The sequence below is a fragment of the Silurus meridionalis genome, chromosome 12 (assembly GCF_014805685.1).
Source record: "Silurus meridionalis isolate SWU-2019-XX chromosome 12, ASM1480568v1, whole genome shotgun sequence".
In the NCBI taxonomy this organism is placed as follows: domain Eukaryota; kingdom Metazoa; phylum Chordata; class Actinopteri; order Siluriformes; family Siluridae; genus Silurus; species Silurus meridionalis.
The window spans coordinates 16364471-16652828 of NC_060895.1; the positions used below are offsets into that span (position 1 = coordinate 16364471).

Here is a 288358-nt window from a genome sequence, read left to right on the forward strand (position 1 = left end):
GTATCTTACCAAATCAAGATTAAAATATAAATATTTATTCTTTAATGAAAGACAATATATAATTTGCAATGGTAATTATTAATACAGTGGATTTTTTATAATATGTAAATTATTATGTGGATTAATATTTAATTAATATATTGATTTTTTTACACTATAAATCACTCGTCACTTTAATAGGAACATCTGTACACCTGTTCATTCCTGCAATTATTCAGTCAGTCAGTTCAGCCCAATGTATGTAATCATGCAGATACATTCAAGATCTACATGCTTTTCTCACTCTTCGGTCTAAACTTTATAGACTGTTGAGGGTGAACATCCCAGGAGATGAGCAGCTTCAAACCATCCTGTTTGGCACATTTCCACAATTCTGATCTTTTATGTGAACAATAACTGAAGCTTTCAAACTCTATGATTTTAGGCATTGGTCTATTTTTACATCACGGGCTGATTGGATAGAAAGCAGATTTATAAGGCTTCTTATGACAGTGACCAGTGTTTATTCATTTGAACATTTCTATATTGCCTCCATTTTATTGCATATGATATAAAACTACGAGAGAGCATTGTTGACAACAAAATAAGAGATAATAGCTGCAATTAGTAGCCTGGTTGTAAACACTTCACAATAAAGCAGAGTCTAGCATGCAATAACTAAATATAGATATCCTTATCTTATCGCATTTGGCTGGTCCACCCAAAAATTATGGCGTAAATAAAGAAAACAAATCGATGTAACTGCAGTGAAGCACAGTAATACATCCCGCTGAATTTGGAAAGCAAGTGGAACATGATGCAGCTTGTTGAAAATATAGGAAACACAAACAGCAGAAATATAAATAAAAAAAGGAAGAGTAGGAATATAGGATTATAGTAATATTGTAATAAAGGGGTATAGAAGAATAGGAATATACAATTATAGGAATAAAGGAATATAGAAATATACTGAAACAGAACTATAGGGGTATATAAAAATGGGAATATGAAAGAATATGGTTATAGGAAGACGTAGGAATGTTGGAGCAAATAAATGTGAGAATAAAGGAGTATAGAAACAAAGGAATATAGTAGAATAGGGATGTAGAAAGGAGTATACAAACACAAGAGTAAAGAAATATAGGAGTATTATAATATACAATTATAGATATATAGGAATAAAGGTACATAGTAGTAAAGAAATTTGTTAGAACAGAACTATAGGTGTATAGAAAATGGAAATATATAAGAGCAGGGTTATAGAAAGAATTATAGGAATAAAGGAGTAAAGAAATATGGGAGTATTGGATTTCCATTAAGAAATAGGAGTGTATCAGAGTATAGTTGTATAGAAGAATAAAAACAATGGAATATGGTAGATAAGGGATATAGTAAGAAGGAATATAAGAGTAAAGAAATATAGGAGTATAGGGGATATAGAATTATACAATTATAAGAGTATGTGATTATAATATATAGGAGTTTAGAATTACAGCAGTATGGGATTATCAATAGTTAAGATTATAGAAGTTAAGATTATAGAAGTACAGGAGTATGTGATTATTAGTATAGAGGTTTATAAGTATATGTGTTTAGAATTATAGTAGTATGGGATTGTAAATATAGGAGTTTAGGATTATAGAATTATAGTAGTATGGGATTACAAATATAGGAGTTTATAATAATAGGAGTATGGGTTTATAAATATATATAGGGGTTCAAAATTATAAAAGTATAGGAGCGTGGGAATTGAGGAATATAGGAGTATAAGAATAAGGAAGAGGAGGAACCATCCAGTGTGGGAAACACCTGATCATGAAAACGCCTATCAGCCAGTGTTTTCTCATCTTGCTTCCGGAGTTCCTTAGAATCAGTTGGCATGCCGCCTCCTGTTGTTTGACGAAATTATTTAAGTGACAGACTGTAAAGTCTGCTATCTGAGAAAAAAAGATGCTGATGATAAAGATAATAAAATATGTAAAAAGCCGAAACCTTTCATAAAAATAATTAATGCGCAATAAGCTCTCATTATGTGTGAGATCTGCATCAGGTGGTTTGTCTGGTCAATAAATAAACGTGAATCATCTTTCTTGTTGTTTATTGTCAGGAACAGCATTTTCTCATTCTTTATCATCACATTATCTGTGTAAAGCTGCTTTGAGATAATGTTCATTGTCAAAACCGCTTGACAAATAATAATGAATTGCATTGAATTTAGCAGTGTGCTTGTACGTCTCCGTTGTAATTATAAGAGTTATAATTAGAAAACGGTTCTTTGCTGCAAAGGGATGAGCAGCAACTAGTGCCAAGGTCATCGCTTTCTAGGCAGCTGTGCTGAAATTCCCCAGCATGCACTGCACTGAAGAGTGCAGGACTGCACGTATCCAAAAGCGGCTGTGCCCCAATCCGACGCATGCTCTCTTCACTTCCTGTCTTCACCTACACGACACGGGGACCGGTGCAGGGCTAAAAGGGTACAAAGCAACGGAATGAAGGGGAACCGGAAACCCCCAGAGCAGAGATGTGTAAGCAACTTTTATCCATAGTGCATGCAAAACATCTGGCATCTGGAGAAATGCCTAAGGGAAGATCTTAATCAGAAAAGAAATGTCAAGAAACCATAAGAAAAGTTAAAGAATTTAAAGTGGGGTCTGTTTTTTTTTATATTTTTTTATTTGGTTTCTGCTCTGAAAAATCTAAACCATTATTATATAGTTTTATTATTATTATTATTATTATTATTATTATTATTATTATTATTATTATTAGTTAGTTCTTCTAGTTTTTAGACAGTTTGGTCACTGAAAAAAAAAAAAGAGTGGCATTAAAAGTCAAATACTGTATAAAAGCCCACGATATTAATCAAGGATGTTTAAATAATGAACTTAATAAAATAAAATAAAAAAGATTTTTGATGGTATCAGGATTTCTGTGGATTTTCGAGAGACATAAAAGATGCGAAAAAAGCTACATTTAGATTTTGATACCAAATAAAAATTTACCTTTATAATTCCATCGTTCTGTAGACTGTTGTTTTTGCATGTTACCAAAAAAAAACTTGTAGGTTTTAACCTGTAGTCAGAATAACTTTAAAAGAAAGTGATATAATGTTTCACTGAGATTCTCTCAGTGCCATCAGGTCATGATTTTAATGTATTTTGTGCGGCAATCTTAAGATTTGCGTGTTCAGATTTACTTTTCCGCAATACACTTACACACAGATGGGTGAATTCATTTTCATAGGAGGGACAAAGTGTCCTGAAATGCCATCTGGTTCTCGGTGTGTAAACAGAGTGGAGTGGATGTAGTGTTTTGATGAGTAAAGGAAAGTGAAGTGTTCCAGCATTATATAAAGACCTCATTGCCTGAAATAGCTGTTACTCTTTCTGTAGCATATAAATGTCACAGCTGGTGGTGCATGTTTATAATCTTGGTTGAAGTAAATATTTATACAGTATACTAACTAAAGCAGGCCAAGTAAACAAGTCATGCGTGCATCATGAAAGAGGATATCTCTAGTTTTTCTATACTATATATAGTACATATCGTATACATGTAGTACATATTCATATACTTTATATAGGGTTCACTTTTATGTACATGTAATGTAGATTTCTGTAGGCTTCATGAGTAAGAAATTGCTTAACCATTTATATTAACTAAAAAGAATTACAGATACAAAGCTGTTTAAAGTAAATTCAGTATAAAATATTTCTTAAATTAGAATATCATTACAAGATAATTACAGTATACTTGAGGAAAAAACAAAAAACTAAATAAGCTAAAGGGTGTAAAGATTTTTTTTGCACAATTTCAATAAAAAAATGTAAAAACAAAACCTAACCAGATATTTAAGTGGTCCTGTAGATGACTCTGCACATTTACTCTCTGAAATACAATAAAAATTTAATAGAGCATTAAAGCAGAGCATTAGCATTAGAGCATTTGCTTTCTATTCTATGTCTATAAAAATCTAATATAATCAATAAATATACAGATAAAGTTAATTTAAAACTGTTTTATGTCAAAACTGGGGACCTGCCTATAAGGAGGAATGGTGCTATGGTGCTATCTTGTGGTTGTAGACAAACACTGCTCTACCAGTAAACAATTAATATAATAAGATGAAAATAATTTCCTGTCTTCATTTGGAATCAAACAACTTTAAAGTGAAGTGTTATTGCAAATGATTGCTGGTCAGAGCACAATCGGTTCCGTAGTTCAGTTTTAAAAGAGAACTTTTGTATGTTTAAGATAAAAAATAGTTTTTTTGTCCTCTTTGATGATAAAACTCAGTTATTTTAAAGTTAAACTGCAGGCACTTATGTTTGTGGTTAGATGAAGACAAAGTCTTCCTTCTGATTTGCCTTTCAAATAGTTTGCTGCCATCGACCACAAAATGCTATAAATATGCAAATTTCCACCCATGATACTTTTTTGCCTCTCAATCTCTCCTTTACACAGGATATAGGCATTTCAGAAATGTATAAATTTTTCTTATTTCATTTGTGTATTTTTAAATCTAAGTTGATGACTGACCAAGGGCATATGGCCTTTGTCATTTCATATTTATATGACAGTGAAGTAGGGAGTCATGGATCACTGCTTGAACAAGTACTTCATGCCAACGGCTTCCTCAGAGATGCCTTCACTGCCACCAAGTATAAACCTCATTGTTACAAATATGTATGCCTTAAAATACCTGTAAAAATAAACTTCAAACAGAAACGAAGAACAGTTTCACACTCCTTGACATTGCTGTGACATTGAGCTTGTGTGGATCAATTCCAAAATTTCAACTGCTTGTTAAAGTGAGGCTACTCATATAAATCATTTAATCTTTAACCACTCATTCTTGTGATATCATATTTATTGTAATCTCAGATGGCCAGACAACCTGAATGTATTGGTGGGTTTTTTTTATTCCTAAGAATTACTAGTGGCACAAATAAGTGACATTTGGTTTTATTTATAAAACAAACAGAAAAAAAGTTTTATATAATGACAATAGAAAAAAAATAAATTCATTAATTATAGGTATGATTTATAATATCTTCAGAGTGATACTGGACCAAATAAGCACCATAAAAGGGTTGCAATAATTCTAGAGTTTGCTGTAACTGGCCGATTGACTAACATCAACACAGTTGCTAAAACAAAAACACCACAAATATAAGCCTGTCATTTTATTGATCCATTTTAAATCATGATACAGAATTGCCAGAAGAGTAGAAAAATGTCAGCCCTACACAGTTTTATAATCCCAGAAAGTTTGACAAACTGTAAAAATACCAGTGAATAAATAAACTAGTGTCTGTGCCCCAGTTTAAAATCGAGGCAAAGTAGACAACTCCAAACTTTCAGACCAAATTCAAAATGAACGTAACGGCGATGGAACCGTTACAATAAAGACAAAGTAACATCGACGCTAAATAACCTCATTCCCTTAAACCCAAGATGCATATTCAATCAGGCTGAGGTTACCTCATGTAAACACAATTACACCATACTGCTTACAACAACCATTTTCAGATGTGTAAAAAGTGGTGGGTCACGTGGTGAGGAGAAAGTGCTAGCCTGAAATCTCCTACACACACACACACACACATACAGGGCAACTGACTGTCACCCCTAAGGCAGCTTAGGAGCACACAACAGTGGGGAAAATTTAGCGGAAAGAAGTGAATAAAGCAAATCAAACTAAAGAGGACTGGTGTAAGAACAGTGTTATAGTGGTGGTGTCAGTCTTTTTGTACGGGGACTTACATATATATATATATATATATATATATATAAAGAAAAGAAAAAAAATCAGCCTGCTCAATAAAACCTGGGGGGAGCTATGATGATGAAATAAATTTCTAAAATAAAAGCAGTAAACCTTAAAAATAAAGATGAATAATTAGTTATATAATTAGATATTATTGTCTAATGTAAGAATCCACTTTAGGAGGGTTTTATGGTGTGTACAAGCTCTGCGGTTGTGGGAGAAGGACTTCGGGGAGGCACCATAATAGAGTAGATCTAGAGGAAAGACATCCTCTCACACACTGCCTGGGACATGGACAATACTGCTGCTCACAGGGCAATATCTAAAACACAAAAGCGAGACACAAATGGAGTGAAACTAACAGTTATTATATAGACTAAAAAAAATACTAAACATCTAGGCATATAAATAATTAGTTTGAATGTTTCTTACGTTTTTGAGATACAAAAAAGAACTCATTAAAAAAAATTGTGTGTTGTGGTACGTCTGTGAAAATACACATACAAGCCTGAAAAGGAGACAGTTGACGAGTGAAACACAAATTAACCTCAGACTGTCTTATGCCTTTAGTGGTTTGCTCCGGTACAATTCGAACTCCACCCAACCATACACTAGTCACTGCTCTCAGCTCTAACACATGAACTTAAACACTCATTTTACACCATTGAAGTCATTCAGCAGTTACAGTCTGTCAGAACTCTCATTAATGAACAACTTTATATAGTTCTGGTCACTAAATGATTTTAATAAAAGCTATTGTATATTTGAGATTTGTGGTAAGAGGGCTGACAGCTGGAACCTTGACAGTGTTGAGAACAGTTTCATCTGTTTTAATTGCTCTTGAATAGTTAAATAACACTATCATTTTGTTACAGTGCAGAAAATGCATAAAAAGCAGCCAGACATCATTAACTTAATTCACTTTTGATCAAGCTTTTTCTTTTTTTTTCTTTTTTTTACACGTTATGTAGCCTGTAGGATTTAAATAGATCGCAGTCAGCATTGGATTAGGGCAAGATGTGTTAGTATGAATTACTATGGCTGTTTTCTTGGCTTTCATAAGAAAACAGGCTGATCGATGCTCTGACCTTTCATATTGAAAGTGGAGTGAAAGAGATACATAGCATAGAGATACATTTGTATTCTGGTGCAAACAGGTTTATTCTGATCTCATTGAGCTGACAAATTTCAGCTGCTTTCCTAGATCTGTCAGCTTTAGAGTATTTGTAAACATTTGAAACAATAACAACCGTGTCGGGTTCAGTGTAGGTGATTTTTTTCCCCCTTATCTATAGGTGAAAATTGTTGTTTAATTACGTTTATTCTTTGTGATAATCGCACTGGACTGTGTATATGCAGATCTGTTATGTCCAGTTAAACACAAAAGACCTTGCGCAAGTCATTAATAAGTGAAGTCAAGCGACACTTCGCTGAGCAAAGGTTTCTCACCGATACCGCACCCCTTTGCCTCTACTGCGCAGACTCGAGCTCTAATTTCCATGCATAAGCTAGAAAGCACCTCCTATTCTATCTTTTGGATTGATATCGGCTGACCCATGCTGTCCATCCTAAATGCAGTCTAAAGTCAAAAAATGTGACCTTTGTGCTGTATTAACATCTGACATAATCCATACAATCAGGATTAGTCTTGTAGACATTGCAAGTTCTCTTTTCTGAATCGCCATTATGTTGACATTGACAGCGTAAGCACACAATCAGTGAGGACTGGGAGCAGTTAAGATATCTCTGTATGCCAATGATATAGCACTCAGCACCATTTTCTGTTTCTGATAGTGACAGTCAGAAGCTTTACTATACTTACATAGTCCCAGCTGCAGGGCCTTTACTCATCTGAGGCGGACATCCCTTTTATTGGGTCCTTGTCTCGCATCTAAAAAGTGGAGAAAATAACAGACCTGTCAGATTAGGAAGTGGTAGCTCAGCGGATAAAGCTCTGGGTTACTGATCAAAAGGTTTGGGGTTTGAGCCCCAGCACCACCAAATGCCACTGTTGGCCCCTTTAACAAGGCCTTTGCTCCAGGGGCACAGTATCATGGCCGACCCTGCGCTCTGACCTCAGTATACTAACATGCTGGGAAACGCAAAGAAATTATTTGAATCCTGTTATATAAAGGTCACAAATAAATGCATCTATCATCTAGGGCATCTATTTAGTTGTAAATAAAAATCTGCATTTGATTAAAATCTTGCTAAAATGTCTCAAAATGTCTTTCAAAAAGGTAAAAACTGATGATAAATTTCTTATCCTGAAATCAATTATAGTACCACGGACAGAAAAATTAGCAAACAACACAAGTTGCCATTTCGATAGTTTTTCTTAAATAAACACATGCTAATAATATACAGGCTTTGTTAATAATACACATCACCCTTTCTACTGTGTAATAAACAAAAGCCATCCACGTCTCAAATTTCCATCAGTTAAAAGCCATTGAAACACTATGCACCTTATCAAGTTCCTTTTGGGTCTCTTCTTCCATCCGTCGAATGTCGTCCATTGTCAAGTCAATCCACTTGTCTATCCAGCAAAACAGCTGCCTATGGAAGGTGGTGAACAACCGCTTCTCTTGCTAGAAGCCACAACAGAAATGGTCATGTTTCTCAGATAAATGTAAATGTCTGGCAGTCACATGATATAATCAAATATGAGACATTTGGTCAAACAAGGTAACAAAAATATATATATTTTCCTTACAAAAAACAAATACATAACTATCGTGCCGAAAAAAAATTATTAGATTAGAGAATTAATATTGGATTAATAATGGATAATATTTGGATTCATTAACATATTGTTCTGTAATCCAAACTTGTACCTTGTGGATGAAGCCTTCCACTTTATTTTGCAAGCCAAACCACTTAAACTTGACAGTGACAAGTTTATAGGCACACATGTGTGGACAGTTGGTCTTCTGAGGTAGCTCTTTCTATATTTGGATTAGACATGCGTGAAAAAGTGGATTAGCTTGGATGCAACACTGTTGATGTGAATAATAATTTAGAGAACAATTAGATAATGGAGAACATTAAAACAACAACAATGTATATCATACACACTCGCCACTGAGGTCCTAAAGGCCCTCTTCCCGTCTTCGATGACTTGAATGTTGCTGGATCCTCATCAGCTTTGTAGTCCTGTAAGGATTAAATAAAAAAAATAGCTGACTTTCTGGCAAACAGTGAGAAGTGTACCTGCTCTTGAATTAAGTTACATTGTTTAGTAATTTGTTCTTGTGCTGACTAAGGAAGAAGCGAGGAGTAATCAGACACTATTCAAAACAACGGCTCTAAACACGGTCAGTGAACTTTTATATTCCTTCTGGCTGAGTCTTCCAACCTTTCACACACTTTAAAAGTCTAATTGATTTTCATATGCAAAAAATGGAAGACTTCATGCAAAAAAAAGACTAGACGCAATGGAGTTTTAAGCCTACAAATTGTTTTCCATTTAGCCTTTTACATCTCTAGTTTGTGTGAATACAATTACAGTGGAACCCGGTTATGTCGATGTCCTAGGGGGTCACCAAAAAGCATCGAGATAACCGATGATCGAGATAAACGAAAATCAATATGGCGGCAATATATTAACGTGCATGAAATTTCTTTATGTACATGATGTGCGTTAATACATGAGAATGTGCATGCACGTGTTTTTGGAGGGTTTTTTTACACAACAGCGTTGCCGCGATTTGTTTGATGAAGGCATGCTATAAAAATACATACAGTACATGTTTATCTGTCAGAAATCCACCTGCCATGCCCCCTTCGGCGCCCCCTTCAGCGTGTCAGGTGCTTTCTCGGCCGCTTTCTCTGAAGCTCCCGGCTTCAATCGCGCACATATGGTGCTCGTTTAGCATCATCACCAGCTCCTATTTAAACTTCCACACTCTCACTGTCCGTTATTGTTGGTATATGTTGGTTCACGGTGGTCGTTGTTATCGCTCATGTGTATCCTGGTAGGTGTCTTCCCACCGGCACTCTCTCAACGGCTGCTCTTTTCTTCCCAAAGCGCATCGCGGATTCCCCCCGATCCTGCCGGTGTTCATTCTATGCTTTTGCTGCTCATCCCACGTTCCTACCAAGCCCGGCTTTCGCCTCCCGTTCATCGCATAACATTTAACAACAAAAGGCATATGTGCACTAACTAACAGCAGAGATTCACCAGTATACAATACACCTATAGCAGCTGTAAGGCTTGATTTTACCGACACTTTCGCAAGTTCTTCTGCGGCTGCACAGTGCCGATCGAGATAACCGACGTTAAATGGCAAATTTTTCCCCCCTTGTGCTCGAGATATTAGGGTTCAGTGACATAAAAAAGTCGACATAACCGATAAAAAAAATGCTTAGACAAAGCGAGAATTTGGCGGTTCCACTTCAAAAACGTCGACTTAATAGGGTTGTCGAGTTAACCGAGGGCGAGATAAGCGGGTTCCACTGTATATGGCACAGGACAAATTTGTATCATAAGACGACTGTGACATGACAAAACCAAGCCCTGACTTTATGTCTGTGGTCAATGCGTTATTCTCAACACAACCATGAAAAGTAGTATCAAGTCTTTGTAAATCTGATAATTAAGTATCTGTGTATACAGATGGAATTGTGGTTGCATAAGATCTCTTCACACCACTTGATCTGCAATTACTCTGAATGCATTAGTCCGGAGTAAAGTAGAGCTGCAACAACTAATCGATAAAATCGCAGATAATACAGCCGGGTCAGTACAGGGTCAACCGGCAGCGTTAACAAGTGTGTTAACAAGTCATCCAAGGCAAGAGGAGCATTTTATATTAAAACGCAAGGCATAGGAACATTTTATATTAAGCACAACACAGAAAACTGGACCTGGAAGTTATGCAAAGTGAAGCTTGTATAGGATTGAAGTACCACAGTGATACACGGGCATGCGAAAAGAAAACACACTGGAGTCACGGATGAAGGCGAAACATCAGCATGGTAAGTAAAAACAGTATAATCCTAATCATGTGAAAATAGTACAGTTTAATAAAGGGCTACTCTGTAAAATGTTCGTTTGCTAACTTCGGGACAGTCGCATTAGATCTGTTCTTTTCTGACTTCCGCGCATCAGGTTGCTCGCAACATAGTGATGGATTCAGTTAAAACGGTGCGAATAAAACACAATCTAAAAACAGCAAATAACAGTAGATTACAACTGATTACATTTTTAGTTACTGTTGGGGTTTTTAGTGAATGATTATGCATTTGTACACTAATGCATATTTTTCCATTTCTTTTAAATCAAGCCTGTTTGATTACTGCGTTTCTACGTTCCATTCTCTCTTTATAGCATTTGTATACTACAACAGTACCTTCTGTTTTCAAACGTGATTTATTGCGACTTTTCTACTTTTAAATGCTTGTTTTTAATGTTTGTATATTTTATTTATGCATACATAATTGAATTATTATATAATATATTCACAAATGAACAAATGTCTGTATATTCTTTTAAACAAAAAATGTCAAATCAATGTTGTTTTATATTTTATATTGACTATTTTAAGCATGGTTGTTAACCTGCCATCTGCAAAATATAATATAAATGTTGATTTTCACAAACCGCTTCAACCTGCATACTCATATGCTGTTTTGTTTTTTACAGAAAGAAGCAACCCAGCATGAGTAAAGTAAAGTGAGAGAAGTGGTAGCTCAGTGGTCAAGCCCCAGTACTGCTACTATTGGGCCCTCAACAGTCACTGCTCCAGAGGTGCTGCATCATGTCTGACCATGCGCTCTGACCCCAGCTTCCTAACAATCTGGGATATGTGGGGAAAAAAAAAAAAAAAAAAGTGGTAATGTATAATATAATGTAAACTATATTACCTAAATAATTTGGTCACATGACATTTCCTGCTATATGTGGTTCTTTTTCAAACTGTTACCACAAATCTGGAGGCACTCAACTGTATAGGACGTCTTAAGATGCGCTATAATAAAATATTGCATTCACTTGAACTTGGAAACCCAAACCTGTTCCAGCATGGCGATTTGCACTAGGTGAGCTCCTGGAAGATATGGTTTACATGCTTTGGAATGGAAGATCTTAAATGGCCTGCTATAGAGCTCTGATCTCATCCCTACTGAACACTTTAATATGAATTGGAATGCCGACCGCACCCCAGGCATCCTCACCTACATCAATACCATTGTGGCTGATAAACACAAATATATATAAGCATACTACACAATCTAGTGAAACAGCGTCCCAGAAGAGTGGAGGGAATACGAAGAACAAATTGGGACTAAATGTGGAATGCAATGCTCAAAAAAATAAATCACATACCGTACATATGAACAGGTGAACCAATAATTTTGGCAATAGTGTACATGAGGAAAGTAGGAGTTTTTTTCTCTTTTTTCTCTTAAAGGATAGTGCAGAAAATTGTGAATGTTTACTGTATTACTTATATGTAATAAAGAAATTCCAAGATGCTCACTTTGTCTTCTACTTGTCTCCTGTCTCCAATATCAATGTAAACGACCTCAGTCTTTTTCCATGTGTCTTCATCAAGCTTGTGTACCTGCAGAAATGACATTTAAGATTAGGTATAAGATAAAAGGCTGACCTTCTGTTTACAAGGACTTAAGTTACTCAACACTTTTTTTTAAAAAGATCCTGCATTTAAACTGACAAACTAAAGATAATATAATTCTTATCTAGCATTTAGTTTCATTATTTTAGTTATATTCAGGTTTTTAGATATAGTTAGCTTTGTTATATAGGGAGACACTTACATTGTCTTGGTCACCAAAGTCAGGCTTGTGCCATGTTTCAATCATGATCATAAAGTTATCCTTCATGTACTCATTCTATAGGGGAATAAGAAAACAATGTGAGAAAAAAAAAAGAATTCTGGGCTTTCTGACTTATAGTTCAGTAGCATTTCAGAAATGATCAATTATTGGGAAGGTTCTGCATCTTCGGTTTATCAAAGCAGTAATAAATAATACTGAGCGTCTCTTTAGCTAGAAGGTAGCATTTTACACACAGGTGGAGAGGATTAATTCAATGTAAGAGAAATACTATAATCTCTGAATGCTTATTCGTAAAAATCAAATACTTTGGGTCAGGCCATGAGTAAGATACTTACTGTGAGAACTAATGGTGACCAGAGGAAGAACAGCATATGGAAAAAGAAAATGTAACCAAATTTAGTGTCATTTTTAAGCCAGTAATGCTTTGGACATTTTAAAATGACCACATGTAAGTTCACTGTAATATATGCGTAAACAAAGTGCGGCTGTACGTCAATATTTGCTTAACCAACTAAGCTAAATTACTACGCTTGTGGAACACTCAGACGTACTTGTACGACAGTATGGGTAAGCATTCCAGGCCTTCTCATGGACTTTGAGAGCTGATGCTGGTGCCAGCATCCTCACAAACCCTGGTACCTTACTACATGAGACAGTAAGAGAAAACAAAAGCATTGAATAACGAAACCAAGCATCTAGTCCCAAATAGTCTTTAAGAATCCGTGTTTTTGCATGATCTTGATGATGGTGATGAAGATGATGATGATGTGCATACCTCTGCAAGTGGTAGATCTTATGTGTGTACTGCCCTTTCTCTCCATCCTCCTTCTCATAGGGTTCATTCTTCAGTACCTCCACTCCCTCTCCTCCTCCTGTCTCATTCTTACTGGCCTCAGCCACTGAGTAGAGCTGAGCCACTTGGTACTGCAGAGCAGAAGAGACAACCTGGTTCCCTCACACATTCACGTAGCACGTATACACTGTGTGTGAAACACCGGCAGCCCAGGAAAGCAAATGTAATTTACTGAAAAATGGGAGTGACTGATCAACACAGTCCTAACAGAGATTACTGTGTTACTGCTATTATCCCAACTAAGGCAATGGACCACTTTGGTTTTGATTAAGCATGGTTAATATTATATTTTAGACAGAAAACCCCAAACAAAAGATAAAACGTATAGTTTGACTATACAACCAATGTGAAAACGAATGAAGGACACACAGCAAGTACGAGAACAAGGTTAGGATACTTTGGTTAAATGTTGATAAGTACTACTCCTTGCGATTAGATAACACTGACTTGTACGGCATACAATACAAATGACTAAAGCTTAGGTGCATATAAAGAGCACATAAAAGCTGAATATAAGAAGTCTGGTTTGTGGGTCCTACAGAGGAACTTCCCAGAGTCTGTGTAGACTGGAAAGACTTAGTCACAGGGTGGGCTGTAATCCCGCTCTGTCGCATGAAGCAAGGCCGCTAATGGTCTCGATGGGTTAATGGAACATTTGCACTTACCTCTTCAACAGAAATGGGAAGAACGACTCGACTGGAAGGCAGAAGACATGTTTCCATTACAAAACAGTCATCAAAGACAGATTTACAAGTTTCTTCCTAGTCAAGGAATTTAGAAAGTATAATTGTACTGTAATAAACAAAAAAAGTAGATAAGTTGCAATTTATTAAATTTTATTTTATTTGTATAGCAATGTACATTGTCCAAAGTAGCTTTACGGGGGGAGAAACAGGTCATAAAATATGAATGCATGTTTGTGCTTATAAGTTTATTCCTGTCGAGCAAGCCAGTGGCAACAGTGGCAAGGAGAAACTCCCTGAGATGGTAAGAGGAAGAACCCTTGAGAGAAAACGGACTTTTAAGGGAACTCATCTTCATCTGGGTGACACCAAATGTCCATTACTGATTATACACTACTCCATAAATAAAGCATTAGAGAATTAGACCTTGTGCTTCATTTCTAGAAGCAAAGCGTGGATTTTGTGCTTTAAAGGAGATGTGTCAGCATTCTGAACACCAGCTCACCGTGCCTTTAAAAGCCTGAAGGTAAAACACTTATAATCACCTCACGCTCTTTGAACTGTATGTGCAGTGACGTAGTGACGTAGTGGCTGCGTGACTGACAGGTCAGAATCACGTGACCGTGGACAATAAATTTTATTATTTTTTTTAAAGCCTCTAGGATTTACACAGGTATAAGACAGGGTGAGAATAACCGAGTTATAAGTTAATTGTGTAATTAAATTAAATAATGACAAGAATGATATTTTGTATATCCTTATTTTTTTTTTTAAGCTATATTATCATTCAAACACCGTATGTCGAAGTTGATGTATTGGGCCGGTAATGTAATTCATTTCAGTGTGAAATAACTAGATGAAAATGGCGAGCTGGTTAGCAGCTGTAACGTTAGCGGGTATATCCTAACTTCCACATGGGAATGGCCATCACTCTCGACCTCGACATTTTCAGGTTTTAACGATGGACTGAGAACTAAATTCAAGATCATATATACCACTATTAGAAAGCTGTTGAATTAGCTGTAGAAGGTAAACTATCCTGCCAGGAGTCAAGTTCAACCTGAGGCCACTCATCTTTCTCTCATATAGCTGGCTTACGTTAGTTTTGCGTCTACGCTGTTTTCGTATGCGTTCGCCAGTAATATCCTACTTGTTATTACTTACTATTCCTTAACAAGCATCTTCTTGTATCTGGTTCGCTGTCCGCCACATTCAAGTCGAACTTCCCCCTTCGACAACTTCCTTCGTCTTCGTTAAGGGCTCGGAGTTCCAGCTTTTCTTATTCCCTCACATTAATTTCCTGAAAGATGTCGAAGGGGCGCGGCGTTGTCACGGCAACCACTCCCCTCGTGCAATCGTAACCTATTACGTCTCGTCTCGTGATTGCACAGAGCTTTGAGGAACCGGCTCGCGGGGCTGCTTTAGACCACGCCCCCATCACGTTACCTAACATGTAAAGGAGCAGTTAGTAGTTTTACTGTAGGTAAATGGCCGCTGGACTCAGAGCCGCCCTCAGTGTGTTCTCTCTCTCCCGGCCTCATTCACACCTCTCAGGCTGTGAACGTGGAATTCTGGTTCCACGTGTTTTGAGAATAGATTTACAGGGTGGAGTAGAGTCAATGCTGCATTTCAGTTTCAAACCGTTCACGATCCCAAAACAAGTTTATTATCAGGCTTTGTTTGACAGAACAAACACACCAAACTGGTCCTCCTCCATTCTCACTCCACTCTCTTTTAGGAAGGTGTGGAAGGCTGCAATGCACATATTTAGGCTGAATTGTGAGCATAATTTTTGTCAGCCTTCAAAAAAACGTACATGGTAAAACGTTTCTCACTAAACTTTAAAGTTACAGCTTGGTAACCTAAAAACCCTGTAAATCAGGGCCATATTCAGAGGGAAATGGTTGAAGGGGGTTTTTAGATTATGTATGGCATTATGAAAGATATTCTTCATCATCAATAACCACTTTATCTTGGTTGAAATGTGGAAACCAATTGTCTGATTTAAAAAGGGCCTGAAGCTGGATGTGTTCTCCTCAGTGCCCCAGGCCTTCTCTGCTGGGCTAAACTCTATTAGAATCACAGACTTGTGTTTTCATATATTTTTCGTCACATCACGTGTTGTCAACATCAAATAAATCTGACGTGAGGCCTTCATATTCAATATTGCGGGCGCCTGTAGCATAATGCATATATTGCCTGAAGGATGGGGCTTTAACCATTCGGATTTCGAGTTGACCTAGCAGGTTTACAGAAACATCAGCACTTTGACATCCTTTGGCTGGATGGTCACAGAGTGCTCTAGTCAAAAACTCAAACCTCATTTGTAGCAAATTGCACAAGCTTAAATATATTTGTGTAGACTTTATGTGTTTTTTCATTCCACAATAGCTGACACAGGAGAGAAAATTGATTTGGACACAGATACCCTAAAAAGCAATTTTCAAGATGGACTTTTCAAGAAAAGTGATTCTTTAGCCAAAACAGTCCAAAAAGTTGTTAAGCTTTTTTATGAATCATTTACACTTTTGCATTTCTTTCTCGTAGAATTTACACAAAAACACACAATTGGATTAATCTGACTTTAAATCCCCAGAAAAACATAATGTTCAGGAAAGAAAAATGCAAAACCTGGGGTCATTTTATGAGGTTAATATTGATGCTTCTGATAGAGATGCTACATGTGGGCAGTGCAGCTAAGGCTTCAGTGAAAGGAGTGAGATGAGTAAAAGGAGACTTGTTGAATTGTGATAATTGGGTTTCTTGCTCTAATAATGGCATTTGCTGCTTGCGATACCTGTCTGTTATACTGTGTTTCTGTATAATATTGATGGTTCCTATAGCTGTGTCAGTATAAAGGGAGGTGGTAGTTCAGTGGTTAAGGCTCTGGGTTACTGGTCGGGGGTTCAAGCACCCGTATAGACAAATTGTCACTCTTGGGCCTCTTGAGCATGGCCCTTAACCCTCTGTGCTCCAGGGACGCTGTTTAATGGCTGACCTGCGCTCTGACTCTGGCCTCCTAACACCAATGGGGTATGCGAAGAAAGAACTTTACAGTGCTGTAAAGTACATGTGAGAAGAATAAAGGTATTAGAGGTTGATTGATTCGAACAGGACACCACTAAAGGCCTAGATGTGAAATGCACGGCCTGCCACGGGTTCTCCTGAAGTATTCTTTTACATTTATAGGAAGCAACCCAGGCCTGCTAATACTGAAATACGTTTAAAAAAAAGAAGTTGCGTTAAAATTAAACTGTAGAGCATTTTTATACTTTTGACCAAGTGTCACTCATTGCATATAGTATTTATTAGTCTTCATTTTCATGTAAGGTGGCAAACATTCTGCAGATGACTGTATGTAATGCATTTTCCACAATGCAGATAGCTAAGCTGAAAGATAACTTGGATATATTTAGGCTAGACTGTTTATTAATGACAACACCTATACCAAAACAGATTTTTAATGATAACACCTATACCTACACCAGAATAACAAAGCAAAATAACCAGACAATGTCTTTGTGAAGTACAGGACAGGCATGTGAGAAGACAAAATGATATATGGCAATTTAATAGAAAACTGATTTTATATTTATATTTATTTTTTTATATAGGTGATTCTTTTTTTTTTGGGTAAAACAATGAATTGAAAAGTCAACAGGTGCTATATAATGATATACAACAAATTAACCAAAAAGCATATACAGCTTTGAAACAAAATCTTTTACATGTAACAGAAAAAAGACTTATAAAAGATTAAACATGTAACAAAGAAGGCTACAATTCAATGAAGTACAAAATACAAATTGAGGAAAAACATTGGTGTTTTAGCCGATAGTGTTTTTCACACTTCAGGAGCCCAAAAACATCTTAACTTTATCTGCTTCTATCACTTGTCATTCACTCAAAATCAAAGGGGCAAACAAACATGTAAAAAAACCTACATGTACACATTACATTATGACATATTATGGTTTATAATTAAGGTATGGCAGTAAAAAAGTGCATTTTTCCCCAATCTTATGGGACTGGGATGGGGAGAGGGTAGGTAAAGGTTGTACTCCCACAGCCATTGTGCTGTAATACAGTACTGCATTAATGTGAAATTACATTTGTAATATCTAAAATGTTTTACCTGTAAAAACTGTCCAACCAGGACACATAAGCCGGTAATCTCATTATAGAGTATATATTTATTCAGAAAGAATCAAATGCAAGGGTGTGAGAAAGATTTAACCTGTTTATCTGAGTGTATTTAGTTTTTACTTAAATTTTCACATCACATCATTTTATACAATTTCTTATGGACACGTAAAAATGCTGAAGTAAGCAATCTGAACTGAGAACACTGCGTAATTTTTGTCCCAGTTGGAGTTGAACTTTTAAGGAAAAACAACAGAAGACTAAATCCTGCGTCTTAGCCTCCTTTGAGCTATATGAATGTTGGACTAAAGAAGAGATACAGCATCATTTTTTTAGCACCTCCCTTTTTGATTATCAAAGTAGATTCAAGTTTAGACGAAATACTTTCAGATGCAAAATGTGACTATGGACATATGATACCCTTCGTACATTAGATACACTAAGCAACGAATACGTGATAAAATGTTTTCTGTTTAGGATCATTTAGGTCAACAAAGTGACAGTATAACACCTTTGAGTACACAAGTGACAACCTAAACAACCCTTTTGTGCGTTAGACTTAGATGGCTATGTATGGAAAAGAATTACAGCACACATACACTGTAAATATGAGCAAAGGCAAGCTAAATCCTTTTTGGTTGTCTTTAGCCAACATCATGATGTGTCTCATTTTATCTCTCTCCGTGAACACAAACACAAACTGTCATGAGGTGGAGCAAAACATGAATGAGGTCATGCCACCACATTGGGGGGGGGGAAACATTTAAAGAAGGATTACTAGTCTAATGGTTTTTACCAAACATAAAATAAAATGTATATTGTAAGAACTGTAACAAACATGTTAACCTTTACAACAAACTGCATAATTCAATACTCAGTAAGTGGACGGGTAATAACACAGTGACACACTGGTAATCAGGACAATACCTATAGTCAAATAACTATTTAAAATGGTGTCACACATTATTGCTGGTGAAAGTCATTCTGTTGTGAAATCTGTCTATAAGCCACTCAAAAAAGAAATACTTGAATTTTGTGTAATATGTCTACTGCAACATTCTGTTCATCTGTAATTGAAATATATGGCAAAACATATCACACAGCATGTTAATCTATGATGAACTGCTAATGAACAAATTGGATCAAATCAGATAATAATCAGGTAAGTACTTTTTCCAGAGATAAAATACATGCAGCATGTCTAAGATATGCTCCATTAAGGAAAAGCTGCAGTCTCATGGCCATGCTGTGCTGTGAGTAATAAAGCTGGGCAATATCATTATTGCGATATATTAAAATCATGAGAATCAATGCATCTTCATTATTGCTGTAACTGATTTAATATAAAAAAAAAGTATTAAATACTAAAATTTTACATTTTTCTTTAAATATTTCATATGTCTCAAGTGTCTTGCTAAACCTCAGCAAAACTAAATATAATGATATAAAATTAATATTTGAAGATGCCTTTAAATATCGCAATATATTTTTGCCATCTTGCCTGCTTCTAGTGTGTAGCATGCTGCTATATCTAGCCTGATCTGCATTAATAATAATAATAATAATAATAATAATAATAATAGTAATAATAATAAGATCTCAATGCATGAATGTTCACTTAGTCTTTGTTTCTTGTGACAAGATCACTGTAAACACTGGAGGAACTAAAAAAGTCAAGTTATGTAACTGAGGTCATAATTACTGCCAATAAAACCTTTGAAAACACCTGTAGCAGTCATTTTCTCTGCATGCTGTCCAATGGGAGGGATTCATATTTAGTCTTAATACTGTATGTCCATATACTGTATTCCGTAAGTATGAAGAACAGAAAAACAATTCTGAAAAATACACAATAGCTTGTCTTTGTGGAGTTTCTTCTTTACTTTCTTCCTATTTTGCAACCTCTTGATGTGTCAAGCCAGATAGGTAGTGTGTATATGGCCCTTGTGTATTTTCTCCAAGAGTACTATAAGCTCTTTAATAAGCTGTTGATTGTGAGAGGAGAGTCAGTGCAGGTAGCATCACATGTTGTGCCTTGTGATTCACAGTGTTCATCCAGCCCACTAGGAAATACTCCAGGAGAAACAATATTGTTTTGGTATCATCGCAATGGAATTACTCCTCAGTCACATAGGTCAGGATCGGAAAACAAGGCAAATATAACAGGGCTTCATCAATTGCTCCTAGTTATAAAAATCATACCTAAAACAAAGGTATTATTGGCTAACCTGGCTTGCTGTCTGGGTTCATTTGAGAGACAGAGAACTTGGAGAGGGGGCTAGACGGAGTAGGTAGATGCTCATAATCCCTAAGAGAATTCCATCTACACAGCCAACACTATATTTAATTGTAAAGAAACATTTGACAATAATCAGATACTCTTGATTCACCCAGAAAATCTGTTACTGAGACTACAGAGCATGTAAACATGTTTAGGTGGCACACTGTCACATTTTACTGTAACTGCTTTGTCTATATGTCTGTGTTTCTGTTCATGTGTAAAATTAGTGGAATACTGGTGGAGCCGGTAAGGGAAAGAAGATAGCTGAACTACACTTTTGCGACTTTCATTCCTTTCTCCTTTCCTCTCTATTGCCTCCTGGCCCTCAGTTTGACTTGTACCGTTTATAATCGAGTCCATGTTCAGACATAGGCCTGCTGGTCGTTGCCATTCTTAAGACAGATCTTGGGGTCGTCCTCCAGCTCCTTTTGTTGTTTGCGCAGCTGGTTGCCAAAACAAAGCAGGTAACCAGGGAGGCAGAAGCCCAGCATGCTGACACCCAACAGGCCCACATTTACCTGCACACAACATGGTCATCAAACTACCGTTCTCTATTCACTTTGGAGGTGACTCAATTTATAATATAAATAACATCATAAAAAGACCTGGAATGCAGTGATCACAATCAATATTGCCTTTTGTATTCCCAGAGCTCTATACTCTCATAGTACTAGATTCCCAGAGCAGTATATTTATCTAGGACTATATAACCAGTGCTCTATACAGTCAACCTCCGATAATTTGTGATTCGATACTAGCGGTTTGGAAAATTCACAGGTTCTCATTTGAAACTTAACAGCAGGTTGCGGATTATCTTAAAATCTGCAGGAATCCGCAGCGGGACCGAATGTTCAGGAACGTTAGGAATAACATTTTAAACTATGTTTTCAGTAACAAATTTCATAACATTTTTAAAAACATTATTGTATTAAAGTGACATAATGTCGAGATGAATTCACTAAGGTACCATAGGGGCTGCTTTAGTTACTGGATAATTCACATGTGTTATTTATATGCTTTATGATTATTAACTACATACAAGTATAACTAAGTCCAAACCTCAAATTTAGGATGGTTAAATATTGTATTAAAACTGATTATTAAAACATGGTGCCAGTCTCATGATGTGTGTGTTGCTGTAGTTCTCACCCAGAGAGGGTCTCCCTGTAATGGGCCCATCATAACCATGAAAAGAGGCTGTTGCAGAAGAGCAAAAAGAGCGCTGATCAGAGACTGCAGTCCTGTCAGACTGCCAAACTGAGAGGAAGGGTACCTGCAGACCAGATAAAACAACAGTCATAAAACTGTTTTCAAATCCACAACGGGAAAATGTCTGAATCAGTGCCATTGTACTCACACAGCAGCATATAGGCCTCCGACAGCAGAATGGATAAAACCTCTTACGATGGTGTGTAATATAAAAGACAAAATCTATAGAGCAAGCAGAAGCACAAATATCATTTATAGATTCAATGTTACATAAGAACACCTACATATCCAGTGTGTGAACTTTCAGTTTCCAAAAATACTTTCTGTAATGAATAAATGATGAGAAGAACAGGCTGTTCTTTGGCATAGAAAAAAATGACAAATTCATCCACAAGGGGTCACTAAATTACTGTACAGCTGCTCTTGCAACAGCTGCAATGACGTCTCTGTGTGTGTGTGTGTGTGTGTGTGTGTGTGTGTGTGTGTGTGTGTGTGTGTGTGTGTGTGTGTGTGTGTGTGTGCTCTCAGGATGTGTGGTGCAGGCTGGTAATTTTTTGGTAAAAAAATAATGAGTATTGCATTGCTCACCTGCAAAGGCAGGTTTGGGGCCAGACAAGTGACCCCAAAGCCAACCAGGAGCAAGTTTGTAAAGATGAAGGCTCTGGTGGCATTGCTTATCTGCTGAATCTGTCTGTTACGCTTCTTTGGTTGGGTGGGGTCTCTGAGAACAGGAGAGAAATACAGGCAATTTGATTAGACTGACATGACATGGGGTAGCTGCATATCTCACTGCTCTTTACAGTACATGAATGATGTAAAAACATATACACGACATATTATCCAAACATGATAGAATATATTGCTATCAAGCACTTTTGAAATACATCGACATTGTTTTATATGATACCAATTGATCTGTGTGTTTCCTATATTTTACTTATGTACATTATGTACAGACAATATCATACATGTGCGTATAAATAGTAAAGTACTCTAAAGTGGGCTCCTTAGATTAAGTATGATTTGAATTTTATCACTCATACATAATATTACATTTGATAACTGAATTACAACTGATAGCTTCCACTTTTTACATATTTAGGAGATAATGTACTAATGTTTAACATAAACATGTCTCTAGGTAAATACTAGCAAATGTGAGATAAAAATAAAACACTTTTTAACCAGCATCTAAAGCAGAAACGTGTGAATAGTAACTGACTCACTTGGTGATTTGTTTCTCATTCTTGTCCTCGCACTCTTTCAATCTCCAGTCCATGATGTAACCAATCACTGGAGCAGTCAAGAGACACAGCAGCTGTAGCACACCGAAGATTGATGTGTACGTGCTCACTGAGAAAGGAAGACAGATAAAGAACCATAGTAAGCATCGAATTCTGAAGCATTTATCTGTGGCTATATCAAAATGATATTGACATAAGTGTGGGGGTGGATGGATTGCGTAGGTAAAGCTAATCGAGGCAGGAGTCTTTTTGTGTTTTATATGACAACGGGAATTAACATCAAAGTTAGGAGGAGGTGGGCGAGCAGGGAGACAGAAGAAAGAATGCATAGACAATTTAGCCTGGAGTCTTACCCACTTCCATCTTTTCCACTGAGAAGGCATTAGAAAGCATGAAAACATGCAGAAAAAGCAGAGAAAACACAAATCTAGAAGAGTTAGGGTATGAAATAACCAGTGAATGAAACATACCCTCTCTAACATGAACAACACATTAAAACTTGAAGTAGTATGCCACTTTAAAAGAACAACAAGCAACAGTAATGACAGGAAAGATAGCCCAGATGTAGTCAGACATACATGAGAGAACAGACACAAGTGTCTAAAAAGTGTAGCATTATGTTATGCATGTTGCAGTATCAAATGAATTACAAAACCTATGGGATATCCTTTTTTGCTTATTGACACAACAAGCCAACTGGGTATGATTTTTGTACATAGTTTTTAGGTTTATTTTAGTTTTGAATATAAGACATTAGCCACTGTTATTCAATCAATTGGCAGCTGCTGTTGGTGCTAGTCAACAGCATCATACTTTTTTTATACAAACCTGTGCTGAGGTTTCTATCAGTCAAAGACTCCAGGATACTGTTCATAGCTCCCATGTAGAAGATGAGTCGCAGCTGAGTGACACACATGGTGATTAGACTGAGCAGGAAGATGGGGCTGAATACACTGCGCATGAATGACTGTGCTACAGAGAAAGAAAAGAAAAGACGAATCCTATTAGATCTTTCATTCGAGAATTAATTAAATATGAAATTATATTCCTTCATCTTAAAATCTTTATTTCAGCTTTTAATCCATTAGCTATGTCGGTGATGTAGAAAATGTTAATTTATCTGGCCTTCCCCCCCAAAACACGCTAAATGGAAAAGTACTGCAGCTCGGCCGTGTTGAGGCCATACCTGTCAGACGGGCAGAAATGTGTAATTAATTACAGCCTCTGTTTAAATAAAAAATAATTCTACAGGTGCTTGGATGGCAAGGTGATGGTTGCATAAACCTTATGGACCATTACAGGCTGGAAAATTTAGCTGTTAATAATTAGCCAGTCTTGGTGCTTTAAACCCACACTAACCGATGAAGAGCAGTGATTTATAATACTGAACACAGCTGTGGTGACTTTTTATTGCACAGTATTTCAGGAATCTTCCTCACTTCAGGAAATAAAAGCCCTTCGAGAAAACTGACTGAAAGCCTTCATGATACTATGGTAAAGCCTGCTGTAACTAATAAGTGTTATAAAAACATGAGGAGCTAAAGGCCTTAGCTCTAGGATTAGATCAGTATCAGACTATCCTTTAAAAAACAACTCACCCATTGCTGCTGGCTCTGAGCCTGCCTGCCTGCCTTGCCTCATCTTTTGCCCACCAAAGCTTCTTGTAACACTGTGTAAATTGATTACATGGACCACTTAGCTTGAACGATCCAAATTTGAGACCCCCATTGTGAATTAAAGACCCTCATTTCAAATCAAATTTTATTTGTCACATACACATATACACAGAGTACGACATGCAGTGAAATGCTTTGTATGACTGTCCAACATTTAAGCAAAAAAAGGAATAGAATTTAAGTATGAAAAAATAAAGTAGATAAATAAAAAGTATAAATTATAGAAGATATATGGAAATATATGTATATACATAAATGAGTATGGCAGATATTAGAAGTACAAATTAAAGTGATTTAGTGTGATTGTCCTTAAAGTGTGCATGTGCAGTATGGTGTGGTATAAAGTGGGAAGAAAAAGCTTGCAAAAGTCTGTGTGTTCCTCACAGTTCAGATTAATTGTATTGTACAGATTTGGGTTAGTGCAGACAAAAGTGCAGAATGCTCTCTCCATTCCTGAGATGTTCTGCATTGGGATGCGAGGTCTGCTTTCGAGTGAAAGCATTTTTAAATCACTTGGTCTCGGACAGCTTGCTGGCCAAAGGCTGTCTGTCTTGTCTGTCTAGACTAATGTGGGCATGAATAAAGCTGTCTGCTGAAAGTAATTTGAAGCTTGACTTGTACTTGTAACAGCATTACCAACTGTTTATATCAAGAATGAAGGATGAAGGACTTGGCTGAAAGTATATGGTTGAGAAAACGTAAAAATGTTAGCAAATATTTTGGCAAAATATCAGAATATAGACAAATGTATCCAATAGTTTTTTATCAGGCCTAAAACAGTTTAGTTCTTTCAGCAGATAATTTTGCTTCTTTCTGGAAATAACCAAAAAAATAAAAAATGTATAATAATAATAATAAACAATTAGCAGAATCGTTTGCATATAGAACAAGACAAATTAATTTTGAATGAGTAAAAAATCACAATATACTAATTTGCCTGTATTTTTATGTGAACTATACGTGTGATATGTGGTTGTATTAAGAAAATTTGGGGTAAATCTTGAAACTTCTCATGGAGAAAGCTAGATCTATATTTATCTACTTTTTAAGAAAACATTTTAATCATATCAAGTTAGTAAATATGAATTAATTTGACCCTTACAGTCATCTGAAGATTTGCACTGCACATCTAGGTCAACAGTTGACAAGCAGATCTTGTTGCCGTCCTGCGTGGCCAGCATTTTGGGTTGGTTTTTAATGGAGTTCCCCACACTGAGTCTGCGGCCCACAGTAGTCACCTGCCTGTAAAACTGCTTGCCTGTGATTTTATGGTCGAAGCCCAGCCAACTAAACTTGATCTTTACACTAATGGAAAAAAGAAGAAGATAAAAGCCTTCTTAACACATAATTGATGGATGGAACAGACTGAGAGTATTCACTGAGAGATTTGTGGGACTTGTTGAGTTTGCAAGAGATCACATACGTGTAGTCCATATCCTCAGGCCCAGGAAAAGGTTCCAGAGGCCAGTTAAAGAAGCAGTTGATAAAAACAAGGCCAGCACAGGCAGCCCAGACCAACAGGATGGTGATTAAGGCCACACCCAGGTCATAGATCACCTGTGAGTATAATAAATATTGATTTAAGCACACAATAGGGGGTGGTGACATTGCCTTCCTGTATTGATTTATGTTTCTTCTGTCATTCTATAATCATGATATTTTCTCAAAATATCTAAAATACTTCAACATTACAATACAATATTTTCTTCTTCTTCTTTCGGCTTCTCCCATTAGGGGTCGCCACAGCGGATCATCCGTCTCCATACACCTCTGTCCTCTACATATGCCCTTTTTCAACCCGACTACCTGCAAGTCTTCCTTTACCACATCCATAGCCCAATTTCCACCAGTACCCTGTTGGCTATGAATTTCTCTTTTGTGATCCACATATTTGATTTGGCACGTTTTACGCTGGATGCCCTTCCTTACGCAACCCTCCCCATTTACCTGGGCTTGGGACCGGCACTAAGAGTGCACTGGCTTGTGAAACACTCAACATTACAATACAATATATTATACATTAATGATTTGCCTGGACATAAAAGACCTCTAAAAGATGTGATTTGAGGTCACGTCGGGATGGAAAGGCTTACTGCCAGAGTGGCAGCTGCCATGTTACGTCATCAATGTTACCATTCTTTTGTCGCTAACATGAATTAAACATTGACATCAATTAAACATGACTTAAAACATGAATCAGCTATAGATTTTTACCTTAATGCCTGGAAAAGTGACAGCAGAAGAAGCGTAGGATCCAATCATGAGTGCGATAAAGGTAGAGCGTAGATCTCCAAACATGTTAGGAAGCTGAAACGAACAAGGACAGAATTTATTGACATACACTTTTGTTTATACTACAAAGAATTAAAATGGTTGAAAAATCCTCTAATTTCAACCTTGAAGTTCTGCTTATAGCAGATTTACCAAAAATTATAATATTTTTATAAAAAAACATATCCGTTTATAGATACAGGATTAAATGGTGTGGCATGCCACCGAATAGTTTGCAATAATTCAACAGTGGTTTAACAGTGGTTTATGTAAATATTATATCAGTGCGACAGATAAGCAAAACAAAGTGGATGAATGAATGTAGAATGTGTGTGAGAGAGGGAAAGGGGGGGGGGGGTGAGGGAGTAAGTAAGGTCTTGCATAAGAGCAGACTCCCTCTGAAGGAAACGGGATAGAAGAGATGAGCACAGACTGTTCTGAACTAAACAACTGTCAAGTACCTCCACAGCAAGAAGTGGAAAATAAACAGAACAAATAAGTGAGTGTGTTGAAGTGTTGAAAAGCATGCTTTGATTTACACATGCTCTGAGGAAGTTTAAGAATTTGACATATCAATTTCTCAACCGGTCTACCAAACCAAGGACGTGTCATGGTGTACATACTGGTTTACAGTTATTAAAGGCACACTAAAGTTTTCCCAGGAACTGTTCACTCTTCCTCGCCCACCTCATGCTTAGCAGGCAGAAATGAAAGAGCCAACTGGAGCCCAACCCAGACGTCATTCGCTGCCTTTAATTAGAGGAAAGGTCATTCCCTATCCAGGAAAGGGAAAGCCAAAACATCCAGTATGACACTAGCATAAAAACCCACCCTAGCTCTTTGTCTTACACAGACACACACACAACTCTGTTGTTCCATAGTCAAAGAGGACCTTATGCAGCACAACAGTAACCCACATTAAATGCTTGGCTGTTATTTCTTCTAAAAAAGACTGCAGAGTCCCAATCTGATCAGTAAAACAGGTTTGAGCACATTAACACCACCACACTCATTTAAAACATGTAGAGACTTTTTCAACACCACAATACAAAAAATGGCATTATCTCTCTACATTGACATGAGCACCAGGCTCTACTTCAGTAACAGTTCATCTACATACTCATTAACTATTCCAATGTGTTCCTTAAACAGATATAGAATAGAATAACCTTTTTTTTTTTTACAAAAATATATACTATATACTTACTGTATGTACACCTGATATTTCCAGCCATTAGTTGGTCTTTCCAAAACTGCTACAACAAAGTTGGTGGCACACAATTGTGCAGAATGTCTTTGGATGCAGTAGCATTACATTTTTCCTTCACTTGAACTAGAAGACCCAAACCTCACCCTACCTCAGTACCTGAATTTACTAACACCCTTATGGTTGAATGAATACAAATCTTCACAATCACACTACAAAATCTAAAAGTTTGCTGTTTAGCAGTTACATGCCCTGCACACCTTGCACTGCACCAGCATTAAAAGTAGGCAAGTAGGGCAAGTTCGATGATGTGAAGATCAAATGTTCTGTAAAATATCGCTGGTAGTTTAAAGCTTTGTTTGGAGCTGAAACTTCAATGTTTGTGTTCAATTAGGATCAAAGGTTAGATGCATCTCTTCACTTGCTAATTTTACAGAAAATTATTTATATTTATAAATATTGCAGGATATGACTCTGTTCTTATGAGGTTGTTCTCATAAGGATGCTTAAACTAAAAATAACACATCAAGAGTTGTTAGAGTAATAGTTTGCTATCTTTTTAAACAGTGTAGAAATTTATTTAACATGCATAAATAGCCAACAACTCTTACATTTACATTTTACATTGATGGCATTTGGCAGACGCCCTTATCCAGGGCAGGGCAACTTACAACTGAGCAGGGGAGGGTTAAGGGCCTCAATCAAGGGCCCAGCAATGACAGCTTGGTGATGGTGGTAAGATTTGAACTTGTGACCTTCCGATCCAAAGTCCAATGATTTAAAGCACTGAGCTACCAACTCCACCTCTTAAATATATCAGTGATATACTGTATGATCACTTGCTATATAGAAAGAAAAAAAAAGTCCTGTCACATTGAATAGCAGTACACATGCTCATCAGCTCTCTCTTCAAACAAAATGCACAGATGGAACAAGAAAAAATCAATAAAGCTTGTATTTTCAAAATGGAAATGGGTTTTCAAGATTGTGTAAAAGAAATGTCAATGCCTGCCCACTTCACTTCTTTACAATAATTTACCAAAACATTTTTTTTTACTTCTACTCACACAGGGGGAATTCTGAGGAGAAGGACAGAAAAGAATGAGTCATAGACACAAAACAGTAGCGTGGCTCTCACACTAATCACATAAAACTGGAACCATAAAGAGGGTAATGAAATGAACACAGAAGTGAAAACCATACTGGAGCAAACCGAACAGAGTCAGATCATAAAACGAGATGTTCCATCACAAGAGTCTCGTGTCTATGTGCTGATAGCAGAAAACAGCATTTAAGGAAGCACAGTAGACAAATAAAAAGTCGGTCAAAACAGCACCAGTGTGCACCCGATGATCCAAACTGAGTGAACGAATAAACATGACCTTCAGATCTGTGCCAGACTGAGAGTATGATATGAATGTCTCTGGTAAACAGCACTGTTGTGTCTTGTTTACAAGCTGGTCTCAGTTTCACCATGTGTGTCTATGTGTCTGGAACTATTATTACTCATCAATCTTATTTTTATGTGCCAACACCACCTTCCCTCCTAAGCCCGACCCTTCCCTGACGCATTAATGCTCTCTTCCTCTCTTCAAACCTGTTTTGTTAAACTCTGCACATGAACCAACATGACCAAAAAATACTAAAACTTCCTTTCAGGCTAAACCCCCAAACACACACACACACACACACACACACACATGCTCATTGCAGTTAGTACATCATGTGCTGAGTAAGCTGATATAAACTCAGAAAGAAAAAGACAGAAAGATATAGAGGGTAAAAACAGAATGAATAAAATGGTTATATGTATAAAGCAGCTAAGCAGAAACGATTGTAAATACTTTCAAAATTTGCACAATTAAAACTAGTCACTCATTTACTAATTACAGAATTTTTCCTGCTGTGATTCAAATTTCCAAAGCACATGAAAATGAGTATTAACAAGGAAGTTCCATGTCAGAAAGCAAGACACTTCTGCAGAATCCCCAGACTTTGATCAGCGGTGTAAAACTAACAGTTATTTCAAGTAGCAGGGGTGTGCTTCCTAGAACCTGGCAGCTGCAACAGCTACAATTACAAACTGAACTGTTCCACAGCATGATCTGACATACACTTTCTTTTATCCCCTAGTCTTACACAGAGAGTGGCAAAAGTACAGACACTCATGTTTTAAAATACTCTGTTAAAAGTCGAAGTACTGACTATACTTTTTTACTCACAGTTAGTAATAAACGTGTGTTGCGTTGAAGGTTTTAAATCCGCCTCTTTTATATTTACTGATTGAATTTTTTTATAAAATATGGTCAAACAAAAATATGCGCTGCATTAATCACGCGTTAATAAAATTTGTGCCGTTAAAAAAATTTATTTGCATTAACGCGTTATCAATGTGTTAATTTTTATAGCCCTAATTAATATATTAATACAAAACTAATTAAAAATTGTGTTACCTAATGAATGTATCCAGACTGAACATCCACCATATAGAACACAAGCAGAGAAAAGAGGATGATCAGGAATGTCTCTGTACTCAGTCATGTTTACATCGCTGACTTCCTCTGTCTCATCCACATTAACCCCATACTTCTTGTTGCCTTCTTCCTTGCTCATTGTTATCTTCATAACCTAGCCTACGTCTGTGATGTGTGAGAGCTAGGAAATAATACACCAGTGGTAGATTGAAAAAGCTGTGCAATGACAGGAAAAAGGTTGATGAGCTGAAAACATAATAATAAAATTTTTTAAATAAAAAACACACTGAACACTAAAAATATATATATATATATATATATATATATATATATATATATATATATATATATATATATATATATATATATATATATATATGTGTGTATGGCTGTAAGAGTGGAACACTGCTTGGTTGTCTGTATCATTCCTTATGTGCACAACTACAGCAGAGAACACTTTGTTCATCCTAACAATAAATCAAACTGATGTCTTTTTTTGGTCCTTGCTTGGAGCTTAGATCTGATGCACAGGGCAGATAAAAGCAGAACACAGGAAAGGAAACTACTAGGGCTTAACAGATAGTCAGATGAATATCTTACATATCTCTACCCATGAAAGTAGAAGAGGTTTCCCAAAGGTTATGTGGTGATAATGATATCCAGACCTGTAGTAACTAAAGGGGAATAATGTTGATCAGTCACATTATGAAGTTATCGGAAAGAGTAGTGGAAGCCAGGCTGAGGGAAGAGGTGACCATCTGTGAACAACAGTATGGTTTCATGTTGAGAAAGGGCACCACAGATTAAATATTTCCTTTGAGAATGTTGATGGAGAAGTATAGAAAAGGTCAGAAGAAGTTGTATTGTGTGTTTGTGGATTTAGAGAAAACGTACAACACAGTGGAGAGAGAATTTGTGGTAATGTATGAGGAAGTCAAGTGTGTCAGAGAAGTATGTGAGAGTGGTGCAGGACATGTATGAGGACAGTGTGACAGCAGTGAAGTGTGCAGTAGGAACGAAAGACTGGTTTTAAGGTGGAGGTGGGACTGCTTCAAGGATCAGCTCTGAGCCCTTTCCTGTTTGCAGTGGTGATGGACAGGTTGACGGACGAGGTCAGACAGGAGTCTCCGTGGACTATGATGTTTGCAGATGATATTGTTATTTGTGGTGAGAGTAGGGAGCAAGTTGAGAAGAGCCTGGAGAGGTGAAGGTACATGCTGAAGAGAGAAGGGGACTGAAAGTCATTAGGAGTAAGACAGAGTACATGTGTGTAAATGAGAGGAGGGCAGTAGAGTGGTGTGGTCACAAGGAGAAGTGGTGGTGAAGGTGGAGGAGTTCAGGTACCTGGGGTCAACAGTGCAAAGTAATGGAGAGTGTGTTTGTGATAGAAGGGTATCTGCGAGTGTGAAAGGAAAAGACTGTGGTGAGACCTGCGATGTTGTAGGGTTTATAGACAGGAGGTGGAGCTGGAGGAGGCAGAGCAGATATGCTAAGATTTTCATTGGCAGTGACGAGGATGGACAGGATTGAAAATTAGTTTATTAGAGGGAGACTTAGTGAAAGAGGCCTGATTGAGATGGTTTGGACATGTGCAGAGAAGGGACATGGGGTATTTCAGTAGAAGAATGCTGAGGATGGAGCCACCAGGAAGGAGAAAAAGAGGAAGGCCAAGGAGGAGATTTATGGATGTGGTGAGAGAGAAGATGCAGGTAGTTGGTTTGAATAAGGCAGATGTACTGGGAGCAGCCGAAGAAGAAGAAGAAGAAGAAGAAAAAGAAGAAGAAGAAGCTGTGCCAGTGGTGAGCGAATGGAGGGAGAAGCCGGACGGTAAGAAACACCTGCAGCTGATGAGACTTATCAGTGCACTCTGGAGTGGAGCAAGACACCAGCCTCCGGGAAGACAGCCACTAAGCAGAGGCCAAGGAAAGGTCGCCAAACGGTGACTGAGTGCAGGCGGGCGCCGGAGAAAGACGTGCCAGTCCGCGAGGAAACCTGGCCGGGCGCTAGAAGTGGAAAGCGTGCTAATCTGGGAGTGAGACCAGCAGACGCCGGAGAAAGGCGGGGTGATCTGGCAGACGTCGAAATGGAGGCATCCTGAACTGCGAGTGTGTGGGTGAGCCCCGGCATGAGTACTGGAAAGAAAAGTGTCGGGGTGAAAACAAAAGTAAATAAAGAAAGCTCTGCTTGGTAAGCTTTTGTCTGTCTCTCTTTCTTCAAAGGCGGAACCAGTTAGTGTGTTGCAGTTGCAATACATTTTATGAATAAATTGTAATATTGCCTCTTACATCTACCTTGAAATGGACAGTAAACTTTCTACTCTATTGAGGTAATCAGGTAGTAAAGCAAATCTACCTAGAGACATCATCAGAACAACCATGTTTGCCCAATCAGTGGTCTGCACAATGTTCAGCTCTATGTGCTTATATGATACCTGGGTAAATATAGTATTCAAATTCAACACAGGTACTGTAGGAACATTTGATGACTGTGGAAGTCAGTGTGGAAACACAGCTGTTTAGCTGTGCCACCTGGGAGAGAAGAAAAACCTAATATATAGTGAGACTCACTGTTAGAGAGGTGAAGGTCATGCACATGCCCCCAAACCCGTTCATGGCCAGAGCAAAAAAGATCAGGATTGAGAGATCTGCAGGGACACACAAACACAGTATTAGATTAAACAACCAGACATAGATTTAGGTATGTGTTCAAAGCAGTAACTAACTTTTCAACCAAGCAAGGTTCCTGAACTTACCTCTTGGATTACTGGCTCCATAAGCAATCAGGATACAGGACAGGGCAAAGCTAGCACTGCAATCACAGAGAGCGTACATTAAAAAAGTTCTTACATTACAGGAGTTTATTATAAAGATTTTTGTCTTACATACTACTACTATAACCAGTTTAATAGCGCTAGTCCAATTTTTCTTACCTGCCAAGCAAGCGAAGTTTGCGTGGCCCATATTTGTCCATGATGATACCCAGCGGTAGGGTAATGGCACTCAGAAGGAAGGAACCAATGGTGAAGGCCAGATTAAGCATCTCATCCTGCTCTTTACATATGGGCCAGCCATTCATTTGCAACTCTTCAGTTTTGTTTGCTGGGTTTACTGTGGCTCTCTCACTCTGCTCTGACACATTCCGCATTGTATTGTTTTCTAAAAAAGTACAACAAAAGTGATCAAATCATTAACCCAGTAAAACCAGACAATCATCAGTCATGTATTGTATTTTAATGGCAGTGTATCATGTTATAATAGTTGCATGTGTTTTATTATAATATGCATATGACTTCAGACTAGTTTGTCTGATAATTTGGATTCACAATAAAAGCTTTATGCTTACATCCAACTGCCTTCACTTTGTAACAGTCATTGTTAAGGTCAATATGAAAGCAACCGTGTTTGAATTGTTTTACTGAAATAAAACGGAACAGAACTATTTGCATACTTTATCTAATCAATACAAATGGTTAACAGAGTTACAACCCCAATGATCGTAAAAGTAAACATATTTTACTCATTTATTTTTTACAGTTAAATCTTATGCAGATACCAAAAATCATACATCTGGAACCTTTCATACTGGGATTGGTGATCAGTGGGAAAGCATTTTGTGCAGTAAAATTGTTGCCTTATCTAGAGCTAAATTCTAAACAAAAAACTTAACAGGAACCCATGTTCAGGGCCGGGTATCCTCTGCCTCTCTCCCTTTTGCACTGTGAGTGCTTGGGTGTGAGTGTGTGTGCAGGTCCATGGTGAAACAGTGGCCAGGAAACAGGCAGAAAGGTCAAGCCAAAAGCCACAGCCTCACACAAAGTAAACAACTTGCCGAATTAAAAGGACTGAGCTCCTTCCTAAAATGTCTCTTTAATCCCTACACTAAAGTTTAGTTTAAAACCTCCAGGCTTACTTACATTGCCATATGATTCTCTGAACTTGACTTGTTTTGACTAGTGGATAATCACACACTGGCTGAGAAACACGTTCTCCTTAGCAATATTCCACAAAGTGCACTTCTTGCAACACAGTGGAATGTGAGATGACTCAACAGTCTTGAGAAAAGTATACTAATATGACTGAACTAAAGTGTAGACAAGGAGGGCACCTGTTTATTCAGTGTGTGGGTGTGGGTCATGATCGTGCAAATGTAAGACACCGAATGTATTTGTATTTTCTGGAATTAAAGACTTTGTGACTGACAGACAAAGGAGACAGGCTTGGTAAGCAAGACTGACTTGCAACAGTACATAGATGATGCCTCATGAGAACAAACAGCAGCTGGGCTTCAGTGCCTCTCAATGAGTAAAAAAGAAGCCCTTAGTGGCATCACGTCAATAGCAGAAATTGGCTTGTGTAACAGTCAACGATCTCACAACCAAACTGGTTCTGGTTTGAGCACACATAATAATTCACTTCCCTCTTTGGATAGAGACAGTAGGAAGTGAGAAAAGCTGATTATGCACTGCAGAACTTGGTTTAGCTGATCTCAGGACTATATGAAAGTTGATTCTTGGCCTGCTATGCAGCCTCAGAATAAGACTCACATGTCATGTGCTCAATGAGGTAAACCAAGCTGCTGAAAAGGGAAGGTGGAGGATTCATGTGTGACAACGGATTATCATCCAAATGATGAGTTTGTCACAAATCTTTGCTGCATCAGGTCATGTGAAAGACAATGAGTCCAAAATCACTGACACAATCACGGAAACTGAACACAGGCATTTTAAACTAGACTTAAGCTTTATATTGTTTATAGGACTGTGGTGAGACCTGCTATGTTGTTTAGAGACAGTGGCATTAAGTAAAAAACAGGAGGTGGAGCTGGAGGTAGCAGAGCTGAAGATGTTGAGGTTTTCGTCAGGAGTGACGAGGATGGACAGGTTTAGAGTTTATTAGAGGGACAACGCATGTAGGACGTTTTGGAGACAAGGTGAGGGAGGCCCGATTGAGATGGTTTGGACATGTGCAGAGGAGGGACATGGCGTATGTTGTTAGGAGAATGCTGAGGATGGAGCCACCAGAAGGGAAGAAAAGAGGAAGGCCAAAGAGGAGATTCATGGATGTGGTGAGGAAAGACATGCAGGTAGTTGCCATGAAAAAGGCAGATGTAGAAGACAGGGGGGTATGGAGAAGGCTGATCCGCTGTGGCGACCCCTGATGGGAGAAGCCGAAAGAAGAAGAAGAAGAAGAAGACTTAAGCTGTATATTGTAGGGACAATTGCTGAAAAGATGAATTTTGGGATTACTTGACTGTTTGAATGTAATACTAGGTTTAATTTGTGTGTTTTCATAGGAAAAAAAGGGTCAGTATATGAAATGATATAAACATAAAACAATTAATCAAACCTTCTCACTAGTCAGAACTGAGAATTCACTACTGTGGTCTAAAATTGTTAATATGTATGGGACCAGTAACTAGTGAACGAATGAATAGTTAAAAGACTATCTATATCATTGTGAGCATTATATTAGCTATTTTAAATAACAAATCATCTTGCAAATAACCAGTTACAGGAAAAGAACATTTGAGTGTAGGCTATAAATTTGACACATTGACATTGACCCCTGACATGACACCATGACTATTGCTATTAGCTGAGTGATACTGTAATGTCAACGTGACACTAAAATGTCAGCCAAAAAAATGGGGTGAGATTTGTTTTTTCATGAGAACAAAATGCACAGCAATGGTTGTAATCCATCTCTAAGAGAATGCAGCAGTAAAAACTGCTGTTTCAGTAAAACACCTCCACTTCCTAGAATAAGAAAGCAGTTCTTAGGAAGGAGAACATGGGTAATGAGGTCATTAATCTTCAAGCGGGACGAACAGCTCTAACAACTACAGACCTGCAGGTAGCAAATAACAAAGTCTTTCAAAGTAAAAACAGGGTGGATTATTAGATTACAATAATTTTTTTAAAGAAAGTAAATGATCAAAGAATTGTACAATATTCATAGATTTTTTTTTATAATGTGGATAAGCAATGTTCATAAATCATGATAACTGCATGGTTTATATTATAAATATTGTAATGTATAAATATCTTGTATAGCACAGTATGTACCAAAACATGATTTTCCTCTCAGTGGATAAAAAAGTAATGTACCAGATGCACTGAACAAATACTGTATATGAACATAAACACAGATCATAAATGGTATAACTTCAAATAAATGAATGATGATCCACAAATACTGGTCTGTGTCAAAGAGCGGTTCAATAAACTGCCACATAAGTATTGTCTTCACTACCTCAAGAACACTCGTTCAGTCCCCATGAAACCCAAACATAGTATCCAGATCACTTATTTGGTTTGTTGTGAAAAAGACATAATAGGGCAGAGGTGAATCATCAGTATTGACTGCCTTATTGATCTACATGTTTGCAGCTGGATTGAGTATCATTACTACACCATACTGTGCCAAAAAGCTTGTGCTTTACTGATGTGGTTTCTCTTTTCAGATTTGGTTTGTGGGTAAGCAAACAATCGTCAAAAGTCTTAAATACTTTTTAATTTTTATATAACTGTAATTTGAGAAAATAAGCAAATCCAAAGCAGATGGCTGCAGCAAAACCTGAACATGAAAATCCAGCCTACTCAGCAGTGATTATTATGCAAGGTACATTGTATCTTGGAGATTTTGTCTTACCTTTATTGTAATTGATTATGTGGAAATGTTATGTTGCATTAAATCAAGCTGTGATGTGATTATTACAATTAACAATGCTGTTTCAGACTGAGATAAGGTGCAGCACTTTAAAAATAGTGGAGCGTTGAAGTTTTCTGTTTTCGTTGAAGAATTCTGTACTTTTTGTGAATTAACATCTTAGTCAACGAAACTGAGGGAAATCCCAGTCCAACTAATATTTTTAATATAATATTTTTAACTGATTATGTTTGTGCTGTATTATATTATACTCTATATTATATGATCTATTATATGAGTTTATTCTCATTTCTGCTACGTCAACTGTAGAGGGAAAAAGAATAAACTGATGCAAGCAGGCTCCTACTTTTAAACTGATCCCTTGGTGGGTTTCTTTGTTGTCAGATGTGGCCTAATGCTCCATATTACACACATTTAGACACACACTTGTGAGTCATGCTAATAACCTAACCAAAATGTATGAGTCATGTTTATAGCCTCACAACAACCATTCCTACCTGGTCCATTGCAGAGGAAGGAGTAGAAGCCCTCTGATTTCAGCATGATGAGTAAAGAGCCCCATCCCAAAAGTACAGCAGAGAAGAGCAGACTCTCAATCACCGCTGTTACTGCCATCCACCAGCGGCGTGAGAAAGCTGTGGCCAGTGAGGGGGCCATGTTGAACACTGCGATTCTGCAAAGCTTTGATGATTACGTCTGGAAAAACAACATGTTATTAAAATCGAGGGCCCGAAATATAAATCTTGTTAAACAGCATGTGTCATGACTTACAGAACAGCATAATTAATCTAAAACATATGTCAATATGCTGCTGAAATCCATTTGCTCCCCCACCCACCACCATTAGAAAAAAATTATATCTGTGAATCTAGGCATTATTTCTTTACAAAATGTACATTAACAAAATGCACATAATCAACACAATCATAATCACAATCATCAGTCCTAATTGGTTATTTACTTGAATTGAGTCAAGTTCAATCGTAATTTTAATGAATAAAAAAGACGAGTAGAATTATATCGATTAGATTAGATAGATTTGTGTTTTTTAAAGTGCTGTTATATGATAAAGCTGAAACATGGTAACTGGTTTGGGTTTTTTTTTGGGGGGGGGGGGTCTCTCTTCAAATATAATAATAATAATGATAATAATAATATTTAATATAGTTTCAATTTAATTTGGATCAACATCTGGATCATCTGACATCACATGCTTTCTGTGTTCAAACAGGCATTTGCTTCCTGCTTAGTTCTTAGTCTTTGTTTACCCTCAAAAATACATCTTAAATCTTAGCTGTATGTTTTAATTCCTGATGGTATATTCTTATTAATATTTTAATTTCTTATGTATATCGTGCCATGTGGTTAAAACCTAGTTTTTGTACATTTCAGCCTACTTCTTTGTTCCACTTCCCAACAAAAACAGCTCATAAACAGAAAACAGCTGAGCCCTAAAATGCTGCTGAAGATGAAGCCCCGCCCATAGGCTTTACGATTGGAGGGCGATTTTCCTGCTTGACTGTCATTGGCTAAACAAGCACACTTGAGCAACAGAAACTCCATGTGAAACCAAGATCTAGCCGGTTTGAACCAGCGCGGTACGATACAGTGTGATGTTAATAATAATGCTCATAATTATAACTGTACAGACTTGATAAACTATCAACAGCATCGTTTATTCTTATCAGCAAACTAAAAAAAATACAAATAAATAAAGAGTTTTCTGATTGGAGCGGAAGGTTGGTAGATACTACCATTTTCATAAAAGGTGTTTATTATGTATTTGCATGTATAAGATGGATGAGCATGGATTTTTTCGAGAAAATCAGGGGGAAAATCCCTGGCTTGCATTGCGGGATGAATGTTGAATGCGGTATCCTGCGGAAATGATCAGCTCTGAAACTGGTCTGAACTGGACAGAGTAATGAGCGCCTCCGCCTGGAAGCCCCCTCCCCACACCATGTGTATGTGAATACATGAAGAACTGTTTGCACTGAGGACCGACTCTGTGCACTTCCTGCATCCAGCTCTTCTCCCCCGTCCTTTGTTGGATTTGTCATACAGTTTATTTCAATATTGCTTTCGAGAAAACACTGCGTTTCTGCAATGGATTTGCTCATGCACTACAGATCTTGATGCTTCATCACATCCTTTCCTCCATGCCTTGTTTTCTATAATGTCATGTAGGATCTCCTAGTAAACATATGCAATGGTGTAATTCTTACCCTGGACGAAAACAACCCAAATATAGACTATGGATGCATTAATGGTTTGTTTTTTCTATATATTACTGTATATTTCAGTATTAGATTGATTGCCAGCATAAAATGCATGTACAGGTTATTTAATTTTCGCCTCTAACAGTTACAGGGGATATAAATACATATAAATAATCTTGCATGATGAATTTGGAAGCTGTCATCACCATCAGTGTAAGGTATTATTAAAACCTTTTGGTATGTTGCTCATCATAAACAAGGGTGCTCAGCCCTGCAGTGTTGGCAATAACACAATAAAATACTAACATCTGAGATTGTGTCCTTTATATTTGTGTGCTACAGAAAATGACCACAGTATGGTCCTGATTATGTACTTACAGTCTATAAACATCAGTTTATTATAAGACTATAACTTGATGCAGAGCATCCCTACAATAAACAAAAGTCATACCTGCTTATCAGGGTTCTTCACCAAAATTTGGCTTTTTTCCGACCCGGCAGCACCAACCAAGTAAATGTTCCTGTGACTATTTTTCGGCTTCTTTGCATCTATACATTTTTACCATAAGCGGTTCCTGTTTTTATCTTTGCACTGCTTGCTTCATAAACAAGACAACTTCCCGATTGGCTGTTTGCTGAGCTAGAGCTGAGCGCAAGCCAATCAGGAGCGTGGACTTATTAATATGTAATGAGATATTGTATTTTGTTCTCTGTGTACCATGTAAGACCAGTCTTTCCGTGAATCACAGGCGTTTTTCTGGGTATAAAGGCGATTTTTGAAGTTGGGAACAAGGAGTCTGAGATCAGAATGTCAGACAAATCAAAATAAATTAATGCATCATCAGTTATTGCCCAGTGTTTGTATTTTTTCTTTCTTTTTTTTTTTTTTTTTACAATAATTCAGGAAAATATTTCCGCCTTGGATTTATAAGCAAATGTAACAGAATGATGTGCTGCAATAATAAAAAGTCATCATGCAGCCTTGTATTTATAGTCTAGAATAATTTTCAAAATAAATGGACCATATTGTATACACTACTTCAATATTGAGGTAACACACTCCTCTAGAGTGACTATAACTGTAATATCTAACAGTCTGAAAATGAAAGCCGGCATAAATAACAACAACAAAAAAATCGTAATGATGTCACACACATTGTAATGCAATATTCTATATGAACTCCACAACCCGAGAGAGCAAACAACCTCCTGACTCATAGTTCATATGAGGGAAAACTTTGAAAAGACAAAGAACTAATAAACAAATGATATAATTAAAAAAAAGTCTCCCTCTAGTGGTCAAAATCCATAATTACATATTTCAATCCAACCTCCTATGCCTTATATTCACGTTACAGACTGGACTGATTTTTTACAAGATCTTCTAGTGTTAAAATGGCCACTTATTGTTTGTAGAATTTCCTAAAATTGTCTAGATTATTATTCATCTATTATTGCAGGTATTGACAGTCAGTGATTGCATCAAATGAACTCCACAGCCCGAGAGAGCAAACAACCTCCTGACTCATAATTCATATGAGGAAAACTTTGGAAAGACAAATAACTAATAAACAAATAATATAATGAAAAAACAGTCTCCCTCTAGTGGTCCAAATACATAATTACATATTTAATTCCAACCTCCTATGCCTTATATTCACGTTACAGACTGGACTGATTTTCTGCCCGTACAGCAGTAATACAATTTGAATCATCCTAATCTAATGTCTATTTTCGATTCAGATCCATATCTAATTTTTACAAGATATCTTCTAGTGTCGAAATGGCCACTGATTGTTTATAGGACTTCCTAAAATTGTCTAGATTATTATTCACTAATCTATTATTGCAAGTATTGACAGTAAGTGATTGCATCAAAGCAGAACATTATAACCAAGTCATAAATGTCTAAAGCTAGAACTGAGAGATTTTATTAATTTTATTATAAGAACCATGTTTTTTTAACCAATTGCAAAAACTGGATGTTGGATGACACATTTCAAATATAATTTTAGTTTTTTTCACAAGACACCAAGTTTTAAAAGGAAGTGAACTTTTTACACTGAGCTATGACCCGAAATACCATCCACTGTATACATCATATGGTACATCAAAAGATATATGATAGGTCCCAGAGAAATGAGTACCAAACAAATGTAATGTAAATTTTTTGATACACAGTGTCATAATAATTCTTATAAAAGTGTTTCCCCCACAAAGAAATAACACAGTAGGTACAATTTTGTAAAAAAAAAAAAAAAATAATAAAATAAAAACAAACTTTTGTACATTCATCGTGTGTTTCAAGCTTCTTTGGTGGTAAAGAAAATGTACACCTAACTCAAATTGGGAACCATTTGGCAGCTTTGGTGTTGGGAATGATGATTATACTTGGATGACACACAAAAATGCCAATCCAAACAACAGACTGCATATTTATGTATTGAGATAGAAGCTCATTTTCATAAAATACAAAAAATAAATTTGTAATTGCATTAAAACTTTAATAATGAAACTCAATAGTTAGTTTTACATTTCTTTCCACCTTGCTTAATTGGGCAAGGGAAGAGCACAGTGTTTCCTAATCAGTCGTTCCTTCAATGTTGGTGTAATATAGCATTTCTTTTTTTGTTTTTACATTCAATATGTGTAACCACAAAAACTCCATGTGAAATAGTCTATTTTGTAACAGTAATTAAAAAAACATTTGTCACAGTAGGAGTTATCTGTCAGTCTAAATAAGTATATTTTACAATATTTGACTAACTTTTCAGTATTATGGTCTGGGCGGTGCATGCAGTTTTAACACTGGAATTTAATATTACTACAGTTACTTCAATGATCATGTGAATTCTACTTCACAAGTTTATGAATTATAATACAGGGACTGACATTCAATCCAGAATGTATCACACAGCATTCTTTGGATAAGCTTTGGATCCACCATGATCCTGATATAAAGTGTTCTTAACACTGTGTGAATAAATGATCATGATCAAATAATTAAGACTATAGTTAAGGGAAGGCTTTCATGAAATTCAAACTACACTCGTGTACACTGGACATTCAAACCAGCATTTTTCTTAGAATCAGGTGGTGTTCAGTTAAGTTTGATATGACATTTGTACCCTTTTACCTGCCATGACATTCCCACTAGGTCAAAGCTAGACTCCCGATGAGAGGAAACGATTACTTTTCAAATTCAGTTTTCACATCTTAATGGAAGAGCAAGTTTGGCATTACAAAACACAAATTCATTGAGTTCTTCCTGAGACAAATTAGAGTTCATAGCACCTACTGTAAGTGAATAAAAAAAAAAAAATCATCCGTGGTCAAGTTAATCTCTCCACAACTACAGTTCAACTTCTTCATGGTGACCCAAACCATGTATCATCAATGAATGTTTCCAGAAACATGAAGTGCAAGTCCCAGTCACACACAAACCTTGTGGAACCTCAGGAGGTTTGGAGATTAAGTGGAAAGCAACACCGTCCAATGTACAGTAACTGTGCAGTCCCTTCTGCATGATACAACATCCCTGTACAGCAGATCCAGCATCTTGTAGAACCCAGTGAAATTTCAGACCATAACAGGCACAATAAAATCCTAAATATGAGCAAACTAGTATTCTGAGTATCCTGGGTTTCAGCTGTTATATTTTTTAACCATAACATGTCTTTAACATATGATTATTTCTTTACTTGGGAATCAGTAACAGACCTTGATGTCAAGTGTAGGTCTGGTCTTTGAAAATTCCTTAAGCTGGCGCACACCTTCCTTGGAAAATTTGTTGTCAAACAACCTAAAAGATTAAACAAGGCATTATCAAATCACATTTCCTCTGTATAAGGTAGCTGGGCAGTAGTTTTACTTATTGTAACTTGGCATTACCAGAGGAACTCTAAGGTGGTGTTCTCCATTAGGGCTGACTTGAGGTGCTCTGCACCTTTGTCGGTCATTAAATTGTCCCTCATTCTAGAAAATATACAAAGATAAAAATAAAAAATAAGAACAACAATATGGAGAAAGGGTACAAAAGAAAGGAAACTTAAAAAAACGTACTTATAACCCGCTTAAATAAACCTACCCAGTGTGTTTCCCCGAATGAGTGTGTTTCAATCAAAAGTTTATTTTTACCTGATATCTTTTAGAGTATGATTAGTCTTCAATACTTCTGCAAGAGAGGCAGCTCCAATGTCACCAATATTATTAATTGCCATTCTGCCAAAAATGCAAATTCAAAATAATAAAAAAACAACAAATAATGTGTATTCAGCCTTTCATCTGAAGGCTGCTTATTAATGTAGGTTTAAATGTAAAAACTCTGAAACAGGGAAAGTGGAAACATTCTCCTTTACCTGAGGTCAAATACTGTGTGGTTCTTTTTAAGTCCCTCTGCTAGGATCCTGGCTCCCTCACAGCCTAGACCTGTTGATACCACCCTGACACATGCACACATCCAGGCTGTGAACTGGGCATGTCACTATGAACTGGGCATGCATTTAGAAATTACACTTTCATTATCGAATCTTAACTTACCAGAGTCTCTCAATATGACAATCAGGGCTTTGCAGAGCTACAGACAACACTTCTGCCCCCTCTGGACCAAGAGGATTTTGTGCAAGCCTTCAGGAAAATAAATATTATTAATAATACATGAATAAAGCAAGTTTAGTAAATCCTAGTAGCTCATCAAAAGAACAGTTGTATACTTGATCATTAAAATGATGGTCACCTGAGGGTGGAAAAGAGGGGAAGCACAGGCAGTAATCGGCGTAATCCCTCTGCACTGAGCCCCTGTGCATCCAAATTAAGCGTCTGCAGGTCCGGACTCAGCTGCAGCAGGAAAGCCAGCTCACTCCAATCCCTGGTAGCTAAGGTACACTGACCCATACCCTCTTGAGAGAGCAACTTTAACCAGGCCTGCAGTCGTTGAGGCAGCCCAGGGTCCTGAGCCTCATACAGGCAGTGGCACACATTTAGATGCCTCTCAGGACTCAGATTTGGGCTATTGAGCTGAGAGTAGAGCAGCTGCAGCACAAAAGAAGGAGAAGCATTGGGCAAGGGCACACACGAGGCCAGGTAAGGCCTGGGCTCATCACGGAAAAGCCCATTCAGGATGAAGCGGGTTCTGGGGTGTAGCAATCCAGATACAAACCTGTGTGAAGAATGAAAAAGTTTTTACAGAAGCACAATTGTAATAAGCCAGAAGCGGTTTGTTCTGGCTAAAATGTTTATATGAGAGGAAATATTTTGATAGAGAACAATTCTATAAGCTATAAGCTACATATGTATACAGGGGTAAATAAAGAGCTTCTTTCTCTTTTGCACTGCCATTCTGGAGTTTAGAGGATGCTTTAGTGTCGCCTTAGTGGACACATTGGAGGGAGTGGCTGCATTTGCAAATCAAAACAGCAACTCCCACTGAACATTCACTTTTAACGTTACCTTAAAAATATATCATTTAAGGTAATACTAAAGGAAAACTCTCATTTTGCAAATAAGACTCTGCTATTATATTTGCCGTCCCGTGCCACCTGCCTCACTCGATAAGTGTTTTCTTCTGATTTCTACACGAAAAGCATGACTATTTCATTTAGAATATTTTTTAATTTGTGTTTAAAGTAATATCCTTTTTTTTTTTTTTGGGCTGTGCATTCCTATTATTATTTATGGCAACTTAATGTGAAAAACCCCAGTTAATAATTACTCCACACCTGACATACTCCAATTCTAGATAACCTATTAAATAATGAGTGCTCTGTGAGTTTGAGGAACCTGTAAATTACACTGGAATATTACTAATATTACAATTGTACTACACTGTTGATAATAGTAGTACATCAAGCATTAGGATTAAAGATAAAAAAAACAAATGTACTGAACACTTCACCTGCAGAAGAGATCCAGGTGTCCAGATTGATGCCGTTCTCCCCAGTTGAGTGCTTTCTTAATACGTCTACGCAGGAGATATTGAGGCTGACGTAGTTTACTAATAACAGTCATTAGGTGCATGTGCATTGCTGGAGCAAGCAGACCCACATTCGATTTTAGTCCTGTGAATGGGTCTGAACCTGACAATGACTCCAGAACATAATAAAGTGCAGCCAGGAACTCTTGAATGCTGGTATGAATAAACTGAAAATTCTTCTCGTATGTCAGAGAAGATCTGTCCTCTTTAAGGATTTCCATCATGAAGGCTCGCAAGAACTCACTGCCATCTAGAGAGAAAAAGGTGAGGTCCGAGTAGTCAAAAACAAATCGCCTCTCCAACAGGCCTTTAAAGGCCAGAGCTCCCAGACATCTAAGTTTTGCTTTGGTCTCTTTTAGGACACGGGGGGCATCCTGGAGCCTGTTGAGGTGCATTCCCTCCACACAACCACCTACATGAAAGAGCAGGATAGTTTTATAAAAGCAGCAATAAATCTCAGTGATTGTGACCGGCCTGGAGCCAGTGGCTTGAGTGTTGTTAATGGGTCTATTAGGTTTGGATGAGGCTTGAAACTGCTCTTGTCCTACTTCTTTACTTGCACTTGTTTGTGACTCACAACCCTGTGGTAAGAAGTCAAAAAAGAGGCAGGAAGTGCTATTGTGCAAGGCAGTAGACACAATCCAGCAAAAGGCAGGGATGTGACACATGAGCTGAAGGGGTTTATGAAAAGACACAAATCCCCATATGGTAGCAGCAATCTGGCTGGAGCTACAACTTTGCACAAAGTATTGCTGTTGTTGAGCTGGGGAGAACCCCAACACATTGTAAAACCGGTTGACCAGCAGCTGTGGGACCTTCGCGACAGCGTGAGGCCGAGAAGTAAGAAGAATAGCGATATCTGGCAAGAGGATCCCTTTTATTAGATTCACTATCATGGCTCCTACTGGCAGTTCCCGCTCAGGGTCTGAACACTTAGGGGTGCGTTCAAAGTCCAAGGGGAAACTGAACTCATCAAGTCCATCCAGAATAAGCAGAATCTGGCCTTGTTTTGAAGTCATTAATTCAGGCAGAATAGGTTTAAGATGACTATAATGATCAGACAGCAAAACCTGGAGACTCTGGGGAATAGTAATGAGACTAAGTTCACGAAAAGACAGAGGTAAGACGATCTTTTGCGTGTCTGCATCCATAGCCCATTCCTGGACTAACCGTTTAATTACTGTGGTTTTGCCACTACCTGCGACCCCAGACAGCAAAGCTACACCATTCCCTGAGTCAGAGAGCAGGCTCTGATAGATGTCTTTAAAAGAACAAGTCTCCCCCTGTCCTCTAGCCTCGGCCCTCCCTGCCCTAAAGGCGTCCCCGACAACAGACGTCTCGTGCTGGAAATGCACAGGCACTTGGAGTCCGATGTGCTTCGAAAATGTTATGTCCGTGAACCAGTCTGCCTTGGGAAGTCCAGCTGTCGTTCCAAGATAATTTCCCGGTGTGTGCTGCCTGGCCAAGATATCCTTGTGTTTTTGGAGATGTTCGCTCACAGGCTCTTTTACGCTCAGGTTTGTGGTTTTAAAGTCAGACGCTTCAAAATTGGACAACAGGAGCAGAAACGCTTGACACGGCTCCTCTCCTCGTCCTTGTAGTACATCCAGCAGTGTCCTCATACAATCCCGTTCCCCTAAAACTCCACCGCCTTTGATAAAACTGAGGTCCTCTTCTGTCACAGCACCTATTTTGAAGAGGTGATCCAGAAGGGGGTTTAAGCATTTGCTCCAGGTCTCCACCAGCTCCACACGGCGTTTTTGTATTTCCACGCTGCATGATTCAACAGCCATCAGGTTTTTGAGTTCACCAGTTACTGCTATCAATGAGGAACTTTCTCTTCTTCTAAGACGTTTCCTTTTGTGTAAATATCTGTCAATTGCATAAACATGTAAACTATGGGCTGAATCAAATGATGAAATGAGTAAAATCGTGATACCGTGGCTAGAGTAAATCCGATCGTGTTAAATTTGATCAAGCTTAGTTCCGGTAAGTTTTATACACATACCTTCAATCCCAAATCGAAATATCTGTGCTGGTGAATGAACCATAATAAGGATTTAAAAGCGAAACCAGGTGGGATTTCCCCTCAGCGTTAAAGCGCATTCACACTTACACTTAGTTATTCGGTCGATTTACTTAAAATAACCCCAATACAGATTAAGGTTCAAGTAAATCTCGATAAATAAAAACTTTTATCGCGCACAAGTACATAATTACAGCCCACGTTTACGCTCGTGCTGAAGCCGATTCGGTCAGCTGATCTCTGGGATACCAGTGTTTGGGACGTTCCTTGGCTCCGCCCTAAAATAAATATGAAGGGCGGTGTGGGACATAATTTTTCTTCTGGTAATCATAGTTTGTTTTCACACAAGTGTCTGCAAACAAATGACATTCGTGAGCTTCAGTCAAATGCTGAGTAAAAATAAAAATAAATAAATAAATAAATAAATAAACAAACGTTTATACTGTACATAGAGTACTGTGCAAAAGTTTTAGGCAGGTTTGGGGGGGGGGAGTGCTCGAAAGGAAGAATGCTTTTGAAGAAAGTGCTAATTTTCATTATTTTTAGCACTTAACAAAATGGAAAGTAAATAGAAATGTAAAAACAGTAATCCAAGAAATCCAAGGCAAAATTAATACTTGGGTGTAACCAAATATTTTGTAGTTATACTTGCACCAGGTTTTTGAAGGAACTTGGCAGGGAGGTTGTTCAAACATCTTGGAGAACTAAACACAAATCTTTGTGGATGTTGACTGCCTCAAATCCTGCCTCTTTTATGGAACACCAGGCAGACTTTATTATTTTGAAATCAGGGCTCTGTGGGGTCCAGACCATTCTTTTCAGGAGTCCATGCTTTTCTCCTATGCACCAAACCTGAAAGAAACCTTCACCATGTTTAACAGTTGCCTGCAGACACTCATTATTGTACCACTGTCCAGCCTTTCAGCAAACAACTTGCCTCCAGCCACATCAAAGTCTTTAGTCCTAACTACATTAGTCCAAACCACCTGCTGCCTTTTGTCTAATTAATACACCTGAGGCATTGCTATTCTGGACAGATTTCTACAGACAGTACATGTGGTTTATCTGGGTCCCACTTTTTTCCACCAGTTCTTTGATGGCACCACTTGACATCTTTCCGATGTCAAAGGGAAGTAAGCATGACGTCTTTCATCTGTGCTTTAAGTTTCCTTGGCCGACCACTGGGTCTACGGTCCTCAACATTGCCCATTTCTTTCTTTGTACTTTTTCAAAATAGCTTGATCAGCACATATTGAAAGCTCAGTCTGCTTTGAAATGCCTTTCTTGAGTCTTGTGCCTACCTTGTGCCTTGTTGCTGTGCTCAGTCTTGTAATACAATATGACCTGTGACTTGAAATTGTCTTCACTTCCACAACATCTACTTAGTAGCAGATTTTGGCTGTTTTAACACAGCCTTTTTTACACAGCTGTTTCTGTTTTAATTAATGACTGTGTTTTAACCTACATATGAAATGATGATCATTAGCACATGCTTGGTATAATTGGTTGATTATACACCTGACTATGATCCTACAAAATTCCTGACTTTGTGCAAGTATACAAAGTATGCAAGTGTAAAAACTTATGCTGGTTTGAAGCCAAAGTGAAGTCACACCAAATATTGATTTTATTTCCATTTATCTTTGTTCGCTCACTTTGCATTTTGTAAATCGATAGAAATAAGTTATATACATATTTTCGAAAAACATTCTTCATTTACAGCATTTCTTTACACCTGCCTAAAACATTTGCACAATACTATACAGGTGAGACATGCATTCTTTATCATTTGCTACTGAAATACTGTTCTTTTCTGCAACTCACACACTGTGTGTACACATTAAACACATATTGTCTGTGTAATAAAACTTAATGTTGCTCACATTCCAAATAAAAAGAATGCACTACATACAGTTACATACTGACTTCAATCCTGCAATGTTATGATGTCACAAGAAAAGTCCCACCAATCCCAATTTTTCTTTTTCTTCTACCTAAATAATATGATATGCCATGCTACTATTGCTTTCTTTGTAATTTATTTTGTAAGGCAGTTAATGCCTCAGTAGGTGTAATATAATTATTATGCAATTTGCCAGTCATTTACTGACGTGGCATTAGCCCAAAGCATGAAATCATGTAGATACAAGTCAAGAGCTTTAGTCAATGATACCGTATGTGAACAAATAGCATTTTCCAATCTTTACATGTAAAATCTGAAAAAAGTAAGCTGAGTGATCTGTAGTAAGACTAGTTTGAGTATATAGAAAATCTGGGACAGATTTTCAGCAGTGGAAACAACTTGTTGGTGAAAGAGTTTCGAGCAGAATGGCCAGACTGGTTTGAGCTGATAGGAAGGATGTAATGTAGCATCAGGCCACATCAGGTTCTACCCCATAAGCAAAAAACAGGAATCTGCAGTTGCATTAGGCACAGGTTAAAAATAACAAAATGAAACTTAAGACTGTGGAAAATAAAGACCAGGAGACATTTTTATTTAATATGCAACTATCTGGTTTCAGTAAACCTTTGCCTACTGTATGTGTTTAAATACAGTGAACAGTTTATAGAAATTACTTTAATTCTTACACCATCCACCCACATTGGATGTAAATACTCTTAAATAGAAGTTGATAAATTGTTCTTTAGTTCATCTCATATGTACTGTACATATGTCTGTCATATGTGACAGACAGCTAAAATAAAAATAACTTAAATTGTCAAAATATTTATGAACTTGACTATATATATGATATTGTATACATCTCCCACAATAACGTATTAGTGGACAAACACATGGAATTGACAAAAGTTTTATTTATGAAATCAGCTTTATTATGCTTAGGTATATTGTCAGTGTGCATCCAAACAACATTTTTCAGTTCCTTAATTTACACAAACAGTATAAAACAAAAACCCACAAATGTCAATTATGTTTGTCTATAGGTGCATTAAGAAAAGGTTAATCAAAGCTTTTCCAAGGACATCGTTAGGAACTTTTTAAACCAATAAAATATATAGATTTTTATATATTTGATCTATGTTACATGTGGCACTTGATAGAATTTTTTTTTTTTTTTTTTTTTTTAGTGTCATCTTTAAAGCTGTATAAAGTGATACAGGCACTTGCTCCATTTTATAAAGTGACCCTTTAACAATCAACCAACCCTTTAACAAGATTATACTGTATACAGTACAATGGTTTCCTATATCTGTATCGTTCTGATGCATATTTTTGTTCGTGAAAAGCCATATTGATTATGCACAAATGTAGTGCGCACTTACACAACCCAAAACCCTTTTTTGTAGATACTTGTATGCCTTTTTTCCCTTTCACAAGCTAACAGCTGCTTCTCTCTAGCCTGTAACATGTGGATTAGAAAACGGCATCATTAGGTATCGAGTGTATATAGGTATATAGAGCGAGACGGCTATTTACTACTGTAATTGGAGTGAAGGTATTCTTTAGGTGGAACGCATTGTTTTGTATCATACCAGTTTATATTTACCATTGCCTCAACCTCTTAATGATTTTTCAAAATGATTATCAAAAAGAAAAAACTTGCATAAATGTCAGCAGTAAAGGGTATTAATGTGTGACTGAAGTATTTGGAGCCCAATATATTTAAGTCTATTTCAACACCTGAGTTTAACTTGGCTTGAATACAAATTTCTCGACCTTTCATTAGCATCATGAGTTGTGATCCTACAATTACAATCTTTTCCATAACACTTAACACAGGCTCTCAATGTACTTAACATCAACTCTCACCAAAACAATTCCTTATACATTTTCCCGATATATACCAGTCACAGTTATCAGGCTACGGTGCGCAAAAGTATTTGGTATAAGCTTTTTATACAAGACAGGTTCTAGAAACCTTGGCTAAGGAATAATTTAACTTTTCAAATAAAAAATGAATGTTCTCTTACTACTATAACTAAAATGCAAGTGTATAATTCTGCTTTCTTAGTCCCTGGAAGAAGAAGAAAAAAAAAAAGTGAACAGAAACAATCAAAAAGTTCCTTGTTCGTAAGGCAGAAGCTTCTCAGATATTAAATTATTGTTCCCCAAATTAAGCAAGATAGATACACAGTGCACAAAACACGCACTGAAATATTGTTATTTCTTGGCCTTGAAAATATAAAATCATAAAATAACAACAATATTAAATTCTCAAACTCAGAAATATAAATAACAATTAGTTTGCTGGAAGTTCACAAGTTGAAGCGAAGCCTTTGGCATTTCATTGGTAGAGTGTAGCTCTGTCTGTTTAGGCTGTATCCATCATCTTGAATTAAGACGAGGAGCGGTCTGCAAAATACAACACACACAAAATTGCATTTCACACATTTGTTTGCCTGTTAATCACAAAAAGCTGTATATGTGCATATAAATACAGTAATCCACCATTTATCCAGGTGTTTATGTTACAAAACCGTGATAAACGGACGCCACCCCAAACCTCCCTATAAACTTTATGGTCTATCATGCTATCCGTGAGGGACCGGGAAAATCAGAAAACAAATTAGATATGTGGCTCATGCAATTCCGGGATAAACCGGGGGCACCAGATCCGAACCGCGGAAAAGCGGGGGATTACTCTATATATAGTGTATACATAATTGGAATTTTTTAGTAGGTTAACAAACTCGATGCACCATTAAGTATTAATTTGCAATCGTTGCACTTTTTTTATTTTATTATTATTTATTTATTTATTTATTTATTTTGCAGTCTGCTATAGAATCAACATTTACTTAATGTTAACCAGCTTGTAATATTGTTATTCTTTTTACATTTGGTAAACACACTGTGCTCTTGGCATAATTAAAGTTTAATTATAACATTATAATGAAATTGCTATACAGTTATTATTTAATTTGGCAAATGAATCCGGTGAAACAGATCAAATCTAAACACAGACAAGAGGTCATTTACAAACATTTTTTGTGTATTACAGTGATCATATTCTTTATACTAAAAATATTTAAGTTTATGATTTTATGTTTTCTAGCTAGCTTATCATGCACATTGGCTATATATGACAAACCTACCCACAAATTTGCCACAAATTTCAATCTCTAAAATAATCAGTTCATGAGGATTAAATAAGATGGCAAACTATCTATCACCTTGTTTATTAGTTCTGGATTATTATTATTAATGTATTTAAAGCTTTTTTGCTTAATTGGTGGACTACTGGCAAGAAAAGGCACGAGTGTACATATAACAGGTATCTTTCTCAGGTATCAGTTATGGCAATACATAGTGCGGTCCTTACCACTGAAAGGTGTCCGTTCTTAGCTTTGGTAATGAGCAGCTCAGAGCCAGACGTGAAATCAATCATTCCTTCTTTCCCCTGACTCACAGTGAATGCTATGCTGTTTATGGATAAAAAGAAAGGTTTTAGAAATCGGACGGGAATCCAAACATTTCTTTATTTCTGAGATAAAATTAATTAAATTATTAAACATTAAATACACAAACATGCGACTGACCTTCCCTGGCTGATGTTGATGTTGTTGATCTTGTCGGCACAGATTGCCACTTTCGTCAACGTCTCAATCACATGATCACACTGTAGAACTGCATCACCCTATGAATAAGATACAAGTTGACATATTAATAACAGTTTGTGTTCTTTTTTTTACCCAGCCGGTCTGCTGTAGCCATCCTCCACATCCTTCTTTCACTCTCACCTTCTGTTTGTTGTCCTCACAGACAACATGGAGGACAAAAATGCCATCGCTCAGGGAGCTGACAGAAATACCTAAAACAAGGAAAGGCAATATTTATTACTTGTATTATTATTATTATTTATACTCATAACAGATTTTTTTTTATTTGCACCTTCACCTTTTAGAGTACTGTAATCAATGCGCTGTTTCAGCTTTGTATCCTCCACAATGGTCAGGCTGCTTCCAGTCAGTAGCAGCTGCCGTGAACGTGGTTTATACCCTCTTCTGTCATACTTAGTCACTGGAACACCATACTGTAAGGAGACACACATTAAACTTAACTTGCCAGTAGTTCACCAACTTAACTCCATATACAAAACAACTTCTACATAAGTTGTGGAATGATGTGTGTGTGACTATGATAAATACAGTATCTATTATCTTTGGTTCCTCTATGAACAAATGTAGCCTTCAGGAAAAAGATAATATATACTGTATTTATCATTATTAAAATGATTAACAATCTCGATGCACCATTCTAGTATCCCATCCTTCAGAAAATGCATACCTTCATTTTCTCACTGCCCAGAGCCTGAAGCACTTTAGGATTGATATCTTCCCCATCTAAACAAACAAACGTGTGCTAGAATGTTATAATTCACAGCAGAGAGAAAAGATTTCATAGAGTACTTTGGGCATTTTGCTATACACTTAGTTTTGCCATTATTAAATTTAGCAATTGAGTAATTCATGCAATATATAACTGTAATGAACGCAATGCATACTCTTCTAGCATGTAAATACACACATGTAAAAATGCTTTTTGAGTTTATTTTTATATACAAATTGCTATAAAATGATGATTTCCTGTATGGATATTATTATTATTGGCACATGAATAAAGTTATAATAAGTATACCCCATCTTTAACTCACAAGCACAACTGGGATCAGCAAAAATTTCAGCAATTTCAACAACAATTTAATCAGCACAGAGAAACACTTACTAAGCCTTGTTCCAACAAACAGCTTGGCGACACTCTGAGGGTAATTGTCTTTCTTGTCCTTAAAAATTTCACTGGCTATTGACTTCTGCTCCAACTAAAATGAAAATGCTCATATTACAAAATGAGGAAAGTCCTATGTTGCATTTTGAAAAAAAATAATAAATAAATCCTCTAATAAGTCATTGTTCTACCTGATGCTTCCATTCCGGGTTGATGCTCTTGCAGTATTTCCACACCATGTTCTGCATACACAGCTTGCGAAGGTGCTCAGATGCCTGGTATACCACACACCATCATAGGTCAGATTCACTACATATATATGTATCTAGTATATGTAAGAATACATGATGGTTAATCAAAGACATAGTCAAACCTCAGTTAGGGCAGGTGGTGGTGTAGGCCAGCTCTTGTCCAAGACTGTTTTAGGCAAACTCCTGTGTAGCTTCATTAGGAATGAGTAGCGCACATAGTCAAGGAAGTATTCATTCTCAGGACAGCGTGGCTGGTGGCGGTACATGAATCCTTTAATGAATCTATAATACAAAAGGAGAGTTTTCAAATAAATATGATCATAGCTACAAATGATTAAAGTATAAATCTGGTCATAAACAGATATTGAAGTATAATGTGTATATACCCAATGCTGTTAAATTCTCAATTCTAATAGCTTAGAACATGTGGATGAATTTCCTATAACAGCAGCTCTATATTACATATTATATTAATTATTCGACTTCATTGTTTCTGTACCAATAATGCACATTAGAAATTGTTTTAAAACTAACTAAAATAATTTTGAGGTGTTTCCTCTATGAAGATTTATTGAGGATGTTTGGAAGGAGTGTTTAGTGTTACTGATTTATTAGATACGTTAGACTCAAGACGCCAGTCTTGTATTCTACGTCTTCTGGATGAAAAACATTTGTGGCTTCTTGCTTTCATAACAAGCTGCTTTATTCTTTTCTATATTTTAAGTGTATTACTAAGTGAGAGGAAAAAAGAATGGCTGCTAAGGAGACCAACAAGGATGATTTGAACACAGACCAGCTTGTTTTGTGGATGTTCCATAACACAAGCATAACTATAAATTATCTGCTGAGAAATAAAACACAATGTGACATGATGGTTTCAGAAAAGCATTAAACTCAGGATGGTAATAGTAGTTCTACTTAATTTAGGGTTTTGCCATACCACCCCTTATACTGGTTTTTCCTTAAAATGCTTTTGATATTAATATTTGATAATACTTGGTTTAAATCCCCTTTTTCTTATAAATCATGCAATCAGTCAGTGCTACGATGCAGCAAATACCCGTGTTTGCGACACATTAGTATTCCGAAATTCCGAAATATGCTTCATAAATGTCATTTCTTGTGATCATGACAAAATATAGTTATATAGGTCCCTACTAATCTTGATGTGGGATGTAAAACATTAAAGAAACAGATTTTTCCCTATATATTCAACCTTCCTAAAACATTACTGTGAAAATGCAATACTAATTAGGGCTGTAAAATTAAGCAGAATTTAACATTGCTCACAATAAATACACTTACTTTTATACTGGATTATGCAGCTACAGTTTTTATATTAATATATAATTAACTTTGCGACAAACCGCAATTTCTGTATTGAGGAAAATCATTGTAATTATCAGTATGTCCTTATTATGCAGTCTTAAAAGAAATAAAATAAAACACTGTGAGATCAGAGTAAGAGCAGCAATGTACTGTAGCAGACAGACCTGCGGATGGTGTCAGCAGCTTGTCTTCTGCGACGTGCTCTCCTGCAGGCTAAAATTCCTCTCCACCAGGCCTGAATTAGGATGGCTGCACAACAAAAACATCAAAAGTGGTAAATTTCCTTTTGAGGAAAGAATTAAATTTGCATAAACAATCGAAATGAATCTATTCTGTCTTCACAAAACACTCAAAATGATCAGAACTCCTTCTTTCAAGCCATACCTGATCGTCTCATTTTCTGGTATTTGGATTTCTGAGAGTAGCCCTTCCAGTTTGCCTGAAGTTTGGTTGCTGCAAATGCACAGATATTAATCAGAAGTACAACTTGACATTATGCTTAAGCAGATCATTAACAAACACGGATTCTCTGTATTCTGTTTCAACTAGCATTGACCAAAAAGGAAAAAAAAAGGTCCCTACCGATACTGTGTTTTCTGACTTCTAATGCGTCTTCTGTTGCGAACAAAGTCTTTGGAAAACGGATGAAGATTTTGGTCCTAAAATTGATCGGATTTTTAGTTAGCGTTGAACAAAACGTGTGTAAACATCTGAAAAATTGACTTTTGGGGTACAACAAACCTGCCAAGTTTGTACTCCTCAGGTTTGTAACCCAGGTGTTTGACTAGTGTTGAAACTCCATCTACCAAGCGGCCATCCCAGTTAGGCCAGGTATCTGGACACAGAGACTTATATCTGTGGCAAAAAAAACAAATAACATGAACTTTGGCACAAATTATCTGGCCAAACCATTTCACACTCTACAAAGCTGTTTTAGTCAAAATCCCACCCAATTATGAAACACTGCACAGGAACTGAAAGTGCTGACACTATTTTTACTGTATTTGTACAGGAACACTGACTGCCCTTCCCTCTGGCTTTAAACTAGTAGATAAAGACAATCTGTAAGAAATGCTGACCTCTGGAGGAAGATCTCGTATCTGCGTCGGTAGGCAAAGCCTGCTCTCCTTACTCTCAAATTCTCCATCAGACCCAGATACTTCACTTGATGTCTGATCAGAACATCATCAAATCGGCCTACAGAAAGACACAATGTTTAAAAGATCAATTTTGCTTCAGATACAGAAATTCCTCATATAAAAATGGTGATTTCTCCAGCCTCTCTTGGTGCAAATGGTGAAATAAGTTAAATTTTTTTTACTTCTAACAAGTAGGAATCTATTGAATGAAGCTATTTCAGACATTTGAGTGCTGGGACCTTAACCCTATTTGGATCAATTACAAAAAGTATTCAATGTATCTGATTATTCCTTAAAATCCTACAAACATTTAGCCTGTTGTTCTTGATATACTGTGCAAAAAAAAATCTTGTTTAGAGGGTGAAAGATCCCGAAACACAGTGCAGCTGCCACCTAGTGGTAGAAATATAAAAACAGCTCAGTATGTAAGGAGTAGTACAAGAAAGAAAACAATCAAATCTGGACACAGTCGCATGACTGCTACTACACTGAAGTTGACTGTTTTAGAATAACATCATGAAGTGTTTTAATCCTCTTATACCACAGTAATTTGCCACTTTACTCCACTTTTTAAAAATTTGAACAAAGATTAGTCTCACTTTTTTCTCTCTAACAAGTTCGTAAGTAACAATTTGAATGATTTTAAATGATATTCAACACTTTTTAGAGTTCTCATAGAATCTTCTTCTAAACTAGATGGAAGAACATAACATTGCTGTACTAAAAATGTTTTTTAATCACACTCAAAACAGTAAAGACAGACAGAAAAGTACAATGCCTAACACAAAGCTTGCAGAGTGCTTGGACAGTGGACAGAAAACAATAGCAGTATAATGATACGAAAGTAATTTTCCATCACAGACAGGAGATTTTTTTTTTTTTGCTTATAATAAAAGTTTCACCACATGGCTGTGCTGTTCATCACCAAACCATAGCACTGAAGCAAAATTGCAGAACTAATAAGACAAATCACACCATGTAAGCAAACACAGACACACACACACACACACACACACACACACACACACACACACACACACACAGGTCAGAATCATAGAACTCACCAGCCTGCTTGGCATCGTTCGGTTTGATGCAGCGCACGTATGACGGTTCCTTAGACATGAGGATTTCCATTAGCTTGGCCAGGCTGTTCTTAAACTGAGTAGCTGTCTAGGAATAGAGAAAACAAGACAGAGGACGAGAAGAGTGAAGGATTGGAAGAACACACGTCCTAGTGTGCAGATTCAGCCAGGCGGTGACAGTGTGGGAGAGGATGGCCATCAACAATGCATACAAACAGCTTAGCCACATCATCAGCAGCAGCCCACTCTCTCTTAACCAATGGCCTACTGCAGAGTGGGCACTGACACTGACACTGACACACACACACGCATGCACGCACACACAATGATGAGTGTGACCTAAGAGTCAGGGCATTCCTCACAGTGTGGGCACTAGCAGAGATTCCCCTACATATCAATCGATTTAGATCATGTTCAGTCAGAACTAATGTTTCAATGCAAACAGGAAAGATGATCCTTTCTTACCGTTTCCGGACGCTTCTTGTCCGTTAACTCTTCACGATCAAAACACTGATTGAGGATTTTGTTCTCGGACATGCACATCACCTGTGTCAAGTATAATCACACACCCAGATCATCATCATATATTACAAAGTTAGATCAGCGAAAATGGACCTACAACACAATGTTTGTGAATCGCCCTAGTCATACTTCTCCCCAGTCCCACACACTGACCTCTTTCAAATTTCTGAAAAGAAGATCATTGTTCTTGTCCAGAAAGCCTGGGAGTGAGAAAAACACAAAGGGGTCAGTAAACATGCTGCTGAGCAGAGCCTGAGTATCAGTTCTAGTCAGAACTCATGACTCTGGTATTAAAGCATCCTCTAGTTTGCAGACTGTGTCTCAATGTCCAATACCTCACCATTTACATTGTAGTTCACTTCTCCGGCATAATGCAGCAGCCTGAACTCATCTCGCCCCATCACTTTCCGGGTCTTTCCGTCAGCCAGCTTATGACTGAGTTTGAGAAAAGAGCAGAGGCAGAAGGTGTACATGAACAGCTTTGATTTATAAGTATCTCAAATATGGCAAAGGATAAATATATAAAGGAGGTTTTTAGTCTAGTTTGTTGATCTTATGTGTGATTTATTTTAACAAGATTTCTAATTTTTTTATGGGCATTCCTCCAATTTATGGAAAATTAAATAAACCAATAGGAAAAACAACTCTAATTCACAATTATTATTTCTATTGTTTAAATAAAATCTTTGTATATTGTAAAACATTTGCATTCAGTATTTGACATGTTTGTCAAAAATGAATAACTGTCCCTAAATACAAAAACAAAGAGATTATATGAAAAAAACAGGGAATTCTAATTTGTATATTGTAACAGAAATGTATTGTAGTGACTGACGTTAAGAAGTGGGCATGGCTGCCTAATGTGTCCTCCAGCTTCACAAGAAAAGTTAAGTCATTGGCATCTCCTGGCCTTAGACATTCCTCATCCTACAGGGGGAAGGAGAAAGAAAGGGAGAAAGAATATTACAGAATCATCTACGTATTAATTCAAACTGACACAACCATAAACAAAGGTGAACACTTTAATTGGTACACCTGTATACAGTGGGAAATGTAAAAAAAAAAATTCTTGAATTCTTGGATCGATGTCCTTATTCTTCCTTGTATGCGTTTGGCATCATTGGGATTTCAAGCTTTTAGCTACGCTGCTCTTTATTTGTGGAATCTACTTCCTCATTATATTCGCAACAGCTTTCACATCTCGTTTAAAAACGCATTTTTAGATGCGTTTTCAAACAACCTTCTTATTGGTTGTATTTTATTATTATTATTGCTATAAAAAGAAATATGCTGAAACAATTGGCCAAAAAAACATTCCTTTTTTTCTTTTTTCAGACAGAGTGAGACAGAGAGAGAGAGAGAGAGAGAGAGAGAGAGAGAGAGAGAGAGAGAGAGAGAGAAAATGGCAAAAGGTTACAAAAGTGTAACCGAATTATTTCCTGAATGTTCAGAAAAATCCCTCACCAAGATTGAAATGATGCCTTTGAACTTCTCCTCCACAAGATCACAAATAATCTTGTTATTGAAATATTGCACAGGCTCCCACTGAAAATAGAAAGAAGAAAAGCATCTCAGAACAAGACTGCATCAAATGACATTTAATCACTCGTTTCCATTTTGGTCTAACAGTTATGAAAGCAAACATCTGTAGAATGACAGGAATTCAAAAGCTGCCCACTCAGGGTTAGTGGTCACAAGCAAGCTTTATTTAATTGGGATGATTTTATGATGCTGTGCGAGTTTAACACTGTCAGAGTATTAGCATGACACAGAACATATGCACCCTGTGTGTATGTACCCTGTAAAAATGGGGATACAACCGGCTCTCAGAGGAACCCCTTCTCTCATGATTTTGAACACAGTAGTACAGTGTAGAGGTATAAGATAAGTGTGTGTGTGTGTAGGAAGGTCCTACCGTGATTCCCTCAGCTTCATACTCCTCTTGCTCTGATTTCAGGGTCAGCTCAATAAAGAGTTGCTGCAGCTTCTCATTGCAATAGTTGATGCAAAACTGCTCAAAACTTCGCAAAAAAAGCAGAGGAGAGATTTATTGTGTGATGGCTTCAGCTGTATGCCAAGTAATGATAAATGTAGATGAAATTTTTTTAAACTACATTAACAAATTTGAAACCTACATTGTGTATTGTATTGTGGCCACAACCAGAACATAGCATATGAACACCTGATATAACAACTAATACACTATTACAGGGAATAGTGCACTGCAATGTTGACGCAATGTCGAATTATGTTCTTTATAAGTTGAAAACCTCACTGCAGTTTCTAAATTAACCCCCACACAGATGACAGTCAAATGTTATTGTGTCATAAAATATATATGAACCCATCATATTGAATTATGCAAATGCAGGCTAGGACACATTCATAGAATATCCATGGGTTTCTTGAATGGTTGCAAGTGTACAAGGCATTTTTTCTGTTATCTAATAAATAATTCAATACAAACAATTATGAAGGAAATAAAATTCGGTTACTTTAAATCTCCAGCCTTCTAGACTTTTGTAATTAAAAGTAAGTGAGTCATTCGTTCTATCTTGCAAATACAGCACTTGATAGGACCCAGGAGGAACCAGGAGCACATTGTAATGTTATTTTTATTTAGCACATGCAAATTCAACTCTACCAGGTAAAGAGCAAACGTTTTGCTATGTTTAGCAAAGTTTTCTCTCCACTCAACTGTATGTCTGATAGTGCAAGAATTCCCAATGACATTCAATTCATTATATAATAATGAGTTATAATCTATTGTGCAGCCACAGTAAAAATAAAATAAAAAATGAACACACAAGTACTGATTAAATGAGACCTCTGGTCCTTGTGCACACACCTGTTGTTCTGAAAGACCTCAAACCCGTAGATGTCCAACAGGCCAATGACAGATGTATTCTTACCGCTGAAGAACTCCTCCTAAAAAAAAAAAAACGCCCCCAAAAAAACATCAAAGTAAATCACAGTGGGAAAATTAATAAGATTAAAAAATGTTAAATGAAAATAATCAACATTTGAACAGGAAATAGATTCCAACTATTAGAAAATTATATTTAAGGGATATGCAATAAAATTTACATCCATCAAAGTAATTATTCTCTTTTGACCTCTCCATCTAGTCTCTATTCCATTCAATTGTCTTCAGCTGAATAATACACACAAATTCAGATGTCTGGATAAACTGCTAAAGAAGCTTCATTGATTCATGTTTAGAAAACTGGAAATGCTGCGTTACATCTATTTTTTCCATATAAAAATTATATGGAAAAAACATATTAATCTTTAATGCTACAGTACATTTTGTTTTGATCCAGTGAAAATACACTATCCACATCTGAACTACCATCCAACCAGCCTATTCAATAAGCTTTGTCAGTTTGATGGTAATGCCACTAGAGGGAGCCAAACACTATCAATTTAATTCGATAAAAAAAATTGTTGAGCACTTTTAACAATGGGCATTGTCTCAAAGCAGCTTTACAGAGATAAATTGGTTATAAAGTTATATAAAATAATGTATAAGTTTAATGTCTATAATTTTGTTCCTTATAGTTGTAAGTTTATCCCTAACGAGCAAAGCCAGTGGTGACTGTGGCAAGGAAAAACTCCCTACGGTGGCATTTAAGAGGAAGCAGACTCATCTGGGTGGCACTGTATGTCCATTCATTACAGTTCCAGTAACACTTGCTTGTGGAACAACTATTACACAGATAAGCAAACATATACAGGTAGCCCACCTTGAAAGCCAAAGAGGTGTTGATTTTGTTCACGAGCCAGGTGAAGGTGCGTCCGTAAATGGCTTTAGATAAAGCGTCTCGTGCTGAGGAAGCCTGCTCCTGATTCAACGGACTCATTAGCTGTAAGAACAATGTTAGGGTTGGTAAAACACAATCACTACAGTTTTCATTTAAATGAAGTTCCTTAGTAGTAAGGAATTGTAGTGACTAATGCGTATTTTACCTCCTCTTCTTTAGCAGTAATCTTCTTATGTGTCAGAGCCTCTTTGAGAATGCAGCTGTCCACACCTAATAACTGCAACATTATATGAACAGAAAATGATGTGTAAGCTGTGACATGCAATACACCATTTTATTTTACACACCATATCTTTATATGCTGTTTAATTCAGGAGAAAACACTATTGGCTTTTTAGTGTCAACAGGTTAAAAGGGTTGCATGGCTATACAGTGTAACATTGAAATTTATACTAATAATCTATAATAATATCATGTCGAGACTCTACCTATAGTTCATATCTGTCATGTGATAAGGCACTAGATAGTGAATTGGGAAAAATAATTGGAGATTTTAAATCTAAACCCATTGCCATTTTGTGCATTTCAAAACAGCATTGGCAATTTGATCATGTAATTTATTTTTAAGTAATTACCTTTAGCCCAATTTAGCTTTGTTTTTTTGTTATTCACCTCAAAACATATATACTGCCTAGTATAGGCCCATGACATGAATTCAGAATGCATTAGTAGTTTTGCTGTTTTAAAAAAACTTTTGATGCTGAGTATACTTTAAATCTGAAACAACAATGGCAATGCTATTTAAAAGATTGTTCAGGACAAAGGGATGCGTTCAATGGGGCTGGATTCTTACCCTGGATAAATATTTAATCTGGGTGTCAACAGTAATGTAGGCATTGCCTCCATCTTCACTCCCGTACTGGATATTCCCCAAATGTAGCACGCTGGCAATGATGTTTAATAGTTCCTGTACAGAAAAAAAACGTGAGACCCGACGGGAGGTCACCAAGATTATATGCACAGCAATTATATTTAAAAACACTTTATTATCTACCATCAAATCATGCATGTGTGTAAGTGGATGTACTCTGGCTCAATACCCTAAAGTAATTACAGTCTTTACTGAGAAAGTCAAAAGAATTGTTATTACACTAATCCTTTCTAAGTACAGATGTATTGCAGGAGGGTGCTCACAGTAGTGACAACAAACTGATTTTAAATGAAGAGAGAAACGCCTTCAGTAAAGAAATGTTTATTTTACTTTATTTAACATCTCTTTATGGAAGCAGTTTTAGGTTTCAGGGCTGTGTGACAGCCTTAGTGCTCTTAGTCAATGATCTAGTAAAAGAGATGATAGTGTGTTTGACAGAGACTATAAAGCACTTCGGTGAGTTGCTCTGAAAAAGGGCGTCTGTTAAATGTCAGAAATGTAAATCCTATACATGTAAATGCAAATGTTACATTGTCTTGTGGACACAACTTTAAACGTAGCCAGAACTGGTTTAAGATTATGACATTGCTTATTAATAAATGTTGTGTTACAAACTGATGTGGTACAAGAGGAATAATATCTCTATTATTATAAGAGCTCTGCTATGGACCCTGTCCCATCACTGAACAATTACCTATACGTCATATCTTTTGGGTTTTTTTTTCCTTACTGATTGTTTGGAAATTCATGTCAATCGCTTATATTTTTTTACATCAACTGTAAATGTGCGATGTCTTTTTTTATTTTCTTTTATTTATTTAAGGACGTGGGTATAAAATGAAATTTTACAGCTATGACAGTTAAGCTCTCTTACCTCCACTTCATCATCACTGAACCCTATGATGCTCAGAGCTTTTCTCACCACCTTCCAGTCATTGCGGTCATTAATGGAGCTCACTTTGGGACAATTACCCTGTACACACACACACACACACACACACACACCACAATTCACATCAGTTCACATCAGTTATATCAGTTGTAAAGCATCATCAATCTGAACTTAAGAAAATGTGCCTTAAAGTTAATTTGAAGAAAACTAAGCATATAAACAATGCTAAGAAGTGAGCTATGACTTGGCTGAATATGCATTTAGCTATGAAGGCTTTATGTAAATGAGAAGTGCAGTCAGCATGCATCACTGGAATGAGTGGGTGTGTGTGCATATTTCTCTCTGACTTCCTGTAGACAGAAAAACTCATGCACATACTCAGCAGAACAGAGGAAGGGAAGGGAAGGGAGGGAAAACGCCTAGGAACTTCCCCTATTAAACACCAGGGGAGTGCAGAGATGCAGTAGTGAAGACTCCTGTGCGTGTTCGTGTGTATGAGTATGTGCTCATTCGTCCTGACCTTCACAAGGTACTGGTACTGCTGTGCATTCCTCTCCAAGCCGAGTCTCCTGAGCAGATCCTCCTCACCACCCTCAATGAGCTGATAGAAGATGTGGAAGTTTCGTTCTCCATGGCTTTGGTGCACCACACGAGATTTCTCCAGCAGATAGTTTATGATGTGACCCCCAATTGGAGCACCCTGCCAACGGGGAAAGCCAATGGGAATAACAGTGGGCTGCTGACATGCACATGTACATAGCACAAACACACATATACACGCAAAGGGTATACAGGTGCACAACCCCATCCAAGCAGGGTAAATGGGAGGCAGCACAGATGCATAGAAATGTAAATATTACAATAATTGATGCACTGTATTCAAACATCCTCGGAGAAAAAATATTACCTTGAAGTCAAACTGGATGTCCATGTATTTTCCAAAACGACTTGAATTGTCATTGCGCAAAGTTTTAGCATTTCCAAACGCCTGAAATAGTGACAAACAAAAAAACAAGGGAATGCTCATGATCACAGAGGAGAGCAGTATAAGAAAAAGCTATTTTTTAGACAGTAGTACACTATTAGAAAATAAGGTATGAGAGCATGGGACTCTATTTCCACCTTTTCTACTTTATAAAAAAAAAAAGTATATGATCTAAGGGTAATAAATAAATAAAATGGTGTTATTTAACAAAGGAAAAAAATATATATAGTCGTTAAAAATAGTCAAACAGAAAATGTGCGCTGCATTAATTGCATGTTAATAAAATTAGTGCCATTAAAATGAATTTGCGTTAATGAGTTAAATATATATAATATATATATAAAATATATATAAAAAATCTAAACATCTTTATTTTATTTTTAATTTGCATATTTATATATGTTCATAGATTCTGACATTCTTCTATAAATTGAGAGGCGTATGTATGTTCCTAGGCCATTTTAATAACATTAAACATATTTAAAAAAAATATTTATTGTTTGAATTATTTTATAAGTTTTAATAGATATTAGTAACTGATCGCTCCTGGCAGAAAGTGGGTTTTTACCTCCAGAACAGGGTTAGACTGCAGTAGGCGGTCTTTCACGGTCTGCACTTGATCGCTGGCTGGACAGGTGATAGCATAGTACTGCAAAACTTTCTTAGAGGCTTCAGTCTTCCCAGCACCGCTCTCTCCTGAGATCAGAATACACTGATCCCGTCTTTCCGTCCGCATGGAACGATACGCATTATCAGACACTGCATATCTACATCAGGGAGAAAAAGCAGGATGAGTCAATTATTTAACAATAACTAATATTTCACATAAATAAAAAAATTGATTGCAGTTGTTGATATGATGAATATTGAATGAATATGATGAATATGATGCGAGAAGATATGTATTTAGTCTCTTTGGAAGGAGTCTCCATTGTCAGCGCTTCGGGTTTTATTACGTTTGTGGTCTGTGGTTTCACATCAACATTACCAGTTGCACTTATTGTCTCAAAGTAAAGAAATGCTTATGAGGGAACAACTGTTTATGAATGTAATAACAAAAGCCATAACAGGAATAAAAATTTTTTTAGACATTCTACAAGATTATACATAACTACAAATAACATGACAGTTTTTTCTTCCTTAATAAAACATTGATACTGTTGGAAAACTGCTGTGTTTTAAGAAGAATAAAACTTGGGATGGGCCGTCATTGCAAATATAACTCTGCTTCATGGTATACCAACATAATGTTGATTATAACTGAATGCAATGTCTTTTCTTTGTTCTGTCAGTGGATTTCTAGTCATCACAAACACCACATATGTCTGGGGCTTTTTAAATTTTTTTGAAATAAAATAGAATGTAAACACAAACCCAATGCTCTTTCTGTAAGTAAAAATTTTATATGTAATGTAGTGAATACTACAGAGATTCTAGCAGTCTCTAGATTTTTATCCCCAATTTCCTTCCTAAATTCCAAACATTCCATCCAGCTCTCCCCTTTCAGATGGCAGCACCTACATCCTGCTCACACATCATCACACATTCTATATGTGTTAGCTCATAGACTCTCATGATTGGTTATTTTTGGCACTGACTTATATAGAGAGATGTATTTTCAATTTTGCACTCTTCGGTTACCTGCCACACATGGCTATGGCATTATGGAATTTGAACACAAATGATAGAGGGAATATTTTTCTTTTGTAGCACTCAGAAGCCAAATGGAAAATGATTTTAAGAGATTTGTGTTTTCAGTCATTTCAGGAAGACAGATATGGCACCTATAAAGGTCTGTTATTTCAGCCTACCTTGCACCAGCACAAGGGTTAACACTCTCAGTGCTTACACGACCCTGTGATGAGCATGTAAGGAGAGTCCTATTACAGCACTGTACAGGAATCTTGCTAATACACCATACCTGCATTCCTACTGCTTACTTCCTCAAAAACCTCCCCACTCAACTCTTCCCTTATATTACAATCAAAGTAGCTACTGCCAATACTGCCTGGGCAAACACATTACTGCTGACAGGCCATTCCTTCAGTAAGAGCGAGATGTAAATGATGAGAAGCACAAAACCTCTGCTACTAACCATTTTTGCAAATAGTGATTTTGCTACATGAAAATGAGCACTATACCAAACAATTTTTTTTACACATATGGCGCATATGTAAAAAATAGGTTACAGATATGAAATTAACTGAAATAAACGTAATTGGGATTTTTACTATTTGACTGATACCATATACCTAACATTTGAGGGTGCAAATTATCTTGTGATTGTGACAAATTGAATATATAAAAAGCAATTTTTGATTGTATAAGTATTCACTCCACTTGGTCAGTACTTGTTAACACTAACTCTGTCTTTCAGGATAAGTCTCAATCAGATTTGCACATCAGCAATCCTGACCCTTTGCTCATTCTTCTTGGTAAAATAACCCAAGAGCTGTTGAGGGTTTTGGGTTTTGGGGATATTTTGCATAAATTCTTGACCTATAAAACCAAATTTAGTCTATTTTCAGTTTATAACACTATCACTGAGTAAAAGTCCAGAGGAGGTAAATACTTATAAAAGGACTGTAAATACTAAATGAAATAATAACTTACATGTGAGGGGAGACTTCATAGAAGTTAACGCCCCTGTACCGCTCCATATGATGCTTGGTGTAGATCTCCAACTCTTTATAAGGATTCACCGACACCAACACTGAGCCGATATACGTCTGTTTAAAACAGATAGAAAAATTATACATTTTTGCAGAATAGAATTACTAAGACACTGGCCTTTAACTGCAATGAGAAAGAAGAAATTCTTACATAGATGAGGTTCTCCTTGAAGCGCTTGCGCAGGTTGTCAATAAAGGCCACCTCACTGGTGTGGTTCTCCAGCAGGACAAAGTCCTGTACTCCCACCCGATCCCTGGCTGTAAGGGCACTCTCCATCATTGCCCACACACCGTCACTGCCGACTGCCTAATATATACAGAAACACAGAGATGAGATAAGATGAATCAAAGTCACAAAGTCCCATATACAGTATTATCTCTAGAGCTCAGTCCTGAAAATATTTTTAATGTAAAAACCCATAACAGTGTTTATGTGCACAACTGATTGTTTCACAATCTGATTTGCATTTCATTCATCTTCAGCAACTGCTTCAGTAATCATTGCCACAATAATGGTGGATTCAAAGCCTATTCTTGGAACACTGGCACGAGACTCTTAATGAGACCTAAGTTCTCTACATCACACAGGCACCACAGATGTACACCTAGGGCTAATGCACAAATCACTAATACATCTAATGTCATGAGCCTGAGTAATAAAAGAAACCAGAAAAGCGATAAGAAATGCACAGACACAAAACTCATGCTCAGATAGTAACAAAAACACCAGGGACCCTCAAATCTAAAAGTCATTACTCTAACCCACTGTAGTGCTCAGTACATATAGTAACTAATTAACTAAATATGAACACAATTTATGATAATATCTTAATACCACAACACATGAAGGAGCTAAATATCCACATGTTCATACCAGCCTTTCATAACAGTGATAATCTAACGAAAGCCTCTGCATGTGTATACAGATAAGATGGAGAGGACGCAATAATAATAATAAAAAAAACCTGTGTCAGATTTACAAACACCAGGAATTTTAGTATGTGTACAGTCATGTCCTATAAACTGTAAGATATATAAATAATATAATTGAACATTACAGAAACTAGAGCCAACCACATACAGCGTAGAATGATTTTGAACATGTCTGGACTTTGTGCAAAAATGTACAACTCGTGTTTCTCCTAAGAAAGAAATCAAATCATCGAGCTGAGAACTTACATATAACACAACCAAACTCCACTAAAACTAGCAATTATAAATAGAACAGCTTGACAGTTTTACTTACGTCCATGAAAGATTCAAAATTTTCGACCACAAACGTGCTCTCCAAAACAGAGCCGTGGGCCTTAAGCAGCATATTCCTCATGTTACCCAAATCCATGATTTCCTAATAGATACACCCAGATCAATATTCACTGTATGCAGCAACACCTAAGTGTCAAAACTACAAACCTCCTTCCTGAAAATCAAAAAAATGCCATGTATTTTGTTAAAAGAAGCAAAGCTTCATTTTCGTCCTTATTTCTTGTCATAGATGCTTCAGAGACCCTAATCTGAGAGCTGTATTGAGAGTCATATGCACAGACACACACACACACACACACACACACACACACACACCGATGAACAAATGTGCGATTATGTGCTGAAACACACACAAACACATTGTGTGAATACACCAGCTGCCAGCACTGTTGTTTTGCTATTGACACAGCAGCACCCATCACCGAGAGAGAGAGAGAGAGAGAGAGAGAGAGAGAGAGAGAGAGAGTTAGAGTGAGCACCTGAGAGAGCATATTAATTAAGAAGCATTGAAGCAGATGCTACTACAGTAATAAAAGGAGAAAACACAGGGGGTTCACAAGCAGAAAGAAAAACACAGAAGAGAGAAGCTAAAACAGTAAACAAATGTTTGCTGGAAATTGACTTTGCCAATTCGTCATCTCACCGTATGCACGAACAACTTTCTCCGTTCAGTGCTGCGTCAAGTCCCTCTGTCTCTGTCTGTCTTTCACAAGCTTTGTCAGGCATTCTGTCCTAGAGTTGATTTGCCTTCATTCCCAAGCATTGTAAAGGATGACAATGTCCGCATGTCTATATCAATGAGATATGAGATCATTCTCTAAACATGGCCCTATCCAGTGATTTGCTCATATCCATACCACAGTTAAATCATCTGGGTGTGTCCCACAGTGGCACCTGGCCCTGTTGTACCAGGGTAAAAACTTTTTCACGCACTTTAAAGACCAGCGCTGTGGCAGAAGTGAAATGGGCCCTGGGGATTTACTAAGCAACAGGTATGTTGCTCTGCTCCAGAGCCTCCTTGGTTACATGTGTGCTCCGGCTCACATCCGGCAGCTGTCTAATGCTCCCAAGCCTGGACTTTTCAAACCTATTAGATGCCTTACAATCAGTTGGACTACTGTTTATACATTAGGGCTGGTTATTTCAATTACTTTTGTAATGTCCTTCATAATTACTTGCAGCCTTAATGAAAATAAGCAAAGGGTTTCTTTACATTTCTAATAGAAAATGTTTTCTATACAGCTTTTACGGAGATTTTGCTGAACAGTCCATATTCAAGCTTGAAATCCACAACAATCTAATTTTGGTACGGTTCTACAACTATAACTTTGGTACGATTGTACATCTTTGAACTTGTTTCCTCCATCACAATCCTCCTCACTATGTGGTAAAACAGTGTACAGTCCAATTTCTCTAAAAGTTTGAACTGATTCAGATGATTGAAAGGTTTTGTTTTAGCCACAATTCTATTTAAAGACGTATTTTTCAATCATGTTTTAAAAATATTAACCTATTATATTTATTTATATATTATATTCTTTTGGAAAATACATGAACTGTAATTATAATGGGGACAGTTATATGGTATACTTTTTTAACACTGGAACAAGACTTGGCTGACAAAAAAAGTTTCCCATGATCTAATCTCTGAAAATTCTATAGCAGTATATCATTTTATATATAAATTATATAGTTACTCTAAAACTGCTTTTTATTTTTATTTTTTTTAAACAAGAATCTAAAAGATGCATGAAGGAGTGCCCTTATGACCATGCAAACTTGTTTTGCATTTGTTTTTAAATGCAAATTTGAACCACAGCTGCTGGTGACCGGAAAGCTTGAGCCAACAAAAGAATCAAAATCAGTTCAAGGGCATGAAAAGCATCAGAGGGTTTAATTTTAGGATTAATTTAAGATTATTACAGTCTTTACATCCTGCCCTGTTATTCTGTTGGTTTGTCCTTTCACATCCCTGCAGTTGCTCACTGGGGCAGAGGAGGGTAGAATTTCACACAGCACTCTTGTGCACTTGGGGCCCTGCAGGGAGTGTGTGTAAGCATGTATATGTGCTTGAGGAACCAGAGACCTAGGGTCCTTAAGGAGCTAGTCATGGCTCAGAGAGCTTGTTAGAGCTTGTTATCATGCCATCTCTTTTGACAAATGTCCTCTGGCAGCTGTAAGGGTAAACACTTTGTTAAAGTATTAAAACCATGGAACTCAGCCAAAACATGATAGACAAATTCCCAACAAGAAAGAAATTCCTAGGTTTCAAGTCTACTTCTCTCTCGGTTCTTTAAGTAATTGCCCTGTCAATGTATTGTTCCTAGATAGGATAGAGTTTTGCTTTCCTGCTCCCACCTTATACCTCCTTCCCATTATGTCTAAGCTGCTTTGCTATTCAGTGCTTTTTTCCCCCCCCAAATCAAGCACAAGGAAATAAAAGCGATGATAGGCTCAAAAAATAAATTATCCTCTACTTTTTCCTTCAAATTTCCCTTTCTATGCTCATTTCTCTCTATGTTGCAATCATGCAAAGCCTAACCCTGAAGGGATTTGAAGGAACAAGAGTGCAGTACTTCCTAAACAATGATTGCCCTTTATATGACCTTCCTGAAGTTTTATCTCTGCAAGTGGAAAAAACAACTGGTGCTAGCTATACAGAGGGATGATGTGAAATCTGCAATGTCATTAATCTTTCCAGTTCTTCTCACATTACAAAGACATCAATAACTTTGGAAGAGAAAACAAGGAATGAATTCAAGGAAGAAATCAATGGAAATGAATTACTCCTCATAGGCATTTTAGTCAGAATAGTATCAGAAAATTTGTCAGCCGTTAGCCATCTTCAAACTGTACGATTTAAAGAACAATTAAATACAATCATGATCTGAATATTTGAGTTAATTCCGGTAGAACAGGACGCACATTACTCTGGAACAGTACTGTTTTAAAAGTATGAATTTCTCCATAGTCAGAAAAAAGGCTGTAAGTAAAAGGGGATGAAGAGGTCACATTCTTGGCAGGCTTTTAGAGATCTGCAGCACATCAGTAAATCAGCGCTTTCTGATATATTTTCCTAAGCATGGTCAATCTCTTCACTTAGAACGAACCTTAGAAAGGCAGCGCATTTTTGTACACTGGATCTGGATTACTCGTCATTCCACTGTGACCTTCTCTACTTAAAAAGAATGTGCACATTGCTGAAATGCAGCTAATCACAAAAGGTTAAGCAAGTTAAAGACTTGCTGATTTCATCATGTTTCATGGGAAACATCAGGAAGCTTGCTTTTCAGGTTACAGCAGATTGCTGTAAAAAAGAAGGTTTTGGCTTGCAAACATGCCTGGAGCTAAATTTCCACAGTGGCTCATTAGCATCACAGTGTTACACTACTGAGAATTTGTTCTTAGCTGCGTGATGAAAACGAGAGTGCATGTGATAGTCCTGCACTGCACACTCAGCTGTGACTCTCAGACTAACGGGAAAAGTTGACAGACAGGTGTGACGCACTGCTCCTCAGCAAGTGAAAGAAAGTACTTACAACAATGGACCCCTCACCACACCCCTGAACACTCACACTCACACATACATATAATATATGGATGAATAAACAGTATAAACAATTTTTTTAAACTTATGCTAGATTGAAATATTAAAAATAATACACTGGAAAGTTCAACATAAAACTCAAGAAATATCAAACTTTATGTTCTGTTATTAAAGTTATAAACAATCATTTCCTAACCTTTTTTCTTCTCTTAAAAACTATGTTATACAGAACTAGAAAAAAAAACACCAAAGCTTTCTTCTGGAAAAAAGTCCTCTCCAAACCACTGCCAAAAACTGCTGGGGTTGGAGACTTCTTCCAACTATCTTTTGACAGAAACTTTACTATTCTCAAATCTGTTTTAAGTGTCCACAATTTAAAATCTTGTCTAAGCTACAGAAACAATGATTGATATACAGCTGCAATTTAAACTAATGTCACGATAGGAAATAAGAACGATCTGAAAGAACAGTTATATGAGTTAAGGATGAACTCGTACACAAAAACAAATGGAATCTAAAATAAAAACAGCTCTTGCAGCGAACTCATCCTGGTGAATGAGCAGATGCATTTTAGGCCAACCTGCTAGACAATGCTTAGTATTCACGGCGAGTTTCAGCTCCACTGATCCTGTCCAAAATCAGATGAAGAATCGCTGCTAATGTGATGCAGAATGTGTTTCTGTTGCTGCTTGTTTGTTTTTAAGTGAAATGCAACAGTTTTTTTTTTTCCTTTTTTTAAAAGATGCAACACTTCGGGAAAGTGTTCAGCATGCCTGGGTCATGCGCTTTACAGCTGAGATAAGAATCAATCCGAGAGGTGTGTGATGATTTCAGTCAAAACTGCACACAGAGGCATGTCGATCTGGCTTTAATTCAGATAGAACTGAAAGACGAGTGTCATCCACCTCATACAGCAATACACACTTAATTTAAAAACAGATGTTAAACACAAATGCTCAGAATAATAATATATAATATTCTTATTTTAAACAATCAATTATTAATTACATCACAAAACATAAGCAGTAGAATTATTGTTATGCTATAATTGTATCTTTGCCAGATGTTTTAAATATTACAATTGACTTCAATCACAACCTTTATATTTTGGAAATAAAAATGTTTTATGTACCTAAGAAGCAGGTATACTCTGATCCATAAAAAAACCCATTAATATTGAGCAAAATGGTTTTGCTTAGCATATCAGCCAGCCCTATTTTAACAGCTTTTTGCTTCTTGTTGTACATTAACACTTTGGTTAATTTGGTAGCGATGTTGTAGCGCTGAATCACTGTGATTCGATGATTGCTGCCTAATTAAAGAATGATATTTGCAAACTAAATCTGAAACTCTTGATGAATGCCGGAAAAAAAGAGTCATCATCTTGTTGAAACTGTGTATTCTGTGTATGTTTCTGTGTATGGTATGGGACACACCTAGCCACACAGCCAATCAGTGTTTTCTAAAGACCCATCTAAACCAACTTTCATGGATGAGCAGATGAGGTTTTTAGGAAAGGAATTCAAGTTTAAAATTCAAATCCACTGAGCCGTAGGCTTGGATTTGATTGTGTGTCGTTTGAAAGTTGTTTTGGGTAAAACTGTCTATGTAAGATGTAAATGTCTGCAGGACCTGCTATGCTATAAAACAGCAGGTGAGAACACAGAAGAAAAAAAAACACAGGGTGGAAACGATCTACTGGCAGACAGGAGATTCAGTTGTCAATTTTTTCCACTTCTTTACTCTCTCCATTCAGCTCTCTCAGATAATTCTCCAGAGAGATATTGCTTTGTGGTGGTAAATACACAGAAACACACACAGGTATTTGAGTGATTAAACCAACCAGGTTGAAAAGAAGACAGCTTTAAGGCTAGAGATTATTTACTTCTAATTATACAATGTCAGTGGAACAAATCAGTGTGTTGTGTTACAATGTGGTACAAAGAAAAGTCTTCTGCAATACAGCAAAACAAATTCATCATTCACAAGGCACATTATGAGAGAACATTATGCTAAACCTACTACGCTATGTACACGTCCAGAACAATTTGAATAACATGGCTCAGTAACGTTCACGTCAACGCTTGAATGTCACTTCAATGTTGTTTTCCACAGCTCACACACATACAAAGTTTTTCACTGCACACAGTTTAGTTCTTACCATAGATTGATACTTCATCTTTTCCTTCTTTTCCAATGTATTAATGCTTCTTTTCTTCACAACAAATCTCCACGTCAGAGATATCACACAAAACCTTATAACAGCAACTCTTCCTGGTGTTCATTTTCTCCTTTTTTCACCTCTTTACTCTGATCCCTCTCCTTCTCTTTTTCTCTCCAACCACATAGGTGCAAGTCCCTATGAAAAGTGACACACTCCCCCTTCTTCCCTCCTTCTTACCCTCCCATACCTTGCCTATTCACACACACTCATTGCACTTGAAGCCAGGTCAAAGCTTCAGAACAGCATTTTAACACACCAAGGCAGAGGGATCAAATTCGGCCTGGACTGCCTACAGTGAATGGGAATGAGAGTGGGAATGTTAAAAAAAGGAATACATTTGTGATTAGAGCTTCTATTAAAAAACGGTATTCCACATTATGTGCATTAAATGGATTAAATATATTCAAAGAGGATGTTAAGTATTCCCCCTCCTTCCTTAGTTTCTATATCCCTGTGCTTCTGTCAGCACAAGTTTTGCTAGTAGAAGCAGATTAAAGGCAGGCTTATCAAAGATTTAGAGCTGATTAAAGCATTGTTCGGAGATAATGCCAAACACACATTTTGCCACAATTATCTCATTCATCTTTCAACAAAGTTTTTATTTTATCATCCATTGTCAACATATCTGTAAAAAGAAATAAAAAAATATAAAGCATGAACCATCTAAACGTTTCCTAAAGAATGGAAGGAGTAAATCTCTAATGTTTGTGAAATAATTTCTGTATGTATAAAATATTGCATATATACTCGGTTGCAAAAATAGGGTGTGTGTCACCTAACAAGACTGTTGGAATCCATGTGGAATGTGCTGCATTAATCTACAATCTGGGCTGCAAAGAAATCAGCCTCAGCTTTTGCTTCTTTGTAGTACAAGACCATTGAAGTTGATTGTTTCACAAAATAATTTTAAAGGTGTTTTCCATCTGCTTGAATGTGATCATTAAAGCCTTATTTTTTTAATCTTTGAAAGGTAGCTGGCTTTGACTCATTTATTTAAACTAGATATCCCTGATTATAAAGTACTGTAGGTTGTAATCAGTTATTTTGATGGAACTTTGCTCTGCAATATACCTATTATCTAGGAGCTGATCTAGATCTATTTTATGGTACAGTTCAATAAAGCCAAGCCTGATTAATTTGATGCTTTAGCCATAAAACACACGACCTGATTTGACATACTCTGAAAGATGTAGACTGAGAATATGTGAACGAAGAAAAATATCTCCTGCACAGTGCAAATCATTGACAAATCTTAACAATGGAAAATCAGTGAGCACAGAAAGAGAGAGGGAGAGAGAATGAATAAATGGAGAAATGCCAGCAGAACTGATCATAAATCATTCATTATCAAATTATGCATCAGTCTAATCCTACCTTGTGGAGACTTCAATTAAAGCGTGGTTTTGGAAAAACAAAAACAAAACAACATCCTTTTACCTTTACTAAACACACTATAATCCTCCTGTTAATTATAAACACAGTTTGGTTTTGCCATGTTTACAAGCGAGTCCTTCTGATGTGTGTATTACAGTGGCTTAATCATTTTATCTATACACCTACACCTAACCTTAACCTTAGTAACCAAACTGAATGCTGACTCACACCCAGGTTTTTATTATATTTATGAGGTGTTTACTTCTTCTAAATAGTATCCTTACTTTTACCCATACCCCTAAATCATTAACCAAAAGGAAATGTTTTGGCTACTATCGTTTTGCAAATAAAATGTGCACCTCTTAGTGTTAAAAACCCTTTCCCCAACACACATGAGCCATAATCAAGGTCACATCAGTTGCCCTCTCAAGTAAAATAATGCCATCTAGTGGACAAAAATATTCCAATAAAAATAAATCAAACCAATTACACAACTGAACCTTTTCTTGTTCCTATCAATTTTATTCTGGTTAAGATGCAGAACAGCATTATCAGCAAATGTGTTTCTGAGCCTCAAATGTTTCGTCTCTGTGTAATAAATCCCCTCTGCCTGCCTGCCTGCCTGCCTCTCTCTCTCTCTCTCTCTCTCTCTCTCTCTCTGTCCTGTGAGCAGAAGCAGAGGCCCCGCCTGCAGGAATCTGTGTAATGTCTTCCAGACGGTGTGAGTTTCTGTTTCTTTCACTCGTAACACAAGCATCGGAGAAGGTGCAGGGAGGAGACTAAATCAGGGCTCACTGCAGCATGGAGACAATACTCAGCCACCTTCCTTAGTCTACTTATCTACACACACCAATGCAACACATGCTCAAGCATTACCCTGTGTACAGATTTATGATTTGCTTTATAGCTGTAATTTTTTCCCCCATTATGGCCATTGTCAATGATGCATCATAGGCAAACAGACATTATCTATGAGGCAGTCTCTTATTGGTGCACATGCCTTTGTTCCATGCCCACTGACCATATCTCTTTCAGTCAGAAGCCACTTCTGCACTTTGATCACCTACCACAAAGCCACCTAACAGTACATGGTTACAGGCCAAAGCAATAACAAGCTTATTGTCAAGGTCTGTCTAAAGATAGGATAAGTAAACAGAAAAAAGGAGTGTCACATTAAACTCTGTTCTATACCTCTGCGCCTCCTGCTCTTAAATATGGCTTAGTGACAATCACCAGTGCTAGACTGTCTGGGCACTGAGATGATCTTCAGCAGCGAGTCAAACCCGGGCCACATCTCCACAGGCAAAATGAACGCTCTCTGATGAACAGTCACATGGTGCTACATCTGTGGGAAATCACAAATTGAAACTCCCCCTACCCACTCGTCACCCTATTTAAACTCGCACATTCCTGCTCACTTCTCCCGCTCACAGCTCACTTCCTATCTCACTAGCTCATTCCCCCCAAAAGCATCTCACTGCCTCCTCCTCCTCTTCCTCTTCTCAAGCCCTTATGGCCTGCAGCCCAGATGATAAAGAGCCTATTTTTTTTACTCCACAAGAGGCACTAAACAATTTCAAGTCAGTGTCCCTGACAGCCACTTCCTCCTCTCCTACAAAAGCATCTATTTTATTGTCATTACATAAACTGCTTCATATAGTGTAGTTGTAGACTGTCCGGTTCCTTACATTAGCACTGATCTTAAACTAAACATTATAGTGATCATAATCAAACTTTTATTAATTCATTCATCTTTTGTAAATGCTTTATCCCGATCAGAATTACACCCCAAAAAAACAAGAACACACTGGCTGAGTGGCAGAGGTACCCCTAGACCAAATACCAGTATATCTCAGCTAGCTGCATTTTTTCTTAGATAATCCACATACCAACATGATTTTGGGAATATCGCACCAGATGTCTCACAAAATGATTTTCATGCTTAGTTTAAAGGATATTTTGCCTTACGAATTCCTTTGAAAAAAAAGAAATCATTGGCTGTTTGGGAAGCTTCAACAATGTCATGAAGAAAACTTGCCAAGCATGTCACACAGCACTGGAAGTAAAAAAGAAATGGATGTCTCCACATTTTAATATTATTAACCAAACAAAATAAAATAGGGAAGTAAAAAAATAATTTAATGTGTAGTGCAAATATTTAAGTTCAGAGACAGACATGCAAGTCTCTTACCATCTGCAACCAAACTGCATATAACATTTTTTTCAGTGCCACATTAAAAAAAAAAATTTAAAAAATTTGCCCTGGCCTCATGTGTTGAAAATTCATTTCCGTATGCCACAATGAAACTGAGTCTTAAATCATATGGTTCATTGCCGAAGTTCACAGTTTAATCTTTAGTGTGGAATTAACACTTACGCTGTACATTTGTGTCTAGCTATTAATGCTCCATTGGGGATTTTGCTGTGTAGGGTGCAAATATTTGCTCTCTTTAGATTACACATCTTCTTTCCTCTCACTCTTTGTCTCCGCCTCTTTCTCTTTTCCCTACCGCCTCTTCTCTTGGAGCTATTTATACTGCAGCACCAAGACAAATCTATTTGTAGAAACTGTTGCACAGATGACTGCACCAGAGTCGGAGCCAGGAAACAAAAAAAAAAAAAAAAAGCTCTAAACTGCCTACATTTGCATTTTTCTTTAAAACTCAGCAAGATTTACAGGAAGATGCGAAGCAATATGCATTCAATCCTGATGTTGGTACAGCGATGGGGTGACTGGCTGTAATTTGAAGCATGTGGCTCACCTCCGCTTTGTCCTGCTCCACTGTAAATACAAAAGCCCCACGGCAGACAGCAGAACAATAATAATCTTGGACTTCTCCCTCCTGGTGATACACAGCTGACTGTCCTGTTGCTATCACAGTTCAAGCTGTTCTTTTTTCTCTGTAACAATCTCTGAGAATTTGGCGTCAGGGCAAACTCCAGCTGAAAGAGTCTCTCTTTGTTTATTGATGTGTCACGGCCCTGGGCGATGGCGGTGGAAGCTCAGGGAAAAGTGTGAGAAAGCCACAGAGATCATGGACCAAAAAGGGCTGGGAAATAGAACGAAAGGGAGGAGGAGGAGGAGGTGGCGAAATAGAAAGAGAAGAAACCAAAAACCAAACCAAAACGAGAGAAATTTTATGGCAGAGTAGATCTGAAGCTGAGGTAGTAGAGTGCTGTCAGAAATCTTGTCACCAATCAGAACCCACCCGGCAATCATGCTGCCTTATCATATAGCTCTTAGCATTTAGCCATTCTTACCTGAGAATGCATCATAGAGGAAACAATGAAGAGAGTTTTAAAACAATGAAGAGCACTTCAGACCAAAAATCACAAACTATACCTTTAAATACAGGCCTACTTATTTATACAATTGCGAAAATAAAGATTGTAAAGATAAAATAAAAGTCATAAATTCAACAGAAGTATAGGCAATCTGCTATCTGGTATATCAGAATGAAAGAACAAAAGCCAAATGGATAGAAAACTAACAGCTGAGAAAGAGAGGTAAAGAGATGAGAACTGTGAGTTAGAAGTGATAAGAGGAACCGACAATTGCTCCACCCTGTGTTTTCACACTATTTAGTAATTAAAAGAATGTATCATACACTTTTGTGGTTTACACTATGGGCTGTCAGCTGGAAGTTGTCACTAAGCAGATATAGCTTAAGTCATCATTTCTCAACATATCTGCCATTTCATGGTTTCGTAAAGCTTATATCTCATTACAATCTAATGTAAGCATGTAGGTGAGGTGGTACATTACCCCTTTGCTCAACTTGCACCATGTGCACTGCTATACAATTTAAACAAAGTTTTCTGGATGACTGACCATAAGATTAGTATGTGCTTTTTGAGCATCTCATTCCACATTTAGTCTCAATTTGCTGTTATAATAACCTCTACACTTCTACTAGATTCTGCTCATTCAGCCACAGGCCTGGGCTGCAGTCAGCTTTCCAATTCATGCTAAGGGTATTAAATATGGTTGAGGTCAGTACTCTACAGCAGACCACTCAATACCTTCCACTCCAATCCATGTAAACCATATATACAATCATATGCTTCCAACCCCATTAAAACTTTTTTTGGGAAAAAAAACAACAATAAAAAAAAAAACATCTGGCTGGAAAAGACAGGTGTTGTAATGCTTTTGGTTATATAGTGTATGATGAATAAAGGAGAAATAGATCTCTTCAAAGTTGTCCAGTTGTCAAAGTTGTCCAAATCTGGGCTTAGCTCACAACTACATGAACTAGTTTCTGTGCTTGAAAAGCCTTAATACAAGTTGTTCCCTACCAGCACACATACAGGATCTCCAACCGTGATAGTTTTTTCACTTATCTAGTACTTTGGCTTAGAATGCACTTTTTTAAGTGTTCCATAAAAATATGCACCGTTGCTCATCATCAACAGAACTGAAATCTAGTGGGAGGAGGCACACTAGTCTGCAGACATAAACACACCTCTCAGCTGTCACTTTAGAGGTGGAGTGGACTGTGGACAGAAGCAGGAAATTGGTAGGCTTAAGGTCAATCGGTCAAACTACAGTCAAGGAGTGACAGTTAAACAAGGTTCAAATGGTGTAAGGATAAGATTGAGTGCGAGTACATCTACATCGTCATATTAGGAATGGTGCAATCATTTTAATGAATTCTTCTTTTAAAGCACATTATCCAGTAATTACTGCATCCAGATCAGAGCAAATTTCTCTGGTTGCTATTTGGTTTCACAATACACAAAAGAGTAACTGGCATTCTTGAGGGGTGTGTAAAAAGGGTTGAAAGGCTGAAAAAATGCACCTGTTAAACATACTTGTAAGTGAGAAATATATTAATAGGAAAACAGCCACCTTTGGCAAGGGCAGACTAGAATCTAGAAAATCACCCAAGCACAGAATAACACAAAGAACGCAGAGCCAGTGCTTTAATTGTTTTTTAGTAGTTGTAGGTTCATTCGTGGTCACTGGAGCTGCACTTGCTTGCACTGTTTAGTAATTGCTTTATTAAGAATGCAAATGTATCCCTCAAGTAACCTAGATATAATCTGTAATTTAGCAAAAAATAGCCAGTTACTGTTACTACTGACTCAACTACACAAACTGCAAAAGGTAATGCTGCTACATATTCTCCAAAATATAATAAAAAACAGTTTTTGGCAATACTATGCCGTTTTCCAGTAATATGATACCATATGCCTCATCCTAAATGAATGCAAGAAACTTGACGGTTAACTTGGACGAGATGGGACTAGTAAAGAAACTCCGAAACATTCCACTCATCCCAAGGGCCCTGTGCCCCACAGCCACTCCCTTCAGGCCATGCTTGTCTCTGTGGGCATGGCATAGCCTGGCTATATCAGTCACATGCCAGCTAGAAATCCCAACTCAGGAAGTTAGAGGACCGCTTAGTTGGAATTTCTGCGGCCTCACTCTCCTCCTCCCAGTGCTTAGAATACTCACAGAGCCTTATAAGGGCAGGTCATGCTGTTCGGCACAGGGCAGGGGGTTCCCACAAGAGTTATCCATTGCTGAGTGGATAAAGTAGCTACCTTCAGCTAAATAATTTACAAATTTACATCCAAGTGCACAGCAACTTTACCAAGAACAATATTTTCTGTGTGCTTTAACAATAATAAATTATATTGGTGGATAGATGTTACTTAATTGGCTAGAAATCTGTTTTCAGATCTGTAACAACTAGGCTGCTGAAGTCAGGCCTTCACATTGGTTTAAACACTAAAATCTATTTCTTTATTAGTTCTCTTATATTTAAGTAGTCTGTAGATTATCAGTATTCTTTTACCTACAGTGACCGATTAATCCTGGTTATACACATGGTGGATCCAGAGCTAATACCAGGAACACTTTGCCAACAGTGGAAACACACACTGGATGAGTTGCCAGTCCATCCCCACACATACTAATTCATTCACACCTTGCGGCAATTTAGACACCAATCCTCTTAGTGCCATGTGTTTGGGAAGTAAGGGAAACCCCAGCAAAAACACACAGACACTGGAAGATGATGACAAACCAGACAGATGGTAAACTGAGCTTACAATCAAATAGGGGACCTTAGAGCTATGATCTGGAAATCAAAAAGTGTCACAAAATATGTAACTACATTTTCTATGCCAAAGGTTAATTTTGTAGTCAGGCACCCTCTCCAATGTGCACTGTATACCTTTATTATGTGAGCCTGATTATGTTAAGTTTTTGTAATTGGACTAAATATTTATACTGTTTGCATCTGTGTCACTGACAAACAGGTTAAGTGAGTCCTATTGCAAAGCATGAGAACATTTTATTCCAAGCAGTGCAAATGGAAAAAAACAGGAATTATCATGGACAATGGAATATATTGAAGGTCTTACACACTGGTCATATTACAACAATTGCACATGAGCATTACAGCATTTCCTTAGCCAAATCAGCTAAACCATAGTCAAGGAAAGCTGTAACACAGAGGACTCTGTCAACAGCTATTATTATTCCACACAGTTGCATGTCAGTGATGGGTCATTTTGGAATTACTCCCAGTTTGTTAGCAGACAGATAGAGCTTATGGAATCATGCCAATGATCATGCCCTACCATTCCACACATTGTACCTATAATTACAAGATAGCAGCATTCTCATAGGAGGAAATATTTTGGGAGTTATGATGGGTATCTTTTCCTTCTTGTAAGCTTCACAAGTATTACATACCATCATGAATGTTAAAATTATAATCTTGTATGACATGACCGCAAACTAGGATGCCAGGCTGAAAGATGCAGGACACAAGAGCAGTGCAACGAGGTCCTATAGACATATTTACAAGAACATACAAAGCTAAACATGCCAGAACTCAGTGCACATACCACCATTATCTGGGTACTGATATCATTTCCATCAGCTTGTATGCAACCACATTCCTGAACTCACCTTCCCCCTTTATTTTTATCAGACATTTTACCCAATGTTTTTCGTAAAAGGTCCAAGTCTACCACTAAACGTTTTTTAATCATGCAATCATATTATTCATCATCAGTATGGCTCATAGGTAATTTCAGAAAAAGCCACATATTCTGCACGAATACATCATAACAGGGTAAAACAAGTAATCATTAATAGCTTTTCTGGGAAAAACGAACATTGTTTTCTTTCTGAGAAAGAACATAAGTATGAGGTAATGACACCTTATAACCTCTGAACAAAATAATCACCCAGTATGTGCTATTTTATCCCAATGAATAAAATGCTAGTAGCTAGCAGTTACCCAATTTAACAAAAGATTCACTGAGTGAATTATTGTTTGTGCTTGCAGACTGAAATTCAGTTCATTTCAATACATAGCATTCCAGCCAGCAGCTGCCTAAACACACACTAAGCTAGTGAAGTTGCTACCCTCTTCATCAACTAGTTTAACTTGGCAACTTGTAGAAAGGAATACAGTTTTAAATAACTGTGATGTTGTGAACAAAATAACACAAAACAATATAAAAAATATATGACAAATAATAATAGAAAGTAATATTGAAACCAGACACATAGTTTACCAGTTAGACCAGTTTTTTGGCAAATGGTCAAATTTCTAAGCCTGGTGAGCTTTCACCTGCTTCCCAGACAGGATTTCAGAAGGGCTTATTTGTGTATAAAATGGGTAGACATTTAAATTGAACACAGTAAAATAAAATAAAATATTCAGTGAATAAATCAAATCCTGCAGGCCTCTACAAGGTTATGGTCAGTGGTTAACTAGCTAATTAGGTTAAGTTCATTCCTTAGTTTCATATCGCCTATTTGGATAAAATTTTATGGACACCTGATCATTTCACATTGAGTCCCCATATAATGCTAACTCCAAAATCTAAAAAGATGTTCCACTAGCTTCTGGAGATTTGTGCTCATTAAACCACAAGAGCATTAGTCAGATACTATAGGGTGATGAGGCCTGAGGTGCAGTCAGTGTTCCAGTTCATCCCAAAGGTGTTCAGTAGGATTCAAGTCACTACTCCAAAGCAGTCCATTTAAGATCTTCTATTACACACTATGTAAACCATATCTTCATAAAGATGGATGAGGAAGCTTTTTTGCACAGTAACATTGTCAAGGTAAAGCAGGTTTGGATCTCCTGGTTAAAGTGAAGGGAAATATTTCATGCTACTGCATCCAGAGACACCCTATACAATCATGTGTCTTCACCTGTGTTATAACAGTTTAGGAAAACAAAAGTTAAAAAAGTTAGATTTGTGTGTGTACACATACAAATCTCTCCCAGTTAAGAGCTCTACTACAGCAGTAAAAGTCACCAAACAGTGCAAAAACTAGAGTCCATACACAATAGCTTATCTATCACACTTACCACATCTGGTTGCAAAGCTTATCGCAGTGGTAAAATAAACCAGGTTAATTTTTAACGCCGCTCTGGAATGTATTCAAGTATGTGAAACTGAGCATGTGTGCAAGAGATAGCGTTTCACCATACAATCACGTTTTTTTGCAAATCAGCTTCAGTACCATTACTTTTAAATTGGATGCATATGAATACTATATTTATATACTAGAGGTGTAACACTACACGTATTCGTGCCGAATTTCTGCGGTACAGGGCTTTTGGTTCTGTGCAGTTTTGTACCGAATGCAATCCTTTTTACGTGCGGAACACCAGAGTTAAAATCCTTCAGGTACGTAATAAATTAAACGTATTAAAAGTTTGTTTAGTCTCCACCTCGCACTTTAAGTGCATCTTTTTTTTTTTTTTTTAACTATTAACATTTTATTAACAACACAAAAGAATATATTATATTCTGAATATATATATATATATATATATATATATATATATATATATATATATATATATAAATAAAATTTTAAATAAAATAAAAAAAACAAGAAACTACAATTAATGCAGTGTCACTGTGGCTACTCACTCCGTACCAGATTTATTTTTGGCGCATGCATAAAAATGCTAAAGAATATTAGAATCTTTAGCTTTTTATATCCTTCAAGAATTTCTCTGCAAAGAAGAAAATCCTGACAATTCCACATATCACAGGAGTGAATGAATGAAGAATTGAAGACATTTGTTAAAGTTAAATTGAACATATCTTTAGAAAATTAAATATTACATGTAACACACACACACAAATCCACATCTGTATTACCCAAGAGGTCAATATTTAATTACATTTTTCCATCTATTTAATTTTGATCAATAAATTTAATTTGTTCCAATTTACTCAATTACGCAATTGAATTTATATAATAAAAAGTGTATTGCATTAATTTGATTTATTCTATTTTATTTGTATATTATTTTACATAATTTAACCAAGCAGGGATTTCTTTTTAATTGTTTAAAAAATGTAAACTGTTCAAATGTTGAAATGATCACAAATATTAATAATAATATACTGCATTAATAACAAATTAAACCATACCGAAATTGAACCAAACCGTAACTTAAAAACAAAAGGTACGTACTGAAAGGGGAATTTTTTGTACTGTTACAACCCCTACATACAATAGATCCGTTTACAATTAGGAAAATCGATGTGTGTAAAGCTTTTAATAATACTTGTTTGACATCATGATATTCAGTTTTGCTCATCTCAATTAATCAGCTGCTTGTTTGAGTGTGCAGTTCATTGTAGCCTCCAGCACACACACTCCTTGTAGTTCATCTGCCTCCAATGCTCTGTCTGTTCTTGTCCATCATCATTACATGTAATGTGTTAGAGGATTAAAGAACAGAGTTAATCAGCACAGCTTGTGTGTGTGTGTGTGTGTGTGTGTGTGTGTGTGAGTTTAAGTAGTCTGTATCAGGGCCTTAAGCCCCTGAGAACTGCAAGGTCAGCACATTTGACTTACAGGATCAGGTAAATTTGAATATTTGTATTCACAATGAAGTCTTTGCTTAAAAGAAGCAAATGAGGCACAACTAAACGACACAATGCTGAACAATTCAATAAGAACCAGGGTAACGGATCCAAGAGCTGTGAAGTGAAAATAAAAGCTGTAGTGCCTATACATTTTTTTCTTGATATGGAACTAAATTAAATCCAAGGGCAGTGCCCTTAAGCACTGGGAGACTTTGAGTGGAAAAGCGGCAGCTAAATCGAGAGAATTTACAGACCCAACAATGACCTAATAACGTGCCAAGGCATTTAGTCATTCTTCTTTCAACCAAATCCACATACTGAGGGTTTTTCTTACTAAGCTTTGCTCAGTCTCCATGTTTCACTCCCTCACACACTCTTTCGGGGAAGACCACAGATTTCAAATTGTGTGCATGTACCCAGGAAAAGTCTACAGTCCAATGCCCTTTCTGTTCTTATAAAAATTAAGACTTCAACCCTTCAAGTCACAAGAGCCAAAAATACCTGCTACAGTATTAGAAAAAGACTACAACCCCTGTTAGTGTTCAATTACTGATCCTTCAGCGATTACAAATGAATAATCTTCCGAAAAGTGTTGATGGAGCTGAACTGAAAGTATGATGGGTAAAAACCCTTCCTTGGCAGGGCTTTGGGTCAGTCCTTGGTACTTCCTGCTCTGTGGGTCTTTAAAGCAGGTGTATCCCTTCCTCTCAACAGGGTCAGCAGCATGTTGACAGAGGACACCAGAGGACAAGATTTCCTCCATAGTCCATGACACTGGTCCTTCTCCTGAACAAGCTGTACCACTAGTTTCAGATAAGCTTGAAAATCATAATTATATTTTGTAAACATCCGAAAACACCAAGTAATTAGAAGATAACTGCAAAGACTAAACAAGCAGTTAAGCATTTGAGACACCATTAAATCTTTTTGTCTGGCCCTGAATGCAGGCTCCTGCTGCTAGAGAACACAGCATTTTGCTGACAGAGCTCCGACAAGCAAGGTTCCATAGACAGCTGGAAAAAGAACTTAGGCCCAAAGCAGCTCCGTTTTTAACCAAACCAGAATCCTGCTGCTTTCCAAAAAAATCTCTCATTCCATTGACTGATCCCACAGAATGGAAAGCATGTTAAATAGTTATAGGTTACATGCAGCTTTGCTATGGAAAGTGTACTGAAGTAAAATCAATATGTTAACCTGCAATGCAAATATTGGAAGAGTTGACCACTCTGAGGTGATATAAGATGGGAGGTTTTAAATTCCAATACCTATCAATCACTTGGCATGAAACTATTAGGGCTGAACAGTGCATCATAGGTAATACAATGATGTAATACAAGTGAAATTTCAATAACAATAGTGTTAAACAGAAACAGTATAACTGTTTTAATCAAACAAACAAACTAAATACTTAGTTCTGTTATTTTGCATAAATTGTACTTTGTTTCAAAATTTCATCTGTCTTCTGTTTGTTTTTTGCTTCTCAGGCACAAAGTAAATAATCCACCTCATTTGTGTTTGCGAAGTAAGTAGGCTAAAAAATTACAAAAAGGAAATATTGGTAGGTATTTTACTGACACGGCGTATAGCTTCCCTGGGTTTAAAAGAAATCACTACCAGCATTTCTTCTTACCATCGTTATGCATGATTTCTACTTTGGGTTCCACAAAAGTCCAAAATGTTAACAGTGAAGACCAAAAATAAAACCTAACTGGTCTCTTCTTGTTTTTGAACAGCGTTGAGGGTTTATCAAGAAAGCAACGAACCGACATGCCTGGTTTGTTCATGCAAAACTGAATTTCCTATTGCTCAACACCTCTTTTCTTTGTCTTTGGGAAATCTGACTTTATTTTCCCTTCCCAGTTTTCCAAGAAGTGATGGTTATAGAAACCGGACAAGCAAAGTGGCAAGGTGAAAATGACAAGATCACACGGAGGAAGTGTGTGAGAGGACACTCAAGGACACGACCTAGTTCCAACCTTAGCAGCACTCTCAGTATTCTCACGTATGATAATGACAAGCCACATCCTATTTCTTGGGTGGAGAGAACAATAAGTTAGAACATTACACCTCTGATATTCTCTGTAATAGAAGCCTGAACGTTGCAGAAGATCTTTGCAAGATCATTTCTGGGGCTGAGGGAATAGTTTTGGTACCAGCTGCTACCTACTCACTGGTGTGCATTTTTCCATAGCAGATGTACAGTAAGTGGAGGTCTGTTCTCACGCAACCTCTGACTATATACATGACCGAATGACACCACGTGCACGTCCCAAACGCGTGCTAGAAAAAAACTTTCAAAACTCAGTGAACCTTTTGTGTTGTAACTGTAACTGGCAGATTTATGCGCCTCAAATACGCTAAGAAACAAAGTACATGCCACGGGTCTTGCACAACCTAACGTGCATAGTGCAGACAATCTATGAAAACTAAAAACTAGGGTCCAAAGAAAGAAAGTAACAACTATCAATACAATGTTGCAAACTAAATGAACCTTCATGGAACAGCATTGTGGAGGAAAAGAAGGTATTTAACACTGCCGGTGTTTGTTTTTATTATCCAGTGTTATGTCTATTGATCCCTTACCTTAAACACAAAGCCGGAATGGATCCTCAAAGCGTTCTTCAAAGCTCAAAGTGTCACTATATATAGTATAACATCGCATTCATTCAAGTCAAACCCGGCAAGAAAAGTGACTTTAATCCCAACCTTCTTCTCCTTCTCCTTCTTCTTCTTCTGTGCTCCAAACGTTGTAAAGTCTAATCAGATTACTCTGAAAGCAGGCTGCGACACTCAGGAATACGTTCGCGGTTTTCTCTTTCAGCTGCAAAGGCACACCAGATGGGAAAGCCTGTGGTCTACAGCTCATTCAGAGGCAAGAAAATGAAATGAGAAACCTGCTCCTTATCCTGCAGTGGGCTGGTAGAGAATGAACTTAGTTCTGAATGGAGAAATGTTAGGAGATCGATAAACAGACAAGCCGCCCCACCCATTCATCCATACACCTACTGGCAGGAAGTTCATACAGCCAAACCCACGACCGTAGTGTGTGAGTGCGTGTATTCGTGGTTATGGGTGTGTATGTGTGTACAGTAACCATCTGACACATAATACTAAACCTAAAACCCTGTGACATTAAACTCCTAAACTTTTAGGTTACCTGATTATAAAGATACGTTTATTTTTATTTTTTTTATATTTAATAGTTTTCATTATGGTGTTCTATTTAGTCAAAGTAAGTAAAACTATGTCTTCAGTAGATGCTTTTATTAAATGTCATTGAACTATTTGTTTAGTGTAAATATTATTATTTTACGCTATTAGAGTGGATATACAGCAGCTGAAAAGACCACCTATTCTAGGCGTTGCTTCTGCATTATATTGGATGTATCCTGCCATCTAGCGATGATTATTGGTATGGTAGATACGTCATACACCTTCAAGGTTTATAAAAACCAAGGCACACATAGGATAGTGTAGGTGCCAGGATGTCAGTTATGGGAGGAAGTGTTTCAGTTAATAATAAAAATGTGCTTTTGTACGGTGGACCTTTCAGAAAGAAACATGTATAGCACTAAAAATCAGATCAGGCCTTAACAGTTCTTTAAAAATCCCCCAAAAAAAGAACACACACACACACACACACACACACACACACACACACACACACACACACACACAAGAAATTGTACACTTTACATTCTGTAAGTTTCTTTGTTTTTTCATTCATTCATTCGTTTGTTCATTTATTTATTCATTTATTCGTTCATTTATTCATTCATTCATTCATTTATTACTTAGAATCAGTATCTGCATAAACCTGTTCATGTTGGCTGTAGATCTGAAGCTTATCCAAAGGACACAGGGTTACAACCTGGATGGAATGTACACTTACACATCCACACACAATTAGGAGTAATTAAGTGAAGTCAGTCCATGAACTAGCACATTTCTAGAGTCAGTGAAAACCCTTGAAAACCCTGGAAAATCTCTAGAATCTTAAGAATGCATATTAAAACCCTATACAAGCTCAGGATCAAAGGTTCGGGATACAAGCTCAGGTTAAGGGTGCCTAGAGGAACGAGAACACACTGAGCATGAGTTATTTACTTCTTAGCTTATTATACCCAATCATTCATCATCAACAACTGTTTTATTCTGATAAGTGTTGTGTCATTCTGGAACCTATCCAGGGACTCTGAGCATTGGTCAGAAATAGTTATTTTTACTTGCTGTCAGACTATGTAACTTAATCCTCCTCCTAACGAAATAATTAGAAAATTCAGACAAATTGCTGTTGCATTAGGGACTTCAGATGCACAGAAATCCATGCTGGGTGATTAAACCTGTGTGTAGGAGCCAAACTAATTGCCATGCCCAGGCTCATAGTCAGTGTGAGAGCAGCATTAATAGATTCTGGTAGGAGAGCCAGTACCAGAAGGAAAGGTTGTATCCTGTTGACAAGACAAAGTTGAACATACAGACCGTACTTCAGGGTGTGTACCTGTCTCCTGTCACCAGTTAAAGTGGAAATGGACATTGCAACAATTGTTCCTGTCCTGATAGCTGATTCGATAATAGCTCAAAAAGTAGATTATCTTCTTTCTTACACCTATGCCATGCATGTACATAGTAACACACACACACACACACACACACACACACACACACACACACACACACAGGGTGATGTGACCTTAGAGAAATGCCAGGAAACGCATTCAGCTCCAGAATGTCTGTTTACACAAAATCTTATTGCTTTGCATTCCAGATATGACACTAAATAATAATCTCCCAACAAGCTCTAACTACTATATATAAAGTATACTTTTTATGTGCACATCCAGGATGACACATGACATTGAATAGTAAATTCCTATATAGTAAATTATATTCCTAATAGTAAAGACCTTTGATGATACAGTAATACATTTGCTGACTGAAATAATATAATAAGTAAAATATGAAACTATATAAATATACACTATATAATAAATCAACTTCATGTCACCTAGTGGATATAAAACTTTTTGTGTGATTTTTCTCTCCTATTTTGATAGTATTAAAATAAGCAATGGGTTTTTTTCTTACTGATCCTGCATGTATGTACTATATTCATAAATAAACACTGCCACCAAACCCCAGAAACATTTTCATTACCAATGATCAATGAACCTGGTCATTTTAATGTATTTCTTCCATTTGAGACATGAATTAGAAAGCAGGACTGAGTGCTTATTTCTGCATTCAATGTGTGGTTTGTTCAAAAAATTTGTTCAGAAAATATCATGCTGATAATAATTAAACGAAATAAAAGAAATTGACATGGGAATTCAGCTTTAAGTGAGTTCATTATACCTAAACAAATTTATAAACTATGCTTTAGGGTTGCTTTACACAGTGTGATGCGCACATTTATTATTAAATGAAGTGGCAGATCTGTTTTTCAGAAATCTTGAATTGTTGCTGAAAATTTCTAGTGATTTTGAGGTCAAAAGAAAACAAAAAAGACGCATATTTTCATAACAGCACACATACAAGTCTGAATAACAATTGTCTTTTTACTGTATTGTTAATGTCTTGAAGATTCTGTACAGCGTGTTGGGTTACAGGTGATAGAATATAATTGATATCCCAGAAGTCAGAAGTAATTAACCTTTAGTCCCTGATGTGGAAAATTCTACTGTGGTTTATATCGCAGCCGAGCAAGCACATCAACTACAATATTTATCAGCCTTTATTTATATGAGCCTTTAAAAGAAATAACATAATGCTTGTACCTTGGTGCAGCAGTTACAGTAGCTCTCTCCATTCTTCCCAGGAGACAAGATGATCTCTCCTGTTGGAACCAGCTGAATCTTCAGCTCCATCATGTTGTCTGTCTAACTCTGTACAACTCCGTCAGAGACGTCTTGCACACACAGCACTAATGTTCCTCTGTGGATGAAGGGAATGGTGGAAAAAGAGTACAAAGCTATTTTCTAAAGCCAGCTTCATTAAATTTACACAGTGTAGAGGTGAACGCAAATGTAAGCGACAGGCAGTGTTGTAGGGTCACCTGGAGCAGTGAGAGAGCCACTGTGAATTTCCTTTATATATGGCGTGGCAAGAAAGATATGGTGGGATGTCCGGGACTCTTCCCAAAGCCTGCCCTGCTGTATAATTAATGTTCCTGCTGGCTGAGCTGCTTTGGACGCCTTAGGTTTGCCGCCAGAGCTTCCTCTAGGCTCCAGCATCCTGTCCTTAACATTCCCAGATTAACATGAGAGGAAGGTACTTTGTATTTACCATACATATGCTGGGCAGCTTTTAAAATTTATATAGGTATTTTTTGTAGAAAGTAGTCTGGGATGGAACCCATTAATTCAAAGATATTATTTGGTTTTTTAGATTATAAAATTATTGGTATTAATCCTGCTCAATTCAGTCAAACAGCCTAATAAATATATTACCCAATACAAGTCCCCAAAAACAGTCTAAGAAAAAACTTTAAGGGAAGAATGAACAGTTGATAAGATATTGTAGCCTTTTGTGACGGTGGGGTGTTAATGTTTTCAAATAAACATCCATGCTGACCTTCAGCCTGACTCTGGCATGCTGTTGACACAGACATTCCTGTTTGTTCCTGAGGAGCATGTTACACCCAGTGATAGCGATTAGACGGCTCTTATTATATTCATCCAAACACTAATAAATTATACATACTGTGACGTCTAGAAAATTTGAAACCTCAGTTAGTGTCTTATGATGAAAATAATTTAACAGTTGTAGTTGCAGAGGATGAAACAAATTATATCTCAATCTATGCTTGTGTGTGTGTACATGTAGCTATTCAGCTGGTCATGGTGGTATCTATAATTGTCAGTGATAGGTGTGTCAGTAAAATATAAGCTGGATTAAAATAGGAAATGAGAGACACACATCCTATGAACTGTGACACAGCTGAGACATTAATGATTCCTGGGCATCAACAGGAAACAGCAGACAGGGTGGCTCTCAATGCCAGCGTTAGACTTGACAGAAACACAGATAATGTTAGTGTATTATTTAACACACAACATATGCAAAATGACACTTTACAACTTCATTCTTTTTTGGATAAACTTGGGGTTCTTTGTCCATTCATCTAAATCTTAACCTTCCTTTAATCAGCTTGTACCAAGGTTATGAGTAAAGGTAGTGACTGTTTAGAACCTGCTGGAAGTATTTAAATATCTGGAAGGCACATTTTTAAATAGTGCTCACAGTTGAAACGGAAGACAAAAAATACCATCTGTTGACTTTGACAGGTCACCCACTGTATCTTTAGCAGGAAAAGTGCAGTGAGTGTGCTTCCTGCCCTTTCCCCCTTCCACTCGTTTTCCTTTCACATGCCTACTATGTTTACGCACACAGATATCAATTATTCCTTCTAAAATTCAGAGCAAATTTTCAATCCATCATAGCCATAACACAGATATGAAATTGTTATTCGATTAAAGAAAAAACATGTAAGACAAACATGCCAGTTTGCTATACCTCATTTATCTTTTCTACTTCATTGTTTCTATCAGTTTCCATCAGCCCCAATTGTGACATATTCCTCCTGGGTATTTTCCCAAAAATATTGACATTCGCCAAAAACAAAAAATAATTTTTAGCCATAAATACAATACATGGACATAAGTATTGGGACCCCAGACTTTTCCAGCCATACCTGTATGTGTTTTTTTCCAAAATGTTACCACAAAGTTGGAGACATACAAATGTATAGGATGGTTTTGGATGCAGCCGTTATACATTTTCCTGTCAATTAATCTACAGTAGGAGGCCAAACCTGTTCCAACATGACAATTAGCATGTGCACAAATCCAGCTCAATGAGGAGCATAGGGTTTACACGGTTTGAAGTGAAAGATCTTGACTGCCCTGCTATAAAGCTCTGACCTCAACCTTATTGAACACATTTGGGATGAATTAAAAACGCATAGAGGCCTTCTCACTCTACATCAGTATCTGATTTTCAGTATCTCATAGTGACCATAGTGACCTTATTTGTTGCTCCTAATTCAATTAGGCTGCATTGTATGACCTGACATGAACACTTAAGGGAATGGCATCCTGTTTGTAAACCTGCCAGCTGTAAAGTTGTGTCAGCCGATGAAAGATGAAGGGCAAAACAAAGATATTATACATCATAGCACTGGTACATGCACAGCAACACAGCAGTGACTGTAAGCATTGAGTAAATAAGTCATTCTGAATGCTTATATTTGCCATAAAAGGCACAGTTCTACTGCTATTGTATTTACTGCTAAAATTATATACTGCATTCTTTGCAGACTTTAGTACATGTTCCACAGGAAAGAATGTGCCGTGGTTTTGAATTGGAGACTTGATGATTATTTGATTGAAAGCCCGAGGGAAAATCTCTGTTCAGTTTTTGTAATATGTGAGCCAGACTTAGACCAGATGGTGCTGGTGTGCCTAGAATATTGTTTTATATCAGATCAGATAATGTAATTATGTGTTACATAACAGTCTCCACACAATAGATGTTAACTGGGTGAATCATTCAGCCCACTTTTAACCCTGCACTCCCTACACAAATTTTTGCTCTAAAACCCCCCACCCTGATACACACATTACCAACAACAATGCTGACTGCATTCTCGAGCTCGATATGTATCTACCAGATGCACCCATTTTACTTAAACAAACTATTTACAATACAACCAATAATATTGATTGAATATGTACATAATATACAACTCAATTTAATGCATAAAATTTAGTATTGAATTTAGCATATACAAAAAAAATAATATTGAGTCTATAAAAAAGCTATCACAAAACAAATACTTTTAAAACTGCCTTTTATATCTACTGTATCCATTTTTTTTGTACATGTACACATCTTTAACAGTTAAATATGAGCATAATATGTTCAGTCCCACATTTTTGTAAATTGTTTACCACATGTTCTATGGTGTTTTCCTTTTTACTGATTTAAATAATAATAATAATAATAATAATAATAATAATAATAATAATAATAATAATAATAAAACAATCAGCATGATCAAATTTGCTTGTATGTACATTGAGTCTACATTGTACTTTAAACATGAGTGCCTTGCTCATAGACACTGGCTTCAATAATAACATAACATAACATAACATAACATAACATAACATAACATAACATATAACATATAACATATAAAATAACAATATAAAATGTGAAACATCACAATATAATACAGCATTGTATAGTATAATGAAAAAGGATGGATGTCTTGTTATAGGTGTGACGCGATGACTTTAATTTGTCGAAAAGTAATAACTTCATTAGTGAATGGCACGTCGTTTTTTTTAAAAACCATTTATAGTTACATTTAATACTCTAATATGTTTGTGAGACAAATTTCTCATATCTCTTACGTTTATGGTTACCTCACCAGCCTTTTTATTTTCATGTAGGTAATAAGATCAAATACCTCCAAAGGTGGAAAACTGCTGACGCTAGAGACTCCTTCCATAAGTCTCATAAAAAAAAGGCACTTTGCAATTATTTTATTCGTTTTTCATTATTAAATAAGACGTTTAAGGGTTATTCATCTTAGACTGTATAAGCTATTGCTTACAATAACATTAGAGCAAGTGCAGGTTTCATATAACCCCTGATTTCCATTTAAACCTAAATATAATATAATACAATGCATTATAACAAAAACCATTGCAAATATATTACAAGTATGTTGTTTATAAACAATATTTTAAAGTACTTTTACTTATTTAAATTACTTTTAACATAAATATGATTTTTAAATGTATTGCAAATTTATTATAAGTATATACATTTTTAAAAGCTATTTTAATATACATAGTTATATTAAATCTATAATTAAATCCATGCAAGGCTTTTTGCATCTATGTTCGTGTATTTTCATCACATAGTGTCTTTTTGTCATACAATGAGGATCTGTGTGGTTCCCACTACTTTAATATATATTATTTATAAGCATATTTATTTGAAGCTCAATTTTTCTGACACAAATGTATATGTCAGTGTGTGTAACACTTTTATATAACGTCAATATGATTTCGACTTGAGCTTTTAAACCCGGGAAAAAAGAACCAAAACGTCCACTTCCGGTGTAAAACCCGGAAGATTGTTGTACGTTGTCGATCCGCTTCCTGCGCAGTTGTATGCGCGCTGCGCTTAGACTTTGCGTACTGAACGCTGCTGAATCGTGGCTATTTGCGCACAACGTGTAGTGTCGTTTACCTTGTGCGCCATTCTGCAGAGCCTAGCAGGAAGCTGTAGAGAGCCGGCCGAAGTGGAGAGAAACTGGTTTTAAATAAAGTAAGATTTTTTTTAGTGGTATTAAAGAGGTTTATTTTATTTTATATTTTCAACACGCAATAGTTGGTATTTGGTTTGGTGTGCTGTGCAGTGGGAGTGAGCTGCTAAGTTAAGTTAAGCTAAGCTAGGCTAAGCTAGCATTGTTGAACACCGTACGACATGGTATTGTGCTAGCTCATATTATCCGTCCCACAGGTATAATAGTCGAATAGTTAAAATAGATTTTTTTGTTTAATGGTTATCCGTTGTGTGTATTTCTTTGCTATTAAAATATGATAGGGAAGCCCTGATATTTCGGAGCCAATTTTAATTCGTAAGTCGATGCTATTTATTGCTAGTTAAAAGGTGAATCGTCGTTCATTTGGATAACATATAGTCCACGATCTCGTCTTTACTATGTAATTAATATTAAATGTTGATTTAATTACTCTTTTCATTCATCAAGTAAAACTTTTGATTCTAGCTAACGCTGCCCGCTCATAGGCTGCTTTCAAATCTGCACACTGATTCATTATATAACATGATGCACTGCTGAGGAAAGAAAGGAGCCAAATGCCACTCATTTCTTCTTTTTTTTACTGTTCCACAGACGCTGCCATGGCAGCTGCATTTCCTTACAGAGGAGTCCCAGGTGGGATGCCACCAGGCGTTCCTCCTCCTGCTCCTGTTCCTGATTACATGACCGAGGAGAAACTGCAAGAAAAAGGTGCATCATTTGCTTCAGATCTATACAGAATTGTGTTTTGGTTCATGTTTAATTCTAAGACTGGTGCTGTTTTATTATTTTTTAATCATAGCCCGCAAATGGCAACAGCTGCAGGCGAAGCGCTATTCGGAGAAAAGGAAATTCGGTTTTGTGGATGCTCAGAAGGAGGACATGCCCCCTGAACATGTGCGCAAAATTATCAGGGACCATGGAGACATGACCAACAGGAAGTTCCGTCATGACAAGAGAGTGTACCTTGGGTAAATCAGGATACATTGACACAATTCTAAAGAAAGCACCTGGCTAAATTCAATCATCTGAATCAGAGTACTTTATTGATCCAATAGGGGAATTGTTCAAGCTACTTTAGTTAACTTTTTTGCTATAGTACGATTAATTGTTCATGATATTGAAGTTTAATACAAAACATTTTCTTTTTAATTTTATGTAATTTTCCTTATGCCAAATGTTATCTAAAGCATGTCTGCAGTTTCAATGTTTGTTTATAATGTGCATAAAATATCAGGAAATGGTGTGCAGCTGTGGTGAGGCTACAAAATGATAAAGGTTAAATAGACGAAGGGAAGACTCCTAGTACTTTCACATGCTATAAACTTTTATAAAGACATGCCCACCCACTATTAAGATCCTTATCCAGTTCTTCATCAGTGTCCAACAGAATTGAACTGCCTGGAAGCTACACAATTTGTAATGGTTTGACTGTTTTCCCTCTAGGGCTCTGAAATACATGCCTCATGCAGTTCTCAAACTGTTGGAAAACATGCCTATGCCATGGGAGCAGATCCGAGATGTACCTGTGCTTTATCACATCACAGGAGCTATTTCCTTTGTTAATGAAATTCCCTGGGTCATTGAGCCTGTCTACATCGCACAATGGGGGTGAGAAATTTCTTTTAATAAACGTTTTTTGTATTGTGCATTTTCTAAGTTGGGAAAGAGATGCTAAATCCTGAAGTCTTGTAACAAAAACTGCTCTTTATTCGTAGTGCGATGTGGATCATGATGCGACGTGAGAAAAGAGACAGACGGCACTTCAAGCGCATGCGTTTCCCTCCCTTTGATGATGAAGAGCCTCCTTTGGATTATGCAGATAATATTCTTGATGTGGAGCCTCTGGAGGCCATCCAAATGGAGCTGGACCCTGAGGAGGACAGCTCGGTGGCAGAGTGGTTTTATGAGCATCAGCCACTGAAGGATACAACAAAGTGAGTAAAGGGACAATTATAAAAGGTCAGTACTTGAGTATGCCCTGCCTTATTGCCATTTTTCCCCATTTTCTCTTACAGGTATGTCAATGGAACTACATACAGACGTTGGCAGTTCAGTCTGCCAATGATGTCTACTTTGTATCGTTTGGCTAATCAGTTGCTTACTGATTTGGTGGATCGTAACTACTTTTACCTGTTTGACCTGAAAGCCTTTTTCACTTCAAAGGCATTGAACATGGCCATCCCTGGAGGACCCAAATTTGAACCCCTAGTCAGAGACCTCAATCTACAGTATGTGCTTTTATAAATGTATCATCCTGAATAATGATGAAACGAAGTTTACTTGGTAAGCATTAAAAAAGTAACCCCATTTGCTTTGTATTATTACAGGGATGAAGACTGGAATGAGTTTAATGACATCAATAAGATCATCATCAGACAACCTATTAGGACCGAATACAAGATTGCTTTCCCATACTTGTACAACAATCTTCCCCATCACGTGCACCTTACATGGTATGTTCCATTTTTACATTTTGATTGTCACACGTGGTATAACAAAATAGCTGAAGCAAATCCATAATGATTGATTCATTCCCAGGTACCACACACCTAATGTGGTGTTCATCAAGACAGAGGATCCCGATTTGCCAGCATTTTACTTTGACCCACTCATCAATCCCATCTCTCACCGGCACTCGGTTAAAGTAAGCAACCTGTTAGAATTTTGGTTTAACTTTTGCATACAGCGAATTTGTCTTGTACAATGATATTAATTCTTTAGGATAAGAAAAAACTATTTATTTATATATTTATTGCTTCCTATTTTTATTTTTGAAATGGTTGTCTTGCATAAAATGAATAAAGCTCTTAATTTAGAATATGTTGCTTGTTGTCCTCAGAGCCAGGAGCCACTGCCTGATGATGACGAGGAATTTGAACTTCCTGAGTACGTGGAGCCTTTCCTCAAAGAGACACCCCTGTATACTGACAACACTGCTAATGGAATTGCTTTATTGTGGGCACCTCGTCCGTTCAACTTGCGGTCAGGGAGAACTCGTCGTGCTATTGATGTTCCTCTCATCAAGAACTGGTAAGCTTTTGAAGTTCAACCTGGAGTTCAGCGGTATAATAGTTTTTTTCCAGTCTTGTCTAATGAGGTGTTTATTTTATTTTTATTTATTTACTTTTTTTCTTTTTTTCTTTTAGGTACCGTGAGCATTGCCCTGCGGGACAACCTGTAAAAGTACGTGTTTCCTATCAGAAGCTTCTGAAGTACTATGTGCTTAATGCACTGAAACACAGACCCCCTAAAGCACAGAAGAAGCGGTGGGTAATTTTCTTATTCTATTGTAGTGTTCCTCCACAGAAGAGAAGCACAATGCCTTTAAAATATGCTATTTTTTACTCTTTTGTCTGTCTACAGGTACCTTTTCCGTTCCTTCAAGTCCACCAAATTCTTTCAATCCACAAAGCTGGACTGGGTGGAGGTGGGACTCCAGGTTTGCCGACAGGGATACAACATGCTGAACCTGCTGATTCACAGAAAGAACCTCAACTACCTGCACTTGGATTACAACTTCAACTTGAAGCCAGTGAAAACCCTCACCACAAAAGTAAGTAGATTTTGGGTTTGATGTACATATTAATTTTGTTTATATATTTTTGCTAATATCAAGCACTATATCATTTCAGGAGCGTAAAAAGTCCCGTTTCGGGAATGCGTTCCACTTGTGCCGTGAGGTTCTGCGTCTGAGCAAACTGGTTGTGGATAGTCATGTGCAGTACAGACTGGGGAATGTTGATGCATTCCAGGTACTACTTATTACAAAAACAAACCTATACTAATACTAATCTCAGATTACCTATAGTACTCTGTTGTATTAAGACAATGCTTTGGTCATATGAAATGTTTTTCTTTGCCTTTCTCTGTAGTTGGCAGATGGACTGCAGTATATCTTTGCCCATGTTGGTCAACTGACTGGCATGTATCGCTACAAGTACAAGCTGATGAGGCAGATCAGGATGTGCAAGGACTTGAAACATCTAATTTACTATCGCTTCAACACAGTAAGTGTGGTTCTATATACGTGGCACATTAATATATTTTTTCAGGATTAAATGTCAGTTTATGTTTTTATTAGGGTCCAGTTGGAAAGGGTCCAGGCTGTGGATTCTGGGCTCCAGGATGGAGAGTGTGGCTCTTCTTCATGAGGGGCATCACTCCTCTCCTGGAGAGATGGCTTGGCAACCTGTTGGCCAGGCAGTTTGAAGGTAAACAAATTTTGTCTGCAGGAAGTGTTATCTTAGTTTCTTTCTAAAATTGTTTAAGAATGTACCATAAGGATTTTGTTGGTGAAGAAAATTATGTAGTAAATTACTGTCCTGTTTTTTTTGTTCAGGTCGGCACTCTAAGGGAGTTGCAAAAACTGTGACTAAACAGCGTGTGGAGTCTCACTTTGACTTGGAGCTGAGAGCAGCTGTGATGCATGACATCTTGGACATGATGCCTGAGGGAATCAAACAGAACAAGGCCAGGACAATTCTACAGCATCTTAGTGAATCCTGGAGGTGCTGGAAGGCCAACATTCCCTGGAAGGTATATATTCTTTTGAACAATATATTACAAGTTTTACTCATCTTCGATGGTATCCATTTATTTATATATAATATATATATATATATATATATATATATATATATATATATATATATATATATATATATATATATATATGCAAAACATTAATAATTCCATCATGCATTTAGGTTTTAATGTCATTATTTTACAGGTTCCAGGGCTTCCCACACCCATTGAAAACATGATCTTGAGATATGTCAAGGCCAAAGCTGACTGGTGGACCAACACAGCACATTACAACAGAGAGCGAATCAGGCGAGGAGCAACTGTGGACAAAACTGTCTGCAAGAAAAACCTCGGCCGCCTCACACGACTCTACCTGAAAGCTGAGCAGGAGCGACAACACAACTACCTAAAGGTATAGTTTTAGTTGTGCTATTTCATGCATAATGGAGCATGTCCATAAGAAATTAATACATTTATCAGCTGTATAATTCCTGATTTGGTCTGCCGCAGGATGGACCGTACATCACTGCTGAAGAGGCAGTGGCTATCTACACCACCACAGTGCACTGGCTGGAGAGTAGACGCTTCTCTCCAATTCCTTTCCCCCCTCTTTCATACAAGCATGACACCAAGTTGCTTATCCTGGCTCTTGAGAGACTCAAAGAAGCTTACAGGTCAGTGCAGTCTCTTCCAAAAAGACACCCAAACAGTGCAGAACACAGATTGATTAATTTAGGAATGATTCGATGTTCTATAGAGTGCCTTCTAACTTTTTTGTTGTGTATTAGTGTGAAATCGAGGTTGAATCAGTCCCAAAGAGAAGAGTTGGGCCTGATTGAGCAGGCATACGACAATCCCCACGAGGCTCTGTCCAGGATCAAGCGTCATCTCCTCACTCAGAGAGCATTCAAAGAGGTGAATATGTAAACGTGTATAAGTGTAGCACTGAGCTGGTAACCAGCCTCTTGGCCTCTTTTGTTTTTTTTCGTCCTACATTGTTTTTTTTTTCTTTTCTAATTTCTCCAGGTGGGCATTGAGTTTATGGACCTGTACAGTCACTTAGTACCTGTGTATGATGTGGAGCCTCTGGAGAAGATCACAGATGCTTACCTGGACCAGTATTTGTGGTATGAGGCTGACAAGCGCAGGCTTTTCCCACCATGGATCAAACCTGCAGACACAGAGCCGCCTCCACTGCTGGTCTACAAGTGGTGCCAAGGTAAGGGATAATAATGCTTTTTGTTGTTGCACATGGTCAAAGGCAAGTGTTGATCAGATGCACACATTATCATGGAATTTCAAGTGATTGTTCAAATTTTCTTCCAGGAATCAATAACCTGCAAGATGTGTGGGAGACCACAGAGGGAGAGTGTAATGTCATGCTGGAGTCACGCTATGAGAAGATGTACGAAAAGATTGACTTGACCCTGCTTAACAGGCTTCTGCGTCTGATAGTCGACCACAACATTGCCGATTACATGACCGCAAAGAACAATGTGGTCATCAACTACAAGGTCTGCCACCTACAAAAACTTTTTTTATTCAGTTTGCAATTTTGAAAAATGCATCTATAAGTATTCCATATGAGTAGTTAACTAGGTCATGAAACAGACTCTCTTGATTTTTGTGGTAGTCTCTATCAGAGCTCCTGTGGGTGTTAATAGAGCTTTCTTTGTAAAAGACGTTTCTGAAACATTTCTGGGGTAAAATCATTACTATATGTAAATGCATGTTATATAGAAACAATTTTCATAGATGTGGACTTTGTTAATGACAGAATATAATTATTATGCAGGTCAGTTAAAGTCAAAGTGTAATCATTGACTGATTCAAATTGTAATGTAAATTCTTTACTGAACACAAGCATCATTGTTTTCAACCATGTGTGATTAGCTTGTTCTTACCCTGCTTTAGGACATGAACCACACCAACTCATACGGCATCATCAGAGGCCTGCAGTTTGCCTCCTTCGTTGTGCAGTACTATGGGCTGGTGATGGATCTGCTTGTTCTGGGTCTTCATCGTGCCAGTGAGATGGCTGGACCTCCACAGATGCCCAATGATTTCCTCAGCTTCCAAGACAGTGCTACAGAGAGTGCCCACCCCATTCGCTTGTACTGCAGATACATAGACCGCATTCACATGTTTTTCAGGTTAGCATCACCCACAAAAAAATATTCAATGAATGTCTTTAAAATTGTGTAACATAGTTATAACTATATGCACAGTGGCTTAGAAAATTGCATAAAGCACAAATTGTTGTGCATATCTTGTGTATATATGTATATGAATAAGTATGATATAAGTAAATATGATTTGAATCTTATTGGTTCCTGTATTTATTGCACAGTTTTAGGTTTGTTTCTGAAGTGATTTTTAGTAATGAACTGATATCAAACTTTTTTTTATCTAATTAAATATATATTGACTCAAGTATGTTTCTTCTTTCAGGTTTTCTGCTGATGAGGCCAGGGATCTGATCCAGCGCTACCTTACTGAACACCCTGATCCCAACAACGAGAACATTGTAGGCTACAACAATAAGAAGTGCTGGCCCAGAGATGCAAGAATGAGGCTGATGAAGCATGATGTTAACCTGTGAGCGTGAACACATTAACCTTCCTTGTAATACAGTTTCTTAAATTTGTGTTTTTATGTATGTACAAATGTTCTAATCATTTTTCTTGTGATTTGTCAAGGGGCCGAGCTGTATTCTGGGACATTAAGAATCGCCTTCCTCGCTCTGTGACCACCATTCAGTGGGAGAACAGCTTTGTGTCAGTATACAGTAAAGACAACCCTAACCTGCTCTTCAACATGTGTGGCTTTGAGTGCCGAATCCTGCCCAAATGCCGTACCAGTTATGAGGAGTTCACCCACAAGGATGGCGTGTGGAACCTGCAGAATGAAGTCAGTGCACTAAAATGCTAATTGTAATAATTGTAATCTTAAAATTTTATTTAATGTTGTTAAACTGATATCTATTTATTTGTCTGCAGGTGACGAAAGAAAGGACTGCACAGTGCTTCCTGCGAGTGGATGATGAATCGATGCAGAGGTTCCATAACCGAGTGCGTCAGATTCTCATGGCTTCTGGATCCACTACATTTACCAAGGTATGAAATGGGAGGAAGAATTTTTTTCTGTCACAATTACTATATCTTTAATAAACATGCATAGTAGTAAATTAATTTTTTTTTTTTTAGATTGTGAACAAATGGAATACTGCTCTGATTGGTCTGATGACTTATTTCCGTGAGGCTGTGGTTAACACTCAGGAGTTGCTTGACCTTTTGGTTAAATGTGAAAATAAGATCCAGACCCGTATCAAGATTGGTCTGAACTCCAAAATGCCTAGCCGTTTTCCTCCTGTCGTCTTCTACACCCCCAAAGAGTTAGGAGGTCTGGGCATGCTTTCTATGGGTCATGTGCTCATCCCTCAGTCAGACCTGAGGTAATTTTTGTACATTGAAGATTTGTTCTGATCCGCAGGTCATCATTCACACCCAGACCAAAATAAACTGCATTCAGAGTAAAAACTGTTGTAAAATTGGATCATGAGAATGCATTTTTGTTCAATACCAGGTGGTCCAAACAGACTGATGTAGGCATCACTCACTTCCGGTCTGGTATGAGTCATGAGGAGGATCAGCTGATTCCCAATCTGTATCGCTACATCCAGCCATGGGAGAGTGAGTTTATTGACTCTCAGAGAGTCTGGGCTGAGTATGCTCTCAAGAGGCAGGAGGCCATTGCCCAGAACAGGTACGATATTCTCACAAAAAATAAATGTATATTAAATAAATATTACTATGTTTTGCTATATTTCATATAAAATTTTGTGTTAGGCGTTTGACTCTTGAAGATTTGGAGGATTCTTGGGACAGAGGTATTCCTCGTATCAACACCCTGTTCCAGAAAGACAGACACACGTTGGCCTATGATAAGGGCTGGAGAGTCAGAACAGACTTCAAGCAGTATCAGGTTAAAAAAAATATTTAATTTAATTTTCATATGTATTTAAAATGTTTGTGTATTTTTCTAAACAAATTTAAAAACCTGTTGGTATGATGTCTTCTCAGGTGCTTAAGCAAAATCCGTTCTGGTGGACTCACCAGAGACACGATGGTAAACTGTGGAATTTGAACAACTACCGCACAGACATGATTCAAGCACTAGGTGGGGTGGAAGGAATTTTGGAGCACACACTGTTCAAGGGTACATACTTTCCCACCTGGGAGGGTCTGTTCTGGTAAGTGTCACTGCCTGTCCTATGAAGATTGTCCCATTTGGGAACTTTGCTGAGCTTGTCAGCATGGTTTTCAATCATTTATTTATTCTCCATAGGGAAAAGGCCAGTGGTTTTGAGGAGTCCATGAAATGGAAGAAGCTGACCAATGCACAGAGATCTGGTCTAAACCAGATCCCCAATCGACGATTCACATTGTGGTGGTCTCCCACGATCAACAGAGCAAATGTATGCTTAATGCCTTATAGTTATTGTTCTCCTCTTCTCTCTCTATAGCTATTGCTAATTTTTTGTGGGGGTTTCCTCTTCTTCAGGTATACGTGGGCTTCCAGGTGCAGTTGGATCTCACTGGAATCTTCATGCATGGCAAAATTCCCACCCTCAAAATCTCCTTGATCCAGATCTTCAGAGCTCACTTGTGGCAGAAGATTCATGAGAGCATTGTCATGGATCTGTGCCAGGTTTGGAGTGTTTTAAAGATTTAATTTGATTCTTTATACCATGAGATCAGGGTGCTGCTTCATTTGCATGGTTATTCCACACTTCATTGAGGCTTATATCTGTCATGTGAAGGTGTTTGACCAAGAACTGGATGCTCTGGAGATTGAAACTGTCCAGAAGGAAACCATCCATCCTAGGAAGTCTTATAAGATGAACTCCTCTTGTGCGGACATTCTGCTTTTTGCATCCTACAAGTGGAACGTCTCCAGACCATCACTCCTGGCTGATTCCAAGTATGTCCTTTAACTCTGCTGGGCTGAATTAAAAAGATTTTGGTTTCTTACAGTGTGTAACTTGGCTTGTCTTTGCTTTTAACAGGGATGTTATGGACAGCACCACCACTCAGAAGTACTGGATTGACATTCAGCTCAGATGGGGAGATTATGACTCCCATGACATTGAGAGATATGCGAGGGCCAAGTTTTTGGACTACACCACAGATAACATGAGTATCTACCCATCCCCCACAGGGGTGCTCATTGCCATTGATCTGGCATACAATCTGCACAGGTCAGTGTTTTATTGAGATTACTTGCAAGGCTGTTTATTATTTTAAACATGTTATGCTAATGGAAATTTGATCTGGTTTTTCCATGCAGTGCGTATGGAAACTGGTTCCCTGGCAGCAAGCCTCTGATCCAGCAGGCCATGGCAAAGATCATGAAGGCCAACCCTGCCTTGTACGTGCTGAGGGAACGAATCCGCAAGGGTCTGCAACTCTACTCCTCTGAGCCCACTGAGCCTTACCTGTCCTCACAGAATTATGGAGAACTCTTCTCCAATCAGATCATTTGGTTTGTGGATGACACCAATGTGTATCGAGTCACAATCCACAAGGCAAGTCAGTAACCTCCCAAGCACTTGCTTTTGAGGGTTGTTTTTATAGCAGTGTACATTTGTCTCGTAAGTAAACATTTGTGTGTATTCTTAACATTATTGTTATTCCATTGTAGACCTTTGAGGGCAACTTGACAACAAAACCCATCAATGGGGCAATTTTCATCTTTAATCCAAGAACTGGGCAACTTTTCTTAAAGATCATTCACACATCTGTGTGGGCTGGACAGAAACGTCTGGGACAGGTAGGATTTGTTATTTGTGTCAGTAGCATTCTTTGTTTAAATTAAATGAACCATTCTGCTCTAAGTTGAACATTTCTTTATAGCTGGCCAAGTGGAAAACTGCTGAGGAAGTGGCTGCTCTTATTCGATCACTGCCTGTTGAAGAGCAGCCCAAGCAGATCATTGTGACCAGAAAGGGAATGTTGGATCCTCTTGAGGTAAGCTCACTTCAGAGGTTGATTGCTGGATACTGTAGGATAATACTGTATGCGCATCTATTTACTTTTACATTTTCTCTCATTTTTTAGGTCCACTTGCTGGATTTCCCCAACATTGTCATCAAAGGCTCCGAGCTACAGTTGCCCTTCCAGGCCTGTCTAAAGGTGGAGAAGTTCGGGGACCTCATTCTAAAGGCCACTGAGCCACAGATGGTCCTGTTTAATTTGTATGATGACTGGCTGAAGACCATTTCTTCTTACACTGTAAGCATTTTTTTTTTTCTTTTTCTGATTTGACAGGAACATAAAAAAAAAAAAGATTAGTGATGCATATTGCATTGCTTTAAACGATGTCCCATTTCTTTGTAGGCCTTCTCACGTCTCATCTTGATCCTGAGAGCCCTCCATGTAAACAACGATCGTGCAAAGGTGATCCTGAAGCCCGACAAAACTACCATCACTGAGCCACATCACATCTGGCCCACTTTGACTGATGAAGAGTGGATCAAGGTGGAAGTGCAGCTTAAAGATCTCATTTTGGCTGACTATGGTAAAAAGAACAAGTAAGTAAGCTCCTACTGTAAATAAGACCTTAATTGGTCTTTTTGGGGGAAAGAATTATTTTCATTTGGAAATGGTTTAATTTAAAAACTGAGTGTTTATATTATTAAACTGTGCACTTGTTTTATTTTTTTCCCCCAGTGTGAATGTGGCTTCTCTGACACAGTCTGAGATCAGGGATATCATCTTGGGTATGGAGATCTCTGCTCCATCTCAGCAGAGGCAGCAGATTGCTGAGATTGAAAAGCAGACTAAAGAGCAATCGCAGCTAACGGCCACACAGACTCGCACCGTTAACAAACACGGTGATGAAATAATTACCTCAACCACCAGCAACTATGAGACCCAAACCTTTTCTTCAAAGACTGAATGGAGAGTCAGGTAGGACATGACCTTTTTATTTTTTTTATTTATGGTCGATTTATGTCATACAATTCATAGATATTAAAATTTTTTCTGTGAAGAAATGCATGTCCCATACATTTATGCTGGTGTACTGTATACACTTCTCTTTCATTTATAGGGCGATCTCTGCAGCCAACTTGCACTTACGTACCAACCACATCTATGTGTCTTCTGATGACATTAAAGAAACTGGTTACACATACATTCTGCCTAAGAACGTGCTAAAGAAGTTCATCTGCATCTCTGACTTGCGTGCTCAAGTGAGTCAAACTTCTGCAGTTTCACAGCCATTTACTTTACTGTTTTATTGTGTTTACATTTTTAATTGATTTTTTTTGTTTGTTTCCTCTAGATTGCCGGTTATCTGTATGGCACAAGTCCTCCAGATAACCCACAAGTGAAAGAAATTCGCTGCATTGTTATGGTGCCACAATGGGGCACCCATCAAACTGTTCACCTGCCCGGTCAGCTGCCACAGCATGAATATCTCAAGGTCTGCCTCTTTTCTTGAGTTAAGCATCATAGGAAGTTATAATAAGTATATTCTGTTGATTCAGCAGATACGTTTCTCCAATATAAATTTTTTTTTTATCATGTTCTCCTGTAGGAAATGGAGCCGCTTGGTTGGATCCACACCCAGCCAAATGAATCGCCTCAGCTGTCACCTCAGGATGTCACCACACATGCTAAAGTCATGGCCGATAATCCATCCTGGGATGGCGAGAAGACCATCATTATTACCTGCAGGTACACAGACAAATTGCATTAGTGGCAATTCACAAATAGCATTTCAATTAACTCGTCCTGTACTTTTATGTTCTTTATATGTGAATTTTGATTGAGCAGGCATTTGGATTACATGTAAATAAAGCTATTGATTTTTGTTCTCTTTTTGTGTAGTTTCACTCCAGGATCTTGTACGTTGACTGCTTATAAGCTGACTCCTAGTGGATATGAGTGGGGCAGGCAGAACACAGATAAAGGCAACAACCCCAAGGGTTACCTGCCATCTCACTATGAAAGAGTTCAGATGCTGCTGTCTGATCGTTTTCTTGGCTTCTTCATGGTTCCTGGCCAAGTGTCCTGGAATTACAATTTCATGGGTGAGCACAGCATTAAAAAGCTAAAAAAAAATATGCCCACTTGGTTAAAGCATAGTGGTCCTTTTTCGATGGGACATAAATTATCTGCTTATTTATCAATTATTTCACTTATTTATTTTATTTATTTTTTAAATCCTAGGTGTTCGACATGACCCCAATATGAAATACGAGCTGCAGCTGTCGAACCCGAAAGAGTTTTATCACGAGGTTCACCGGCCCTCTCACTTCCTCAACTTTGCCTCGCTTCAGGAGGGTGAGATCTACAACGCTGACCGTGAGGATATGTACGCTTAGCACCATGGGCTACTGCTGTTGACATTCAGTGAGCATCTAAGAGGCTTATGTGCTTACAAATCTGTTGTGGTTTGTCCTTCAAGACTTTACCAGGATGTCAGTTTGGAAGCACTCTTTCAAAAACATGTTTTAAGATTTTGTATAATGCTTTGTTGTATTTGCCATGTTAATTTGTCAATGCACAAAGCTTAATGTGTATTTTTGTGTGATAGTAGTTAAGAAAAACTACATCAATTTTCTTGAATAATAATCAGTGCTTTTTTCATACTTAAAATTGTTTTTTGTTTTTTATATGGCGGTTATTATAACCCTGTAGCTATATTGTGCATCTTTCATGTGCATGGTAGTTTGGTTCAAAATAAAGATCAACACTTGACATTTCAGGCTTTTTTTCCCGTTGCAGTAGTTGGAACACGTTTGACTGCATTCTGTTGTTTTAACTATTGTGCTAGTTTAATTCTAAAAAGGCTTAAACATTGCAGGATCTAAACTAATTAAGTTAGGAGTGGCTCATTTTATGCCAGTTGGTTTAATGCCATTGGTCCAGACCAAGTAATCCATTTATTCGATCAATAACATATGTTAATAAATAATTATTGCTAGTTAGGACCAGAGTCAATAAAAACATCAGATATGCTATACAAAACAAGGCTGACAGTGTAAACACCTAAACAATCACACCCATATTTTTTTTTTTTCTGTTTTCTTTTAATCACTATTACAAATTTGGTTCCTCTTGTGATCACCTTAATAACCAGGTATGCCATTAGATTTTGGAAGGTCGTAGTTGAGAATTTGCTCTGGGTTACTGATTGTTGAATTTTTTTTTTTAGGCTGTAGTTATAGTGGTTGATTTCATGACTCGCCCAGACTTCCTAACAAACTATTACGCAAGTATTTCAGTTCATCTCAAACATATACAATATAATTGAGGTCAGGGCTCATGCCACATCAAATTTTATTTATTTTTTTGTTTGGGGTGGTCATTGGAGCTTGCATTCTGCACAGGAGCATTGTCATTGTCGAAAGGTCGGGGGCGCTTGGTTTTGTGTGCTTCAAAATTTGTGCCAACAGTTTGGGAGATAAAACCCTGAAGGTCCATTGTCCACATGCTGTAGCCAATTTTTGGTCAGGTCAACACTTACGTCATTAATAAAATTCCTTTAAATATACACAGATGGTTATGTTATATGCTACTTAATGGCTCTTTTTGGAATATTCCTGTTTTTTTACGCCTCATCTGCTTTGTGAAACACGAGTTTACAGTTCTAGAAAAGTTCCTCTTTCACACTATTTCGTCAGCGTTCCTCCAAATGTGTACACCCAAACCTCTCTCAAAGTTGTGTGTTTAAGGTCATGATTTATTAAATGTCATGACCTGTATTGATGGACTGACACTAGATTCGAGCAACATGATTTCACACAGATTTATATTTTATATGTAATGTAAGTCTGGTTTGACATTTTAAATCAAGTATGTATAAATATAATATTTTTCACATAATTGACCTTTACTGCGAAACACTACACAAGACAGCTTTGACCACACCACTCAGTGGCATTGGTCAGAGGAGAAGGAGGATCCAGCACCAATAGGAAAAGAAGCCAGAAGCTCATACTGCGTAGTTGTGTTGTGTAGGAGAGCACAAAACACTGTAAACCCTGGAGCTGGAGTTGTGTAGGTGTAAAGCTGCGTGTAAAACATGTTCACATGATCAGATCACGTCGGTATGGTACAACACTACAGTAGGCTATATTCGCTTATTATTAAACTTGACTGGAGCATATAACGCGTCTGGTTTATGGCTTGAAAGTGTGGAAGGGGCAAACTGAAACAGCAAAAAAAGAAGAAGAAAAAAGCCCCGACCACATTCTCGGAATAGCGGTGAAATGTCAGGCTGCTCCTGCGTGTCTATTCGGGGGAATTTAGTTTCTTCTTCTCGGATCTAGTTCCTCTGACTCCGCGATGGAAAGCATCAAGCCGAACCCAGACGTACGGACCATGAACGAGTGTTTCGTGAAGACCATCTCAGCTCTAACCGTGGACGATGTGTACGATATCGCCAAGCTGATCGGCTCAGACGTGGAAAAGTTAATCGACAGCTACGGCAAAACCAGTGTCGAGAGTTTGGTGCCTAAAATTGTGAAGGTGCTGGAGCTCTTAGAGAGTTTCACGGCCAGCTATCACACACACAAATCTAAAGAGGAGAACCTACTGAGGGCTTTTGAAACACTACGGGTTCAGCAGAAAGACTCTCTGACGGACACGCGCGTAAGACGCACGCACGCACGCGCACACTCACGCACACGGTCCGACATTTCACATTAAAAAAAAAGTTAATCATCCATGTTTAGTTGTTGTACCCCAGACCATAACGTCAATTTAACGAGAACCATGTAATATATCATAGTCTTGTCTATACGGCAGAATCCAAGATGCCTCCATACTTCCTTGTATACATTGTACAGTAGGGAGCCATATTGGATTAAGTATGACTGCAATTTCTACTCTCACACGAGCTCCTTCACAGAATCCCCAGAGTTATGAGTTAAAATGACACATTGTATATGTACATATTGCTTGTACAGTAGTAGCAACCATTTTAGTGTATCTTGTCAAAAGACAATAGTAAACTTTGATATATTTTATAGTAGTCAATGTGCAGCTTGTATAGCAGTATAGATTCAATGTCCTCTAAAAACAACTCAACATACAGCCATTATAGCCATTATCTTTTAACCATGCATGTCCTATTCATCATGTTCAGGTTTTTGTCTGCTTGACAGAACCATACAAATTTTACTATTTTGTAATAGAGCAGTTAAAATGTGGTGCTTTCATTACAGTTCTCTCATACTGACCACTGGATGTTCAACATGGCACCTAATGGCAAAGAACTAGGAGTGTTGTTCTTCACAAAGGTGGCCGAGGCTTTAGGAAGATCGGTAACACTCTGAAACTGAGTTAAGGTACAGTGGCCAGGGTCATACAGAGGTTTTCAAAGACGGGTTCCACTCAGAACAGGCCTCGCAAGGGTCGATCAAAGAAGTTAAGTCCTCATGCCATACGCCACACACTGCAACAAGTCGGTTTGCATGGCTGTCATCCCTGAAGGAAGCCTCTTCTAAAGCTGGCCCACAAGAAAACCCGCAAACAGTTTGTTGAAGACGACCTGTACAAGAACATGAATTACTGGAACCATGTCTTGTGGTCTGATGAGAAAAGATAAACTTGTTGGATTAGATGTCCAGCATGTGTGGTGATGCCCTGATGAGAAGTACCAAGAAAATAATGTCTTGCCCATAGTCATGCATGGTAATGGTAGCATCATGGTCTGAGTGCTACTGGTCCTGGGGAGCTGCGGTTCATTTAGGGAAACATGCATTTCAACATGTACTGTGACATTCTGAAGCAGAACATGATGCCCTTCCATCAGAAACTGGGTCAAACAGCAGTTTTCCCATTATTTTAAAACTTGAAATATTCTGTATGATCTGCTGGGAATACACAGCAGTCAGTTATCTGCCTATTGCTTAAAATTCCTTATTGACTGACAGAGTGTGTGTTTGAGCAGGACTGGCAGCAGAAAGAGCAGAAATGGAGGTTGGAGATAGATGCAATGAAGAAGGAGATGCTGCAGCTACAGGAGGAGAACCAAGAACTGCTGGTTCGCCTGGAGAGCTCCCTCTCTAAAGAAGGTGAATTGCACAGATGATACATTTTCAACACCAAACCCCCAGCACAACACACACACACACACACACACACACACACACAAACACAACACTTTTAGGTGAGAAATCAAGGTTAGCATGTTTAGATGTGGTTACATTTTTTTTTCAACTTTATGTTTGACATTTGTTTCTTCACAAACAGTTGATTACTTGGTGTGAGGTGAGAATAAACACATTTAGAAATTCATTTACACATTCGGGCCAATTTAGCATAGTCAGTCCACCCACTGGGATGGTTTTGGAAGCTGGGAGAGAATCAGAAAAATGGAGGAAGCCACAAAATTTGATGAATATCCAAAACATCACATAGACTATAAACTAAAATCAGGGTCAAACCAAAGATCCTGAACCGTGAGGCAATGATGCTACTGGCTGTCCCATTGTGCTATTTCAAAGGGTATAATAATATTGATTCCACCGACATTATTTCTGTTAACAGCATTTAACCTTTTTCTTTCAGACCGTACACAACGTCAGGAGAGAGAGGTGATGCTCAAACTTAAAGAGGTGGTGGATAAACAGCGTGATGAGCTCAGAGCCAAAGTGCTGGAGATATCCAAGATGTCTAAAGAAGTAGAAGCGGTATGGCAACAAACATACACTCAAATGTACATCACTTGGGTTATTCAGAGTTTAAGTACAGATTTAAATGCTGGTTTGACTGGTGCATGTGCATAGAGTGAAGTTTGATCTAAAACTAGAAGCCTGTCTCACTTAGTGACTGTGTGAACCATTTTCCGGTGTTTCAATTTTTGCAGACTTTATCATTTGACTTTACTTCCTTTCAAAACTCTTTCGCTCTAATCACATAATTTTTTTTTAACAAAAAATGTGGTTTAAAAACAGTGCTTATCAATATACTTTTTTTATTAATTAAATCACTTTTTTAACAGGAATATGTACATGTGTAGGAATGCATGCTTAATCAGACAAAAATATATATATATATATATATCATATCTTTCATATGTCATATATAACAACTCAGAATGCTTTTTACTACATTTACAAGAATAGCTTATTTGAATAGAAGATAATTAAACCGAAACCCTTGATTCATGATTGACAGGTGTATACACATCTTGCTCTGTAACCAGACACACCCCTCAAGCCGTGAACAAAGTATCATGTTTTTTTTGGCTTCAAGTCACAGATGTCTACAGAAGCTGATTATGAAAATTATAGTACCTTTATATTTGAGATTCAAGTACAAGAAAAAATACACATATATTGTACTTTATCCGAGATAAAATGCAAATAGAACCTCCATTTATGGCAGTAGCATTTGATTAAAGGTAGCTCTGCGTTCACTTGTATTTTTTCATGATGTGTATGTTCAGGTTGATTTAATGTCACTGGTTGAATGTTTCACGGAACAGTCCCCCTTAAATATTATGTTCTGAGCAATGTAAATACCAGAAAGTATGAAATACCATTTAAATCAATAAATAATTAATGCAGGTGTAGCTTTATTTAACCTTCTTTTTTTTTTTACTGCAGAACAGGTACATAGGGCTGTAAACAAAGCGAACATAGGTTAAAACTTTATTGAGTTGAATCGACCAACCAGAATATCAAAATAACACAGTCATAAGACAGCCAAATAAAAATACCCTGTCTCACAAATGAGGATTTACATTCAAAACAAGTCACTAAATAAAGCACTAATGGGAAATGTGATGGCACAAATCCCCTGCGGGACTTATGTGTGTGCTGGTTGGTGAACTGTACATTAGTTCAGTTAATGTCTCACAACCCACAGTGTGTTTTAGAAGAATCAGGTGATCACGTTTCAGGTTACTGTGTAGCTGGCAGTATAACACAGTCAAAGGCCAAAAGCTAAACTGCAACCTGCCACACCTTTAACGAAAAGCAAGTCTAGGCAAGTCATTTTTACATATATTTTTACATGAATTTGTTGAAATGCTCTGCTAAGCGCTGTGTTGTGTTACACAGTATTAAAAAAAAAAAAAAAAAAAAGACCAAATGAAACATTTCCAATCACACACAAAAAAAGGCAGGGAGTAATCCAGTATTATTCAGTGAGTAGTCCGAGTTGTTGCACAATCACATTATACTAAACCCTGTCTATACTTTTATTACATGGTTATAAAGGAATTAATTTGGTTGTATGCTATCATACTATTCCTATCATACTGAACACTGTAATAATATCTAACAGTGTTATTAAAAAAAATGATTGTACACATCTACACGTTTTGTGTAATAGCTCCAGGAGCAGTTGGATCGCTTTATGAAGATGAACGGAGAGTTAAGGACTAAACAGGGCATGATGCAAACTCAGCTGAAGAGCATGGCCGAGAGGAAAGTAGACCTTGAGACTGACCTGTCTGAGAAAGAGAAAGAGATAGAGAGACTCGTCACGCAGCTGGAGCAGGCCAAGGCAAACACAACTCCTGACACGGTAATAACTGGTGTGTTAGTGTGTACGTTACATATTTGTCTGTTTTGTACTTTCACTATCAAGCGCAATGAAAACAAATACAAGTATATATATATATATATATATATATATATATATATATATATATATATATATATATATATATATATATATATATATATATTTATTTATTTATTTATATATATTGAGTGTTTAAAAAACAAAACAAAAGAAAAGGCTATGTAATTATTAAAATGTTCAATTTATAACACCCCAAATCACATTGCAGATGCATAACTCAAAGTCAAGGTGACATTTGTATATCTATAGTAATATAAATAATAATAATAATAATAATAATAATAATAATAATAATGATCAAATAAGCAGTGTTTTAGTTGAAAACAGAAATTGTTTACATTTTAGCCCAAGCATTAATGATGATAATTAGATCAAAACCACTGGGAAAATTAATTGAGTAAATAAATGAACCATATGTGTAATAAACACACTATACAGGATGACCAAAAAACACCTTACCATCACACCCATATGTGTATTAGACAGTACTTTTTCCAGTTTGAGTCCCCCATTTATTAATATAATAATTATAACTATCTTTTGAAACATGAAATTGGGGATTTGTCCATTCAGCCACAAGCATGCATTAGTAAGGTTGTGAGAAAAGGCCTGGTGCTTAATCAGCATTTAAATTAATCCCAAACATTATCAATATAGTTGAAGTCAGGGATTATGAATGGCCAGCATACAAAAACATCCTATAAAATTGTGTGCTAGTTATGTGTTTGTGTTTGAGTTTGTGATGGTTATTTGGTTAAATATATTAACAAGAGATGACTCATTAAAGGGTTAATTACATTTTATCCAGTGTTTATTCTTGTTTGCCACATTATGGCTGATATTGCATTAAGACATGTTTAAATTATAATATTTTAAAGTTTTATTGTATTTAATAAATGTTTAATCAGCAAGGTGCTACAGGTGTGCACTGCCAAATACAATCTATTATTATCCTGTAATTGTTTGCGCTGTATTTGTGCTTCATCAACAACTTTCATTTTCATTTGTACTGACAGTCACCTCCTCATAAACATAAAACACATACTATACATTAACAAGCAGAATTAAAGGCACTGGCAACGTAACTCGGCTTTTAACATTTGCCTAAAAATAGCCGATTCAAAGAGCCGACTCGTTTGTGATTGACACGTCTTTGTTTTTTAGCTGACACTGTAAAATATACACAACCACATAATCCTGTAGCATGTTTTAATAAGTAAGAATTGTTCAAGCAAAATGACTGTATAACATGCAGCCATAAGCATGTCTCCATTCAATTGCTAGTTCATACGTTTATAAATTAGTGACTAGAAATGCTTGATTGGTTAAACAAAAAACTAACCTCGTTTAGATACAATGGAGATGTGGATGAGCTCCAGGAATTTGAGCAGAATGTTCATTCGAAGTGAAAACAGGAAAACCACGACAGTAGCAATGTGATTTTTCTCAAGTAAACTGGAGATTAATTAACTAGTAAATATTGTGAATCTAACAGTAAAGGCAGAGCAGCATCTAGTGTCCAAAGCACCCTGGAAATTGTAATACAGCAGGAAAATAAATACTTCATGAACGCTTTACACATAGAATATAATAGAATCAGTCCAGGCTATGATGACTTTATGGATTGTTTAAGTGGAAGTCACTGTACATGTATTAGTCATATTATTTAAATATTGCTGTATCATTCTACAAATTACTTCCTTTTTTTTTACAGCAATTTACTTACTTTTGAGAAAAAAATTTATTGTCTTTTCTTCTTACAGAACAGTCCTCCAACTGACATGACTTTTAAGATGATCATTGACCTGCGGGACCCGAATAGACCGTGTTTCACCAAGCAGGAAGTGCGAGACATTTTGTTTGAGAGGAATGAGCTAAAGGCAAATCTTTTCCTGGTGCAAGAGGAGCTTAATTTCTACCAGCGGTGAGAGAGAAAAATATGCTTACACACAAATTCTACAAATAATAAAAAGTCAGATCCAGAAAAACATTTTTAGTTACTAAACAGATTGTGTCTGATGTGTCAGACTGTAAGGAATTTACTCTAATCACCGTTATTATTATTATTATTTATATTATTATTATTAATTAGTTAGTTTTTTAGAAGATTTTTATATTCTTTTCTTTATTCTTTTCTTATATCTTGTTTATTTATATTTTAGTTAAAACACCAGTTTTCAAAGTAATCTTCAAATCTTCAAATATGATAATATTGCACTTGCAGCAAAATAATAAATAATATTAAATAATAAATAATATTGCATTTGCAACACAACAAAAACATTGTCAGACCATTATGGTTGATTAGGTAGTATTTCTGTTCATCTTGAATGTAAAGAATGTGTTTTAGCAAAGCAAAGCATTTTCTGGAGCATGGAAATAAATATAACTTTGGATTTAGGCGACTATGTGATTATATTTCGGTAAAACTTGTGTAGACAGACATGGAAATCACAATGTCTGTCTTCGTATTTGCTATATCTTCTCCTCACTGTCTACCATTTTGTACCACTTTAAGCAGTAACAAGACAATAATTGGAATCTACCATTGTATGAAATTACAGCGAGATTATGAGTGATGAGAGATGTCCTGGCTTCTTATTGGAAGCAGTGCGTGGCGCTATAAAGAAACAGAGGACCATCATTAAGGCCAAAATGCTGGGTATACCAGAGGATGACTGCAGCAGGTGAGACAGGAACCGTGTCCTAACATTTTTTTTTTACATTTTGCTGTTACTGTAATGTGGTTTTCAACATTTTTCTTTGTATTCCACAGTGATGAAGAGAAAGGACCTTTGTTCGAGACAAGAAAAGATGAAGACTGCCCTGACAGCAGACCTCGAGAATCACGCATCAGAAGCCTGTAAGCTATTCTTTAACCTCGGATTAAACACCTTTGATTTATATGCATAATCATTTGAGATTCTGGTGGATGAATGTGTTGGTTTTGAGAGAGCAATGCACAGTGACTGTAGAAAAATGGGCTTTCACTTTTACCAACAATGTCAGAATGCCGGCGTGTTACAATGTTATGCTGCATGCTCATGTTGAAGCACTTTACACATCAAAATTTAGTGACCAAGAACATTAAGTCTTGCTGCACGATTATTTTACTTACTGATAATAAAATAAGTGGAACTTGTGATATAATACACAAAAAAAACACCATCTAACTGTAGCTATTTACCAGAATCAGATTTCTTTATGTTTAATGAATTGAGAAAGACAAACATCAATATCACATAGTAAACCTTATTTGTGTTTTTTTGACATTGGTGATGATGCTGTATAATAATCCTGTCCAAAACAGCTAGACTAGATCTGAACTTAATGGATAGTCTTAAGTTCCTGAAGTGAACGCCTGTAGATGCGAACAAAATGTTCTTCCCCCCTTTTTTTTTATAAGACAATCTGGAGATCATTTCCTTTAAACAAACACTCTTATCTTATGTGACAGTATGAAAAATTTTAGTTTAAACTGTAATTGTGCCCTAAGGAAATGCCTCCCCCTCTCTCTGAAATTATCTTTTTCTGCCTCCCGTCTCAGCTTTGGCTACCTGAGCCGCTCGGGCAGTGATAGGAGCGGCCATCAGATCAGCAGTTCTGCGTGGGAAATCATCAACGCTGAGGAGCACACACCTGAAGTGGAGAATGGGCCTGGAGGCTCTTCCTAAAAACCAAAACGTTTTTTTCCCGCCTTTTCACAGCATCAAGGAACTGTGTAGAACTAACCATATAAATAAAAACATATTCACAGATCTGTAGAGTTTAACAAAGAGAGCACATTAGATCAGATTCTATACTTTTTTATGCCAAATGTTTTTTATTCGAGAGCTTATATTGTTAAGCCCGAATTGTTTGAGGTCAGTTTGCAGATGCTCTGAATAATTTATTTTTTCAAGTAGGGCTATGTGTATAAAAAGATGAAACAAAGATCAAACATAGAAGTAGAAAGAATAGATTTAAAAAGACGTGTCGAAAATTTGGGTTGTATGACAGTAATATATTTTTCCCTGTGTATAAATAATAAAATGGAGAAAAAGAAGAAAGGATAGATGATACTATAATTTGCTAATAATAACTTTGTCACATGAAATTGTGTTTATTACTTATTTATATATAAAAAAGGAAAGCACTAGAAATGAGCAAAAAACATTTATTTTGTGTACTAGAAATCTATATTCGTAACTGATAGTGTACCTTCAGTTAATATAATGAAAATGTATAGGAAGAAACAGCATTAATATGTTCGTGTGTTTCTATATTTTGTAAAGAGTGTATTTTAGTATAATCTGTAAAACCAAAGATGCCAACTTGTATTCGAACCAACGATGATGATCACACCGGTATTCTTTTCTACCAGCAGGGGTCATTACTGTGTTTCATGTTTTTTGGTGTTTATTTACAGCTAATTCATAGGACACATGGTTTATGCTTTTAAAATTGCTCAGCTCAACTATTTAATGCTTTTTAACTTTTAGTGTTCATATAACTTGTAAAAAATGAAATCTTGAGGTGGAGTAAATTTAACTGCATTAAAAACTGGATAAAGGGTAAACTACTACAAAGTTCCACATTTCATATGAATTGCAGCTTTCCACTGAATATTTTGATTATTAATAACTGCTAATATAAATTATCTGCTAGTTATGAGCTAGTTTGAAAGACCAACACATTTGTTTGAAGGCCAAAGAGATTCAGAAAGGTAAATTTGACTGAGTACATCTGAATAGCGTTATGTGATATAATTTAGAGTAACCCTTCATTTCCTTCAGGAAAACAGTCACAGAATAGTCTGGTGTTTGGAAGTATAGAAACCAAGACTATCCTGTCTATGTCAGTGTAGACATATTTGATCATTTATCATTTTCTCAGTGTGAAAATTGCTCTGTTTGACTATTTTTGTATGGCTATGTAAAATACATTTCTTTGAGATATAAATCTAAATAAATCTATTATAAGTGATTGCAGCCTTGTGTAGGAAATTCCTTTTTATTTTGAACTGCATTCTACTGATGCCTTGTGCTGACCTATAAGTCTTACTACATAGTAAGATGGATGACATCTGGCATGCACAAATCCATTCAAGTAAAAAAAATGCTCCTCTTCCCAGAAATTTAGGCTGTGTCTTTAAACAGGCCAGTGGCTGATTGAATTGGTGGAAGCTGGCTTCACTTCCCCAGGAAACTCAAGGGGGGAAGTGGAGAAGTTTCCCAAAGCCTTGTTTTAGTGCCAGGCCTGGATCAGACATACAGAGAGTGAAGAAGAGGTTTGGAATAGGAGCCACATGATCGAGAATTAGCCTTGTCATAACCAGGACAGGAGCTTATGGTCTATGTTCTTTGGTGAAGATTAGAGAGTTTTGAGGTATGGAATGGCTGAACATTGTGGGACTGCTCTTCCTCTGCTCTCCGGCCTCCTCTCAGAAGCTCTCATCGACAGGAAGGAATGTTTGCCTCAGCCCACGGTACAGAAATTTAACCTTTATAAAGCTTTTAATATCACATCATGCTTTTTAATATGATTTGACTTTAAATAAAGCATTATATGTAGGAACAATATGTTGACAGTTTTCATTAGTTTCTGTTATGTATCTCATCATTTAGTCAGCAGTAGCTCTTGTTTTTCTGTAAACAGGGACTCGGCTCTTGTGTGTTGTTTAGGATGGGCCCAGCAGGGTGATGAGTGCACAATACGTGAGTAAACAGACTCACTGCTTCATATCGTGTCCCTGTTTTAAAAGAAATATTTTTCTGTTTGTGTGTCCATGTTGAAACTGTCTGTACATGCACGGTTTGACTTTGACCCTGACTCTGATTTTTCTATAGCGCTCTGTGAAGGACAGAACGCCTGCATGCAGAATGAGGTGTGTGTGTATCCCAGAGAGTGCAGATGCAATCCAGGGTTCTTTGGATTCCAATGCAAAACTCGTACGTGTTAACATTGTACCAAGAACTTTGAATTTGCCTGAGTATGCATCTTGAAAATTCCCTCATTTTCATTCATTCATTCATTCATTCATTCATTCATTCATTCAATGACATTTGTTCCTGTTTTCATGACATACAGTACAGAAACATGTTTCAGTAACTTAACCAATGTTCTATGCAGCCTGTCCTTCTGAGTTCTGGGGCTCAGACTGTCGTAAGCCATGCTTGTGTCACCCTAATGGCCATTGCGACCCTGTTACTGGTAAGTGCAAATGCCTTCCTACCCACTGGGGCAACATATGCCAGAATAGCTGTAAATGTGGACGTCACGGCCGCTGTGACCCTGTCAGTGGTAACTGCACTTGTGATGAAGGCTGGTGGGGTTCCACCTGCACCAAGTTGTGCCACTGCCTTCCCAGCACCTCCAGCTGTGACCCTGGTACAGGCCTTTGTATCTGCAAAGAGGGTTATTGGGGTCAGACGTGCCGCAGGCACTGCAACTGCTTAACATCACCTTGCGAGCAAGTCTCAGGTGAGTGTCAGTGCAAACATGGCTTGTGGGGACCCAGCTGTAACCGACAATGCGTCTGCAACTTTAGCCACAGCAAGTGTGACCCCCGCACAGGAACGTGTGTCTGCCAGCCAGGTTACAAGAACCCTACCTGTAATGAGCAGTGCGACGTGGGATACTATGGCAGCGGCTGCTTGGAGAGGTGACTGCAGAAGGGAGAATGTGTGAAATAGAATGCTTTTCATTTGTTTGATTGTCTATCTAGGGATTTTTCATCTATCTATCTATCAATCTATCTATCTATCTATCTATCTATCTATCTATCTATCTATCTATCTATCTATCTATCTATCGATCGATCGATCGATCGATCGATCGATCTATCAGTAAGGGTCACCACAGCGGATCATCCGTCTCCACACTACTCTGTCCTCTACATCTGCCTCTCTCAAACCAACTACCTGCATGTCTTCCTTCACCACATCCATGATCCTTCTCCTTGGCCTCCCTTTTTTCCTCCTTCCTGGTGGCTCCATCCTTAGCATTTTCCTACCAATATGCCCCATGTCCCTCCTCTGCACATGTCTACACCATCTCAATCGGGCCTCTCTCACCTTGTCCCCAAAACGTCCTACATGCGCTGTCCCTCTAATAAACTCGTTTCTAATCTTGTCCATCCTCGTCACTCCCAATGAAAATGTGAACATCTTTAGCTCTGCTACCTCCAGCTCCACCTCCTGCCTTTTACTCAATGCCACTGTCTCTAAACTATACAACATCGTAGGTCTCACCACAGTCTTATAAACACAAAAGATATGAGGACAACAAAGTTTAATACAGCATAGCAGTGACAAAATACATGAAGTACTTCATGTTCATCAGAGTCTCTCTTTCTTTCTTTTATTCTTTCTTTCTTTCTGTATTTCTTTCATTCTTTCTTTCTTTCTTTCTTTCTTTCTTTCTTTCTTTCTTTCTTTCTTTCTTTCTTTCTTTCTGTATTTCTTTCATTCTTTCTTTCTTTCTTTCTTTCTTTCTTTCTTTCTTTCTTTCTTTCTTTCTTTCTTTCTTTCTCTTGTTTTCATCTCTGTCTGCTTCATTATGCATAGAGATGTTTATGCCATATGCATGTGCTGTGTGTATGTGGACAGCTGTGGACATTGTGAAGGAGGCAAACCATGCTCTAAACTGGATGGCTCATGCAGCTCCTGCGCCCCGGGATGGATCGGCACACGATGTGATCAGCCCTGTCCATCTGGTTACCATGGCATTAAGTGCCAGGAGGTGTGTCCTCACTGCAGGAGGGGTGAACCATGTGATTCCATAACAGGAATGTGTGCACAGTGTGACCCTGGCTGGACTGGACCCAGGTATCAGTGTGCATCTGCATGCTTTAACTATGAACATTCAATGATACAACTATTTTATATTGCTGGAATTATACATTAGGTTGTACAGTAGGTGCAGTAGAAGTGCCAAAAAGTACCACGGATATATATATATAATGTCTACTGTTTTCAACCTTGTACATCGATATGGAAAACATTGAAATCATTAAAAAAAAACATTTTTGGAATTGTGTAGTCAACAAACATTTTATATAACCAAGAGTGTTTTTTATTCTACAAAGTAGCCACCTTTTGCTTTGATGACAGCTTTGCACACTCTTAACATTCTCACATTCTCTCAGTCATCCACATGAAGCTGGAATGGTTTTGCAAGGTAGGAGCTCCCAGTGGTGTTAAGTACTTGTTGACTGCTTTCCTTCACTCTTCAGTCCAACTTATACCAAACACCTTAGTTGGTGTTAGATTTTGTGATTGTGGAGGCCAATTCATCTAATACAGCACACCATCATTTTCTCTCTTAGACAAACAGCTCTGACATAACCTAGAGGCATGTCTGAGGTCATTGTCCTGTTGGAAAACAAATACCCACTAAGTGCAAACCTGATGGGATGGGACTTGAACTCCGAGAAGCATTTATGTAGGCTTTAAATTGAGGTGCTATAAATTGGCGGTCTCTGGGGCTGCTAATTCTAATAAACGTATTCTCTGCAGCAGAGGTAGCTTTTCATCTTCTTTCCTGGAACGGTTCTCATGAGAGCCTGTTTCATCATAGCATTTGATCGTTTTAGTGACTGCACTTAGGGGTTTTGGATTGAATGAACTTCATTTCTTGAAGTAATGAGTGACTGTCTTTTCTCTTTACTTAACTTAAGTGTTAAGAAAAGTGCCATAATATGTATTTGTACATTAGTTGTAGCAGTACTTATAGGGATATTGACTCTCCTCTGCACAAGACAACTGATGGTCTAAAGCACTTTAAAAATGCAAGGAATGTCACAAATAAACTCTTAACAAGGCACAACAGTGAAGTGAAAAGCATTCCAGGTGACTACCTCATGAATCTGATGAGAGAATGTTTGTCAAGCTGTCATCAAAGCTAAATGTAGCTACGTTAAACAATGTAAAATATAAAACTACAACTGTCAATCAATTAAAATATTTTATCATGATTAATCACATGATTGTAATGAGTTAACTCACGTTTAATCACAACTTAATTACACATTTTTTTATCTGTTCTAAATGTACCTTAAATTAAAACTTAAATTAAAATTTTTTAAAACTAACAATTATTTTAATACTGTAATCAACATGGGCATGGACAAAAATTGATGATTTATGCAAATGTATGTTTATTATTAGTGAAACCAAACTCAACCTAGAGCTAAAGACAAAATATTCTTGTAAATGTTTAAAGTAATTATGGTGTTTTAAATTATGTAAATTATCAGGACACCAAACTGAACCTTTGCTATGTGTCCACATGGATGTTTTTTGTTGCTTGATTTGTCTCTTGGCGCATCAGTTAATCAAATGTTCAGTAATTAAAAATGTTTTATTTATTTTTTTATATCTGAGTAAAGAAAGGTCGCAATGAATAAATGTGTGCTGCATTGAGGGTTTTAATTTCGCCTGTTTTATATTTATATTTTTTTTAATACAAATTTTCAAACTCAAATGCGTTGCTACATTAATTGCAAGGTAATAAAATTAGTGCTGTTAAAATGAATTTGTCTTAACGCGTATTTAATATGTTAATTTTAAAATCCCTATATAAAACATATTCTGGATTGTTTAACACGTTTCGTTTACTGCAAAGTTCCATATGTGTTCTTTCATAGTTTGGATATCTGCGGTATATTGCACAATGTTGAAAATGATAAAAATCAAGGATAAAAATCAACCCCTGAAGGATAAGGTGTGACCAAACATGACTTGACTTGATTATTAGTATATATCTATATTTATTATAAGAAGGGCATTAAAGAAGGTATAAGCTAGATAAAGTACTAAACGGTCAAATGACAAAGAAGCACTTTTTTATTTTAAAATGTAAAACATAGTAGATATAAATAATATTGCCTTAGGTGCTGGTACAAGTACTGTACAATAATTTTCACTTCCTTTTCAGATGTGACCAGCTTTGTCCTAATGGTACTTTTGGGGCCGGCTGTCATTTCCTCTGCAGTCCTTGCTATCATGGTCGCTGTGATCATGTGACAGGAAGCTGTCTTTGCCAACCTGGCTTTCAGAGTGCGAGGTATGTTGGTTAAGGAGGATTTGAATGTTGCTGGTTGTAAAACTACAATGATTTTAAATGGAACTGACTCAAAGCTGTTGTTAATGCAGTTGTAACAGTTCATGTCCAGATAAGATGTATGGAATAAACTGCTCATTGGCCTGTGACTGTGGAGGTGATACATGTCATCCTGCCAGTGGAGAATGTCCCTCCAGTATGTCCATAAACCTTTTTGCCTGCATATTATATTATATTGGGCTGTAATAATCAAAATCTATACATTACACACAATCATTTTGTGTTTGGGTGTAATGCAGGCATTCGGGCAGGGCTTCTAGCAGGACTTCTAATTCCTCTGCTGGTTCTCATACTTGCCTTGTTGTTTTGCTGCTGCTGTTGTGGAAGTCCAGCTGATGGGAAGGACAGGTTAGATTTATAGAACGTATATATTTAATGTGCTCTTGTCATCATGTACCTTATACATTTTTTTTGTTATCTTTTAAACCACAGAGTGGCAGTAGGGGATGGGAGTAAGACGAACCGAATGAAGCATCATGTCTACACAGTGCTAGCCAACATGAGCTCAGCCATGCCATGTCTCTTTCTTAGGTCCTCTGGACTTCCTAGGGTTACAGGTTAGATATTTTTATTAATATCCATTAAAATAATTTTAGATCCAGTGATATTTGATAGTTAGAATGGTCAAATGCTCGAACAAGCAATTGTGTTTAACAAAATTATTTGTATTTTATATTACTGCAGTTTTCATTTGCTTAAAAGTGTCACTCCAATATCAAACCTTTTTTCTATTTTTGATTATGGCCACAAGAGCTCACAGTTTTATTCTCATTTATTGCACTATAATCTTAGAGGTACAGTACATCAAAGTATTCAGACCCACTTAAATTTCTTCAGGTTTTATGTTGCAGCCTGATTTTACAATTTTTCCGATTTACAATAGTTTAAATTAAACATTTTCTCATGAATCTACACTCAGTCCCCTTTAGCGACACAGTAAAAACAGAATTCTAGAAATGTCTATAAATTTACAAATAAGAAAAAAACTGAAATATCACATGTACATAAGTATTTAGACCCTTTGCGCGTTTTTTTTCCATTTAATATACTTTAGTCGTGTATACTGTAACTATATTTTGATGGTCATCCATGTTGACATTATGGCACTGATTGGAAAAAGTTATTGATTTCAACCAACTAACAGGCTGATTTCTTTAAGTGTCAGACTCTTACTGTAAGTGACTGATAATGTCTCTTGTTGTGCTGCTAGTTTCTCACCATGATCCAGAGCTCACCTTTAACCACAGCTTCATCGAGCCCCCTTCAGGCTGGGTCTCAGACTCTTTTGAGACTGATGAGGATGGAGAAGCTGTCTACTGTGTTCCTCCCAGAGAAGGTACAGGGGCCATGTTAAACCCGTCTTGTGGTGTTCTTGAGTAACAGTATCTGTGCATTAAATGTCCTCCATAAGTATCATTTAATTAAATAGTTTGTCTTCTGCTTTTTACAGACATTCCAGCTGTGGCAGGAGGAGAACTTCAGTTTCAGGAAATGGGTTCAAAGTGTAACTTCTTATCCGAGCCACCAACGTTCAGCAGCGAGGACATGTCACTGGCTTTCGGCATACCAAGGACCTCAAGCATTGCCAAATCCAAACGGCCATCTGTTTCTTTTGCAGAAGGCACCAAGTTCAGCCCGAAAGAGCGCCGTGGCTCGACTCAGGAGCTTGGTCGCAAACCCAAAACTCCATGGGGAGTCCTGATGTTCTCCAGCCTGCATGGGGCACAGGGGAGCCACGAGCAGACTGCAGTAGATAAAGAAGAGACAAGTGATGAGGTTCAAACATCCTCAGAGGACCAAGAATCTAACTTCTTAACAGAGGCAGACTCAGAGAGGTATGAGTCTATCCCATCAAGGGCTTATTTAACTGTACCAGGTAGTAGGCGGCACACTCCGTCCAACCCTAAGAAGAGCCTACAATCGCAGCCCTCGTCTGAGGTGTATGAGATGGATTCAGGGACAGAGAAGGTGTCCACGGTCTATGTAACTGTAGGCAAGCCTATGCGGGCATCCAAGGCAGACTTAAGCTCTGAGGGGCCAGTGCAGGCCATGCTACGCAGGCTGGGCAGCATCCAAAGACAGAGAGAGGAAACAGCACAGCCCAAAAGTAAGGGGGCTGCCCAGACAAAACCCCCACGCAGGAAACTGGGGGCACGTGCCAGCTTGTGGGAGCAGGCAGAAGTTTCAGGACAGCCAGATGTTGTACTGAGGAAACCCAGCCGTAGAAAACACACCTCCCATAGCTCGCCATGTACAGTAGGGGCTACTGAATTGGTACAGGACAACACCACCCCCAAGAGACCACTGTCCTCTATACTTAAGTGTGTCCCAGGAAGCACTACACAAGTCTTATTAGGGGACATGGACCCAAGAACTGCCTCTGAATCAGAAACTAACACTGAAGCTATCTATGAGACTGTGGCAGATGAGGTATCTACTTCATCAGAGGTTATCCATAATGGCACAGTGCAGAATAAAGAGTCCAACTATGAAAATGTTTATATAAATCATTCTTGATATTGAGTTGTTGATAAACTGATATGTTTTAAGTGATTAATGTTAGAATTATATTTCCCATTCTGTATTATTACATCTTAAATTGCTGTTTTTATGTATTTCAAACGTTCGTTATTTCTCATTATAAAACTTACAAAATTAGCCGTCAAAACAGTTGTTGGAGTGCTTTTTTTAATGTGCATTTCTAAATTATTTGGTTACAAAGCTGAAGAAGTGCATATTTCTAGTGTCTGACTTTAGGCACTGTGTATGTGAAGTGGGAACAAAACACATGGGATGTTTGAGGAAATCTTTTATCAGAAGACTGCTGTTTTGGGTGAGTTCTTACTCTGTATTATTACAGTAGTTTGATCATGCATGCTCAGCTTTCAGTGCTGGAAAATGGGACACATTGACTCACAAATAATAGATGATAATTAATAAGGTTTGATATGTAATTTTAGCTTCTTTTTTTTTTTAATTCAGAACTTTCAAAGCTTAACTACCAAAGCAACTAACAGAACCAGTTTAAAAAAAAAAACACATACAAAAACTCTTCAAATGAAAACTTATTTTGTTTAGGCTTTGTTTTGCTAATGACAAAAACTACTGATGCAATGCAGATTTATAAGCAAATTGCCTGAAATATCTCTCTGATTTGTCTTACTGAACTCAAGAAAATAAAACTTTTTTCAAAATTATTGTCAGAAGAATGAAAGACAACATCACTATAGCATTTGTATCTAGTGATTAAACATGGATATAAATGAACACTAAACGGTTTTACTACTTTAATCATTCTTTAATAGAGTTCACTACAGAGCCAAAGAATTATTGACAAATTAATCCCTTACTAGGTTAAATCAAATTAATATTTCACTGCAAATTACAATACCTCATTCACAGATAGACATATTTACAACACTTCTATTAAATTAGTAAAGATTATGAATACAGGTTGACCTTTTTACACCATATGTAATTATAATATTAACCTTGCTGTACTTCTTTCTGCTCTACTTTTTTATGTGCAAAATATCACATAAATTGGTTTAAATGTGGATGTACAACATGGACACTTACACTTTGCTTAGACAAATATGCTTTGCTTTACATTTGCATATCATAAAATTATAAATATTATTGTCTAAGCACTTGGTACATAAACTTTTGTACTTCATTCATAGACTTATCTCTTCTCTGCTCCTGGTCTCTCTCTGCAGCCCAGCCAGTATTTGTCTATCGGCCTGGGGTATGGTGGAATGGCAAAGTCAACTCGCTTGGTCTGTAAATTGAATCTGTAGTACTGATCTGCAGACAAATTGAGACAGACAAAAAGAAAGACTTGTAATGTATACAATAATAAAACTTCACACAAGTGAATAAAGGGTAAAGTGAGTAAAGTGTTTAAGTGACTATGACTACTGCTAATTCTTAAAAATAGATTTTTATACCCAATTAATTACACTTTGTAGCACACTGTATGGGATATACTGCAGATTTGCCTAATAATTAATATTGCCACTGCCTATGGATTTATTACCTTAAGGCTTTACTGATTTACCCTCCAAATACATCTGCCGTTAGTCAAACACTTAAAATTTCACCAAAAATGTGCTAGTAACATACAAATTTATTGAACACAAATTGTTTAATGTTGAATAAAGGTGGAATTGGGTGGAATAGTGATTAAGTTAAAAAAAAGAAAAAGAAGAAGAAGCAGTTTTAGGAAAATAATTGTCAATGACTTCATGTAAGAGATTGATTAGTTTCCTATAATAGCATATCCGTATGTGTGTAGATACCACTGATATCTACCAATGATTTTATTTTTTTATTTATGAAAGAATATCACTGTTGTAGCAGGGGTGTGGTTGACAATCAGCTGTGAATGGAGAGGAGGCGGATCAAACTAATGGGTAACCCGATGATTTTTACCTGTGTCTTATTACTAGGCTAATATACTTATTTGTGTCTATTTGTGCTTTGTGCTCAGTAACTCAGAAAGAGAATTGCTTAGCTGGCATGAAGCAAACAGACACAAAGATGTGAAATTAATTTGAATGTGATGGAGGGAAGCTGATCTGTTTATGTTAAAAGGTTTGCTGAGTTTGTCAAAAGTGCTAAAAATGCAGGATCTGGTGCTCAGCTTCCATTCTGCACGTTTTTCTCCTTACACTCACATCCTAATATTTTACATACACATAATTTTTATCTATTTGTTGTTACGTTCATTGTTGTCCAGTGAAAGTTCGGTGAAACAAGTTAGTTCTGGTTATCACTTAGATGTAATCTAATGATAAACAAATGGTCTAATTACCATAAGACCAAGTTGGTATAATGCCCCTGAAATCGCTAAACCTAAAACCTCTTGTCTTGAAGTAATTATTTACTTTCATTTACAAAGTAGAACTCATTACCTCCTTTAAAGAAGTAGACACTCTGAAGTGGCCGGCTCCATCTGATTCGATTAAATATGTTGTCCTCAGAAGGGGCGTATTTATAGTCATAATTGTTGCCATACTGCTGTTGATGGCCATTCCTCAGTCTGTCCTGATTTCTCCAGTCCTGTTTGAACCTCTGGCTAAAGTCTTGCCTGATGCTACCAGCTCTCTCTATCATTGTGTCCCAGAAAGGAGATCGGCTCTGTCTATGTCGGGTGCCCCATTGCTGCTGGTTCCACTGCTGGTTCCACTGCTGGTCCCACTGTTGGTTCCAGTCTTGGTTCCATTGTTTTTCCCCCTGTTGATTAAAGTCTTGGCTCCATTGTTGGTTCATCTGTTGGTTCCAATGTTGAGTTTGATACTGACCCCCCAGTTGATCCTGCCGCCTTCGGCTGGGCCGTTGTAAATTTCTAGGTGAGACATACAGTCTTCCGGCCAGTACTGCATCTACTGGGGGTTTGATACCAATCCAGTCTTTACTAATGATATGATTGGCACCATATTGTCTTTCAACTGGAAAAAAGAAACACAACATATTGCTATTATTGCTCTTTGAATTATAAGCTTTATTTGTTGATGCATTTAATTTTAAAGGCTTACATCCACTGAAGAGCTGGCTGAAGTGCTCTGCCCAGCGATCATAATATAAATCTGCATATCTTCTGAAGAGTGCAGAGGGAAAGGTACTGGACATCTGACTGCACTCTTCATGCGACGGCTGGTGCTTAAACTCATATTGATAATAATGTTCACCTACAGATAGAAGTTTTGAATATAAACAACATTAAGGAGTAGTTGTAACAAACCTTCATGCATGCTTGTAACAAATCTTCATATATTGTTGAAATGGTATATTGTTCTAACCTTTAAAGAAGTAGACCTTTTCTTTCCCATTGTGATTGTGAGCAGGGATAGCAAAGGCTGCATCTAAATGACCCGGGATTTTTTCAAATCCAACAGCAATATCTCTTGGAAAATCTTCATCCAGAACTCCATTGTCAAACCTCCAGTAATTACTCCCCTATAAAGTAATGGGTAAAGTAAAAGGGTTTGATAAACAAATTAACATCATATAATTTTGTTAATAAGAAATTGGCTGCTGACATAAATAATTAACAATCCAATCTAAATTAATACAATTTATACATTGTCATTACTGAATTCTTACTTCTGTTTCGTCAAACATTTTGATAAATATTCTATAACATCGGATTACTTATTCAAAACTCTACTTTAAACTTTCTAGCACAAGAAACTCCTAATGGTTTATTGCTAGCAAAAGTTTTATTATTTGTCTTCAATTATAAGAGAGATGGGTGATTAAAAGGTTTTGGGCTTTTCACACTAAGAAAACAAAAAAAAAAAACATTTAAAAAATGAAGAAAATGAGATTGTTGGATTATTTCTGTTTTATAAGAGGAACATGGTGTATACAGAAAATAATCAACTTTGGGGCACATAATTGTTGATTAATTTTCTATGGCTGCACATTCTACATATTTACTTTCCTACACTACATAGAATTGCTTCACAGTAATACATACTACCTAATGTTAACAACCTTAGCACCATTATATCTGGCATTGATATTTCCACACGATCAATACCTGAAACTGTTATATTAACACTAATAACTCAGGTAAAAGGTAAAGAAGCAAAGTATAGAAATCATCAAGATGACTTAATGGTAAGTATTTATGTTGAATCTGAATCTTCTGTCACTACTTAAACTGGTACTTAAAGTTTTCAGGACTCCAAACCTTGAAGATGTATGTTTTCCCTTGGCAGTTTATGCGTGTAAATGCTGCATCTATAGGACCTTTTATCCCCCAGAAGTCTTCAATGAGTTTTGGATATCCAGGCAACACTGTTCTCCCATCCAGTTCAAAGAAATACCTTCCTGTTAACACACAAAAAACTATAAGAATAAAGAATTCACAATTTAAACCTGTTTCTAATTAATGTAAATAGAGCAATGTTGTCAACTATAATTAATTATATATAATTAATAATTATAACACAAATGAATACATTGGAAAACAACTGTGCGTAGGTTTAGGTAACGTGCTTTTTTTTCACGACTCACCTCTGAAGGCATAGAGTGAGCCATTTTTAAGTTGCATGAAGGAATTAAAGGGCCTGCCACTGCACACCTCAGCATCAGGGTCTGTGATTGGTGGAGCTGTATTAAATGAGGCTGAATGTTTTATAAGAAATGGGGGCAGGGTCATCACTGTGTTCATGTTCTCAGAACTAAGTGCAGGTGCCATGGTTGTGCTGTTCTCCTCATCCTCGGGGAAAGAAGGGAAAGTGTCTCCACGAGCTGTCAGTGTACAACAACGATATATCTGCAGTCCTTTATTCCAGTCAAAACTCTTGGCAAAAATAAACAGATATTTTTATGAAAAAAAGAATGAAAATGAAGTTGATATAGTGATTTGAGTCTTACTCAAATTGTCACAGAGTGACTCATAATCAGTGCAGCAGCTACTGTAGTATTTGCATAAAGAGTCACACTGGCATTGTTTGGTCGCATCAAAGCCGCTATCACACCGCTCAATGCAAGACTCTGAAATGCAGACAGAACAAATAGAAAGTGTATGAATATGGGACTGTTTAAAGCCACATTGAACAGTTCACTAAACTATAACAACAACACCAAATATGCCCTGAAAGCCAAACTGTTTATGTTTAAATAGTGTTTGTGTTCCTATATATATATATATATATATATATATATATATATATATATATATATATATATATATAAAATCAGTGGCAGGCTGTGTATTTGTTACCTGGGCCTTCAGTGGGGACTTACCTGAATTAATCCACCCCTTAATACACCACTATTAACAATCTGAGACAAGCTAGCTAGCTTCTCATGATGTCTAGCTTTTCTTGAAAATTTATTTTTAAGTATGTCCGAGACCAAATCAATTTCTCTTCCTCCGTAGGCATAAAAAAAGTCAAACTTAGATGTTTTATGTGTGCAGAGCACTACAGACATATTTTGCCAGTCGAACTTGGCTGCAACAGTTTCCCTCTGACCAACCAATCAGAAGACGGAAAAAAGCTAGCTGGCCCTGTGAGGTGAATATGAAATCTGATTGGTTAAAGAAACAGAGCTATTTTTTTAAGGGGACTTTGGTAAAAGGGCCAACAGTACAGACTTTGAAGGCCCTGGGCAGATCAGATTGACATGGCAGCACATAGAGGCTGTAATCTGATTGGACAAAAAATCTAACATCCACACACACGTACTGAAAGCAGTTGGAAATAAATTAATACAATTTTATGGAACAAATATTAGAATTTAGGTTGTAAATGTAGGTCAGTGCTTCTGATAGTGTTTAGACTAGCAAAAAAGGTGTTGCTGGCCCTGACCGCCCACCACATTTTAAAATGGTTGTGTATTTCTAAGATTTTTAAAAGGGTTTTTACAGTTTTGATGGCCCTAGCTTTATGAATAACGAGACATTTTTTGACAGGCAAAAAACAGTAATTTACATTCAGTTTGATATTTAACAGGCTGTCAAAAACAAACTTACCCTCTGCGGTGTGACCAGTTTGTAGCAGTGCCAGAAGTATCAGGAGCAGCGGCTCAGACTTCATATCTCTTACCAAGAGTACCACTGAAGCTCTGAGGGATCAGGGGAAATGAGGTCTGCTGATCAATGCAACCAGATGTCACTGATTTTGTTTACTTGAACTGTTAAAAAGAGTTCAGAACAACTAATCATTAAACAGAGATAGATGGTGACCTACACTTCAATATTGCAACCGTTTAAGTTGATTTTATGAATTATTAAAAGAATTACAGCAACCAGATACAGCGTTCCACTGAAACCTAATTCTGAGAAAAATGTGAAATAAACATTATTAACTGCTTATTTGTATTTGATTCTTCCTTTCTTGCAAGTTTTGGTAAAATAAGACACTAAATGATTTCATGTAAACTCACTGAGCCTTAGATAGTATTCAGTGGAGAGACTTAGCAATTTTATATTGCACATTGTTAAATGTAAAAAAAACATAAGGTATTGCTATTGTAAGTAAAATAATAACGACACAGTGGTAGGATTTTAATTGCAGTTTCATATACCACAACAAGTATCAACACTTCTAATTTTTCTTTTAATAAAGGCCAGGCCAGGCCATGCCATGCCATGCCATTTCATCCATGTGCCAATATCACCAATTATGCACGTTTTTATTCTGTGTATCCATATATGTGGATTGCCTACCATACAAATCCCTGTTTTGGACAAATAATAATGTATTAATGAAGTGCATTAATATAAACCTGTGATTTGTACATTCTAAACAAATTATTGACAAAGTTTCTCAATACCATAACTGGAAACACTCACACAAGCTTAAAACCATATACACCATATACCATATACATAACTACAGATCCTACATAATACAATATTGTAAATAATTGACTTTAATTTAATCCAGTGTATAGAAAACATATCCACTTAGACCACCAGCCAGATTGTTTTCAGGATTTGTTGGATTGCTTTCTGCCATTCCAAGAATTTCCAGGAGGGTTAAAGGTCAAACCTTTAACATAAAGGCATTTACATAAATAATTTAAGACATGATTTTAACTTAAAATTTAAACAATAATCTGGATTAGATTGGGTTCCAACAAATATAATATTTAAGAAAATTAGGTGACATCCTCTAATTTTTCTTTTAACAGATTTTTAATATTTTGTTGATTCACATCTGAGTCACATTTGGCCTCTTAGTGAAGGCGCCACGGCGCGCATGCGCAAATTCTCCAAATCAATAACGTTATGGATCCGGGCGTCACGAACAACAGACGGACATCAAATAACACCAGCACATTAAAATGAGCTTCCGAGCAGACAAAAAAAATTATCATTGCAAACCAAGTCACAACAGACCCCCCTCTCTCCTGGAAGTCGCATTAGATGTTCATCAGGCAAAGAAGGTGAAAACATAGAGTATGCACAGTCTGCTGTTATTCAGCTATTGCTGCCTTCTCATTTAACTGTAGGCATGATTTAAATGTAATTGATTAAATTATTAGTGAATTTGATAGTTTTGTAAATAATTTGTTTATTACATGATATAAATTAGTTTGTAAAAATAATCCCAGTGTGGTGTTGTGCTGGTGCCGGCCTACAGAGGGAGACACTGAGCTCTCTGTTGTGTGCTGCTTTGTTGCTGAGGAAAAGGAGCAGAGAAAGGATGCGCCGAGAGCATTTGTTAATGAAAAAGCTTTGATTTTGTACAATAAACTCGACACTTTCGGAATAAATATATCTAAAAGGAGCTGGGGCTGGCTTTCCCTACATGACGCAGGGCCGTGCTTGGATGACGGGTAATAAAATACCGGCCTTTTGTTATCACAAATATAAACATGGTGCATGTGATGTAGCTTTCCTATGTGTTTGTTTGATTGTGCATGTGTTACTCAGACACTTCTCACGCCCTTTACTATAAAATCTCTCTCTTTTTTTAATTTTTTATTTTTTAAATCATAAATCATAAAAGGCATAATCCATATCTGCTTAGGCCTCTATATCTGCTTAGGAAATACCCTTTTGGTTTTTTTTGCCCCTGCAGTGACATCATCAAGTGATGTAGATTGATGAGAAGACTCTCATTATTGTTATCTTTGTTATTTAGGCATTAAACAGGTGAAGGATACGGCTGATTATACACTGTGCCCTGGCAGTGTTTAACCGTAGCACATCGACAGATTTCCTCAAATCAAGCATTTCACAGGCATTGACAAACTTTTCTTAGATGCTCTTGTCTCTGGTTGTTTGTCTTAGCAATATTTTTCGACGTTTCCCAATGCTCAGTTTGGACAGACTCACTGTCCCGGAGCGGGTCATCTGGTTTCAGACGCAGAAAATGATCTCTGAGCCCAGGTCTGTTTCACCTGGCCTTCATGCCGATGTCCAGGCCATGTTGGACCGCTCACTTCCTGCACTGCGGACTGCTGTGAAAACACTCAAGTCCTCCAAAGACACTGGAGATGTGCCAAAGACTCGACAAGCGATTGCCGAAATTTTCCAGCTTGTCGAGGAGGCGTGGGTTTTGCCAGCAGTTGGCCGGCAAGTGGCAGAGGAAATCTGCAACAGAATACGGCTGGATGGAGGTCTGGAGTCATTGTTGCAGCTACTGCAAACACCTGTTCAGGACATCACATACGAGTCTGCCAAGCTGCTGGAACAGATTCTGATCTCGGAGAACAGGTATGATACATGATCACTTCTTATGCTTGAGGTTTTTTCAAACTGTACTCTGAACTAAGAGGTCTTTTCCTACAGAGACTATGTAGCACGCATGGGTCTTGGTGTGATCCTGAACCTGACTCTTGAGCATGAGAACATGCTGCTTGCAAAGAGCCTTTCAGGCATCCTGGAGCACATGTTCAAGCACGCAGAAGAGACGTCGGCTCAGCTTATTGGAGACGGAGCCATGGATGCGTTACTGTTCTGGTGCCGTGGTACAGATTCCACAGTGCTACGCCATTGTGCTGTGGCTCTGGCCAACTGCGCCATGTATGGTGGGCACCGGTGCCAACGGTTGATGATCGAAAAGCAGGCAGCTGAATGGCTCTTTCCTTTGGCCTTTTCCAAGGAGGATGAGCTGATTCGCTTTCATGCATGCTTGGCTGTAGCTGTGTTGGCTGATAACAGGGAGCTGGAGAGCGAGGTGGTAAAGTCAGGCACGCTGGAGCTGGTGGAGCCGTTCATCGCCTCCCTAGATCCGGATGAGTTTGCTCGCAGACTGCAGGACAGTACTGACAGTGTTCAGGGACGCACCGCTGCTGACCTGCAGCATCTGTTGCCGCTCCTGGATGGTACACGGCTTGAGGGAAAGTGCATTGCTGCTTTCTATCTTTGTGTAGAGAGTGGCATCAAGTCCCGGCAGCGCAACACCAAGGTGAGACAGAGCCAGAAACTGAAATATGTCTCGATGGTGCTGCACTGCATGCAATATCGTATGTACTTACGTGTGTACTTACATCTCTTTTTTTCTCAGATATTTCAGGAGATTGGTGCTGTTCAGAGCTTAAAGAGGATTGCCATGTACTCAAGTAATGCCACTACACTGTCTCTGGCCAAAAGAGCCCTGAAGATGATGGGCGAAGATGTTCCACGCCGCATTCTCTCCTCTGTTCCTAATTGGAAAACGGTGGAGGTACAAACATGGCTGCAACAGATTGGCTTTAGTGCCTACAGTGATCGATTCCAGGTTTGTGAGCAGCAACTTAATTTTGTCATACATTTTAGAGAAAATAACACAAACATAATATAAATATACAGTACAGAAGTGGTACTCACTTACAGTGGTGGAGAGTAACAAAGTAAATGTAATTCGTTGCTGAAGTATTTTTACTTTCAATTCACTACATTTCAAAGTCAGATCAATATCAATCAAACAATGCTATCAAATCAATACTCAACTCTATTTTGGGAGATCAGTCGTTCCTTTTTATTTATTAGCAAAAAACTTATCTGGTCAAGCACACAGCAAGCCACCAATCATGGTAGAGCGTGCACTCTTTAAAAACTTGTTTTGATTGCCAGTTAGTGGTATCTATTTAACACAAACACTTCAGCGTCAGTTCAACAGCAAGCAGAAGATTTTAAAAGAAATAAAATATGGAAGAAACTCCTGAAACTAACTTGCCACAACACCCGTAGCCTCATTTGCATGATTTTTTTTTAATTAGTTAAAAAGAAGGTTTTGGTGTTTTGAATAATTAATATCATTATTATAAATAAATTAATGTGCTAAGAGTAACATTGGAGTCTTTTTACATAAACTGAGTTGATTAAGCAAAGAGTCTTGAGAAAAATAATAATTGGAATATATGAACATCATATTAATCATAGTCATAAAACTTTTGATACAAATATTTGAAGGCAAATACATTTTTACTTTTACTTAAGTGAAAGTTTATAGGGAGCACTTTTACTTTTTTATAACATTTTTTTCTAGGGTATCGCTACTTTCATTCAAGTACATGGTTTGTGTACTTCGTCCCCTATTCCTTACTTAAAACCAGATTCTTACAGACACTAAAACTGTGCCATTTTAACTGTAAGGTCATTTTCACTATGGTGGTGAAGGTCACAGTGTTATGACCAACTTTTTTCTGTGTGTATTTGGTGTATGTGTTTGTGCCAGGAGCTGCAGGTGGATGGAGACCTCTTACTTAATATCACTGAGGAGAACCTGATTAATGATCTGGGAATGACTTCTGGTATCACCCGCAAAAGGTTGGCATAAAACTAAACACAGTGAGAATGCTTTTCTGTTATAATGTAATATATTCATAGCTTCATAGTCAAGATTGAATTTTATAGGGATTTTTTTTTACCCAAAAACCAGAACCATATTTTAGCCCTAGAACATTTGAGTTTTCCCAGACCCCCCCCTCATTAAATTAATTTCATTAAGACAAGCAGTGCCCCCTTTGTCATAGTTATAGGTTAAAGGAAAGTCTGATACTTTATAATTAGTGTCATTTTAACCTAGTAAACATTAGTTTTTAAATGACAGAGGAAGACATATTTGTAGTCATATTTCATGCAAAATCTCATTCAGGTTTATGCGAGACCTGCGGGTACTGAAGACCTATGCTAACTACTCCATGTGTGACCGTAATAATCTGGCTGACTGGTTGGCGGATATGGACGCACGGTTCCGTCAGTACACCTACAGTATGGTGCAGTCCGGTGTGGATCGAAACAACCTCCTCCAGATAACGGATGAGCAGCTGCAGCGGGATTGCCATATAGAAAACGGTATCCACAGGGCTCAGATCCTCGCTGCTGCCCGCCGGCCCACTAGGCCCTGCTTCACCGATTCACGCCGCACAGGTCCAGATGTTTTCATCAGCTACCGGCGAACCACTGGATCTCAGCTTGCCAGGTAAGAACTAACACCTTGAATTATGAACATTCAATTAAGATCATTTGAAACGTTATTATTTCCAATAAATTGTGTACAGGAAAATGGGTTACAGTTTAATGAACACTAAACTTCTGACCTGAAAGAGCTGAAAGTCTGGACATGAAAATGAAAGAGTTTGCATCAGTTTGTATATTGAAAATAAAAGTATCTCTTACCCTTCAGTCTGCTGAAGGTGCACTTGCAGGTGCGTGGCTTCAGCGTTTTTATCGATGTAGAGAAGCTGGAGGCAGGCAAGTTTGAGGAGAAATTGATAAGCAGTGTACAGAAAGCGAGAAACTTCATCCTGGTGCTGTCAGCCAACGCGCTGGACAAATGCATGGGTGACACTGGCATGAAAGACTGGGTTCATAAGGTTCGATTCTTTCTTTTTTCTTTTCTACCCTCAGTGTGATTTCATGTAGGAGTAAACTAGTCCAAACATGACGGTGTGTTTGATCTGCAGGAGATCGTCACCGCCCTTAAAGGGAAGAAGAACATTGTTCCTGTGACTGACAACTTCCAGTGGCCCGATCCCAACTCTGTTCCTGAGGACATGCGATCTGTTCTCAAATTTAATGGCATCAAGTGAGTCAATGCTCACAAACAGTACATATGAAGAATAGGTATAAGAAGTAGTTAAATTCCAGTCGATTTAGAGGTTTATGCAGATATTTTTACCATTTATCTGTGTCTAATTAAACTTTTCATTAGATGAGATAATGACATTAGCATCAATCCAATCAAAGCATAATGTTACCAGCTAATTGCTTCTCTTCTCTTCTCTTCTCTTCTCTTCTCTTCTCTTCTCTTCTCTTCTCTTCTCTTCATAAAATGCTTCATTTTGCAATCATTAGTCACATTGTATTACTCAGCTGCTGTATTAATGCTCATTTATTTTCAGTCCATCTGTAACAACATGACCACTGCACTTAATATGCCTCCCAAATACCTACATAATTGCTGAACTAATTTAATAAGTTTATAGATAATATTGAGCTCTTTAATGCTGCAGGTGGTCCCATGAGTATCAAGAAGCATCAATAGAAAAGATTCTTCGCTTTCTGAAGGGAGGCCCCAATCAAGAGCAGCTGGACAGCTCAAAGGCCTGCATGGAACCAGAGCAGAACGTTCCTCCTTCCACTAATCAGTGTTGAGCTAACCCACTGAATATGTACATACCTAGTCAGTGACCAACCCATACTGGTATCTTCTGATTGCTATTAATGGATAATTTTCCTATCACGCTATCCGCTGGATGAAAACGAGTGATCAACTGTAATCCTCTGATCCTTAATTTGTCAGGTAAAGCTATCACTGCTTAATCTCTCAGGAATACAAGTACAGTGTCTAATTCCCAACCATGGATGTATAATCAACCATTAGGTACTTTTCATTATAGCTGACGTTATACCAGAGTTGGTAGCAAAATGCAGTATGTGGCATGGTTGTTCACATTCTTAAAATGTTTCTTGTACTGAATATAAGACAAGGGCATGATATAAGGGCATTGTTCTGAACACCTGACCTGCTAGATTAAAGTAATTTATGTAACCAGATTGATGTAACCAGATTGAAAAACTGCTACTATATACCTAGAATTAGCATGAAATTATTTTACTTAACTGTTTATTAGACATTTGAAACCCTGCCCCTTTGCCGGAATTGGGTGAATAAAAAAAAATTACTCGGACCCTGCTACAATATTACACACAGTATTGCAGATTGGATAACGTCACCACAACCTGTATGTTACCTGTTGGCAAAGTCCTATATTTGCTGATGTAAACTTACATCATACACCTTTCACACCAATACAAAAATCTGTACAACTCTTACAGTGTTCATAGCTTTACCCTCTTCTGGGCTGCTGCCTTAATAGTTTAAGAACATGATTCAATATTAAACATTGTATGTGGTAATGTGTAGAATACAGCTGAGAGAACATAGTAAAATTATTGTTAACTTTTTGGGGGGGAATTAATTGTCAATAAAATTTTTCTTTAGAAACATACATTTATTTGTTTCCAAACTCGAGCTTAATGCCTGTGGGTTAGATAGCGTGATGATTCTAGCCTGTATTATGGTCATACATTCATAACAAACAGGAAGCGAGGACACTTTCATTTCCACATTATTCTTTTCTGACTATTGCATACAGCATTTTTGCTCAGTTACTCGCCCCTCCTGGTGTTAAATAAGAATTCTGTACTGAACAAATTGAACAAAAAGTCGACATGTCATTATCATGAATCATGTTTATTGCCTTAAGAGCAACCCCAGTGAGAGCTAACCTCTGTGTTTGTGTTTTGAGGAGACCTGTGTACTGTGCTGAGACTACAGCAGTCATCCGAGTCTCCTTAAGGGACTTGTATAGGCCAAACACTCAGACCCTGTGTAACTCTGTAATCCCAGTCTGCTACAGATCCTTTACCATGTTAACGAGACAATGAGTAACTATCATGTAGACTACAGTGTAATATTGAATATAAGCAATAAAATACAATGTGGTTGGGTGTTGCAACGGTTACTGATTTCTGTAACTGTGTTCATTTTAAACCACAGCAAATTGCACAATGTTTTTATGTAATTTTGCACTATGCTGGTAAAAGTACAATGAAACATGAGTTTTAAACGATCCAAAGTCATAATTCAGTGTGTGCATTGCCACATTGCCAGAACAGGTTTGGACTGTTAAAAATAATAATAGTAATAAAAATATCCACAAACTATAGTTTATGTACTATATATGAAACCTGTACCTAAAATACATTGGTTTTAAAAAATTATCTTCATTAAATTCATATTAATTGGCCATAATAAAAAAATCCACAATACTTGTGCAATTGATCAAGAAACACACACCTTCTGTTTTCATGATGCTGCTCAAAAAGTACAAAATATCGTCACATTTCATTTTCATAAAAGTAAATACAGTTAAAACACATCTCTTTCAAATCAAACATCATGGGAGTTCTATATATTATATATGATGAAAATGTAGACAGCAGTAAATAGACATGAGTCTTCACACCCTGGCTATGTATTCTTCATAGCGCTGTGTTGAGTCTGGGACTGAGACTGCTGTCTCTCCTTTTCAAGGTCAAGGATTTTGCACAAACAGTATCAGTTCACTGCAGTCTCTTCATTGTTCATCCTCTTCTCTCTGTGCCACAAGACCCTGTAGAGATAAAATGCCATCAGTGATTCATGCATTTTTTTTTGGCTCTTTTATTGGAGAGTACAACCTTAACCATAATCAAAATCATTATTGGATCACTGAGAAAAAAATTAACTGCATGGTTAATTTTTATGTCTAGGAGGAAACTGACCTCCTTTGTGATCTTACCCAATTATTCCAGCAGGAAGGACAAGGACTATAGCACCAAAGAGGAAAGGAAATCCCTTCATCATGTGTAAGGTGGCAGGGTAGAGCGAGTTAAAAACTCCGCTGGCCACCAGTGAACCAAGACCCTCTACACAAGCCACAGATGCGAAGAGAACACCTAAGAGAAATTACACACATCAGCTCTTAAACAAATATTTCTCATTGTAATTGTTTTTCTTTGGTTTCACACTCTTTACTGGTCCCTGATTTAAGCTCTACCTTGCTCTGAGGGGTTCACAAGTTTAGACAGTTTGGATCTCAGGACTGGAGTGGAGGCCATAAAGAGAAAACACAGGCTGTATCCTGAAAAACAGATTCACATGGTTGACAAAAGCCAACAGACAGCAATGTGGAGTAAATAGTATGTATGAACTTTGAATTAAAAAGTCTGGTCATTAGTGTGCATTTGACCAGCCATCAACTAGTGGCACAGTTATTAAAGCAGGCATTAGTTCCCTGATGTTTTTCAGCCTTTAATAAAATTTACAAAACATGTGTAATGCCCTGTCCAATATAGTTCATATAGCTCAGCAGTTTAGAGTCCTGAAAACTAAGTTTAAATCATTAAATCCTCAAATCCAAGTCACATCCAAAGTCTACAGCAGCTTCTTATGTTAAGTGGCTACACCATGTAAAAGTCCTGAATGTGGGACTCTGCCACTAAAATGTCCATGAATGGCAGGAAACTGTAGACCACAGGTTCCTTCAAGGGGTTAAAACCTGAAATCTGAGGTGACTTGATTTACACAAGGGTGTCCTAAGTGGAACTATTTAGTTTTAGGCCTGATTTGGAACAGAATTTGTTCTATTCCAATGTTTCTTGAAGTTTCATTCAAACACAAATCTGAGTCATGAACTTGATTCATTGTGTACCACTATTTTTTCTAATTGATTTTGATTAATACCCACAGATATCATATGTATATCATAACCTCACATATACACCTGGAGAGTGCTGACTTGACAACTGTACAGACAAAACATACAGAACAAGTGTGTGCATCTTATAGTATAGTAAAGTGATGATAGTAAATCACCAAATATTAATCAAAAACAGACTATGACATTATGTGGGTTGTGACTGCACACACAGTCCCACTTAAAACTAATTCATTACAAATTGGAAGCATTTATCAATACAGATTAATAAACAAGTCCTTAGAAAACAGCTGAAAAATACCAAAAACATTAGCACAATTAATTATTTAGCCATTAATATTGATGGATTCTATTCGTGTCATGTGCATTTGTATTATAATTGTTGCTCTTATGACCACTGAAATATTGACAAAGTTTAGTGAAAGCGTGTTTTCTGTAGACTGAATGTTACAGAACCGTACAACACTGTTTAATGATGTAGATGTGTAAAGAAAGTCACTGCAAAATGGTAAGAAAATGTTTTCATTACTTTAAGGTTTTAACTGGGCACTAAAAGGTTATTAGGTTGTTTTTCCATAAACCAACCCTAAAAAGTGAAATAAAAAATAATTATAAAATAGAATGTGGTTTGAAAAAATTACCTGTAAACATAAGACCTGTAGTATTTGCAAATGAAAACACCACCAAACCAGCGATGTTGGACACCAGGCCAAGGATAGCTACACAGGAGTCACTGAGGCAGCGCTGTAAAACCTTCAGGCCTAGAAGACTGGTGAGGTAGGCCATGTGCTGAGCGGCCGAGCCGTACCCGATCAGCTCAGAATCCCAGCACAGAGGTGTGCTCAGCTCATAGAGCACGTACAGCTCCCGTGAGCCGAAATGCACAGTGATCACCAAGAAGAAGCACAGGGTGTAAAGCCAGAGTCTGGTCCTGTGTCCTCCCTGTCCTCCAGATGCAAACAGATTACAAACAGCTCTGAGATGCTGGGTGGAGAAGAGACTCGCTCCAGGGTCAGGGGTCACAGACTCAGGTATGAAGAGGTAAGCATAGAGGGCTGTGGCAAGGTTTGTGGATAGCACAAGCCAGAAAGGGTTGATATATCTAAAATAAAAAAAACTTGTTTAAAATATATCAAAAACTTTTACTGCCAGTCGTAAAAATTAATTCATAGTTTAAGGCACAGAACAGGTTTTTACCCTTGTGCATGTCGCCATTTACCCCCAATTATGCTTGCAAACATTCCAGCAACCCCCAAACATGCCTCCAGTATTGCCACACGAAACGTGCGAGAACGCTTGTCACTGATGTCGGCCACATACGCGAAGCACCCGGCCAGAATGGCATTAAAATCCCCAGAAAGGCCACTGCAAATTCGTCCCAATAAGAACCAGGCCACAGGGAGTTTCAGATACATGACAGTCAGGTAGACAGTAGCCTGGACAGCAAGGCCCAAACTGGGAAGTATCAAGACGAGCCGCCGCCCTGCTCGGTCACTCCATGAGCCAATCAGAATCACAACAAAGAGGCCCACAAGAAAACCTCCAAGATTGATGTACAAGTTCCAATGTGCAGTCAGGGATTCAACCTCCTGCATTGAAAAAAAAAATTTAAACGTTACAGTGTTTTGTTGTTTCCATTTTTAGCTATGCTGATGCATATTGTGAAATTGGACAGTCAGTCAGAATATTATAGATTTAGGATTATTCTGCAGTCAACATTTAAAAAGAAAAATGCTGTAAAACGTTTAAAATGTGAGTCAGGGCATGCCCAGGCAAGATTTCTGGATATTTTTCCTTTCTAGAGTCAACCCAGTGACCATGGCAAAAAAAGCTGTAAGTTGCTGTGGCATATGATTGTATTAACACGTCTTTTTTTCAAAATGGCACATTTCAATACCTTTTTCTTGGCGTTTCTTTAGTGATCTTGCACTGTTGTTCAAAACCTACATCCATTTTACACTTGATTTAATTCTCAGCTCTATTCACAGTGCTGACTTTATATAATTATATACATTATTATTTTAATTCCACTGGTTGCAGCTGATCAGAGTTTCTAAAGGTTCATTTTCCTGAAATGTAATTAGTCACATGACCCAGGACATTTTGAAGATGCTTTAGCTTTGTCACATACACACACATTGTAGCACAGTGATTTTTTTTTTCACATAATCACAGCTTGTTAGGAAGATAGGGTCAGTGAACAGGACCGGCCATGATGCTGCATGCCCGGAGCAGACCAGGTTAAGGGCCTTTCTCAAGGGCCCAATAATGGCAGCTTGGTCATGCTGGTGCATATCTTGATCCCAGATGACTGTAATAATTTTATAGAACACTACAATGAGTTTAGAATCACTTTCACACTGTTTAGAATGCATTTATACTGGGAAGACGTCACTGCTGACATCTATGTAGTGTTTTAACTCTAAGAAATCACACAATCCTCTTGAGACCAAGGGCGTTTTGTGCGTCAGTCTGCGCAACGTATGCGCATACGGCTTTTGTTCATAGAGCTACCTTCTGAAGAGGGTCTTGTTGAGCAGATGAATTACCACATCCTCCTCCTCCTCTCGTTCCGTTATAACCCACGTCCTCGCTAATGCGTTCCCAGAGGTACTGCGTGTAAAGGGGCGCCTGCAGTGCAAGCGAGAACATGGAGAGGAAGATCACGGGCTCGACCGTGACTGAGAGTGGACATGCGTATGGAGGAGACCGCGAACAGTCACACTGGATTCCCGACAGCTCTTCCTGATCCTCCACCGCCGCCGCGTCCTCCAGCGTGTCTGCAGAGAGGATTTCCCTCGTGTCCGATTCTTCCTCCATGATTACAAACCACGATCATTTAAAACTCTACTCATTAAAGGAGTCAGGCGTCAGCAATAACGCAGACATTTGCGAGGTTTCTGTAACTGCAGACTCCAGGTGTGCGATCACTTGTACTTTGTCAGGTCACGTGACAAACACATGTTGCGCAGCTGCAAAGTAAAGGACGAGGGACATAAAATCATTTGTAGTTTTTACGTAATGTGTGTAATCGTGGCAGTACCATACACAATCTGATATTAAAAAAACAAAGAAACAAATACATTTCTAAGTCTATCGTAGACACATGTTTTGAAAAGAAAGTTAAAGGAATTTTAGTCTATACAAACAATATTATTGATATGCCATTACTGGTCACGTGACAGTTGCGGCTCACGTGGTGTATCTTGCAATAAGACTGGGAATAACACCAGCACCTGTTTTTTTTTATTTATTTATTTTATTCAGAATATATATATATATATATATATATATATATATATATATATATATATATATATATATATATATATATATATATAAAAAAGCCTATCAATATAAAATAAAACAAAGCAAAATGCTATTGAAAGTTATTATGTTTAATGCTTTAGTCTGTAGTATTTAAACCTGTTCCTAGAGTTGCTTTTATTGTCTGTATTGTCTATTGCCTTTTGTCTGAACTGAAATGATCTCATCTTTTTTTATTTACTTTTAAAGATACCAGTTTTAATTTTGTTCACGATTTTGCAAACAGTTTTTTTTATCTATAAACCACACAAAGAATACTTACATAGTAATAGCACCCCCTTGTGGATAATCTTCAGAATGTAAAATCTGTGCAGGTAAGTAAATTCTATTGTTCTAAAAATGTACCAAATCATATAGCAGGAGGAACAGATTAAGCATAATTTCATTCAAAATTTCAGGAAACAAAATAGCAGGAATTTAAAACAGGTTACTGAGTATTACTAAAGACCATGAGGTCAAAGTCATTTCTCACGTGTACCAATAACATGCTCTATTTGAGTTAAGTAAACAAAAAAGGTGTCATCATGATAAAGTACAGCAGAAGTGAGATCGCTAATATGATGTAATATGACTACTTATAAATCTGCTTCACACATTGTGCATTGTCTTTACTTGAAACCTGTTTATAAATTACAAAAAAAGTTTAAATAAAAATTATGTTAAATTTTGTTATTAGTGTAACCAGGTCTCACCTGATATAAATATTTCTTCACAGCATGATGGGGACTATTTAATGCATTTTGGTTTAAATCAGTGAACTATTAGCCAGTAATATTATGCTTGTTTCTTATTAAAATCATTTATTTGACTTTTTATACTAATTAAATGCCTTTTATTGAGATCAGTAAGCATAATCTGTGTTATAAATGCACTTGGCAGTCTTTGTCATTTATGATTGATTAGCGTTTATCAACATTTTCAAATGATTTCAGTTTTATTAAAATAGTCCATTTGGTGAAAACTTAAGTTTGATTTGGCCTATGAAAACATTTACACATAATTTGTCTTACATGTAAAACTAGCATTTACTTTTTGAAAAATACAGAATGTGAAAGTGTATAATAACTGCTTAAAATCTGTATAAAATCCCGGTTATCTCAAAACCAAATGAGAAACTGAGTCTAAAGAGTCTATTCTACCACAAAGCACTATGCCCACCCACATTAACAAATAGGGCAAAAACTGGTCTTAATATGTTTTTAGGAGGTGGAAGAAAAACGGGAGAATCTAGCAAAATCTCAAACAGGTACAGGAAGAACAGTGGTACCAAACCTTGACACAGAGATCAAAATGAGCTCAGCATTAAGTCTGTGAAATTGAAATACTACCTGCTATGCCACCTAAAAAGAATTAATTACAGATTTATTTGTCACAAAACAAAATTTACAGAAATTGTAAAATATTAGATGTTTAATTTAAGAAGGTTAGGATGACTAATAATACTAGGATGATAATAAGCTCAGGATGACATGTGATCCTGATTTGCTCAGTCTGATTTAAGTGTTGATATGCATCAATGTTTATATATTAAAAAGTTTATATGATGCTTTATTTATATATATTTTTCAAGAACTTATATGTAAAGGGTGCAACATTTATTCTATTTCCCTGTTGAATGCTTAATAGAATCAAATTATTTGATTTGATGATCTTTGGCATGGACACTCTTATGGGAGTGACTTTATTCATTCATTCAGGAGTTTTAGCTGCACACCCTGGCAGATGTTTGGACTTTTTTAGGAAGATGCATAATTTTATTGCTTTCACCTTGAGCTGAAAGTGAATCACCAAGTTCATAAATCCAGCTGCCACTGGGATAATTTTATGAATCATAAAGCCATAAATCATCTCTGAACCTAACTGCAGAGGTGTTCCTAATTTGAGCCCATGCTCATATTCCTTTTTTTTCAGGATCTGAAGTCCAATCCATTTGTTTCTGTCCAACCCCCTTTACCAAATGGCAAAGGTTCAACACATGGTAGGAAAGGTCATTTACTGCCATTAAACCACCCTGTGATAAAATTGTCAGTTTATGTGTGCAACAAGAATGTTCAATGTGTTGTGGTGCAGTATTGAGAATGAGGAATCTGTGAGTGTTGCATGAGTTCACCAGCTTTATCGGCAAACACGCTGAGTACTCAGGCCCTGTCATGCCACATCATGTGCCAAACTACTTGTCACACTCTGTACCGCTTCAGCATTGTGAAGATTTGTTATTTCATTTGACTCTCTTTAACACTCTTTCAAAGGAATGTTCAGCAGCACGGACACAGGTTGAGGATCAGAGAATAGGAAAAGGCTTGTGTTAAAATTTTTTGCGATGTTGATTTTACAGTAACCCCTTTCAGCGACAGCTAATGCATCAGTGTAAAATACGAGCCTTTAAAGTCCATTCAAAGCTAGATGTTTATATTGAACTTTATCAGGGACTGTATGTAATTTGGCAGGCATGACTTCAAACTGCTTACTTTTTATACACAGTATTCATTGTATTATTGCTGGCACCAGTCATGACAGTATAGCAACATGCCTTTCAGACTTGTCTCCACCTGGGTGAAGTCCTTATGCCGAAATGGAGAAATTGAAGAATTCTTCAGGTATAACAGATGAAGGTGTGGAAAAAGAAAAGTTGAGCAGAAAAGAACAGCTATGGTTGATTTTAAACAAGTGACTGTACTTGGACAAAGGGCCTAATAGGTACAGTAATGAGATTATGATTACACTTATTTTCCTTTCATTTTTGAAAAATCGAGAGAAAAAGAAAAAATGAGTTCCCAAGCAATTCATGTGTGTGTATGTGTGAGTTGGGAAACCTGTTGCAGCAGGTCTCTCTCTCTCCCATGGTTGAGTGGCTCCTGTAGGTTGGCTCTGAGCCAGAGGGAAAGATATCTGTTAACACTATTTCAGCTGAAACTTCATCATTTAGTACAGTGAGTTAGAGTAGAGGGTTAAAGAACAAGCAACAGGTCAAGAGCCCTTCCTAAGCAACTTTAAGGGGGCGTTCGTGTTTGTGGGTGTGCTTGTGAATGATGCTTATTATGGGATGAAGTGTGCAAAAGTCTGAATGGAACAAGATCTGAGGAGGGTGTTTGATAGATATAAGGTAAGTCATAACAGCAGTGACAGTGGATTTTGAAATGCATGATATGTCCTTACTTGTGATAGTTTCTAAACCAAAGTCATATTTATAGCTTAAACAACAACTTATCCTGGGTCAATATATCAGCTTTTGGTATTTATATATTTTTTGTATATTATAAACAATCTTAATGGGAGATACAGATAAAAGCCCATTATGTAGAATGTTTTTATGGTTAATACATTTTTTTTGTGTTGTTAGGTAGAATATTTTATAGAATCTATTTTGTTTTTAAAATTCTATCTGCTTTCCTCAAGTTTTCAGAATCTGTCTTTTAAGTTAAGGAAGGCACCTTTGTGTCACATGAAAGGGCACAGGAAGGGCAAACCCATTGGTAGCTGCAGATAGTATAATATTGATGTAGCCTGAATTTCTAACATGCAATATTTTATTAGAGTTTGTATGTGAGGCACAGAAATTACACAAAACATGACCTTAAGAGCAATTTATTATGTTTTACATTAAAATATGAAATGTGCTTCCTTGATATACCTTACTATTTATCCTTGCATCATAATATACAATATACAAGTGTTAATAATTGCAGCAAATGCAATGCATTTAACTAATTATTACCTTTGGGATAATTAAAGGTTAAGTAATTGGTGTTTATTTCTTAATAGCACACCATATGTGATTATTTATTTATTTATTTATTTATTTTAGTGGATATTTTTGTAATTTTTGAAAAGAGACTGGAGCGTTCCACTACCATGACAAATTGTCGAGCCATCATTAACTAAATGTAAAAGCAGTTTAGATTTTTTAAATCATATTGTACACATGCTTAAAAACATATAACTAATCATTTAATACAGTATATCAATAATAAATCAAGGGATTATCAGACAATCAGAAGTGTTTATTCACACTATTGTATTATTTCTGTATTATTCTGTATTCTGTATTGTTTCTGTATTTATTGCAAAAGACAATCATGTGCTTTGACACCTGCACCAAATACACAACTGGTTAAACTTTTCTGTTAAGTTTTGTGTAACAATAAAGTGTAAATATGAAAAGAACAGATTTAACATTTATCTTGTATGTGATGAACCATAACAATAAAAAAGTCAGAAAGACATCTTAGGATCTAACATCAGGGAGAGAGCTAAACCTGTTCCACACATTTAGGTCATGCCAGCACAACAGCACAAGTACCTCTTTTTTTATTTGCCCTATAAAACCATAAATCGCTAAAACACTAACCTGTCAAATTATGCAATATAGCACCCTCTTTTCTTGGATTAGTGATTTTTTTCTTTTTTAAATTACACCTTTAAAGCTAAATGATGCACGCAAGCAATGAATGATTTGTGACAGATATTTAATGGTTAAGGGGTTTATTACTTGTCTGTCATACAGATTTATGAAGTAGTATGTTAAAGCAAGATCACATGGCAATGTAATCAAAGTATAGGTGCAGTGATGATGTTATATAGTTAACAAAGCATAATTAAGCGTAGTTCAATAAACTGTAGAATAGTTTTCTTAAATAGCAGAAAAACATTCCTCGGGATAAAACTTTCCCCAGCAAAGCATGGTTCTGTCAAGTACAGGCACAGAAAGAGTAATTTGGCTGGTATACTGTGACAGACAATCCACATTACAGACAAATCAGCAGGAAGAGCAGTGTGGCACTTTCTTTTGATGCTGATGACATTTGCTCTCACTGAATTTCACATCAGAGGAATAATTAAAAATGCAACCCTTACAACCAAAGTGCAGAAAGGACAAAAATACATAAAAAAATAAATACACTATTGACATGATGAATGACACGGAAATAAGAGAATCACAGTCCATTTGAAATGTCAATCAAAACTGGGTAGGGAAACAAATTCTACAGGATGCTGCTTTGACATGCAGGAATCAAGCAAGTGTGGTAAATACTTTGCAGATTTACTTTGCACTGTGGTTAAAGTTCAACTGTGTGCACAGGTACATGACAGGATCTGCAACACATTGCACATGGGGAAACCATTTTTTTCATCATTAATGATATATTTTAAACGGGTATAACAAACAAATTTAAAACTATTCATTTACTATTGTTTAGTAAAAAGAATTAAACTTAACAATTCCTACATGCAAAAATATACATTTAAATCAAGTATTCACATTAGACACCGGATCAGATATCATTTAAATCAAGCGGGACGTGAGCTATTCTGTCTGCTCAGCCTTTTCCTCTTTGCACAATCAAGTCACAGAGGCAAAAGACCTAAAGCATAAAGACATCTCAACTTCCTCTACAAGTCTCAGTTACACTGTCACTGTGTTCCGCATGAAGTCCAACTCACCCGTCTCTCTTTCACTTCATCCCTATTCGGCAGATAAATTTGCTTTTCTGTGACAAATGCGTCATGGTTTGTTGGTGATTTTAATGAGTCTCTTTCCCCTCTCAGGCGGTTACTGTAAGTGAACAGAGACATCATTTCCAGGAACTCACCTGTGGACACGTGTCTTACTTGCTCTGTGATCAGGTATCAGACGTCTAAAACAAGAAATATATATTCCCTCATTGCAGAATTCAAGCAGACAGTTTCACTGTTAGGCCTGCTGAAAACGCTTACACCTATATATTTGAGAAAGAATTTCAGTGACTGATAAGAAGTAAAGCAATGATGAATGCTTGCAGAACCGCTGACTTAGCTAATGTCCAGATCTGAGACAATAAAACTACAGCAAAATAGACAGGACAGGATGCAAGGGCCTGTGAAATTTCTTTTAACATTATGAAACCTATTATAATTATTGAGTTTTTTACAATTATAGCCTTGTCTTGTCTTGTCAGCTATAGCAGTGTCACCTTAGACATGAGGTTTTTCTGCTGGGAAAAACTCAAAAACAAAAATGCTCTATACTTTTAATAAATAACCAAAAATAGACTTTTGTGACAAGCCTCTGGTTGTGCATGGTGTACTGGAACAGTAGTTCTCAAGTGGAGGACTGTGGGTGTCGGCTGTTTCTACATCAAAAACTCAACCATTCCTTACTTACACGTTTAGAAAAATGATTATACACCTGCAACTTGCATTTACTGTACCTGTCTTTGTTAAGCTAAGACTAAACAGTAAATCAAATGTATAGTTAACTTGATAAAACCCACACTTGCACTTTTATCAGGAAAGACTTAAAAAGGAAATTACATGATCTATATTAAATATAATTGATCTGAAGGTGAGGACAGAAAATATGTTTTATGTGGCATATTATTAGAAGATATTAAAAGCATAAAGTCCTCCAAGTGTAGGTGCCCTGAAGTAAATGACAAAGTCATCTTTCTCTTTAGTTCAATGAAGTACAATGTGATACGGTACTATTGTTTGCATCTTTTCTCAAGACGTAAGGATTGTAAGAAATGATTGGCTTTTATATTTAACAGATTTTGCGTAGTTGATAGTACTTGCATATTATATTACTGCATTTTTCAGGATTATTCATCTTAATTACTTAATGATTAAAGGATCACTGAGTGATGCTACAGATTTCAGCCCAAATCATGTAAAGTATACAGTACAGTATTTCTGCCTCATCACAAGCAATGAGTTAAAAGACACCATACTTATTTTTGGTTCTTGCAAAATCCATTTTCAAAAAAATTTTTTTTTTTTTTTTTGATTTGCTTTATGATTGTCAGTGGTAGTTTTTTGATGGTGTTTTATATAATCACTAGACCTTACAGCACTTGTGCAAGATATAGGGCATTACCTAACCTTGTTTTAGTACAAGTGAGTGAAGCAATGTGTGTTTAAACTTTGCGTCGAGGGTAAAAGACTAAAGGTAGAGACTGAACTGTAATACTATATACCAAGACACTTAAATAACTTGACTACTATTTTCAGTGGTAACGTTCCTAACAGTAGATGATGCAAACAAACTCAACAGTACCGCTGAACATACATATATGTATATGATATTTAAAAAACGATTTAACTACAGTTAACCACCACTAAGGATGCTAATATGCAGTTATATTTTATGTGGCTGTTATACAGTTTGCATGGAAGTATAGTCGTGCCTTGAGAGTATGTTTCCACAGCACCCAACAGACAAATACTCACAGCAGTGGGCATTATTAGCTATATATATATATATATATATATATATATATATATATATATATATATATATATATATATATATATATATATATATACACAAAACATAGTAGTTTGTTTTATACTGGTTAGTATTAGCATAAATCAGTCATGGAGTAATTTGTTTTAATTTTGTTCAACTAGCTTATTACAAATTATTGTGGGCAAGTACAAGCAAAAAAAATAATTGCTGGAGTGAGTTTTTCTTTTTTAAGGGAGAAGGATTGAAACTAAGGATTGACACCAGCTAATAATGTAATTTATCAGTTTAGTAAAATGTTAGATTAATTAATGGTTAACTGTCAAACTATGTTTGGGTTTCAGAAATGGGGAATGAGGCAGACAGACTACAAATAATTGTCATAATCACATATATACTCTTTGATGTCTATATGCTATCTTTGGTGTTTGCCCAGTGCTAAAAGTGACCGTTAGTGTTAGTTATTGCTGTATCCAAGTAAATGCACTTTTTGTTAAGTATAATGAGAAAGCTTCTTTGGGTGAGCATTGGAAGTCTATAGATCTGAACGGCTTTTATTAATTGGAAATCAAACATTTATGAGTTCTGGATTGGTCTGTCCTAATGCAGTAATAAATGTGGATTATTATTTCTTTTTAGGACTGCTCTCTGTGGAAACAGATGTCTTCCAATTCAGAGCCTTTCTCACCTGCAGTCAGCAGCAGTCCACCCAAAAGCATTCAGGCTGCACTGCTGGAATCCCCCAGTCTGCAAATGCCACTGTCACAGGTCTGATTTTCTCTTAACCTTGTCAAAAAGAACCCAAAAAAATATTACAAGCTCAGGTCATGTGTTTGGGATGTTCTATGTTTGCTAAGATGTTACTGCTGCCAGACAGCTGCATGCATGAGTATGCACATGCTTTATGCCTCTGTAGCTTAAAGAGGCCGTGAATCTCAACACAAGAAACCATCTAAGGACAAGGTACCCTGGAGGCACAGTGCCTGAATTTAACCTTGTCAGGTTTATTGAATTTATATTAATATGTGACAGCTCATATATCACATCAAATGCCTTAATGTAATCATTATCAGATAAAGGGGCCATATATAGTTTTGCATTTTTATGCCGTCTTTAAGAGTGAAACTAGGACAGCAGGTGATGCCCTTTTAGTGATTTATTGAAAAAAAAGATGCAACTTATTCTGTCTAAGTGGAAACACAGAAAAAAACATGTTGTTTTAAAGAATTTGTATGTTTTTCACTGAACATAAAGTTCTGCACACAGATAACACTGGTACACAGATGTGTTGCTGATGGCCAATATTAAGAATTACACTGTCAAAATGGACATGTTATGGATGGCACTTACATTTTGCTGTGCTGTGTCTAGTGTGGAAAATCTAGCAGCACAGAGAGCTCTGTCACCAGCTCTCAAAGAGACAGCGTCCTCTACAGGCTGAAAAGTGGACCTGCAGAGCGCTTTAGAAGGCACAGTGTGGATGGGAGCTGTGTGGACCTGGAGTCCGACTCAAGCAAGGGCAAACGTTTTCACCCTTATGGAAGGCAATACAGTGATGGAGAAGTCACTGGTTCTTCTCTGTACTGCTGCCTGAAAGAGAGTAAACTACCCGAATCCCTCACTCAAGCTAACACTGACATTGCAGACCTACAAGAACAGAATGGCTGGACTTCATTTAGCACTAGTGTACAGTCCTCTATGTTTATGGTAAGAGATTACATAGAGTGAGAGTTTGTCGTTCGTTTCAGTTTAATAACGCTTTGCATTATGAGTATTTGGTTTGGATAGTAAATAGAGGCAGCACTTGTCTGTACCAAAATATTTTTTTTACTGATATAAAATAGACATATGCTAAAACTTTTAATTTTGCCATCTCAGTTCAAATTACTATATGTGGTATTTTTTAAATCTAATAATTAGTTACAAAACCTGGAAAAAAATATCTCCAAACTCATTGAAGTGCATGTCTCTGTAAGGTCTTACCTGCAATAATCTACTTATATGTTGACAAGAAATAAAACATTTTAAACTGTTTTTGAAAGACTTACAAAAGTGAACATTTTTAGATTTGAAAATACATTCACGTAAAACGTATTAATAATCCTAATCCTATTCACAATAATCATCATAATCATAAATCTTTAGATAAAACAATCCACTTTCTATTCATGTATAAATATAGATTACAGTATAGTTAGCTGTAATGTCAAACGCTCAGATGTCCAGGATTTCAAAAGTGGATCTACAATATAGACCTTACTAATTTTACAAAATAGTCATGGCATGAATCCTTAGCTTCCACGAGAACCAAGAAAGATTGTTTTATTTTCTTATTGTGAATAACACAGTAGAATTCGATATTTTGCATTGAACCTAAATGCAGGATAAGAGTAAGGTTTGAAAAAAGATGAGTAAGGTAATGTCTTTAATGGGGCACATGTAGATAGAGGACAAGCCTGTCAATTCTTTGAGAAATCGAATCTTGCCAGTGCAGTTGCATTGCCAGGGGCTAGACATTTTTGAGTACAGGAATGTTAGACAAGCAGGTGTGATTGCAAAGAACTCCACTATAGGGCAATATTAACATTAATTAACTTCTTTTTTTATATACGTGCCAAATGATCATACGGGGTGTTTTTGGGCAGGGAGCTGAAGAGAGCACTGATCAGATGCAGAACAAGCCTGAGGATCCTCCGAGCTATTCCTTGTCCACCCACAATGCATACAGCACCCTCAGTCCCATGCACCAACAGGTAACCTGATTGACTGTGTGTGTGTGTATAGATCTGAAATCCAAATCAAATCAAATTATATTTATAAAGCACATTCAAAATCAACCTTGGTTGACCAAAGTGCTGTACATACTGTGTAGATACACTATATGTGTCATAATGTAATGTGCAGTGATAGGAATGCTATTTTTTCATGCACTATTGAGGACAATGAAGACATTTATCTAGGTCCTGGTTCTGTTTCCCTGTGCATTTTTATTTACCTTGAAATGTCAGTATCAGGCCCACAGCTGAACTCAACATGTGTCAACAAGAAATGCCACGTATTATAACAGGAGGATAGTTTGGAAGTGTTTCATACGTGCAATCAAAACATTGGCAGGATGTTCTTCTACAAATTCTTAATGGCAGAATACAAAAAAAATGAACATGACAGCTCAACATGTGTACAGTATCTTAGGCAAACATTGTCTTAGGCAAACAGTGGTGTGATTCAGCCATGATTCAAAAGCACTTGTAAACATAATGTGTTACAAGAGCGGGATGCAACTTTTATTATACTTGTTCAATTTATTTAACTGTTACTGCATGACATTTCGTGAATGGCATTCATTTTATTTTTCCCAGTTTCTTGGCGAATATTCAACCGGTGGATTAGAAGTTGGCTCACGCTATTCTTACCAAAGCCTCTCTCCACAAAACAGTCGAGATGGTTCAGTCCAACCACAATACCCCAAACCCATCTACTCGTATAGGTGAGCACACAAGCCTTGTTCACCCTGTGCTGAAGAAGCACACCTGCCCTCAACAAATCACTCCCTGGGGCATGCAGGTGTGTGAGGAACTTTGTACTCAGTTTATGACATCTGAGCTTAATATTTTCATATAGCACAGATATTTAAAGATATAACATCAAATATTTAGCTTAATAATAATAATAACAATAAACATTTTGTACACCATTATATGAAGCAATTATTTGTAAGTATTACATTATATATGTTATTATGAAACAAGTTATTGCAATCAAAGCTTGTTTACCACTACAACTATATATAAATTATAGGATTTTGGGAACCAAGCATTTTAACACAATACAACCTCTTTACATATTTATAGTTATATATTTTTGTTTATTTAAACATGAAAAAATCTATCTAACTATTTATATTGCCACATAACTACCGTTCTGTTGTTTAAATGTTAACAATCACCTTTACTGCTTATGTTTATTTATTCTATAGCTACAGTTATGTGCAAAATTGCTAATTTAATTACTATCTGAATGTTACTTACATTCTAATAGTGCTGATACATGATTTATTCATTTGAAATAAATGTGCTGATGTCAGATAAGTGAATCCTAATGCAAAATGTTGCTACTAACTTTACTATAAAGTCTGACTGAATGTGATTTCTTGAAGTTCGGACTAGTGTGGTTTATATAGTATTGTGAGCGGTGCAGGTCGAGCATGTTGAGCCAATTGGGTGATTAGACTGAATAAAACTCTTGATGTAGGTTTTTGTGGTTCATAAAATCTTAATTCATCATGCTATCAAAACACAGAACGATTTTATATATAATAATTGCCTAATTAGTAATGTTAATGTTTTTCTTTTCCTTTGATTCTTTTTCAGCATTCTTATTTTCATGGCTCTGAGGAATAGCAGGACTGGCAGTCTGCCTGTGAGTGAGATCTACAGTTTCATGACAGAGCACTTCCCCTACTTTAAGGTACTATCCCAGGCTTTATTTCTTTACTCCTGCAAATGCTGTGCTGTCCCATTAACATGTGATACCAGGATCTTCTACTTATATATATTTATGATTACTTTGGTGTGGGAGTGACATCTTTTTTTTTTAAAAAAAAAGGATATTTCTTTAGGAAAATTGTACACTAAATACTACTGCCTGGCACGCCTTTCCATTGCTCCTAGGGACATTATTCTGGCAAAGTCTTAGTCATGATCAATGATAGACAATCATGAACACAAATGGAGCTCTGTGCTGGGGCCGCCTTGGGCTATGCCCGTTATAGCTTGATTTCTGTGCTTTCACCTGCTGACTTGGTTTGGCCTCCGACAGGATTAACTAGAGATTAGCATGGCATGGTGTTAGCTGCCAGTGAGGTAAAGATAAGTTCAGATCCCTAACAGTTTCACTGACATTACAGTACAATACATTAACAAGGATTGAGGCAAAGAATGATGAAATATTGTTAAAGACACTGTAAGGCTTTGTACAAGTGATAAAATATGCTTATATTAATTTTGACTCTGGTATGTGAATGACAATAATATTACACTTCTATATATGACACATTTCTTCATCCGATTTCTGTAAGGTTAATAATTTAACTTTATTAACTAACTGAATTTATTGCACAGTATGATATTCGATATATACTGGAAATACGCCCTGTGCATCTTTACTTGTAAACTGTATGGTTGTCACGGGTAATGATGGCACTATTCAGTATATTTTTTGAGCTGCCAAGCATCAATCACAAATAGTCTCTAGGCATGAGTTAAATTGATGCAAAGGTTAAATTCCTTGTGTAATATCTCAGGACTGCTTTTGGTTGTCAAACTAAATTTGCCCTGAAACCAATGCAGTTTGAATCATTATAAAGAAATGGGAAAACTGTTTGTGGAAACCTGATAAAAGTAACAAACAATATGGCAAACCTCAAGTAACCTTGACATTTACTTCAAAATTTTAAAGTTTGCAATCATCTACCATTTTTTAAAATAATGAGCCATTTTAAAGACTTAATACCTTTATATAGCAACATGTCCTGCATGTAGACTAGCAATATTCTTCTCAGACTCAGATTTCATTTCTACCTGATCAGACAGCACCTGATGGCTGGAAGAACTCCATCCGTCACAACCTCTCCCTGAACAAGTGCTTTGAGAAAGTTGAGAACAAGAAGGGAAACTCGTCACGGAAGGGCTGCCTGTGGGCACTCAACCCAGCTAAAGTGGAAAAGATGCAAGAGGAGCTCCAGAAATGGAAGAGGAAGGATCCTGTGACTGTACGAAGGAGCATGGCCAGACCAGGTGAGCACAGCTTAGCTGAGGAAAAGTGCACAAGTAAGTTTATCATTAATAGCAGGGTTAATATTGAAATTTTTAATTAAAATTAAATTTTTGCCACTTGGAAAAACATGCATATACTTTACCAGCCCCTTTATCAGGCAAAACCTTACATTTGGTGTGTGCTTACTAAAAAAAGCAGCAGAAGATATTTTGGTGAATGTGCTCCACATTGCCTCAGATGTCTCTTTGTAGCTAATAGGACTGGAAGTCGGTGTTCTTCTGCTGCTGTAGCTCATCTTATTAAAGGATGAACATTTTGTGCAATCTGAAATGCTGTTCTGCTCGCCACAGTTGTGAAGAGTGATTATATGACTTATTAGATTCTGTCAGCTTGAACCAGTTTGAACTCTTCTGACCTCTTTTTCAATAAGGTGTTGCTGCCTGAAGAATTGCTGTATGCTGAATGCTTTTTCTTTGCCAAGCCATGGTCAAAGTCACTGAGATCCCATTTTCCTCAGTTGTCTGATGTTTGATTTAATCATAAACCGAAACTGATGTTTTTATGCAATGCACCACTGCCACATGATTGGCCACATGACACTATTGTCACATTATGTCACAACTATTAACACATGGTATTAAGACATGAGAATCCTATTGGTTATTAAAAATTTTGCCATATGAGGCTTAAAAGTAGTGTTACTGCCATTTATATAATAAATTCATATTTAGTGCAGTGTATACATTTTAAACAATCTTAAAATTTGTATTTAAAAATGTAAATTGTTTGTAGTACGAAAAATAAAGTTAAATATCTTCTCCATATTCCAACCAATTTAGTGTCTCATTCTTGCAGAGTTACTGGATCATCTTCTGGGTGATAGACCAGGAAAGCAGAGGTCTCACTCTGCCCAACTCAACAACCACACACACTCTCAGTTTTCCAGAGTCAGCCTGCCACCTCCGTACAGTCCCACTACTCACCAAAGAAGACCATACTACAGTTATTACAGCTTACCATCACAACCCGTTTGCCAGCAGCTCCCATACCTGCCCTCTAGTCCTCCAGCCTTCTCATTCTACCCCTCTATCCCCCAGCAACCCAGCACACAGATGCCACCTAGGACTGGCAGTGTGGACTCACCTTTACCTGCACACACACCACCGTGCTACAGTGCTGCTCTACAGTCCAGCCACAGCACTGTGGGAAGCATGCAGGAGCTGCTCATGGAAGGAGAACTAAGTAACGACATAGACATGCTCAATCCAAGCCTAATGGACCTGCAACTCCATGGTAGGAAGTCAGATATTCAAATAAACAGTTACCAAAGCCATTTTAACACTGTTAAAAGATTTTAATATGATTTTTGATGAATGAAGGATAGCACATTATTCTATTACATAAAAAAGATGATTAAAGCAGTAATGAGGTGCAGTTCCATGGTCTGAAGTGTGATCATACAGGGTTTTACATTTTCCCTGTGCCCTTAAAGGTTACTTTCTTTTCCTTCTACTGGAATCTATCTTGACCAAGTGATTACTGAAGATGAATAAACACATTTCCAAATATAATGGGCAGCTAAATTATGGGACAATATTTGGTATCACTTTGAAAGTTTTGATGGTCATGTCATAAGCATGTCTCTATAAAGTCCTACATGACCTGAAATTAAACTATTGGCAGAATTGTAGAGTTTGTAAAGTGTGTAAAGACCAGCTATTAAATGTCAATCATATACTGTTGTCATGCATGGTTTAAACTGATATAGATAGCCGGATTGATGACATTCAACAGATAACTGACCATTCGAGTCCCTACATTAGATGATATAATTTAAGTATTACAGTACCATCCTACTATCAGGATTTGAGAGTTCAAATGCCTTATGCACTGCAAATATGCAATCTTGATCGAATCTTGAATGTTCAACGTTACTGGGGGTTCATGCAAAGATGCAGATAAAGATGTAGCTTCTAAGTATTATAAGGAATACTACTAGAAACATCCAGAAATCAGAGAATTATACATTTTGATGAAATTTGAACAGTATTTCTGTATTCTTCTCATTAACCTTTAAATGGCAAAACTAATGATCTGATTCAAATTAAGTTTTTAATATACACTCTGACACTTCTCACTCTCTGAAGGTTGTCTTTGGGAGGAGCTCAGGAATGACAGTTTGACTTCAGACCCGCTGACACTCATGGACATGTCCACCACGTCTGACCAACTCAGCCCTGATCATGTGGGGGATTGTGGGAAGGGCTGTGGCTCAGGTAGTGCAGAGGTTAACACAGCTGGATCAGAAGCAGCACTGCAGGCGAGTGTTTCTGACCTCTACATCACTGGACTGTGTTCAAGCGACTTCACCAGTGCAGAAAGCATGCCAGGTCTTCATTCCACCATGACAAACACTCCAATTGCCCTGCTTTAAAGCACCGTTCTAATTACAAAATCCTGTTTTACACTAAACTTTATAATCAATTATGGTCAGTGACAATGTATGCTGATAAACTGTTGGACTGAAAAACCATGACTTAAATTTTTTGATTAAAAATGTTGAGTATAACATTTAATGTTCCAGTGAAATATGGCAATACATTATCTACATGCTGTGTGAAATAAAGCTTTGAAGATTGTTTGATTTATCATTGTAGTTGACGCAAGCAAAATATATTTTCATTGCATGTACATTTTGCACAATATTAATTGGCTGTACAGGCCTTCATTGCCTTAGAGCAGAAATCCATGCCTAACCTTTTATCAAAGTATCAGTATATTTGTATTCCTCTGTCAAAGTTTTTTCACTAGAGGGCAGTAAAGAGCTCCTCTAATATGCCAACGTTGCCAAATCACTAGAAGGGCACAGCCTGTACCAACAGTTTATGCCAACTACAGCGGAAAGAACTTTGCATTCTCGTATATTTTATGAGAACAGATGCCTTTGGGATACCTCATCAGGAAATGGTTTAATGTTTTTAATATGAAAACTATTGTCCATTTTGCAGAGCACTAGGAATTGTTTTTTTTTTTACTTAAGAGGTAAAAGTAAATGGAAAGTCAGACTGGGTACTTTTCCTTGATTTTCTTGATAAATGATCATTTCTTGATGGTGTAAAGTGTTTAGTAAAGAAGTAATTTTATTTATTTCAAGAATATACAGTATCTCACAAATGTAAGTACACCCCTCACATATGTTGTGTGTGTTGACTGTATGTGGAGTAATTTTCAGGACAGTAAATCTCTACTGCTATACAAGCTGCACATTGACTACTCTAAAATATATCCAATTCAATCTTTTAGTATTGTCCATTAAAAAGATATACTAAAATGGTTGCTGAAATGTGAGGGGTCTACTCACTTTTGTGGGATACTGTAGAGTCAAAGAGAATAACATTAATAAACACAATCACTATGATGTATAAACTTACCAACACAATGTATAGCTCTTTTTTTTACCCAACTATTAAAATATACTTCAGACAAAAAGGATAAATTATTACATTTGCAATGAAAAATCAACCATGTCTTTTAATAATAATAATAATAATAATAATAATAATAATAATAAAATTATGTGAAACTTGTGTAAGGACAGGGGACTAAACCCTTTTGTCTCTGTCAGTAATTGCACATAGACCTTATGCTCATACAATTTTCAGCCAGACAGACACACACATACAAAATGCCCAAAAATCACCCAGTAAGAAAAGTTTGAAAATTGAAAACTATTTGGAATGTTATGTAAATCGTCTCAAAACTATATGCTAGGGTTGTATTGATACAGATTTCACTTCCAAACACTGAGCTAATTTGTATTTGTAAATATGCTCCAAAACCATCATCAGATGCCACATTATAACTTCAGATTAGTTAAAGTTGCATTCAGATGCATCAAAGACAAGGAATCATACTGTATTTACATCTGTAGTCTACAGAAGTTTATTCCGGAAGTGAACTGAAGTGCTCTTTAAAGTGAAGTTCTCTCCACTGCAGCCATACTCGATTCAAACTCCAATCAAAACCACCTAACGTTAAGAATGAGCCGAGTGACCTACATGCATGTATGTGCATTTAATGGCCATTATTTAAGCAGGGGAAAGAAACAGCCCCTCTTGTTCGTGTAATACCAAACAGATTACTGTTTTTGGTATCATTATTGATGGATACCAAAAAAACCTACACTCAAACTGCTCCAAAGCAAACCTGCTACTCAAATATAGAAAGGTATCAGTGCATCCCTACCACATCCTGAAAAGTGGATTTTGAGAGAATGGTCTCTAGGGTTAGTAGTTAGTCTCTATAGTAAGTAATACACAATACACACAAGAGCTCAAACGAAAAACACGTCATGCAATCTAAATATGCACATGAATGTATACACAACTATACACTCACATACATGCAGACACACACTCTGTTATAGGCAATTATCAAAAAGAGACTATTCTAGGAATAACAACATGAGGGCTCAGTGGGACCCACTTTTCAGTATACATAGAATTGCCTTTTTTGACTGACACACACACACACACACACACACACACACACACACACACACACACACACACACACACACACACACACACACACACACACACACACACACACACACACACACACACACACACACACAGCTCATCCTTACATACAAGCCCTGAGGTTGGGGTATATTTTGCCAAACAAATATTCCAAGAGTGGATTGGGAGCATTAATGCTTCAGTCCATGTTTCTGGTTAAGCTCCTATGGGCCGCCGCTGTAAGAGTAATCTGCTTTGTTGTGCATCACCAGTTTGTTGTCCACAAAGTAGAAACTGTCTGACTTTGTCTCGTATGGGTATTGGATCATCTCATTCACTATGAAACAAAATAAAGTCGACATTAGACATCTATCAGTTAGTTATCAGACATCTACACTGAGAGTCTGATATAATCTTTCTAGTTCTTTTGATCCTGTGCACATATCAGTTGAGAACCTGCAAGATCTGAATGTAATAAAAAAAAATATTATCTGTTTTTTGTTACTGAAAATTAATTAACGGTAATTATTCTTCCCATCCCCAAAAAACAGGCACAAAATGGACTTATGACTACTGGATATACCATAATACTAACCAGGAGAACACAGAATTGAATATAAATCATTATATTATTAATTGATATAAGGTTGTGTCCAGTTTCCAACAAGAGAAAAATAAATGCAATATTAAATGGTTGGGGGTTGTGTTTCCACACTAAACTATTTTGTTTCTTCACAATAACAATTAGTGCCAACATTTTGTCAACTTAGAAATTTGCACAAATTGCTGACACCATTCTTAGAAAGATTGGTTCAGAAAAAACATTTTGCCAGTGATATTCTTTCACCAGAAACATCAATAGGTACAAAGGTTCTACTAAACCCTTTTAGAAGATAATTTTATTCTTTAGATTTCTGTGAATGAGGCCTCGAGTGTGTGCCAGTGATTACTATGAATAAAAAATTAAAAAAGCTAATAAAGGGTAAATGGAGGAGCAGATAAATTAACACTTACTAAGCTCCTCAGAGAGGGGAGGGAATTCATAGATGTGTTCACAGGTGTTCTTGCTGTTGGGGATACAAAAACCGAACTCAAAGTCAAAGCTCTTCAGCAGACGTCCTCGGAAGTAGTGTCTCTCGATCATGCGGAAGTTGTTGATGGGACTGTCTCCTACTGTGAATTCTACCCTGCAATGGAAAGAGAAGGACAGTTACTTTTCAGGCAAGATTTTGTTGGCCAAATTCTAAAACATGGACTTGATGTTATTTCTCCTATTCTCAAGTGTTTCCTTGTATTAGTGGTCACCACTACAATTATAAAGAGTATGAAACTCAAATGGTTCTTTTCTCAATGGTGTAGTATGGCTTGAAATTTGAAGGAAAAAAACTGATCATTGTATGCTGCCTTTTTAGGCTTTTGGGGAATGTTTTTAGTGAAGCGCTGAACCGTGCCACAATGAGCAGCACACATAGTGGGTTCATAATAGGGTCATCTACTGCCATTGTGTTCTGATTATACATTTCAGTGCAGTGTACTTACGTAGCTCCGACTTGTCGTAGCCGCAGAAAGGCTGGAGTGAACTGATAGCGTACAAACCGCCCGCCGTTAGGGTCAAGGTCCTTTCTTCTGTCCTCTCCGCTTTCTGTGCAGCACAAAAGAGCTGATATTATAGCCTGGGATTTTGAAGTGCACTTATAAAACACAGTATCTAAATGGAAATCAGGACAAGCATTTTACAGTGTCTAGGTATTGTGGGTAGAATAAGGAGCTGGCTGGAGGTGGGGGTCATGATGAGGACTCACCCAGAGCAGGAGGCTTGGTGATCTTAAAAAGAACTGTCCCTGTCTCCATGTCACGGATCTTGAACCTGGTGAACTCGATCTTGTGGACATTATCCTCTGGACTACACAAGTAATCTGTGGACATGAAAGGAATCGAATGTGAGGTATAATGAGGTTTCTCTGGTAGTAATGGAACATTATTGATATTTCACTATGCGTTACTATGTTACAAAAGACATCATGTCACAAAACCTGTTGTGATGATGCCTTACAAATGTCATACTGTATCTGTATTTGGCTTGTGTGAGTGATCACATGAACAAAATGGTTTATGTTGCATGGTACCAGGGTACTTTTGAATTCTCAAAACTGACTGTTCAGAACGATAAATCCATTCACACATTAACAGAAAAGAAACGGCATTCTTTTTTCCACTTAGGTTCTTTAGATAAGTGGCAAGAGAAACTACTCAGGAAGAGGGTTCTCCAAAGGCTCTTAGCTGAAACACTGTTGTAGGATTCTACATAAAACACACTACACTGTATTCTTTGTTCTCTATCTCCAATTAGCATTTTGGTAAGTAAACTAGACTCTATATTGCCCTTAAGCGTGAATGAGTGTGTGGATGGTGTTGTGTAATGGAAAGGGATCCCATTCAAGATGTACTCCGATTTAAGTACTATGAAACAGGAGGTTATGTCTAATTGAAAATGTTACAGTTGTACAATATATATTGAACATTGCTCATTTCTCTTTTTCGTGAATGCTAAAACAAAGCGGGACAAGTAAGGGGAGTGAGGGAACTCTCTTTTTAATGTGCCAGACTCCCTGGACACATGTATCTTGGAGTGAGCTCTCATTGCCAGCTCTCCCTTGAAGTCTGGATTACAGCTAAGAAGCTTATATCCTGCACATGGGTCAGCTGCTAGAAATAGACACACTGCTAGGGAAAACGCGATGTCGGTTTTATTTCGGTTATGTTTTGAGACATTTCTATGCACGACATAGTCCCTAGTCAACACCTACACTTTCATTACAAGTGCAACAAGACGCATATGAAACCATGTAAGTGATTGGGGAATTTGCAGTGTAATAACCTCTGTCTGTACTGCAGTAAATGGCAATCCAATTATGCAGCAAAAGACTGAACTTATCAAAAGCATTGTTTTCATTATCCTCTCCATGCAAGAACAGGCTTTACACTGTTACTTTTTTTTTTTTGGATTTCTGCCTCCTCACTGAACTAGGTAGAAAAATAAGACACGAAACAAGCTAACTGCATTAGACAGGCCTTCAGTTGTTGTAAATAACACAGTGTGCACTGTGATGCACCATAAAAAGGATCAGTCATGGAAAGCTGCTTAGAATTAGTATTAAAATTGGTACTAATTTAAAACCATGTATGTACAATAAATTACTCACTGATCATATCAACAATTTATTCTGATAAAGACTTCCTTTTCATTAACCTCCATGCATTGAAAGGTTTCACCCACATGCTAGGTGTAAAACCTTGCATCAGATGCTGATTCAGCTCTTGCAGGAGCTGCATGTAAAGTGTGATGTACAGTAAACAATTCAGTAATCGAATGAGTGCACTATATCTAGGACAGAATAACTTCATGTGACTTTGCCTGTTTAATAATCTTTCTCCTCCAATTTCCTCCCCAATTTGGTCTCCATTTGCCAATCCTCCACCCACCAGCCAGATCCCTGATATCATTTACATGTATGGCAATTGGCAGATGCCTTTATCCTGAGTGATTTACAATGATCTAATTCATGCAACTGAGCAGTTGAGGGTTAAGGGCCTTGTTAAGGAGCTCAGCAGTGGCAGCTTGGTTGTGCTGATATATAAACTCAAATTAAGTCCATTGTCTTAATCACTGGGGTACCACTACCAAAAATATTAATATTTGGGGGAACAAAAAGGTTACCATACTTTATAAGGCAGGTGAAACTGACCAGATGTATTATTATTTTTTTATTTCAAGTGGAGTCACAGCTAAACACAGTGCTATCTACACTCTTCCATATATATAAGTTCACAGATTCCCAGACATGGACGGCTGATGCATCGTTGACATTTATACGTGAAATTTCCATATAATTTGGCTAACATTTTGATGTATGGCTATGGTTTCCTGTGAAAAAAGAAAAAAGAGAACAATTTGATAGTTTCTAGTTTTAAAGCTAAGCAACTGTTCATGTAAATAAATTTATTAAAAAAATGTATTATATTACATTACACATACATACATTTTATATATATACATACATATATATATATATATATATATATATATATATATATATATATATATATATATACACACACACACACACACACACACACACACACACACACACACACACACACACACACACACACACACAAACACACAAACACACACACAAACACACAAACACACAAACACACACGTTTTCACAAACTTCAAGCCAAAAAACTGAGCCCCATAACATTAGACCAATGAAATTGCCGAATGGGTTCAGGTGAACCAATGAAACTCTTTATATTAAATCAGATCCAAATTCAGCTCTCACTGAATTGGGCCGCACCACATCATAAATATGGATGATGTTCCTCTGACGTTTGACCTACCGCTCACTCGGACTGTCTACAAGAAAATGCGAATCATTCGTCACACTGAAAACAACCGGGCATGAAAAAAAATGGACCTCACCTGTGTTCTGAGCTGCACGGCATCAGGAGAAAAGATTTACAGAGGGTGATTTTTAAACGAACGCCGATGCCAAAAGAAAAATTCCCAAGAGAAATAGTTGTAAAAGGAAGGAGGAAAACAGTGAACAATGACTTTCTTGGTAGGCTACTGTTTAGATACAAGCCGTGTAACAGACACTGTCTTTTGTCAAAACCTGTGTAAAGTTTATTAGTTTCAGTGTAGACACCTGCGGCTTATAGACAGGTGCAGCCTATTCATGTTCAAAATAAAAATCTTTGTTAAATTCAGTGGGTGCGGCTTATATTTGGGTTCGCTTAATAGTCCGGAAATTTTGGTGTAATTAATATTATATATATAAAAAAACTTTCTTTCGGCTTCTCCCGTTAGGGGTCGCCACACCCTCCGCACGTTTTGATTTGGCACATGTTTTACGCTGGATGCCCTTCCTAACGCAACCCTCCCCAATTTATCCGGGCTTGGGACCGGCACTGAGAGTGGCTGGGGATGGTTCCCTGACCGGGAATCGAACCCGGGTCGCAGCGGTGAGAGCGCTGCATCTTAACCACTAGACCAACGGGGGCATAATATTATATATATATATATATAAATACAGTGGAACCCACTTATCTCGCCCTCGGTTAACTCGACAACCCTATTAAGTCGACATCTGTAAGGCCCTATATAAGCCTTACAGATGCTACAGGTGTTGTATTGTATACCGGTGAATCTCTGCTGTTAGTTAGTGCACATATGCCTTTTGTTGTTAAATGTTATGTGATGAACGGGAGGTGAAAGCTACGCTTGGTAGGAACGCAGCGCGTAACGTGGGATGAGCAGCAAAAGCATAGAATTAACATAGAATTTGGGGGAAAAAAGCGCAGCCGTTTAGAGAGTGCCGGTGGGAAGACACGTACCGGGATACGCATGAGCGATAACAACGACCGCCGTGAACCAACATATACCAACAATAACGGACAGTGAGAGTGTGGAAGTTTAAAAAGGAGCTGGTGATGATGCTAAACGAGCACCATATGTGCGCGATTGAAGCCGGGAGCTTCAGAGAAAGCGGCCAAGAAAGCACCTGCCACGCCCCCTTTGGATTCCTGACAGTTAACAAACATGTACTGTATGTATTTTTATAGCATGCCTTCATCAAACAAATCGCGGCAATGCTGTTGTGTAAAAAAACCCTCCAAAAATACGTGCATGCACATCATGTACATAAAGAAATTTCAAGCACGTTAATATATTGCCGCCATATTGATTTTTGTTTATCTCGATCATCAGTTATCTCGATGCTTTTTGATGACCCCCTAGGACCTCGACATAACCGGGTTCCACTGTATATATATAATGGGTGTGACGAGTTCCCTCGAAAACGTATTAAGTGGTGAACCGCAAGTTTGTTTCATTTTTATTCTTCTTCTTCAACTTGAAAACATACACAACAATGCCAGGGTATAAAAAGTTAGCGCAGTGTCGCTGTGGCTACTCGCTCCATACCGATAATAAGATTTGTTTTGTCCATGCATAAAAACACTAAAGAATCCATAGCGCTGGCGTTAGCCGCTAGCCACTTCCTGATTAGCTAACGCTAGCGCTATGGATTCTTTAGTGTTTTATGGCCAGCTTTAAGAATTTCTATTCTTAATAGATAATTAAATATTAAATGTTAAACACACACACACACACACACACACACACACACACACACACACACACACACACACACACACACGTATTACCCAAATGAGGTCTAACAAATATAAACTAATAACATTTTTACATTTATTAAATTCTGTTAATTTAATTTGTGCCAATTTAATCAATTACTCAATTTAATTAATATAATAAAAAGTGTATTGCATTATTTGGATTTATTCTATTAATTTGTATAAATGATTATAAAATATTATTTTATATAATTTAACTAAGCAGGTATTTTACTTAAAATTGTTTTAAAAACATAAACTGTTCAAATGTTGATCACAAATGTTAATACCAATAAACTGCGTTAATAAATAACGACAAGCAATTTTTGCATTTCTTACGTCTAACCGTACCGAAATGTAACCAAACCGTGACTTAAAAACCGAGGTATATATATTATATATAGTATCTCACAAAAGTGTGTACACCTATTACATTTCAGCAACTATTTTAGTATATGTTCTCAAGTGACAATACCACAGAGATGAAACTCGGTAGTTAAGATCAGTAACATTCATTGTGTTGCAAAAAATAAAAAATAAAAACAGAAAAACTTGTAAAGAAGTAAAAGATTAGAATGAAGTCATATTACATTTGATTCCCAATTTTGCTTTCAAAAAGCTATTCTGTAAAGTCTGTGTGTACAGATAACGAAAATCAGCCCCAAGATGAACAAATAAAACTGAACAATTTTTCTCACCAAGACTTGTGGATTTGGTCTTAACACACTTGTAAATCGACTTATCATCAATATCCATGACAACTGTTATGGGCATGACACTGTTTCTATGGCAACTAAGGCTTTTCATCAGGCCTCCGAGCAGCTGCCTTACACGATAAGGCAGTGTGATTTATTTCCTCTGGAAATGATTCGTGTAGTAATAATTGGCTTGTTCATTTTTCATCTTTCAAACGCCTCTGCCTTTATTTTAGAAAGAAAACGATCAGAGGAACAAACAAACAGAAATCACAAACAATATAAACGACAGAAGATATTCACGTTTGCTCTATTTGCCTTTAGTGAACAGAGACCTAGTCTAAATGTTTTAAAACTGGGAAATCTGATCATTCTAGTGGGATGAATCAATGTAAACCGAGCAAAAAGCAGTTTTAAAACAAAGACATAAAATGCATTTGAGTGCCTATACACTGCCTGGCTACTTTATTAGGAACAATTGCAAATTCATTTAATTATTCTACTAGCTAATGATTGTTAGTATACAAGTTTATAGTTTGGTGCTAGCAGCACATATAATGCATAGTCTTTTTTTTTTTTTTATCAATCCTGTCTGACAAACTGACCACTAATGGAAAAAATTCAACACTCTTTCTGTGTTATAGGTTTACCAGATGCATTATTGTTTTTTTTCTTCATACATGTAAGTCGAAATTATGTGCTGAGCCTCGATTCAAAATTTCTAAATTGTTTTAGATTAGAATAGGTAGCCAGATACAAATATGTGAGTAACATACATTAAATAACCTTTCATGTTGTAAATAACATCTGTACATTTATTTAACAACACTTTTACTCGGTATATATTGCATTATTTAACTGTCTGGTTTACATTAGGTGTGTACTTCTGCACAAGTCAAATTCCTTGTGTGTGTAAGCATAATTGGTATTAAAGCTAGTTCTGATTCTGATGTTGCATACAGAGCAGCAAAGAACCAAGAATATCCTTATTCAGTCTACAGCTTAAAAGACCAATCATATCCCCTTATGACTAAGCACCCATGGACATGATTTATTTTTTTACTTGAATGTAAACAATTGCAATTTAAACCCGTGAAAATAAATGTTCTATCATAGAGACACTAGGTTAAATATACAGTACGTTTCTTTTTTGTCATTATGAAACTCCTAGTTTACCAAGTTTATTTCAAGTCAAGTCAAATTTATTTATAAAGCACATTTAAAAATAAACAGCTGATGGCCAAAGTGATGTACAGAAATTAAGCATATAATAAAATACAAAAAATACAAAAGTCAACATAGGACACGGCAACAGATATTACACTAAAGTTATGCCAGTGTGCTTACTTATGATCATATGCAACAGTAAATAAATACGTTTTAAGAAGAGACTTAAAATCAGCGTATGTTGGTGCAGTTCTTATATAGGGTGGCAACCTGTGTATGTTTTCAAGTTGAAGAATAATAATAAAGCAGCCACGGTAAAGGCACGATCTCCTTTCATTTTCAAGCGTGTCCTTGGAACAGTCAACTGAAGACTACTAGTTCAACGAAGTTCCCTAGAGACATTACATTGGAACAGAAGGAGATCAGAGATATAGGATGGAGCCAATCCATGGAGATGTCCATATTTGTATTAAATATGTTTGTTTTTATTTTACTTGAAATTTAAATATAGAAAAATCATATGTATTCCCATTACAGTTACTTTATTATACACAATATTATCATATATTATTGAATATTATTTTAAGTCTCGAGAGGATGTCTGGGTTACTGCATGTCTTTGCAAAGTGACTACTCTGTGCTTTCCCATTGTGTCCTATAAAGACAAAATGAAGCCCTCAGATGCTGACAGCAGCCACACATAATTTCCTCTAATACAGTCACCTAGCAACATGCCTTCTGATACCAGAGCAGGTTAAGTGATTGCTTTAAAAGCCACCTGTATTTTCCAGGTAAACAAAGGAAACTAAATGCTGAACACAAGGCACCATTTAAATATAGAGTAGTATTTAATATATAACAACCCATTCTTCCAACAGGGAGGGATCATATTGCTGTGGTTTATGGTTTCAATTGGTATGTAATAAATTTAGGGATTGAGTAATGTGGTTAACCGAAAGGGTTTTACTAATAGTAAAAAAGGTGTCAGTAATTGTTTTTAAATTGCACTGTTCTTGCCTTTCCTTGTGTACATAGCAATTTGGCTACATGACCCAGATACTTCATAAGCTCATAAACACTACAGTATATATATATATATATATATATATATATATATATATATATATATATATATATAAAAGCATATTCCGTGATAAATCACTTATTTTTAATAAGCATCTATAAATATCAGACCTCATAACTGCTCATTATAAAGCACAAAAAAAATATAGTATGTATCTAAGCAACAGGATTACATCGTTTGTTTAAATTGTCTGCCTTAAATATACTTTCTCTGGGTTTTTTTTTTTATTGTCATGGCATTATTTAAAACTACCTTCTAATACATGTGCTGCTTCTTATTTCTCCTAAAAGTAATATTTGCGTTAATTCATTAACTTTTAGGGAAATCCAAATGGAACTCTGCTTAAGCAATAGATAAAAGATGATACGCTTTCTCTTTCTTGGCTGAACTGCTTCTTGTTTAGCATTTAATATAGACATTTTACTACAATAAATGAATGAGGCTACAGATTTTATGAATTGCAGGCTCCTGTCCAACTCTGCCACAAGACAGACATCAAATCAAAAGCAGTCCGTGTTTTCTATACAGGTGGTTTTAGTTGATTGTGATCTAACCATTTGTTGTAATCGCATTTCTCCAAGGAGCTGTCGAACTGATTTACGATCATATAATGCTGAAATAAAAGAATGTGGAACTAGTTTAATTATAGTGGTTGTGTAAAAACACACTGCATGTCTCACTCCGTTCATGACTCACTCCGCAACAATCACCGGAGGCAGGATCATGTCAGACGGTCGCTCTTTATTTCTCTTAACACCTTTCCTTCTCTTCCCTTTATTTATGATGGATGATGAGAAAGACTGATCTCAGAAAAAAAGACTTTGAATTTAAGTAGGATGCCCAGAGTTTATGCACATAAAGCAAACTTACAAAACATCACAGGCTGCTTTCATATATGACATTTCTGTGTGCTGTTATAATAAAATAATCCATGACTGGGTAGTGCAATACAGCTTGCTAATGAGCATAACGGTGCATTTATTCATAAATGGCACATCGTTTTTAACCATTAATTGTTAAGTTTTGGAATGACAATGTGCAAAAACAATATTTCGCTTCTGAAAAAGCTCTGTGCTGAAGACTTTGCCATGCGGTCATCATTTATCAATTGTCATTAAACATCATTTTGAAAAATCTATTAATTATTAGCTTTCGATCATGTGGTGCGTCCGGAAACAAGTTACAAGTCTGTGCTGATAATTAAAGACAATAGTTGGGTCATCATTTGCACCTCTTATGAAAGACAAATGAGGACATCAGATTAAGAGGAATGCATGACATAAGATGTTCCATGACAAGTGAAAAGAAAGGATGAAGAAATACCAATATGCAACTATCAATCTGCAATAAGTCAAGCTGTTTAGCATTTGTCAGTTCAACCATGGACAGTTTGTCTGATGTGCTGCTAAGATTCAAGGATTGCAAGTGCATTTTGTTTAACTAGTATATTACTTCTGGCTTTAAAGCTCTAACATTTAGAGGATAATACTGAAATAACCAGTCGAACATTTCAAAGGGGTTGAACTTAGAGACTTTTCCAAGAAAGGAACCATCAAACTGAAGAATTCTTGATCTACTTCAACTCAGAAAGGGCTATTAATTACCTGATTGGATTGTGTTACAGTAGGATAAACACTAAAATGTGCAGAACAGGTAGTTCTCTACTAACCGATTTTACAGGAGTGTACTAGTTAAAAGCAAGTAGTGTTTGCAATTTGCTTTTAGTGGAAATGTGGTGGGGACATGAGCTGCAGGTTTGACCTACAGGAAGGAAAGACTTCCTGAACTCTTGTTTGTAATCACGGTTAAACATCTGATGCCTGCTTCTGTGGTGAAAAGCAATAGCATGCATTCTTACAGCCTGATTCTAAAAATGGATCTAAAACTAACCTACTTTGCTGTATACATAAAAACAAAATCAAATCATCTCAAATGATTCATCTTCGAATCTGAAATCACACAATAACGTAATAATATATATATATATATATATATATATATATATATATATATATATATATATATATATATATATATACACACACACACACACACACACACACACACACACACACACACACACACACACACACACACACACACACACACACTTTATGAATATAGCTGAGCAGTCAAGAGTTTGAAGGCTTCAGCAGTGACACTCTGGCATTTGCGATCACAGCACAGAATCATAACACTGATAGAAAGCTTGCAATGAAACATTGAACTGAAAGAGGCTGAATAAAAACTTTGAAAGTTGAGTGAAATTTTAGATCATTTTTCTGCCATGGTGTGGGTCCACGTGTCCTGTGGATTAGTATAACATCACCCTCATCCACAACAAGGATCACTGAATGGATTAAAGGAGTATAAAAATAACATGCATTATTTGTGGGAGCTTTTTTGAATGACATCCACTTGAGATTTGGATTAATGCACCATCACTTTTAATTATATAAAATGGCAGAAAAAAATCTCCTCAAGTAAAGGTTATTGCATGTAGCTTGGTAAGACAGCTGTTTTATATTGATTTCTTAAACTTGGTGGCTTCAATTTACATAAAGAACCCACGCTGCCTGTATCCAGTACATGACGTCAGCAATGCACACTATAAAGGTCATCATGATATATAAAGCAGCTAAATATGAAATGAATAACTTGAGTAATTCAAAAATATAAAAGCTTCGTTTAGTCCATTTAACTACACATAGAGCGCTGTGTTTCCCCACGGACCATTATTACTGATGCACCACCCACTAAACTCTGCAGTGCTCTGGACAGGTAATACAGAAAGCACGGCAGAGTGAAAAATGGAGGAATGGGGAGAAAAATCTGATGGTCTTGTAGCCCATTCCAGCCTTGTGCAGGTGTACAATCTTGTCCCTGACGTCCAATGACAGATCTTTGCTCTTTCCCATAGTGGTGGAGAGGTTTGAATGGAAGAGGTTGATTCTGTGATGGTGTCTTTTATACACATAATGAGATGATATTAGGAGTTCTATTTTAAGGGACAGATCTAATTTGGGTGTGTGGGAGTCAGAATTCTTGCTGGTTGGTAGGGAACAAATACTTATTTCACTCAATCAATTACAAAATTATTTATTTATAATATAAATGTATTTATTTTTCTGGATATATTTATTTTTATATTCTGACTCTTTCTGTTAAAATAAACCTACCATAAAAATTCTAGACTGTTCATTTCTTTGTAAGGGGGTAAATTGACAAAATCAGCAGGGGATCAAATTATAAATTTCCCACTGTACATACAAGTTCTTTAATTAAACTTGGGCCAAAAGCCAAAGCAAACAATGAAGAAAATATCTCCATAATCAGCAGATCAACATGATGAAACAGTCTCATATTAGAGATTTAGTCTGTAATTTAAGGAATTCTACTGATTTATATATATAAAAAAATATATAAAAAAATTGCATCATTCACTGCTCAGATTATCTTATGAAAAGTTCATGACCTGCTTCATACATCTTCTAGAGCTGCTTCATCCTGGTTAGGGTTACAATAGATCTGAAGTAATCCAAGAAACAATGGGCACACTGCAGAAAAAACCCTGGATAACACAAACATGTTTGCACATGTGCACTTATTGTAATACTGTGTTGTAGGTCTGCCCAGTCTTATTTGTGTTGTATTACGGAGCACTTTGTTCCTGGAGGAATGTTGTTTCATTTTACTGTGTACTGTACCTCCTGTATATGATTGAAAGAAGAATAAAAGCCACATTACAAAACTACACACATACAGTAACTGAAGCTCGGAGCTGAACTGTGAGGTATTAATGCAAACTGCAGATGGCAAGGAATATTTTGCTTTTTTTCCCCCCTTGAGAGAACATTAAAACCAGAAGCACACAGCTACTGATATTGGGTGAACTAGGATGTAATGTATCCTATTATACAAAGAAAAACGTAGAGTTTATTTGTTTATAACGACCAGTGTCTAAATAAATCCAACACGACCTGAACTAACACCAGAGCACCAAGAAAGTCTGTGAGTGAAAGGTAAAGTACTTGTGTATAATTACAGTTTACAGTTTAAGGTCTGCACTGTCTAATCAGTGGTTTTGCAGTGTCATTAGCTTTTCTGCTTCTCTGGAACAAGCCATGTGGTTTCTTCAATGCAATTGCTGTGTGGTTTCATGAGCACTTGCATGTTAAAATCTGAACCAATGCGTTATAAGAAACCACTTAGATGTCAGTTAACCTTCAATCTGCACATGCTTCAACTGAGGATTAAACAGCATTAGGTGCAATATGAGCATTTCTCAGCTCTATAATAGCCTACTTAACACCCAGTCTTCTATGTAGGGTTTTCTGACTTACTGTAACTTACTCTTATGAACTTTACTGATACACAATGTGTGCATTAGTGTTGATATTTTCATCTCTCGTCATGATTAGTCTTTCCTGACTAATGGTTTCATAGCGTGGATGTGTTGCTTAGAAATGAGAATTAGAATAGGAAACCGCATTCAGTAAATTCTGCACACTGATTTCAAAAGAGCACTTTTATATACTTTAATTTTTTCTTCTAACTAAAAAACTGAATATGGGAATTGTTTAATTTAAGATGTATATCAGGACTTACATGATTTATGTCATTTAGGGAACAAATAATCATGCAATATACATTGAATATACATCCCTCTGTAGGAAAATGAGTATTATTCATTACACCTGTGAGCCCTGGTAAACTGGTTAGGACAAATATGTGACAACTTTCATTTTATTTTTAACTAAGAACCTGATTGTTAGTTGAAGGATTTACAAGACTGATGTCATTGAGGGAAAAAACAACCATGCAATAAAACATGCAATGTCCATCTGTTAAAGAAAGAGGATTATTCATTAGTCTGATATAATTGTGAGCCTGGGTGAACTTGGTTGGACAAATACGTGACGTAACTTCCGCCCCCCTAAAAAAAAAACGTGTGTGTGTGGATAATTTAATTTAAGATGAATATCAGGATTTACATTATTCAATTATTATTTTATTTATTGGGAGGGGGGGGGATAATACAATAGACCATTTAATTTCCTCCTGTAAAAAATAATCAGTATTATTCTTTAGCCTGATTACACTTGTGAGACCTGGTGAACTGTTTAGGGCAATTTTGTGACGTAACTTCCGGATGCCCAGTTTAAAGGCTGTTTGGAGGCAGGCGATCTGAATAGGACACACTCCTGCATGATCACTTGGATTAAGCGCCTTTACGTTCAACACCCAACACTTTAACCCCAGGTGGAAGATCAGAGGAATTTTAGTTGCCACTTACTGTCAGTAATCATTTCCAGGCCGAGCACATCGTCCGGCGTTATCACGGGCTTCTTGAGCAGCTCCTCCTCTGTGGTGACCGCCAGTCCTCCCTCGGCCCCATGCTTCACTCTCATTGCCCGACGCGTCTCCGGTTACTGCGCGCGTGTTTGTGTGTGTGAGAGAGAGAGAGATGAAGCCGTATGGATCAGAATATCCGCCTGGTTCACTTCGTCGTGAATGTACCGAGGTTGCCAGATTGTGATAGAGGATTAGACTGTAATCCGGACCAAATCGAAACCTTCCGTTTCCACGAGAACAAACAAGTGTTTACAGTCTAATGCAAATACAAACAACCCAGCTCCGTGAGCTTTGTCCAATCTGGCAACACTTGTCTTTTCCCACACTAATTCCGCACACCTTCTTTCCAGCCACTCAAAGGTTATAGAGCGGATTTATCCCGCCCCAAATATCCACTGAGTACAATGATTGGATGTTAGTTTTTTTTATACTGCGTTGTGATTGGACGTTATGTGGTCGGGGTGTGGAAATGAAATTTGGGTCGGTTTAAAATGATGGTGGGACTCCTATTTTCAATGCAGACAAAAACACTTAGAAATGACACATTGTAAATATTTTAACACTAAAATATGTTGCCACGGCAAATGTAAACAGCATGCTGACACCCCTTTAGTGGGCCATACCATTTGTTTTGTATAACTTCCCTGAACACTTTATTGCCCTATTTATTGCCCTGAGTGATTGAAAACTGTCTGTTTGTAGTTATGAAATGGAAATTTGTATAATGTGTGTATTATACCAAAACAATCAGCCTGGGGCAAAAAATACATTGACTCACAATACAAAAGAATGTGCCAGAACTTGATGAAAATCTAAATAAATCAATAAATTGCTCATCCGTCTTCTGCAGTTCACTTCGTTGCACATGACCAAACACTAAAAAAAGGATAATTGTAAGCCACTCTTACACATCACTAATTTCTCAGTGCAGTGGTTGAAAAATTAAGCAAATGCGATCTGTTTGAGCGGTAAATTGTATACAGGAAGGAAACAGGAAGTGCTCATGCACATCTGTGCAGCTTTTTGAAGAAATGTAAACATGTGGAAGCGAGTTTGCGAGTACTGGTCATACGAGACGTAACTTATTTAGCCTAATCTGAGTTGCAGTGGATCTGGAACCTATCCCAAGAACACTGGATATAAGGCATAACACAGTTACCAGGATCTAGGTCTCTCTAGTACGTATAACTAATCCAGTATTTTTGGGAGGCGAAAAGAATACAGAGAAACCCAGAGAAAACCCATATGGGTGTGGGTTATCCATGCTACATAATAATGCAGCTTTCACTCTTTACTAAAATAATTTTTTCAATTCATTTTCACTTTGTTAAAAACATCTGATAAAAACACCTACATCCACTGACCATTTTACCAGGCAAATCTACAGTTACTAATACCTATAATCAGATATGCACAGTTTCCTATGTACTGCTGTGAACGTATATTTGAACATTTTGGTGGTCATTTGCATTTTAATGGTAAATAGTCCACTTAAAAGTATATTTTTAGGTACACTGCAATGTTGGAATGTTGGGTTGATGATGGTTATAACACCAAAGTAACAAAAGTTTTCACAGGAATTCTGTCCCTTAGTTTTTCTCAATAGTTCACCCTATACCCCACCTTCAAAATCTCCTGAAATACAAAAAGCGATTTATGTCACTTTACTCTTTTGTACAAAGTTGAACTTTTTCAACATTGGAAATTTGATTGTGAAGAAAACAGACTGCAGTGCTTTATAAAAGCAGCTGCATTTCACCCAGCGTGTGGCCGCTTCCCCATAGGAGTATAAAATGTAAAATGTCGCTGGTAGTTTAGATAAAAACGCCAAGCGTGAAAGCAGCTTTTGACAGTAAACCCTTTTTTTTACCATCAACATTAATCTTTATCCAGTCAATTTCTGACCACAGCAATTTTGCTGACTGGATTAGTGTATTAATGAATCTTTCTCAACCCAGCAGTGCCATTAAGTTGTTTAAAAAATCGCAGTAGCTCTGCTGTCATCATCATCACACAGTTACATCCACTATCACATTAAGAATAGCCCAACACCCAAATACTATTTGGTGGTCCTTAGTGGTCTGTTTTCATTGATAAAATGATTTAAAAAGTTTATAGAAACATATAAGCTACCATCAATAACTGTATATAACTTTAAATAATTACATGACCAATAAGTATAATGTTAGTTTACTTAAAGTGATTATTATATGTACACTGCAATATAAATAAAATAAAATGTAGTAAAATGGTACTTCTGTGCAATACTGAGGTCTGAGATCTTTATTTGTCTTTGTGGGAAATATAATTTCCAGATGCCAGCATCCCTGAGAGAGATTTGCGGGATAGGACTGCACAGTCCCCTCATCACACGAGATGATGGGTATGTTAATCCTGTCCACACCAAAAAAGAGGAAAATGAAATCTTTATACAATTAAGCCTACTACATAAGTAGCCTATCCAAGAGGCCAGAGGTTTAGTATCCCAATACCTGCTGCAAGCTGTACTTAATTCATGGTTTATAATTCAGTAGGAGGTTTTTGCTTAGTTTTTGAAAATGAATTAATAACTTGTGTTCATTAGAAAAATTGCTGAGAAAGTGGCCAATAATAAAAAGATAAATATAGTTGAATGTAACAAAAAGTCAATTTGGCCTATGTGAGCTTTAGCTTCATCACACATAATTGTAAACAGGTGAAGCGCTTCACACTGCTCTAAAGTGGTTTTTGTAAATTGAGGGATAATTTTATACACCACAGAGCTTTTCTTGCAATCTGTCCATTAGTTCCTGCTGTGTCGCTTATGCAGTCATCTCGAAACAGCCTCGCCGATGTGTCTGCATGTCTCGCACTCGGCGGATTGACTGTATTTGGGGATGATTGGCTCCCCACTCATTCCAGTGCTTAAAGGGGCCACACTCAAACAGGTACTGATATCCACGATAGCCAGGGTATTGGTACCCAACCCACCTACAACAACAACAACCAAATTATGCATTTGTGAAGACAACCTTGCTTTAAAATAATGATGTTAACTTTTAAGACAGTTGACGTACGTTCCCCCGGAGACTTGAATGCTTGCTACTCTGTCATAAAAGCCATAGGACCAAAGACTGGGGATATCCTCATCACAAACCTCCATTTTACGGCCCTCAAAGTTTGCACACTCATACAGACAGATCTTATGATCCTGGGAATCCTGTAAAGAAATAGGAACAGATTATTTCCATGCATGTTGATGGTAGATTATCTAGGAGTTAAAAAGGTAGTTTGTTTCTAAAGTGTATGTGTCTGAAGATATCATTATATGTGAAAAGATTGATAAAGAAATTTATATATAGACTCACTTTAACAGAAAAAAAACATTATTGTTTAAAACATTAAATAGTTTCTGATTGACTGATCTCTAGCTTCTATAGATTCAAAAATAAACTAGGCTGATCTCAATCCAAATCTAAAAACATTATTAATTGTACCACTAGATTATTTGCCGGGATAATACATTTTACAAACTTCTTTAGGGTACTTGATATCTGCTGGCCAAAAGAAAAGTCTTATAGGCTGAAAATATGTTATAAAGCATGTTACATTTACAATGTTATGCAGACTTTAATCCTTCCAGCCTAAAACATTAATCAGTCTAGGTTTTTTTTATTCTATTACAAAAGAGAGAGATTAGCATCTAAAAACCAGTAAACAAAACTTTGACATTATGGGTCTCAAAGAGTGTTTAACTCTTTTAAATATTTTACTTGCTAATATTAGGAAACGGAGCATTGAAGACAAATCTTACCAAGAAAATCAATCAAAAGAAGAAAAAAAAAACAAACAACTAAACTCTAATGTAAAGGAAAAAAAAGCAACATTGACTGCATTCCCAAAGGTTTGAAAGTTAGTTACCACACTAATGACCATGTGTATATAAATATTCAAATGATCTTGGCATTTAATTTCTCCTAATCCACCCACCATGCGGACTGGCCTGAGGGACATGAGATGATCACAGCGGTAGCTATTGGACCAGGTGTCCCAGCGAGGATACTCTCCCTTTTCCAACATGAACATCTCGCCACACATGTTCTGCTGTTCGTAACCCACCCACCTGAAAGCAAGGAAGAATACACTGCCTATGCACATACAAACAATACAATATTTATCCAAAGAAATAGTGCTGTTATGAAATATATAAAATCAAAGTGTATCATTAAATGCTTGGCCTACAGTTCAGTGCAACATTCTGTATGTAAATGGTTCAGCGGCAGACTTACGGGCCACACTCCACTCTGATGGAGCGCACACGATCAAAGCCCTTATCACAAATATTGCGACACTCGCCGTTCAATTCCATCACGCGACCTTGGAAATTCTCACACTCGAACAAATAGATCTGTTTATAAATATGATGATGATAATAACAATGATCAGAATTTTCAGGTTACAATATTTAGCATAATACAAAAAGTAATTAAACAAATCTACTGGCATTAACTGAAAACTATTGTCTTACCCGGTATGTGTGCATCCCCATGGCAGAACGACTTCCAACACTCCCCTGCACAGCGGTATGAGACATGGCTGAAGCTGCATAAACACAAAGAAGAGGTTCAAATATAAATACAGACGCACTCTGATCATTTTGTCACCACGATAAAAAAGAGAGGACAACATAGTTTTGTTGTATTGTTACAGACAATACAAATGTGTACAATCAGTGATCACGTTCATTTAACTACTTGAAAGCTAGTCAGTAATAATAAGTTAAAGTTCTCAATTACTTACGTGGCACACAGTGTTTTGGGGTAATGCATCTATAAATTGGCTTCACTTAAATTGAAAGAACAAAACTATACAACAAAATAGTGTTAATTTCACTGTTACTGTTTAATCATATCCACTACTTCAATCTAATTTCTCAACCTTGGTTTAAACTCCATATAATGTGTCATGATGATAAAACATACAAAACGTATGATACACACTCAGTAGAGTGAAAAAATCATGTAATATAAATCATCATTAAATTTTTTAAACTGTGTTCAGAATCTTTGATTCTAGATTACCTGAGTTGATTAGATTGTCTATGTTCTATTGACCTGAAATGTTGATTGATGTTGGATTGATGTTTAAAAATGTGTCTGGTTTGCATGAATTTAGAAACGGTCCAATGCAAAACATAATTGCAAGAATATCAACACTCAACTAGTAAAGATTTATGTATCTACTGTAAAAGAATCCCTCTTTTCTAAAATGATACTAGCTTTTTGAATTCTATAGTTGGAACCTTAAATTATATGGCATTATTTGGGTTTCCCAATAGGAGGGATCTGATTAACCACATTAAAGTTATCCTTTTAATAATCCATTTTCCCCCCCGGATCTCACCAAATCTTTGCTGTCAAGAAGCGAGCGATGGGATGTAAGAGACGTGCTGGCAGAGGAAAAGATGGCAAGGCCCAAATGAAGCTCTGGTTCCAGCCACAGGAAGGGTTATATATACAAATACACCCTAGTAATGGTACTGTGTGGCAAGCTTGCATTGCCATTGGATAAAAGAGTTGGCTTTTAGTAAATGACCTTGCTGACTCTGTTTGATGCTTTGTTCAAGGACTCAGCTGGACACAGTCAGCAAAAAGATGGCCCACACCATAATTCCCACCCCCTCTATCTATCCCTTCATTCCTCTCTCTCTGTCTCTGTCTCTCTCTCTCTCTCTCTCTCTCTCTCTCTCTGTCTTTCTCTCTCTGCTGCTCTTTGTGTAGGATTAAGTGTAATGTGCTGACTTTAGTCAGGTAGTCTTAGCCCACTCACTGGTTTAAATATTATTATATGTATTGTTAAAATGTTTTTTTTTTTTTTTTTCTTTCTATGGCCTTTCAAAGACTGTGCAAATCAAATGATTTCACAAGGGTCATCTACAATCTCATTTAACTGTGATTCATTTCTATGTATAAAACACAATTTGTGCCAAAATGAATGCATTTGGAAAATTCACAGTAAGCACATTCTACTAAAACACATGAACATGTTTAACAAGATACTCCACATTTTTGTACATAGAAATCCTCCTCATGCGCCCCTCTAGCCTTGTCCAACAGAATGTTTTGCATAAAATCAAAAGAGTGGGCAGGACACAGATGTTGAATAGGTGGACATGTAAAGGCTTATGTGTGTGTATGTGTGTGTCTGTACATTTATGTGTGGGCGGGAGCAGGAGGTCATTTGAAGTGCTGCATGTCTGCGAGTTGAGAGTGATGAACAGATTCTCGTTGAATGCTTATTGTTTGTAATAATTCTGGACCTGGAAATGATTTTATAACTTAAGGTGAAATTGTGGTAAAGTTTATATCAGTTTTAGAATGACCTCAAATTTCGACAGACTCCCCTAGTGCAGATGTGGGCATTTCCCCTGACAAACACTGTCATGTGTAAAACTATGCATGTAAGCGATTGGCCTGGCAGGCAGTGGGCACAGTGCCTCCTGGCAGCCGGTAATATGGACCGTGTAAAGCCAGTGGCTCAGGTGCGAACAATGAGACCTGAAGCAAAGTGCTGACCGTTGGTTGGCTTGTGGCCTAGCTTTCCTTTCAGCCAAGCCATGTATAAATAGATCCCAGTTTGAGGCGAGGATGCTGTTGAGTGGAGCCTCTTGACAGCTATTTATAAGGTAGGTCAGGTAAGCTGTGCTCTTACCTCTCAGCCCTTTCAGCCGCTTGTGTCATTTTCTGTCTGCCTTGTCTTCAAAATGGCCCAAAACAAACACAGCATGCATGCATCTTTGCACAACCACACACTTAACATTGCACGCTTGCCAATCAACAAATCTCATGCAAATGACCAGAACTTCAAAACCGCACATCAACAAACTTCCTGTCTCAGTGTTAATAATATCTTGATTTTGCTAGTCAACGAAGATCACTAAAGATATGTTGTTCTATGCATGTTTCCTTAACCTTATTGCATATGTGTATGTGTGTGTGTGTGTGTGTGTGTGTGTGTGTGTGTGTGTGTCTATGTCTTAGTGTTCCTCAGGCCACTCTCAAACTCAGCATATTTGTAAGCATGACTCAGATTAATCCAGCACCAGTAGGACCATGGAAGGTAAATGTGTAGAACTCTGATAATTCGAATGCACTGAATGAAAAACAGACTTTACATTTGTTCATCATCTGTTCCACATGTCCAGATCACAGTTTATGACCAGGAGAACTTCCAGGGCAAACACATGGACTTCACTTCTTCCTGCAAGAACATCATGGAGTGTGGAATTGACAACGTACGCTCAGTGAAGGTGGAGTGTGGAGCGTAAGTCTCAGTCGTGTTACCCTGGCTGAGTGGAAAATAAAAGATATTGCTTTATAATAAGGCTATAATTTTAGTGATTTCTGAAGTTCTTGAGTATGTGTGTGATTGAGCAGCTGGGTAGGTTATGAGCACTCCACTTACTGTGGGCAACAGTTCATCCTGGAGAGAGGAGACTACCCTCGCTGGGAAGCATGGAGTGGCAGCAATGCCTACCATATTGAGAGACTGATGTCTTTCCGCCCAATCTGCTGTGCTGTGAGATTTCCCATTTCTATAAAAAAAAACCTGATTTATTGTTTATCATACATGTTATTAGTTACATAGTGTGTATGTAAGTAGAATGCCACACTACATGTGTTGAATTGCATGCACAAAAAACACAAACATCTATGCTGATATTTGCAGAACCATAAGGAGTCAAAGATCCTAGTCTTTGAGCGGGAGAATTTCATTGGCCGCCAATGGGAGATGAATGATGACTATCCCTCTCTGCAGGCTATGGGCTGGCCCAATAATGAGATTGGAGCCATGCAGGTCCAAAGCGGAGCGTATGTATTATTCTCTTTTATTCTGTCTTATTCACTGGTTTTCTCTTTCACTATATCCTATTTTATATAAAATAATCGACACATGCAGTGCAAATGTTTTATAACGAAAACAAATAATGGCATTTATAGCAATATAATCGCTGTAAGAAAATCTGTATGGTTTAATGTTTCTTTATTAGCACAAATAAATAGTAAAATACTACATGTAAAGCTAGTATTTGTGGAAAAAAGCACAATATCCTTACAAAGTCTGTGAGAAGTATTATGTAATAACTATATCAAGTCTCTCTGATATCAGTTATTGGTTTCTTTTAGTTGTAATGATATTAAATATTCTTAAATATTTATTTATCATTCACATAATTATTATTTTCTGTTTTAATATTCTCTTTTAAAAATAACTCCTCATTTGGACCTAGTTTGATCCATTCTGAGAAAACCTGTCAGTTTTGTTGTTTCTGTCTTCGATTCGGGACTCAGAAAATCAGCATACCAATCTACCTCACTGTTCTCATCTTATTTCAGCTGGGTTTGCTACCAGTATCCTGGCTACCGTGGCTACCAATATATCTTGGAATCTGATCGCCATGGAGGCGAGTATAAACACTATAGGGAGTGGGGATCCCATGCTCAAACCTTTCAGATTCAATCGCTTCGCCGAGTCCAGCAGTGAGGATTGCTGTTTTCCAAGCCCTTTTGCCCCCTCCCATGTCCACAACCTCTTAACTTAAACTTATCTTCCCTTCCGTCTCATATTCATCTTCTACCTTCTCTTTTCCTCTGCCCTTCCATTCCTGCTGAGACCAACATGATATGGCACAGGCTTGAAATCTGGTGCTACATGCAAAATTGATAAGAATCGTTTATATTTTTTTTCAATCACTATTGCCATTAAAAAAGAGATGGCAGTGACAGATCACCAGTATGCAGAAGCTGTGAATGAATTGTCACAATGTGATCAGTGCTAAAGTAATCAATAAAAGCTTAAAAATATCATACACTGACTATGTTTGTACTCACTTCAAAAGGGTGAAATGAACTGACCTGAAGATTGCTTAAATTAAATATTTGTTATATTTTATAAAAATTTTAAAAAATCTGTAAAATAGCTAATCTTATGGTATGTCAGCATGAGAATTTGAATATTCTTAAATGTAAAATAATGGCATAATGAAAAATGTTTAAATATACCAACAAACCCATTATCATCATCGTCATCATCATCACATTATTATCATCACTGTTGTTGTTGTTGTTGTTAGCAAATAATGCATTAATTGTTGCAGTACTTGAAAATTTTGTAAAATACATTCAGATACAAATGAAAAAACTGTGTTTTTGGTTAATAAATATATTTTTAGATAAAATTGCTAGTCTGCTAAAAAAAAAGCCCAGCTTCACCTGAAGTACAGAAACAGGCCCAGGGGGGTCCACAATCTTCATCAGTTTGTCCCACAATGGGGAATTTGTTTTATACTAAAATGTACAAATTGGTCAGTATTTTTGTTTATATTAAAGAAAATGCCTGGGGTTTAGCAACTTGAGCATCTAGGGCTGTATATATCTAGCCGGTTAATCATATAAAAAAGTTAAATTGTTCAGTGTGAACTGTTTACGTTGTCTTCAGTGTGTGAACACTGATGTGCTAGTTTAGGAACACGTACAACACATGTTTACTAAAACAACCGTAGTATAATGAAAAATGAATAAAGATGCAGTTTGTAATAAACAATTTGAGTCACTACAATAAAAGAAAAAGACAGTGAAATGACAGTGGGGGGGAAAAAAACCAACAGCTCGAGCGCCACTTAGTGGCACAACAATAAGGCTGTAGCAAAGAGACCCGGAAGTAAGAAGATGACGTCATTGAAAGCGCGTACGCTACGACGCTACGGTGTTTCGACCCACCGACGTGAGGTTTAGACTTGGTTTAATTGAGTTTGATTAATTTGCGTTTTTTATTTATTTCATAAGCCGGGACCAAAAGTATAAAGCAGAATAATGGCTGCTGTGTTGTTGATAATAACAGCTGCATTTGCCGGATATATACTTCTTTATTACAACATGTGTAGAGGATCCAGGTGCAGAAGTACAGCAATGTTAAAAGGAAAGACTGCTGTAGTCACTGGTGAGTTATAAACTGACTGCTTTCACTATTAAGACTAATGCTGTTTACTGTTTAATCCTGCAACATATCCTAATGGACTGTTATTCTGGATGCAAACTGTAGATATTTGCATACCCCAGTAGGCATGTCTTGATGAACTTCTCTCTTCTCCAGGTGCCAACACTGGCATTGGAAAGGAAACTGCCCTGGATTTAGCCAAACGAGGGGCCAGGGTTATTCTTGCCTGCCGAAGCCAGGAAAAAGGCGAGGCGGCTGCTTTTGACATCCGAAGGGTAAAAGTCATTACCTTGTGTCTTGTGTGTTTAGTAGTGTGGTGTGCAATGCAGTTTAGTTTATAGTTGATTCTGTTTTTTTTGTAGGAAAGTGGAAACCCAGCTGTGCTGTTCATGCATCTGGATTTGGCCAGTCTTAAGTCCGTGCGTGATTTTGCTGAGACATTACTCAAGACTGAGCCCAGACTGGACCTGCTCATCAACAATGCAGGTGACCTTTAGTAACCCTGTCGGTTATGGGGATGCCAAAGGGGATCCACACACTGGCTAGACTTTGCATCAGAACTGGACCTACAGCTAGGTTGAATCGTACATGCCGATTAATCAACCGATAGTTTTTAAAATTGATACTGGATTAATAAACAAAAATAAACAAAACACTCCATGTAAAATAGTACTGAACCTAATTGCAAAAATCAGGCTGCTATAAATGGACATTTGGTGCAACCCAGATGAGGATGAGTTCCCTCTTGAGTCCTCTCAAGGTTTCTTCCTTATACCATCTCGGGGAGTTTTTCCTTGCCACAGTCGCCACTGGCTTGCTTATCAGGGACAAACTTACTTATAAAGAACATATTCACTTTTAATCACCACATTATCTGTGTAAAGCTGCTTTACAACAATGTTCATTGTTAAAAGCGCTATACAAATAAAAATGAATTGAATTGAAAAATCTAAATATTTCTAAGTTCTGAATTACGAAAATGTGCAAAATGAAATAAATTTGACTATATTGATAATATTAATAAATATAGCTATATAAAACTAAATGATACATTATAATGAACAAATATATTATATACTCTCTGTATACCGTGCTCTCCTGTGCAGTTTAGTGTAAAAAACAAACACAACGTCGCGTTAGTAATTCGCTTCTAGATACCGCTCTAGAATAAAATGATCGGTATGGACTTTTTGCCAACAGTTTCAGCAATCAATTATCGGTGCCAATTAATCTGCAAAACTGATGAATCGGTCGACCTCTACTTTGCGCTGGGTGCTCACAGCTCCAGGATCCATGGTTTGATCGTGAGCTCTGGATTACAGTTTGCCTGTAATTTTCATTGTTGATGTTTGTTTCCTCCCACTAAATTGCCCCAAAGTATCGTTTGTGTGTGTGCATGGTAACCTGCAATAAATTGGACTTTTCTTGCCACTAATTTGCTCTTAGTTATTAGTTGTGTGTTCATGGTAAACTGTTATGGACTGGGGTTTGCCTCACAATTGTCAACGAAACTAACAAGACTCTGATCAGGATAAAGCAGTTACTACTGATTCTCTCTCTGCAACTTTATATCATTGGAAAACATTATGTCGTTCATTTAGAAAATATCATTGTGTTGTATGAGCAAAGTAATGTCTTTCCTGGCTTGTGTAATTTAATTTTTTTTTAAATTTTTTTTATTTGAAGGACTGATGGTAGCAGGAAGAACTGAAGATGGCTTTGGCATGGTGTTTGGGGTGAATCACCTGGGTCACTTTCTTCTCACTTTGCTCCTGCTGGATCTGCTGAAGTCATCTGGGCAAAGTCGAATCGTCAATGTGTCCTCAGGGCTGCATCGCCTGGGCTCTGTGGACTTCAGCACTCTCAGCACACACAAGGATTTGGTGACAGGACAGTCACTGTGGCACTGCTTCATGGCCTACTGCCATAGCAAACTCTGTAATGTGCTGTTTACCCGAGAACTGGCCAACCGTCTAGAGGGGAGCAGTGTGACCTGCTATAGCCTGCATCCTGGTGAGTGATCAAATCAGTTACAACCTTCTCTTTTTTTTGTGGTTGTATATTTCAGTGTTAGCATTTAATTATATATATGAAAATATAATAATCAGGTCCATGTCTTGTTTTCTGGTGCAAAATAAAGATGGGCTATGGTTCTTCTCATCACTAACCAGTTGCAGATGTTTCAAAACTAGTTATTTTAGTTAATTTGCAGGTTTGTTCCCCAAAAATTATTTTTTTTTAAGATTTTAGGGAAAATATATTCTTTTTGAATTGTTTCGCACATTACCAAAGTGTTTGCTTGCTTATTTATTTATTGTTTGTTTGTTTGTTACATTTATGGTCATTGCTTGGTAGTGTATCTGGGAGTAGTTGTGCGAATTAGCTCATTCTCAGTTACTGTTATCTCTTCTTGGGTAGGTTTATTAAAAATGGAGGTCAGATTCATTGATGGAGATAATGGTAGATAATGGACTTATAATCAAATGTTCATTAAAATCTGAAGCACCACCAAACAACCACTGCTGGGCCCTTGAGCAAGGCCCTTAACCCTCAACTGCTGAAGTTGTATAATTGAGAATTGTAAGTCGTTTCATCTGGGTTCTCTGGTGTCATCCCACCTTAAAACATGGCAGTAGATGGATTGGTGACTTTACATTACCCCTTGCTGTGAATGTGTGTGAGTGTGTTTGTGTATGCAGTGGCGGCTCGTGCATTTGGTACCTGGGCCTTCAGTGGGGACTTACCTGACTGAATCCACCTCTTAATACCACCACTATCATGTCGCAATTATAGAAACCATTAATACTATACAAAAACACGCAATATAACAATGTGTGGACATACAGAGAGAAAGAGAGAGAGAGGCATATGGAGGGTACATACTAAAGCAAGAAACCCAGTTAAGACAACTCCAAACCTCTACACTACAAACGCATTTGTGCCACCTACATCATCTGGAGCAGTTCAGAATCAATATTTGTGTAATAACATGACAAAAACATAAAGATTTAAATAAAATAAAACCTACTCACCGGAGATGCATTCTTTTAATTTGCACCGCTTCTCAGATCCTGTAATCTAGTGATACCGCTCGTATTCACTGGTCTGGAAGTGGTGAACAAACCCTTTCCCAGAATGAGACAAGCTAGCTAGCTTCGGGGTTGGCTCTCCTCACGATATCTAACTTTTCTTTAAAATTGATTTTTAAGTATGTCTGAGACCAAATCAATAGGCATAAAAAAGTCTAACTCGGATCTATTATGTGTGCAGCGCGCTACAGACGTGTTTTGCCAGTTGAACTTGGCTGTAACGGTGTTCCTCTGACCAACCAATCAGAGGATGGAAAAATACAGATGCTATTCTGGGCCAGCTAGCTGCCCTGTGAGGCGAATATAAAATCTGATTGGTTAAAGAAACAGAGCTATTTCTTAAGGAGACTATGGTAAAAGGGCCAGCAGTACAGACTTTGAAGGCCCTGTGCAGATTAGATTGACGTGGCAGCACATAGAGGCTGAAATCTGATTTAAGATAAAAAAATCTAACATCCACACACACGTACTGGAAGCAGTGCAGCCAAGACAAACACTACAAAATGAAGAAAATAAACTATTGGGAATAACTTAATACAATTTTATGGAACAAATAATTAGAATTTAGGTTGTAAATGTAGGTCAGTGCTTCTGAAAGTGTTTAGGTCAGCAGAGAAGGCTTTGCTGGCCCTGACCGCCCGCCACTGTGTGTAAGTCTGCCCATAGTGGTCTTTAAAAGATTTGCACTCTGTTCAGAATATATATTCCAGGCTACCTTGATTTACAAAAAAATGCATAGACTGTTTTGGTGATCAGGAAATAATAATAATAAAAAAAAAACATTTTTAATAATGGAAAATAACTGCAACACAAAAAAACCTCACAACCTGAGCCAAAGATATTTTATATTTCTGGCATGCTTTTGAGTGAGATTTGTCATGTAATCAAATGTTAAGTCCACTTATGAGGTGTTCAGCTTCAGGTTCACCGCAAATATTCTCTCCATGTGTCTTTCCTTTCAGGAGTAGTAGCTACAGAATTGGGCCGCAATCTGAATTTTTGGATGAAGTTGCCGCATCTGATCTTTTCCAAGCTTTTCTGTCTGACTCCAGAAGGTGGAGCTCAGACCACTCTCCACTGTGCTCTCCAAGAGGGCTTGGAGCCTCTGAGTGGCCGATACTTCTCCTCTTGTGCCCTACACAAAGTCAGTAACATGGCTCGAGACGATGGTCTGGCCAAAAAGCTGTGGGAAGTAAGCGAGAGGATGTGCGGCCTGTCTTGAGAGAGAGGTATGAGGGTCAAAGAAGGACTTCAGGAGAGAAAAATGACACCAAATTCCTTGCTAATAACAGTTTACTTAATAAGCACCGGGTGCCTAGTGACAATGTGGCGATGTTGGATGATCATGGCTTACAATGTCCTTTTGATATTAAACTGACTGTGTTTAGTTTAAGCAAGTTAGTCTGATTTAAAGCTTATCACTTTTATTAAATTCCAGTTATTATAGTGTAAAATATTCCTGCTATTGCAATATCTTGTAATCTGTGACAGACAGTGTGACTAAAAAAATTCTTAATATTGCTACTTATCATATTATAAAATATATTAACTTTCTTTAAAAATAAACAGTCATGATGAACAGTTACTAGCATGATAAAGCTGTGCCAGGATATGTGCACTATATAAACAAAAGACTGGCCACCTGACTACATGATTCATATTTGCTTTTTAAACATTCTGTCTCACATTTATTGGTGTTGCAGTTATAATACTTTTCACTCTTCTGGGAAGATGTTCCACTAGAAACTAGAGTGTGGTTTTGGAGACTGTGCTCATTCAGCCACATGGACATTAATAAAGTCAGTTACTGATGTAGTGGAATTGTCATGCTAGAACAAGTTTAAGTTTCCTAGTTCAGCTAACAGAGAATTTTTGTGCTATTGGATTCAGAGACATCATATACATATTTGGGAAAGAACCACATATGGTATGTGTATAGTCACTTACAGTACATGTAAAAGTCGAAGTCAGATGTCCCAATGCTTTTGTTCATATTGTATGTACATACTATATATATGTATTAGGGCTGTCAAAATTAACACATTAATAACACGTTAACGCAAATTCATTTTTAACAGCACTAATTTAATTAATGCATTAACTAAAATTAATAGATTAATGCAGCATGCATTTCTGTTTGATTATTTTTTATTCAAAATATAAATAAATAAATATAAAAGAGGTGAAATTGAAACCTTTTTTACATTTATTAATGACATCCTTTCTATAAAAAAATGAAAAAAATTCTTCACTGAAAAATAATTTGAAATCACTAAACATTTGGTTTTTTTTGATGCACCAAGTCTCAAATCAAGCACCAAAATCCGACATGATGCACAGATCCAGCAATTGTAACCCTCCCTCTGGAAACATAGCAAAAGTTTTGTTCAGTGTCCTGATGATTAACGTAATCATAAAACACCATAATTACTTTAATACATTTACAAATGAATTTTAAAGAGCTGCCTGTTATCTGAAAATGTAAACTTGACAGACTTGTCTGTTTGAGCAACTGGCTCAGTGAAAAGAAAGGGAAGTAATGGGAACCTGGCATTTCTATGTTCTGTTTTCTTGTGTCTAATAGATATTAACAAGTTTTTTTTAAAAACATCTATGACCTATGAAACATGTTTAGTTTTCATGCTCTATATTGAGTCTGTCATGTTTGTCCATGCCCATGTTGATTAGAGTATTAAAAACTTGAAAAGCATTAATTTAAGGTACATTTAAACAGATGAAAATGTGCAAGTTAAGTTGCGATCAATCATGAGTTAACTCATGACAATCATTTGATTAATAGAAATTAAATATCTTAATGGATTGACAGCCCTAATGTGCCTAATATCTATCTATCTATCTATCTATCTATCTATCTATCTATCTATCTATCTATCTATCTATCTATCTATCTATCTATCTATCTGTCTGTCTGTCTGTCTGTCTGTCTGTCTGTCTGTCTGTCTGTCTGTCTGTCTGTCTGTCAACTTTAGGTTATCCAGTCAGTCAATGGCAGCAGCACAGTGCATCAAATCATGCAGATACATGTTTTATATTAATGTTCAAATATGATGACAACTTATAGTGGCATGGATGTCGATAAATAAGCTGATTTGAGTATTTCAGTAAATGATGTCACAGAGATAATTTTTCTCTATTCCTATGTTTGAATTGAAAATTACCTAAAGCTGAAACTGTATGTACATAATAATTGTATGGATTTTGTACTGCTGCCGTGTTAGTGGCTGGCTGGATAACTGCATAAATGCGCAGGTGTACATTTTTTCTTATTAAAGACACCCGTAAGTGTCTAATCAGTTAATTATTAAAGTAAATACAGCTCAGTGAAACAAATATTTATTACTATATCTTTGCATGTATCACAATATTTGTTTTATGTCTACATATATTATATATATATATATATATATATATATATATATATATATATATATATATATATATATATATATATATATATATATATTTCTCTCAGTATTCCTATTCCAATCAATGGCAGATGCATTGTACTGGGAGATTGCTGGTGCTGTATCTGATAAGTAATTTTCCACTAGGTGGCAGTAGCGTGCCACCGAAACTCCCATTCTTTATAAGCATAAGCGTGAGGGCAACATAACCCTAACTAAAAAGACATCTGTCAAGATGACAACCATCGGGATACAAAATCACATTGAGAACCCAAAATCATTTCCTGTAATGTTAGAAGTGTGTTTAGTGCTACATCAGTTATTATTGTAATACGTTTTCATGACTTCATCTGCTGTTCTACATTCCTTTACTGAGAGGACACCATGACTAGACCTTAGTCTTTTAAGTCTCAAAAGAACATCTTAAGCACTTATGTAGTCATACAAGGTGTGCCGTAATGATTAGCTTTTATTAGGCATTACGCCCAGGTGTTCATAGTGTGATGGAGATCGTTAGAGATGGAGAGAGACAAGACTCAAGGTTGCCTGGAGGTCGATAAGAGTGAAGGTGTATGGAGTGAAAGCATTTCTCATGCTTGTGCTTGTTGTATGAATAGGCTTTTGTTTATAGAAGGCAATTTCTAACTTATTTTGACATGCACAATTGACTGATCCTGTACACTCTTTTAACACATTGGCCCTTCACAGCATATGCAGAGAGACAGAGAGTGCTGGAAGACAGACCTTGAGAATCTAGATATAAATGTTTATAATTGGGGTGGGTTATATGCTTTAAATGTCTACAAAGTATTTTGTGTAATACATGAAGTGCATTATGATTTTTATGTTCACAAACAAATTGCCAGCAGTACATATTGTGTGTATATGTATGTGTGTGTATTAAAATAAATAAATAAATAAAATAAAAAATATATAAAAATATAATATATATATAATTTTATAGTTTTTATATTACTAATAAATAAATCGGTAGATAAAAAATAAAATAACTTGTAAAAGTATCCTTATTTTGTACAAATTTCTCAGTCATGGGAAAATTACAAAGGAGATAAATTGTCCCAGACATTTAATTGATAATCCTGTATTTTCTCTGGTAAGATTAAGTACTATTAAGCTGCTTAGAAAAAGCGAAGTGTGGTGCAGTTAGAATGTGTGCACATACACCCAATATGAGAAAAGATAATATATTGGCTTGAGAAAAGAAAATGCAAACTATAAGAATTTAAGAATATTTTACCAATATCCTAAAATACACTGTTTGACCCCTGATATGTTTGAGTGAAGTAGCATTTAGGAATCCTGATGCTCTCAGTACCTTGCTACTATCACTAAACTCAAATCTTTCTACATTATTTTGTCTGTAGGATATGCAGTTTTTTCACTGCATACATTGCAAAATATAATATAAATACAATGATGTATTCTCTTATTATCTGTTGTTTAATGACATATATATAAATTTTTCTTTTAGCTAGAAAGCAAGGTTGGTTACCAACTTCAGCCCAGCACAAACAGCTAAAATGTATGTTAAAAATGATGTTAATGTCTCAAAAAGTGTATTATACTACTTTCTTTAGTAGTATGCTGTATGAGAAGCTTGCATGGCGAGTCCACTGTTTGGTCAGATCTCTAGATGTGACACATCGATGAGCGATGCCAGGTGTTTGCCTTGGATCCACTCCCGAGCTCATGGGCACAGTACTTAACCACTGGATTAGTGCATCAATTAGCAATCGCTGCATGGAAGAGCCCTGATTGATCGAGAACGCTGATGGTCGGGTGAGTTTGAGACAAGCTGGAACTTGTTTGTGCAAAACAGCCGTGCGTGCTTCTGTGTACACACAGTGTCTTGTGTTAGATCTACTCTAGACACTTGTCCCAGACACTACAACTGAATACCTTAAGAGAACCATAATGGATAAGATTTTTCTTTATTATTCTTATTTCCAGCACAAAATCAGCTACACCAATAGAGTAGAGTTTGAAAGAAAAGAAATACTAAAACAGCCTCATACACAATTTGACTTGTGGTATATTAGGTGACATTTGTTATGACAAGTACACATTGTGTGTGTGTGCAGGGTGGAACAGTAGCAGAGTCTCAGGATTTCTGATGTTTTCTCTTGTCTTTGTGTGGGTTTCTTTCAAGCTGTCAGGTTTCCCTAAAAACATGTGCCTAAGAACATGCTTGGTATGTGAATTGATGATGATGAACTGGATAAGTGTGTGAAGATGTGTGAATGATGCCCTGTCTTCTCCAGGATGTACTCCAGCCTCACACCCATATTTAATGTACCGCTCATGAATTATGATTATAGATTTGAAAGAAGCTTTTGATAAATACAGTCTTTTTAATACATGTTGGGATGTTGGCCAAATAAAATTCTCTAAGACTTTTCTAAGAATTTTAGTTTACAAGGCCATTAAGTACTCCCCATTGTTGTGTAGGATATAGTCACACTATCTTCATGGATAAACATCAAATGACTTGCCTGGAGGTGTGTAGCAGGTGTTGAAGGTCTAATGCTCAGGATGTAATGTCTCTCAAGGTGCAGCAACACTTTAGGTGTGATGTAGTATACTAGGTGGAGCTGCTGATTATGTGTGCACTGTATGTGGGTGTATGTTTAAAGGCATGGAGAGATGATGACAGTATGAATCATTCAGATCCCAAACATTTCTGCCTCTCTTTTTCATGGCACGCCTCATGGAAAATGCCAGTTGAAGTCGGTAAATAGAAGGATCCTTTGGGTCATGTTATTTCCACAGGTGCAATTAGCATCCCCATCTGCTAATCTGTGATTAATAATGTTTACAAATACACTAGAGCACTCCAGAGAGCAACTCTCACCTTTCTTAGTCTTTGCTCTGCTTCTCTCTCTCTCTCTCTCTCTCTCTCTCTCTCTCTCTCTCTCTCTCTCTTCCCCTCTCCCTGCGAATGGACACTCGGCTGATTTCTCCAATGTCTTGGTATTTATTGAAAGGGAGAGTCCAGATAAACATATTTTTACAGTAAGGGGATGTTACTGGAGTGCTTCATGTGGGTTCTGCTTTCTGGATGGTACGGAGGGACTAAGTGATTGATGATGTTGGCATGTTCCATGTTTGTGAGAAGGTGCTGGAATTATGCAGGGTCATTCTGTTACCCCTTTCTGTTGCTCACAGTTGGGTTTCTTTCTCCATCACCCTTTCCATTTTGCAGTGCCAGGTTTGTCAGTGTACAAGTTTGCAGTTGTGTCATAGTGACAGATTAATTGTTTGGGGGAAAACTGGCCTCTGAGAATGAGAGTACGACTGAGACTCTGTGAATGTACTTATAATGTAACACCACAACTCCACTGCAGTTATTGGATAACAAACAGAGTTAAGATGAAACCTGGGTGTTAATGATTGGATATGCAACAAAGTAGATAAAACAAATGTATGGATGGAATATTTGGACTGTATAACTATTTTTGCAATTTGTTTATGCCTGATTAAAATACAAATACATTTGAAAAAAGGTGTCTATTTCACTGCTCTTGCACACTACATAGAGTTTATTATGTCCTTGTGCACCCTATGTAGTGCACTCTATGTCCCATTTAACACAATTTGTGATTCAAAAAGGAAAAAAATGACAGTCAAGAAGCCAGAGACAGAAAATCTACAGATGGAGGATTTTATGTTAATAATGAAAATTAAGGATGGATTGTTTATAGCTGTCATGTGTGATAACAGGAGCAAACTAATGTGGAGGGTGCTCTGCAACTAAGTATTTAAGGATAAAATGTCATTCTTTAATATTAAAAGAAAAGAGTTGGAAAAACATTGTGGTTTAAGAGCTGTTAATTTCATGGGGTAACAGTAATGCTGCTTCACGTTGGGCCTTGTAACACAACTCCGTTGATGCTACATCACCAGAGTCAGTGATGTTTTTTCTTTACTGTACATTTGTGCCTATCTACTGTCCTACCTTGGTGATTCCACTTATGGGCCATGAACTGCAGTGTTTGTTATTGGCACCATTCACAATGTGTTTATAATGTGCTCATATTACAATAAAGATTAAAATGCAGTGAATCGTCCGTTTAACATGTTGTATGATCCGAATCTGCCTCACCTACTTAAAATGTTTTGTATCTGTTTGTTTTGCAAAAGGCCTCACGTGTTTCGTTGATTATGTGCTGTCTTTAATTACACGCCTCCTCTGTGTCTGTCTAGAAACAGTCTTATACCCAGAACAGCCAATTTATGTTAGTTGTCTAAAAAAAAAAAACAACAACAACAAAATCTTGATAAACATACATTCAGTCACACTATTTAGGTAAATGAGCCCATTTTGCATGTCTGGCAATTTAGTGTAATTTTACGAGGAAGCGTAGCTTGCTGTGCAGTGTGCTGCTGCGTTGAGTCGTGCAGGAAAAGCTGTCATTTAGACAGGAGCTGCAGCATCCGGCAATTGTTTTACTAATTGCCAATTAGCTACCTTGGAATAAAGTGCCATCCTTTGTTGTATTTTAGTGATTTGCTGGCTAACCAGTCATTACCGATGTGTTCTGGATGTTTACAAAAACATTAACAGTGTCACAGGGGAGTGATTGTGTTTAAAACAAAAACAAAAAAAGCACTGTCCCTGGAGGTCCCAGTTAAACCAGGGGAGGAGAATAGTGCGTATTATATCATTTTTCTCTGAGGTACATTCCGGTTTGCAGCCAAATAGGAAAAGGGGCGAGGGGTAAGTGTGTGTTTCTGATCAGTTTAATCAACACTACGGAATGTATTTACCAAATGCACATATTTCTGTTTAGAATGTCTTGCTTTTTTTATTATCATTGTTGTTATTTACATCTATTTTACACTACGAAGGCATGATCTGAATTGGTTAGAAAGGAATGCTGAAACCCATAGGGCTTTTTGTTTAAAACTGCTTAAGACTTTTAAAATGTAGTTTAAAATAAGTTGCAATTACTACTATGATGCATAAATAGCTGTTTGTGAAAAACTGAAGTAGACCGCCAAACAGAACATACATTTGAGACATGATTGCCTTTTCAATTACACGTGACTAAGGTCAAAGATTGAACAAGGCGCCTCTTTGACAGCTCAAGGTTTGTGTTTGTGTTTTGTGCAAAATCCTTTTGTAAATTGGTAAAAGACTACATAGAAAGCTCGATTATTGATTATGCCCTGGTTAAACCTGGGGGTAAGATGGAGAATAGATGGATTAAAGGCAGACACTGTGTTGCATTAGGCCTTTATTTACACCACAAAAAATGAGCTGTTTTATTTTTTTAGAGGATGTATGTCTTTGCATTTGTGCCTCCTTCAGTATACATAAGGCCTTGATGAACAAACATCAACAAGACTCGGGCGCTGGAGCTTCGGCAGCGGTGCTTTTGTGCTCTTTTCTCCAGGGGGCTAAATCTGTTAATTAATGAGAATGGTTAACTAACTCCTCTTGGCTCTGACAGTCGCAAGAGCATGCCAAAGCAACGGCACAGACAGATGTGTGAGGCAGTCGGATGGAAAACAAAATCGACACCGGGGCTGCTCCTGCACTGCAAAATGTGCAGTAAGTCATGTCTGTTAAACTTATCATGCCACTCCGTGTCTTCCCTTTAATTTGCTGTTAATCAGCTGTAATTGTGGCAGCTGCCGTGCTCTCACTCTCTGGGTCAGTGTGTCTCGCTGTGCCCACTCAGCCACAAGTGCCTTTATTTATAGAACGAATGTGAATCAGCAGCGCTGCTTTTGTCAGTTCAAGTCATCAAAGTAGAAAATCCTTAAGCACATGTGAACATGGGATGCGAGGGTGACCCAGCTGAGGCATATCCAGAGAGGCTGCATGGCCCATCTCATGTTGAGAGGAAAGCTTGAGCTCAGGTAGGGATTTAATTTGGTTTGTGTATTACTCTAGGCTCTTCAGCTGCCTGGAACTCGGAGCTGTGTGCTTGTTGGCAGGCCGTCACAGCTGAGCCTCTCGATCGTGACCCTAAACCTCAGCTAATACCAGAGAAATCCTGAGAGCTGCTCTTAGATCAGGAATTTAGATGATGTTGGTTTTAAGGTTTTGATCACAATGAGATCAGGTCAGCCCGACTTGATTGGATTCGGGATCCTTGTAGATATTTGTGTGTTTGTGTGCATACACTGTTGTTCACTTTTGAAAAGGAATGGGTGATGGACATGAGATTCGGTGCTAGTGTAAACATTATTTTTCTTTCTTTTTTTTTTTACTTTTTTAATTTAGACAAACTAAACACTGACTCAACAAGTGCTCGAGTGGGAGTGCACTGCCACCCTTCTGGGCAGCTGTCTCTGCTTCAGAGCAGGCAGTAGAGTCGTTAATATTGACTGCTGGCCATTGATCAGCTCTATTGATCAGGATGGGCAGCGGGGCCAAGGGAAGGAAAGGCCCACTGATCCTCATTGCAGCAATTGTTTAGGGTCACTGACAAATCCAATTGCCTATCAGGGAGCGATCATGGGAACAAACGGCTGATGTCGATGCTAGGGTCGTGCCCTGTGGTAGCTGTCACTCAGCATTACTCCTGATTTGGGTTTGTGTGTATGTGTTCGGATGTGAGCAGGGTGATGCCAGGGGATGGAGTGCTGCTTTTTTTCCACAGTACAGTATACAGTTCAGATCAGCTTTATTAGTATAGCACATTTAACCACAGTTGGCGGGCACACAGAAATCTATATGAATATGTAGCTAGCTAGCTGGCTAGATCATTTTATTAATCCTAGAGGGATCCAATCTAATTTAAAATAGTTGATTTAAATAAATTATTACATATATTTTAAATGTAATACATTTATTACATTGAGTTCAACTATATTATAAAGTCAAACTGAATGTTTGACCGGATGTTCATTGTTTATATGAGAACAGCTGCAGTTCTTATGTTGAAGTTGAGTATAAAATATCTTGTACTTCATTGGTTTTTCCAAAGCTCACTAAGATTCCTGCTTTTGTGTTTGTTTTTACCTCACAAACAGGTGCACAACAGCAGAGCACTAAAAAAAGCAAGGCAGTGCCTAAACACAGCTCAATCCCACACCAGTAATGTGGACTATGAGAGAAAAGAGGCTGCTTTGCTTTGCCTGGCTGCTCAGGGTGACAGACACAACACCTGGCTGCCGGGGTTCCCAATCAAAAGTGTGACTCGGGGCACTTTGCTAACTAATTATGGAAAACAGGAGCAACCTCGCTTCATCCAGCTCCCCCCCTTTTTTTCAACACCCCAGTGCCTCTTTTTTAGGGGGTGTGCCTTTGATAAGGCTTGCTCTCTTGTCAACAAGCGTGTATTTAATTAGTGTTGATTGTTGTTAGCGTGTTCAATAGTTATTAATTAGGCCTGGGAGGGGCCCTTCACTTGATTGCATGCCTGGAGCAGTGACATCTTGTGTTGTTTCTCACTCAGTCATTACAAACTATAAATGTGAGGGGCATAAAAAGAAGAGGATTTGTGCGCATGTCTGAATTTTAACCCCAAAATGAGTTTTGTCATTAAATGGCATCGGATAGTTTCCCATAGTGTTAAAAGTCTCAAGTACAATGCGGTTTGACGAAATTGATTTGCAGGCATTTGCCAATGGCGCAATTTGGAACTTACCCCCGTTCCCTTTAGCATGAGCGTCACAGCATGTCCATCTGTTTACTATTTATAAAGTGATCTTACCATCAACGTTATGGCTTTGCATAACACGCATCTGTATGGGTTTTACACCTGGACCCTCCGATACAGTGAGCTGAGATGATCAGCCCAGGTGCACATATCTACAGAGGAAAGGATGAGTGTTAGAAGAAAATTATTTCTATATGTATGTATATTTGACAATATATGTAGCAGACCTGGCCTAAAAATATAATTTTCTGTCTGTGTGCGCCAGGAATTGTCTTGGGGTTCATTCTAAACTTCTGCTGTGGGGTGCATTTCCCGCTGTTCAGCTGAGCATATACTCTCATTCGAAGGCGGCACGAGCAGCTCTGCCTATTAAAATGTAAATTCCCTCTCTGTGCACCAGGCCCAGACTGTGGAACTCAGCGGGTGAAGAGAGACGTGTGTGTGTGTGTGTGTGTGTGTGTGTGTGATTGTGTGTGTGTGTCTGTGATTGTTGTGAACCTATTTTCTAGCATGGTTTATTTTAGGAAAGGCAAAATGTGACAGTATAAGATTCAAATTTAGAGTTTTCCCATATGTGCACTTTAATTAATGCAATATGAACTGGTATAAATGGGTTACATATTGATATTCGATGCAAATATTAACCACAGAATGTCGTTAAATACTAGGATATGATGTAGGTGTCATCAGTAGCATCTTTATTATTGCTGTCATGGCTATCATACTTATGGAAATTTTTTATATTATAATCAGAAAATTGTACTGAAACCTGATTAAAAATGTACTCTCTCTCTCTCTCTCTCTCTCACACACACACACACACACACACACACACACACACACACACACACACACACACGATGGCACTTATTTTTACTACCAGTTAATTGTGCGTCTGTGTTTTCTAACTGAACAGTGACCTTGGGTATGAACAAGTTGATATATAAATTAAACCTATTATTGTTAATATTATTATTATTATTAAACTCAGATCAGTCATATTTTATTTTTGTTTATTTGTGTGTGTGTGTGTGTGTGTGTGTGTGTGTGTGTGTGTGTGTATTGAATGTGTTTTTGTAATATTTGTACATAACTCTTCTATGAGCATCATGTGAAACGTAATGGTTTAGGAAACACATGAACTTGTTTTATTATTGTTTTATTTATTATACTTGTTATAAGTTTTAATACTTACCTTACAATAATGAGTCAAATTAGACATTCATAAGAACTGCATGAGCCTTTACTGAAAAAATATATCAATAATAATTATAAAAGATGAAGGAGGCTGTATGTACTATTTTAATGTGCTTTTTAAAATGTGCTTTTAGTACTTGCACATAACGTTCCTGTTCATCCTGACAGTTTTGTAAATAATTTTAGATGTAAATGTTATGCAGTAGTGATTATTATTGTTTTGAGAACATAAGAATACGTTGTGCTGTTGATTTAGGGTTGCATATGAAGTAATACATAGTGAGTAATAGCAATGTAAGATTTATTCAAATTAATTAATGAATTATTAATTTAATTTAAAAGTCTGGAACTCTAGTATTTCAAAGCCATCAGAGTTACAAATCATTAATCTCAACCTATATAAATAATCATATATAGCCAATACATAATCACAATAAGGGTTTCTTTTTATCTGTTTGTCACATCATTCAAATATTGTCATGTATGTCATATGTTTTGACCTGAGGTTTTAAACCTCCAGCACTTTTAAATGCGTTAAAGCAGCTCAGTAAAAACATCCTTCAAAAAATGTCTCAGTTGGGCTTCCAAAACACAATTCCTTTCTACAAAAAGGCACTAGGTGGAGCTGTGATCTTTTTGTACATGCAGTGTGTGTGTGTGTGTGTGTGTGTGTGTGTGTGTGTGTGTGTGTGTGTGTGTGTGTGTGTGTGTGTTTAAACCTGGGAGTGTATTTTCTTACACAGGTAGGTGATATGCTGTGTGCAATTGGACAAGCGTATTTCTGAGACCAAGTTGATAATTAGAAATAATAGAGCATATAGCAAAAGGTCCAACACAGATTTAATCGATTTCTCTTGTCGGGTTAATGTATGACTGGGTTTTGTGGTGCAACTAAATCAAGAATCATTGCATTGGATTCAATGAAAAATACATTAAATGACTCTAAAGTCGAGGAGAACATGGGGTTTTATTAGCTGCTCATTGGTCAAGCTGTCTTTCCCTTTTTCTCAGCACATATTTTGGTAATGCAAGTATTCATATTTATGAGTTTTTGTGGATACTGTTGGTTCTTTAAAGCTGTTGTTCTTTAGCTCGGTTATTGACACTCTATCTGTATTTGATGCACTTATAATGCCCGGTTTCTCCTGAGCTTGATGTGGATGATTGTTTTTAGCTCTGCGTGATTGCTGGTGTTGTGGCTGGTTTTTACTGCTAAAGATTCTGAAAAGATACTAGATATTAAAGAATGAATCAGGCAATATAAAGTAGATTAACTTTATAGTGTTTTTTCCCCCAGTAAATAAACTTAAACCAGAAAATTTAACTGCCACTGGACACCAATTCAATCTACTAAAGCTAACCGTTTAACTGTCCTACATGCATAAGTCTTTATTGAGAAATGGCTGGAATAATGTATGAGCCCTTTGAAATGAATCGCTGTCAATTGTTTCAGAATAATTGGCATTGATTTGGCAGTTAGAGTCTGATTTAGTCAAGGCCTTTTAAAGTCGCTAAGAGTAAAAGTCTGGCTTTAAGTGTTGCCACTTTCTCTTTGACTTTGGTGGTAATTAACCTGTGAATATATTTTAGTTTTAATAAAAAAGAATGAGTTTGGCAGAGAAAGAGTGAGGAGTATCACTTTTTTTCATGCAAATATTTTAAAGTATATCATTTGAAACCCAATCAACATACTGGATTTGATAATAATTCACTTGCATCAGGATTCATAATTGTCCATGGTCTAATGGTTTTTCTGCTTGATCCATGACCTTGAGCTGAAGATTGTCCAAGAGGACACATGAACCTTCAGCACATCAGAAATCAACACAGCAATTAATGGCACATTAGGTGCATGCAGGCTGTGCGTGGAGTCACCACAACCCCCTTTTTTTTTTTTCCTGATCCTATAAAAAAACAGGCAGAAACAATGTGCACTGAAATATAGAGAGATTTCATCTGGAAGAGACTGAAAAGTATTTTTTGATGTTGTTTAAAATAGTCTTTGCTTTTGGTTTATTATTTCAGCATAATGATTCTCATTCATTAAACTGGTTTGTAATAATTTTAACAAGTCATTTACATTCTTGGATATCAAAAGCGCCAAATTATGTTAGTTTATGAGAGTTTAAATACACACTTTGCATTACACTTATTTTGGAATGCATGTAGATAATAACTGAAATGAATACCTTGATCGTTTAGAAGTGTAATATCATGAAGAAATATTGGTCATATAAAGCTATGAAAAGTATTTAAAAACGACTGTAGGAAGTCCGTGGGTTTTTCGATCAGTAAAAATAGAATTTAAACTTATTTCAATAGCTCATTAAACTATTTGTATACCTTCCTTGAAGAGAGAGTGGCTTCGATAGCAAAGACCTTGCAATGTAATAATTAAAATAGAACTGAAAGCATACATCAAGTTGGCTTGATTAAAGGTGTTACCTTTTTTAGAGACTCAGTAATTAGTTAATTTTCATTTTTAAGCGGTCAGTACTTTTTATTATGGGGCATCATGGCATCATGTCTACTGTCAATGTTCTATGTTTGACCTCTATACTGTGCATGGTGTATTGCTGGAAAAATATGAAAAGATTTTTTAAATACTGTAAAAGATAACATAACAAAAGAAATCACACACACACACAACCACGACGTGCAGTTAAATGCTTTTAACGACTGGCCTGTGATATAAAAATCAAATAAAGAAAAAAAAAAAGAGAATTATTGAGTAAAGTAAAAAAAAAATACAATAAAACTTAATAATAAAATTCAAAAGAATTGAATTTATATTCAACACACACACACTCATATATATATATATATATATATATATATATATATATATATATATATATATATATATATATATATATATAAAATAGAGAGAGAGAGAGAGAGAGAGAGATGCACAAAATGTTCAGACTGTCTCAGCAATACAATTAATTGCTATACAATAGGGTTGGCCATGATGGCATATAGTATTTAGATGAAATGATATTTATGTATAATAAAATTAAAAGTAAATGTGGTATGTGTGTGTGTGTGAGTGTGTGTGTGTGGAAAAAAAAGGGGAATAGGATTAAATAGGTTGTCTAGTATTGACTAAGTAGAAAGTGAGGTTTGTTATAGTGGATGCAGGAGAGATAAAGGAGGTGTATGAGCCGAAAGTAATGAAATAGTAATGAAGAAGAAATGAGTGGGGTAGGTAGTTAATAGATTTTTGTGTTAGTTACTACAGAGGGCAGATATTACAGTGTCTTTTAAAGACTTTAAATAGTCCATGAAATATGATGTCTTTTGGCTGTGTAGCAAAACAGCTGGCAAAGTTGGATAATTTATGGGATGAGACTTGAATTACCTAGTAACACAACACCAGGCAGTTGGAGTTAATTAATATTTAAAATAATTCTATTACAACATGGTATATATATATCAACCCAAGCACTAGATACTCTTAGGCGAGAAGTTTCAAGTCTTTTTAACTGCAAAGCAAATTCCATGGAGCCCTTTGGCACAGATTTACTTTATGAACTTAATCCCAGGAAAACGATTAATATGTTAGGCTTCTGATTTCAATTTGTTCATTAATATTTTAGCATTTTATTACTGCAATACGTTAAATTTCAGGTGGATTTTTTTTTAAGGCAACTTGTTTGACTTAAGTCATAAAAATAAAGAATAAATTCATTATAATTAACTAGGCAAATTGGCTGTTAAACATAAGAATGTAATAATAAATCTAGAATTTTTGAAGATGGTGTGTTTGATTATTATAACTTAAAAAAAAAGGAAAGAAATCACACATACCTGGGTATGTTTCATAGACAATGAAATAGGGACTTTGGAAAACAATGTTCTAAGTAGTTAAACAAATACAAATGTAAATAATGTTATTTGTTTTAAACTTCAGAGATGGACTGGCAGTTTATCGCTGACATTTTTTATGGGAAAGATTTGCTCATTTTTATACTTTTCCCAGGTCCAGGTTTCCATACATAATTTCTGCTGAAATGTAGAGCTTTACTTTAAACATGATGTATTTCCAAGACCACATTATTTTGAAGTCTAAGATCCTGCAATACTTCAGTTTACATTTTATTTTATTGAATGGCTTCACAATTAATGTGCAAATTGATGATGCGTTTGATTTAAAGTGCGCTGATCTGCCATTTGAAATGGGTTGCTTTATTTTTCGACAGGATGGAAGGAATAACAGACACAACCACACTTTTATTAGAATGAGTAGGAAACTAAAATTCTGAACCCTTTTCAGGTGGAGAAAATCCCCCAAATAGCCCATTTTTATCTGTAAGAAATGGCTTGAGTGGAGTTGGATTGACTCAAAAATATATTTTAAGTAATAAGGTGTCATTTTAACAAATAACAGACTGGTCTGTTTGTTGGGAAAAGGGTTCTTGTTCTGTCTGAACTGGTAAAGCTTTTAAGAAAGTAAACATCCAAAACCAAAAAAAAAAGAGATGAGGCTGAGTAGCTATTTTAAGGCCCTTTGAACCAAGAGGTCAATTACTGTTGTTTTGGGATCTTGTTGAATAACGGACAGCAAATACTGTTGTTATTGCTGATTGAAAAGCTACAAAGACTCTCATAAACGTTGGAGAAAAAAGAATGAAATACGAAATGAGATACGAAAATCGCATCTTTATTCGAACAAGCCTGTGATATACTGAAGTGTAACAAACTTTAGCTATACATTTCTGCCTGACCTTGAAGTCTTACTGAACTTAATGGATCTATAGTTGTGTGAGATAGAAAGTAAATAAAATAATAAAATATGATAAAATAAAATTCATCTGGTCCTTATCAGATCTTTAAAATTTGATAAATACAACATCAGGCCACCAACACCACATGACAAATTGCATGCCATTTATTTATTTTTGTAAATATCAAGACAAAATGGACTGGAGCATTCAGGTGTGTGTTAGGACAATGCCAAAGAGAATTATCAGCATTGATCTCATAGAAGCAGATGTTCTGCCCATCAATCTACGAATGGTTATAAGGCAATTTCCAAACAATTTAAAGCTCATTATTATTCACAAGTGGAAAACATTCAAGACAGTTGCCAATCTTTAAAGGAGTGTGAATGTGCAATGCTTAGAATAAATGTAAAAAACTTTAACTCAGATTTTACAGGCATGTTAGCATGTTAAATTATATAGTTCATGACAGTACAATTAGAAAGAGACTGAACAAATTTGGTTAGTTGTGAAGGGTTGCCAGGAAATTATTTATTTTTTTAAATAAAAAGAACATGATGGCAAGGCTTAGATTTGCAAAGTTGCATCTGAACTGACCATAAGACTTCTGGAACAATGTCCTTTAGAAAACTGAGAACAAAGTGGAGTTGTTTGGCCACAATGAACAGCACAAAAACTGAGCACAGCATATCAGCACAAACACCTAATAATTGTCAGGCATAGTGGTTGAGGGAGGGGGGATATGGGCTCTTTTTGCATTTATTAGATTAAAATTATTATATATTTACAACTACCTTTGTTACCTGGACTAATAATGTTACTGCTAGATAGTTAAAAATGCCCTCATGTATCTTGTAATATTATCTCTGATTATCAGCAAGTGCTGGAGTCGAGTTAATTAACCCTGCATTTGATATTCGTCACTCACAAAGTCTGAAAGTACATGGATATGATTGAGTTATGTTTTAGTTGAGTAAGATTGTATTCATTTGAGAGAAAGTGCTGTCTGAACCTGCTTACATGACATACACATTTTAACCATAACAACTTGTATGTTTATAGCCAAGCAGTGTAGTTATTTCTACCCACCATTTTTGGGTAAGGGGGGAAAAAAGCAAGCAAATTAATAAAATACTAACTCGGTGTCACTAGACATATTGCTGAGTTTCAACATTGCTTTAATTTGGGATATTTTATTTAAATGTCTTTTATTCCGTCTGTCCATTCATTCATTCATTCATTCATTCATTCATTCATTCATCCTTCCATCAACCCATCCATTGGAGTGCAGTTTTTCCAGTGTAGTATATGACTGTGTATGATAGATTATGAAATGTACAGTTTTTATAAATGTTGTAAATTAGTTTCATGAATTTTGGGGCATTTAAAAATTAGTATAAAAAATACTTTCTGTACAAAATACACATGGATGTGTTTATCCTCATTTCTTTTATATAATAGTTCTACTGCCCTTTCCTTTGTGTTTGGCTTCCAGCCACAAACTGAATTATATTGCTAATCATATAGAGGCTATTTTTTCCATCTACCGTTTTCCTCATGGCAAAAAAAACGATCTTATATTTCAATTACAAAGCACAGAAGACAAGCAAATAATCATTTTCATCTTAACAGCTAGCATTTAATATAAAGTTTTTTTTCCAGGTGCCAGCTAGTGTTTGTTTACTCAGACACCATTCATGCGAGTGTTCCCAGGAAACCACTGAACATTTCTGGCATGTTATTTTCAAGAGTGTGGTTAACACCAGTTTGAGGTGAATTCTACAGAATGGCTCTCAGTAATGATCTAAAATTCTAGCCGGTCTCTTTTCTTCCACTACATGTGACGCTCGAATCTCTCTACGGATTTCAGGCCTCGCTATAATCTCTGCTTTTCTCCTTTCCAACACGCAGACGTGCGCTTAAATAAAGGAGACGAGACTCTTGCTTTCTCGGCATGGTTAAAGACATTGTGATTTATTTGTACTTTAATTTAGATGTCCTCTGTTGTTTGCAGCTTGCAGAAGGTTACCTGCTGACAGTAATTTCGGTGGTTTGTGTGGAATCTGGTGGCTAATAGCGCTCTCGTTTACTCTGTGTTTATTTCCTACTTCCTCCTGTCGTATTGAGGCTAAACAGCGGTTTCTATTTACCCTGCCAATTTCGCTTGATGCTGCATGGTGTATTGAAATGAACTGGGCTGTTTTCTAATACCGTTGAAAGGCAGGGGCCGGAAGTGGCAGAGATAGATTGTAACAGGCAATTACAGCGGTCCAGCCTCTGATTAGAGAGCTGCCCGCTCGTCCAGTCAACCTGACTGCCGCCTCTTATCATGATGAGGCTGAGATTGGCCCGGACATTGTTTGATTGCTTTTAGACATATTTACTAAAACAAGCTCCTCTGCCAGTTTTACAGCCTCCTGCCTTACAACCTGCAAGACAAATTACATTATCTTTTTTCCCCCTATGTGTCCATGTTTGTTTGTTTTTTTCCTTTTCCTTAAAAAAATAAATCCTTCCTCCAGAAAATTAGTTAACGTACTTGTGTGCAGTATTCATAAGGCTGCATACAACTTCATACTGCACAAAATGCTATAACTACACCTTTGTTTAATTGGGTTTGTTAGCATGAAGCATTGACTATTTCTGAATTATTTTACAATGTCTATGCAACTGATTTTGTTGCTGTAGATTTAATTATTGTATACTATTCACACAAAGATAAAAAGAAATTCTGGGTCAGAGGAGATGTATGTAACTCTGCCATATTATCATCCTTATTAACCTCATTAGCTTTTATTTTTATTTTTTTAATGGACAACTATGTCCATATTTATCTGGATAGATCTAAAAGCTTCTTTTTTTTTTTTTTTTTTTTTTTTGAACCATACTCCATAAATGTAAATGTAAGGTTATATAAAGTGGTGTTAACAACACTATCAACCTGGAAAGCAAATGAAAACTACGGTACAGAATAATCCACCATCTATTTTTGTGTTAAAAAGGTCACAAGTTTGCATAACATCACTAAAAATACATCATATTTGTATGCTGTTTTCTTAGTCCACAATACAACGTAAAAACAGCTTGTTTAAATTTATCCACTTAGGAGAATGTGTTTGGTTTGCATTATAGCTGTGCCATCTCACTGTTGATAGATGGCAAAACAGAAAAATTTAAATAATCATCTATATTAATAAAGACATAGTCACCCCGACCGAAAAAAAGGGCCATGACCCCTATAACCTTTTGTCTACAAATGTCTTTGTCCTTTGAGTCAGATTTTTTAACTTTGTCAAAATTTTAAAAAGCTAATTTTATGGCCACCGCTTGTTAGAAAAGCAATGCCACTTGTCATAAAGGGCTTATGTAGGTCTTTCTATAGGTACCTGCTAGTACTTTGAACACCATTATTGTTCTTAGTTGAGTGACCTAATATGTGACCTTGCAAACATGAATAAACAGTCATAGTGGACTGTTGTGGTGCTCAGAAAACTTTAATCAGGATCTCTCATACTGTCTGAATGCCAATAATACAGTGTGCTTTAGCACTTAGATTGTTGCAGTCATACCATTTGAGACTTATTTTTTGCGATGAGCTCTCCTTTATAAACTTGTACGCTTGAGGCTAAATCAGTTGAGAACGGTTGAAAGCGTAAAGAGCACAAAGGCAGTTCGTGTTGGAGACTGAGTTACAAAATCGAGGGCAAATGACTTTGAAATGGGAAATGTAATTTTGCTGTTGTTGCTTTTTAGCCTCCTTTATCACATATTTGCTATACCCACAGTAGTTGTGCTGGTGGATATTATCTCATAGATATCATCCACATAAAACAATACCTGACTGCAAGCAAGCCGCGGATTGCTCAAGCATGTCCATAATGAGAAGTCATATAGCTTATGACACGGAGACTTTTTTTCCCGAGTGAATGAAAGTGCAAACATGGTCATCACCATTAAGGAACATAGAGACAGATGATGTATCAACTGTGGACTGTTGTTCAAAGCCCACTGTCCACTCCTGGTGATAGTGCACCATGGTCAGCATGAATCAAATAGAGCTGTGCCTTGGAGTGCTGGTCTATTAACTACAATATCCATTCAAACCCCACTAAGGCACTGTGCAGGACCGAGAAATAAACCCACCATAACCTTTATGACATTCTCAATATGTTTATAGACTTTGAGCAAAGTATTCAGTGTGTACTGCATGTCTTTTTCTGATTTGATACTCTGTTTAGACGTTAGTAGATACAAATAGCGACTTAGGAATTATGCAAAAACTTGGATATTAAATATGCAATTTACTGTACATTTATTTTCTTTGTTTGAAATTTTAAAAAAAATTCTAAAACCTTCTGTTTATTTCTAATAAAAAATATTTTTTTTTACAATTGGTATCCAAGATTATTAGTAAAGTCTCAGACGATTAGGCCCAAAAATTAAGAACTATTAAGTGAATGGATTAGTAGGTGCATTAGCAATTCCCAACTATATTGTGCTAATTAATTGTACTGAATTCATGACTGATTATATAATTTTAGGATATTCTTAAATGATTAATTTGACAATTTGGTTTTTGACAACCAATGAAATAAAGGTAAATAATGTACAATGTAAGTAGTTACAACCCTCCCCACACACACACACACACACACACACACACACACACACAGCAGAATGTCCTTAAATTCGATTAATGTGGAATACCAGTTATAAAGTTATGCAATGTTCAAAAAAAGCTCAATTATAAATATGTGAACCAGGAGTTCCATATCAACACTTTTCTGAGTGTAGAAGTAATCATTTGATTCACAAGATTGACCACATGGGGCTGAGATGTTACTTGTGACTAGACCTGCCAATCCAAGGCTGTGAATTGAAATAGTTTCCTGTGTTTTCTGAGTTAGAACTATTTTTCTGCAGTAAAAAAACTAACTCAAGACAATTTGTAGACAAAGGGGACTTAATCTCAAACAGATACCAAGCAGGTCTAGATGATGTCTTTCTGCCCTCTTTATCATACATAAATCCATAGACTCCCACAATTGGCTGGTCTTGCTGCGATTAACAGCGGAGACATTATGCCATTCCTCCTACCGTTAGAGGACGGTCAATTTTCTTTCTTCTGGTCACGGGTGGTTGTGGCAACATGGATAAAAGGCACAAAGGCACACTCTTAGGATAATAATTTCTGGTGCGCCAATTGCATTTTATAGTGCTTGATCTATTTCTTATGACAAAGATACATTTTAGGATCAGGGTCATACAAACTGGGGAAAAAGGAGTTGTGTTTGCAGGTGGATGTGGAGGTGGTGGTGTGAATATTATAAAAGGGGTTTAGGTAAAAAAGGTAGAGAATAATTTGAATGGGTTAGAAAAGCATGCACTAATCTTGAAATAATGGCAAGTTTCTTTTTCCCACTTGTGGCATTATAAGTTTTTGCGGGTTTGTTCAAGAGACTGATTTCTGCTATGTTCTCTATGTGATATTGCTCTGTCAGATTGGAGAGCATGTGACAGCTGGGGTCTGGAAGATGACGATTGGGATGATTGTGAGACAAGATGGCAAAAAGTCAGTCGAGAGATGGCGAGAGTCTAGATGAGGGTGGCTGCAGCAGTGTTGGGAGACTGAGCAATTGGTCACTAAAGGTAAAGAAGAGATCACTGTGAAATAGGAGGGTGTTACAATTCTGTCTGAAGAATGAAGCAGAAGAAAGGTTGAGTACTTATAGAGAGTTACAAAATGACCAGTTATGTATAATTAGTGTGATTATTCTTCCATAGCCTCTATCATGGAGGTTACCATGGTGAAAAATGATTAGAAGGTAGGCAGGTTAAAGAATGGGATGTTTGTATTGTAAGATGCTTCTTGGTTTTAACATTTGCTTAGCAAACAGTCATAAACATTGTCCATCATGCAATGTACAATTTAACAAAATATTATCAAACATTTTTTCTGGCTATCATGCAAAATTTTCCACTGGGTTGTGCAAGATCATTAAGTATATCATGAAATTCATTGTTGTTTTTTTTTTTTTTTTTTAAATTCTGAAGAAAAATCTCCTAAAATCTCCATAATGATGCCTTCATGGTTTTGCACCATGAACCATACAATAATTTTTTCACAATTTAATACTAACCTCTGTATCTACAAATGTATTTAAATGTTCATGGCAAATTTATTAATCAATCCTGGAATTAGAGTTAAAATGGGACAATTAAGCAGAGAGTCTGCAGTGGCCCTTAAATAAATGTCAAATGAAAAACATTGAATCTTTTTCAAGGCATCTAAATGGATGGGTTGAAGGTAACACTGATGGCCCACTTGAGAGAGAATGAGCCTGCTCTTTTAAAAGATAATAGAAATAGCACATCGATTCGGGCATAGGACTGTTTGCTGCAGTGATTGCTTAGTCTCAAGAAACAGAATCAAAACAGTTTTGGGTCGTTTGAACCACATCTAATTACATTTCTACCAACTAACCTGTCGTCAGTAGATAATGTCAGACTCTCCAGGAGTTAACTTACTGAATATTTATCTTTACTTTACTGAGCCTCAACGATAAAAAACACAATCATATGTACATAAAGCTGTAACTGAAGATGAATACATTATTCTGAATTAATGTCAAACAGAAACAAATACAAAGAGGAGTACTGTATTTTAATGTAAGTATGAATGATCAGATATGAAGCTGCTGAGACAAAATAAACATTGATTACTATGATTTATTCACTACTTATCTGCATAGTCAAGGTGGTTGGAATCAGTCTACTTTTTTTGCTTTGCAAAATATTGTAAGCAGTAACCAACAAAAATGATAAATGTTCAAGTTGAATACAAAAAAATGCACACTGCTAATTAAGACTAATTATGAACCCAGCTGAGCTTTCACACACTGTTCTGACAGATCTGGCATTTCGACCTCTTATTGATTACTTTTGTAGTATTTCTAGGAGCATAAACACCACCTTCCAGTCTGGGTTCAAATCCAAATACAGTTCCAGGTCCAGATATTTGGACCACAAAACTAGAGAATATAGTTGTTTTCATCTATAACGAAAATGCACCACATGTACAGTACCTTGCATGCACACATTGGAAGGATCAAAGTGAAGAGCAGGCCAGCTGAATTGGTCCAGGAAAGCTAAGCAGGTTTCCTGGTTTGAATAATCTGCATGAAAAAAGCCTGCTGTGAAAGCCGTGCTTTGACAGAGAAGCCCACCTGAATGACATTTACAAATTACCCCGCCAAAAGTGCTCCATCCCCTGACCCCTGTGCCTGTGTTCTGCACCCGGTGAGATTTGCCAGCATTTTGTCATATAATTATAGTAAATCCCCTGAAAATACCCAACCCCCACCCGCTCATCTTATCCCCCCCACCACCACCCAAACACACACACACACACACACACACACACACACACACACACACACACACATTTGTGCACTCTCCCACTTCCGCTCAGATTCACACGCACACAAAGCCGCACTGAATAGTAATGTCTGGGTGCTGTCCACACAGGCGCTCCACTTGAAAAGCTTGGGGGATTCAAAACCCCAGAAAATAAAATAAGCAGTGGGAGGAGGGAGAGAGAGAGCAGGACAGAAGAAGGAGTGAGACTATCTTTTTCTGTTAATCATTCATATGCTAATAAAACCATAAAAGAAGGCAAAATTGATGATTTTGCTTTTGTGTTACTATTTCGTAGATTCAGGCCCATTAGATCGATAACTTATATTGAACTATGTGTCAGAAAGCAGAGACCTGAAAAATCTAATGTGTGTTACTTAAATTTTCTCTATGTATATACACATTTTTCTTTTACCTAGTTCTCTTTGTGTGCATTCCTAGCCTATTTAACAGGTAGCATTTCTTCCTGAGTGTGTGTGTGTCTGTGTGTATGAGAGACAGTGAGTGAAAGAGTTAGTGTATTAAAAGTGCATCCGATTTCAAGTAAAACAGAAATTAAAAGGATGATGTAATTGAACAACTTTAAAGTGCTGTGTCTGTTTTATGTCCTTCCCTGGAATGGACGTAATTCAAGTGTTGTTATCCATCCAAGCATGGCTGTGCTGAAGGTCAGCTGTCTGCTGTGATGTACATGCAGAAAATGTAAAGTGAGTTTTTCCTGCTCTGTTCCCTCTCCCTGCTCCGCTGTCTCTGTCCCACGCTAAACATTCGCATGAAATTCGTGACGTTCGTGAACACTGACGTGATGGATACATGCCGCTGGATTTGTCAGAAATTTCTATTTCGAATAGTAGCGTTTGTGTTCAGAAATCGCTTTAGGAAAAAAAAGCTTTTTTTTGTCTTTAGTTTGCCTACACTTGATTGTAATTAAGATATACAATGATAGTCAAGATATTCAAATGTACTGGAGTACAAAAAAAAAAAAAAAGCTCTTATTACAATATATGGCTCAGTTAGGCCAACATTAATTTCACTCTATAACCTTCGATTAGCCTCTGTGTAAGGCTGTTACTCCACATTAATCATTCCAATGGCCTATCTTTTTGACCACTGGGCTTTTGTACAGTAACAAGCTCTCCCTGTAGCCAGTGGCTTAGTTTTCATCTGCTCTTAGAGAGCCTAAAACAAAATAATGAGAATACATTGCGAGTGCAGCTTTTGGATCTTTAATATGCAGGGCGAGTCATTGGCATTTATGAGTGCAATGTATCACTGTACCTCTCTGGCCCTTTAAGTCCATTGAATGGCACTCAGAATGAGGTTACTGCGTGCACAAGGTAAACAAGATCAGCCTGAGAGACAGAAGCATTTAGACTAGAGAAATCTGGGGGACAGAAGAACAAAACTATTTCTTCTTCATTAGATACCAGTCAAATTCAAAGTGGATGGGACGGCGCATGAGGTCGGACTGTCGGCTGGGCTTTGCCACCATAAATTTAGCACTCTATCTACAACCCCAGCCCCAAAACACACACGCACACACACACACACACTCAAACACTTAAACTCTTCTTCAAAATATGCATACACATTGTTATGGCTTAATCCACAGTTCAAAATAGAATGAAGTATTCATTAGATATTCAACTAGAGATGTGCAGAGTTAATAGTAAAAGTGGCTGAATTTATTTCTTAAGTAAAAACAAAATTGCTCTTCATTGTAAAGCACCAAAGTATTACTGTAGCTTTAATTTATTTAAAGCATAATATGCACAATAATGAATAAAAAAAATAAAAAAATAAATCTACCTCCTTTTTATCACATTGACTGGGTATTAATCATTATATATATATATATATATATATATATATATATATATATATATATATATATATATATATATATATAATTTTTTTTTTATACTTTTAACAAAAGACTAAAGGAATATGTGAAGATTTTAGCTAACTAATAAGAGCCTTATTCCTTAATTAGCTAGCATGGAAATAACAAACTAAAAGTAAATTAGCAAATATCAGTGTGTCAGGTGAGCTAATACTGAACCTCGCCATGAAGATCAATCTGGACTGTAATCAGTATAAACAGTATAAACTATTATAAACTGCTACAATATTTTAGGGCTGCAAATGGCATCAGCAGTTTTGCATTCAATGCCCAGTTAATAACATTTATCACTGATGGAAATATGATGAATTAACTTTTGGTGTCACCCACATGACTACTAGATTTCTACATTTCTAATAACATCTAATATTAATCCAATAATAATTCTTAGAATAAAAAAAATAAATCTAAATATGTACTAACACTCTCTCTCTCTCTCTCTCTCTCTCTACATATATATATATATATATATATATATATATATATATATATATATATATATATATATATATATATATATATATATATATATATATGTGTGTGTGTGTGTGTGTGTGTGTGTATATATATATATGTATATATATATATATATATATATATATATATATATATATATATAAAATGATTATGCTATGCAAATAAAATGTAATTGTGCCGTGTATAAGATCCTTGTAGTGTCAGTTAAAATTGAAATCATAGAAAGATAGGGGATAAAGCAATATAATTTCAGATTTTTTAAGGCCAACAATCAACCTTATCTTAAAAAAACATGTATAAAGAGTCTCATGAAGGAACAGGAAATGTAGTTCAGTTTTATTTAGATTTTTTTTTTTAGGGAAGTAATGAACATATTACCTGGTCCGTTAACTTTCTTTTGAGGTGTAAGTCAGAAGTTAGAACAGTAACATTAGCTTCAAGCCAAAAATTAGAACTGCCGGGAAATCTTGAACAGAGATTTTTATCTCCAGCTCATTTAATCTTTTTTTTTCCACAATATTGTTTGAATGCTTTTGGTATGTCTCACATCGATGTATTTAAGACCCTTTGATCGAAAGTCTGTTCTCAGACTGGCTGGCTTTTTTTATGGGACAAAATATTTGAAAGCCACTTTGCCTGGCAAAGTGTGTTATTTGCTTTATTTTTTTATTTATTTTTTTATTACATCAAAAGTTTCATTAATTATTGCATCAGGTGTGCTGCAGGCGTGGGGCAGAGGGCTGAAGAGATTGGAGGACTGAGAGACGGAGTAGCCCAGCTCCAGGGGTTTCTGGAGTGGCTAGTTAGGGCCCAGGAGGAGAACAGCGTCAGCGAGAGAGAGAGAATGAGGGGGAATATAATATGAAAATGAAAATGTAAATGTGGGGGAAGTGGCGAGTGGTTTTTCCAGCTGGCCTAATCTTGTGTCCGCTGGCCGCCGATAGCGATCACTAACAGGAGGTCCTTTGAAATGCAGAGCGGCTCTGTGTGTAAATTGGAGCCACCATGATGGTGCGACAAGATGACACGTGGAGCCGTGACCCTCTCGCCTTAACGGGGCCAAACCCAGCAAAGGTAAATCTTGCACATCAGACAATTTCATTTTCAGCACAGAGGGGACGAGTTGCACAATGACAGGACCTTTTAAATGATAATACCCCCTCTGAGGCATAGCACTATTTAGGACTTTTTTTAATCCCACATGTGAGGTCAAAGCCAGTGGAAAAAGCAGGAAACCTAAACATTGGTTACATATATTACTTCATTCTCCTCTAAGTTGTTTTAAACCTAATAGTGTTTTATTGCACAGTTCTGCTTCCTTTTTTGAACTCTCTTTGCCTCTCGGTTTGTCTCTACAAACCCATAAGCACATATGTGTAATCCATTGATCCGATCCCTTCTTACGTTATGCCTCGTGATGATTTTGCATATGGTACTTTGTAGCAGATTCCCCTCAGAGCCACTCTATTTCATGGCAGCCCATGATATAACGTGTTACAGTACTTGTAAGCGTGCTTATCCGTGTCTTTCACACTGGTGTATGTTCATCCACACACAAGTGGCAAATCTGTTAGCAACAGTAGTGCAACTTACTGATATAGAGGAGGCAGTACAATCCAGTCCCCTGACTTCTTATGTCCTCCTTCCTCTGTTCCACAGTCATGTAATAGTTTACTGCTTCAGCATTTCAATATGCATTGATGGGACTAAGTCTTGGAGCTCCCAGTATATTTAGGACATTGATTCTTGAACATCAGGGGAATAAAATGTGTGTATGCAGTGGATGCAACTGCTGAACATAATAATGTGTTACTAGTTATTAGTATATAGTGGTTTAGTATAATTATGAACAGGAGTGATATAGCTGAGGTTGAGGAATTGTCAAAACCAGAATTTATACACCATGTTGTCTTTGCCTGCTTTTCTACTTCTGGAAGACACTGGGAAATTCCCACTGTTTCAGTTTTAGGCCACAGCCACTTCTTGTTTAAATTATAATACACATTATGGCAGTGCATTACTGTCATTTAGCAAGAATTAAAATGAATTATAACATATACACTATATGGACAAATGTATTTCGACACCGAATTTTCCAGCCATACGGTTCTTCCCTAAACAGTTACTACAAATTTGGAGGCACAAAATTATATAGAATTTTTATATTTTATTTTTGGATGCAGTAAAATTAAATTTTCCCTTTGCTTAGAATTCCTTAAAAAAATTTGCCACAAACTGGAACACTGGCTGCACCCCAGGACCCCTCACTCTACATCAGTACCTGACTTTACTAACACCCTTATTGCTGAATGTGCACAAAACTCTAAAAGCATGCTACAAAATGTAGTGGAACATCTCAAAAAAACATTTTTTTATTTTTTCAATTGCATCATTTATCTTTTTGGAAAGGATCATAAATAATTTTCTATACACTTGTTTTATTTTCAGACATAATACAAATAATGTGTGAAAGAATTTTTTGTTATGAGAATATTGCTAAAAGTGACCTTATACCGGAAATTTGTAATGTATAATACATACTATAGCTAATATTTACTGCTAGCAAGACAGTAGACACTTTGGTGGAAATAAGTCAATAAAGCTTTCATGTAATGTTTACAATAATAAATTATTTAACAAGGAAAACAGGATAAATACTTTTTACACAAGAATTCGTTTTAATATCCAATGCAGTTCATTGTTAGTGTGAGTAATGTGTTAAAATGTGTTTATTGCAATGTAAACGAAATTCTTTGGCACTGTTATGGATAGAAAAAAACACTGTTAAATGTCTGTGTGTGGTATTATAAAATTATATAGTGCATCCCTTCTACAGTCTACAGATCAAGTGAGCACTTAAACAGCGGGTCGTTTCTTCTGCACTTTTAATGCTGACGAGACCTGATGAAGAGAACACAAGCCTTGAGTAAATCTTTTCATTAGTTCTGAGTAAAAAAAAAAAAAAAAAAGCTAGAGTTGTAGGTCATGTACTACTGAATGGTAATGTTTTAGCTTGTCTGCACTTGTGAGAGCCATAGTATTTGATATCTACAGCTTCCCGAAAGTAATGAGATCCATTTATGATTGTTATTAGTTGTTCAACTATCATAAGCTATTTTTCCATCATTGGTCAACCGATCCAGAATTCCTATAAGCTTCATGGGAGCTATTTCTTGCCTCCACATCCTTGAATCGATGTGGCTGTTATGGCATGAGCATTAAATAAACACTTTATGACAACATTTACTCCAGTGTTGTATCACCACGGTTACAACCAAAATATATTAACATAATAACACACACAATCAAAGGATGATTTGAGAAACTGGCTGGTGTGACAACGCCGTGCACTCTGCATACTAATGATGCCTGCCTGCGCTGGACTGCACCGTACAGGAGAGCAGGGAGGGACGAGAAAGATCGGCGTGGCATCTTCAGCGAACCCTGCCCTTCCCCCTGCCCGCTACAGCACAGTGATAGAAAGTGACACTGTGATTGTGTGCGAGGCTCCGCCGTGCTCAGATGAGGGTGTCACTTCTGCCTAGGCTGATTGCCACTTTCGCAGCACAACATGGAGGAGTTAAATTGAGGGAGAAAAGGTCAGAAGCCAGTGGTCATCTGCTCTCCTCTCTCCTAAATTACTTGTCCTCTCAGAGGGGAATGAAAACAGACAGGGCTGGGCCAGGCTGCCGAGCCGAGCCGATCCGGGAGCGGGTGGAAAGGAATGCAAACGAGACGGTGAGGATGAGGATGATAGGGTAGAGAGTGTGCACTGCGACAGTGCAAGATAGGTCATCTTTGAAGGTCAAGCTGAATTTTGCCATGGTTGACTGTTAGAAATCTCTTTTTATAGCACCGAGTATAGTTTTATGGCAGAATTCACTTCGCCTGTCAGCAGCACTACACTATATCCCATAAACTGTACCACTACGATACTCCATGAAAATGCACAGGTCACTGTTGCGGCATTATTACAGTGTGTCAGAGCGTTCCCGTTAAGCTGTGACATTCCCTCCAGCAGGTGGTGCTGTGAACTTGTGCTCCTGAACTCACCGTCATGGTGATCTGACAGCCAGTGGTTCCTCTGCTTGCCCTCTGGAGACTAGCTAAGAAAGGTTAGCCGACGGAACGTTGCACAATTAAATCGGCGTGGACCCTCATGCGACCCAGCAGCCACTGCAACAGGGCAATTAACCTGCTAATACACTACACTGTCTTCACATGAGCGCTGAGACACCAGAGAGGCACTGGATTAGACAAAAAAAACAATGTCATGTAATGGACAATCATACAACATAGTGTATGACAGAAGGACTATAATAAGAGATTATATACTTTTAGGGCTGTTTGGGAATGGGTGTAATCCGTGTTGTAAAATGTTGGGGGGTAAGGTTTTGGTGAGTTGGTAATGGATATTTGACGTGGATGCTCATGACAAAGCCACTTCAGATCTTTGATTGAATTTAGTCAGTGTTTTAGCATCAGTCTAATTGTGATAGCATTTGTGATAGAATTTTTTTCCAGGTCTCTTAGGACACAGTCGGGTGATCTGTCTTTACTTCTGTGAATCAAAAGAAATAATTCTTATTCATGAGCTACATATGGAAGATTAGTATCACAGACTACACTCAAAATAGGTACTGGTAAAAAAATTGTTTTGGCCACCTATGTCACTCCTATCGTAATCCTGAAGTCTTTGTGTGTGAGTGTGTATTTTGTTTTTGTAGGAGTATGTGAGAGCATGCCTGTGTGTGTTTAAGAGTGTGTGTGTGTACCCATGCAAGCGTGCCTCCGTGTGTGCATTTGTGTGGTCTCTAAAGCGGTGAGATGGAGAATAAATATTTACCATCTGTGTTTCTGCCCCCCCTCCACAGATTCCAGTGTGTTTTATCAGCTCTGGAGTTCAGCCATGGGCTTTTTTAATTTTCTGCTTTTGTGTTTTTAGCCGAGATTGACAGGCCGCTCGCTCCCTGGAGCATTGTTCTATTAATCTGTTTAATATGCTACAGAAACACTCAAGAGCAAGAACAGGCAGCCTGGTAATGGAATCGCAGCAGGTAAAGCGGGCTCGCCCATCCGATCGCAGCACAGGGCACCGGCCATATTACGCCGTGCCTGTGTGCTGGCGTGGCACAGTTCTGGGCATCGGAGGGGGTGCGCCACTGACCCCCTGTTGGGACCCTCTGCAGAGACAGACAGACGGACAGATGGAGGAGCTGAGGGGACCCTTCCCGGAAAAAACTGCCACCTTCTGCGCACTCCCACACTTTGAAAAGACCCCTTTTTAAGGCATCTCGTGTTGCCGCCTTTATGCTTTCTCTTTGTTCAATGCTACCTAATGACCCACTTTCAGCAGCAGGTTTAGTCACACAACCTCTATTACACTTTTGATAGATGGACACATGTAACGATAAACAGTTTTTTGCATCCTATATTGGTATAAGATTTTAAATTTGTGTGTGTAAATACACACACACATTTAAAATACACATGCATTATACAGTACATATATGTATATATGCAAAAATATTAATATTCATACATATGCATACGTGTGTAAGTGTATGTATGCATGCACATACGTAGACATTGTTGTGTATGAAAATTCCAGGAACAGTTTTTGAAATAAATTATTGAAATCAAATATTTGCTGTCTGATATCACCTGAACTTCTTGACCTAGATCTGCATGATTTGATTAGCAACTATTAGCATTGCACTGCTGCCACTTGATTGGCCGATTGCATAATTGCATAATTGCATGAATGAACAGGTGTAAGAATGTTCCTAATAAAGTGGACAATGTGTGTACATTCTATGAATGGAATATAGCCTGACTTCATGGTTAACGCAGATATATTTAACCTGCACTCCAACTTTTAATCAGGTAATCAGGATTAGAGATGAATCCAATCTCCCCTGTCTTTTAAGCGAGCAGCACTTTGTTTTCGAGCCGTTTCTCGGGTAGGCTTTAGGAAGACACGCTGTGTGTTTTGACAGCGGGTGTCCAAGCAGTCTGTTAATACGTCAGGTAGTATATCTTGCTGAAAAACGGAATGAGTATCAGTAAAATAAGAAGTATGCCAAAAAGAAATGAGCCTCTCTAATGAAATGAGATCCTGGGGAAGCTGGAGCAGTGTGAAGTGCAGGCCTCAGATCAAAGTGAGCCACTGGTAATTAGAATACATGCTGAAGAGGAAGCTGGTGAGGAAAATCAGCATTTTGCTGGAAAATTACCTGTTGAGCTGTTAAATAAATTAGAAGTGTCTGGGGAGCGACGGCTACGGCTTTGCTGAGCCAGACACTGGGAGTCGCTCTCATCTCCTGAGGCAATGCTTCACTTGCAATAAGAAAAAAAAATGGATCTAATCTAAAGTTTTTCTAACTTCTACCCAAAGGGACGTTGTGTACATGTTTATTAGTTTTTTTTTTTTACAGATTTGTATTTGGCATTCAGTAGATTTTTTTTTTTACAGTAAGTAATAAAGACTTTCACCTGGTCAGGGTTTACACTTTGCATGTGTATGTGTCTGTGTATGTGTTTTTTTTTCCACGTGTGTAATTCAGGGCAGCCTTTCTGTGTGCACTCGAATCTATAGTGGTGTGGAGGAAAATGGCTACAAGCATGAATTGACTTGTGCTTGCCTCCTGGGTTATGTGCTGTCTGCTGTAGTGGGCTGTGCGACATGGTAAATGTCACCGATCGTCAGCTGCTTGTGCAGCGGCTGCCCTTGCCAGAGAAACTGCCGATGTAGCAGATCCTGCCTTTGATTTAGACACTAAAGGCAGCAGAACAGCAAAAGCACTGAAGCATGAAGGTAAATTCTCATAATTCACTGCCGAAAGGTTAGCCAGTGGCTGCCTCCTTTCTGGTGTTAGTTCCTAACAAATGTCACCTGATTGAAATAAGCACAACTGTCTGTACGAGGCCTCTGGTGCCTTTACTTTGAAACTGATATATTTATTCACTGTTTTTTTTTTTTCTCTTCATATTTTTTTTCAAGGGATTAAATTTATATTTAAGCCACAGGGATGCTCAAGGCCTGAGTGCAGCAGACACTTTCTAATGGTGTCTCTTCAATAAGGCTCAGACATTTTATCATTTGACACACTGTTGTCAGGTTTGTTGAATTCTATTGTTGGCTGTGTTTGTAACCCAATCGTATAGCTTTGACATGTAAATATCATATAACCGCATGTGTACAGAAAACACTTCTCATAGCTGATCCAAATGTGCAAATTTAGTGATCACACCAAGCCCATTTTCCACACCTTTGCAGATAGATTTGTTATAACAGTGATTTTGTGTCACACACAATCACACAGTGTTAATGGTGAAAGGAGTCTTTTGCATGTAACGGAAATACACCACATCAGAAAATGTACTTTAATCTTTCCCTGTATATACTACACCACCACCACAGTCCTGTTGAATTCTCCATTCTGATTGGTGAGAAGCTGTTTATTAACTTTCTGTAAGACTAGTTCTGGCTTCAAGTTTTATATTAATGTAATCATTCTTATATTATTCCATTTCTAAACCAACCACATATTCAGAAACTTTTCTGGTGACTTTTTAGATAATGTCTCCAGGGCTTTGTAACAGTCAGTCAGTTCATTTACAGCTTTAAAACATTTGCTGGCAAGGAAAGAACAGATCATGTGATTTCTCAGGAACAAAAGTTTGAAAGGGAAAATCAGAATAGCGAGGAAGAAAATAAAGGTTTATAGCTGCTTTTATGGGAATCCTACAACATGGCCATAAACGAGTAAAATGTATGACCTGGCATTGTTAATAAATAAAACAATTTGAAAAGCATATTGTTATAGTATAGAAGGAATAAACATCATGGGATAAGTGTTCTTGGGGCAAAAAATGAAATAAATAAATAAATAAATAGATTACGATCTTCCATAGATCCAAGATCTTTGATGTGATAATGATAGCCCAGACTGCTTGACCTCACCTGTGGTTTTGTTCCTTCACTATAACAGCATTTATCTGAAGAGATCTTTAATTGAAGATGTTTGTAGCGTTGTTTGGGTGGGAGGAACATCTGTGTTGTGTTTATCGGACAAACATTCAGTTGAAATAATGTTTTACGTTTTTGTCTTACTATAATTTCAATAGCTTGCAGACCATAGTGTGTGTGTGTGTGTGTGTGTGTGTGTGTGTGTGTGTGTGTGTGTGTGTTTATGCTTGTTCTGAGCATCTTTGAGAGCTGCTGTCCTGACATTGCTGCTGGTGTATTTACAGCAGGCTGGGGCCAAAGATTAATCAATCTCAGAGCTTTAAGAAAGGCCAAGGTGGACACTGCACTCTCTCCCCCAGCACCTGAGCTCCATCTCACACACTTACCTGCAGTTTTAGCCTTGGAAATCCAGCCCACCACACAAGCCTACACAATGGCCATAGATGGACAGAAAGGGGTGCACCGGTTCACACAAATGTTTCAGATGCTGTTACCGATACGTTACCGTTTTGTAAGTTTTGTAATATTTGTAATAATGTTTTGAATATTAGCATCTTTACGTAGAAACAGATTTAGTAGGTACCACTAGTTTTGTTTGGGGTTTGTACAGCTGTAGTATTTGGTACACATACAGTAAATGAAAGGTTGTCTTACATTTACGCAAAACTACTGCATTTTGTGAATCTCCTACTTAAAGGGACTATTAATGATGTCATTTGCAAAAGTGTGTCCTCAAAGCAAATACCCCAAGGAAGCCTTCTTTTGATTATAGTTTCATTTCTAGTGTGGGACATTGTGGAACAAGTCAACCCATTGGAGCACATTTTATTACAATTATGTCAATTTGGCATAGGTTTTTAATTAGAGACTTTGATTTATAATATTTATACAGCAAGAGTTAAGGGGTTAAGGGTTTGAGGGCCCAGATCATGATCTATCAATCAGAAGTCAATGTAATGTCTTAAACACTGAGTTTTAGTAAGAGTTATAATTCAACTTGATTTATTTGGTTAAACTATAGTATTAGTTAAATATTCTGTTTCTGATCAAGTGACTGAGGTTTGGAAAGGCACTATTTTATTTATGTCACATTCCATTCAGTAATTTTATGTACACACATATAGTATTTAGGGATCAAAGGACTATATAAGTAATATATAGCACATCACACCCTCCTTTAGTCTCTCACACTCCAAAACAAGCACAAACATGCACACAGTAAAGCAGAAAGCAGCTTAGCACACACACTGGGTCAGTGAGGTCAGGGGTTCAGTCCCTGATTGGTGGCATGCTCCACAGCCACTGTGCTGTTGCCCCAGGCGAGGCAAATCCTGCCAGGCTGACAGAAAATTACAGCAGGGACCTGGAACAGCCCTCACTCCCCACAGGCCATCATGTGCTAGCTAAGGCCTGCTATACATCTACAGCAAGGGTGAAATCACACACACACACACACACACACACACACACACACACACACAGTATGTACATTGCACAACTATTGACTCATTAGTGCCTCGTGGCAGTCCATACAAATACTTCAGAGTCCCGTGTCTACTCACTAAGTAGCAAGTTGTCTTTGTATGAAATACTTTGTCATATATAGCTGCTTTAATTTTGTGCAAGTATCGTTTATTTTAATTTTAATCTTTTGTGCAAATATCTAAAAGGACTGAAAGTAGCTATTTATATGATAGTGAGAGCAGGAACCTGTGAGCCAACATGGACCTGCTGTCCTGTTAGCATGCTTAAGAGCTCTGTGTGTGTGTGTGTGTGTGTGTGTGTGTGTGTGTGTGTGTGTGTGTGTGTGTGTGGCAGCCCCCCATTATACCCTTCCGCTTCCACTACATCCCACCCTCCCTACACTTTCTCCCCGCCGTCCTCTGTCCTACACGCAGAGGACATTAATCCAGCAATCTGCATATGTGCTGTGCGCCTCAGGAACCAGGCCTGTCCAGACATGCCGGCGTGTGATTTCACTTTGTTTTGTGCAAATTGCTGCTTCTGATGATGGGAATCTAATTCCCACCGTGCACAGAGGAGGAGGCTGCCGTGGTGGCTGTGGCTGCGGTGACAGAACCAGCCGCTGTCCTGTGGCACGGCGGCATGTGCCTGCATGGTGCCACTCACACACACACACGTTGAGATGGGTGGGGGACAGGGGGGCGAACACACCAAATTGCTGATACACATGTAAGCAAATATCCTCTCAAATTATTCTCTCTCGTCAGGCCCAAACCTGCAATGATGCTTTTTTATTTAAGCGAGTGAAGAAGGGCGATTTTTTTTTAACACCAAGACAGCTCTAATTTGCATTGGATGCTGAATTACATGAACTATGGGGCCTGTATCAGGCAGCTCTTTCATCACCTTCATGTTTCTCTATTTGAAGCTACACATTTTGATTGGGTCGATTTAAAGGCAGAAGTGGTTTGCGATCCACTGTGGCATTGCTTTATTTCGGATGAAATTGCCCGCTCTGTTAAGAATGTTTGCATTTTACAATAAATTGCTGTTTTTATTGGGGTCTTGAGTGCACCATTACCATCTGCTTATCACCGGTTCAATTCGGCACAGGAGGTGTGTGTTGTTACAGCATACTGTATATGCAAATGGAAGGAAGACACAATAGGGATGTTTTCCTGAAACCTGTTCATTTAAATGTGTAAACTAATACTTTTGTCCAAGTTCTTTGTGTTCCAGTACAAATGAGATATTTAAAGAGCCCTTAGGTGTTGTCAAAGACTCCACATTTTTTAGTTCAATTCACACTCCCAGGACTCCTGAGACATCTTCAGCCATGTCTTTCGATGTTCTTTATTGGGTTCTGTTGGGCTAAGAGATGTGCACTGTGGCCCAGCGGTGCATCCCCGATGACTGACTCGGGAACCTGTGATCTAGACAATTAGCAATGTGATTCATCTTACAACAAGGATGAGAAAGACACCCAGTTGCTTATAGTGTAGCATTTGTACACAGTAGAAATAGGTGTCAGCCCTGTACTTTACAGCATAAATGACACCAATGCTTTGGTGTTGTTGGTAGACAACTGTCTCATAGTGAAGATCATCAAAACCTATACGTCACACATAAAAGTCAATCTAAACATGTTATTTCAGGTATTATTTAGATCATTTTTCTGATATTTGATTGATGCTATTTCTTTCTTATATTTGAAACATTAAGAAAGCACATACATATAAAATGCACTTCAATAAACCATCTTGTTTTATAATGCCAAAATGATTTTATTTATTCTCCCTCTCTGTCTCCACTGTATAATTTTTTTTTGGCCTAACTCGTCTATGCCACCTAAATAACCAGTACACAGATGCATGGATGTCCTCCATTGTACTTCACAAGATAGTAAAATGAAACCATGTATTGAGGAGGAAAAAGGAATACAGAAAGCTGGCAGACAGAAAGTGGAAAGAAAGAGAGAGAGAGCAGCTGAGAGAACTTGTCAGGCAGAGTGTGTGAGCTGGCGAGATGATAATGTGGCATGACACTTCTGAAATGAGACACTGGTTGCCATGGCAAAGAGGCAGGAGGGACAGTCTCTCAAGAGGCCCAAATAAAACAAGCTGTAAATGATGTTTGATTAGACTTTAGATCATGTAACTGTTCAGGACAGGCCTTTTGTCAGCTGATCGCATGCCCAGGCTTTTGCAATTTTTCACAGGACTGTTTCTGCTGTGGCAAAATATATTATTTCTGTCTTGTGTTTTTTTTTTTTGTGCCTCTTCTTTACTGTCCTTTGTGTCTCAATATAAATCATTCATTTAATCAAACTGAATTACATTGCAATATATTCAATAATTTTAATAAGTAAAAACGTTTGATATATAAATTTACCTTTAAAAAGATTTTCTGCATTGGGTGATTTGTTTTAGTCTGTAAACTGGTTACTGGTCAAAGATAGAAAACTGTATTGTTTTTGCCTCACTGAAAACCTGATTGGAAAACTAACTTCATTAGACATATTTGACAAGGACGTGTTATTTTTCTTTTTTCTCTCTCCGTAACCAGATATCCTCTGTTATTACCTCAGTTTATCAGGAGAAGGGGGTAGGCCTGTGTAGGTCTCAGGGGCATTTCCATCTTACACATTCAAGGCAAATCTGTGCCTTCTTCTGTTGTCTAATGGCTGTTTTTTATGGAATGCCTTGTCAAGCAATTTTGTTTTCATTAAAGAATAAAAAATCATGCCAAACAATAATTTGGGTGAGTTTAATTTCAGAAAATTATATTTAATAATCTTAAAAAAATAGATGTACATTCATTTTCTTTTTGGAAAAACCTAATAGACATGAGCATAGTAAAATGTGTACTGTTGATTGTGGTATATTCACCACACAGGCCAACACAAGGAGAAAAGGTGAGGATAAATGTATTTAAAATGTAGATATTTAAACAACTGCTGCCTGATGTTGTTTGAATACTTACATGCATCAACTTGTTACAATGAGGGGATTTTTTTTATTTTCATTTGTTTTTCACGACTTACCTACATTGTACATGTCCATCCCACACACACACATCATTAACTATTATAATTAAATGAATATTGTAATAATAAGACATGATTAAACATTTTTAAATATTAAAAATATTAGTAAATGAGTAAATGCTTTCTTTGTCTCTCTCTCTTTCTTTCTCTCTTCTCTTTCCTCTCTCAGCAAGCCTAGCAAATAATGAACTGCTTACCAAACCTGAACTAATCAAGTCTGACTGCTCTCTGTCATTGTCAATTACACAGCAGCCTTTTCCTGCAAAAGGCCAAATGGAGACTTAAACTACAACTACAAATTGAAAAGTAATGTGTGAAAGGGATGGAGTCAGATACAAACTTCCATGCACTACAGATTTGATTCTCCTCTCTTTCACCGAGAAAACAGGAAGCATAAGCTGCAGATTAATCGGAGACAGCATCACAGGGTGAAGCCTACATGCTCAACATGCATGTCCGTGTCCGTGTGCCTGGAGAATATTAAACGAAATAACGTCTACACGGAACCTTCTGTTCACAAATAAAAAGATTGCAGATTTGTGTAATGTGTATTGTTTCAAATATAATGTGTATGTTTCAGGATAAATTTCTAAGTTGATGAAATAATTTCCTATTAACTTTAAATACCTTTAAAACATGATGGGGCATGCTGGAATAGGAAAATAATCAGTGGTAGGATGATGAAATGCAGTGAAGCAGAGTTTCCAATAACTGCATGTTGAAGTATTCTTAAACAGAAATTATACTATATTTAATAAGTAATAAAGAATACATTTTAATATTTAATCTATTTAACCATTATATTTATTAATGTTATAATGTATGCTATAGCAGGTATACACCCCTGGGCTTTTATTGATCTTAACAACTTCTTGGTAAGAAAATACCAAGAACTGAACAAATAAATTAGTGTAAAGTAAAGAGATAGAACAGTAGATTTTTCCTTTGATTTCTTTAAAAGCTGTGTAGATACATTTATTGACAGGTAGTTGTTTTTATTTTAATTTTTTTACAGAAAGAAGAGTCACTGTTATTGATTCATTGATGATGAGCTATAAGTAGTTAAATGATGTAAACCATTTGAATAATTATTATGATTTAACCTTTGTATACAAGTACACTATATAAGAAAAGTTCCTTGTTTCTATTTCTTTAACATTCTTTTACATTCTTAAACCATAACCTAGTAAACAAAGGATGTAAGTCATTTGGGATAAGGGCATTTGCCAAATGCCACAAATGTAATTGTAAATGTGAATTGTCTTTTCTCTATATTATACAGACTGAGAGAGATTCAGGAGTCTCAGCTGTGTGTCTACCTCTCCCTCTTGTGTTTGGCTAATCAATAGCAGACATGATCAGTAATCAAAACTGTGGCAGTGGCAGTGTCTTTGCCAAAGCTTTACAATTTTAGTTGTATGTTGTTGCAGTTTCATTTGCCATCGGCAGATCGTTCCTGATCATACATTTGATACTTTATGCAAAATAGCCCAAATGTAATATAAAGTACAAAATATCGTAAAAAAGAAGTATACAGAAATATATCTTGTCAGTAATGTAGGCATCCCACATTAATAGCGAACAATCAATTAAAGCATAGTTCATGAAACTTTTTTGTTGAAAATATGTAATTATGAAGGTGTAAGGTGGTGAAGGCATAATGATTTTATGGTGTCTGTGTATGTTTCATGGGGTTTTATGGAAATATGTTTATAACCAGCAGATGAGCTTGTGTTATTAATACAAACAGGGACAACAAAATCATAGCAAAGTCAAATGCAACAAATATCTTTTATATTTTCCTTACTGGTTGTTTTGTAGTCTAAGGGTAAAAGACTTGATGGAGGCAGAGGCATGTCCATTAGTTTTGAGTTTTGTGTAGCTGAAATTTTACTAAGCCGCTATTTTTTTTCCACGTTTTGAACCCCGCGGCTTAAACAACGAAGCGGCTAATTTATGAATTTTTCCTGGGATTTTTCCCGGTTTCACAAACTTTAAACCAAAAACCTGAACCCCATAACATTAGACCAATTAAATTTCCGAATGAAAACGAAAAAACGCACCTCACCTGTGTTCTGAGCTGCACGGCATCGGGAGAAAAAACGTCCATCGGGTGATTTTTAAACGCACGACAATGCCAAAAGATAAACTCCCAATAGAAATACAGTGGAACCTCGGGTTACAAATTTAATTCGTTCCGGTACTTTATTCGTAACCTGAAAAGTTCGTATCCCGATACAAATTTCCCCATAATAATGAACAGAAACTTCGGTAATTCATTCTGGACAACCAAAAATATTACTTAAATAAAAATAAAGCCAATATTCACTAATATTATTTACTTTTAACATGTTATATTAAAATCATACCACATAAAACATACAAAAGAGGAAAAGATCTTTACCGGTACTTTCCTTTGAGAAGACTCGCTGCAGGAGACGACGTCAGAGAAGGGGAGGAGGGAGAGTTATTGTTTGAAGGAGAATCTTATTATATTATATTATTATATATTATTATATATTATATTATAGAATATTAAAGACAGTGTTATTAACACGAACGCTGAGACAATTGTTGCATTAGAGGGAAAATGAGAGCTGTTTCTTTAAGGCTACTATCAGTTGGTATTGAAGTCCAGAGTGAAATTCATTATGGGTATTGTACTTCGGAAAAGACTGTAACCCTGCTAATCTATCTTCATAAAAACAAGTAAAGTGGTTATGCATCGGCTAATGTTGTCCATCTCATCATTCCACGAGCATCAACTAACGAGTTGTTACGCTGCCGCCGGGAAAAGTTCAAGCGGATAAGTAACACGATGGTCTCGCTAGGGACACAGGACGCTAACTGATGTGACGAGCTGCGTGATAGAGCAAAACAACCAACTTGCCTGCGATTTTTTGGTGAGCGACGTTTGTATCCCGATATATTGTTTGTAACCAGGGGCAAAAATTTTGATGAACTGCAATTCGTAACCTGAATTATACGTATGCCGGGGTGTTCGTAACCTGAGGTTCCACTGTAGTTGTAAAAGAAAGAAGGAAGACAGTGAACAATGACTTTCTTGGTCGGCTACTGTTTAGATACAAGCCGTTGTAACGTGTCTTTCATTAATGCCTGTGTAAAGTACATTAGTGTAGACACTAATAGACAGGTGCGACTTATTTATGTTAAAAATAAAAATATTTGTAAAATTCAGTGGGTGCGGCTTATATATGGATGCGCTTAATAGTCCGGAAATTACGGTAACTACTTTGTCCGCTAGCTAAACAGCTAGCATCTAGCTTACACAGCTAGTGTGTAGTAAAGTATGAGTAAGGAATAAACGATAAATGGGTGTGCTGTTTATTTAATGATGGGATAGTGTAATGCAACCTGTTGCAAAGCAGATTCAATTCTGCAATAATTAATTTCCTGCCATTATTATAACAGGTATAAACCGGCATACCATCACTAAGAAAAAAATACAAAGCTATTGCTCCCTATTACTTTAATTTGTCTTTCCCTTTAAAAATTCAGGTCCCAGATTTACTTTAGGCACTAACACTGGAGACTCCTTCCATAATAAACACCCTATTACAGAAAACATTACCATATCACTAAAACACATTTGTATGTTTTTAATCTGTTTATGGAGGGGTTATAAATTTACCATTTTGGAGATGCAAATTAATTTTACTGCAGGATTTATAAACTGTATAACTCACTGTGCATGACAACTAAATAACTTGTACTTGATACAAGGCCCCTTTAAATGAGCTGTTGCTATAGAAACGTAACATATAAGTGCATTAACATGAACCACTGTGAGGGCTGCAGTTATAGAAAACTAATCAACACCTTCTGACCAATCAGACTGAAGAAATCAGCGGCGATGTGGTGTAAAGGATATTAGTGTTCATGTGAAACAGTCATGGTTTGTGAAACTTGCTGGAGTCACTGAACATGCTCTCCCTAGTCTGTTTCCTCCCTGATGAGTCCAGTGCTGTTCATGAACTGCTTGCATACAGAAGGTGCTAGCTTTTAATAAGTCTTTGAAGCTAGCAGAGAATTTCTAGTCTGAATGCATATCTGAAATCAGTGCCAGCTCTAAAATTCACTATAAGCACGTTTGTTTTAACATCACGTTGCATTTACTTAGGGTTTTGATCATCCCTAGAATTTATAATACATACACACACTTACACAAATAAATGCCTGCTTCTCTAATATCTGTATTATTTTTTAATTCAAATCTATCAAAATACATACCCACTAAACATGAGTGACACTTGTGTTCCTCTTTTGTCTGTTTCTTCCAGATGGTGCTCTTGCTTTTCCCATATGTCCCTAGGATTACTGAACAGGAGGTCAAAGCTAAGATGGCTGAGCTAATAAAACTAGCTGCTGACATATTTGCAGTTGAGCTCATGGCTCCATATTCGTTTGTGGAATTTGTGTGTGTGTGTGTGTGTGTGTGTGTGTGTGTATACATGCTTGTCTATCAAAGGCCATGGATTGGTGTGTATCTGGCCTATACCTTTACTGCCTATAAAATCTTCCTGTTATACCTGCTACATCTGTTACACAAGTCCTGAGAATAAAGCGTGTCTCCTTTATAGTGTGCTTCCAGCCATGTTATTTAAAGTAATTAACCTTAATTTGCCAAAAAGACAGAAATCTTTATTAGACCATTGCCTCTTAACTAGAGCCAGAGCCCAGTGAAGTCTATCTCCCCTAGCTCCTAATGGGGTCTCCATTTAATCAAAATTCATCCATCAGATTTCAATGTTGAATCATCTTTTAATTGGAAGTTACAATTCTGGTTAATAGTTCTATAATTCGCAGGCTCTAATAGTGGTACCACTGGGATCCACTCTATTTTCTGTCGCTCTGCACCTCCACACGGTGCCCGAAAGAGGTTTCCTTTGCCTTGTCTGTGTGTGTGTGTGTGTGTGTGTGTGTGTGTGTGTGTGTGTGTAGGTTCCATCCTACCCCTCACCCCCATCTTTTTCGCCCGTCTCTCTGCCAGCCCACAGAGACTCCCAACACCAACACTAATAGCAGCCTGAAAATTGGGTCAAACTGTCAAATCGTACCCAGCAACCCAAGTGGCACACAGCTGCCCTCTTCAAATCAGGCAGCAGCCTATATATAGAGTAGTGAAATCTTATAGAGCAATTTTTTATGTGAATGGCAAACCCTATTTTTATTTTCTTAGAAATGCCTTAAAGAAGACCTCAGAGTAGATGGTAACCTGTTTGCCATTGATATATTAGATTTTATGAATAATCATAGGTAATGGTTATTATTCATAGGTGCTTTTTTAATGTAATATACAGCGAGCAGTTGCTGTAATAATTTCCGTTTTGATATTATTTATTTTACAATAAGAAACCTGTTTAAGTATTTTATAGGATTTTTCCATGTTAAAGTTCAGCAGAAAATCCATCCGCAGCATTTGGCACTCAGCTACTGTTGTGTTCGGTTAGTTGAAATTAAGGGAAGAAAGGACAATCGTATCTGTTTATTTACCATGTATCGTGCATGTTGACTTTGTAAAAAGTCAAGAAGAACCTTGATCTGCTCATATGCAGAAAGAAGAAATGCTGAAGGGTTCTGTAGACTAGATGGTCAAGGTAAAGTGAAATGTGTGATGATACAGTAGTGCTGAAACCCAAGTTATTATTGTTTAATGGGGGAACTATTTTGCCCCCAGAGTTAAACATTTTTATTTGCCCCTGACAAAATAGTCAGGCATGACTGTATGAAATTTCACCAGAGCGATGATTATTTTATTGTTCCTCTTCTTTCCTTTCTGCTCTTTCCTGATTTGCTATTGATTGGTTGGGGTATGGCTGCTTACAATTGCACTGTGTCTGAGGCCAGATGTACAAGGCCGGCATGTGCATCTTTTTTACATGGCTTCATTCTCAGACTTTTAATTACCGCACTGGGCTGCAGCTGAAGTTCAGACTGTTCTCAGAGAGTGTGGTCACATCCATTTTTCACGTGTATTTGGAGGAAAACAGAAACGTGAACTATGAAGCTGACCTTTTCTGTATGATTGTATGGTGAACTGGAAATAGAAAGACCAGCTGGTGGTAAGGAATGGTGGCATAGCTAGGAATTTTATTTCGATCACTGCTTGATTTGTACAAGTTACACTAATAAGTGGGATGAGGTTGTGCATTTTAAGTGGATTTTATGCAGTAGAAGAAAAAAATCTGTATAAAATAATTGACTTATTTATCATTTAATAAATGTACCATTTAACGCATAATTTTTACTTGATCAATGTTGCCATAAACTACTATGATATACTATGCACTAAATGATTTAAATATGAGGCTAGTAATATTTGCCAATGATATTTCATGATCTCATATAAACCAAACTTGGACCTTTTAACTTTCTACAGTATAGCGAATGTAACTTGGAGAAATGCGAAAAATGCTTGACTTTGATTGTCTAATCCTCTCAATGTTGCTGCTGTTAACCAGTATAATGTAATTAAACAAATAAAAAAAAAGTAAATTTGACTTCTGTGGAGTCATAATTGTGACCTTATACTGTATGAACCTGTTATTTTTCATGCACATAATCATCTGCAATGAATGTGTTATGTTAATTCTCTTTGAATAAGCGTTTAGGACTGTCATCAAATATCTGAGATAGGTTCAGGCTTGAAATTTCTCCATGCTCTAATTAGTTAGTATGTTGAATGTTACAGTGAATGTGATTTTGTGTGTGTGTGTGTGTGTGTGTGTGTGTGTGTGTGTGTGTGTGTGTGTGTGATTTGTATCCATGCCCCTCAAACCCCCCCCAGGTTAGGGAGTGAGCCCCTTTCGACTGCTGCTGTAGGGTAATCTTTTACACTAGGCAGAGGAAGGCAGTGGAGGGTGGAAATGAGCTTTTCAGCCATGTTCCCTCCCTTATTTCCCCTCAGCCTTGCTTTTGTACCCAGTGCCCTCTTTGCTTTGCACCTCTATTCTTCCAGCTCAGTTTCTCCTTCATTGTTTTGCTCTAGCTTTCCCTCAGCAGTACCTGTAAAATCATTCTGTGTGCATCAGCTGTCTACATGCCATATGTAGAGCAACTTGTCTGCACTCCGTTTTCCTGCCTGCCTATTGTCTTATTTGTCTAGTCTTTATTTAAAGCATTGTTTTATGACTCTGCTCCCTCAGGTGACCTATGCTTGCCCTCTAGGGGCTGAGACAAACCACTGCAGCTTTACTGTACACACTCAGTATATGATAAGAAGAGGCCACAATTCTACATCCAGAAGCAGCCTCATAAAGTCCCTCCACACATTAGAGTAGTTTGCAGGGCACCTCTTCTTTCCATGTAATAATCAAGGTGTTCCAGAGAATGCTTTCAACGAGATGGTTCCTCTTCAGTGCCCCTTGCAAAGTATCACACAAACGGGTATGAATATACCTCAGTGTGAGCAGTGCCTCTCGCCTGAAATTCAATTTCAGCTGTGTGTGTTTTTGTAAGTGGTATGAGAGTATATTGAATAAAAATGATGAGTACTTCATAGTCTTTTCACACCTTAAATGGAGGTTAATATGGATGGGGTTTTTTTGTGTGGTGTGAATGAAGACAGAAATAATGAGACGTCAAAAAAAAAAAAAAAAATAGACTGTGACTTACCTAAACATTATGTAGAAATGACTAAAGCAGCATTAAAAGGAAGACGGTTCCACTGGTAAATGCTTTCACATGATATGGATGTGTTACTGATCTCTTACACAGCATTCATTTATTATTTAGTCCTTGATTTTTATTTATTAATTTTTGTACAGTGTACAGTAGGTGTGCCAGAAAGATGCTATATACACGCTATATGCATTAATACAAAAATGTAAATAAAATAATCATCACTATTATTATTGTTTACACAGCTGAATGATGTCATTTCATTGCATTTCAGCAATGTTTGAGAGTGCACAGAAAGCATTTTTCACAAACCAGAAGCTTCATTTTTAATTTCATCTCAAATAAGCAAAAAAGTGACATAACTAGATAATTTCTGTCACAAAACTCATGGACTGAGCTTCCTAGCTAGCTACCCTTGTTAATTTTAATGGAGATAATTCTTTCAGAATGTGGTAAATTTTCTAGTGGTCATGAATATGATCTGAAATCTGTCATTCCTCTGTACAACCAGTTTAAGCTAGCTAACAATTATTAGCTATTATCTAGCACAGCAAATGTACTAAATGTAAGTGATGAACATTTATATTCTGTATGAATTCTATATTGTTTTTTGGAAAACCTGTGACAAATGCTAACTGGTTTACTAATAAGTAATTAGCCAGCTGTTGGGAATGGTAAGAGGATGTTTTCAGCCTGCAAATTTGTGTATTTTTTGTAGCTAATAGTAAACAATATATTATTCTATATTATACTGGTTGAATGGTTAAAAATCATATGGTACATGCTAAACTCTGCCCAGGCTACTGTGAGTTCCCATGTCTTAAAGGGTTCAGCAGAGCCTCATTTCTCTTTCTGTCGCCAGTCACCGAGGCCTCTTCTATCTTTTCATTTGCCTTCATCACTGGCACTCTTTCTATGTCCATCTCTCTCTCTGTCCACCTTTCCTTCACTCCATCTCCAGGATGGAAAGCGGTGACAGCACTGGCAGAGACAGAGTGCAGATGTCCAGCTTAAAAGTGACCGCCCTGTCCTGCAGCTGCACAGCTGAGGAGCCGCAGATCTATCATGACCACTGCGGCCTGCCATCCTGAAACACATTGTGAGAGATGTAGAGGGAAAGAGGACTTGGGAGGAAAAGGGAGAAAACTGTTGCAGAAGGGGTGCAGTATCAAAGGCCTGGATGCCTCTGTGGCTGGAATGAAAAAGGTATAGTAACAGTAAAAAGCGAATGTGAGTGGAGGGGTTGGGGGTAGGAGAGTAGTGCGACTCGGCTGTCTCCGGGACGAAGGGGGGGCATTAATCATTATTGGCGCACACCTCCGTCCCTGCCGCACCCTGACGGCCCTTCCACCCCTGACATAAATCATAATTCCTCCACAATAGATCCCCTCTCTGCCATGCTGCGGAAAAGTGTGCTACTCATATTGATTTTCCCTTTTCTCCCCCTGCCTTTCCCATCACCACCTGTACCCCCTCCCCTCACACCCAACACCACCTCTGCCAAGCCATTATAAAACATAACTGATCTGAAATTCATAGAATACTAAATAAACTTTATGAGGGCACTCTACTGTATTCCCCCTCCCCTTCACTTCAGGCATTAGGAATGTGGATGGAAAGAAAACTAATGATATAAAAATTACAAAGCATGCTCCGTGCTATTATACCTCTATTGATTTGTTTTTGAAGTGCACCTAGGCTTATAAGAGACGCTGGAGGAGATTAGAGAGAGGCCACAAAAGGAGAGAGCATGAGAGAGGAAAGGATAGGGTGTGTGTGAGGGAGAGAATGTGTATCTGTGAAGAAGTGCAAAGGAGTTACAAGAATAAAAGTAGCAGTTGAAATATATGTTATATCATTCATCTAAGTATAAACTTTTAAGGAAAACCATAGACATGTTAAAGTACAGAATGTTCTAGTCCTGATAGCAGTGATCACAGTGAGCAGTCAAAAAGTCATTTTCGGTCATAAGAATCAACTGTTTCTTTGCTTCAGTTTTTTTCCTTTTCATTAAAAAAAACACGTGAGCTATAAATACTCTTCATTGACCTTTTCTCAGAGTGAAAAAATAAGTCATTCAAATTATTATAATATATTATATATATTATAATTATAAAACGCTCGTTTACCTCTGAGCAACTCCTCTGCTCGATGTCTCGTTTGTGCTTTAAATCTGGAAAATGCCTCCAACACTTTCTTTGCAGCTCATCTGTACTGAAGCCAACTCCTGGCTCAAACCAGAACCATGCAGCTTTCCTGTTTTAGTTTTTGGTGTTAAGCCTTTAACGCTTACCTTATGTCTGAAATCGCAGCCTATTAACTATATAGTGCACTATTTTGGGGTTTTTGCCATTTTTACCATTATGTCCTGCCAACACTTTCTCCAGCGACCAGGCAGTGCAGGCCTGAAAGCATAGTGGAGAATATTTGTAGGGCACTAATGAAAGTCCTCTAGTCTTTTGCAAAAGGTTATGTCCACAAGAATTTATACAAAATGTTACATTATTGCAGGGAATGACAGATTATACATTTATTAGCTCACACACTCAGCAGGCAAGAGCTCCATTGTGCTGCACAGTCCCATATTTTATTTGCTTGGAATCTAGCCTGAAAAGTGGTAGCTAATGTAATATAATCATGAATAGCAAGCTAGTTACTGACTAAAGGAAACAAACCAGTACACGATTATTAACCTTTTCCAAACACATGTCCAAACCTTTCACTGTATAAAAATAACATAAAAAAAGTAAATATAGTCAGATTTTTAAAAAAGTATTCTATAAGTTATAATAAACCATATATAAAGTCAAGTCAAGTCAGGTTTATTTCTATAGCGCTTTTCACAACAGACATTGTCTCAAAGCAGCTTTCCAGAAATCAACAGTCAAGGTGAATGGTGTGTATTTATCCCTGATGAGCAGCCATGGCGACTGTGGCAAAGAAAAACTCCCTTAGATGTTATGAGGAAGAAACCTTGAGAATATATAAGATAATTCAATCTATTTCTAGACATTTTCTTCCTAATTTTAACATGTATTCATTTCAGAACATTTTGCTGCATTCTAGAAATGTGAAGCTTGAAAATAATTTACCAGAAATAAATGTAATCATTTTATATTTAGACTATTCTTATCTTATAATAGGAAAAACTACCTGAATTTGACTGTATCTAATATATTTCTATTTGCAGAGATATAATTTTTTGTTGTTGTTGGCATTTACCTGATTGTCTTTACTAAGCAGGAGCTTGGCTTTGTGTCAAACTTTGTTTAATTAGTAGTTATGCATTTTGCGATTTGGAAAAGATTGTTATCCATGCATACTAATTAAACTGCTTAGTTAATAAATAAAAAATAATAATAACAACAAAAAATAAAGGTATGCCATCAACCAGATCAAGTCACAACAGTGTGTAATGCAACAGGTTGTGGTGTTAGGATTGAGCGCACCATTCGCCAAAAAATACCTGTATTTATTTATTTGTTTCTTTATTTATGTACTTACATACCTTACATTAGTTAATCTGCTTGCTTTCTTGCTCCCCCGCCTGCCCAATAATAAATATAATTATTAAACACCCCCCATTGACTAAGCATCTATACCACATGATCACTGCAAAAAAGTTTATTATCTTCATAATAAACTTTATGATGTCAAATATTTAGCAGTTCCTATTATAAGAATGCAATATATATATATATATATATATATATATATATATATATATATATATATATATATATATATATATAAATATAAATATATATATATATATATATATATATATATATATATATATATATATATATATATATATATATATAAATAAATATAAAAATAGGGTGGGTATTGTTATTATTATTATTATATAACATTTTATATATACTGTGTGTGTGTGTGTGTATATATATATATATATATATATATATATATATATATATATATATATATATATATATATACACACACACACAGTATATATATAAAATGTAAATTATTAGAGAATTATTATTCTATAATAATAATACAACACCCCGTTTCTCTCATATTCAAGGCCTCAATTTCTTTAGGTCACTTTATATAAAAGTATATACATTTAGTGCAATGGCTTAAAAGCATGATTTTTCAGATATTTTTAAAGTAGAAAGTGGACAAACCAGCATACATTCAGGCTTTAAAACAGTGGGTGGTTTGTCTCTCCCAGTCTCATCCTTGTTCACATGTCCTTCTAATTTCCATCTCAGTGTTGCATCGCCTTCATTTCAGCACAGGTCATATGTGTGTGGACGTTGCATGCTCTTGACCAGTGAGAGAGTGGTGTGAGCAGTGTTGCTAGTGGCCTGGTCAGGATTAGAGCCTAGGTAGAGGGATATTAATGTAAAGCGGAGGGGACAAGGGCGCTCCTGTCCAATTACTCTGCACCCTGTCACTGCCATCCGGCCGCAAAACAACAGAGGAGGAAAGGATTAATTGCCTTGGACTCTGCCCCCACTACAGGCCCAATTATGGAAACATATTGGCTCCCAGCGTTGCTACAGCCACTGCTGTGCTGGGATATTGTGTGAAATTTCTAACTGCTTTCAGAGGTCAGGACGAGTGGGTTGGAGCAGGGGATGTGAAAAAAAGTGTGGGAGTGGAGTGTGTGTCAGAGTGTGTGTGTGTTATGTTGGTTCGATACGCAGGTTGCTTGTGAGCCTTTTATGGCAAACCGAAAATGTTTAGTTTTCAGTCCAAATCTTTGTACTATTTTGGTGTGTTACAAAATTTTTAGAGTTACACTTTGAATGTAAACAATAGCATGCTGGTCATTTCAGATTTGAAATAAAAAATGTTTAATAAAGATTAACATCACAACATTTCAAATGCACAGAAATTAATATATACTTCCTATAGATGTTATATACCCCTGGTATAGGGCCCAAAATGGCTAAATATTAAGCTTTAAGTGGCCACCAACAAATTATTAGTCAGGACATTGGTAAGATTGAAACAAATAGATAAAGCAACGAATGGGATAGCTTTGATTTCTTTCAACATTTAAGCTTTGTGAGTGAACTTTTTACAAAACTGTGAGTGAACTTTTAAAAAAAAAAAAAAAGAGTCATGAGTTAATGAGTAGTAAAAAAATGTAGTGTACCCAGACCCATAATTTTACATCAGAATTACATGTCAATCATTATCACTATTTTATAATTGTGTACAAACTGACTGAATTCCCCTGCTGTTCCACAGTAAGTTCACTGCAGCAAATGCAAACAAGCAAATAGTGTTTTTTTTTGTTTTTGCTCCTGCCAGTGTTTTGTTGTTATTGTTGACTTGTTAAGTTTTTAGCTTAATATTTTTCATATAGATATATTTATATATATGTTCATACACAGACACACACATACACTGTATTGCCAAAGGTTTGCAGACACCTGGTCATAAGTATGGTATGTGCTTTTTGAGCATCGCATTCCACCTTTAGTCCCAATTTGCTCTTATATTTCCCACATTTATGTTTTGCCAATAAAGTGTTAGTAAAGTTAGATTCTGATGTAGGGTGAGGAGGCCTAGTTGTTTATCTTTAACTAACTGAACTTGACTTGTATACATTTGCATTTACTGTCACCAATCTGAATTGAGACAGACTAACAGTGTGAGTGTAAATTACTCAGTTTGCATCAACACTACCTGACATTTTGCATCTTTAAGTTGAAACCCCGCAACACTGTGTGCATTACATTTATTCATGACTACAGAGACATTTAGAACAAGAAAGCAGCACTGGACACTGCAATATATGTAAAAAAAAAAAAAAAAAAAGTGTAAATCTGATACTGGATGATATTTTAAAGACAAGGATAGATCTTCCTGAACAGGAGGACCATAATGTGCCCCACACAGACCTCAACCTACATTGGCATACTGACTGATGCAGACTTCATGAATCCTGAATGAAATTGGCTCTTGATGAATCTCAAATATGCTCTCCTGTTTCAGAGCAATAGAAATCCAATGAAACTCCAGCATAGCTGAAATAAAGCCATACATCCCGCTCCAACCAGGGGATTGGGGGACAGAGGAAAAATGACTGCCGCATGGGAAAGCAGCAGCCGAGTGAAGGGGAACCCAAGATGAAGGAGGCAAGGTATCACCCTGGCTGCTGTGCATCAGCTCTGTCTTTTAGTGTTCAGGGAAACAGATTGGTGGTGTACAATCCCTGCATCGGCCCTCTTTGCCTGTGGCGCATCAAGCAGACGGAGTGAGCCTAGAGTAAATCAGCTTGCTCTCCCTTGGTCCAATTTCCCTCGAGAGCTGCAGCCAGGCCCCACTCAAATCATGTAGCTCTGTTTGCTTTTACACACAACATCTTACAGAAAGCAGAAAAGAAACTTTTTTTATTTCACAGTTGCACAACAGAGAGCTGGCTGTTGTACTTGTTCTTTGGATCCCATATGTTAACACAATAAGGAATACTACAAAGCTTTTTTGGGCTGCTTTTTTTAAATTGATTTTTTTTTCTTAGAGAGCTCAGAAGTGTGTATGAAGATGATGGCTGCTGTTTGGGTAGGCTCCAAGCACTATGCTATAGTGACTAAGCACCCTCTCCTGTGGCTCCATGCATACTCTAATGTGAATAATGTTTCTCCTCAAAGTCTGTAGTAATAAATGGAGTGCCATTCGGCACAATGGCAAAATCAGGGCCCGTATTGATTAACTCTCATCATCGACTTACTCCCACTTCCATGATTTATGATTGTCTGTTATTTTTACATTAGCCGTCAAATTCATCTTTTCTTTCCTGGCCAGGGTTGGGCTGAGCAAACAGTAAACATTTTGAGTGTGCGCTTTGGTTCCCCCGTGCCGGTCCATTAAACGTGCTACACTCCCAGAGCCTTCCACAGCCCCTCAAGGCCCAAACTCTGTTTGCTCTCATATGACTGTGTGACCAGCAATTTAGGTATATAGCCCTATTAAATCAAATACACACTGTGGAGAATTTATGTAATTCTACAATAAAACACTGTGTTCAAAGTAGTATAATATTTTCAAATGTGTTTTACAGTTTGATACTGTAACCTTCTTGGTGTTCTAGGAGAATATTTACAATACCAGTCAGTTTGTCACCTGTTTTATTATAAGACCCTTGTTATTTTATTAAATGGCAGATGCTCAAAAAGTTATTATATATTATACATTATATTATAGATTTTTGATAGATTTTAATTTTGTAATGAATACATTTTTTACAGTTTTGGTCATGTTTGGAATAGAGGAATACATTGAAAGAAAAAAGAAACATAATGTATAATAACTTAATAGCAGTACTTCATAAATTCATCTAGTTAGGAAAATCTGAATTTCAAAATGTCAAAAAATGACTACAAGAATATGATTAGCCATGATATGTACCTTAAACTAAGAAAACTATAGGTTCCCTTTTACTCAAAGTTTAGTAAACATCAAGGTATGCACTAAAATGTAATAGTAGTCTTTCCCTCTTAGACAGCTGGCTCTGTTGCATGTCACTGAAAAGAATAATATCTATGAGTCAGTGGTGTCTTAGCAAATGTTGCGTTGTGTAAGAGAGTTTTTGTTAAGAATGTACTGAAAGTGACCATCGGTAATGGGGTCAATAGTGGCCTGTACTGCTACATTTTTCATTTCAATCTTACAAAATTATGACAATAAAGATACAGTGGTCTGGCTAGCAGAAACAGGCCTAGTAACTAGTAGGACATTTTTAAAGAATCCATATTTAAAAAGAGCTAAAATTCAGATAATTACTGAAGGAATAGTTCCAGAAAAATCAAGGCAAAATAGGTTTAAGATACATAAGTGTCAGTTTTGGCAATGACAACTGCATTGTGGGTCAAAAGTGACCAAGCAGTAATGCAGTAGGGCTGTCTTTAACCAAGGATTTATATAGTCGTATCAGATTTGTCAAGTCTTGCCTGTAGTTGAATCAAGTGTGTGTCTGTGTGTGTTTGTTTGTGTGTTGGCTGGTGGGGGCAGGGACTGGGGGTTGGTGTTTATGAGTGCGTTAAGTACAGCGATATAAACAAAATGGCATGATCCTCTTTTCATAACACCTCTGCGAAGATTCGACTGTAAGATTAGTAGTCGAATAAGGCTCCTCCTCTCAAAGCATCGAATCTTCCACTATTCTGGGTCACCCCTAGTTTGGCGTCCAAAATACAACCAGTGCAAAAAAATTTTTTTTAAACATTCAGTCTCAGGGTGTAGCTCATAGCCACAGTATGTTCCAACTTTAGCATGATCTATCATTCTGCTGACTCATCATTACCTATTTCAATGTCAACAGTGAGATTAATTAAATCTGGATTTGGAATTCATCAGCTCCAACATTATAAAAATTCTATTAGTGGGAATATTTTGAGACTTATTTAAATGCAGAGGCTTTTGCCACTTTGATGTTTTGCTCTGAGGGAAGTTTTTTGCTTTAGTTTTTTGCTTCTTTTATTAGTTCTATAAGATCCAGGAGCAGTGGAATCATCAGGAATAGTGGATTTTATTCAACTGTATTCTCCACTTTTCACATAAAAAGTCCATTCACTGCTGAGATATATAAAGTCCTTCATCCATTTGGATAGTAGGGCTGTGTAATGTGACAATTAATCACTGATATTGTGATAGATTTTGTTACTTTTCTTAAATATCCAACATATTGTTATATCTTCCATTACTTTTAATGAATTATTTGATAAAAGAAATTATAAATATATTTCTTAAATAATTAAATAAAGTGATTAGAAGCTGCAATTATTTCAAAAGTATGAAAGTTTTAATGTTGAATTAAATATTTTTTTCTCCCTTTTAGTGCAACACAATTATTATTATTATTATTGTTATTATTATTAGTAGTTGTATTGTTAGCTTTTAATTTATATAATGTGTCATATAGATTATGATAGGTTTGTCTTATTGTTTATCATTAATATGAAAGTATCATAAATAACATCCAACATCACACTGTTCATCTGTACTCTCTAGGTTACTTTCTCTCTTTCTCTGTCTCTCTCCCTCTCCCTTTCTGGTGCATATGTGTGTGTGTGTGTGTGTGTGTGTGTGTGTGTGTGTGTGTGTGTGTGTGTGTTTCTCTGACTAGTCCTGCAATCAGTGTTTGGATACAGGCATCAGCATGTTGAAAATCCTGAGTATGTTTTGCAGGGAGTTGGAGAAACAGCAGGGAACTGAGATGGGCTCCTAAAAAAAAATGAGGTTCCATCCATGTAATTTCTCTGTGCTCTGATAGCATCAGTTCTCAGTTGACTATATCAAGCAGGTATTACCACCCACTGACTGTAATCGCTAATGAAACCGGCATTGAGTTTATAATGCGCTAAATGATGCAGCCCACTCCAGATAAACACATCCTAAATAAACGATTTGGGTGGTAATTGCACTCTGCCAGGACGCCGTTAATAGAGTCAGCTCTGCTGATGAGAGGGTTAACTTCTTTTCCGAAGGAGCCTCTCACTGGCTCATTGCACTCTCATTTCTTCAGAGATCTTGACATTCCCTTGGTTATCAGTGTACTTAAAAAGAAAACCTAATTAGACCAAAAAAGGGCCTTTTTTCCGTTTTCTCTAATTAGGTCCTTAACATAATTAGCAGGTAATGTTAATAATCCTCTTTTAAACTCTATTAAAAGGCTGTTTGGGAGTAAGTGGTTGAGGAGGATGTCTTGTGGGCTGCCACGGGCCCCTCAGAGGGCCAAAGCAGGGGACCAGTGAGACATGCTGGGACTACAGTTCATCAGGGTTGGAGTGCCACTGCATTATAGCTTTGGCCCCACAGGAGCTGCCTCAACATCAGACTATGTGCCCAGTGTATTAATATAATAGCCCCCTCCCCTTTTTCTTCTCTGGGCAGCACTGGGTCTTCATCAGAGCAGACAAGCGAACAATAGAAAATTTAACGAAAAAAGCTGACATTTGTGTGACATTAGTAACAGCAGTGTTGCCTAACTAGGGGTGGAGTTGGAATCCACCAGGGGGCATTGTGTCTTCAGCAATGTTCTCCCAAATTACCATAAAGAGGTCTGGGACCATTGTCATTAAAGTGACTCTAGTAAAATATTCACATGGGCTTGGGAAAGTGCTCTAGGTTCCAGTGAGTGGTCTGTTGGCTTCAGCGAGGAGGAGGAGGATGAGGAAGAAACCGCCGGCGACCAGAAGAGCCCAGTCCACGTCTTTAATTAAGTATCTGAAACATCAATTTAAATGTAAATATCTGTGGTGCAGCGCCACTCATGCGTAAATTAGAGCGTTGGCCCGGCACATTTCTCTCTCCCAACTCCCTGCTCACTTACTCTGACATCTGCTCACATCTGCCAGGCCCCGGGCTGTCCCCAACACACACACACACACACACACACACACACACACACACACACACACACACAATTAATATTTCTTTGCAAGTGTAAACTCATACACATTAACACACAATAATACTGATGTTTTTTGACAAGCAACAGATTTCATAAACTGAACTCACAGGTGCTGATCATTCTGTCTTCACTTAGCCTAATACAGACAGTGTGACTGATTTCAAATGTCTTGCATGTAAGTTTCTTACAGTCTTGTATACCAATAAATTAGTGCACACCCTACACGGACCTCATTACAGTCCACTTCTCTAGCAGAACACTGGATGTATGGTGTATGTCATTTTATCTGACTGTTGGGTACTACATTCTGAGCAGTAGCCAGTTTTTTTCTTACTGATGAATGGTCCTATTTTCTGTCTGGCACTTGTACAGGGTTCTATCTCTCTGGCTCATATCAGGTCCTGTTTACTTAAACACATCACATCCTATTTTCTGTAGTATGGACCTTTTTCTGTGTGGCATTGTGTGGGGCCATATAAAGTAAAGACGGAGTGGTTAGCAGCAAATTTGGCCCCATACCAGTCAGGAAATGGGGCTAAATTTGCTGCTAACCACTCCGTCTTTACTTGCAAGTTGTAGTTGGCCAGGCAGATCGATTGATACAAAAAACAAAAAAGAGAAAAAACCCTGCTGAATATTGCTCCTTGTGTCAGGATCCGACTAAAAAAACTGATTGCTAAAAAGTTTGTTTAGGTGTTGTGCTGTTGTCTACTATATCCAGTCTGTGAGAGCTCCTTTGTACCAGTGCCATGACTTCCTGGCTCAGGGCATGAAAGCTGTGAGTTGGAACATTGAAGAGGAAGCTCAGTGCAAATTTCCTCCTGTGGTAAGAAGTTTCCTGATCCATGGAATAAAGGCAGGACAGACCAATCACCTGCCGTTTAGGTTCAGTTTGGGGTGGTTATATGCTCCTAGACCTCCCCGAGTGTGTGCCAGGCAGTACTGTAAAGGTACTAGTCTGTCTTTTAAGCCATCAGGACACAGCTCATAAAGGCCAGACCGGAAGAGAGAATAATCATTTTATAGGGCTGCTGGGGAACAGGCAGCTCCACTTATAAGCCCCCGAGGACCTTCCTTCCCCTGCCCATATCCCTCTGCCCTAATGGTCGAGCTGTGGCCTGGTGGGCACAGAGGAATCTTTTCGGTCATTTAGCTCTCTTAACTTGCGGCAGAGCTGATTAATCGGCTAATATTCAATCATTTCTGAGGAGAGAACCATGAAAAAAGGAAACTTTGAGTAAAAAGAGGGAGGGGGGTTCATAATAATGTCTTTTGTGCTTCTCTAGATCACTATAATCTCTGTCATCTCATTAACTGGTGACACTCTTGTAATGACTTAAGAAAATCTTTACAGGGCTAATAGAAGCTTGGCATTAAGTCAGTACAGCTCTACAGTGTATTGAATGGGCATGCATATGACACTGAGCTGCTAGTCTAGTCGAGAGTTAAGAGTATTAGACTGACATATACACTCTGAGGAACAATAGGAGGCTGTCTCTCAAAGCAAAAATGTCACATGTCTTTAATAATATTGTGGCATTTTTCTATAATGGAGGTTCAACAGCTTGTGTGGCCTGTTCAATTACTAGTGATCTTCGATTGCCTTCATGCAGAAGTTAAACCCCAGTCAGAATGAGTAAAATGACTGAGAACTAGCTTTTCGTTTATTTGGCGGTATTATGGCAATTATATATTTTATAATTATCAGATTTAGTAGATGTTCATTACCAAAAAGGTTGCATGGTAAAGAATGATATAAATAAAAAAAATCCTACAGTCAATTTGCAACTCTATTCTAATGTAATCATTTATGAAAACCCCACATTTCCAAGTTGGAGTGGGAAAATTGGCCTGGACATGCTCAGGGAGAGGTGGGAGGGAGAAAACGGGTTGTTGATTGTTAGGTGTGCCAGCCTAGCACTGGTGCCCATTGGCAGCAGAGGATGCTTATTGAGGGCCACCGTGCCACAGCGAGGATTTCCCCAGCGCATTCAACAAACCGAGCTCTCTTCGCATTCTGGCATGGCTCCCTGTGCCCATTCTTAGTCAACAGGATTAGGCCTGCTTATTGCTGGCTCTCCAGGATCACCTACACTCTGCATTGTATGTGCTCCATGCTCGTTCGTCAGTTTGGCTACAAGACGAACATGTTTTTTCCCCCTGTCACTTGTGAATATGTAAAGGAGGATGGAAAGACAAATCAACCTCTGCCTCTATGACATTAGACTTGAATACATTAGCTATGCCATTTAGGGACTAAATAGAAACAAATAAATATTCCGCTTTAGCCTTGATTAAAGGCCCATTTTAATTATAAAGCTATTATGTGCTGCTAGCCAAGAATGTTTGGCTACAGTTTCTGATTGCCTTTCTTCAGAGCAGAGTCTGGGCAGTAGATCTTAATGAATGATGGAATGTTCGCAGAATTAATTAAATAATAGGTTTGGCATTTTTGAGGCAAATTACAGTTTGTTTTTTTTATCATATGTGGCAGGCCATTGTTTGTTCCTGACACCCATTTTGAAGCTTCTGTAATGACTTTTATAGTTGTGTGCAACTGCAGTGGAAATCAACATGGTGTACATTTCATACACAAACCATACCATAAACATTGTAGATATTCATGCTATTATGGTAGTTTACACTATTCCATATTTCTCTTTTTAAATGTTCTTCATTGTTTAGTAAAATATTTGTGCTGGCTTTACAAAAAAACAAATTAATTTACAGTACATCTAAAAGAGTATTATTTTACAACCTTGTTTTACTCTATAAGTTGTAATATATGTTAAATAATAGATGAGTTACTCGTTCCACTTGGAACTCGATTCTTTTTACTAAAACATCACATTGCAATGTGTTTTATTATTGTATTAAGCAATTTCTTTCGCTTCGCTTTCTCTTTAAGTTAATAAGACTGTCTGTCCTGAAGACTTTTTCTTAGTGGAAAACACACTCTCCACCCTCAACTATTATAAACTGCTATCTGTTACTATCATTATGTGGACTGTCTGCCAAGTGAACAACTAGTTACTATAGAAACAATAATGTATTAAGTTGAGAGCTTTAATATAAATCTGAGATTTGTATGCCGACCAGAACTATTGTCAGAACTGCTTTTACATTGATGGTGTAATTTTGTGGGTTATTTGGTGTAATTTTGTGTGAAGGTTTTGATTATAAACTAGATAGATAGACAAGACAGACTATATGGACAAAATTATTGGTACACCTGACTTTTACAGCCATATGTGGTTCTTCCCCAAATTGATAACACAGTTGGCAGCACATAATTGTATAGGATTTTTGAATGCAGTAGCATTAAGTTTTCCCTTAACTAAAACCAGCATGACAATACCCCTGTGCACAAAGCAAACACCATTAAACCCCACTAAACACCTTTGGGATGAATTGGAACGCTGACTCCTCAACCTACATCAGTACTTGACTTTACTAATACCTAGCTTTGTGTCTGAATGAGCACAAATCCCCACAACCACGCCAAAATCTATTGGAACATCTTCCCAGAAGAGTGAAGGTTATTATAACTCCAAATTGAGTCTAAATAAGGAATCGGATTTTCAAAAATGACATACGAATTTTATGGTCAGGTGTACAAAAATCTTTTTTTTTATATAGTGTGGATAGATGTAGATCCACCCCTGTGTGGACCCATACCCTCATTTAACATATTGCTATTTATTGTAAATTGCCCACTTATGTACTTCTGGCAGATGCTAACTATGTACTATGCACAATGACAATTGTGAAAAAGTTGAATCCAATCAAATCTAATCTTATACATACATTGACAAAAGAAAGTTGCTATTAGAATGACAATAAACATCAATAACATTGGTTCACTTAAGGAAACTATGAGATACTAGTTATTAGTACACAGATTCAAATATGGATCTGTTTATTGCACACTTTTCTCAGATTTCATGTGGAAAAAGTCCCTGTTACTTATTAGGTTGCACACTGACAAATTAGCAAATTATATTTTGAGTTTTATTTTGTGTGAGACAGAGGCAGTATAATACTGTAACTGTGTTACAACCAATGACATACAATTTCTCACAATAAACACAAACAGTGAGATTTGTAACGAATAACTACATAACACAGAAAAAAACAGTTTTACTTGATAGCTTTAAAAAGGTAGTAAAAATGACGCCTACAGCAATGTCTAAACAGAAACAAATTCCCAAAAACTGATACACCTGATGCTGATACCTTCATTAAGAAAGAATTTGCCCTAAAACCAGATGAATCTGAATAGATCTAATCTCCAAGAAGGTAATTATGTACAGTAATGAGTTTTGATAATTAATCACTCTCTACTACAGGTTAGCAACAGGCTGGAAAAAAGTATTGGATGCACTGTGGCCCTTTCTCTGTTTCTCCGGTCATTCAGGGCACTGAGTCTTTTTCATTTTGCTGCATTCATTTTGCACTTTGCCAGTGTGTTGGAGAAATGTGTTTGAATGCTATTGCACATAAGTCATTCTCATGGGGCATGTTAAGAGAGAGCCAGCCTTGGGAAAGAGCGTGTGCTGGCACCACGCTGACCTTTGCTTTGGTGAGTGTTCCACTCACAGGCATAGCATAGACCATATGCCAGGGCCACTCAGAGCCACTGTTTGGATTTTAAATTGTGTTGAGTGCCATTTGTGTCACATTTAAAATGCTAACGGTACAGAATGTCATTTGCGGAAACGGGGCGTTTGCTCCAGAAAATTAATTCGGCTTACTCCTGGATCTGGGCTCCTGTCTCCAGGCCAGTATTATGCTTCCCCTTTGACAAGAGTAATATTTAATGAATAACACTATTAATAACGCCAGGGTCTCAGGGGGATATTTCTTGATAATGGATAGGTGCAGACAAGATTTTGTATGAGTGAAAGGGCATTGTCAAGGGCTCTGTTTATTTATTTATTAACTTTTGGCATCCTTAAAGAGAATAAGTATGCTTTTTGCTTTATGCATTCCTAAAGAGATGCTGTTTCCCCAGCCTTCTTTAAAATGAAGTGTGTGTGTGTGTGTGTGTGTGTGTGTGTGTGTGTGTGTGTGTGTGTGTGTGCGCCTGTGCCGTGTGCTATATAGGTGTTGATATTCACTCATAAATAAATATTTCTGTAAGACTCCAGCATTCACTTTTTTTTCCTCCTTTCCCTCTCTCTGTGCTTATAGCAGCTGCTCCGTGCAGTGCGGTCCCATTTCTCATTTCGGTGCAAAGCCATTTGTCTTACGTGAGCATGTTTGCTCTGGTTGAGGAAGACGAAGAGTTTGCATACACCTTTTGTCTTTTTATTATGTTCATGGGTGCATGTCTGTCTGCACGTATGTCCGTGTGTTTGTTCATCTGTGTCTGGGTGACGATAATAATAATCACATGACTCAAGGTAATGTTCCATGAAAATAGCTGAGAGCAGTTTAATTATAGACTACAGGAGGAACGCTGCGAGTAAACTTGATTTTTTTTTCCATTAAAAAAAACAACAACATAATAAGCAATGTTTATTTTCATTTCAGAAATCAGATGGATTTTTTTTTTTTACCTCAGACAACAAAAATCCAATTCAGACATGCCTGGTGAGTAAAAAGGTTCATCTGACTTCACACTTCATATACAAATCCAAATAAGACCTATCCATGCACTTATACTCACAGTTTCCTTATGGGGATTATTTGTTTCTCCATTCTGCTTTTGTTCCCATTTGAATTGATGTATTTTATTTTATGTGCATTGGCAGCTACTATGTGTTATAGAATACAATACCCTGCTTTGTCACAGCAAGAGTGTATTAATTATTTATTTATTTATTTTTATTTATTTTACAGAAAAATATAGAGGACTTTGTGAAGAAAAAAAAGCTTGGGTGTTTTGACTGTATATTTAAGATTAGTTTTTGCCTGTCCTGTTTAGTCCTGTTTAGTCATGGTGCTGGCCACTGACCCCTGCATGTCCTTCACACAAAAGTGAGGACCACCTTATAATTGTGGTGGGCGGCAGCTTAAAACCGCCAAATCATAAAAGCCGAGAGAGATCCAGTGAATTACGAGGAAATATGGCCTTCCTTTACAGCGAGGGCTGTGAATGAAGCCATAAAATTATGAGCAGTTTTTATGATGGCCCATTGAAAGGGGATGCTTGTATATTGATGGTTCACAGGCTGTATCCCTCTTCCCCTCATGCTGGGGAAGAGCTGACGAGAGGCCCCTGTGTAACTATTTTTCATGCATTTAATATATTAATTATCCGGTAAATGTTCCCCAGGCAGTGCTTGGGATGTTGGAGAGTGACAGCTTTTCGATGAAGCTCCCCCACCACCCCATCATGCTGCAGTGTATTACGTGGGAAAGGTCGGCCTGGGGTTAATGTAACTTTTTATTTGCTGATTTTTCATAGGCCGATGGAAGCAAGGAGCAAGGCTAGTTTGAACGAAAGAGGGAGAAAGGAGAGAATGTGGAAGGTGGTGTACAGACACCGAGGCAGATAACAGGCAGGCTGGCTTTTTTTTATTCTGTGTGTGTGTGTGCATTGTGTTTGGACTTTTCAGTGCCTTGGAGTCAGAAAATGTCTCAGGGAGCCTCCATCGTTCTGTATAGAATAAGCATTTTAAAAAAGTGCTAAAGAAAAGGTTGTTGGGGGGGGGGGGGGTTAGACTAGTATAACAACACACTGTTTTCTACTTTTTATAATTGTAAAAAGAAAGAAACGTCTTTACTCTTTTATGGTACTGATACCTCCATGTTTTCACACTCTAAAAATCGGCTAAAATGGTGCAGTGATGCAGCATGCAATGTAACCATTAGTGTAGACCTCTTCTATTTGCCCACAATTAGGTAGCTGCTCTTTTTGATGGGAGAAATGGCTTTTTAATCACCATATGTAGCTGTGCTAATTCACAGGCTCTGAAGTGCTGTCAAGAAACAATTGAGTGAAGAGGGTCTGAAGTGATCAATTGTCTGTGGTCTCCGGGTGAACTTCTCATTTTCTGCACATTCCAGCATCTGATTGACTTAATTAGACCTGCTCCGCATTCTGCTGATTGGATGTAAACATTAATATGCCAGAAAATGACTTTCTAGACATTTACCACGATGTCCAGAGGCATGCTAAATTGATCGCCGATTGAGAATCAGACATATTTGATTAGATTTGATTCAAGTTGAAGATAGCAGGCTTTTTTTTGGGCGGGGGAGACAAGCCTCTGTTGTTCACAGATTCTTGCAGTATGGCTTGCTAATTTGATTTGCTGTGGTGGTTAATTTAATTCCACTATTTAAACTCAGAGTTGGACTAAAACTTTGACAACTGTTTGGATGAATTTTTGTTCCACTGTCCCTCAGTGAAATAGGAGCTCACCATTCCAGTGCTTATAGAGAGGATCACCTATAAATCATAGTGTGATGGACTTCACAGGGTGGTTCGATATCTCATCACGATGCTCTGAACTCAGTGTTTGGTGCATTCAGACTACTCTGGACCTTCTGAAGAGGATATAAAAAGCTGCAGGTCTTCAAAGTCAACCTTTGAAGAAGCACAACAAAGCATAGATATGAGTGTCATCTACTAGGCACTGGACAAGTTATGCATATTTGCAATTGCAACACCCGAACTCCTGAACATTACGAAGAAATGTGTGCATTTTGTGGGTTTTAAGCTTGGAATGGGGATCTCAGCTGGATGCTGTCCTGCTGGAAACCCCTGGCTCTTCTTTGGCACCCGTGCAAGCCCCATTACCCCTTGAATGCCTCTTGGTGGCTCTGCTGTGTGCTTAAGCACCGGTGCTAGTGTAAACGACATCTCTGTGGCTGAAATGAGCTTTGCACAGTTTAATAGAGGTCTACAAGTTGACATTAATATAGTGGGGCTGGGCGAAGCAGAGAGCCACTCCCTCTCATAGATGGCTGTCTTAAATCTTTGTGTTGATAGCTGAATGCTCTGGAACACAACACTGATATGGAAACAATGCTGGTGCTTTGAGAAATGCAAAAATGCTTATTGTAATGAAAGAGGTGATTGAAGGAAATAGAATGTTTTAGAGGTTTCAATTTTGTCCATCCAGCAAATTGCATGTGGAACACATAACATCAAGGTGAGATTTTATGACCTCACAACTTAAACATGTTAAAAGACATCCTGAAAAGGTCAACGTGAACTTACAAAAATATATATTTTTTATTTTACTGGTTATACTGGGCATGATTTGTCATTGACAAACACTGGAGACAAAACAGTTGTTTTTCCATATCAACCAGAAACAACATTTTCATGTCTCTACACTTCTGAATTGTGGCTACATATATAATCACAGGTGAGATCAAATAATAGTAAAACTTTCAAATCCACCAAGAACAGGAACAACTGAGCAGAAATGGTGAGCTGCTTCTACCATAATACTGTAACATTATGGGAATATAATGTTATTTTTGTTAACTGCAAAATATCATATCAAATGTTGTGAGCAAAAAACTTTCTCATTCAGGTAGTTATCTAAACAGCCAATCACATAGCAGCAGTGTGATGAATAAAATAATGCAGAGCAAGATCCAGAGCATCAGTTAATGTTAACATCAGAATGAAATGTGATCTCAGTGACTTTGACCATGAATGCTGGTGCCAGACAGGGTGTTTAGAGTATGTGAGTGCTGTTGATCTTGTGTTATTTTCAGTTTACACACAAAAAAAAAAAACGGTAATCTGCAATTCGGCAATGCTGTAAATGAGAGTAGTCAGGCTGATTTGATCTGACAGTAAGGCTATGGTAACTTAGTTAAGCCCTTTATACAACCAGGAGCTGAAAAGCATCTAACAATGCACAACATGCTAAACATTGAGGTGGATTGGCTTCAACAGCAGCAACTTTATCTCCTACCAACTGAGAACAGGAACCTGGGGCTACCCTAGGAAGTTATTGGGCAAGACTGAAGAATATTACCTGGTCTTTTTCCAAAGGGAAGATGATTTTACTTATTTTAAGCTTTTATTATTAGAAAGAAGCAAAACCAACTACTTATCTGAATTTAGTCCATACAGAAAGGCCAAGAAATATTTACATTTGTTTTGAAATAAAAAAAATAAAAAATAAAAAATATTTTTTTGTACTTGCTGACTCTTGCAGACTAGGATTGCGCCTCAATTTAAGTTTTGCAGAAGATTGTGAAGTCCACTAAAAACAGTCCTTCAGTAAATTTTTTTCTGCTTTTCTGTGTTTTTGTTTACTTTGCCCTTACATTACTTACTTATTTTTTTATCATTGTCATATGTCCCCTCAGCTATGCATTATAAACCATGTCCACACTGTACCTCCCCTCCTGCTCAGCTTATCTTCTTTACAAACCAACCCTCCCCTCTTCTGTGCCCATACTTCCATCTCTCGCTGCTCAGCCTGATCTCTCTAGTCCATTCTCTCTCTCTCTCTCTCTCTCTCTCTCTCTCTCTCTCTCCCTCTGCCTCCTGTTTCTGGGCCTGCACAGCCGTCACTCTGAATTATTTTCAATGAGCTCTTTTATAGCGTGCGCCAGATCTGAGCTCCAGCCCATCACCGAACGCCAGGCACCAGACGCGCTCTGCATTTCTATCAGCCCTGAGCCCTCTGCCTGCTATTAACCTCTTTCTCTCTCTCTCTCTCTCTCTCTCTCTCTCTCTCTCTCTCACTCTCTCTCTCTCCTTCTCTCGCTCCATATTCTATTTTCTTCCTCACTCCATTGCTCTCTCTTTTTCTCACTCACTCACATACTCTTCACCTCCACCTTTCTTCTCTCTACCTCTATTTCTGCTTCTTGATCTGACCCTCTTCCCTCTTCTCATCTCTGTCCATGCTAGCAGTGCATCTCTCTGGCTTTTTATCTTTCTCTGACCCTTTCTTCCCTCTCCTTCTTCTTCCTCACTCAATGCAATTGCACCTGTGTCGTTCCGTCACAGTGACTGACTCTGTCTATTCCTTGTCTTTTACAGAGCGCAAAATAATTGCAAATCCTTTTCCTTTATTCCATCAGTCTTCCAACTGCAGACTGAAGATTGTAACTGGCTTCAAAAGTGTATATTATGCCAACAAACTATAACAAAAATTAAAGCATACATTCTTGGTGGAATTTAAAGATGAGGAAATGTATTGAAAAGTAGCCATTTCTTCGATATAATCTATAAACCTAATATCAATCCCAGACATTCATCTGTATAGTCATCTATGGTTATACCATAGAAGTACCATAACAGAAAAAATAAGTAATACAACTATTGTAATGTTATGGTATAACACTCATTATAACCATTCTATAGAAAAAATATGGAAGTAGAAATGTGTTATAAGCAAATTTTCTTAAAGCAAGATTATAAAATCGTGGTATTATTCTGGTTTATACCATAGCACTGATAAATTTATAAATCTAGTTTTTAGGAATATATTGAGTTTGTAGTTTCTATACTCTGAAAGGCATTTTGGCTGTTATTCAAATCAGTGATTTGTATTAATGTCAAATAAAAATGAATTGAATTGAATGTCTGCATTTTAATATGTTATAATTTTAGCTTGTAAGCATTAATACATTATTATTTCTTTCATCGAAAATTACTTGTAAATTCTGATGTTGTAAACCAACATCAGAATAAACATATTATAAACATAATTTAATAGATAGATTTAAGATTTATTTAATTAAATATTATATATATATATATATATATATATATATATATATATATATATATATATATATATATATATATAAACTATGTAATTTTTTTAAATTACACATATTGTAAATAAATATATTGCCATTAAGAAAATTTATATAAATTCAAGTAGTCTCCCGTATCAGCACTTTTCATTATGTTGAAAACTGTTAAACTGCATTTTTTGTCCTATTAACTGTTACAGCTGCTGTTTACAATATACAGGAAGTGATACCAGGATCAAAAGCTTGAAGATGTTCCAAAACAAAAGGTAGCTTTAAATGGGTAAAAAGTATTTAGCATTCATGAATAACATTGCTCTTGTGTAATAGGAATAAACATTTGACACTATGTAAAACACTACAAATGCTATATGTGCTTTTGTTGGAAAATCAACTTCTGGGTGATAACAGCATTGTGCATTGTTAATTGTTTGCCTATGACAGCAAGCCCTGTTGTGTTTTATTTGTTAAGAATCATATGCTAGCATGATCTCGCACAGTATAATCATGTGCCATATTCATAATATGACTTGATTACCATCGATACAATTAAATATTTAAGTAAAACCATTATATTGCTATTTCTATTGAAATTTGTCCAGACATTGTGAAGGTAAATCACGAGACGTTGGATGCGTTTCATTTTGAAAGCCGCAGCTTCAGTTGAAATCAGTTTAACCAAAAGGAAACTTTTTAATCCAGTTGTGGACAATAAGCAAGTATTATTTATTTAATCATTATTTTCAATTATTTTAAAATCTTTCCTTGCATAGCATAAGAATCATCGCTCAGGAACTCAACTCTCGCATAACCGTAAGGTTACAGGTGTTAGGTCTTGAGAGAATTTGGGCTTTCTCACTGTGCATATAACTTATCTTGATACCCAAGATAAAGTGATGGAATACTTTGTCCACCAATGTTAAAAACACAACCAGACTACAGTTTGCTGACAAACGTCTAGCTGGCTAACTAAACCTAACTGTAATTTCCTTGCATCTGCTACATGATACTGATATGAACAATGTTAAAGAATACTGTATCGAAAATAGACCAAGAGTGTATGATAAATAAACAGTAAGTAACATAGCTGTCAAGCAAGCAAGTAGTATGTAAAAATATACTTGTCAGACTTACAGTTTATTTAAACTTTTATGTTTGCTGTGCTGAGGGGAACAGAATTAAGGGCTTACCATAGACCAAAAAGAGTAAATGCAATTATACATTCAACGTTAACCAAACTAAAGGTACTATATTCGCAATTGGGTCAGTTCTTATCTTGCTGCCTATTTAATCTGATTGAAACACGCTAATTAAGTGTGCTAGAATACTTAAAAGATTACCGGTAATAGCCATGCTGACTGCCCTATGATCACTGTGCTAAATAACTATAGGCTTTATGGAATGAAGTTTGATAACAAAGTAAATGTTCTTAGTGGGTTGGATATCTAAAAAAGCCTGATGGGCGTTTTACCATATCAAAGCATTTCTAAATGTACAGTGACAGATTTGCACAACACAATTAGTCGCAATTGCAGCAGGGTGTCTGTTTCTACTAGTCACAGGTTCTCAGACCAATCTTATCAAAAAGTATAATGCTGTCATAGACTGGTTTCTCCTCCTATTTAAAGTTTAAAGCTCCTATTTTATAAATCACGAAACAATTTCCGGCCTGAATACATTTTTTTAAATCTAAACCTTCATATTTGATATTTTAGAAGTAGTATTCTGATTTGCCATGTTTTTGGGAAATATTAGTGCTGTGGTTCTCACAACTGAAAAATCTTCAGAAGACCTCTGGCCTACATTCTGATTAATATAGTCTAATACTTATGCTGAGAACACTCAAACCTGTTCATTCACATTCACACGGTGTGTGTCGTGTGAAGTGGGTTTCAAAAAAATTGAAATCTCACCAGTAATTTAAAACTCTGAACACTGGACTGGATTTGTGCAATTGTTGTAATTGTCATAACTTCACACCTCTTCTGATTGACCCCAAGTCAATGTGGTGCTCCAATGAAGAGTTTTCTGTATTAGCTAATTGCTGTGTTGCAGAGCTTTTGCTATTATTATTATTTTTTTTCTTTCAAAAAGTGAATTACGGTAGTGAAAGTGAAAAAAGAATCGTTGCCATTTTTAAAAGATAAAGATAAATGCCACGTTTTCATGTGGAAACAAACTGTATAAAAGTGTTTTTTTTGTTTTTGTTTGTTTTAAGACAACTTCACCATTTTGCTTAAAAACAGCACATACTCTGTAGGTTTGCTGGCCATATGTGTTACTAATGCTATGTTTTTTTTATATGAATTATAAGAAGCAAAAGAGAATTAATCTAAATACAAGTTTTAGTGCAACCCTGGCATTAGCATAGCAAACAAGTTAACTTAATACAAAATAGGCAGTTAATGTTTTTTGCTAGTCTTACTTCTCCATCCTGATAATAGTCAAAGGTACACAGATAATTTTATCCCTAAATTATATTACAATCTGCAGCATGAGAAGAGCAAAGCAGATGATAATCTTACATGATAGAATCAATTATTCCTGAAAGTTATTGAAGTATACTAATGAACTTGAATGGATGCTAAATAGAGCTAATTGATATATATTGTAGCATACATTTATTGGCTTGATGAGAGAAGAGACGTGTTTTTCTTGGAAATGTAAAGTACCTGTAGCAGATGCAAGGAAATAATATTTAGCTTTGGTTAGACATTTAGGTATCTAGATGTTTCTCAGTAAAATCTTGTCTGTTTGGGTTTTTTTACAATGGTGGACGACGTGCACAATTTCTGTACTTGAGTAAAAGCAGAAATCTTTGCTGCAATATTTCCTGCTTCAATATTACTCAAGTAAAAGTACTCATTTTACATTTCTGCTTGAGTAAAAAGTACTTAATTTTGAATGTCCTTAAGCATCTAAAGTACTAATCTACAAGAAATATATTTTAATAATTTATACAATTCATTGTTTCATTCTCCTGCACATAATAATTTTTCAAGGAGAGATTTTCTATTGGAACCCTTATTCCTCACACACTCTCCCCTGAACCATGAGGTGACCCTTGTAGTCTGGTGAAGGGTTATAGTGAAATCCAGTGGAGTAAAAGAATGGTAATACTGTAGTGAAGAAAATGTTTTCTGAAATGAATATATTCTGATAAAAGTAAGGACCCTTATGTACAGTAACAAAGTAAAAAATACTTCTCTATTGTCCTCTCACTAACTACATGTTAAATGAAAGTTTTTTTGTTAATAGACAGAAGCGCCTTTCGGATTTGAACACACATGTACACTTCAAACTGATAAATGAATATCCATAAATTCTTGACCATTATGCCCCCTTCCCCTCCTTTTTTCCCCCTCAGTAGCCTGTACTCAGCAGTATATATCAGAATTCGTTTTGTGTCACCTGGTCTCCTCTTTATGTGATGCCACATGTGTATCACTACACTTGTCACCATCAAAGTCAGCAGCATGCATTTATCTATTTGACGTGCCGCACTGCTGTACATTAAGGCCGGTTTGGTGCACTGCACTAGAGTTTTTTTTCGCTGTCATGGAGTGTAATTCACCTATAGAAGCATGAGAGGATCTTTTCAGTGTGCTTTCTTACGTCCAGGATTCAGTCACGTTTATACAGCATGTCAATCAATAACCTGAACGATAAAGCTGAGTGAAATGGTGAAAAAAGAAGTAAATGAAAGTGAGGTTAACAAGTACATCTCCCAACTTCATATCTGTAAACAATCATGGCAACAGAAACGCACAATCTGTGTTTAAAAAAAATGGGGCTGTGCAGTGCAGGAAATTGCAGAGTACACAAAAGCACGAGAGATGAGAGTAAGGTCCCTGTCAATAAAGGGAGGGATGATTACAGCAGATAGTGGCAACTATTGCATATAACCTCCATTCAGAAGCACTCCCCCTACTGCCTCCCTACGCAAAGAGCTTCTTCCCTTGTAATAACAGTTTACAGAACAACATTGTGCTGCCACATAATAGCCGTGTTATAATATGCTCTAACAACTCCAATTATCCCTCTTATTGATTCAGCCACACATTTAATAGGAATGGCCACACCTCTTGCATTATGAGTCATTAAAGGTGTTGAACAGTGAAAATTTTAAATTGTCTACTTCTAGTCCAGGCTGGATGTGTCCCTGACAGCATAATTTGTTCCCCATTCGGCCACTGTAAACATCACACAACAATCATTTCTCCCTAACGTTTTCTTTCACTCTTTACAAAAGTGAAACAAGGTGTCAGGGAAAGCAGAACTAAACAAAGGCACCGAAACTAGTTTTTGTTGACAGTATTTAAGTGGGTCAATTTTTTATCCTCCTTTTCATGCCTTGTTTTCTCCTTTAAAAGGTCGGCTTGGTTATAATTGCATGGAGTGGAGTCATTTTATCCAGTCGGAGTCTCTAAATGATGTCTTTCCAAAATCGGAATCTGTTTTTTGTTAGTAAATACATTGTTTTTGAAACCTTTTTGCTACAATTCATGACTTCTCTCAACATGATTTTAAACACCTGTTGTAATCATTAAAACGCTTTTCTAAAACATCTTTGTCCTCACTAGCTCTACAGCCTATAGATTTCTTGTTTCTTACTTGCTGCTAGCTTATGACTCTATTTTGGCTGTGCAGTTTGTGTGAGTGGTTTAGCTGTTCTGCCTTCCCTGTCACACTCCTCCTCCTGGTCAGTTTGGCTCATCCTCGCTCCACTGCCCCTTTAAGGAACCTGCGCCCTTCACATGCCCCACATGCATTCTTAGCCGTATTTCTTTTTCAATAGGCCATCTGTAAATGAAAAAAGATAAAATATAGGTCACCTTCAAAGGACCTGCCATTATTATTGGCCAGCTTCTATGATCAATAGTTTGCATCATGCATCAAATGCACAGTGATTCAGTCTTCTCCGTGCAGAATTTTAAGACTTTTCTTAATCATAAGAAATAGATTTCGGTTGAAATATGTGGCTTGAACAGAGATGTGTGGTTAGATACCTACACATATTAGGTTCATGACCTTTTTGGTGTACCTGATCACAAATATTGTTTCAGAGTTTTGTGGTGGTATAAGTGTACTGATTGATGGAGAGAAGAGAAGGGGCTGATAGTTGTACACATAAGCAGTACTATGTTGAGCATTGTTTGCCTACAAAAAGGCCTGATACAATAGCCTTTGAGTGTAGCCACACATTGTCTACAATGACATTGGCAATTAGCACGAGTTCTTGTATAAAAAATTTTTGGGGTTTCGAAGTTACCTAGAAATGACAAAAAGATACTAAAATCCTCTGCTGTCTAAGCATGCTTTATTGACTATTTTACTGACTGTGTCCTGTAATGAAAATATATTTTTAAACCACTAACATTTCACAATCATCCACCATTTATTGTTATAAAAATCTTTGGGTTTAGGAAGATTTGTTTACTAGAATGCTTGGCTTTTTTAAGCTACAATGCTTTTCGGAAACCAGGCCTACATCATCAGGTGGTGTTAGCTTTTGTATAAGAATCATAACTAACCCTATTGTATAAGTACCTACAGGTGCTTTTCGTGGACTTTCTCTAGAGAACTTTATAGGACTGAAGTGTGAAGTGTGTCTGTCCAGCTTCTGTCAACAATCCCCCCCACAAAAGTGTTTATATCTAACAGGTTCTCACTATAAGCAAGCACTGTGCAGGATGCTGATGAAAGGCTGAGAAGATTTTCATGGGCAACATAGAAGGCCCTATCCTCTGCCTGTTAGTGGCAGAAAGCTTTTGAGCCCTGGGCCACTGGGGCAGTCATCGGCCCCACAGGCAGGTGTCTAAATCTGTCAGAGCTGGCCAGTGTTTAGTCCAGCTGGTGGGGGCTGTGTTCAAAGCATGGCAATTTGGTGTTAGGGGCCTGTTCACAAACATGGCCCACAGAATCACCACACTAAACCTCACACATAGGCAGGCCACAGGTGGGGAGGGAGGCTCTGTTTAATTTTCAGCCTAGCCGTGAGGCTGCTCACCATTGCCAGAGTAAATGACACAGAGGTATCACTGTAGAACTGTTTGGTATTCCTCTGTGGTACGCTGTTTGTGTATCGCAAACAACACTCAAGAGCCAATAGGATCAAAGCCACAGTGTCTCTAGATGTTAGGGGAGCAACAAGAAGGTGAAGCAAAGAGTGAAAACTGGTGTAAATATCTAGCTAAAACAAAAGCTAAAAAGATATATACTGTAGGGAATGACATGTATGGCACCTATCCCACTGAAAATTCACTTATGGAATTGAAAGCAGAGACACCCAAGCACTTTTTGGTGACCATTAGGCTGTGGAGCCACAGTATTGGCCCAACCCAAGGTCAATAGGCCAGGCACTACAACAAGTGACCCAAGCTTGGCTGTGGATAAATATATTCCCCAAGATCCTGCTCCAAACAACACTCCATCTTTAATCCCTGCTGCTTGCAGTCAACTATATAAACTATTAACTGCACATCCAGTAAATCCCGCTGCAGAAAGGGCTGTAAAATTGCATCCCCCCCAGCAAACAGCACAGTAAAGTGCCCTTGCTGTATGACATGATGGAGGCCAAAAATAGTCATTTCCTACTACCAGTTTTTTAAATTGAGTCTTATCCACTCTGGCAATGCACCCCCTAACCCCCTGGCCCCTTTCCTCACCTGTCCTTAAATTGTGCTTTCATCAGCACTGGGTTTGATTGGGTGGAAAGGCCTGACCCTAAAGATGGGATCTGTGTAGGCTTAACTGGACCTGTACTCAGGTGAGTCAGCGTGGCCAGCCGACTTCATTATTCCAGTGATGAGCCACCACTCTGCTGCAATGTTTAACCTCTCACCCCAGATACTACCTTGCGTAGAAAAGGGAATGGCTTTTTCTTGTTTGGTCTCATTTTGCTTGTGCTCTCTTGTATGGCTTAGACCCTTTAGAGTTATATTAAAAACCAGTACCTATCAGAGTGATTTGCCTGGTGTGGACATAATGACTCCAGTGGTTGGTTGGTGTACAGCAAGATGTTATCAGATGAAAAAACATGTTGGGCCTACTCTCTATATGGAAATCTGAGTGAGTCTGTCGACCCAGGCCTGCATTATAATGCATTATGTGCTTTTCATGTGCTGTTCTCTTTTCCTCATTTTCCCAGCAGCCTCCGATCCTCTTTGCAGATCTCTCACCCACTACATGTCCAGCCAGCAGGGGTGCTGAAATCACATTTTCTGCGCCTTCCATCAGTGACCTGAATACGTCTGCACCCTCCGCTAACAACTCTGAAGCAGTACAGGAAGGGAGAGTCAGGGGGGGTGGGGGGTATGGGGGGTTGATGGTTAAGTTCCTGCCATCTAAGGAATGGGCAGGAGGTGGCAGTGTACTTGTGGCATGAAGTGGGATGAAGTTACAGAATGGATCTAGAGGAAGGCCCACTTCAGGATAAACTGCCCCTTTAAACCACTTAGTCTTGCCTTTTTGACACTAATGCCTCTGGTCTGGCTTTCTGGTGTAAATGTCCAAACTCATGTATATATTTCTATCACAGGTTTGAACAAAATAATTTTTCAAGAGGTTTGGGAGTGTTGTACCCAAGCTTTACACAAAAGAAATACATTTACATTTACAAAAGAAATACACTGAACACTGGATTTTATGAAAGTGTTAACAGGCAAGGACATGTCATTGGATTTATTTCAGTGAAATGGAAATAACTAATCCTAACTATTTAACCACTGAAGCTTGAATATTTTAAATAGCCATGAATATGTTCTCAACATTAATATTTGAATTACTGCTTATTTACAGCAGAATCAAAGGTGCTTTAAGCATTAACTTCATCATGTTGCTTTTGCTTTGAATGTTTTGAGCCACTATTTCATTGCTTACCTGAGCTGAACTCACAACTGCCCGAAGCAGGTTACCTTGGAAGGATGTGTTGCTATAGCAATACAACTTGCTTGAAGGTCTGTCACCGCAGTGACATTGATAAGTCCCAAGGTTAGCTCTTAAAGAAATAAATCCCACATCATAGCATACCCTTAGGAGCAGTTCTAAGTTTACTAACAATGAGTCTGACAAACATCCATCTAGCCACCAAAAGCTGCCCTGCTCCTTTCTGTGCCATTGAGATGCATGAGAACAAAAAAAAAAGTGTAAATTTCTGTCATTTGGCCTATAAGTCCTGAAAGGTTTGCATGAGCTGCATGACACTGCACTGAATGGCCAGACCTAGCGATCATAGCAGAAATCTGAGGTATTTTGGAGATGGTTGTTATGGGAAAGGATGTTGTATATGGGAGCCTGTGTTCTCATTGCATTGAGGCCAGCCCTCAGGGACCCACTGAACAGCTCGCCTATGTGCGACTCCTGGTATGTGGCAGGCTATGAATTACATTACATCTTCAAAATAGGCCCCAAAGCTGAAGTAGCACTACATCTTCAATTTCAAGACACTGGGAAGAAAAAAAGTGCTGTGAAAAAGCGAGGGAGAGAGAGAGAAAGAGAGACAGGGTGAGACAGAGAGAAAGACGGCCGAGAGGAATAAGAAAGCAGATTCAATCTTCAAGCACCTTACAAATGTTTGCGTCAGTTTTCTTGTTTAAAGGAGAAGCCACTGAGAGGAGACGGCAAGAGGAGAAGTAATGTCCACGTCTAGTTTCTCCCTTTCTCCTCTTTTCTCCCCCCAAACTGTAGTGAAAAGATTAAATTGTTTACGAGCTTGGAGGCTGGCTGGCTAGAGAGGATGAGCCGAGAGCGACAGAGATAGACATTCTAATTCGTAGCTGTACTTAGCGCCCCGGTCCCTCTGTGCAACCACTAATTCTTTTATCTGGCTTCAACACTCCGGGCTGCAGCCACATTCAGAATAAGAAAAACTAAGTGAAAGAGGCAAAAATGACTGTTTTATACGTTATACAACTGATAAAAAAATCTCTACTTGAATACTTAATTCCTCCCCCACCTTTTTTTTTCGTCGTGCCTCTTTTCTTTTTCTTGTTCCCACATCTCACAAAGAGGCAAAGTGACTGTAGTGTTTAACCCTTTATCTAAACTGAGCAGAAAGACATTTGCTGCATCTTGTCCTTCAGATGGTGTGGTGTGTCTGTGTTAGTATGTGTGTGAGTTTGATAGGAATATAGGCTTTCGGTTAGGAATAGTGATAGGGTTTGCTTGCTGGTTGTGGTGAAGGTGATGGTGAGTGAGGGGATTGAGGAAGGCAGTTAGGTGGTGGTGGTGGTGGTGGGGAGAGTTCGAGTCTGGCAAAGGGTTTGAAAATACAGCATGGAGAAGAATTACTGTTATCTATGAGGCAGAAGAGGAAGCAGTGAGATAAGAAACTGCAGCAGCTGGGACAGAATCAGGCGTGCAAGAAGTCATGTTTCGAGGGGGCTTCGGTTGTAAATTTGCCCCGTATTCAGAGCAAACCTTCCCTGCTTGTCTGTCACTTGGGTGCTCTGGAGTTTTTTTTCCCCTCATCTTTTTTTTTTTCTCACACCCCCTTTTGCTCTCCCCATCCCTTTTTTCCCTGAGGTCTGCTCCCCCGATAGAGGTATTGTGTGGACTCCACTGTATAGAAAGCTCATCAGCGTTGGTTGCCTTTTGGGTGTTATCGGCTGGTAAGGTAACTGCGCGCTTATAGACTGCATGCAGATAATAGTGGCAGAATAAAGAAGATAAAGGGGAAGCTCTTCTCATTAACAGCTATCTCAGCCACTGCAGACATTGCCAGTATTGAGTGCTTAGTATGCTGAGCATAAATTAAAAAAAACGGATGAGGAATAAAAAGGGGAGGAGGACTGAAATGAGTGAAGGAAGGAGGGGAGGCCATCATGGAAGGCGAGAGAGAGCGGGAGGGACCTCAGGCATGGACGCTTTGAGCGATTTATGCAAACCATAAAAATTTCTCACCAGCTTACCTTCCAGGGACTTCAGAGCCTTTTCAGAAGAGGTGACACAATGGCCATTTTCTGCATACAGCCTTCTAACGCTTTTCTTCAGGATAGACTCTGGTCCGCAAAGAAAACGTTACAAGCCTTATTATGCATATTTCTATTTGGTTGGGTGGTTGAGTGAGCTATGATGGTCTGCTGTTATCTGCATATCCCAGAGGAAGAATCTATGAGAATTATGACAGGCACAATACTGCCCCCACTGTCTGTATCACACAGGGCTTCTAGTCCATGGGAATAACACGTGTATTAATATATGTGCAATATGTGCTCTGACTGTGTAGTTTTGAAGGCCCAGGGAACCTTTTTTAAATTTTGCACACTACTACATAAAAAAAAAAAAAGCCATTTTCTTCTTCTTTACCTTCTGCCGTTGTGTCTGTACAAAGTCTCACACAATCTCCTGCTGCCGGATTAGAGCCTTTTCTGAACTGTCTTCAGCTGATATACTTTACTCATACCCTGCAAAAAATAATAGAAAAAGAGCTAAACAAAACAATGGATCATTTTCCAACTGACCTATGACAGTAGCAATGTCCTCCCTTGTGCAAGTGTATTTTGCGTGTGTTTTGTTCGGCTCTACAGTTGACCATTAAGCTTTAAATAAAGCCCCCTCCTCTTTCTCCCTTTCTCTCTTTCCCAACCTGCCAGTGTGGCGACACAATCCCAGCCTGCTTGGGCAGACATGTTCCTGATAAACCGCTGCTCTCTTGCAAGCTTTTTAACAATGGAGCCCGGATTCATTTGCATGACACAATTGGCTTGCCGCGCTGATGTGTTGCGGCTAGACAAGTGTAGCATTACAGGGAACAAGTTACCATTGGGAAGGTTAATATAGACAATAAGGGAAGCAGATAATGTGAATTGGGTCCCTGTTTTTCAAACCTCTTATCTGGGAGGCGAGAAAAATCGGCCTGCTTTGAATACGGGCAACCATTTTAAAGGGCCAGTACAGGCTGCAGTGCCAAACACTGACAAGCTTTTACTATTTTAATTCATTCAATCAAGTTTAGATAAGCAGTGTTATCTCAGGAAGTACATATTTTTGCAATGTTCTCTTCCAAACTGCACAGAACTTTCGAATGTTGATAAATCAAATGTTTTTAGTCCTTTATCTATTTACCTTATATTGCAATTTAAAAAATTTATAATTAAGCTGTTTAAGTATACAAGCTCTCCTGTAATGGTTCATCAGATTAGTGGCATAGGACATGACATTAATTTTATTTTTATGGGATGTCTTCTAAAAATAGGAACAGTATTCACAAACAAAACATAGTTATTCTATGTTTGTATGTTATATCAGTATTTTACTATCTGTATATACTGTATAAAATTTCAAAACACTGATCCTTGCCTACAAAGCCAAAAATGAACCAGCACCCTCTTACCTCAGAGACCTCATCACTCCCCGCACTGCACCATGCTGCCTGAGATCCTCTAGCACTGCTCGACTGGTACCACTTTCTCTCAGGGTAAGAGGTAAGCATACCTAAAGGCTCCCTGTTCTGGCACCGAGGTGGTGGGAAAAAATAATCTCAACAGTGTTGTAGGCTGATTTATCTTAAATTTGTAATCTAGCAAATCAGTGTAGATTTATTCATTGATAGAGACTCAAAGCACTTTTGTACACTCTGGACAATAGTGGACAAGGACCTCTACTAAATGCGATAAATGTAAATAAATAAATAAATAAAATAAATAAATAAATAAATATATATATATATATATATATATATATATATATATATATATATATATATATATATATATATATAAATAAAGCCCTTTTAATAATACACAGTGTCACAGAGCATCAATATGGAAAAACAAAAGTCCTAGGCTTATTAGATTATTACTTATTTCTCAAGCACAATTATATACTATAAAACCACATGGTGATGTGTGTTAAAAATAAGTTTAATACAAGCATTAAGATCTCATAATTACAGAAGAACTTTGAACTTCATATCTCCTGTATTCATGTAATGCTATACACTGAAGACTGTATGAAGACTTGGGCAATGGGTTTTCGCAAATTGCTTCGCATTTTTCATTGACTCCGTGCTGAAGATGTGTGAAACATACTCTGTTCATCATCAAGCTCTTTCATGGTGTTCAGACCACTGTGATATAAAATTAGTTTCTCAGAAGTTGCCCTGAAAATGTAAGTGTGCTGTTTTTCAATGTACAGCGAACAAAGTTGGAAGCCTTTGCATTTAGCACATGCTTCCATCTACGCAGCAGGTAAAGGCTCAATTACCATCTTTCAGCAGACCCCTAACAAGGTGACAAAAGGCCCTAATTTTTAATTGAATATTTAGGCTGCTGAGGAGCAGGGCAGAAGAGGGAGAGGCCAGCAGTCCGGGCCGAGCCTCCCACCGTGGCTTCCAGATGGGCTGGCCTGCCAAGGAGGTTGTTAAGAGCCAGGATTGAGTACCTTATGTGGTGAATTAAGTTTAAACCCTGGGGTGTCTGAGTTCTGTAGAGAGAGGGAGAGAGGGAGAAGAAAAAAGTATAGAGAGATGGAGAAAAAGAAAGAGAGCTTTAAATCTAGGAGGATATGCTCCCTTGTTAAGTCCCCCCCATCATGGTGACATTTAAGCCATTCATTAATTAGAGAGTTGCGTGATGAGTTTCTCTGTCGCTCACAAGAGGAAATAAATAAATAAAAACGGGGCATTGCCCCCCAATTCCCCCCACCGTTGCTCATTTGAGGAAGCAGTCATTAGATATTTTTATGGCATATTACAGCGCTGTGGCATTACATGGCATCAGGACTTATCAAAAATGGAAATGTGCTCTGGGCGATTTTTCCATCTCTTTCTTCCTTTCTGCTTTTCCATTTAGATTTCCATTGCTATCTGATTTTACATTTTAGCCTTTTAGGGCCACTGAAATGAAAAGGAGTCTAAAAGTGGCCCGATTATATGTTTTCAAAGAATATGTAGAGTTTTTACTGACAGTAATTTGACCTTGAATCTCATTGATGAAAGTCATATTTCATAAAACTCTTAGCACATAGCACTTAGATGTTTATAAATGTTGGGACAATATTTCTTTGTACTGTATATCTGATTGAACATGTGACTTTTTGCTCCATTGTGCGGGTCAGCCTTTTTTTTTTTTTTTTTGTGGGTGTGTTTTTGTGAAGGAATGGAAAGGGATAAATTTCCTCTTGGGGATGACACCCCATTTGTTTTCATTTTGCAGATGGCCGTCTATGCCAGATTACACGGTTTGCCTCCCTACAGGCCTGTGCTCTCGCCTGTCTGCTCTCCACCTCTCTTAATGCACCTCCTATTATTCCCTAATGGATCAGGGACAAAAACAATGACCTACTAAAGACCAAACAGAGAATTCACCTGTGATTTATCTATTTACTCTCCTGCTCTCTGCCATAGTCAGGGGCACAAATCATCTGTTTTCTTCATATCACCCCTCTGTCGTTTTTTTGTTCTAGATGAACTGGGTCTAAAACAGCTCAAAGGACATAATTTGTATGCCCAAACAGTTTGGAAAAAGAAATGAGCATTTCCAGCCCTCTTAATAATATTAGGTTGGAAAAATCATACTATTATGCAATTAACATTATATTGTTATGCTCTGCTGTTACTCTGCATACAAGGTCTACTTTGATAATGTTTGCACTGCACTGTCACTTTAATTCACTTTAATTCACTTCAAGACTGCTAGTGTATCAGCAATGTTTATAATGTGTACAAAAAACACTGTACTGCACTACCACATTACACCCTCACTGTATACTTATACACCAGACTGTCTGTCTGTCTGTCTGTCTGTCTGTCTGTCTGTCTGTCTGTCTATCTATCTATCTATCTATCTATCTATCTATCTATCTATCTATCTATCTATCTATCTATCTATCTATCTATCTATCGTAACACAATCTCATAGTTGTCCATAAATTACATTTTTGTTTATTTATGGCGTATATTCTTCTTCTTCTTAATAGTTATTATTATTATTATTATTATTATTATTATTATTATTATTATTATTATTATAACTTTTTTATTTCTATATATGCAGTTGGTAAGATCAGAAAATGAATAAAATGAAAAGCTACTCATAACTGCTGGGATTCATGAACAGCTGTCATTCTTTTCCTTGTAAATCACAGCCCCATGGAAAAAAAAAAAAGAACAGGAATGAGGAACAACAGGAATTTATGCATGTTCAGTAAATGGCTGCTCATTCCTCAACTGGTTGGTATAAAATCAAGCCTGATAAATAGAGCTTTTACCATAACCCAAACACCAGTTTAGCAAGTTTTATAGGCTTGTTAAAGGAGCAAATTGATTGCAGGGTTTTGTGAGCTGCTAATAAAATCTAGACTTTGGTAATTCACAAAAACATTAACAAAATGTCTAAATCTAAAAAATAAAACCTAAATATAATTAGGTCATTCATTTATTTTTGGTTGTTGTGGTATTTCCATGCTTTGTGGCAGATCTTCTTATTGTACTTTAATATTATTATTTAAATTTCTTAGCATCTGTTAATGCTAGCGTTGTTTCATACTCACAGCACACAGCAGATGCTACACAACAGAAGGCTCTTTAAATGTTATGAACTATACCTCTTTCTACAAGAATTATTTCTCCAAAGACAGACTTCAATAGATGACAGTTGCAATAACAGAATGCCTTCTCTGTTGTTGTTGTATTTAAAAAAAAATACACTGATCCTATTTGGGATAAGAGTTAAGGAGTCTTAAAGTGAAAGCGATTTAATTAAAAAACCTAGAGAGCACATAAAAGGAGTGAAATACATGACATGATATAAAACTCAGGGCAAATGGATTCCTCAGACATGCTTAAGAAAGACCAGACATGCACACATGCACACACACACACACACACACACACACACACACATACAACACTTAACTTTAAAAACTTTAAGTCTTTTTTTACTCATATGAGACTCAAATGTATTATTTAACACACATTATTTGGCTTTGTACTGATGTGTTTTGCTTCAGCCAATGTGGCACAGGCAGCGATTGCCTTGTTAAAGATTAATAAGACTGGTGTGTGATCATTTTAAGGTTAGGAGTGGTGCAGATTTGGTCTGGTAACATGCTGTGAATGCATGTGTGCATGTGTGTGTGTGTGTGTGTGTGTGTGTGCATGTGTGTGTGTGTGTGTGTGTGTGTGTGTGTGTGTGTGTGCAGTCTGACTTATGCCCTAGTATTGATCGCTCTGGCCATGCAGGTGTCTGCCCTGAATGCTGTTGTGTACTGAGGCGTACAGAGAGGGAGAAAGTGAGGGAGAGAGAGAATGCCATGGTTGGTGAGACTGACGCTGACATCCTGCTGCAATCTGGTCCTGTCAGCAGAAACAAGTGGAAACACAGAACCTCAGCATCCTCAGGTATATATGTGTGTGTGTGTGTGTGTGTGTGTGTGTGTGTGTCAGTGTGAGATAATACGAAATCAAAGTGACCCAACACCTTGCTGTTCTGTAAGAATTAAATTAAGTCCTATATAAACCACACATGCAGCTTTAATCTATAAACCTTTACAGATTCAGTAAGGAATGAGACACGATAGAGGCAGGAAAACAGAGTGTATTAAAATAATTATCAGTGACAGAGTGATGTAATATGATGTGAACCAATCCACAGTGGAGTTACCCTGTTGCACTAAATAAGTACTGACTTCCTTTTGGCTGAATGATCACAAATCTCTAAAAAAGCACATTCCAAAATCTGGTGGAACATCTTCCCAGAAAAGTGGAAGTTATTATCACAGCAAACAAGAATTAATGTATAATATTAACACATACTAATCTTATGGTCAGGTGTCCACAAACATTTGTACATATAGTGTTCAAGTCCTTATATAAGTTGTAATAGAAACGATCATGTATTACACTGGGAGAATCGGATTGGAGCTGCTGTTAGATAAAAGAAATAGACACCTTCTGATTAATCAAACTATAGAATTCAACATTGCTGTTGTGTAAAATGTAACATTTTATTCCAACACAAGTACAACTTTCGTTTCATTCTGTGTGTCCTGACAAATTTTTCTTCCTCACTTAATGTAATTACATCTGTATGAAATGTATGAGTTCATATAGATGTAATTACACTCACCCAATTAGACACTGTTAAAACTGTCAGGATGAACATATGTACTTAGCACAAAGCAAAGAAGCTGTTACATACATGCACTTCATTAGAAAGTACTACTAGAAACAGTAATATTATTACATACACGTATAGTTATCCAAAAACGTTCCCTGAACTAAACTATATGCAGTCTTTTTTTTTAAAGTTCAGACTTGAGTTCCTTCAGTACATTTAATTATACACGTACAACACAGATATAGCGTGGTTCATATGGATTATCAGCATGTTTATTGAATTATTGAATAAATGTAGAGAGTACATAATTAAAATCAAATCAAATCAAATAAAATTTTATTTGTCACATACATATACATACAGAGTGGACATGCAGTGAAATGCTTTTTACGTCTGTCCGGCATTCAAGCATAAAAAGGAATGGAATTAAGGATAAAAATAAAACCAAAAAAAAAGGAAAATATAAACTATATAAAATATTTGAAAATATATGTATATACATAGATGCGTATGGTAGATATTGACAGAACAAATTAATTAAAGTGATTTAGTGACCAAATTGTGAATTTGGTGAAAGTCAAAAATTAGCAAAAACATTTACTGAACATAATCATATATACATATAATCATATAATTTCATATATTTTTATATTTTCTACAGTTTATACTTTTTATCTACTCTGGTATAAAAATAAATAAATAAATTATATATATATATATATATATATATATATATATATATATATATATATATATATATATATATATATATATATATATATATATCCATAATTCTATTCCTTTTGTATTTTGTACTTGAATACCGAACAGTCGTATAAAGCATTTCACTGCATGTCGTACTCTGTATGTATGTGTATGTGATGAATAAAATAAATAAATTTTTTGAATTTGATAATCACAACACAAACTAAATCACATTAAATTGTTTAAACTTTAAAAACAGTTCTAACTTGTTATTACACTTTATCAATGCTAGCATTTCTAGCAAAAGAAATATATACTATATATATATATATATATATATATATATATATATATATATATATATATATATAGTAGTAGTATGTAGCATTATATTACTTTTGCTAGAAATGCTAGCATTGATAAAGTGTCATAAGGAGTGTCAGGCCTTTTGAGAAATTTTCTGTATGTTTAGACTTGCAGAATCAGAGCATATTTTTGCAATTTTGTAGCATTATATATATATATATATATAATGCTACAAAATTGCAAAAAATATGTTCTGATTCTGCAAGTAACAAACCACACTGCAAAGTAGAAGGATAGTCTGAAAAAGAAACTTAAAATAGTAAGAAACAAACTTATAGGCACTAAACTTATACATATACAGCTTTATAACCTCTTTATCTCTGTAAAACTGCCTTGAGACAATGTCTATTGTTAAACTCGCAATACAAATAAAAGTGTATTGAATTGATAAATGGTAAACATGTTGCTGTTTGATGCAATGTTTGGTTTTATTTATACCATATGAATGCAGTAGGTCGTCGTATGTAAATGAGGTTAAATCACTGAAGATCTCTTTGTGTTTTGTCCAGTTTTAACACAATTATTTCTCAAATTATTATTTCTCAAATTATTTTACAATTAGTGTGTGTTAATAAGAAAGACTACAGATCACCATTATTTGTTCAGGTGATGGATTTATTTTTTATTTTTAATGAAATGATGCTCATGTTAAGTTTGACCCCTTTCCTATTACCTCAGAGAAGATTCAGGACTCTGTCTCCTCAAACATGCTTATATCTTACCTTGATCTCATAACGGCTCCCAGAGGAGGCATCGTGTCCCTGACCGGTATTGACACCTCCCAACCATTGAGTAGTGTCCAGCTTTATGGAATATACATGATGACCTCATCTCATCTAATGCTAACAGGCTTTCCCTGTTTTATTGTTGTCAACAGTGATTCATTTTAAACCCTGTTCCCAAATGTGTGATTAATACGATTACCATACGAGTCCTCTTACGGAGGTTATACCCTCAACACCAATTATTGACTGATAAGCTGTCAATTAACACAAAGCCTTTGTGTCCCAAGGACAGTTCTCTCTCAGTTTGGAGCTGCACTTTAGGATTTATGCCATGGCCTCATTTTCTTGTGTGGTTATATGTATGCTGTAAACCTTCAACAGCCAAGACCTTCACAGTATCACTTCTGAACATATTTGTGACAAAACACTAAGTAAAGAAAGATGTTCATGAAGAAATAATAAACCTTTGAATATTGTCATTGCTACTAAGATAGAGTATGTGCAGATAAAAAAAACTTACTGTACATACATGTGCACACAAACTCAACCTTGTCCTGAGTTCTCCTGTCATTGTATTTAACCTTAGATGGTTCAAACCATTTTATCTCGAATTTATCAGAGCGGAATTGGTCCCAGGTCATTGTCAGGCAGCCATAACCCTTTTGTGCTCGCTCTATTGTGGCTGGAGATAAAGTGTTGAAAGGCAGACATAGCGCGGCTGGCAGCCGCCTCCCCTCTCCAGGCCATAATGTGCACGAAGATGAGGTGGCCGTGCATTTCTCTCAAGTGTGCAATGCGGGAATGTCGTTTGAAAAACACTCAGTGAAGACTGGTTCCATCATTGCGCTCCGGGATAAAAGGCGTCATTTCAGAGGTTTTCATTGCCCATTTAACTATCCTTGTTCCTTCTCCCTAATATTGCCTGTAAATTACCATTTCAAATCGACGGCCGATTGCGGTGCGGGGTGGACGGTGCTGGAGGCGGCCGCCCCTCAGGCTGCGTGTCGTTTTTACACATCGTTTACATGTTTACCAGCCACGTTCCCCTGCAAATTTCCCTGATTAGATTTGTAAATAAATAAAAAATCTATATATAACATGGAAGAATTAATCTTTTTTTTATTCCTTGGTTATGTTTTTTTTCCCCGTGCGGCATATTTGAAAGATTTAGAACGTATTTGTGCCTGCTGCTTTCAACCATTATATGCTTCACTTCATACATCTATTTGTGATGCTATAAAACAGGCATTGACTGCCCGTGTAAATTGTGTTCCCCACAATAAATTATATGCATACTTGCAAAACAAAAAAAAAAAAACATGACTGCTAGTAGACCCCCTGTCTACTGGGATACCAGTAACAACTGGACAAGACACACATGGGTGCTTCTTCTATGCTTTTTCATCTCAACACGATTTTTTGTGAAAGTGTGATTTTTTTTTTTACATCGCAACCCACAAACCATGCCAGCACAACCTCTCTTCCCCCACCACAAACTTCTATTTCTGTGGAGCGACTGATGTTCTTGCTGCAGTGAGCTTCTTGAAAATGCCAGTGACCTGCACACACCCATGGTTCAGTGGCTAATTTCTAAAGCAGTTGTACTCTCTTTATGTGTCCAAGGCTTCCTGCATTCACTGTGTGAAAGGATTGCTTGCAAAATCTAATGTACAGTCTGATTTAGGGGACGTGTTGGTGCTCATTAATGAATTAATCAATGCTACTAGAAGAGCAGCTCAGTCAGTGATGAGTCTGTATGTCTATCCGCCCATGTCTGACTGCTTTATTTATATATATATATATTTTACTCTAAAATGTGTATACTGTACATCAAGCTTAATATTAATGTGATAATTAAAATGATTTTTAGGGGTATTTACACTTATCCTTCATAAGACATTCATAAGCATTGTATAGGGCCTGAAAGACTTTTAATATGCTAATAGCAAAAATTTAGAATTTGTATCTAGCATGATCTTGTCCTGAGGCCCCTGTCATTATAAGTAATGATATGTATAATTGGTAGTTCATTATGACTTAAGCATTAATTGAATTTCTATCAATTTAATCGAACATGTGGGCTCTGAAACATTTACAACATTTCAAATGAATTCAAACTTCAGTTTGAAAATATGAAAAAAGTTACCTGATATACAGCTTCTTAAGTAAGTGATGTTGCAGAATATATAGTAATATTATATAGAATACTGTTACATTTGTTTAAGAACACTTTTTGGTGTCTTTTTAAGTCAAATGTAAAAAAAAAACAAAACAAAAAAAGGATTTACCAATTACCTGCAAAATTTGATGCAAAAACTGTGTGTGTGTGTGTGTGTGTGTGTGTGTGTGTGTGTGTGTGTGTGTGTGTGTGTGTGATTTCTTTTATCCTTTTTCATTTTTTTTTACAGAAGAATAGCAAAAAAATTCATGTTTTAAAAACATTTCCATTTCCTTAATCTTGTACAATTATTATGGCTGTGGACTCCTCTATATGGCAGGTGCTTATAAAAGAGCTGTGATCAGTGCTGCTTCACAGGTCTGAAGCTGTTTGCAGTAGAAGTTTGGTTTTAGCTGCACAGAGCTATGCACTGCTGAACCTTCATATCTCCTTACCCACTAGGACAGAGAGAGAGGTTAAAGGTCACCACCCTGCCAAGCCGTGCCTACCTCTGTTCTTTCACCCATGACTTTTCACCACAGTGCCGGCTGGAGGAAAAGCCAATAAAATTGCAAATTTACTCGTATTTTCACAATATCCTAAATAAACAGGAGCCGAGCACACATTCCCTCTCTCAGCATCAAATATTAATCTTGGTGTAGCTGGAAGAACGTGCGGCAGCTCCAGCCGCTCCCTGGGTAAACAGTGGCGAGATTGCTATTCACCGACTCTCATCTGCCATGCCGGAGAGCATGACAAATTCTCTTCCTAATTACAAGAATCTCTGTGTGCTCTCCAGCACTGGAAATCAAGCCCACGTTCACTCCGCTCCAGTTTAGGATTAGGCCTTCACACTTGCCACATGCTGAGCCCTAGCCAAGCCTGGGCATATGCAAAGTGTGTGAGTGTATGTGTGGTGAGGGGGGTTGTCGAAATCTATTAAGTCAAATGAGGTAGGTTTAATTATTATATCATAAAGAAAGAGCTATTGTCTTCAATAAAGTGACTAGCACACCTGTTTTTTAGAGGCTTTGATTAAGCTTTCAGAAAAGGAGTTAAACTTTTCCCTCTTTTTTTCCTCTTTTTTTTCTCACTTTGACGCTCCTGCAATGGGACAGCAGCACTGCACCCTGTAGCTGTTTGTTCATTTAATGTCTCCTCAACATAATGACAGTTTTACACTGTTCTGGTTAAAAGAAGATGGAACGACTTCCCTAATTTAAAAAAAAGAAAGAAAAGGAACTGAGATGAATTGTTTAGCCACAAGGGGCAGCAGAGTACATGGCATGGCATGAGTTCATCTGTCCAGTTTTAGCAATCAAGACAACAACTTGTGACTAGATGTATTATTTGTTCTATATTGCAGTGATTTGTTGTCTGTTGACTGTTAGGCAAGAACAAACATGCAGGGAAATTTTCTAAAACACTCAGATAATCAGATATATCGATAGTGAACAAGCTGCCAAGTCATTGTCATCAGTGAGCCTATCAAGTAAATCAGTGCTTCTTAAAGAAGGGGTACTTCAGGCATAGTCATGGGTTTGTACTTTTTTTTTTTTGTGTGTGTTTGTATTTTTTTGTGTTTGTATTTTTTTGTAAGAGTGATGGAAATTGCATTCCATTAAATTGTGTTACCTTCATAAAGAAGTTATAGTTCTTTGCTGGTTTGACTGGTCACTAAAATTGAATTTGTTTAGTCCACACCTCAATATGTCAAAAACAGCTAAACCTACAACTGATGTCAGCTTGGACCCTAAGTACTGAGCAGGTCTGTAAAATCTGTTTTACTGTTAATAGGGTTCTTGCCTGCAGAAGGCTTGAGAGCAAACCCATAGAAAAGCACCATGTCCCTTTAGCTTTCTTTTTAATTGGATGGTGTAGTTTAGATCATCTGTTGACTTTTAGTTGTCTGTATTCGGTTCAGGTGAATTCCACTGATGCAAAAATAAATGTTCAAATTGTTCATGGATATGTCTAAAGATTATCTAAAGATGTCCAAAGTTTCAATTGATTAATTCTATAAAATGGATGGATAGTCTGCTAGAGTGGAACTAAGGTTGGGTTTTAAAACAAATAAATGATTTAGTAGAATGTAGTTAAATTTAATATGTATAAAACTCCTGCATGTTCTTTATTGTTAAGCTATTGCAACTGCAAATATACCTAATTGTTTGATCTGTTTACCAGGTCAGATGTACAGCATTGATCCTTAAGGTCCGATTATGTACTGTAACAATCGTACTAATCCTTTATAGTCTTCTATGTTCAGATATAAACCATTGTGTCAAGCATTTGTATTTTAAGATCTCAGCATACTGTAAGTGTATTTGCCCATTTTGAAATCCCTACCTCAACACGGTAAACTGCCCAGTGTTGAATGAACTCATTCAGTGTTCACATGTGTCCAGTTGGACATTGTAGGTGTTCATTCAGCATTGGAGATTCTCCTGTATACTGTTATCTACTGTGTGTAATCTGTCGCACTTCCCTAAACCTGCAGTGAACTGTTGAAAGTGCCAGAATTGTACTGGTGTATTTCCTCTGAACGAACACATCCTATTTCCCATTCCCTTTCACAATGTTCTAGCTCCACACTCAGTCAGTGCCATACACTACTCCTGCAGGTAATTGGGTTCCTTGTCGCCCTGTGTATTGGGTGTTTATTGAATTAATTGAATCAGATATCTCTTCCTATCCTGTGCGCCTATTCTGCAGGTGTCTCCTGCGTTTGCGGGTGTGACATGCCCTAGTTCTTGGGACTCCATGTCATTTTCTAACCTTGTGCTAATGCAGCCATGTCCATGGAGTTACTGACTCGCTTCTTACTGACTTTTCTAATGCGGTGGTGTGCAGGCTAGGGTTATAGTCTCTGGTGCTGTCCTTCAGCTTCCCCTATCAGGAGGTGATGACATGTAGATACGTGAGCTCCATCTATCAGTCATCAGAGATTTTCATTAAGACTGGAATGAATGTGGAAGGTCGCTGGGCAAAGTGGGAATGAGAGAGTTCCTCTGCAGACATTTTAATTTAATCTTTACTGCACCTGAGTTACAGAGCTTAATTGCTGGCTTTGTGTTCTTTATCACACCTTTCGGAAATTAAATGATGATCATGTGAGTCATCTAGTGTCGATATGTGTTTGCTGATGGCAGTCTGGACTGAAGTGTTGTGAATGAAAGTTTGGGAAATCCCGAGTTCAACAAACACCCTTTTATTTTGTTCCTGGTGAGTCTTGCTCTGTTTCCACCACAGCGCCCGAGAGCATCTCATTATCTCTTTGCATGCGTCGCTTGGCGAGCGGATACTCCGTTGCTTCTCTTCCTCCCCAATTTTTCTTGCCAGTGATCAAAGGCTGTCCCTATGCTTCTCTCAGGGTCTCTCGCAGGTACTTCCATACTACCTCCTGGCCTATGTGATTGTCTTACATGCACATTGAGGACACCCTAGACCAACGCGCCTGATTTACTTTGACTGCCTTTGTCACAGTGTGTGATTGCGACCTCTGGGTGACCCATTCAGGATATATATCAGTCTAGGTTATCTACATAATGCACAGGAAGAGGGCGAGAGAGACAGAGCGAGCACAGAGAGTCCTTTTCAATAGACAATGATCCCTGTTAAATTGCAAAGAAGGAATTTATTTTTGCACTGGTGATGGTACAGCACAGGTAGCATACAGTGGAGCTTTATATCTTCTTATTGTCAACTGTGTGTGTGTGTGTGTGTGTGTGTGTGTGTGTGTGTGTGTGTGTGTCACAGATGTGCGAAAGCTAGAACGATAGCGAAGCACCCCCTCAGCTCTGCCATGTGAGTATGCAGCATCTGTATTGCTGAGGTGAATGAAGCCTAAATGACAGATTAGAGTGGCCCATTGATCATCTCCCACCGCACGCGATGCTTAATTCCCCCATAATGCTTCGTCCGTAATCATCATGACGAGTCCTAGGAATGTGCACAAATAAAAAGACAGCGTAAGAGTAAACAGATGAGCGAGCATACCGTCTCGTTTTGTAGAAGTGGGCCATTGTGAGACAGTGCCCATTATTTTTATGATATCGAACGATTAATTATCCAGATGGCAGAAAAAAGGAAGCCTCAGTCTCAAATCTGCTGCTATGCTTTTATCAGTCTTTTGCCTCCACAGTCATACACAGTTGCAGAAGGTAATAAACAGCTGTTGCCGTTTGTACTGGTTTCAGAGGCAGGTATTTTGCCATGCGGCAGCTCCCTGACCCACTACTCTGCATCTGCTGTAGCGAGGCCTGAGAGATTGCGACGTGCTGCTAATAATAAAACACTCAAAATATGAGCGACTGAAACACTTATGGCAATGTTGTACCGGAAAGGTGTTTTGTTTTCAAGTTTAGAAATTAAACATTGACAAATGAGAATTCTTTAGAACAGTTTGTGTAATGGACATCAAATAATAATGCTAACTTTCATATATGCCTTTAAATATTTATACAATTACATTTTAAAACTTTACTTTTTGTTTTCTGCAGAATTGATTTTTGTTTAAATGTTTTAATAGCATTTCAATTTCTCATTACATTTACACTTTACTAATATTACAGGTTTTGGTAATTAAATTTAGTGTGTTATAAGCTTTGGCATGTGATTTGAGCATCAATCGTGTTTTGAATTTCAGCTTCTTACTTTTAATGTCTTTCCATGTAAATATGGAAAAACCTCCACTCTCACCTCTGTCTCACATTTCTTTTTGGTGTTGTTGCCTTCTGTGGGATTTTATGTTTATTTATTTATTTATTTATTTATTGCTTTTTAAGTCCCAGTGGACTGCGGGAGCTATGTTTTAGATCGGCTCCTCCGTTAAAGCATAATGTGTGTCATTTTGGGGTTGAGTAGAAATGGTGCAGTTGGAGAAGCAGGTTGTGGAAATAGCACCTGATATGACCTCCATTTTAGGGAATGGTACAGAGATAATGGAAACTCCAGGAGGTAAAAGAGTGCAGCCTGAACTTGTGCTCTGCAAGCAGACCCTAGGTCAGGCATTACAGAGGATGAATGACAATACACAGGATCACAAAATGCCACATTTGTGTCTTTGATCAAGAAGTCTATATTTTAATATTTGATTGAATCACAATATTTGTCTTGTAATGCCCTTTTGTAACTTCTCTGCACTTTTTCTAAAAAAACAGTTATGATTAGTAAAGGTGAACTCTAGCTGGCTTAAGCAAAAGCAGTGTGTATAAAAATAATAGCTGCTTGTTCCAGTTGCAGTTTAATCATATTTGTGTGCCTGTGGCTCTTTTTGCAGTCCGTGCTGATCTCCTTGAGTTCAGTACATGGATTCATTTCCAGAACTGGCTCTTAAGTGTCATCACAGTGGACGCCCCGCTGTGGTAAGCCATTGGCTTTATTTGTTGATCTGTATGTCTCTGCCTCCCTCTTGGCTCATGGAGGGGAAGCGAGCCCACTCATGGGTGACCATTAGAAGCAGATAATCTGCAGTGATTAGATAGGTTTTTATTTTGCAGTTCGGGCCCAAGCTTGGAGAGGCGAGAGGGAGCTTTTCAGAACAGAAGAATAGAGAGAGCCGCTCCAGCAGCCTCTCAACACTGCTCCTGCCTTTAGAACCCAGCGGCCAGGACAGCTGCCTATTCACACAGGCCTGCCAATTAAGCACATTCAGCAGGGTGCTGGAGAGACGCCCAGCCAGAGGTAGGCAGAGAGCTGATCATCTCCTCTTTGCCTCTCATCTCATCTTATCTCATAATCTCCCCTTCCTCTTTTTCTCTCATCTCCTTCAGAAAAAATATATATATCACCCCTACTTCTCTATTTCCGTGCTACATCCGTGAAAATTATTTTGTGAGCTTTTACTTATGGGCTTTTTTTTTCAATATAGGTTTCCTATATAAGGTGGGCGAAATGACCAAAAAGTATTTCTTCTGTATTTAAATACAAATACTGTGCACATCTTTAGTACTGCACTTTCCACAGGTTAAGTGGATGAATATAACCTATTCCCCTCCACTTATAAACAGGCCAAAGGTTCATATGTACATGACTTGTGCTAAATTTTATCCACCATGCCACTAATGCACACACGCACACACACACACACACGCACACTCATTCCCACTCAGGGGGCTGTAATAGCAGCCAGTGGAACAGTCATTAATACTCTGAGAGATATAACCACCGTGGGCTGGGAGGTTAGTAATAGATGCTGTGACCAGTAATTAGGCTGCAGACTTGTGTTAAAGTGTCGAGATTTTGGGAAACCGATTTATGGAATAATTAGTCTCCAGCAGTTTATTGATGGCACTTTCGTACTTTTCCATGTGTTCCGTTTGGCCCCTCGGCCCACATTAGCGACCCTCTGGGTCTCCCCAAACAGTCATCCCATCTAATTAATTGAAATTAGGTCAGATCAAATGCATTTCAAGTTTCTCATATTGAAATTACCTGGGGGAATGAATTTCCAATTTAGAACTTGGGATTTCTGTCTTGCTAAATGGCACTAAACGACGGTCTTAATATGCACGTAGCAGCAATACAATAGAGTAATAGCTGCTAATCTCAGGCCATTGTTCTTGTTGCCCTGTTTATACCTCATCATTCAGAGAACTTTGTTGCCCAGGACTATGCTGCACTCTGTTCACCAGCCTGATATTAAGAGTACAAAAAAAAATAAATTAATAAATTTTCTCTTTCAACAAGAGTTTATCAAAAATATGTAAATATGTAAACCAGTTTCAGTTACACAGTGAAGATTTAAGTAATCAATGATAATATAATAAAAAAAGAGCAGCCATTTTATTGCATTTTGTTATCTACCAATAGCTCTCCAATATAAGGCTGAAAATGTTATGTTAAAGAGAAAAGTAATCAAACACTTTTTTAAATGATAATAAATGGTATTAATTGAAACTCTACCACTATAAAATCCATAAAACATCAATTAATTTCACAAATATTTGTCTGATTTTAATTTATAGTTTATTTCTGAAAATCACTACAGTAAATCATTTTCAATAGTTTAAAAAATTAATTTAAAAAAGTGATACCTATTAAAGTGTCAGGTGTTTATAATAATATTTTAATAATTGTTCATGTTTATTAAATATATTTAAATCTGTACTGTTGAAATCAAATAAATCCTGAAACAAATTTGTTAAATAGCTGAATAAATGCAGATAGATGTTAAAACATATTTTGGCTTTATCATTGTTGTAGAAAATAAATGGCTGAATCACAACTCACACATTTTTTTTTTTACTTTAAAGCAAATTCTGATATCATTCCCAATAAGTGATGATTATTCTTAATAGACATTTAAAAAAAAAATCATATCAACAATAAAAAAAAAAAATCAAATAGTGCCATTCTTACAATAAACAGTATAGTACTGTACAATTCTGATTTGAACAAATACCACTGTGTCTCTTGGTTTTGCATTTGCTATTGATATTTTTCTGTGACCTATAAATGCAAACTGTGTTTATTTGTCCCCCTGACCTTTCTAACTGACTGTCAGTCTGATCCATGTACCTCGGCTGATCTGTATGCCAGACTAAGTCAGCTGATGTCTATTCTTTGATCTGGACTTCATTTGGGGTTTCAGATGTTTTGTGGAGGTGTGTGTCTGGGAATGAGGCTAGTGTTTGCGTTTGATTTTGGCTTTTGGAGAGTGTTGTGGTCTGAAGGGGGTAGCTCTTCAGGGAAAACTGTTCACTATACCCCTTGTAAAAAGTCAATTTTTCCCTCTTGTGTCTTGATTACGAGGCCTTATTGGCATTTACATCTGTATTAATGGGGCTGTGTATGACCCTGCGTGTGTCCGGCTGGGCCAGGCCTGGCAGATTGATTAACAAAAGCTGCTGCTTCACGCTTGTCACTGTGCGCCTGGATGTGGGACTGAGGGGCCCCGGTCTGTCAGGGCCTGAGGGAGTACTGGACCCCAGAGCGTCCTCTAGCAAAGAACACTCCCCCGCTACAGGCATAGGATTAACCCTGTGGAATCACAATAGACGCACATGTCCCCTCGGCCAGGGCCGTCCCATTCAGACCTGCCTTCCTTACACCCGAATAAGGATTAAGTTTAATGAACTGGAAGGAGTTAACAATAAATGAAGAAGTCCTTTAAGCAGCCTCTAATTCCATTTTGTGTTGTGTCGCCTTTTATTTCCCTATTCTGTCCTGCTTCTATTTGAACACAAGGTGTAAT

General features: G+C 37.2%; 15 protein-coding genes across 41 annotated transcripts; 7 read left to right on the top strand and 8 right to left on the bottom strand.

Annotated features, from left to right (window-relative positions):
• Positions 1-5150: 5150 nt before the first annotated feature.
• pitpnaa (phosphatidylinositol transfer protein, alpha a) lies at positions 5151-15420 on the bottom strand. The gene is made up of 12 exons (XM_046863234.1): positions 15251-15420; positions 14069-14099; positions 13326-13474; positions 13102-13193; positions 12886-12893; positions 12530-12604; positions 12232-12315; positions 8828-8905; positions 8587-8697; positions 8218-8340; positions 7572-7640; positions 5151-6071 (listed from the first exon to the last, which is right to left on the bottom strand). The coding sequence occupies exons 1-11, from the start codon at positions 15265-15267 to the stop codon at positions 7593-7595; spliced, it is 816 nt and encodes a 271-aa protein (XP_046719190.1). The 5' UTR covers positions 15268-15420; the 3' UTR covers positions 5151-6071; positions 7572-7592.
• A 2111-nt stretch (positions 15421-17531) lies between these two features.
• slc43a2a (solute carrier family 43 member 2a) lies at positions 17532-40074 on the bottom strand. 2 transcript variants are annotated; one of them, XM_046862999.1, is made up of 15 exons: positions 39930-40074; positions 37757-37955; positions 33521-33746; positions 33344-33399; positions 33159-33235; positions 26854-26946; positions 26063-26196; positions 25742-25944; positions 23792-23935; positions 23317-23334; positions 22946-23072; positions 22308-22440; positions 21868-21941; positions 21660-21783; positions 17532-21028 (listed from the first exon to the last, which is right to left on the bottom strand). In XM_046862999.1, the coding sequence occupies exons 2-15, from the start codon at positions 37914-37916 to the stop codon at positions 20873-20875; spliced, it is 1725 nt and encodes a 574-aa protein (XP_046718955.1). In that variant the 5' UTR covers positions 37917-37955; positions 39930-40074; the 3' UTR covers positions 17532-20872. The 2 variants fall into 2 exon arrangements, with proteins under 2 accessions (XP_046718955.1, XP_046718956.1); XM_046863000.1 differs by lacking the exon at positions 23317-23334.
• Positions 40075-41463: 1389 nt separating this feature from the next.
• Positions 41464-47807, bottom strand: si:dkey-118k5.3 (NLR family CARD domain-containing protein 3). 2 transcript variants are annotated; one of them, XM_046863623.1, is made up of 8 exons: positions 47458-47807; positions 45372-47321; positions 44214-44636; positions 44018-44104; positions 43837-43920; positions 43616-43699; positions 43370-43453; positions 41464-43280 (listed from the first exon to the last, which is right to left on the bottom strand). In XM_046863623.1, the coding sequence occupies exons 2-8, from the start codon at positions 47240-47242 to the stop codon at positions 43187-43189; spliced, it is 2727 nt and encodes a 908-aa protein (XP_046719579.1). In that variant the 5' UTR covers positions 47243-47321; positions 47458-47807; the 3' UTR covers positions 41464-43186. The 2 variants fall into 2 exon arrangements, with proteins under 2 accessions (XP_046719579.1, XP_046719578.1); XM_046863622.1 differs by having other exon boundaries at positions 45372-47807.
• A 2480-nt stretch (positions 47808-50287) lies between these two features.
• Positions 50288-92085, bottom strand: myo1cb (myosin Ic, paralog b). Of its 5 annotated transcripts, none has more exons than XM_046862736.1 (32): positions 91789-92085; positions 67882-68037; positions 67672-67787; positions 65627-65825; positions 64981-65061; positions 64594-64773; positions 64056-64154; positions 63104-63217; positions 62456-62527; positions 62233-62352; positions 61335-61414; positions 60402-60507; positions 59951-60031; positions 59322-59413; positions 58827-58921; positions 58640-58686; positions 58430-58510; positions 57947-58052; positions 56823-56940; positions 56485-56598; positions 56326-56402; positions 56128-56196; positions 55908-55992; positions 54537-54696; positions 54355-54438; positions 54164-54257; positions 53726-53781; positions 53336-53471; positions 53179-53249; positions 52978-53075; positions 52761-52860; positions 50288-51790 (listed from the first exon to the last, which is right to left on the bottom strand). In XM_046862736.1, the coding sequence occupies exons 1-32, from the start codon at positions 91879-91881 to the stop codon at positions 51764-51766; spliced, it is 3207 nt and encodes a 1068-aa protein (XP_046718692.1). In that variant the 5' UTR covers positions 91882-92085; the 3' UTR covers positions 50288-51763. The 5 variants fall into 5 exon arrangements, with proteins under 5 accessions (XP_046718692.1, XP_046718695.1, XP_046718694.1 ...); XM_046862739.1 differs by lacking the exon at positions 91789-92085 and adding an exon at positions 88718-89017; XM_046862738.1 differs by lacking the exon at positions 91789-92085 and adding an exon at positions 88595-89017.
• Positions 92086-96201: 4116 nt separating this feature from the next.
• On the top strand, positions 96202-109645 carry prpf8 (pre-mRNA processing factor 8). The gene is made up of 43 exons (XM_046862591.1): positions 96202-96355; positions 96945-97061; positions 97153-97321; positions 97797-97961; positions 98069-98287; positions 98369-98581; positions 98681-98806; positions 98892-98997; positions 99193-99383; positions 99500-99619; positions 99717-99906; positions 99986-100105; positions 100226-100360; positions 100435-100564; positions 100693-100889; positions 101083-101289; positions 101388-101551; positions 101666-101792; positions 101904-102096; positions 102204-102391; positions 102792-103030; positions 103329-103475; positions 103577-103787; positions 103877-103993; positions 104084-104331; positions 104463-104642; positions 104726-104861; positions 104960-105129; positions 105225-105354; positions 105441-105587; positions 105700-105860; positions 105946-106137; positions 106227-106464; positions 106581-106709; positions 106793-106906; positions 106997-107170; positions 107276-107469; positions 107609-107848; positions 107991-108132; positions 108225-108365; positions 108480-108619; positions 108773-108975; positions 109115-109645. Exons 2-43 carry the CDS (start codon positions 96953-96955, stop codon positions 109267-109269), a joined length of 7017 nt encoding a protein of 2338 aa, XP_046718547.1. The 5' UTR covers positions 96202-96355; positions 96945-96952; the 3' UTR covers positions 109270-109645.
• A 1225-nt stretch (positions 109646-110870) lies between these two features.
• LOC124394414 (Rab interacting lysosomal protein) lies at positions 110871-120454 on the top strand. Its single transcript, XM_046862592.1, has 8 exons — positions 110871-111541; positions 112845-112968; positions 113465-113586; positions 115235-115429; positions 117253-117413; positions 118054-118176; positions 118266-118352; positions 119037-120454. Exons 1-8 carry the CDS (start codon positions 111236-111238, stop codon positions 119161-119163), a joined length of 1245 nt encoding a protein of 414 aa, XP_046718548.1. The 5' UTR covers positions 110871-111235; the 3' UTR covers positions 119164-120454.
• A 212-nt stretch (positions 120455-120666) lies between these two features.
• On the top strand, positions 120667-128253 carry scarf1 (scavenger receptor class F, member 1). Of its 3 annotated transcripts, XM_046863465.1 has the most exons (12): positions 120668-120956; positions 121127-121185; positions 121318-121419; positions 121601-121951; positions 122045-122132; positions 123079-123297; positions 125408-125536; positions 125626-125729; positions 125833-125941; positions 126026-126150; positions 126804-126929; positions 127044-128253. In XM_046863465.1, exons 1-12 carry the CDS (start codon positions 120859-120861, stop codon positions 128108-128110), a joined length of 2577 nt encoding a protein of 858 aa, XP_046719421.1. In that variant the 5' UTR covers positions 120668-120858; the 3' UTR covers positions 128111-128253. The 3 variants fall into 3 exon arrangements, with proteins under 3 accessions (XP_046719422.1, XP_046719421.1, XP_046719420.1); XM_046863466.1 differs by having other exon boundaries at positions 120667-120956; positions 121153-121185; positions 121601-122132; XM_046863464.1 differs by having other exon boundaries at positions 121601-122132.
• A 400-nt stretch (positions 128254-128653) lies between these two features.
• Positions 128654-134204, bottom strand: vtna (vitronectin a). The gene is made up of 8 exons (XM_046863468.1): positions 134085-134204; positions 132983-133102; positions 132620-132856; positions 132294-132433; positions 131398-131554; positions 131134-131286; positions 130510-131046; positions 128654-129400 (listed from the first exon to the last, which is right to left on the bottom strand). The coding sequence occupies exons 1-8, from the start codon at positions 134146-134148 to the stop codon at positions 129279-129281; spliced, it is 1530 nt and encodes a 509-aa protein (XP_046719424.1). The 5' UTR covers positions 134149-134204; the 3' UTR covers positions 128654-129278.
• Positions 134205-135336: 1132 nt separating this feature from the next.
• On the top strand, positions 135337-141502 carry sarm1 (sterile alpha and TIR motif containing 1). Of its 8 annotated transcripts, XM_046863407.1 has the most exons (10): positions 135393-135502; positions 135700-135895; positions 136204-136778; positions 136854-137472; positions 137572-137784; positions 138724-138815; positions 139144-139470; positions 139675-139864; positions 139955-140076; positions 140504-141502. In XM_046863407.1, exons 3-10 carry the CDS (start codon positions 136324-136326, stop codon positions 140643-140645), a joined length of 2160 nt encoding a protein of 719 aa, XP_046719363.1. In that variant the 5' UTR covers positions 135393-135502; positions 135700-135895; positions 136204-136323; the 3' UTR covers positions 140646-141502. The 8 variants fall into 8 exon arrangements, with proteins under 8 accessions (XP_046719366.1, XP_046719368.1, XP_046719365.1 ...); XM_046863410.1 differs by lacking the exon at positions 135700-135895 and having other exon boundaries at positions 135337-135502; positions 136353-136778; XM_046863412.1 differs by lacking the exon at positions 135700-135895 and having other exon boundaries at positions 135337-135502; positions 136383-136778.
• A 226-nt stretch (positions 141503-141728) lies between these two features.
• slc46a1 (solute carrier family 46 member 1) lies at positions 141729-146945 on the bottom strand. 2 transcript variants are annotated; one of them, XM_046863415.1, is made up of 6 exons: positions 146270-146940; positions 144953-145344; positions 144397-144857; positions 143096-143179; positions 142838-142994; positions 141729-142669 (listed from the first exon to the last, which is right to left on the bottom strand). In XM_046863415.1, the coding sequence occupies exons 1-6, from the start codon at positions 146573-146575 to the stop codon at positions 142615-142617; spliced, it is 1455 nt and encodes a 484-aa protein (XP_046719371.1). In that variant the 5' UTR covers positions 146576-146940; the 3' UTR covers positions 141729-142614. The 2 variants fall into 2 exon arrangements, with proteins under 2 accessions (XP_046719371.1, XP_046719372.1); XM_046863416.1 differs by lacking the exon at positions 141729-142669 and having other exon boundaries at positions 142834-142994; positions 146270-146945.
• Positions 146946-148996: 2051 nt separating this feature from the next.
• On the top strand, positions 148997-164691 carry foxn1 (forkhead box N1). 3 transcript variants are annotated; one of them, XM_046862189.1, is made up of 11 exons: positions 148997-149060; positions 149620-149779; positions 152630-152707; positions 154944-155072; positions 155676-156011; positions 156950-157057; positions 157664-157791; positions 158675-158771; positions 159892-160099; positions 160935-161372; positions 162227-164691. In XM_046862189.1, the coding sequence occupies exons 4-11, from the start codon at positions 154965-154967 to the stop codon at positions 162511-162513; spliced, it is 1710 nt and encodes a 569-aa protein (XP_046718145.1). In that variant the 5' UTR covers positions 148997-149060; positions 149620-149779; positions 152630-152707; positions 154944-154964; the 3' UTR covers positions 162514-164691. The 3 variants fall into 3 exon arrangements, with proteins under 3 accessions (XP_046718145.1, XP_046718144.1, XP_046718143.1); XM_046862188.1 differs by lacking the exon at positions 149620-149779 and having other exon boundaries at positions 149018-149060; XM_046862187.1 differs by lacking the exons at positions 148997-149060; positions 149620-149779 and adding an exon at positions 150050-150185.
• On the bottom strand, positions 164413-179779 carry unc119a (unc-119 homolog a (C. elegans)). The gene is made up of 5 exons (XM_046862201.1): positions 179040-179779; positions 166402-166515; positions 166139-166241; positions 165614-165786; positions 164413-164936 (listed from the first exon to the last, which is right to left on the bottom strand). Exons 1-5 carry the CDS (start codon positions 179152-179154, stop codon positions 164824-164826), a joined length of 618 nt encoding a protein of 205 aa, XP_046718157.1. The 5' UTR covers positions 179155-179779; the 3' UTR covers positions 164413-164823.
• On the top strand, positions 177654-188021 carry cryba1a (crystallin, beta A1a). Of its 5 annotated transcripts, none has more exons than XM_046862193.1 (7): positions 177654-177765; positions 181414-181481; positions 186118-186196; positions 186282-186400; positions 186514-186655; positions 186806-186948; positions 187474-188021. In XM_046862193.1, the coding sequence occupies exons 2-7, from the start codon at positions 181414-181416 to the stop codon at positions 187619-187621; spliced, it is 699 nt and encodes a 232-aa protein (XP_046718149.1). In that variant the 5' UTR covers positions 177654-177765; the 3' UTR covers positions 187622-188021. The 5 variants fall into 5 exon arrangements, with proteins under 5 accessions (XP_046718149.1, XP_046718148.1, XP_046718150.1 ...); XM_046862192.1 differs by lacking the exon at positions 177654-177765 and adding an exon at positions 180123-180276 and having other exon boundaries at positions 187474-188018; XM_046862194.1 differs by lacking the exons at positions 177654-177765; positions 181414-181481 and adding an exon at positions 180123-180276 and having other exon boundaries at positions 187474-188019.
• crybb1l3 (crystallin, beta B1, like 3) lies at positions 181428-186612 on the bottom strand. 3 transcript variants are annotated; one of them, XM_046862200.1, is made up of 6 exons: positions 186542-186612; positions 183606-183679; positions 183367-183485; positions 183068-183200; positions 182155-182297; positions 181428-182068 (listed from the first exon to the last, which is right to left on the bottom strand). In XM_046862200.1, the coding sequence occupies exons 2-6, from the start codon at positions 183669-183671 to the stop codon at positions 181900-181902; spliced, it is 630 nt and encodes a 209-aa protein (XP_046718156.1). In that variant the 5' UTR covers positions 183672-183679; positions 186542-186612; the 3' UTR covers positions 181428-181899. The 3 variants fall into 3 exon arrangements, with proteins under 3 accessions (XP_046718156.1, XP_046718153.1, XP_046718155.1); XM_046862197.1 differs by lacking the exon at positions 186542-186612 and adding an exon at positions 186252-186379; XM_046862199.1 differs by lacking the exon at positions 186542-186612 and adding an exon at positions 184481-184583.
• Positions 188022-188799: 778 nt separating the features above from the next.
• On the top strand, positions 188800-236018 carry dhrs13a.3 (dehydrogenase/reductase (SDR family) member 13a, duplicate 3). 3 transcript variants are annotated; one of them, XR_006927435.1, is made up of 6 exons: positions 188800-189076; positions 189230-189348; positions 189436-189559; positions 190760-191086; positions 214644-214791; positions 235722-236018. XR_006927435.1 is itself a non-coding variant. In XM_046862191.1 (5 exons), exons 1-5 carry the CDS (start codon positions 188950-188952, stop codon positions 214739-214741), a joined length of 795 nt encoding a protein of 264 aa, XP_046718147.1. In that variant the 5' UTR covers positions 188800-188949; the 3' UTR covers positions 214742-216264. The 3 variants fall into 3 exon arrangements, 2 of the variants coding, with proteins under 2 accessions (XP_046718147.1, XP_046718146.1); XM_046862191.1 differs by lacking the exon at positions 235722-236018 and having other exon boundaries at positions 214644-216264; XM_046862190.1 differs by lacking the exons at positions 214644-214791; positions 235722-236018 and adding an exon at positions 193125-193977 and having other exon boundaries at positions 188802-189076.
• The last annotated feature ends 52340 nt before the right edge of the window (positions 236019-288358 follow it).

Bases quoted from the DNA above. Each gene is read 5' to 3' on its own strand.
- slc46a1 (XM_046863415.1), bottom strand. From the start codon at position 146,575: ATGGAGGAAGAATCGGACACGAGGGAAATCCTCTCTGCAGACACGCTG. The intron at 144,858-144,952 runs GTAAAAACCTGT...TTTTTATTTTAG, and splicing joins AAATGGCGACATGCACAAGG to ATATATCAACCCTTTCTGGC. The intron at 142,995-143,095 runs GTAGAGCTTAAA...AATTTCTCTTAG, and splicing joins TGTGAACCCCTCAGAGCAAG to GTGTTCTCTTCGCATCTGTG.
- slc43a2a (XM_046862999.1), bottom strand. From the start codon at position 37,916: ATGGCCCCCTCACTGGCCACAGCTTTCTCACGCCGCTGGTGGATGGCA. The intron at 33,747-37,756 runs GTAGGAATGGTT...GTACTTTTTTAG, and splicing joins CTTCCTCTGCAATGGACCAG to AAAACAATACAATGCGGAAT. The intron at 33,400-33,520 runs GTAAGAAAAATT...CTGTGATTGCAG, and splicing joins AAACTTCGCTTGCTTGGCAG to TGCTAGCTTTGCCCTGTCCT.
- myo1cb (XM_046862735.1), bottom strand. From the start codon at position 69,072: ATGGATTTGGGTAACATGAGGAATATGCTGCTTAAGGCCCACGGCTCT. The intron at 67,788-67,881 runs GTAAGAATTTCT...TGTTTTAAACAG, and splicing joins TCAAGGAGAACCTCATCTAT to ACGTATATCGGCTCAGTGTT. The intron at 62,353-62,455 runs GTAAAATACGCA...TTGTTCTTACAG, and splicing joins TTACTGCTAAAGAAGAGGAG to CTAATGAGTCCGTTGAATCA.
- cryba1a (XM_046862193.1), top strand. From the start codon at position 181,414: ATGCCAGCATCCCTGAGAGAGATTTGCGGGATAGGACTGCACAGTCCC. The intron at 186,197-186,281 runs GTAAATGTGTAG...CCACATGTCCAG, and splicing joins CACCAGTAGGACCATGGAAG to ATCACAGTTTATGACCAGGA. The intron at 186,656-186,805 runs GTGAGATTTCCC...TGATATTTGCAG, and splicing joins TCCGCCCAATCTGCTGTGCT to AACCATAAGGAGTCAAAGAT.
- unc119a (XM_046862201.1), bottom strand. From the start codon at position 179,154: ATGAGAGTGAAGCATGGGGCCGAGGGAGGACTGGCGGTCACCACAGAG. The intron at 166,516-179,039 runs GTAAGTGGCAAC...TCATGTCCACAG, and splicing joins CCTGGAAATGATTACTGACA to ATTACTTGTGTAGTCCAGAG. The intron at 165,787-166,138 runs GTAAGTACACTG...TTTCCATTGCAG, and splicing joins CTACGACAAGTCGGAGCTAC to GGTAGAATTCACAGTAGGAG.
- crybb1l3 (XM_046862197.1), bottom strand. The intron at 183,201-183,366 runs GTAAGTCTGCCG...CCTTGCTTTCAG, and splicing joins ATCAGAGTGGAGTGTGGCCC to GTGGGTGGGTTACGAACAGC. The intron at 182,298-183,067 runs GTGGGTGGATTA...ATTTCTTTACAG, and splicing joins CCCTCAGGCCAGTCCGCATG to GATTCCCAGGATCATAAGAT.
- LOC124394414 (XM_046862592.1), top strand. From the start codon at position 111,236: ATGGAAAGCATCAAGCCGAACCCAGACGTACGGACCATGAACGAGTGT. The intron at 118,177-118,265 runs GTGAGACAGGAA...TGTATTCCACAG, and splicing joins CCAGAGGATGACTGCAGCAG to TGATGAAGAGAAAGGACCTT. The intron at 118,353-119,036 runs GTAAGCTATTCT...CTCCCGTCTCAG, and splicing joins GAATCACGCATCAGAAGCCT to CTTTGGCTACCTGAGCCGCT.
- dhrs13a.3 (XM_046862190.1), top strand. From the start codon at position 188,950: ATGGCTGCTGTGTTGTTGATAATAACAGCTGCATTTGCCGGATATATA. The intron at 189,077-189,229 runs GTGAGTTATAAA...TCTCTTCTCCAG, and splicing joins AAAGACTGCTGTAGTCACTG to GTGCCAACACTGGCATTGGA. The intron at 189,560-190,759 runs GTGACCTTTAGT...TTTTATTTGAAG, and splicing joins CCTGCTCATCAACAATGCAG to GACTGATGGTAGCAGGAAGA.
- foxn1 (XM_046862187.1), top strand. From the start codon at position 150,147: ATGGAACAAGATCTGAGGAGGGTGTTTGATAGATATAAG. The intron at 155,073-155,675 runs GTCTGATTTTCT...TGCTGTGTCTAG, and splicing joins TGCAAATGCCACTGTCACAG to TGTGGAAAATCTAGCAGCAC. The intron at 156,012-156,949 runs GTAAGAGATTAC...GTTTTTGGGCAG, and splicing joins TACAGTCCTCTATGTTTATG to GGAGCTGAAGAGAGCACTGA.
- vtna (XM_046863468.1), bottom strand. From the start codon at position 134,148: ATGAAGTCTGAGCCGCTGCTCCTGATACTTCTGGCACTGCTACAAACT. The intron at 132,857-132,982 runs GTAAGACTCAAA...GTACACTGACAG, and splicing joins GTCACTCTGTGACAATTTGA to CTCGTGGAGACACTTTCCCT. The intron at 129,401-130,509 runs GTAATGAGTTCT...ATTTGTCTGCAG, and splicing joins TGTCTACTTCTTTAAAGGAG to ATCAGTACTACAGATTCAAT.
- prpf8 (XM_046862591.1), top strand. From the start codon at position 96,953: ATGGCAGCTGCATTTCCTTACAGAGGAGTCCCAGGTGGGATGCCACCA. The intron at 101,552-101,665 runs GTCAGTGCAGTC...GTTGTGTATTAG, and splicing joins AGACTCAAAGAAGCTTACAG to TGTGAAATCGAGGTTGAATC. The intron at 107,849-107,990 runs GTAGGACATGAC...TTTCATTTATAG, and splicing joins AAGACTGAATGGAGAGTCAG to GGCGATCTCTGCAGCCAACT.
- sarm1 (XM_046863409.1), top strand. From the start codon at position 135,401: ATGAGCTTCCGAGCAGACAAAAAAAATTATCATTGCAAACCAAGTCAC. The intron at 137,473-137,571 runs GTGAGACAGAGC...TTTTTTTCTCAG, and splicing joins CCCGGCAGCGCAACACCAAG to ATATTTCAGGAGATTGGTGC. The intron at 138,816-139,143 runs GTTGGCATAAAA...AATCTCATTCAG, and splicing joins TCTGGTATCACCCGCAAAAG to GTTTATGCGAGACCTGCGGG.
- scarf1 (XM_046863464.1), top strand. From the start codon at position 120,859: ATGGAATGGCTGAACATTGTGGGACTGCTCTTCCTCTGCTCTCCGGCC. The intron at 122,133-123,078 runs GTGACTGCAGAA...GTATGTGGACAG, and splicing joins GGCAGCGGCTGCTTGGAGAG to CTGTGGACATTGTGAAGGAG. The intron at 125,730-125,832 runs GTATGTCCATAA...GGTGTAATGCAG, and splicing joins CAGTGGAGAATGTCCCTCCA to GCATTCGGGCAGGGCTTCTA.
- si:dkey-118k5.3 (XM_046863623.1), bottom strand. From the start codon at position 47,242: ATGGCTGTTGAATCATGCAGCGTGGAAATACAAAAACGCCGTGTGGAG. The intron at 44,637-45,371 runs GTGAAGTGTTCA...TTCTTCACACAG, and splicing joins CACCTGGATCTCTTCTGCAG to GTTTGTATCTGGATTGCTAC. The intron at 43,454-43,615 runs GTAAAAATAAAC...TATATTTTCTAG, and splicing joins CATACTCTAAAAGATATCAG to AATGAGGGACAATTTAATGA.
- pitpnaa (XM_046863234.1), bottom strand. The intron at 13,194-13,325 runs GTATGCACATCA...TGTCTCATGTAG, and splicing joins AAGATCTACCACTTGCAGAG to TAAGGTACCAGGGTTTGTGA. The intron at 8,906-12,231 runs GTGAGCATCTTG...TAATCCTTACAG, and splicing joins GGAGACAAGTAGAAGACAAA to GACTACAAAGCTGATGAGGA.